The sequence below is a fragment of the Pristis pectinata genome, chromosome 5 (assembly GCF_009764475.1).
Source record: "Pristis pectinata isolate sPriPec2 chromosome 5, sPriPec2.1.pri, whole genome shotgun sequence".
In the NCBI taxonomy this organism is placed as follows: Eukaryota; Metazoa; Chordata; class Chondrichthyes; order Rhinopristiformes; family Pristidae; genus Pristis; species Pristis pectinata.
The window spans coordinates 47,365,694-47,602,941 of NC_067409.1; the positions used below are offsets into that span (position 1 = coordinate 47,365,694).

Genomic DNA, 237,248 nt, shown 5'->3' on the forward strand with positions numbered 1-237,248 from the left:
ATTTTGCACCTTAATGATATTCCCAATGGAATGTTTTATGCTAAAAGTAAGGATGAAAGCTTTGGTCTCCGGTGAATTGAAATGCAAATTCTTACTCAATTATTATACTGATGATTACAATAAAAAAATTCTATCCCTCCCATTGCCAGAGCATCAAGGATATTAAACAGTGCAAAGAAAGGTTAAAGAACCTGGGAGAATGTTAAAAGAAATTAAAAATTATGAGGAAGAAAATCCAAATGACATTAGTTCTCAGGTTAATGGTGCTACAGGTGGCAATGGAATTTATATTGAGGAAGAGTTCAATGCAATTATACCAGAATTCTTCTTGCAGTAAAGGAGTACTATGATCAACAAATAAGAAGGTTAGCTGAACGTAGAATCTGTGAAATGGGTCAAACTGTAAGATGGGGTTAGAATCAAAAGCTATAAAAATGACATCTCAAGCATTTGGATCAATTCAGGTAGGGCATGAAGCCCTCATTTTATATTAATATTCTCCTTAATAAATCAAATGTGCACCCTACCAAAAGCACCCTTTTAAATGGTAAAATGTGAGTTCAGAAATTATGCAGAAGATGACATCTGAAACCTTGCCTCACAGTGCATGCAGCTGTCTGTCAGTTTAAAATGACAGAATTAATAAGAGCATGGAGAGGTTGAAAAATAATATCGTTAAATATAACTGGACAGCAAACCATGATTGAAATCTAGAGAAGAAGGGTGCAATCCCAATATCATCTTCAGTAAAGTGGATAAAGGAGTTGTAATGAACTCAACAATATGAGGACAGCTTTGATTTTCTTTAAAACAAAGCATGACTTGACAAAGAATGTAATTACAATCAATCAGAATCAAACTATAATAAAGATGTTCAGAGGGTCCAAAATTTATTGTTTTGCGTTCATCATTAGTGCTCAAGAGAAGTGGCTAAAGTAGAAGGGTATGAGATTTCTTGACATTGTTGCATTCAAAACTTATATAATTCAGAACTTGTGGGTGGCTTTGCTTCTCAATTTCCATATACTTCACATTTTTCTGCACTATCAATATTTACACATTTTACAAGTTACTTTTATTTTACATGTTATTTTATTTGTAGAACGATTTGTTAATTCTGCTTTGTGACACCCATTGTAATATATTCTTAACAATGGTTCACTGAAAGTTCTCTCTTTCTGTATTTTTGGGTGAACAAATTGATTGACAGTTATTTGCAGTGGGCACTTTTCTCGTCCATGTTCTTTACATTTTGCCAGTTTAACTAAACATGGATGAGCCACAGTAAAATTCAGAAGCTGGGTTGTTTAGCAATTGTGTAATTAATCTCACTGATAAATAGGGAATTCAGGAGAAATTTCTTCACCCAGAAATTTGCTCAAATGTGGAGCTCTCCACCATCAAAAATAGAGGTGATTGTTATTTAGGGAGTGGTTGTGCAGGATATGTTGATAGGATTAGATGAAGACAGGCACAAGGAAATATATCTGGAGCATAAACTCTGAGAGGAAACTGAATGCCTGTAAACTCATGTTTTTAGTTAGAGAGAAGAACTTATGTTTCCTTCAGCAGAGGCCTCCAGCATAGTGACTCAGTCCAACTTCAAGCATATCCACTATGTGCAAAATTAAGGTGAAAACCAGGCATGCTGCATTTTCCTGTGCTGCTACAACACAGAAAAAATTTCAATGAAGCTCAATCATTTCTCCTTACACAGTCCAGTTTGGCAAGGCCCAGGTCAAATCACTCTGGGACACTGGCAGCTGAATACGATTGAAGCCCTGTTTCTCAGCCCTTGCTTTTCTTGCTGTTGTAACCTCCATAACTTCACATGACCCTTCAGAGTAGAGTCATGGAGTCATCAGTTAGACTTGACTTTTGCAGAAAAAATATTATTGAAGGCAGAGCACGCCTAGAATTTGGTTCACAACCTTCAGCTACACAAAACTTTCTAATGTCGACTACTCATTTAGCAGCTCAGTCTTAAAGTGAGCCTGTTTGAAACTGCCCTGTATCAAACATAAAGCTTGTCCAACTTCCAACAGAGCTAAAGAATCTATTTCTGACAGGTATGGATCATCTTATTTTGCTGCTTTTATGGCTATTTTGTCTCCCCAGCGTTCCCCTATTCTTCTGAGTTTTAATTGTCTTCAGTCTGTATAATATCTTAAAGCATTTAAGTCTGTTTCAACCTGTTTCAATCAAATTTGCTGCTGCATGTTCCTTATCATATTCCCTTTCCAAATGTCCCCTATTTATCATTGGTTGAACATGGACTTTCATTCTCCACAATCTCTTGCTCCCTCAGCTTCCTCATTCGATATTTATATCCCGTTTGAAGCTGTCAGCTTCGTGAGAACATTTTTAAGGTTTTTCTTATGTTCCAGGTTGGCATGTAGGATTCTAAACACTTGGGGGTGCTGCAGATCATCAAAAAAGCTATGTCATATTTTAGATCCAGAAGTCAGTGCTTTGGAAAGTAATGCAAAAATATCTTAAACAGTTTGAATGAAAAAAATATAAATGATCTAACAGAAAATAGAATAGGATTATTTAAAGCCATGAATAACATGTGTGAGGCTCTTCTCAGATTTGAATCTCTTTAATAAATCTGAGAAGAGCCTCACACAAGTAGGTGAATCTTCTCTTACAGAAGTGCTTGAACACCAAATTTGATGAATATCTTATTGTTTTAAATAAACAAATACTTCTTTAAATTGCATGTTTTGTTTATTATTCATGATTTACCTAACTGATTATAATTAATCTGTAATAATCATGAATTCATCCAATTGGCAATTAGTTCTCATTCATGTTTTAAATTATCATCTCATCTTTTATGTATTGCAGCGTATTATGGTAATTCTAGCAAATATATAATACTCATAACTATGAAGGAGGAAACATCTGTTAATTCACCATGATTGAATAAAATAGATCACTGGGATGATTCCCCAGCTGATGGGAAAAATCATTCACAACTCTGGTATTCGGAGAATCGTCTTCCATAATAGTGGTTGGCAGGATTAATTATTGATACAACTTAAGTTTGTATCCTTTGCTTTTTCCTTGTACACCAGGAGAGAATTTGCAGCTGGTAGAAAGGAATAAGGAAGCTGTTTTCTTGTAAGTATTAGTGTAAGGCATTCAATTCTGGTACCCTATTTTCGAAAGGACGTGGAGGCTTTGGAGAAGGTGCAGAGGGGGTTTACCAGGATGCTGCCTGGTTTGGAGGACATGTGCTATGAGGAGAAGTTGGACAAGCTGGGGCTGTTTAGAGTGAGGGGAGATTTTGATAGAACTTTATAAAATTATGCAAAGTGTAGATAGAGTAGATAGCCAGTATCTTTTCCCAAGATTGAAAAGTCCAGTACTAGAGCGCAAGTATTTTAGGTGAGAGGGGGAAAGTACAAAAGAGTTGTGTGAGGCAAGTTTTTTTTACACAGAGATTGGTGGGGGCCTGGAATGCACTGCCAGGGGCTGGTGATAGAAACAGATAACATAGGAGCATTTAAGAGACTCTTGGATAGGCACATATGCCGAGAAGGGAGGGGTATGGTCAATGTGCAGGGAAGAGGGATTAGATGAATTAAGAGTCATTTATTTAATTGGTTTGGCACAACATTGTGGGCCGAAGGGCCTGTCCTGTGCTGTACTGTTCTACGTCCCATATTGTACTTGAGAATGGGCATGCAGAAATAGTCATGCTTGCTACTTGTAAGAAAGAATGCCCTTGGATACTACCAGTAACTGCACAAGATCCAAAGAGAAATATTGTCCAGCAAGTAAGATAGGGCAACAGAGTTCAGGCAATCTGCCACGTTCGTAAGTGGTGAGAACAAATTAAGTGATCCTGTGGACAAGAGAGAATGCCAAGGTACAGTTAACTAAAAAAGGTCAACAAGAATGGTAGAGACAACCTGGGTTATACACCCTCTAAGAACCCAGTCCACATTATGGTGACACATCAATAATCCAGTTTGTAAAGCTGAGCTCCAGTTCATTCCACTGATGCTTGTTAGGTGGAGGAGACCACTCCATCCTTCCATGATAATGGAGGTATTGTTACATCAAACGATAAATCAGCATCTGATTAACAATCTTAATTAATGATCATACTAGTACAATTGATTATATACAGCATTCATGAGGGTGATGCTAGAATATTTAAAATATATTAGGATTCATAAACTGCTCTCTCCAAACTGCTGATCATAGGACAGTTCAACACTGGTGGAGTTTGTAAAGTGTGCCAGTTAATATCAAAACCAATGGATAATCATATCAGACAAACCCTGAAATCAATATTTAAGCATATTTTAACTATGCACATTTGGTTCATATATACACATCTCTGCATCACGAGGAGCATGTATTTATTCTACAAATGCTCATTAGAGTTGCAGGGCAAAACATTCTTCAAGGCATGAAGGTATGCATTGAATAAGCATTTTCAGGGACACAGGCCAGTTTGGTTTGGAGAACATAAGAAATAGGATCGGAAGTCCGCTATTTGACCCTTCGTGTCTGCTCCATCATTCAACAAGATCATGGCTGATCTTCTATATTAGTGTCATTTTCCTGCACAATCTTTATTTCTTGATTCACTTGGCTTGAAATCCAGAAATCTATTGATCTCCATTTTGAATGAACTCAATGACCGAGCCAGCACAGTACTCCAGGTATGTAATTACAGAACACCTTGGAAAAACATAATCTACTGAAGTTCTATGAAGATATGGCTAGGAGAATTGATAAGGGAGACTAAAAGATGTGATGTATTTGGATTTTCACTGACTTTCGATAAGGTCTCACACAGGAGGTTGGTCAACGATGTTAGACCAAGCAAAATTGGAGGTAATGTACTGGGAGTTGCTTATCGACAGAAGACAAGGAGTGGAAATGATCTTTCTCATTTTGGCAAGCTGTGACTAGTGGGATACTGTAGGGATTAATGCTTGGGCCCCAGCCATTCACAATCTACATTTAGCTGAGGAGACCAAATGTTATTTTTCCAAATTTACTGATGATACCAAAAGCCTAAGGAGAGCATGGTGACCTGCCTCAATGACTACTGTCTGGTAGCATTTATATCAACTGTAACGAAGTACTTCAAGAGGTTGGTTTTGTCGCGGATCAACTCCTGCCTCGGAGAGGACCTGGATCCACTTCAATTTGCCTAACGCCACAACGGGTTAACAGCAGATGTGATTTCTCTGGCTCTTCACTCTGCTCTGGACCATCTGGATAACAGAAACTTGTACATCAGGCTGCTGTTCACTGACTATAGCTCGGCATTCAACACAATTTTTTTTATCAAAATAAACTTTATTCATAATAAAAGAAACTATATACAATAATAAAACTGTTCAAACCTTTACATTCGTGTACAGTTCAATTCTTAGTGTTACCTTTTTATATATAAAAAACACAGCACCGATGCCACACGTGTGGCTCCCTGGGGTGATACCCCAATCCCATATTTACAACATTTGAGTGGCTTCCTCGCCAGACCCCGCCCCTCCTCCTGTGGCAGAAGAACCCTAAACTGTCGTCCTTCCCCACCGAGCCCTCGCACTGGCTGTGCAACAACACAATTATCCCATCCAAACTCATCATCAAGCTTCAAGATCTGAGCCTCTGTACCTCCCTCTGGATCCTTGGCTTCCTCATCAGCAGACCTCAATCAGTGAGGACTGGTAACAACATCTCCTCCTCGCTGACCATCAACACAGGTGCACCTCAAGGCTGTGTGCTTCGACCCTGCTCTACTCCCTATACACACATGACTGTGTGGCTAAGCACAGCTCCAATGCAATATACAAATTCACCGATGACATCGCAGTTGTTGGACGAATCACAGGTGGGGATGAGTTAGCGTACAGGAGCGAGATAGGACACCTGGCTGAGTGGTGCCGAAACAACAATGTCTCGGTCAAGTCAGTAAAACTAAAAAACTGATTGTTGACTTCAGGAAGGGGAAGAAGGGCGAACATGCACCAGTCAACATTGGTGGATTGGCGGTGGATCAGCCATCAACATTGGTGGATCAGCCTAAGTTCCTGGGCATTAACATATCAGATGACCTGTCCTGTGCCCAGCAGATAGATGCAATCACACAGAAGCCATGGCAGCATCTTTACTTTGTTAGAAAGTTAGGGAGGTTCGGCATGTCACTGAACACTCCAAAAAACTTCTACAGATGTACTGTTGAAAGTATCCTGACTGGTCTGGTACAGCAATTCAAATTCACAGGAACATAAGCAACTACAAAGAGTAGCGGACTCTGCCCAATACGTCATTGGCACGTCACTCCCCACCATTGATCGTATCTACATGAGATGCTGCCTCAAGAAGGCACATCTATCATCAAAGATCCCCACCATCTGGGCCATGCCATCTTCTCGCAACTATCAGCAGGCAGGAGGTACAGAATCCTGAAGTCCAACATCAACAGGTTCAAGAACAGCTACTACCCTTCAACCATTCAGTTCTTGAAGCAGCCTGCAGGACTCCAATCACTACCTCAGTGTGACCACTTTGCACTACAACAAGTTTCTTATTTTTTAGCTCCAATTTACAAATAATTTATGTTTTTCTTGTGAATGTTGTGTATCTGATGCTACGTGCCTGCAAAGCTCCTGCAAGTAAGTTTATCATGGTACCTGTGCATACATGTACTTGTGCATATGACAATAAACTCGACTTTGACTTTATGGAGGTGCGAGTCAGAGGAAGATGTAGTTAGACATCAAAGGAATATAGACAAGCTGGGTGAATGGGTGAGAACATGGCAGGGGCAATATAATGTGACTTTATTCACTTTGGTGCACAAAATAGAATAGCAGAATATTTATTCAAGTGTCAAGAGATTGAGTGATGTTGATGTTCAAACTTTGTGTGCAGGAGACCCAAAATGAATATCCAGAAGTGAGCTGTGTGCAGACAAAATACTACTTCTTAAGCAAAGATGTGTACTGCACAAGGGAATGTGGTTATTGTTAGCGTCCATCTATGAGTCCATCTTCAATAGATTTCACTTCTTTATCTCTCCCAGATCTTTACTACAAGTAACACTGGTTCTTTTTTTGCACTCCATATTACTTGTGAGATACCCTGGTTGGTGCCTGTTTATCAGTTAGCACACAATCCACACCTTCCTTCACTTGACTGGCAAGTTCTGTATATTTCTATTCTTCTGGTGTCTATCGACTGTTTCAGTGCAAGGAATAGCATTTTGTATGAAGTAACCCATGAAACAGTTAAATGAAAATCAAAAAACTGCAAATGCTGGAAGTCTGAAACAAAAATGGAGAATGCTAGAAAACCTCAGCAGGTCAGGCAGCATCTGTGGAAGGGGAAGCAGACAATGTTTTGGGTCTGCAGCCCTTCGTCGGAACTGGGAAAGAGAGAAATGCACATTAGTTTTCAGTGGGTGAGAAGGTGTGGGAGGGATGTGCAGAAGCAAAGGCAGTATCAGGATGAGTTGAAATAGCTTACTGGGGACAGCTATCAGCACATTAAGCTACTAGGTCTGTGTAATGAATTGTGAACAGTCAGGTTGTGGGACCTGCCCAGAAGGGTAGACTTAAGCATGTGGGATAAGAAGAGCTGAGCCAACATGATATAAAACAAAAACTGAAAAATGCTGGAAAAACTAAGCAGGTCAGGCAGCATCTATTGGAAAGAGAAACACAAAGTTTCAGATGAGGAAACCTTTATTAGAACTGGGCATGTATAGCAGCTCGAGTAGCAATGTTCCACTAACAGATATGCTTAAAGTCCCTCCCTGTGTGTGATGGGCCTTGATGACAAAAACATTTGAATACATTCAGATAGGGTAAGTTTGGACTTGCTTCCCTGTGTATCCACCCCCACAGTGATCCATGGTCTGGGTCAGGACTCACGAAGTGTGCGGACCAGGCTCTGGAATTCCTGCTGGCTATGAGCCAAGCAATGCAAGAGAGGAAGCAATCCTGGTGCAGGATCAGAGACACAGGACACTGTTAGATACTTTAAAACAAAGACTTACTGACAGCCTTGGGAGGGAAACAAGACCTTTGACCATCAAGTTAGGAGAAGGAGGGAACCATGAATTTTGAACCTCTGCAGAAAAGTAACTCTGTCTACTTACCTGCCATCACCCTCCATTGACCAGCCCTGGGAGCAGCACAGAGAAAAGTAGCTCTGTCCCTACAACCATCTCCTGCGTGTTGCAAAATTAGTTTAAATGGTCTTACTGATGGAAAGAGGAGGGAATCAATGTTTGTGGTGCTATCGGATTTTATCATTACACAGCAGAGGCCCCCTCCAGTGCTGGTTGACCTTGAAAGGAGAAGAACTTCCAGCAATTGTCACTTTCCTGGTTTACAGGAGACTTTGCTAACATACCCATTCCATCAAGGGGGATGAGGTGCATTGGGCACCAGATGTGGATTACCAGGGATTCCAGTTGAAGGGATGGCCTGAACCATTGAACTGCCCTTAAGCAGAGGGAAGTGACACAGTTAAATATCTAATGCTTAAGCAGCTTTGCCCACCTGAGAACCCAGGTTAACATCTCAACCAACAGTGCAGAACTTGCTCAGTGTGGATTTGTAGCTGTGATATGTGCATCCTTGTATTTTTCTGCAGATTAATGTGTCTCCCTGTTTTAATTTTATTACAGTATTATTTGTTCTTGTACGAGGGCTAACTTGCAGATATTTGGTTTGGTTGCAAATCTAATTCTGCTTCACGTGTCCAAACCACATTTCAGATCTATTCTTAAAATCTGGTCGAGACATAATTTTTCTGCGTAATACTATTGCCTCACACCAAACCTCATTCAAGTTCCCAACTTAATTATCAAATCTGATACCTTTGATTGAGACAGTCAAAGGATAATTTTTCTATACAGTGCTTCATCAGACTTTTATTTATATCAGTGGGCAATTTTTTTTTCTGTTGTTTTCCCCAGTTTTTTCCTGGCACATTTTCTTTGTTGATCTCCAGCCAGTTTGGCTTCCAGCCAGCTGACAACAGATACTGCAAAAGACCCGTATTACCAGTTTAATAGCACTGAATGCCTGCAATGATCATGGTATTGCAAAGCATGATAAACCAGTATGGCAACATTTCACAAGCTTTATTGTCCATTTTCCAATAATTTCTATACAACGTTGTCAATCAATAAAAACATGAGCCCCGTGCTTGGCTGCTGTTCAAAACCAAATAAAATATAAGTTTAATAATGAGAGAAACAAAAAGATGAAGACACAAGAGACTGCAGATATGGGATCTGGAGCAAACTACGAGTTGCTGGAGGAACTCAACGGCTCAAGCAGCATCTGTGGGGGGAGAGGAATTGTCAATAATTGAGCCAGTGCAGGGTTCCAAGCCAAAACATCGACAATTGCTTTCCCCCGACAGATGCTGCTCGACCTGCTGAGTTCCTCCAGCAGATTGTTTGCTAAACTGAAAGATGAATTCTGATTGCATGGCCCAACCAGAGAACTGTGCCCAAAGGGAGCAATGGTCAAAAACAGGCTACAACATGAGTGTCACTGTTTGTGGGCAATGTTGTATTAATGGCCTAGTCGCATTCAAAAAGTTGATAGTGGGCTTTTGTTTCCTGAACAGCTATTGTCCTAAGGGTGAAAGGAACACAAAATGGAAAGAGATTGTATTATTGCTGAATTAATTGTAAAAATATTTTGGTTACTTATGCATCAAAGATTATTCTTATCCTTAAAAACAGGTATGCAATGAGAAATACTTTCTTCAACAAACAGGAAATTAGGTGAAGATCAAATTGAAAATTTCAACAGTCAGAAGGTTCCACATAATGTGTGTAAGGTCCAGACAACAGAGGAAAGTTAAAAATTAGGACACCAACCCTAGGGGAACTCTTTACAAAACAATTAGCAGAATTGTGGAATAATTTGAGGAGAAACTCAGATATGAGAATTATAAATGGATTTAAAAAGCAGGAAAGACTTCAAATTGGAATTGTCAACAACAATGATTAGTATTTATAGAGCAACTTTAAAATAATTAAATATCCTACAGTGCTTCGAAAGAGAATAAAAGAGAATTTCAGATGCAAGTGAGGTGAGCCGTGAGCACAGTCAGTTATGGGTTTATTTCGCCTTGCTGGTAGGATCCCAGCATCTCTGGGAAGTGTTCCTGGAAGAATTGCTCTAAGGTCATTTCAGAGCTCAGTGGTGAGCCTTCCCCCTCACCCTCCCCTCTCCCTATCTCCCCACTCTATTCCTCCTCACTTGTTCTCTCTTTCTCTGCACCTCCACCCTCCCTCCTTTTCCTCCTTATTGTCCCTCCTTCCTCCATCTTTCCTATCCCTTCCACTCTCCTTCCCTTGCTCCCCCTCTCTCCATGTCACTTCCCATCCCACCCCTTCCCTCTGGAGTCACCTCCACTCCCCTCTTGCTTCTTTTCCACCCCTCCCTCTTCTGTCCCTACACCTTACCTTCCTCTCCCCCAGTCCAGGCCTCCCCAACACAGCCCCCATTTCTTTCTGAACCCTCCCCTGGGTCTCTCTCTCTCTCTCTCTCTCTCTCTCTCTCTCTCTCTCTCTCTCTCTCTCACCTCCCCAGCCTCCCTACCTCTCATCTCATCACTACCATCTCTCCACTCCATCCTCCCACTACTTACACCCTCCAACAAACTCCCTTGACCCATCCTTTCAATCCTCTAATGCCACCTCACTGATTTCCTCCCCTTTCGTGCCCTTCTACTCCCCCACCAACTCACACCCCCTCAGTCTCTCTACTCTTCCATGCTCTCGACCTCACTCTTGTCTCCCCCTTCCTTTACCCTCCCTAACTCCGACCATCATTCTCCCTTGCTCCCTCTCTTCATGCTCCATCCCTTTCTTCTCTCCTTCCCTCCTCTCAGTGGCCCTCCTAACCCTTCGGCATATCCATCACTCAACCTTTCATTCTATTGTCCAATCGAAACATTTTTGTCCCCACTTCCCCAACCTCCCTCAACCCACTCCTCCCGTAACATGCCGACACTCTTTCCCCTCCTCCCTTCCCCATCCTCCTCCTTCCACACCTCCATCTTAAGCCTTTATTTTCACACCTCCTTTTTCTCCTTGCCCTGTCACTTTCCTTCCCTCCTCTCCATTCTAAGCTCTCTCCTCCTCCCTTTTCCCTTTCTTTCCCACCAACCTCCTACCCCTTCACTTTCTGTCCCTCTGCCATTGTCCTTCCCACTCATAATCCATTTCTCTCCTCCTAGCTACCACCCTGCTCAACTTTTATTACCCAATCCACCTCTCCACAATATACTTCATATCTCCCACTCCTTCCCTTTCTCCCCCATAGCTTCTATTAAGTTTAGAGGTGAGCAGAGAACCAGTAGTGCATTTTTTTCTAAAGACTCTATTGGCAAAAAGTATCATGTGTGAACATGATTGGAGAATTTTTTCACTTAGCTTGCCCATCCACAGGTTACTTATTTTTTTACAGCACAGAAGGAGGCCAATCAGCCCATCAGGTCCATGCCAGAGCCAGCAGATTAATCCCATGCGTCCCACTCCTCGTCCCTTTTCCCATACAGCCCTGCAACTTGTTCTCTCACATATTCCCATTAATCCTCTTCGGGTTTTTTTTGCCACTTTTTGCAGATGATACCACTGTGGCGGGCCATATCTCAAATCATCATGAGTACAGGAAGGAGATAGAGAGCTTAGTAGAATGGTGTCATGACGACAACCTGTCCCTCAATGTCAGCAAAACAAAGGAGCTGGTCATTGACTTCAGGAAGGGGGGCAATGCACATGCTCCTGTCTACATCAATGGTGCTGAGGTCAAGAGGGTTAAGAGCTTCAAGTTCCTAGGATTGAACATCACCAATGACCTGTCCTGGTCCAACCATGCAGATGCCATGGCCAAGCAAGCTCACCAGTGCCTCTAGTTCCTCAGAAGGCTAAAGACATTTGGCATGTCCTCATCAACCCTTACCAATTTTAATTGATGCACCATAGAAAACATCCTATCTGGATGCATCATGGCATGGTATGGCAACTGCTCTGCCCCTGACTGCAAGAAACTGCAAAGAGTTGTGGCCACAGCTCAGTACATCATGGAAACCAGCCTCCCCTCCATGGCCTCTGTCTACACTTCTCACTGCCTCAGTAAAGCAGCCAACATAATCAAAGACCCCACCCACCCCAGACATTCTCTCTTCTCCCCTGTCCCACTGGGCAGAAGATACAAAAGCCTGAAAGCACATACCACCAAGCTCAAGAACAGCTTCTATCCCACTGTTATAAGACTATTGAACAGTTCCCTAGTACAATAAGATGGACGCTTGACCTCACAATCTACCTCGTTATGACCTTGCACCTTATTGTCCACCTGCACTGCACTTTCTCTGTAGCTGCTACACTTTATTCTGCATTCTGTTAGTGTTTTGCCTTGTACTACCTTGATGTACTGTGTAATGAATTGATCTATATGAACGATATGCAAGACAAGCTTTTCACTGTACCTCGGTACATATGACAATAATAAACCAATTCCACTTACACTACAGGATACTTTGCAGTAACCAAGTAACCTACCTGCACATCTTTGAGATGAGGGAGGAAACCAGAGTAATCGTGACAGAGCAAGTATGCAAACTCTGCACCGATAGCAATCATGGCAGTTTGAACCTGGCTCCCTGGAGCTGTGAGTCATGATCATAAGACCAGAAGACCAGAGGATATAGGAGCAGAATTGGGCCATTTGGCCCATCAAGTCTGTTCCTCCATTCAATCAATGCTGAACTTTATTCAACTCTATTCTCCTGCTTCTCCCCTTAACCAATTGAGAACCTATCAATCTCTGCCTTAAATACACTCAATGACTTGGCCTCCACAGCTCTCTGTGGCAACAAATTCCACAGATTCACCACCCCTCTGGTTGAAGAAATTCCTGCTCTTCTCACTTTTAAAGGGCCGTCCCTTTATTCTGAGGCTGTGCCCTCGAGTCTTAGACTCTCCTACTAATGGAAACATCCTCTCCACATCCACTCTATCCAGGCCTTTCAGTATTTGGTAGGTTGCAATGAGATCCCCCCTCATCCTTCTGAATTCCATTGATTACAGGCCCAGAGATATCAAACGCTCCTCATACATTAAACAGGGTTTCAACCCAAAATATCAATCATTCCTTTGCCTCCAGAGATGCTGCCTGACCCGCTGAGCTCCTCCAGCAGCTTTCTTTTGCTCCAGATTCCAGCATCTGCACACTCCTGTGTCTCACCTTGTGTGATTCTTTTTACCGTGCACTTACTTCTATCCCTTAGACAAAGGCCACTCAATCACAGTCCATATATGGTCTTTAACATAGTCCATAATTTCATTGGCTTGAGTGGTTAAAAATGCAACTGCTGTCAAAGACCCCAGGTGACCCCAGTTGAGCGCCTCGTGGTGGTTCAGTCATTCTTTGCCATTACCTCCCTCATGCGGATAATTCCCTCCATATGTCAGTCTACTCTTCCCAAAGGCCTCTGATCTGGGAAACATTGCTCATTTATTCTTGCCTTTGACAACTTAATGACCACACAGGTTTAGTTTGGCTTGTTTCTGCCCCCAGTTGTTTGAAATAGAGAAATAAACAATCCTCACTACTTGAATGAGGAAGTATTTACACCATGTTTCAGTTCTGCAGCATCTCCTCATACAATTACAAAACCAATGATCCTTATTGCAGTCATCAAAAACACCAGCACATGTAGAATTTACAAGGTGCCCAACCAATCCTTTAACCTGTAACTTACTTGGCCAAGCTTCCTATCATGCCCTATGTCTATAAATGAAAGGCTTGTTTTAATACTGCAATGTTCTCTCAAGCTTTTGTATCTTCTGCCCAACGGGAGAGGGGAGAAGAGAGAATGAGGGGTCCTTGATTATGTTAGTTGCTTTCCCGAGACAGCAGGAGGTGTGGACGGAGTCAATAGAGGGGAGGCTGGTTTGTGTGATAGACTGGACTGCGTTCACAACTCTGTAATTTCTTGCAATCTTGGGTAGAGCAGTTGTCAAATCAAGCTGTGGTGCATCCAGATAGGATGCTTTCTATGGTGCAGCTATAAAAGTTGGTAAGAGTCACCAGGGACACGCCAAGTTTCCTTGGCCTTCTGAGGAAGTAGAGGAGTTGGTGTGCTTTCTTGGCCATAGCATCTACATGGCTGGACCAGGACAAATTTAATAGAATCCAAATCCTTCCCATGTCCTGTTCGGTAATAGGTGCCTGCTTTTGGTTAATGCTTCAGAATCTAATTCTCCTTGTTGGTAGTATCACACCAACAGTTCATGCTTTTCTATTTCTTTCCCCTCTTAATCATCCAGTAATTCTTTAAATTTCTAACAGTTTATTCCTTAATGATTAATGCTTCAACAGAAATTGAGAATTAATGCCTTTTTTACTAATTTTCAGCTTGGTGCAAATAAAACCTTGTTTGGAACTGAATATTTTATGCAACGTACCCTATTGATAAACATTTAGCACAGAGCTCACTGCTTTTAATCAGGTATTGTAGAACTTGATATACTGTATGTGGTTCTGCTCCACTAATGCAGTCTCTCTTCACTGAGTAGAAGTTCTCAAACAGAAAAATTGACCCAGGCTGGCTTTTCTTCCTGGATTCCAAGAACTAGTTTGATGTTTTACAGGCATGTCCTTCTGCAAATATTTGATTAAAAACTCACTACTTTGTTGTCCTCATGAACAAATAAAAAATGTAACAGTTATTTGGCTAAGAAATGCATTCAAGATAGGGGCTGTGTTCGTGAAATATCAGATTTCACTGTGCAGTCCTGCATCTCACAATCATGGCTGATCTTTTAACTCAGTGCCAAGTACCTCTACTGATATCATTCCCATGATATCTAAAAACTGTCTTGGGTATATTCAGTGACTGATTCTCCACAGCGTTCTTACGTAGAGAATTCAAAAGATTCATCACCTCTGCATGAAGAAATTTCATCTGTGTACTGAATCCATCTTATTTTGAGACTGTGGTTCTGGACATTCCAGTCAGTTTAACCATCTTTGCTTACTGCCTTTAAACAAATTTCCTATCCTTGCTCCGAGTGGTTCGCAATTTGCTCATCACCTCTTTGAGTGGGACTTTATCAAATACCTTCTGAAAATCTATGACGACTATATTGTCATAGAATCATAGAATTGTACAGCACAGAAAGAGGACCTTCAGCCCACCACATCCATGCCAACCTTTTTGCCCATCTACACTAGTCACATTTGCCTGCATTAGGTCCCTGTCCTTCTGTACCTTGCCTATTTAAATGCCTGTCCGAATGTCTCTTAAACATAGCAATTGTATCTGAAAATATCTATTGCATTCCTCAATTAATTAATCAAAAAATTCAATAAAATTATCCAATGCTGGCTCTTATTTATTGACTTCTCAACTTCTCAACAGTCTAAAAATGTTTCTCTGATTTCTGTTTCTAAAATCTTCCCCACAACTGACTGGGCTGTAATTGTCGGTATGTCCTTACACCTCTTGTTGCCTACCTCTGTATCGAGGGAGGATTGTGAGACTATGGCAAGCCCTTTGCAATTGTCATCTCCAACTTCCCAAGCAGCCAGCATAGCCACTTTGTCTAGTACCTCCTCCTTATCAATTTTCACCACTTCTATTATTTGCAATACCTCTCATTCTACTGAGATTTTTCCCACTTAACTTTTTTGTAAAGACCAATAGGATGTACTAATTTAATATTTCATCTATGCGATGGTGCATAATTCATTCTCTGTCAAACACACTCTCTCTCTCTATCCTCTCTATCTATCTATCTAGAAGAAGAGAGTCTGCAGTTCAATTGATTCCCCTTCCTCTTTGTAGGATGTTAGTGAGTATTGAGACCACATCTGGAGCATTCAATAAAGTTTAGGGATTCTTATTTAATCAACAGTATCCTAGCATTGGGGGCAATTCAGAGGGAATTCCCTAGCTTAATTCCAGAAATGAGGGTTTGTCTCATGAGAAAAAAATTAACAGGTTCGATTCATCCTCTCTGGAGGTTAGAAGAATAAGAGGTGACCTTATTGAAACAGATTTCTATCTGAGGGGGCTTGACGGACCAGATGCTGAAAGGATGTTCTCCCTTGTGTTGAAATCTAGAAAAAAGAGCTATGGTTTTAAAATAAGAGGTCTCTCATTTAGGACCAAAATGAGGAGGAATTTCTTTACTCTAAGGGTAATGAACATCTAGAACTCAGCTGTGGTGACTGAATATATTGCAATATATTCAAGGATGGGTGAAGAGGTTTTTAGATTATTACAAAATTAAGGGTTTGGTGGAACAGACAAGAAAGTGATCCTGAGGACAAATTCAAATCAGCTGTGATCTTACTAAATGGCAGAGCAGGCTTGAAGCCCGAAGTGGGCTCTTCCTGCTTCTATTTCTTCTGTACTTATGTTCATATTATGAGTTTGAATTTCATCATGAGAGCAGGTAATTAAATAAATCAGGTTTTTAAAAAAGGATCAGTAATGTTGGAAGGAAACTACTGGATTACCATTTGAAAACTCATCTAGTTCACTAACTTTCTTTGGCCAAAAATATCTGCCACCCTTGCCTGGTCTGATCTTTATGTAATACCAGATCCACAATCATGTAGTTAATATGATCTGCCCTCTTGAAAAGAGAGTGGAATTCTATAGACTGTTAATTCGGCACACTGGTGGTGCCACTAGCTGATTTCCAGGACTATTGTATGTTATTCATATAACAATGCACTTCTAATTCACTTTACTTTAAATGTTACACAGGAGAATGATGAATGTTCCAGTGATCCCAGTTAGTTTAAAGGGGGTGCAGAAAACAAGGGAGCATGTGAAACAGAACCAGGTGGCTCTAAAAGGAGCAGGTGAATTAAAAGTTTTTCATGATTTTTATTAATGCTTTTCGTGATTCTTATTAATGTCTGGATGAGGGGGTAGAAGGGTGGGTTGGCAAGTTTGCAGATGACACAAAGGTGGGTGGTGTTGTGGATAGTGTGGAGGATTGTCGAAGATTGCAGAGGGACATTGATAGGATGCAGAGCTGGGCTGAGAAGTGGCAGATGGAGTTCAATCCGGAGAACTGTGAGGTGGTACACTTTGGAAGGACAAACTCCAAGGCAGAGTACAAAGTTAATGGCAGGATTCTGGGTAGTGTGGAGGAGCAGAGGGATCTGGGGTTCATAGCCACAGATCCCTGAAAGTTGCCTCACAGTTGGATAGGGTAGTTAAGAAAGTGTATGGGATATTAGCATTCATAAGTCGTGGGATCGAGTTTAGGAGCCATGAGGTAATGATGCAGCTTTACAAAACTCTGGTTAGACCACATTTTGAGTACTGTGTCCAGTTCTGGTCACCTCATTATAAGAAGGATGTGGAAGCGTTGGAAAGGGTGCAGAGGAGATTTACCAGGATGCTGCCTGGTTTGGAGGGTATGGATTATGAGGAGAGACTAAGAGAGCTAGGGCTTTACTCTTTGGAGAGGAGGAGGATAAGGGGAGACATGATAGAGGTGTACAAAATATTAAGAGGAATAGATAGAGTAGACAGCCAGCGCCTCTTTCCTAGGCCACCAATGCTCAATACAAGAGGGCATGGCTTTAAAGTAATGGGTGGGAAGTTCAAGGGAGATATCAGAGGGAGGTTTTTTACCCAGAGAGTGGTTGGTGCATGGAAAGTGCTGCCTGGGGCAGTGGTGGAGGCAGGTACATTGGTCAAATTCAAGAGATTGCTAGATAAGCATATGGAGAAAATTAAAATAGGGGAATATATGGGAGGAAGGGGTTAGATAGTCTTAGGTGAGGTTTAAAGGTCGACACAACATTGTGGGCCGAAGGGCCCGTATTGTGCTGTACTGTCCTATGATTCTGTGATTCTATGATAAACTGGATGAACTGAACACCTGGTATTGCATGGATCCTGTGCAGTTCCATTTGTTAAAATATCTCTCATCAGGTATTGTGTCTAATTCTCATGTTCTGTCAGCAAAATGCAATTAGAGTCCCGGTTCCAACTGGTAGAGTTTTACAGTTTGTTTTCATTCTGGGATCATTGAACATAAAACATAGAACAGTACAGCTCAGGAACAGGCCCTATGGCCCACAATGTTGTGCCAACTAATTAAACTAGTAATTAAAAGCCTACTAAACTCGTCCCTTTTGCCTTCACAAGACCATATCCCTCCATTCTCTGCATATCCATGTGCCTACCTGGGTCATTCTCTCTTCTCTCCTCTTCCATCAGGTAGAAGATACAGGAGCCTGAGGGCACGTACCACCAGGCTTAAGGACAGCTTCTATCCCACTGTGATAAGACTACTGAACGGTTCCCTTATATGATGAGATAGATTCTGACCTCACAATCTACCTTGTTGTGACCTTGCACCTTATTGTCTACCTCAATGCACTTCCTCTATAGCTGTGACACTTTTCTCTGTACTGTTATTGTTTTTAGCTGTATTACCTCAATGGACTCTGTACTAACTCAATATAACTGCACTGTGTAATGAATTGACCTGTACGATCAGTATGCAAGACAAGTTTTTCACTGTACCTTGGAACAAGTGACAGTAATAAACCAATACCAGTACCACTACCCAATACCAATCTAAGAGCCTCTTAAACACCTCTACCATATTCACCTCCACTACAACCCTGCTAGCGCATTCTAGGCACCACCACTCTCTGTGTAAAAAAAAAACTTCCTCACACATCTCCTTTGAACTTACCCCTCTCACCTGAAGAACCCTTTTTCCATTGAGGGAGGAACAAACAGAGACTGTGGAAAAACCACTGCATGAGAGAATTTTAATTTGATGACTTCCACATAAATATTGAGAGCCTGTGTCCCGGGAACATGGTCCCTCTCTGACAGCGCACCGGATTTTCATAGATTTTTCTTTTATCCAGCATTACGTGGCAGGCAAGAAATCCTTGCATCCTGGGTTGTTAAGGTTCTAAAGATGGGGAGGTTTTCTGTCACTATTAATGTTGGGTAAAAACATTGGGCAAGATGAGGTGTTGGGTTACTCATGGCCAACTTCATATCCCATTTGGCAGAAACTTCAATGAGCAGGCTATTTGCCAAAAAAAAACAAACTGCTGGAAGAAGTAAGCAGGTCAAACAGCAAAGGGATGGAGACACAAAAAATTCTGCAGATGCTGGAATCTGGAGCAATACACAAAAAGTGCTGGAGGAACTCAGCAGGTCAAGCAGCGTCCATGGAGGGAAATAAACAGTCAATGTTTCAGGCCGAAACCCTTCATCAGGACTGGAAAGGAAGAGGGAAGAAGCCAGAATAAGGTGGGGGGAAGGAAAGGGGGAGGAGTACATGCAGGCAGGTGATTGGTGAGTTCAGGTGATAGGTGAGTCCAGGTGAGGGGGGAAGGTAAGTGGGTGGGGGAGGGGGAGAAGATGTAATAAGCTGAGAGGCGATAGGTAGAAGAGGCAAAGGGCTGAAGAAGAAGGAATCCAGTAGGTGAGGGCAGTGGACCATGGAACAAAGGATGGGGGACCGAAGGAGAGGAGAGGAGATGGGCAGGTCATCAAGGTGGGGGAAGGGAGCCGTAGGAATAATGGAAGACAAAGGAGTGGGGGGGGGGGGCAAGAAAAAGGTGTGGCGTTACCAGAAGTTAGAGAAATCGATGTAGAGGCCATCAGGTTGGAGACTCCCAAGGTGGAATATCAGGTGTTATTCCTCCAGCCTGTGGCGGTAAAGGAGGCCATGGATAGACATGTCAGTATGGGAATGGGATGTGGAGTTGAAGTGGGTGGCCACTGGGAGGTCCTGGCTGTTGCAACGGACAGAGCGAAGGTGCTCGACGAAGCGGTCACCCAATCTGCATTGGGTCTCACCGATGTACAGGAGGCCGCACTGGGGGCATCGGATGCAATAAATGACACCCTCAGACTCACAGGTGAAGTGCTGCCTCACCTGGAAGGATAGTCTGGGACCCTGAATGGTGGTGAGGGAGGAGGTGTGGGGACAGGTGTTGCACTTGGTGTGGTCACAGGCATAAGTGCCGGGGGGTTATCAGTGGGGAGGGACGAGTGGACAAGGGAGTCACGGAGAGAGCGCTCCCTTCAGAAAGCGGAGAGAGGGGGTGAGGGGAAGATGTGCCTGATGGTAGGATCCCGTTGGAGGTGGCAGAAGTTGCAGAGAATGATCTGTTGGATGCGGAAGCTCGTGGGTTGTAGGTGAGGACAAAGGGAACCCTATCCCTGTTACATCAGTGGGGGCATGGCAGACATGCAGGAAGTGGAGGAGATACGGGTAAGGGCAGCATTGATGGTGATGGAAGGGAAACCCCGGTCACTGAAATAGGAGGACATCTCGGATATCCTGGAGTGGAAAGCCTCATCATGGGAACAGATGCGGCGGAGGAACTGAGAGAGGGGGATGGCATCCTTTCAAGTGACAGGGTGGGAAGAGGTATAGTCAAGGTAACTGTGGGAGTCAGTGGGTTTGAGAAGATGTCTGTGGTTAACCTGTCTCCGGAGATGGAGACAGAGAGATCCAGAAAGGGGAGAGAGGAGTCAGAGATGGACCAAGTGAATCTGAGGGCAGGGTGGAAGTTGGAGGCAAAGTTGATGAAATTGATGAGCTCAGCACGGGTGCAGGAAGCAGCTCTAATCAACGTAGCAGAGAAAGAGTTGGGTAGCGTTACGGGTGCAGGCTTGGAACATGGACTGGTCCATGTAGCCAACAAAGAGGCAGGCATAGCTGGGGCACATGCGAGTACCCATGCCTACACCTTTAGTTTGGAGAAAGTGGAAAAGCCAAAAGAAAAGTTGTTAAGGGTGAGTACCAGTTCCACCAGACGGAGGAGGGTGATGGTGCAGGGGATCAGGTTGGGTCTGTTGTCGAGAGAGAAACAGAAAGCCTCAAGGCCTTCCCGATGGGGGATGGAAGCGTAAAGAGACGTGACATCCATGGTGGAAATGAGGCGGCCAGGGCCGGGGAACTGGAATGGTCAATGTTTTGGTTCGAGACCTTGCACCAGGACAGAGAGTGTAGAGGGAAGATAGGAAAGTGAGAGGGAAGGGTGAGTCAGGGGTGGGTAAGTGATAGGTGGAAACAAATGGGGGGGGGCAGGGGGTGATGAGCAGATGGGGCCAGGTGGAGGAGGGAGGAGTGCTTAGACGGAGACTGGTAGGTGATAGGTGGAAAATGAGATAAAGAAATAATTCAGCAGATGGAGGAGGTAGAGAAAGAGGCTGGTAGGTGATATATGGAACCAGATAAAGGGGTGGTGGGTTGAGGATAGGAAAGGTGTACCGCAAGGGAGAATAAATCAAGGTATATGTCGGCACAACATTGTGGGCCGAAGGGCCTGTACTGTGCTGCGGTGTTCTATGTTCTAGATAGGTATGTGGGGGATGGGCAGGTGAAGCCAGATAGGGGAGGAATGGAAAAGGTGAACAAAGGGACGAATACCCTTGATGGACTGGTGGTAGTGGGAAAGGACACATGAATATTGCCTGAAATTGGAAAATTTTATGGTCGCTGTTTGTCAGCCTTGTTCTGCTCAGTGACTGGCGCTGGACGACAACCCGTGTGCCTTTAGCTGTGAACGGCAGCAGACAATTTGAATCCAAGTTGTTGTGGATCTCAGTTTTATTTCCGCAATTTGTCGGCCCGTCATTGCTCCCCACAAGTAAATTTCCTTCTGGGGGAAAAGTGAACTGGAGGAACTTTAGAAGAGAAAACAAGTGCCTGGGCAAGTCAAAGTCGTGAATCGTTTTGTAGAATTTTATTTATAATGTGGTTAACGTCCTAGGTTTTGCCTTTCAGTCCCCCAAATCGTTGGGATTACACTGCAATTATTTATAACCCCAACAAACTCAATGCATAACCTCTACAGTTTCAGAGAAAAAAAACATTGTTCACAACCTTGTTAAACCGTAGCACAGATTATCTCCAATTTTTACTTTAAGAACAATAATCATTAAACATGGAACACTGGGTTTTAATTGGCTGATTTTTTTTTTAAAGAGCTTTTGTGTGATCCTTTATCCCTCCCACTTTTGCATTGCCGAGGTCTTGGTTTGAAAGCTGACAGACTCCCAGTTGAGAAGCCGGGCGGCGGCTGCAGGTTTTGGGCAGCGGTCACAGTACCTGCAATGGCCCAGTTTCACTTCACAGGTATGGTTGTGATTCGGCAAGAGTCTGACCCATTTCATGCTGATATCAATCTGTATGGAAGAAAATAGCCTTAAACTTACATATCGCGCAGTGCTCGAAGTTGATTTTGTGAAATGTTTCTTAAGTGGGAAGTTCTTAAACTTTAATGCTAAATTCACTTTTTAAAGAATTGTTTTACTATCGACTTGCATTGTTTCGAAAATGTGTACATTTTATTACTTAGTCATAGGGTAATTTATTTCCAGGAAGTAGCCAAGGTGTAGCTCGGGAAAGAATTGGGATGATGGTGGAACTAAATTTGTCCCAAATACTTGCCGTGGGCTCAGGAGGAAGATGTCCCGCTGGTTGAGGTTCAGAGGGTTGCAATAAGAGGAGACATCAAAAAACTTGAAGGTTTTGAAGAGATTATTTGAATCTTTCTATGAAGTGGTTTATAAAAAAAAATGTATTATGTAAGACTCCTTTGGAAATAAACTTCCAAATACATTGAAATTTTTAACTAATTTGTTACATTTTAGGCAAGAGTGGAATGAAGTTCTCAGCATAAATTAGTGGGGTGGGAATGTCACTTTTCTTTTCGAGGCCTTCAAATGTTTTTTAGTCTCGTCACGCTGTTAGACTAGATGTAAATAGGATAAGAGGAAATAAATCTTTCCATAAGCTAAAAGCAACTCTAAATTCTGTAGGCAAATTGTAGACTTTTATTTACACTGTGATTAGTATCTTTTTACCAGTTTAGTTTATTCTCTTAACATCCCAAATTGCTGCATGATTTCAATTGCAATGAGTTGGACCTGTACATCTTTACCGGACAACTTTTACCCCACCCAGATGTCACTCTGATTTGAATCAGTTGATTTTTAGTTAGCTGTTAGTATTTACTAAACTTTCCTTGGACATGGGAAAAATTATCCCATGTGCATACTTATTAGTCTGACTGGACAAAGCAGCAGCAATTGGAGATCAATGGGGAAAAAAAAACACTACAGTTGGGAAGGGATCCCTGCAGTAATATGGGAAATACCAAAGGTAGTTTGAGCAAAACCCACTAAGAATGTGTAAAGTGACAGGGATATAAAGATTACAGAGAAACAGAAAGCATTTGGAGAGAAAAAGTAACATCCTGTAAGATTGTGAGGGGTGATATGCAAAGAGAATGAGAGGAATCTGATGGGGACTGTAATTTTCTACATGTGAGCAGTGTAACTGTTGCTGAAATTAATAGAAATCAGAACATCATAATTTAAACAAGAGGTGGAAGTAAACAAGGGCATTATCTTTTTTCCCTTTCCCAGTTCTGACATAGGGTCTCACATTTCAGATCTGAAATGTTAACACTGCTCTTTGTCAACAGATGCTACTGGATCTGCTGAGTGTTTGCATCAATTTTTTTTCCAGATTTCCAGCATCTGCAGTTTTTAAGTTTTCAACAAAAGCTTTTCTTGCCTTCATGAAAGTAAAGAATGAAAAATCACTAGATTCACACTGTTTCATATAAAATGTTGAATTATCTGGGACATTAATGCACCAGATATAAAACCAAATACTTCGAATGCTGGAAATTTAGAATAAAAGCAAAACAAAAAATGTGGAAATGTCCAACAATCAAGCACCACCCATAGAAAATGAAACCATCTGTAGAAAATGAAACTGAGTTAACAGGGCAAAAATTGCCTGATCTGGCCTAATTCTTGCACTTCCCACTGCACCCCTCTCTCTGCCCCCACCTCACTGCTTTGCAACCACTGCCATCTCAGTGCAGTCTGGCAAGGCAACAAGGCTTCTGGCAGTGGATTAATCAGATAATCACTCTGATTATCCTGAGAGCCAGATAATCAGGGACATTAAAAACAGCTGAGATCAAATTAAATAATTTTAAGTTAAAAATTATTGTAAAAATAAATGAATTTACTTGCAAATATATTTAAGTTACTGAAATTAAATATAAGTAGTAAAATAAAGAAAGAAAACCAAACCATATGTTTCCTGTTCCTCTTTCTGTGCAGGTCATAACTCCATTTAAATGAATGGTGTCATGCTCTGTATGCCAGCTGTGGTCAGGTTGGGTTGTGGGCAGTGGGAGGGAGAAACACGAACACAGATTTAGTTAATGCCAAAAGATTTGTTTTTGGGGGAAGGGATAAAGAAGGGAGTAGGTGTTAATATCCCAGAAAGAAAAGAATCAGTTGAATGCTTTAAACCACAGATTCATCTTAAACCTACCCACAGTAATAGCCATTGTGAAACATGAACAGTGAACTGGAATTCAGCCCCTATTTAATGTCCCTGGTCGGTTGGAAATGTGTTAATGGGGCCCAAGCCTGAAAGTGATCAAGACCTCTTGACTGCCACATAGGTTGGGTGTAACAGTATTTTATCCCTTCTGTACCAATCTCTTAAGTTTTTCCTAATACTGCTCAGCTGCATGTAAAACAAACACACTACCACCCTATTTAACTAGTATTCCACCCTTGAAGTACAAAGCTCTGTAGTGAGTTCTCAAGCTTGTGCTGTTCCTCTAGTTGTTTCTGGCTTTTGATATATAATGTTCTAAAAATCATAGAACAGTACAGCACAATACAGGCCCTTTGGCCCACCATGTTGTGCTGACCTTTAAACCACGCCTAAGACTATCTAACCCCTTACTCCCACATATTCCCCTATTTTAAATTTCTCCATATGCTTATCCAACAATCTCTTGAATTTGACCAATGTACCTGCCTCCACCACCACTCCAGGCAGCGCATTCCATGCCCCAACCACACTCTGGGTGAAAAACCTCCCTCTGATATCTCCCTTGAACTTCCCACCCATTACTTTAAAGCCATGCCCTCTTGTATTGAGCATTGGTGCCCTGGGAAAGAGGCGTTGGCTGTCTACTCTATCTATTCCTCTTAATATTTTGTATACCTCTATCATGTCTCCCCTTATCCTCCTCCTCTCCAAAGAGTAAAGCCCTAGCTCCCTTAGTCTCTCCTCATAATCCATACTCTCCAAACCAGGCAGCATCCTAGTAAATCTCCTCTGCACCCTTTCCAACACTTCCACATCCTTCCTATAATGAGGTGACCAGAACTGGACACAGTACTCGAATTTTGTAACCAGAGTTTTGTAGAGCTGCATTCATTACCTCGCGGCTCTTAAACTTGATCCCATGATTTATGAAAGCTAACATCCCATAAGCTTTCTTAACCACCCTATCCACCTGTGAGGCAACTTTCAGTGATCGGTGGATATGAACCCCCAGATCCCTCTGTTCCTCCACACTACCCAGAATCCTGCCATTAACCTTGTACTCAGCCTTGGAGTTTGTCCTTCCAAAATGTACCACCTCACACTTCTCCGGATTGAACTCCATCTGCCACTTCTCAGCCCAGCTCTGCATCCTATCAGTATCCCTCTGCAATCTTCGACAATCCTCCACACTATCCACAACACCACCGACCTTTGTGTCGTTTGCAAACTTGCTAACCCACCCTTCTACCTCCTCATCCAAGTCAATAATAAATATTCTGTTACCAAATTAGGAATAGATGTCACCTATCAGTCAACTCTAGAAGCATAAGTGCTTGTCCAGTGAGTGTGGAACTAGAACACAACAACACTGGCAATATTCAGACACAACCACTGTCAGTACTTTTCTGATAATTAGGTTGTGGTGTAACTTTTAAGCATGAACATGATGCTCTATTTGTGTGTGTATTTTAATACCTTGGTCCTACTTGAACAGGAAAATCATGTGTATGGCTGCCTTGCAGCAATATAAAATTGCCACACGGTCTGGAATATTCAGTCTGAAGAGTCAATTTCGACATGTGAATTGCTCAAGCATTCTGTTTTGGAAAATAAATCATTCTCATTCAATACATACATTCTCTGTCTTAATGTATTGGAGAGGATATCAAAATGATCACTTGTTCTAAAATCTCTGGAGGGAGGAGTATAAGTAAAAATGATGCAGGAATGAGAGGAAGCAGGACAGGAGTGCCAAGATTTTATTTTAATGAAGATTCACAGCTCTCTTCATGATGCCAACACTATAATTAAAGAACTATCAAAAGTGGTGTCTTATAAATGAGCTCTTAGACCAGTGTCCCCTTTATGTTCTCAGATGAAGGGAATGGTTCCTCAGGAAATACGGTGGGGGGTTGGGGGGGAACTGAGATCTACCTAGCGTCCTGACCAACGTTTATTTCTTGGACAACACCATAATAAAGGACACATTAATGCTGCTTGTATGACCTTGCCCTTCAGAAATTGTCTGCCAAGTTTCCCTACACTACAAATGTTTCTGGCCTTGGGGCTCTGTATCCAACATACTGAGAGTGATGTTGGGCTTTTTACTGACATGAAGATGTGACTTACAAGACAAACCAGTGCAACAAAACAAATATACTTGTATATGTAAACCAGCTGCACCTTGCACTGCTGGATTCACTTTAAAATCAGTATCATGCCTTGGAGTATGAACAGCTATCCATTATTGTTTGTTCTATCCTGCAATATAACAAATTGGCACCACTTTCATTGGTAGCAGCTGTATAACATAGAATTAGAAAAGCTGCTGTTTCCCGGCCTACTGTCCTACCATATAAGTATATGTGGCTATTCTTACAAGTATTGACTAGTTATCATTATAGCTTGCAATAATGTTAAGTGAGCACTGTCATGGGTCCAAAATATTAGAAGAGAGTTTACTTCTTCCATATTTCCTTTAAGATTTGGTTCTGGTCTGCAGTTACCAACTCTTTCTGGTTTACATCCTGCACATCGGTGCCTTTTTATTACAATGCTTGAGTTTAACCAGTCTCTGATTCAGAATTTAAAATATACCATGATGTCAGAAAGTGATCATCTGTTTCTCTTTCCACAGATACTGCCTAACCTGCTCAGTGTTTCCTGCATTTCTGGTTTTTATTTCAAAAAATAATTACTTCAATTGAAGGAAACAGCCATTGTAGGTTCACCCAACATTTGAAAATCCCATGACTAGAAGGGCTATTATCCTAACCCAGTTAAACTGTCATTACTCAAAACTTTGGCAGATTATTCATTGGTTGGGATCATAAAATTGCAAGTGATACACGCTCATAGAGTGAGGATTGTTTGATGCACGGAAAAAGAGGAAAGAATGGATGTTTTTTTTGGGATGATAAGATAAAGTAATAGGGTAGTTGCAAAGATTTGTGTTTAGTCCTCAGTTGTTTGCTTTCTGTACCAGAAGAGGAGATTAAATGTTTTCCATATTTAAATTTACTGACAATTAAAAGAAAACTATATTGGAAAAGTAATCTATGAAGAGGAAGCAAGGAGGCTACAAATGGATATAGATTAATTAAGTGATAGGCTAGGCTAGTTACAAATGGAGCACAATGTTTGAAAATATGATATATACACTGCTGGAGGAAAAATGGAAAAGAAGAATATTTCTAAAAAGGTGAGAAGCTGGTGGATGACTTCAAAGGTTTATACTTGTATTTGAAGGAAAACTTGTAGGTACAAAAGGCATTTGAAGGTGAATGATGTGTTAGCCTTTATTGCAAGTGGGTTGGAGTATAAAAGTCTTGCTGATATAATGTAGGGCATGTATAATATGAATGGAGCACAATGAAAGCTTTTGGTCCTTTTGTATAAGGAAGGATATGTTTGGCTTAGATGGGGTGCATCAAAAGTTCGCAGGTCTGATAAAAGGGATGTTTTATGGGGAAGACTAAGTATTATGGACCTTCATTCTGCAGAACTTAGAAAGACAATAGTTGATTTCATTGAAGTGGATAAAATATTTGGAGGCCATGATAGGGTAGCCTGGATAATTGACCCTCTGAGCTGGAGAGTCTTGAATGAGGTGTCACAGTTTGGGGATTTAGCAAATGAGATTGGGAGAAATTTCTTCACTCAATCCAAGAAGGCTGTGGGGATCTCAGTCAGGGAGTGTACTAAAGCTGAGAGCCAAAGTTTATTGTGTACTGAGGGAACTGAGGAATAAGAGTAGGAAAGTGGAGTTGGTTTACCACAAATCTATTTTACAGTAGAGCTAACTCAAAGGTCCATATGGCCTGCCTTTGCTCCTAATTCTGATTTTCATATTTTGAATGTAAGGAAGATATTGTTTACATCAGTAATATTATCATTTCATTGCATCACCTGTTGTGTGCATTCACTTGAATGCTAAGAATTTTAAAAACAAGCAATAATCACTAAAGGTTGTGTTGCAATAGATAAAACATCTGCTCTACATGCAGTTCTCCGTTGGTCTATATGGAATGGATTGTGGTTCAACCTGTTCCGAGCAAAACTCCATTTGAAAAGTTCCCCAATCTGCGACAACTCATTAAAGTGACAGCTATTCAAAACTAACTTGAAAAGAAGATGCTTAACTATATGCTGGAGAGAGGGAAGCAATACATTACTTCCCTTGGTTCAATTTTCAATTCCCTTGTCTATTATCCTTCAGTTCCCAAATCCATAAATGTTGAGATTGGATGCCATCCAAGGGTCTATTCCTCATACATAAATAATGAGTCAGGAATGTGATCAACTTGGAGACCATCATAACCATCATAGCTATTAACTGAAGTCTTTTATTCAACAGAAGGTATCTTCCATTCATATCTATTCAACAAGGAAACTGAATGACAGTCAGCTGTAACTTGTTTGTCATTGCAGCAGACAAAGTTGCATGCCCAAAATACCTCCCAGACTGGTATTTAAACTGCTGTGTGGCTCAGTGCTAATTAAAAAAAGTTGCAGGAGTAGCTGACTCTACTATATTGATGGGGCTGGAAGGCAGTAAAAGTAAGATTGGGTGCACAATACTGGAATTGACCGTAAAACACAACTTCTTGTCATGCCCTAAGGAAACTTGCACTCTGTGGATAAACAGAACAGCTGTGTGTCACTGAGAGAAGGAGAGAGAGTCTGGTGTCATGTGTTTTTTGATAATCAACTGATTTAGGCTTAACAATAATGTCATAAAATACACTCCTTGGCTTCCTGAGTGCATCGCCATAGGTTAAACAGTTTTCTATTACTTTTGAAGATTAGCTCAATTGTCGTGGGCAGTTTGTTGGAGGTGAGGTTGAGGAAAAGGGCTGGGGCAATGTTGCAGCCTTGTGTGATGGGTTCTTGCTGTTATAGACCTCTGGTTAGCATCATGGCTTAAATGCTGTCATGGAACACAAGATGGAGATGAGTTTCTGTGAGCAATTGAATTTCAGGAGGGTGTTCCATAATTTCTCCCAAATGATGGAGTTAAAAACTGAAGTAAGGTCAAAGAGGGCCAGATATATTGGCTGCTGTTGCTTCCTGCATCTTTCTTGGTGGTTGTACAGAGAAGCCCAAGTCCACTGTGCCTCTGTGACAGAATCCACACTGATTCAGGGACCTGAACAGCCACTACAAGAAGGCTGTTCAGAAGAACCCTGGCGATGACCAACTTTCCCGCTAGCACATAGCAGGGAAAGTCAAAAGTCTGCACAGTCTTTCTATTTATAATGAGACAGAAGGAGGCCTTTGGTGCATGCCAGCTCCCAGGGGTGGAATCCCATCATTCCCATTCCCCTCACTCATTACCCTGTACCCCTGAAACTTGCTCCCTCTCGCACGTGCCCATTAACTCCCCTCTGATTCTTTTTGTCATTAACCTACACAGTAGGCATTTAACCTAAATCTGAACACCAAAAGGAAAACTATGTAATCACCGAGGGAGCATGCAGATTCTGCACAGGCAATGCCAAAGGTCAGGATCAAACCTGGGTCCCTGGAGCTATGAGGCTGTAGCATTAACTATTGTGCCAGTCAGACTTGTCTCCTTTCTTGCAATGGTCGTAATTATGGCATCTCTGAGGGCCCCCTGGCATATCCTCCTGCTTTGCATGTGGTCAGTGGTTGATCAACAAGGATCTCCAACTACAGGATTATAAAAAGTTTCCAATGTCTTGTTCAAGGGAAAGCCAATCATAGTTTTGCAGCCTGTGGGCATTGTTTATACTTGCAAAAAGTTGGATCAGTTCTCTGGCTGACTAATGTACAACAAGACAATAAGCTAGTTTGGGTGCAATTTACAGGCAGGCCATGTGTAGTGCTCGCCTGCCAGTGGTCCAATATGACTGGCAAAAGGTTCAGTCAATCTTCTAAGCCAAGCCCTGGAGCACAGAGGCAACATTGATCAATGGATTCTGTGGGGTGAGAAGTTGTGATGGTGGGGTTGATGGGAGGAAAGGATGTGAAATCTAATTGTAATTTGTTTTCACAAAATTATTTTCAGGAAATCAATTCACCTTTTGCATGTTTCCCTGGTGGTCATTCAGGATTGGTTGTTTTCTTAAATCTTTTGGGATGAATTTCTGCAGAGTTCTTCGGAGGAAAACTTTTGCAACATTTTTAACATTTTCACAGTTCTGCAGATCCTAGCAGTAGAATCCCTGTAGAAATTCGCCCTTTTGTTTACTTCTGATTTGCTTGTTCCCAGGTCTAGTTTATTTCCTGCAGTTTTACTTCAAGCTCAACAGTAATGCACGAGACAACAAAAATGTAATATTTACAGGAACTATGTCATGAATGTGACAGTCAATACAATTGTTACTTCTGGAAAGTCTGATAATGTGTTAGAGGAACAGGTGGCTAAATCCAGTTGGGCAGGACCATATGATTTGGTTGCTATGATGGATTGGTATGTCTCTCAAATAAGGTTCAGGTGATTCAGAGTAATGGCATGTGAATTTCAGGCTCCAGTTTAGAAATGCATAATTTCAGGAATGTATTTTGTGTGCAACCAAATGTGATATCTGCAATGTGGAATCTTCTTTCTAATGCTTTACCCACTCACTAATACTTGATCTCATTCTTTTTCAATTATATGTAGCAAGCAGATCTTGGAGAATTTCTGATTTCTGACTTTGTCAATCTATTTCTGTTTGTTTTTGCTGGTGAGTCTCTGATTCCAGCTCATTCTTTTCAGTTTTGAACTGAACCCACTGCATTCCTCATTAGTTTGTTTCCACTTCTGCTTCATTCTATTCTGATCTCCTTTTGGCTTTGTGATGCTTTCTTGTTATGACTGCCAATTCCAGCTCTATCAGTAACAAGATTGCTGCTCTGTGAAGAGGCATGGACAGCCATGCCTGTTTGATTTCCAAGATGCAAAAAAAAAATCACTTTGTTGTGGACTTCCTGCTTAATCAAGAATCACTAAAATTCATCAAGCATGCTGGTGTTATTCTGTTTGAAAAATTACTTGTGATAAGTTTTACTCAGGGTTGGGGAAACTAGCAAAAAAAAAGCAATAGGTGTAATAGGATATCTATTTACAAAATTGGTAATAAAATGTACTTGTGAAAGCAAAATTCTGAGGAAATTGCATTGGGTGGTGGTTGAGGAAGATGAGGGGCTATAAAGAAAGAACAAGGCAGTATGATTAGTTATTGATTGCATCAAGTGAGACATGAAGAGCTGTATAGTTTTTATTCGGTAAAAGTTTATGGTTCTCCGAAACAAGGGAAATTTCATTTATAAATGTACAAACACCGATGCCCACAATTTAAAATATTTAATGTAACTCAATTAAATCAAATAAAAAGCTGTACCTAATTTTCTGTCCATTTAAGCTGCCTGTTTTGCACATTCATTTCAATAGGGCTGCTGTACTTGTAGCAGCTTAACCCTGAATGAGTTTGGTGGGCAATAGCCTGAGAGCTGTGAAGATTCCACCAATGAAGTGAAGGTATCCCAAGCTGAAGGCTGCACTACAGCCTGAGCACAGGGAAAATCCCAGAGACTGATGTGGCTACCAATAGATCCCTTAAGGTCATAGTGAAAAGGTCCTGGTGATCCATGGAGTGGCAGGGTAAGCCAGTAATGGGTCGTAATGTGAAATCGACAGGGGATGCCACCAAATGGGAAGATGTTGGATCTCTCAAAAAGCTGGAAGAATGTCAGATCTGATTGAAGAGTGCCAAACTAAGTTCTGAGAATGAGCATGAACAAGTGTAGATTGCAGTATGCTTATGGCCAAGTTCCAGTACAATTATGAATAATCCCTGGAAACCATGCATTGGCACTCAATGATTTAGCAATGATCACACATTTTGCATGAATGTCCTGAGACTGTTATTCCTTTCTGTTGTGCAAGTGTTTGAAAATGACAGCGCAGTGCCTCTTGCCACTGCAAGCCACTGGTGATTTATGTATGATGATGGTGTTTTATGCATGATGCAACCGCAACTGTGGGTAAAATGGTGACCTTACTACAAATTGACCTACACTTGGTAATCTTCTGTAACATGCAGGAAGAAGCCACTGACAAACATGTTGCCATTCTGAGCAGTGCAGGCCTGATTTTTGTTCCTTATTGCAAATCTGATTCCAGGAGCTGTCAAAAAGCATCTGGAGTTTTCTAAGTGAAATAGTTGCTATGGCTGGTCTGCATCCTCTTAATATACAAAAAAGACTGATGCAGCTCTGCTGTGCAAAATTAAACAATTATACCTTTTTCTGCAACGCTTCTCATTACTATTAGATTGTCCTCTGCTGTTTGCCTGTTTGATCCTGATGTTGTATCATATTAATACCAAACAATATTAACACATTGTGGTCAGGAAAGCACAGTAATTTTTCACGTTTTCATTACTTGATATTGTTATTGCCATATCTGACCATTCTGGACTAAAAATTGAGGTTTTGCTTCATTAATACTAATTTTCTAAACTAGTAATAATGACGTGCATGTTAGCTGTAAACAATGAATATTGACTCTGGTCCACAGTTTCTTTTAAAGATGCATGGAGTCATAGAGTAATACAGCATGGAACAGGCCCTTTGGCCCACCTTGTTCATGCCGACCAAAGTGCCCACCTAAGCTAGTCCCATCTACCTGCTTTTAGCCCGTATCCCTCTAAATCTTTCCTATCCATGTACTTATCCAAATGTCGTTATCATACCCACCCCAACTGCTTTCTCTGGCAGCTCGGTCTGTGTACGCACCACCCACTGGGTGAAGAAGCTGCCCCTTGGGTTGCTCTCAAATCTTTCCCCTCTCACCTTAAACCTATGCCCACTAGTTGTTGGTTACCTTTCCCTGAGAAAAAGACTGTGTGCATCCACCCTATCTATGCCCCTCCTGATTTTCTACACCTATAAGGTCATCCCTCAGTCTCCTATGTTCCAAGGAATAAAGTCCTAGCCTGTTTTTTTTTGTTCTGCTTTGGAAATAAATATTAAAAGTAAAAGCAGAATTGTTTCCACTAGGTAGTGCATTTCAAATCCTAGTCATGTGTGTGTGGGGGGGTGAAGAACATTTGTTATCTCAGTTTTTGCCAATTACCTTTTGACCTGCAGATATTTTTTCTGAGACTGGAGTGCTCAGCTGAGAAATATGATTATGAGAAAATAAACTGTGGCCAAAGAAATCTTAAATCAAAGTAACGGGGTTAGATTTTGGACTAAAGGCTAATTTTGATGTTTCCTTGATCAACAGGCTCTGGGTATAAAAAGCCTGTGCATGAATTGAGATGCCTGTGGTTCAATGGAAATTGCTTCTTGACTCATCTGATGCATTTGGTATGAGCTGCTGGTGCAGATCACAGCTCCGCAGGCAGCTCACCAGAGTGCAAATGTAAACTTCAAACCATCTGCCTCACTGGAAACAGAACGTAAGACACAGGAGTAGGAGTAAGCCAATCGAGCACCATCCCTTACCACCTCCCCCCCCCCCCCCCCCCCCCACTCCACCATTCAATAATGTCATAGCTAATCCACACTTGGCCTCAACCCCACTTTCTTACTCTCTCCCCATACCCTTTGACTCCCTTATAGTTTGTCTGTCAGTCTTTGCCTTGAAAGCATTGCATGACTCTGCCTTCTGCAGCTTTCTGGGGTAGAGAATTCGAGAGGTTCGCAACTCTCAGAGCAGAAATTCCTCATCTTTGGTTGAATTGGGTGACCCCTTATTTCTGAAATCCTCTTGGCATCCACCCCTGTCAACCCCCCTTCAGAATCTTGAGTTTAAATAAAATGCTCCCTCGTTCTTCTAAACCACGAGTTTAGGCCCTACCTGCTCCACTATCTTTCAAATGTCAGCTGTTTCATCCCAGAAGTCAACCTAGTAAATGTTCCCTGCACTACCCTCACTGCAGGTATATCCTTCATTGAATTTGATAGTTAGAACGGTGCAAAGTAGTCCAGGTGCGGGCTCACTAGTGCCTTATAAAGTTGCATCAAAACTTTCCTCCTATTATACTCTACACCACTTGTAATAAAGGCCAACATTCCACCAGCCTTCTTAATTACTTACTGTATTTGAATGGTAACTTTGTTTCGTGTATATCCCTCTTTTGTGCTGCACAATATGGCAGTCTTGCTCTATTTAAATAAGAGTTTGCTTTTTTATTCTTCCTTCTAAAGAGTATAACCTCATTTTTCCCATATTATATTCCATCTGCCAATTTCTTGGCCATTCAGTTAACTTGTCTATTTCCCTGTGCGGGCTTTTTGTCCTGCTAACAACTTGCTAGCCCACCTATCCTTGTATTATCAACAACTTTGACTACAGTAAGTTCGACCTCTTCATCCAAGTCATCAATATAGATTGTAAGTAGATCAATATAGATTGTAAGAAACCCAAGCACTGAGGCCAATAGCACCCCACTAGTTACTATATGCCAATCCAAACATGACCCAGTTAGTTGACTGTGTTTTCTATAAATTGGCCACTCCCTTATCTATGCCTTTATACCCCACAATTCTGTCCACTCTTATCTTTTGTAGTAACGTAACACCTTACCAAATGCCTGGAAATTCTGGTTTCCCATTATTCATCCTTGAAGATCTGTAGCAAATTTGTCAAATCCTCTTTCCCTTTCTTAAAACTCTGCTTGATTGTCTTATGATTCCCTAAATGTCCTTCTGTTAAATTAGTAATTTCTGAGGTGCAGGAGTTCCCCGTCCATCAGAAAAATATCTCATTTTGTTTCTCTACTGGGAGGCCTTACTGTTGCCTCTGACTATTGTGAAATACCATTCTTTCCCCATCCAGTTCAATGTAGGTATAGGGAAATAATTGAAGCATTTGTAGTTTATCAGTCTTCAAAGCATGGAGCCATTATTCATTCCAAATAATGTTAACCTATGCAGTCCTATGTATTTATGAATGAATTGATGAAGATGCTATTTGTAATGGAAAGGAGTTACTATTTTCTTGTAAGTGATGTTAACAGTTTGAAAGCTCTTGCATCTCCATCAGATAATTATTAGCATGTATTCTTTATACTTCATTGGATGACATAGAACCCATTTTTAAAGGGCTACAAAACAATAGATGGATAGATAACCCAATTTTGATCTTACTGACAAGTAAATCAAACCATATTCATTGGCTAATGAGCCCACCTCCCCCTTTTCTGACATCAGGTCTGTACCAAATGATTTCATTTTTCATGCATTATGTCTGCCCCTATTGACATAACCTGGAACTGAAACCTCCATTCAATAACAGGATATGACAAGGTCAACTCAGATCTATGAAAGGGAGATCATGCTTGACAAATGGATCATCATGCTGTCTCGCAGCTGAGAATTTGTTGCCTGCATTGGCCCACAAGCACTCAGCAGTTATAGAGACTTTGTTATCATCTGTGTGCTGCACAGCCTTGCCATTTGAAGTCGGTGGCTGCTGCCAGAAGAAGAACAGCAAACCCCTGACTCTGAGGGCCATGAGCTGCAAATGGGAAGTAACAGAAGCATGATGGGCAAGGTGCGGGCAACCAGGGGATGTTCCTGATCAGTACCCCCAGCATTGGAGCAAGGGGCCATAGTTTCAAATAAGTGGTCACCCACTAAACACACATGAGGGGGAATTTTTTCTCACACTTTTGTAAATCTGTGGAATGCTGTTGTGGCTGAATTATTGTTCAAGTTCATTGTCATAGGTGTACATACCCAGGGTTTGAATGCCATGAAAATTAGCTTTTTGCAGTAGCACAGTACATCAAAAACTTGACAAACATAAGTTTGCATAAACTTCAATTAACATACATAACTTACACGACAAAAAAGACAAAATAAGCATAACGACATGTTGAATATATTCTAGGCTGATCCCTTGGTCAAGGGATGGCTATATGGATCAGGCAGTAAAGTGGAGCTGAAGCAAAGATCAGATCAGCTATGAGCTTATTGGATGTCAGATGAGTCAAGGAGCCACATGGCCCACTTCTGGTCTTATTTCTTATGATCAGCTGAACGGAGGAAGCAAGCATTGGTTGCATGGGATATAAGGGACTCCTTATGGATCATATAGATCCTGTAAAATATGATGCCTCAATGAAAACCATCTGACGCTCTGCACACTGCAATCCTTAATAACAACATAGTACATCACTAGTCATCCAAGAGCACAGATGAGGCACAAAATCCCTTCATGTCCTGCTGTGCAAGTCCACCTGAACTGAATATAGTGTAAATTGCTTGAACAAAATCTCTCTTTCCTGACATGGCACCTTCATAAATGACTGATGCCTTTTGCACAAAATAAACTTTCCTAGTATCAGCTCCACTCTGCCAGTCTAAACATTGGTAGAGATCTTGAGCCTTTAAATTGTTGCTCAACATAGATGGTCACTGGTCAGCCTTGTAGCCACAGGCGTTAAGAGCAAAGCACATCGCAACATGTTGATCATATTGGCATTCAGTGGGTAGAGAGATAAAGTTCACAATGATTCAGCTAAGAGAACTTCCTCATGAGACTGAGGTTCATTTTAAGCCTTTGCACCATTTGACCAGGTGAAGTGCTGAATTCACAATGGCCTCCCTTTCCTGGGCAGCTTTTCTCCATTTGCTCAGAGCATGAATAGGGGAGATGACTGATATTAAGCAAGCTGTTTATAATCCTACCTTGGAGGCTTGGCCCTGTGTGTGGGATGGAGAGGGTAAAATATCAATAGTGGGGTGAGTGTGGTGTTGATGCAGGAGATGGTGGGTTGCGTGAGGGTATGGACTTGTAGTTTCTACCATTTATGGGTTTTGAGATTGTTCTCTCACACAGACATACAGTATCTGTAGCCTTCAACTCACCAACTTGAGATCATGATACTTGCAGTATTTAGGGGCGGCACGGTAGTGTAGTGGTTAGCGCGACGCTATTACAGTGCCAGCGATCGGGGTTCGATTCCCGTCGCTGTCTGTAAGGAGTTTGTACGTTCTCCCGTGTCTGCGTGGGTTTCCTCCAGGTGCTCCGGTTTCCTCCCACATTCCAAAGACGTACGGGTAGGTTAATATGGGTTTAAAATGGGCGGCATGGACTCGTTGGGCTGGAAGGGCCTGTTACCACACTGTAAATAAAATCTTAAAAATTTTTTTAAAAATTTATTACTCCATGCTGCAGAGATTCTCACTCCTGGAGGGGAGCACTCGAGACCCCCACTGCCGGCCTTCTCCAGTTGTCATCCTGGCAGATCTTCTGGCGTCATTCATCTTCGCTGCTTCCCAGCAAACAAGACTTCCACCCTAGCTTGCATTTTAATTATTTGAACTTCTGCATCTCTTTGAGCGAATCTGGAAGCTGTCTGTCTCCTTAATAGCAGCCACAATGTGTGTTGCTGTCTAGCTGACCTGGGGAGGGGGGGTGTCTTTAAGGGCTGATACCTTCCTGTGATTGCTGTGCTGCCAAGCTGAGTGCAATCCCATCTGGAACTACACGGGTCCTGTTTTAGCACATCTTTCTGGGTGTTAACTACCCTTACATTATTTTAATTGGACTTTTTTTTTTAAAAGCAATTTCACAATGTTTAGCGAAGGATCCAATTTGGCTGTAGCATTAAACACAGCACATGTTTTTGCACAGCCAAAATAGGTGAAATTCAGTTTCTAGCCATAAGCATTCTGTTGCGGTTATCAGCACCACAACAAAACCTCCTCACTGGTGGGAGAAAGTGTAAAGAATTCTCTTTTAAACAATGTAATGAATCCTTGTAGTTCGGCTGAGTGCTTTGTTAAAATGCAAGATTATTACTTGGACAGCAAAATCATATTAACAGTGAAGGTAAAATTTATATATTTTACAGGCCCAGGACAACCAAATTTAGTTTCCTCGGGTGTTAAACTTCCAACTGATCTGTAAGCTCTGCTCCAGAGGACTGGTGCTCATTCTAACAACATTCTTACTTTTTCCAATGATATCATAAAATGATGTTCAGAATGTGTAATGAAATAAGATTCCTCTTGGTCAAACCTCCAGGCTTTAATATAGTGGAAAAAGGAGACACCTTGACCAATCCCAGGAGGGTCAGTGTGTTCACTGACAGACTCATCTGTGGGCATTCCTGCCTATCTGTGTACCCCTTGTTGTTTCAACATGTTATGATAACCACACCTCTTATCTGGCCATATCTTGAGAATAGCCATAATGGTAGACTACATACAAAGCTGAAAATCACATAAAATGCTGGAGGAACTCAGCAGGTCAGGCAGCATCTATGGATGGAAATAAACAGTCAATGTTTTGGGTTGAGACCCTTCAGGGCTGGAAAAGAAAAGGGCAGAAGCTATTCTGGCTTCTGCTGTCTTCCTTTCCAGTCTTGATGAAGGGTCTCCACCCAAAATGTCGACTGTTTATTTCCATCCATAGATGCTGCCCGACCTACTGAGTTCCTCCAGCATTTTGTATGTGTTGCTCCAGATTCCAGCATCTGCAGAATCTCTTGTGCCTCCATAAAGCTGAAAATGTTTCGATTGGGAAATGTATCAAAGCACATTCTCAGACTGGTACATCAGTAACTAGGTTGCTGGCAATGCTTTAGCCATCTCACTTTCAGAGACCAGGACTAGCTACAGCAGGCATCAAGGGACTGGAAAAATACCACCAACATTGTCTCTACAAAATCTTCAATCCACTGTCATTGTTCTCTCCCAGGTTAATATCCCTAGCATTGAGATCCTGGTTACTTGAGGCCAGCTATATTAGCCTGGCCTTGTTGTTCATATGTCCAATGTCAAACTTCTGAAGCAGACCTCTCCAAACTCAATTGTGGGAAAAGAGAGATTCAATGATGTTCTCACAGCTTCCTTAAAGAAATGCAACATCCCCATTGGATCCAAGGAATCTCTGATAAAATGGAGAGGGAGCATAGAGTGTGGTATTGGGAACCTTGAGGCTGTGCATAAGGAGTACAATGAAGACCTGTGTAAGAAGCGGAAGGAATGCACCACCTCACAAACTACCCACCTGTATATCCATCAACCACATCCTGACCTATCTGTAGGAGAATCTGTGGTTCCTATATTGATCTCATGACCCACCTAAAAACCCACAAAACTTGAGTTGATATTACAGAAGTAATTTTAAAATGTATTAATATTTTGGCTCTACTGTTCAGGTCTTCATGCAAATACTGGATATTTTGGGATCTCTGCTCCTCCATATGGGCTGAACCCACCACCTTACTCTGAGGTACTTTGTTAAAGATTTATTTCTACTGTTTTTGGATAAAATTTTAACCTTAATTGGAAAATTAGGTTTTTGAAAAAAATCTCCATATTCAATGCAAGATAGCAATTAAAACATGTTGTAAACTTAAAGACAAAAATGAATACGTACATTTTCATTACTTAAATTCATTAAATAACCCAGAAAAAAATCTCACCTAGTGTGCAAAATATAGTGTGATTAATTCTTTGAATTTTATGTTTTAATATAGAAGCACAAATCTTTACAAAGTATACAAGATGTTTTATTTTTGGTTGAAGCAAAGTGACACAAGGACAAAGTTATGAGACTTCTAGCTTCCTCCAGGCACTTCCCTAATATAGTCACATATGCAGAGCAATGTAGATTAAACATGGTTATACCAGTTCTGGGTATAACATTAATTTAGTAGACAACTGCCCACTGCACCTGGACAATCGAACCAGTGTTAATTTGGTCAGGGCAATGAATGTGAGCCACATTTCAATAATGCAGATCCAGATTGGTGAAATTTTTTGGCAACAGCAAGCTAATTTCACACAGCGAATAGCGAGGGTGGCACTGTGGCACGACTAATAGAGTCATTGCCTCACTGCTCCAGCAACCTAGGCTCAAGCCTGACCTCTAGTGCTGTGTACGTGGAGTTTGCATGTTCTCCCCATGACCACGTGGCTCTCCTCTGGGTGCTTCAGTTTTCTCCCACATCCCAAAAACATGCAGGTTGGACAGTAATCGACAACTTTAAATTGCCCCTAATGTGTAGGTGAGAGGTAGAAATTGAGGGGGTGGTTGACGAGAATGTGGAGAGAATAAATAGGTTCAGGCATACAAAATGTGAAAATGGGTGCTTCATGGTCAGTGCGGACTTGGTGGGCTGAAGGGCCTGTTTCTGCACTGTTTCTCTGACTCAGATTCCAATAATGGAAAATTGTTAATCTTTCTCTTTTTAATTTTTTCAGGCTTCTCCCCCTTACCCTAAACTCCAGAGTGATGGAATGGATATTTCTTTTGGATATCAATCCAACTACCCATCATGCCCACAAGGGCCACCACCACCCATGCCACATATGCCAAGCCCACCATATCCAATTACATCACAATTTCCTTGTGCCCCTCCCCAGTATGGTGATTGCCAGAAGGTTCTTGCTACTCCACCAATGGCCTGTACCACCCAAAATGTTGCAGCTGCTCCTCCAATTTTGCCCTCCCCTGTCAATCAGCGGTCTCTTGCATCGTCATGTGTCGTCACCCAGCAGAGTCCTTTAGCACCATATATGGCCAGCCAGCAGCTTTCTTCAACATTAATGATACAGTCTGGCAGTGGTGTAACCGTGAGTAACATGTACGGTTGTTATCCAACCATCACCCGACAGCCTTCAAAAAGCCTAACCAAAGAAATTTCATCTGCTGTCTTGACTAAAATTGTACAGCATGCAACTACTCGAAACCCAAAATATAAGGTAGTTATTTTATTTTGATATCAAATGTTACCAAACAGCTATTTCCTGATTTGATTCCTTTATTTAAAAAGAATTGATCAGTTTACATTTGAAATTAATCACCTTTTGCCTGTCCTTGTTTGACTAATGAGGACTAAATTTAGTTTCTGCTTCATGAATAGAGCTTTAATATCTTCCCTTAGTATTTATAATATCTTGCTTTATAAGGACATTCAACACAGGAAAAATAACGCTAGGGAGACAGAAATGGAAACTAAATCTAATAAGGGAAGTCGAATAATATATTTTGAGAATGGTGATGATCAACATGTAATTCTTCCAATTAGCTTCTAGAGGATGAGATCAAAAAATATTGTGAACCAGGAAGGTGTGGAAGCCAGAATGTAAGGAAAGAAGTGTTCATAGTTGGGTTGAGGGCCTGGGTTAATGTTTCTAGGGCTTGAGTTACAGAGGTGAAAAGGACGGAGGGCATGATGAGATTTAGAATTTGATCCTTGATCTCTGCTCTACGTGACCGAGTGTTTGTCCCACATCCCAAAGATGTAGGTAGGCAAGTGGCAAAAAAAATCAAAGGAAATTTGATGGAGATGTGAGAGAATGAGTTATAGGGCTACAGAGAAATTTGTTTAATGGGATTGCTCAGTTGAGAGCCAGCATGGACTAAATGGCGTCCTTTGCTGTCACAATAAATAAGGACATTGGTGGAGCTGAAGATTATGTAGCTTGGTGATTAGTGACTTGGTGGGATAGGTTTGGAAACCAAAGTTTTAGATGTGCTGAGATTTGTAGCTTGAAGGTTGAAAACCTGGCCAGCATGGGTGATGGAATAGTCGCATAAGGGTGGCAAATGCTTGAATGAGGCTGAACTGCAATCTTTCAGTATTAGAAATGAGTGATGAACAGATTCAGGAGTACAACTTGTGAACAGTTCAACTGTGTCAGTGGCCGATAGCAAGGGTGCAGTGTTCATCACTGCATTTGTGGAAGCTGACTGCACATCTTCAGGTGATGTCACGGGGCCATCATGTAGGTAGGTAAGAAGAGAAGACCCAGGAAGGATCTTTGGACTCTAGGTGTTTCTACGCAGGAAGGGAAGCTATGATTGGATGGACAATAAAGAAGCCTGGCTTAAGGTCTCTTTGTTGATTCAGTGATGGAACATAGACCTGCAAGTCAGATGAATGTGGATAGAAAGCCTAATACACAGCAGGAATCCCTGGCTGTTCTCATTTGCCAGTTGAGAGGCTGACATCTTATTCTGTTGGCTGGGAAATATGTTATGAGCCAAGAGATAGTATATGGGTAAATATTAACTTGTGATTTCTTGTATGTTGTTACCACAATCCATGATATTAATATGTATTTGTCATATTTCAGAATCAAGTAACAATTATAACGGGAGGAAATGGTGTGATCATACACAAGTAGATGAAAATGGAATCAGCCATATCATGTGAATACAGCTCTACAAAGAATGTTGCATACTACTACAATACATATCACAGCCTTCACTGTAAACTATCTTACCACCTACCCTTGATGTTCAATAGCATTATCATGTCTGGGTCCCCTACCGTCAATATCTCAGGAGTCACCAATAATATTCTCTCAAATGGACCAGCCACTTAAATACTATGACCATAGCAGCAGGTCAGAGGCTGAGTATCCTGCAGTAACTGACAGACTACAAAAGTTTTAAAATGCAGTATTTTCTGTAAATTTTATCTAAAGAATACAGTGTAACAAAAATGCTAATCTTCAATATGCAGGATTAGTGAGTATTTTTTATCTTTGACACAACATGTGGAACATGTATCTTTAAATTGTAAAGCAAAAATTATTATAAGATAAGAGAAATTATCTATAAAGCTTTCACTGAGTCTTTAATACCTAATAGCATGGGCTGATAAGAGAAGGATTTTGGATGCATGTGAACACAACTGTCTGCAAGTTCCCCTTCAAGTCATGTACCATGCTGACTTGGGGGCTATCATCATTTTCCCATTGTTGTGGAACTCCCTGCCCAACAGTACTGTGGAGTACCTTCAGTAGAAGGATTGCATTGTTCAAGATTGCAGCTCACAAGCACCTGCTAAAGGGAATTAGGGATAGGCAATAAATGTTGTCCTTACCAGTGATGTCCAGATCCCAAAAATAAATACTTTTTCTCCATGACCACTTACTCCACTTCCTGATAAAAGCAAAGCTATCTTCAGCCAGTCTGGGAATACAGAATCAGGAAGTGTCTTTGTTGAACTTCAAAATGTGCAACACCTGGTCAGCTCTGCCCAAGGCCTTGGACCCAGAAACGAGCAAAGATGCAGTGGGGAACCAATAATCAAAACTGCTGCCATTCCCATTTAGAGCATCTTGTGAGATCTTAGAATTTCTTGGCAAATAGAAAATAATCAAAACATTTGATGTTAAAAATTCTTCAAAAAAATATTCCATCATTACACTGAGTAGGGAGTGACATCTTTGGATGTCTGTCATGAATAGAGAAATTAAATATATTATAGACTTCAATTGGTAATATTTAAAATAACTACCTTCAGCAACATTCATTCTATGATTTTAAAAAATCTTGCATGTTTAACTTTTTTTTAAAAATTGTGAAAGCAGAGATGGAGTACTGAACCAATCTTTATTGAAATTTGCAAATGATATGAACAATTTATTGACATACCTTTTAGTCTATAGGCCTCTTTCTAATTAGAGTATGAAGGAACTGTTGGGGGTAAATTGGAGTTCAGAAAAAGGATTTTAATAACAGGAACTCAGCAAAACAATGATAAAATAATGAACATTAGAATTTAAAATTCAGCTTATATTAGGAAAGAATTATTGCAAATCATGGACAGTAGAGATTGTGAGATTAAATTGAAGGATCAAAGTTCAAACATTAGAGTGGTCAATTCCTAGCCCAATGTTGCTTTGTAATGGAGAGGATTGCATTAAGCTCTGTTTTTGTTATTAGATGACCTTGCATTAAAATTTGATTGTTATTTAGATATGGGCTAAATATAAAGACATTAAATGTAATAATATGTTAAATTGTATTGAGTGATTCTACACACAAAAATCAGTAATGATTTGGTTTAAAAATTTTATATATGGTCTGATTCTAAAATATTTATGATGATACTAAAATTTCATACATCTCCATTACCTTTCTCTTCTTCTGTGCTTCTGTGTCCATTGGATCATGAGATTTTTTTCCTCGAGCAACATTGCTCTCTGCCTCCCTTCCCATGCCTCTTCTTCCCATCTCCCTCTTGTCATCTCGTTTCCAGGGCTTCCCTTCCTAGCAGATGAGTGGTCCAGGTGCTCTCCAGCAGCTGACAGAACATTGTCCTAGAGCAGAGCCTGTGGACGTTGATCCTGATATCCATAAATGAAGGTTCTGAGTTCAGGAACCCATTCAGCAGGGACATTTTATGTTGTTGCTCTCCTCTGGCAAGGCCGTCCTCATCTCGCATCAAAAAGAGCTTCCTGCTCATCCTCCTCCAAATAACAGAAGTACAAAGTGGTTGAAGAATAACCTCTAGCATGCAGCCTTCCCAATTCTCCTCGTTATACCCATTTTTTTTGAGATACAAGACGTTTAAGAACTTTGTAAAAGCAACGGAGGCATTTTATCTCCAAATGAAGTTTCTCTACCTCAATTCTTGCTGACTTAGGCTTCAAAGCTCGCTGTTTTTTGTTAAATCTTCCTGTTTACGTGAGCGACTGACACAAACAGGTCTCATTCTGTTATCACAAATGCTGCCTTCAGGTCAGCATTATTGGAACCCTTTCCAATTAGTGTAGTAGATTTTTGGTTGGCTTTCAAGTTGCAAATTAAGGCCAGTGGAGTGGCCCACTGAATTTTAAATGGGATCTTCTGGGTCTCTGAAGCTTCTGTTTACTACAGGTAATGGGTCACTTTCAATGTGAAGATCAGGATTATCTGTTTTAAATAGTTTCCAATTTGCACGGGAGTGATGGAGTTGAAGAAGCTTGCAAACAAGTGTTGAATTATTTTGTGAACCATACTGGAGCAGTGGTGCTCTTCCAGATCCAACAAAAAGTTGTCAGCAATTCCTCCCATCACAAATTAGTCCTCTTAGGCAGTCCCCTAGGATTGAGGATGATGTACTTCTGCTTTGGATTTGTGACTTCTGAGATGGGTCACAGGGCCAATGTAAGAACAGTACACTCTTCAACAGATGGGGCAGGTAGTGGCTGATGGAGCAAGTGGGTGGGTAGTTTATAAGATGCTTCAGTACTTTCGCCGCTAACACTTGCCTCCATGTATTTTCAATGCATGGTTTTGACATTCTCAGTACTGTCCTGAATGATCCTTCTCCACTTTGAGCGGTCATGGGGCAGATATTTCCAGAAGTCTTCCAATGAGAGAGCTTGGAACAGAGGCCACGAGCTCCAAGCTGTCTTCATCACTGACCAGAACATTGAGAGTCATACAACATGGAAACAGGCCCTTTGACCCTCTGAGTCCATGCTGGCCATCAACTAGCCATTTACACTAATCCAATATTAATCCTTTTTTAAATTCTCCACATATTCTCATCAACTCTCCTCAGATTCTCCCACTCACTTACACACTAAGGACAATTTACAGTGGCCAATTAACTACTGGCCTGCACATTCTTTGGGATGTGGGAGAAAATGAACACCCAGAGGAAGCCCATGCCATCACGGAGAATGTGAAAACTCCACACAGACAGCATCCGAAGCTGGGGTTAAACGCAGGTGTCCAGTCCTGTGAGGCAGTGGCTCTTCCTGTGAGGCAGTGGCTCTACCTGCTGCACTTAGAGAAATGAGAGCATAGGCTTCACGCTGAATGTACGCAGGACAAAAGTCCTTCACCAGCCTGCCCCTGCTGCACCTCATTGCTCTCTGACATCACAGCTTACAACACTGCTGGCTACGTTGAGTTGAATTTGAGGGTTCATTCTGACTGCATCAAGATGGCTTCATGGCACTCACCAGCTTGCCCCTCAACTTAAATGAGACTGAAGACACAGAAATGAGAGACCTTCATCACTACTTAAATGAGTGGATGGCCAGTACCCTCCTTTGATTGTTCATCCAAAGTTCAAAAACCAACACTGCTGAATGTTCTAAAGGTATTGCACCTGCAGGTGACACCACAATTCCAGTGTTATTTAATCAATCCATTATAGTGGGTGGAGCCACACAATAACAAAACTGCAAGCTTACTAATTTCACAGGAATCCATATTTATTTACAAGGGGGCTGTTTGGCCCATTGCATTGATGCTCGCTATAATTTCTTCTGTAAACTATTCTCTCTGCCTTCCCATCAACTTCCCCCATATTCTACTATTCATCCACACACCAATTCACTGTCATCAATTAGCCTATCAATCTGCATGTCTTTGGAATGTGGGAGGAAAATGGAGTACCAAAAGGAAACCCACACATGCAAAAATCCAGACAGCTCTGGCAGTCAGGATTGTACCCAGGTTGAAGGTGGTGCGAGGCAGCAGATCTACTTGCTGTGCCACTGTGACACCCAAAGCATCCAGACAAGAAGAAATTCATAAAGTCCCAAAGCAGCCGTCACCTATCAATGAGCTGTATACAGTCCCCAGTCAAACCATTACCTCGCATTACATTCACATTTGGAAAGTCAAATCCAGGTAGGACTTCACAGTGAACAGCAGGATCCTGGGGAGTGTCGTAGAACAGAGGGACCTTGGGGTACAAGTACATGCTTCCCTGAAAGTGGAGTCACAGGTAGACGGTGGTGAAGAAGGCTTTTGGCATGCTGGCCATAAGTCGGGGCATTGAGTATAAAAGCTGGGAGGTCATGGTGCAGGATGCTGGTGAGGCTGCACTTAGAGTACTGCGTTCAGTTTTGGTCACCCTGCTATAGGAAAGGTGTTATTAAACCGCAAAGAGCACAGAAAAGGTTTACAAGGATGTTGCCAGGACTTGAGGGACTGAGTTTTAGGGAGAGGTTGGACAGGCTAGGACTTTATTCCTTGGAGCATAGGAGACAGAGAAGTGATCTTATAGAGGTGTATAAAATCACGAGGAGCATAGATAGGGTGAATGCACTCAGTTTTTTTTCTCCCAGGATGGGGGAATCAAGAACTAGAGGTCATAGGTTCAAGATAAGAGGGGAAAGATTTAATAAGGACGTGAGGGGCAACATTTTTACACAAAGAATGGAATGCATGTGGAATGAGCTGTCAGAAGAAGTGGTTGAGGCAGGTACAATAACAATTTTTAAAAAACAGTTGGACAGGTATTGGGTCAGAAAGGTTTAGAAGGTTATGGGCCAAATGCTAGCAAATGGGACTAGCTTGGATGGGCCATCTTGGTCGGCCTGGACCAGTTGAGCCAAAGGGCTTGTTTCCATGCTGTATAACTCTACAACTCCATGACACAACCGCCAAAGAAATGAGTAAGAATTTGCCACACAAAATGAAATAATTCCTACTGTACCCCTCTGCCCCAACATTTCATTAGCACCACTTTGCAAATCTAATACATCTGATGGCTGGGTTCCTCCATAGCACTGCTTCCGCATCAGGTGCCAAACACCCAGTAGGGTGATCACCCATAGTCCAGGATCTGAGATGACAAAAAGAAACTCTGCAAGCAAGGCTTGATGGCATTTCGACCTTCATACCATCCAACATGCATTGTAAAATTCCCCAGTCACCTGCTTCACATCCCCAATCCAGTGAACCTGCCTTAAAGAGGGTAGTTGAGGAATAATCAACATTTGTGACATCACTGCCTCCAGCCTCCCGTTAGATCCATTTTATTAATATTTCTAAATGGTCACGTTTTTCCAAACAATGTGTACAATTAATCAACCAACTTTGGTGATCAAACCTGGGCCCTACCTGGCCTGTGTGCATTGTGTTTTAATTCATTCCCAGGATATGATTTTGTGAGCAAGTCCAACCTTATAGAGCATCAGTATTTCTGGCAGTTGAGCAACTTGTTAAGTCAATGTAGAGGATATTTAAGGATCAACACCCAGAATTAGCAGTTCAGTAACCTCTATAAACTTTTGAAGGAGCAATCGAAACTTGGAATATAGCTTTGGAAGAACTGGCGATAAAAAATATGCATCAATATGAACTCTGGTTAGACCACACTTGGAGTATTGTGTTCTGTTCTGGTCGCCTCATTATAGGAAGGATGTGGAAGATTTAGAGAGGGTGCAGAGGAGATTTACCAGGACGCTGCCTGGATTGGAGAGTATTTCTTATGAGGACAGGTTGAGTGAGTTAGGGCTTTTCTCTTTGGAGAGAAGGAGGATAAGAGGTGACTTGATAGAGGTCTACAAGATGATAAGAGGCATAGATCAAGTGAACAGTCAGACTTTTTCCTAGGACAAAAATGGTTAACACGAAGGCACATAATTTTAAGGTGATTGGAGGAAGGTATAAGGGGGATGTCGGGGTAAGTTTTTTACACAGAGAGTGGTGGGTGTGTGGAATGCACTGCCGGCAGAGGTGGTGGAGGCGGATACATTAGGGACATTTAAGAGACTCTTAGACACATGAATGATAGAATGACATACCTTTGCTCATTGTGGTCAAGAAGTTCTATTTTAACTTCCATCGGTCCACAGGACTTGTTTCCAAAATGCATCAGGCTTGTTTAGATGTTCCTTTGCAAATTTCTGACGCTAAATTTTGTGGTGAGGACGCAGGAAAGTTTGGAGAAAAAAGGGTACAGAATTTCATGAAAAGAACACCTCTCCAACTGTTAAGCATGGGGGTGCTTTGGTCGATCATGCTTTGGGCTTGTGTTGCAGCCAGTGGCACAGGGAACATTTCACTGGTAGAGGGAAGAATGAATTCAATTAAATACCAGCAAATTCTGGAAGCAAACATCACACCGTCTGTAAAAAAGCTGAAGCTGAAAAGAGGATGGCTTCTACAGCAAGATAACGATGCTAAACACACCTCAAAATCCACAATGGACTACCTCAAGAGGCACAAGCTGAAGGTTCTGCCATGGCCCTCACAGTTCCCCAACCTAAACATCATCGAAAATCTGTGGATAGACCTTAAAAGAGCAGTACATGCAAGACAGCCCAAGAATCTCACAGAACTAGAAGCCTTTTGCAAGGAAGAATGGATGAAAATCCCCCAAAGAAAGTCTCTTAGCTGGCTACAGAAAGCATTTACAAGCTGTGATACTTGCCAAAGGGGGTGTTACTAAATACTGACCATGCAGGGTGCCCAAACTTTTGCTTCAGGCCCTTTTCCTTTTTTGTTATTTTGAAACTGTAAGAGATGGAAATAAATTTCCTTTTGGAAATCAGGTCATCTTTTACTCGCTTAGCTATTCACAGTAACAGAAATTTTGACCAGGGGTGCCCAGACTTTTGCATGCCACTGTACCATTGAGTGGTGAGAAATCATTGAAGAACAAAAATTTCCAAATTGTAGTGATCTGTTCATGTGTGAAAGGTGCTGAATGAGTCTCTCAGGTGTCTAACAGACATTGCTACTGCATCTATTTCCTGCTGTACATGTGTGGTTTATAACATCAGCAATATTGTTATCAGGCTTCTTGGCATCTTTTGAGATTAGTGGCCCTTCCTTTACCACAAATTATAATGCACACCAAGTGCTACCATTACAGATGAAAATGGGCATATCTGCAGGACCTACCAAATCACCAGATCCCAAAGGTCTGCTTAATTTTTCTCCTAGTTTGAGTATGTACTTTGGTGTGCATGTCTTCTGCAGCACTGGTGGTTCTATTGAAGCATTAACTCCAGAAATAGCAGATATCTCTTCATATTCAGTGCTGATCATTAGGATGGTATTTTAAAGAGACAAGGTAAGAAAAGGACTCTGCCTCTTGCCTTCGCTGAATAAATTGCACTGACAATGTCGAAAATGATCACATCCCTGAGCATCATGTAAAGCACATTCAAAAAGTTGTATCTTTCAATAGAAATTAGCTGCAGATATAGAAATTGGAAGCTTGTGCCCTGCATATACAGTAAGCATAAGCAGTTTATATCTGAGATGCACTTAATCTTTTGCAATCAATTTTGATGACAACCTTGGGTAATCCAGCAATAATAACAAAATAATGGACCATTTGTATGAATGGAACTGTTATGGTATGAGAGGACGATGCCCTCCAGAGGAGAGCTCTGCAAATTGGTTGCTCTGCCAGAGTCCCCTGTGGCTCCCTGAAATGACCCTCGAGCATTAAAGTTAAAATAAAAGAAGCATTATGCAGTAGAAGGATGGGATTTTCCAATACAAACTCCTTGATTTTAAGCTGACAATATTTTTTTGCTAATTTTATGTGTAAATTCGTACCTTGCATGAATAAAGTCCGCTGGTAATCATGTAAATTTCCATAATATCTTTAGTTCCTATGAGAATCATTTAAATAATTTCAGGATTACATAACAAAAATAATTGAACAACTCCTTCATCAAGACAGATATAATTACAGTATAGCATTCAACAACTTAATGCTGCTTTTCTCACTTACTATGGTTTGAAATAACCTTTAATTTTATCACTAACTGAGTTGCTAAGCAACAATGTGCAAATACTACCATGGTGTCTGTATGTTTCTTTTGTAGAGAATACTTGTTGTGAAACCAGCAAACAGAATCTTACACAGTCACCGAGTCTCCAAAAATAGTTGTAGACTGATAAACATCATACCCCTGTTTATGAGCCACGACGCAAAATTATTGGGAAAAGTTATATAATGCTTACGTTATTTAAAAGACTTCACTTTAGTTGTTAGTCTGAAAATGAATTGCGTGAAAATATTTAAAGCACACTTGCACATATTTGATTTGACCTGAAGCACATAAGGACTTTCCATTTTAAAGATGCTATAGAAATTCAAGATGTTGTTAAAAACAAGACCATCATCAGTCTCACCCGACTTGTCCAAATAAATCTGATTGTAATCAGGAGACATATGTTTTGGAACCAATGCTGAGTGAGATGAAACAATTCATTAACCAACAGGGTTGTTCTGAGGAAAATTTTGTAAAATGATTATTTCTACAAAAAGGTTCTGAGACCAGTGAGAAAGTTGCAGACTGGGTTGGGAAGGGGGAATTTAGGCTATATATCTCTTCCACAATACTAAACATGTTTAGGTTTGTTGCTTAGTGCAGAAAGGAACAGAAGACAGAGATGAGAGAAATCATGGAATTGTATTCATTCAAGTGGAAACACTTTGACGAGAGAACATGACTTGGTTTCAAATAGATCAACAACAGCTTTGAATGGTCCCTCAAATGGAAAATAAAAATGGTTCCTTTAAACCCCTGGAGATTCTCCAATGTATCAATGTCAAAAAAATTAACTTACCTTTTTTGAACCAATTTGTGGCAATATATAAATTAAGTTATAAATTAGGTTACAATAGCTCCAGAACTAAACTGACATGCAAGGTCATTTTTGGAAATGGCATCCAAACCAAGTGTTACTTGGGTAAAAGGTGAAATGTTATGAAGCATTGTCTTGAAAATTTAAAAAGAACTCAAGGTATTTTAGTTCAAAATTAATGGTCAATCAGGTAAGTAAACCTTATGTCCTCATGTTCCCTACCATCCACCATGCACCTTTTTCCAACAAAATATGTAATTAACTATAGCATGATATCCTGGTTGGTATTAATTAGAACATGATGCATGTTGCCATGTGCATTCTCTTTGCAGATAGCATGTTGTTGAGATAAGGCACATGGAACAATTTTTGTGTGAGCAGAAAAGCAAAACATTTGCACATGCTCTAAATCTGAAATAAAAACAAAGAATCCTGGAAATACTTAACCAGCCCACGGACTGTATTCTGTAATTTCCATCATCTTTAACATGACACCAGCAGCAGACTCATCATACCTTTCCCTCTCCTTTCAGCATTCCATAGAATTATAGAAATATACAGCACAGCAATGGGCCCTTGGCTCTGCTCACCCTGTCCATGCTAACCGTGATGCCAATCTATGCTAATCCCATTTGACCACATTAGGCCCTTATTCCTCTACTCCTTTCCTATCCAAATACCTGTCCAAACACCTTTTAAATATTGTAATACCATCTGCGTCCACCACCTCCTCTGGCAGCTCCTTCCAAATATTCACCACCCACTATGTGAAAAACTTACCCGTCAGATCTCCTTTAAATTTCTCCCCTCTCACCTTAAACCTGTGCCCTCTTCCTCGAGACTCCCATGTTCTGGGCAAAATATTCTGACTATCTAACCTTCCGATGCCTCTTATAATTTTATAAACCTCCGTAAGGTCACCCCTCATATCCTCCTACTATCAGACTCCTATGTTCCAATAAGAATAAACCCAGCCTATTCAGGATCAGGTTTATTATCATTGTCTTATATGATGTGAAATTTGTTGTTTTGCAGCAGCAGTACAGTGCAAAGACATAAAAAACTAGAAATTACAAAATGAATAATTAGTGCAAAAAAAAAGGAACAATGAGGTAGTGTTCATGGACTGTTCAGAGATATGATGGTGGAGGGAAGAAGCTGTTTCTCAATCATTAAGTGTGGGTCTTCAGGCTCCTGTACCTTCTCCCTAATGATAATAATGAGAAGCATGTTTCAGATGATGAGGGTCCTTAATGATGGATGCCGCCTTCTTGAGGCACTGCCTCTTGAAGATGTCTTTGATGATGGGGAGGGTTGTGCCTCTGATGGAGCTGGCTGAGTCTACAACCCTCTGCAGCCACTTGCAATCCTATGCATTGGAGCCTCCATTACCAGGCTGTGACACAACCAGTCAGAATGCTCTCCACCATACATCTATAGAAATTTGAGATCCTTCCTTATAACTACAGCCTTCCATTCCAGGCAATATCCTGGTGAATCTCTTATGCACCCTCTCTAATGCTACCACATATTTTCTGTAGTGTGGCAACCAGAACTGTACACAATACTCTAATTGAGATCTCACCAATGTTTTGTACAATTGCAACTTGACATTCCAATTCTTACACAATGCCTTGGCCTATGAAGGCAAGCATACCAAATGCCTTTTCCATTACCCTATCCACCTGTGGTGCTACTTTCAGCAAGCTATGGACTTACTCCAAGGTCTCTCTCCCAAGACTCTCTCTCCTATTTGACCTCCCAAAGTGCATTACCTCAGACTTGTCTGGATTAAATAACATCTGCCACCACTCTGCCCAAATTTCCAACTCGCAGAAGCTGGCAGAGGACTGTTTCCTCTGCACTGTTCTCTCTTCCATCTCCATCACGATCCATTCTTTTTCTCATGACACTTTCAAGTGCAACTCCTGAAAATGCAACTCCTGCCCTTTTACTTCTCCTCTTCCCACCATCCAATGACCCAAACACTCGTTCCAGGTGAAGCAGTGATTCACTTGACTTTTTTCAATGTAGTTGTGCTGCATTCACTGCTCACAGTACAGTCCACTTTCCACTGGAGAAACTAAATGCAGATTGGGTGACCACTTTGCAGAACATTTCCATTAAGTAGACGAGGACGACCCTCTCCTTTCAGTTGTTTATCATTTTAATTCTCCGTCTCACTTGCACTTTGAATTTTCTGTCTTTGGCTTCTTGCACTGTTCTAATGAAGCCCAACATGAGCTCAAGTGACAGCATTCATTTCCCAACTTTGCATATTATAGCCCTCAGCACTTAACAATGAACTCAACAATTTCAGTCTTTCCAATGAATTTCAGAACTGGCCAGTTCTCATGAAAGGTCATCAAGCTGAAAGATTAACTGTTTCTATCTCCACAGGTGCTGCCTGATCTGCTGAGTGTTTCCAGCATCCTCTGGATTTATTTCTGATCTCCAGTGACTACTTTACAGTTCCAGCAATTTATTTTTTAAATTCTCCTTTCTTTCTCTTTCTGTTTTGATTCTTCTTCTTATAGTTATATTATCTTAGGTCAAATAAACTGAGATTAATTAGCCTTCACCATCGTCCACATCCTCCACCTCTCTTTTGCATCACCACTCTCTTTCAACTTGGATCACTAGCACTGGTGCCATTCAGTCTCCCTTGGTCTCATTCCCATCGTTCTGCCTCCTCCAACTTAAAATATGCTTGGTTTCTAAGTTTTCTCAGTTCTGGTGAAAGGTCATCAATCAGAATCATTGATTTTGTTTCTTTCTCCACAGATGTTGCCAGAACTGTTGACTATGTCCAACATTTTCTGCTTCTATTTCTATATCTGAACTCATATGGCAATAATAAGACAAAATATTAAGCTGACTTATCCCTAGCAGTCCATTTGTTCTGATTTTTAAGAGGACTCAATTCATAATTCCTCCCAGGAACAGGTTTTATACATTCATGCAAATCATAGTCAAATAACAATGTTATGACTTCCAAATCCACTTTTACTACTGCATGCATTGCTACTGCCAATTACTGATCTTGTTCACAAAGAATGATCAGTAGAAGTGGTTAGGTGGCCATTTTTAGTCAATTAAAGAATAGTCATTTAAGAGGTCTGCAGTAAGGGTTTGATTTCTGGAAAGCTTAGGAAGACATTTCGTTGTTGCTTTTGGTTATGTAAACTTTTACAAATTGCCTTTAATGCCAGTAAAGTGCAAATCTTAAGGACTCATTGCAAAACATTTGTTTTTAACAAAAGAGGAGAATTGCCTTTCTGATGATTACTTGCTCCAAAAACTTACTTAAGTCATGATTCAATGTGCTTCAGAAAATTGTTTTCTTTAAACTTCCTTTGAAAAATGAACCTCCTCTTTAATACAACATATTTCACAACATATGTTGGTGATAATAAACCTGATTCTGATTCTGATTAATAGGCTGTGGCTACTTTTAAGTGATGGTGACTCCATTTAATTTCCTATTCCTTGAATTAATAAGGAATTGAATTATGTTTACTTGAAGCCTGTCAATAAAATTGCCTGAGGTCTCACACTACTCTGAACGAGATGCTATAATGTGGGCCCACTCTCTCCAAGCCCTCCTACTCCCCAATCTTTTTCCCGAGGGCGGCAGGAGTGTGGTCTAAAACAAGAGGGCATAGGTGAAAGGTGAGAAGTGGGAGGTTTAGAGGGGATCTGAGGGGGAATTTTTCAATCAGACTGTCTGGAACGCACTGCCTGAGACAGTGACAGAGGCAAGTCCTGTCACAAAACTTAAGAAGTATCAAGCCAAGAATTTGAATCACCGAGGCATAGAATATTATGGACCAAATGCAGATAAATCAGATTAGTATAGATAAGTACAATGGTTGGCATGGGCAGGATGGCCAGCTCTCATTGATGGGTCAGAGGTGGACAGAGTTAGCAGTTTTAAATTCCTGGGTATTAACACCTTGGATGACCTGTCCTGGGCCCAGCACATATTGTAGATGCAATCACAAAGATTCTACTTTCTTAGAAGCTTAAGGAGATTTGCATTTCACCAAATACTCTTAAGAAACTTCTGCAGATGCACTGTTGAAAGTATCCTGACTGGTTGCATCATGGCCTGGTGTACAGCAATTCCAAAGCACAGGGACGCAAAAGGCTGCAGAGTGTAGTGGACACAGCCCAGTCCATCATGGGCACAGACCTCCCCATCATTGAAAGCATCTACCCTCTGCAGCCTCTTCTGTTCCTATGCATTGGAATTGCTGTACCAGGCCATGATGCAACCAGAGGCCTGGTTACTTTCAACAGTGCATCAAGGATCCCCACCATCTGGGTCATGCCTTCTTCTCACTGCTACCGCCAGGCAGGAGGTACAGAAACATGAAGACCCACAGCACCAGGTTCAGGACAGCTACTTTCCTACAGCCATCAGGTTCTTGAACTGACCTGCACAACCCTAATCCTACCTCAGCAATGAAACACAACAGACCACCTTTTGCACAACCATGGACTTGTCTCTGTGTTTTATTTGCACTAATATCTTGTTTTGCACAGTATTTTTTCTTCACTGTCTGGTATAATTTATGTATAATTTATATTCTGTGTGTTGTCTGTACCTACGTGCTTGTGATGCTGTTGCAAGCAAGTTTTTCATTGTACCTGTTCCTCACTGTACTTGTGCATATGACAATAAATTCGACTTGACGTGAAGGGCCGGTTTCTGAGCTAAGTGACTATGGTGCTAAACTGCACACAAAATTTGACCCACAGCTTCAAGCTATCATAAAAATTCAATGACCTGCTTTTCGAGATTTTAAAGGAGAAAATCAACAGACCCCAAAATCACAATAAATTTTGTAGCCATCAGTAGATAGTTATTTAAATATTGTTATTAAAGTAGAAGCATGCAACTAAGGTAAGGTACAGTTAAGTGACAAGCAACAATTATTTCCAAAGATGACAAATACTAATTTACAGTGCTCATTGTTACACTCTCACTTAAGCTTCAGATAAATTCTTTACTGAGAGTAATATTAAAATTGAATAAAACTCATGTATATTTTTATGGTTTCAATCATTTGCCTGTCTTTGTGGAAACAGCTGTAATTTTGCTTTAAGTTAATAATACCTTGGGGAGTGACCTGAATTAGCATTTTGGTTGATGACCTCAGTCTTTTCAAGGGACTACTAATTGTACCAGTCTTCTGTTGGTGCTTCACAGCCAACCAGGAATGGAATGCCGTTTGCTGTATTGTAAAGCTGGAGTCTTCACAGCAGTATTCAAGTATAATCCAGTCTTCCAAAAAGCCAGAGGTTGCGCAGCCTTTGTTTCTTTTTGGAAATTAGTTCCAGAGATGCATGCACATCATCACATCCATTGAAAAGCATAAAACCCTCAAAGGGAATACTTCTGTCACAGATCTACTATAAGTGAATCTATTTTTTCATTGGAAAATAGTGGGTAGTTTTAACTTTTTTTGGGAGGAAAAAATTCATTTGCTTGTGCAGAGTTACATAAATATGCTTAATAGTTAAAGCCAAAACTGGTCTGTTATAATGTCCTACAGCTTGATGTAGTAGTTAAAAAAAGACTGATTTTCACTTTTATGCTTTTCACAACATTGAAACACCCCAATCATTTCATAGCCAATTAATCACCTTTGTAGTGTAGTTACTGTTGTGATGCAGGAAACATAGCAGACAATCTGGCCCAGTAAGATCCCACAAACAACAATATTATAATGTTCAGATACTGTACTATTGGGCTAGAAATTCATTCATACAGCTCCTGATAATTGGATTAACTCAGCAGAGAAATGTTCACATTTTTGGGTCTCTTGGCACCCATTGGGAAAGCTGTTTCATCATTTTTTGGCAGAATTTTCATCCTCCCTGGAACATTTTTTTTCGTCAGAATAAAAACTCCCCCAAATAATATCAACAATGGTGCAAATTTCATCTGCAGTGAAACTTTCAACCCCACTGGTCTGAAAAACAACGGTTCTTATTTACTCACGGAACAATTGGCTTTTTACTAACTGTGATGTCTGCCACTGCTATTGAAAGGGTTTACCACTCAAACTCCTTTCTTTGTCTGCAATGAGATCTCTGACTTCCCACAATCTCAGATATAACCTCACATCTGACTTCTTTGCCCACAAGAGACTAAGGCCATAGTAACCCTCAGCTTCCTCTCAGGATATTTTTTCAGGCAGCTGCTGCTGATTTCTGACACAGCTCCCTGCTGTATCAGGGATGTCAGCTAAATACTGTAATCAGGGAAGATAGACCATCTCTGTTTCCTTCAGCTCATTAGAATAGCCTGAGCATTGCAGCATAACTGTAAATGTAGACTGCACTCATGTCCTTACAGAGACCTCCCTTACAACTTCCTGCCAGGAGTTTTTACTCTGGTCCTGGAGGGTTGCCACAGCCAATTTTGTTATATTTGAGCTTATTTCTTATTTTCTGTTTTGTCTTAATTTCAAGACTTTCAAATAGTTGCTCTTTGCAATATTACCTCATTAGTGAGTAAATATTTAATTGTCCTCAGCAATTTGAGATATTTGGAAATTAATGGGAATAATCACTGAATCTTTACAGATGGTCCTCAAAATATCATAAGCAGTCCATGAAGGAAAATGAGGACACTCCTGCCTTAGGCTGCAAAAACTCAATTGAACAGTGAAGCCTAGAAGTGACAAATGCATGTATAAAAGTTATGGTAGCTGAGAGGCTTAAATAAAGGCAGGCAATGTTATGAAGATGTAAGGAAGTAGACTTGAAAGACAGTGGGAGATTAGGTCCAGTTCAGAATTGTATTGTACAGCAGGCTTTAAAGCTTCTGGTTGGGTTGGAAAGGAAGTTACAATTAGTGTCAAGGGAATGAAGTCTGTGAGAAAGACAAGGATGAAGGCTTCATTACTGAGTTAGAAAAAGTTATAACCCCTCCAAGAGTGTATTTGTGACAGCTTAGTGGCGGGACCAGTTTAATAAAATGGTGCAGAAGTGGAGTGGGGTGTGATCAGCATATAGAAGTTAAGCCCATGAGCTTAAACTTCAAACTTAGATCCTTGAGAATTAATGAAGATGATAACGCAAAGGAAAAAAGAGAAGAGTCCAGATGAAGGGGCTTGATCCAAAATGCCAACTGTCCATTTCCCTCTACAGATGCTGCCTTACCCGTTGAGTTCCTCCAGCAGTTTGCTTATTGATCCAGATTCGAACATCTGCAGTCTCTTGTGTCCCCAAAGAGAAGCCATTCTTGATCTAGAAACAACCTAGACATGTTTTATAGGCAAGAATATAATATGTAGGAATGATGTAATTGAGCTGACTTTATGATATAGATTATATTAATCATATTTTATGCAAAGAAAACAGGAAATTATAATATGATTGAGATAAAATTAAGATATAGGAAATTTAGGACATCCTGATACAGGGTTTTGACCTAAAGTGTCAACAATTCCTTTCCCCCCATGGACCCTGCTTCACCCACTGATTTCCAGCAGACTGTTTGTTGCTCCAGATTCCAGCATCTATGATATCTTGTGTTTCTCTTAGATTTACTTAAGTATGATCAGCATCAAGGTGATGGGCCGAAGGGACTGCTTCTGTGCTGTATGACTCTATGACTCTAAGAACCGTAGAACCATAGAACTATACAGCACAAAACAGGCCCTTCGGCCCACCATGTTGTGCCGTCCATCAGACCACCCTCACACTACCTAACCCCTTCCTCCCGCATATCCCTCTATCTCACATTCCTCCATATGCCTATCCAACAAGCTCTTGAACCTGTTCAATGTATCTGCCTCCACCACCACCCCAGGCAGTGCATTCCATGCACCAACCACTCTCTGGATGAAAAACCTCCCTCTGACATCACCCCTGAACCTCCCACCCATAACCTTAAAGCCATGACCTCTCGTCTTGAGCATTTGTGCCCTGGGAAGGAGGCGCTGACTGTCTACTCTATCTATTCCTCTCAATATTTTATATACCTCTATCATGTCTCCTCTCATCCTCCTCCTTTCCAGTGAATAAAGCCCTAGCACCTTAAGCCTCTCCTCATATTCAATACTCTCCAATCCAGGCAGCATCCTGGTAAATCTCCTCTGCACCCTCTCCAATGCCTCCACATCCTTCCTATAATGAGGCGACCAGAACTGAACACAGTACTCTAAGTGTGGCCTAACTAGAGTTTTGTAAAGCTGCATCATCACCTCGCGGCTCTTAAACTCAATCCCGCGATTTATGAAAGCCAACATCCCATTGGCCTTCTTAACTGCTCTTTCCACCTGTGAGGCAACTTTCAATGAACTGTGAATATGAACCCCCAGATCCCTCTGCTCCTCCACACTGCCAAGTACCTTGCCATTCACCCAGTATTCTGCCCTGGAGTTTGTCCTTCCAAAGTGTACCACCTCACACTTCTCTGGATTGAACTCCATCTGCCACTTGTCAGCCCAGCTCTGCATCCTATCAATATCCCTCTGTAAGCTCCGACAGCCCTCCACACTATCCACAACACCGCCTATCTTAGTGTCGTCTGCAAACTTACTAACCCAGCCCTCCACCCCCTCATCTAAGTCATCTATAAATATTCTATTAAAGAATATTTAAATAAAGAATCTATTAAATTATTTGATGAGTGGATATTGAACATATTCTAAATAGGTGAGAGGTGGATGGTTTTATTAGCCTCCCTCAATTACATAAATCTTGTAATTCCAAGCTGTTACAAGGGAGCTTAATAAAAAATATAGACATTTAGATGCTGGCTCAAAGTGAATTGGATTGCTACCGCTGTGCTGATATTGTATTTGTGAGGACAACTGATAGGTATTATTTGAAAAACAATAGAGTCGATCTTGTGTCAGAGAGATAAATGTAAGTAATAAAAACAGAAAACGCTGGAAATACTCAGCAAGTCAAACAGCATCTGCAGAGACAGAGTAAAGTAAATGTTTCAGGTCAGAGTCTTTTCGTCAGAACTGGGAAAATTTAGAACATTTAGAAAACAGTTCTTAGGCAGTTTTATGCAGAGAAGGGGAAAGATGGGAAGAAAAAAGGAAATGTCTATGACAGGGTGGTGACCAAAAGAGAATGCATGACACAGATTGGTGTTGTGAGAGAGGGTGGAAAAAGGCTTGTCAATGCGAGCGAATCTGTCCTGAGGAGGTGTAAACAGGGCTAGAACAGAGGCAAGAGAAACAAATACAAAAACAAACAAGTTGGAACTGTGAGATACAGAATACACCTGCACAGTCCACCAACATTAGAGCCATAAGGCATGGAATCAATTCCTTCAGTCCACCAGTCTGCACTGACCAACAAGCACCCCTACACTACTCTCATTTTATTCTCCCCACATTCCTATCAACTTCCCTTAGATTCTACCGAACACCTACACACTAGGGGCAATTTACAGTAACCAACTAAGCTATCAACCATGTCTTTGGGATGTAGGTGGAAACTGGAACATCCAGGGGAAATTCATGTGGTCACAGGGAGCCATGCATTCACCACACAAACAGCACCAGAGATCAGCATTGAACCTGCATTGCTGGAGTTGTGAAGCAGCAGCAGCTCTACTGGCTGTGCCATTGTGCTGCTGCCTGTGCCAAATTGCTCTAATGTCAGAACTGGTCACTTCTGTTATAAGCTGGAAAGCCTGGTTATCTGAAATTGTTGAATCATTGAGCCCCAAATGTAGATTGGTTGACCATTTAGCAGAACACCTCTGTTTAGTCCAAAGGATGGTCCTGGGCTTCAAGATATCTGTGGAGCAGGCTCTAAGGGCCTATTGCTCTATTCCTGCTCCTATTCCTAATGTTCTCTCATTTTAATTCTCTCTGCCTTTGGGATCTTAAGATTGTTCCAAGAAGCTCAAGGAACAATCCCTCCTCTTCCTTCCAGACCATTACAGCCCTCAGGGTCAACATTGCATTCAACAATTTCAAATAACTAGTCAGTTTGTGTCAGAAATGGCCATTTCTGGATTAGGAGCTGGGAGTGGCGGGGTTTGGCGCCAATGGGGAGGTGAATGATTGTTCTCGGCAGGAATCCTGACCTTCAGTGCTGTCTATGTGGAGTTTGCATGTTCTGTGACCATGTGTGGGTTTCCTCTGAGCACGCTTGTTTCCTCCCACATCTCAAAGACATGCAGGTTGGTAGGTTCAATATCCACTGCAAATTGCCCCTACTATGTAGGTGAAAGGTAGAATCTGGAGGGAGTTGAAGGGCGCATAGAGGGAATAAAATGGGATTAGTGTGGATGTGTGCTTAGAGGTCAGCATGGATTTGATGGGCCTGTTTCAGTGCTGTATGACTGAGATATGTTCCAACAGAATGGGGACTATCTATGGGCTGCACAGCCTAATTCTTATCTGGATGTTGATTCTGAGCCAATAATGTCTTTAGGTCTACATTAAAGTAATATATCAAATGTGATATTTTCTGATTGTATTTGTTGTAAACGGAAAACACATTATTTGGTAAATACAATATAGTGTACCTGGAAGCCAACATTCACTGAATGCCAACAAGTTTATAGATCAAAATGAAACAGTTTAAAATTAGGGACCGGCATTTTGCAATTAAAAGCAAACTTTGTCGGTAGTTTTGTTCCTGATTTTGTTAAAACCAAATTACATTGGAGTTTCTTTATTTTTAAATGGCACCACTTCGAAGGGATTTATCTTCAGCAAACCAGTTATTTCACGGAGAGGGGCGCAGCTCATCTTGATTTTTATTTTGTGTGTGTCGGGAATAGCAAACGCGTGCTTGGTTCGCAGACCTGTTGTTATATATAAAAAAAAATTGCCGAAGGAGACATAAATAAGCGGCGTCGCAGCGATAAACTGGAGCGAGAGTGAGTGCGGGAGGTTGGGTCGGGTGGGAGCAGCGGAACTCTTGTCTGTGGAGCTTGTTGCAGGCGGAAGGCGGGTGGCGCGGAGTCTGCGGAGTGGAGGCGCTGGGTCGGTTGGAAAAATTAAATCGCTGGAAAAGGAGACGAAGCGGCCGGGAGCCGGTGGCGGGGGCGATGGTGAGTGGAAGGCTGGCGGAAGACGAGACGGGAGAGGGCGGGCCGGGGGCAGCGGGGAAGTCGGCGTCCCAGGCCCCCCCCCCGGCCTGATTCCTCCTGACTCACGGTGACTCGAGCTTGGTGGCTGCGGGCCGGGCCGCCATGTTGTGTCGGCGGCGCCCGAGCTCCGGGCCCCGGGCCCGGCCAACGCCGGCACCGAGCCGGGCCCCGAGCGTCGCGGGCCTCAGATCGCAAGCTCGGGGTGGTAGGTGGTGAACCGTGAGATCCTGTTTATTGACGGGGGGGCCCGGAGGCGGGAGTCGGCTCCGTAACGCGGGGCCCGCATCGCGGGGGCAAGGGGGTCCCGGGTCTGCCTGTCTGGGGGGGGGGGGGGGGGGGGAGCCGGACGGAGTCTAGGCCCAGGCCTTCCCTCGTGTTTTGTGGCGTATTAACGAGCGGCCGAGTCGCTGCCTCCGGCAAGTTCCCACAAATCTGGGGGAAAGCCCCGTCCGCAGCTCGCACCTCGGGTTCTGTTGACTCGGCGCTTTGGGTCTTTGTGCGAGAATGAGCTGTGGTTCAGGATCTGCTCCGTCCCCAGTTAACGTATTGCTGGCGGCCGTATGAAGTAAAATGTCTTGGGGTTTGGGGGGGGGGGGGGGGTGTTTCCGAATGGAACCGTGGTTCTGCAACCTTATATTTTAAACGGATATTTGAATGATCATGAATTTCTCGTCGCTGCCGGGATAAAACGCTGTTGTAGATGGAAGAGTTCAATTGTTTATTACCTTGCCCGTAAGGTATTTTTTAAAAAAATAATTCTTGGAGATTTCAGAATCGCTTTCCACAGCGCAGCCCTAGGATTTTAGGATTTTACTTTCCTATAGTTTTATTAATGCTAGTGTACACAGGAACATTTTTGTTTTAACTCTTTAACTACTTAAGCGAGTGGATATAAACTGACTCTTTCGTGGTTGAATCTTTCCAGTGTGCTGTGATAAAAGTAATCTTAGCTAGTGTTAGAAATGCTACTGCTTACAACTTTTATTCGTTATATACACATTGTAAAGGAATGTTATGACATGTTTCATATTTACATCAAGCTAACACTACCCATAATTTAAAAAAAACAGGAAATGATGGAAGGTCAGGCAGCATTATATCTGTTTCTCTATACATTAATGTTTCAGGTTGATACCTTTCATCAGGTCTTATGACAGTTTTCAATCTGAAGCATTAACTCTTGTTCTCTTTCTGCAGATGCTGATTGATGTGGTGAGGGTTTCCAACATTTTCTGCTTTTATTTCAGTTTTCCAGCATCAGCACTACCCCATGTATGCAAGGTTTTTGAACTTGGAGCTGCTATTTTTCCTCTATCTCTGTCCTTCTTGAGGATAAAGAAAAGTAACAAACCCTTGGGGTCAGTGGATTCATGATGACTTGTGATTTACCAGGCTGTTTCCGTGCAACAGATTCAGTAATCCAATGAATGAAATAAAAGTAGAAAATGGGAGAAAGACTTTAATCAGGAAGTGTCTGTGAGGAGCAAAGATTCATTGCTTTGGGTTGATGCCCTTTTACTGGAGATGTAACTCTAAACCCACAGGAATGTGCTTGACTCTTAATTTGCCTCTGAAATGGCCTTTCAAGTCACTTAACTGCACACCCCCCCCCCCCCCCCCCCCCCGTTAAGATAAATGGACCGCTGGACATCAGTCCAGTCATGAATTCGGACCTAACCCTAAAAACCTTGCAGAATCCACCTTGTGAAAATCTGGGGACACGTATGTATATTGATCCCACAGCCTAGTCAAGCAACATCTTGACATAATCATATTCACAGAATCATATCTTGCAAACATACGATACTCATTCACAATCCTTGATTACATCTTGTCTCACTGGAATGACAGACTTGCCAGAGTTGGCAGTACAGTGATAGAATGGCAGGAGGGAGTTTGCCTGGGAGTCCTCAGTGTTGACTTCACATCCTATGATATCCCAAAACACCTGGCTGAATGTAAGGCAGGAACATTCCTGATTTCCTATTACTTTCCCCCAGCTGATGAATCAGTGGTGGTCCACATAGAACATCACTTGAAAGAAGCACTAAAAGTTGGAAGGGCATGGAATGTACTCCAGGTGGGGGAACTTCAGTGTCCATCATCAAGAATTGCATGGTAGCATCACCATTGACCGAGCTGACAGTCCTGAAGGAGATGGTTACCAGGCTCAATCTGCATTAATCCCATATCCCTAGATTCCCTTAAGGTCTTCATTACACTCAGGGTGAAGAAATTTCTTCTTAACTTTGTTTTGAATGACTGACTCATTTTAAGACTAATCCCTGACTCTCAATACCCCAACCAAGGGAAACATTTTCCCTGCTTCTAAAAGGGCTTGACAGATTAGAATTTTATGTTATAATGAAATTACCTCTCATTCTCTTAAATTTGTGTATAGGCCTGGTTTCTTAACCTCTCCATGTATGACAAACTCACCCTCTCGGGGATCAGCCTTTGTTACACTCCCTAAATCATAAGCATTTTTTTTTCAAAGAGACACCAGACCTGTGCACGATATTCTGGTGCATAGTCCTGGTGTCCCTTCTAAGAATGGACACAAGACCTGTAGTTTCACCAGGCCCTACATAATCAGAAAAAATCTAGAGAAACAAAGGACTGCAGATGCTGGAATCTAGATGAAAAACACTGATGCTGGAGAAACTCAGCAGGCCAGGCAGCATCTGTGGAGAAAAGCAGACGATCAACATTTAAGTTCAGGACCCTTCTTCAGGACTGAAGATAGGAAAAGGGGAAGCCCAATATATAGGAGGGAAAAGTAGAGCAGTGATAGGTGGACAAAAGAAGGAAGGTGGAGTGGCACAAGGTGGTGATAGGTAGATGCAGTTGAGAGAGTGATAAGCAGGTGTGGGGGGAGGAGGGGAGAGCAGATCCACTGGGGATGGGTCAAAGGAAAGGAGAGAAGGGGGGGGGAAATTGAGGCTAGGAAAGAGAAGAAGCATGGTGGGTGGGGAAGAGGCGGGTGTGTGTGTGTAGGGATTACTTAAAGTGGGAGAATTCACTGTTCATGCCATTAGGCTGCAAGGTTCCAAGATGGAAAATGAGGTGCTGTTTCTCCAGTTTGCACTTGGAATTCTCCTGACAGTGGAGGAGGCAGAGGACTGACATATCTGTGATGGTGTGTGGGAGGGGGAGATGTCCAACTGTGACGTACATCCGAGATGTCCAACTTCTTTTCTAACTGGGGCTTCCACCCCCCCCCCCCCCCCCCCCAACCCCCTGACTGGTTGAGAGAGCTCGCACCTGCATCTCTGCCATTTCTTGCACCTCTGCTCTCACACCCACCCCTCCCAGAGCCAACAGGGATAGGGTCCCCCTTGTCCCCACATTTCATCCTACCAGCCTACGTATCCAACACATTCTCTGCCACTTCTGCCATCTCCCAATGGGACCCCACTACCAAGCATATCCCCCCCCACCCCCACATGGACTGTTCTCTCCGCGACTCCTGAGTTCACTCCTTTTCCTCTTTCACCCACCCTGCTCCCACTCTGGGAACTTTCCACTGCCCCTGCCATAGGTCCAACACCTGCCCCTACATCAACTCCATCCAGGAACCCAAACAGTCCTTTCAGGTGAGATAGAGATTCACCTGCACCTCCCTGAATGTCATCTACTGCATTCAATGCTCCAAGTGTGGCCTCCTCTACATTGGTGAGACCAAACGCAGACTAGGTGACAGGTTCGCAGAACACCTGTGCTCTGCCGATAACCGTGATCTGCATCTCCCTGCTACCAGTTATGTCAACTCCCCCTCCCATACTATCACAGATATGTCGGTCCTCGGCCTCCTCCACTGCCAGGAGAATTCCAAGCGCAAACTGGAAGAACAGCACCTCACTTTCTGTCTTGGAACCTTGCAGCCTGATGGCATGAATGTTGAATTCTCCCCCTTTAAGTAATCCCTCCCTCCCCCCACCATGCTGCTTCTTTTCTTCCTTTCTCTTTTTTTCTACCCTCTTTCTCTCCTTTCCTTTGACCCATCCCCTGGTGGATCTGCTCTCCCCTCCTTCCCTGCACCTGTCTATCACTATCTCTTACCTGCATCTACCTATCACCACTTTGTGCCCACCCCTGCCTCCCCTCTTTTGTCCACGTATCACTGCTTTGCTTTTTCCTCCTATATATTGGGCTTCCCCTTTTCCCATCTTCTGTCCTAAAATGTTGACCACCTGCTTTTCTCCACAGATGCTGCCTGGTCTGCTGAGTTCCTCCAACATCATTAAGGAAAAAATCTGCTCCTACAATGAGGGTCAATATTTCATTTCCTTTTTTATTTGCTTGCTATCTTTGTTATCTTTCAATGATTTGTGTGCAAGGAGACCAGATCTTTCTGAACACCTACACTTTTCAAACTTGCACCATTTTTAAAAAAAGCTCTGCCTTTCTACTTTTCTGCTCAAGTGGATAACCTCACATTATTCACATTCCATTCCATTTACCATGTTCTTGTCCATTTACTTAACCTTATCTCCATGATTGCCCTCTGCATCCTTCTCACAGCCTATAATGCCACCTAACTGTGTATCATCAGTGTACTTGGATATATTGCTCTTGATCCCCTTGTTCAAGTCACTGATGTAGATTGTGAACAGCTGTGGCACCAGCACTGATCCCTGCTGCACCCAACTCAATACATCCTTCAACCTGGGAAAAAAAAGATCCATTTGTTCTATTGTCTTCTGCCTGTTAACACATATGCAGTCGATGCTGGTATATTGTCCTCAGTGCTGTGCACTCTTAATAACATTTAATAATCTCTTGGGTTGAACAAAGGCCTCTGGAAGTTCAAATATGCCACATATCTGGTCTATTATAACCTGCCCTCCCCCACCCTTACCACATTCTATAGGGGTACCATTGAGAGTGTCCTGACCAGCTGCATCTCTGCCTGGTGCGGTAACTGTAACATCTCTGACCGTAAGTCTTTGCAGAGAATTGTAAGTACAGCTGGAAAGATCATTGGAGTACCTCTTCCCTCCATCTTGGATATCTACAACACACGATGCACGTATAAGGTCTGCAGGATCATAGATGACCCTTCTCATCCCTCCCACGACCTATTTGTCCCACTGCTGTCTGGCACGTGGTACCAGAGCATCCAGGCCAGAACTACTAGACTGTACAACAGTTTTTTTTTCCCCCAGGCTGTCAGGCTCCCGAATACCCTGGAGACAGTTTCAGATAAATGCTGCGTCAAAAGCCCTGGTTTGCACAACAGCGTATAAGAACTTTGGCTGCTGCTGAACATGTTGATACAATTAGTGTAACACAGAGTTCTGTATTTTCTTCGTCAAACTTGGTTTTGCACTAACTCTGCACTAAATTGTTTTCTGTATATGCTGTTTTTTGCACTATTTGTACTTGCACAATTTTTTTGTCTGTGTTTATTGTATGTCCTCTGTTGTGAGTGTCTGGGTGTTTTTATAGCATGTGGGTGAATGACAATAAAGTAACTTGAACTTATAACTTAAAACAAAATTCCAACAGATTTGTCATATGTGAGCAAACAAACATGAATAAACCTACTTGACCTTGTCCTTGCCAGTCTAACTATTGTGGCAGCATCTGTCCATGACAGCATTGACAGGAGTGATTGCTACATTAGCCGTTATGGAGGAACAGTCCTATTTACATACTGAAGGCAACGTCCATGATGTGTGACACTGTCATTTATACTAAATAGGATGGTCTCAGAACAGACTGGACAGCTCAAAACTGGCCACTCATGAAACACTGTAGACAATCAGCAGCAGCAGAGTGGTAATCTGTGATCAATCTGTAACCATGTGGTCCAACATATCCCTTACTCTAATGTTTCTATCAAACCAGGGGATCAACTGTGGTTCAATGAGGATTGCAGCAAGCTATACTGAAAGCAGCATCTGGCATTCCTGAAAAATGGAGTATCAGCCTAGCAATACTATTTTTTGGAACTAAGCTAAGCAATTCCCAATGGATCACATCTAAACTCTGCAGCCTTGCCCCACTTTTGAATTCCTTATGAACCTTGACAAATAATGAAACAGATAATGGGAGGGGATGCTCCAAGAGCATCATCATCGTAAATGATAACAGGCCCCAACACTAGGCTGCAGCATTTTGTTTGTGTTCTGTTGGAAGTGTCAGGTGGATCATTTTTGCTTCCTCTTGAAATCCCCATCTTCACAGAGGCCATTCTTTAATCAGTTGATTCACTTTGTGTTACAAAGAAGTGGTTGACAACACTGGATAGAGCAAAGATTATCCAGACAACATTTTGGTTGTAGTATTGAAATAACTAACTAATTAAAATAGCTCTGCTATCCAATAATATAGAAAATTACTGACCAATCACTTTCAATCATTAGGAAGGTGATCGAAGACATCCTCGAAATCGGTGCTATCAAGCAGTGCTTAGTCATCCCTAACCTGCTCATCAATGCAGTGTTGATTTTGCAAGGACCATCATCTTGAGACTTCTTCACAGCCTTGGTCCAAACATGGACTAAGGGTTGAATTCCAAAGGTGACATGAAGGGTACTATTCTTGACATCAAGGCAACATTTTACTGAGTCTGGAATTCAAGAGCAGTGGTGAAAGTGAAGTCAATTGGCATCAAAGGGAAGACATTCCTACTAGCTGATGTCACACTTTGCAGAAAGGAATACATTATGGGCTGTTGGCAAGTAACATTCATGCCACAGAAGTGACAGTGACCAGCTCCAGTTTGAGAGAGTCTAACAATCTATCTGTCAGGTTCATGGCCGGTCATTTTATCGTGGCCAAGGCCCATGACAGCAACATCTTGCGTGGTCACCATTGACCAGAAACTCAATGGAACCAGTCACATAAATTGTATGACTACAATCGCAGCTCAGAAGCTGGTATCCTGCAACAAATGATATGATCATGACACTTCAAGTCCCTACACTATCTACAAATCAGTAGTGTGATGGAATACTCTCTACTTGCTTGGATGAGTACAGCTCAAATAATAGACTTAACTCAGTTCAACGGTATCAAGGACAGAGTATGAATGGCACCCCATCCACTGCCAAAGATGCTTATTTCTCCACTGCTTGTACACTGGCTGAGATGTGTTTCATCTACAGCATGCACTACATTTACTCACCTAGGCTATTCTGACATCACCTCCAAAACCCACGGCCTCCAACGAGTGGCATAACAGATGCATGGAACTACCTGCATTCTCCCTTCCAATTTGCATGGCATTTTGATCTGGAAGTAAATCGGTGTTCCTTCTTTGTCATGTGGTCTAAATCTTGCAACTTCCTACCCAACCACGTCAGGAGCACTTCTACTAGAAGGACAGGAGCTGTTGAAGAAGGCAGCTCAGCATCACCTCCTTGAGGATGGCCAGCGTTCTTTTCTCTAGCTTGCAACATTCATATATTGAAACATGAAGTATCAGATGACTACGTGTTTGAGGATCAATGACAGCAGGCCCCAACAATAGGCTGAAGCATTTTCAGTCATGTTCCGTCAGAAGTGCCAGGTGGATGATCATCTCTGCTTTCGCCTGAAACCCCCAACCTTCACAGAGGTCATTCTTTAGTCAGTTTGATTCACTGTGATACCAACAAATGACTGACAGCACTGGATAGAGCAAAGACTATCTAGCCAACAGTCTTGTTGTAGTATTACTGGAAAAACTAATTAATTAAAATAACTTGGGTGCTCTGCAAAGTAGTCAATGATGACCAGCCTGACCATAGTTTTGCACAGGTTCAACATAACTTCCCTGCTTTTGTATTCTTATGCCACTATTTATGAGTCTCAGGATTCTGATGCTTTACTACTACTGTCAACATGTCCTGCCACACTCAAGGATCTATGCATATGTGCATTCAGATTTCTCTGTTCCTGCACACCCTGAAGAACTGTGCCACTTAAGGAGAACAGTGTTTCTTCTTGTTCTTCTCCAAGAATGTAATACTTTGTTTCTCTCTAACTTTCATCTGTCTCTTTTTTATGTTCATTCAGTTGGTCTATGTAGATTCTCTTGCTACTGTTCTCATTACCAAGCCCATTCCCAAGCTTTGAGTCCACTGCAAATTTGGAAATGTTATCCTGCACACCCAAATATTAAAATAAAAAGCTATGTACCTAGTGCTGACTTCGGGGGAGCAAACTATCCACCATACTCCTGTCTGAATAAACAACCATTTACCTTTCGGCCTTTAAGCCAATTTCAAATCCATGCTACTACCACGCTTCAATTTTGCTGGCTACTCTTTTCTGTAGGACTGCAATATGGTGCAATAAGCAAGTGTGAACATACAATTTTTAGTTTTGAACATTTACATATAGATTTGTCTTGGGGAGAGGTTCCTGATGGAAGAAGCATATGTGGAGGTGAGTTTAAGAAGAACTCAATATCATGGAATAAGACCATCAAGAAAGCTTTCCTTCTGGCCTTAAGTTTTAATTTCTACCCTATGGCTGCATAACCACTAAGTTTTCTGCTGTCCATTTGATATCAATAATACCTGGGGAGCAATTTTAGAGTCCTCACTATTTCCTCAAAGCTTATGTAGTCTTTACTAAGTTTGATTGTCCATACCTAATTTAAAATGGCTTACTTTTTCTTCTCCCTGCTACTTTGTTGAAACGTGATTATCTTTGTATAGCGAAGTTTCAGCATTATAATAGAAGAACTAAGTGTGCATTATTTGGGGAAGATGCTTGGTTGTACATCCATTAACATTAAGAGTTGATATAGTGATCTTGTATATCATAGTTAGCTATTATATAAAATCTTTAGTTAAGTATATTTATACAGCTTATAAAATGGAGTTGGAGAATATATTTGCAAGAAATGAATGTTTAAACCATATAGTAGGAGTAGTGAGTGTGCAGATACTTTCATTTCAAAAAAGGTGGGACATCTTTATCTTGGTGAATTCTGTGATAATTATGAACACTTCTTGCATCAATTCTACTTAAGCACCCTGGGTTGAACACAACTCGCTCATAAGATTTTTAAAAATATTTTTGTTTGCTCCTTCTAGGCCTGGCTATAACTTGCCTGGTTAAAATCAAAAGACTTTGACTATTATAGATTACCTTTATTTGTCCCCTCATAATACCAGAAGAAAGTAATTGAAAATTATAGCATTTTTTTACTCATTTGTTAAATTCTATAAATATCTACCTTTCTTCCTGCTATCTTTGAACTTGTTTTTGCTTCATGTAAGTAGGTCATCACAAGTGTCAAGAGCCACACTATACATCGCTAGACTTGTGAACAGCCTCTCCATATTTCAGTATGTCAACCTTGATTGTATATCAATAGAATTTACTCTTAAATATTTTTATATCTTCCAATTTTTTACCATCATAGTTGCAGTCAAAGATCCCATGTGGTTTGAGTTACACTACCATGATTCTGTTTTTGGTCTGGCAAGAAACCATGAACTCTAGTCAATTGAATGCTTAAAATTTACATTCACATGTTTTCTGTTTCAAGAAAAAATGCATTTGTCCAAGGTGAAGGTGAATTGTCCACTTTATCCTCTTTGAGTTCATTTTGTTCAGAATACAGAACATCTTGCTGTTTGCTGAACAGTGATTGCTATTTTCTATATGCCAATTATTTCCTTAATAGAACAAATCTTTTTGCTTGCATTCTGTGTCTTTTAGACCGGTCGCTGTCTTGCATTGCGTGTGTGTGAATGTTGCTTGATTAATTTCATAAGTGCCAAAAAGAAGTACTTCTGCTTCATCTTGCAATAAATGCAGTGGTGTTGCAAGATTGTCATCTTTGAAATAGGAGGTAGGAAGCAGAAGGTGGTTGAAGGTTGTTTCTCAGAATGGAGGCCAGTGATTAGTAGTGTGCTGCAGGGATTGGTGTTGGGACCCTTGTTATTCGTTATTTATGTAAATAATTTGGATGCAAATACACAAGGCTTGATCGGTAAATTTGCGGATGACGTGAAATTAGGAGATGTTGTTGATAGTGAAGAAGGTTATTGAAGATTACGGGGATTTTGATCAGTTAGGGAAGTGGGCTGAGGAATGGCAAATGGATTTCAATACAGTTGAGTGTGAGGTGATGCATTTTAGGAAGTCAAACCAGCATAGGACTTGTACTAGTGGTAGGGCACTAGGGGGTGTAATGGAACAGACGGACCTAGTAGTACAAGTGCATAGTTCGTTGAAAGCAGTGTCATGGGTCACGGGTAGGAGAATGAGAGGTGATCTTATGGAAGTTTATAAAATCATGAGGGGCATAGATAAGGTGGATGGCAGTAGTCTTTTCCCCAGGGTAGGGGAGTCCAAAAGTAAGGGGCGTAGATTTGGGGTGAGAGGGGAAAGATTTAAAAGGAACTTGAGGGGCAACTTTTTCATGCAGAGGGTGGTAAGTATATGGAACAAGCTGCCAGATGAAGTAATTGAGGCAGGTACAATAGTATCATTTAAGAAGCACTAGGATAGGTACATGCAGGGGTGGGGTTTAGAGGGATATGGGCCAAATACAGGAAATTGGGACTCGCTGGGTGGGCACCATGGTCGGCATGGACTCGTTGGGTGAAGGGCCTGTGTCTATGCTGTGTTGCTCTATGAATCTAAGTAAACTGACTTTGATTACAGTTTCTTCTTATCCCGATTACCAGACTTTGTATTGAGTTCTTCAATTATATGAATCCTTAACATTGCTTGGAAGTTTTGGTGATACAGTTTATTTAATCTGAAGCCTAGCACTTAATTTATCAAAACCAGGCAACTATTCTTAATGGAGAAAAAACTAATTCAAAATTCTATTCTGGTATTTATGAAACCTGTTAATTAAAAACAAAAATCAGTCTTCCAAATGCCACTTGTTTATTATATTTATTGTAAACGTTCCTTTCAGGGTTTGCTCATGATCTTTGCTTATGTCCATAGCTGTTTTCAGTTGAGAAAAACCTTGTCCTTGTGATAGACCAAAAAAATGCATATTCCTGCCCTAATAGATCAGCGTTCGAGGACATTTTTACAATTAATAGTTCTGAGCTATAGATTCTTTTTAGTAGTAAATAATATGAGAGTTAACAGAATCTGTTCATCTCAAGAACATTGCAGTTGGGTGTCACTCTTCAGTATCTGGCTACTCTAAGAGTTTATATACAGGTGCATAGTCTCGAAAGATTCCATTGCTAGCTCTCTGAAAATAATTATACGGATTATCCAGGTTATGGAAGACCTGACGTGGAAATCAACTATTCCCAAATTTTCCCATAAATTTTTAAAGAATTTTTCAAGATAATAAAACGTTTTGTGGTGTTCATTAACAACTGGATACTGTTTACATTCCATTAATTTAATTATTGGGTAGTGTTAGGGTGAAATGAATTAAAGGATATGTATGCAGAGTGATATGTATATGCAGAGCTTTAGAAAATGGACATTTCTAACTACAGGAAAAATTAGCTTGCAGATAATTCTCAGGAACAGAACCCATGTGTAATATGGGGACTGCCTGTACGTCATTTCGATTAAGTTAAATGGTAGCCTCCAGATTATCCGATTAAACTGCACCACTAAAATTTCTCAGCAATGTTAAGGGTCCATATAATTGAAGAACTCAATACACAGTTTGTTTTTATGGAAAACCAGGGATAAAAAAAAACAGTAAACAAAATCAGTACTGCACAGTGAAATGTACCATAGCTTTTTTCTTGTGAAAACAATAAAATAATTGTGTTCCATAATAGTACCATATGGTATAGGGATAAGTTAAGTAATCACACTATATACATTTCCAGGCATACTTTGCAAAAGATAATTAAGCAAAGATGTTTAGATGTCTTGAACCACTTCAGATTGTATTATAGTCCCCTCTCACATTTTCCTCTTTCTCAATTAACCTTTAGAGATTTGCCATACCAAAGTTTTCCAAAAGATGAACCATGGCAAAAAAATTAAGTTATTTATTAAACTTTGAATGGAGTATCATTGTTGTAGTTAAGTTAAAGCCATTATTGAGCCACAGGACCTGAGAAAATTGATTTAAGGGGAGCAAAGTGAATGCGGTAGCCACATCTTGATGCAAAAATTTTATGCCATCTGGAGTTTCGGCCTGTACCACTAATAAAACCACACAACTCGACAGCTAGCTCTTTGAAAAGAGCTTTGTTGGCTTCAGTTTCCTGCTCATTACTCACAGTTTAGTAGATCTTATTCCCTTTTGGAAGGTTATTAAATCCCTTGTTATGTGATGGGAGAAACATCCTTTTCTTTGTCCATGCCAGTTTACCTGTGGCAAATGCAATTGTTAATGGCAGTTGTTAAGGAAGTATTCAACTAACAGTCCTTGTAGAAGCAAAAGTCCATTTTTCATGCTGAGGGCATGCTAATGAGAGAGGTTTTGAATGGCACCAGCAGTTCAAAACTTTGCATCCGTGAGGCTCCATGGGACATTAGTAGCATTATGATCATATTTACCTGGAATCTGTACCATTATGGCTCAGTACGTCCCTCAATCTACTCATCCTTCAATTTACTCAGGTGAGAAATCCTCAATCTATGAGGAATGTAGAAGAACATATTAGGAACAGACCAGGTATATCAAAAAATGAGATTGTGATGCTGCAACACCCATTTTAAAGGGTGTAAGCAGTAGGTTGCACTTAAGTAAAATGATCCCAGGTTTTAGTCACCTATCAAATGTCATCTTTGGCTTGGTGTCTGTTTCTATACTTTTATGCTCCTCCAAAATGCTTTGGGGTTTATTCTCTTGCTGAAGATGCTACATAAAAGCTTTTTGGTTACTAAGCCTGACTGCTACAGTGCCATTATGGGGAGAGGACATGGAGAAAGTCCATGCTATAACAGTCTTTTAGTGTTTTATTTTTGAAGTTAAAAAAAATTTGGTGATGCTGGAATTGGAATCTGAAGCAGAAAATACCAGAAACACTCAGCAGATCAGACAGCATCTGTGGTGAATTGGAGTCGGTGATGCTTCTTCAGCACATTTACACAAATGGATTGAATAACTATGATAACTTGGTTCCCATATTGTCAACATTAACTTCCTGTATTCTGCATGTGCTGAAATTTCTTAGAAACTCTAATTTTGCGCAGTGAAATTCCAGTTACTCTCTATTATAGATTATAGTCCATTGTAGTACAAGATTCAGTACTTTTCATTTATCCCCCACACAGCCACTTGCATCATAAAGGCTCTCCCACTGTCATTCATGTCACATCCTTTAACAAATGCATTCACCCAGATAGTAGTGCCTTGGTAGGTACCTTTTGGCAGGCTGTTATGGTTCATTGACCCTAATTCAGATTATGATGTGGCTCATCTCAGTTATTGTATGTATGACAGAGGAGGTAACTGAAGCGTGTGATGCAGGTATCCTGAAAAACATCTAACAATGAACTCAGTGGATTGATAACCTTTTGTCATTGCAGCACATCCTAGGAAGGTAATCTAAAATCAATCTTGCATAAGATTGTTACGTGCTGGCTACTACTGATGGCAGCACTGCGAGACTTTTACATTGCTATGTCCTGATTGTGACATCATTATTAAATATGAAGAAAATTATTTTAGTCCTTGGGTGCTTATGAAAGGTTTAGAGACCAAAAGTGGATTCAAGAATGCCCAAGAGTGAAGTTGAGATGATTTTAAGAAGTCATATCATTGTATTGTTTTATTGTGAAATTTGACCAAAGGCAGCTGCTGCTGTTCGCAATGAGTATGGCTTGAATTTCTGCCTTTGAGTCTTTTAAGATTATTAACCATTTTGTTAATATGATGAGAAAAGCTATACCATTTTTGACTCCAGTATTATGTGGCATTTTGTAAAACAACAATTACAATTGTTACCTCTGGTGTTTCTAGGGAATCTGTCTTTCCACTTATTTCTTATTTACTAGCTGCCCCATGGCATCATAATTCAGGAGCACTGAATTAGTTCCCACAAGTGTGCTGATGACACCCAATTCTGCCTCCCTGTAATCACACTTGACTTCTCAATTGTCTCCAAATTTTCAAACTGCAAACCCAACACTCAGTATTGGATGATCAGAAATGTCTTCATACTAGATTTGAGTCAGAACAAAGCCATTTGTTTTGGTCTCTTCCTTAGCCCCGCTTCCATTCCTCTCTGGCATCTGTCCAAAACTGAGCCAGACTCTTCGCAATCTGTGTGTCATTTTTAACCTATGGGCGATATTCACTAAGAGCACCTGCTTTTACTTCTAATATTGATTGACTTTGCTCCTTTTTGAAGAGATCCTGGGGCTAATGGGCCAGTTTAGCTGGATCAAAGTTCATTGAGAAGCAATGAAAGTTTATAAAAAGATTTGGAGGATGGTACTGTAGCAGCAGTGTTAACCTTTGTGCTTCAGAGATCCAGGTTCATTTATGGCATTGAGTGTTGTATGTTGGAGTTTGCACATTCTCCTTGTTACAGTGTTTTCCCCCCCAAAGTTCTTTGGTTTCTTCCCGTATGCCACAGATATGCTGGTTGGTCAGTTAAACTGGCTACTAGAAATTGCCCCTAATGTAGGTGGCAGGAGAATCAAGAGGAAGGGGTAGGAATAGGAATGCAAGACGGAAAATGTAGTTAGACGGGTGGTAAATGTTTGGCTGAAGTGCCTGTTTTTTCTGTGCTGTATGACTATGACCTTATGATAATTAAAGTTTCCACTAATTGGTGTAATGATAACAGATGTCGGGGATTGTCAGTAGGAGAATGAAGTGACACACCATAATTTTTTTCCTCAAATTGCTACAGAACTATGGAATCCTTTGTCGTAAGTTGCTACTTGGAGGATATAGAATTTTTAATAATTGTTGAATATTTCAATAGGAAACACTGTTCCAAAAACTGCCTCCAACATCAGTGTATTAGCATAAGACTTTCCAAGTTTCTAAAAGCTACCTGAGCTTTCTGTATTAGCAACTGCTGATGGAGCTCCGTTTTATCAGCATGATGAAATGTTGTGTTTCTTTTCCTGTTTTCTATAGGATCTTTAAGGAATATGATTATCTGGCAGAAATATTTAGCCTGTGAAACCTATTTGACCCCTTTCGGGTACATGCATATCTGTTAGAATAATAAGGGAAAAATAAACAGAGGCAGTTCTGAGGACGCAAGAATAGAAGTTGTAAATATTGGGATGAAAGATTTTGAGAGCAATAGAACAGGCCCCGTGTTCCGAGTTCAAGAGGAAAATATCATCTAAGAGTACTTGTATGTCAGGGAGGTCGAGTTAAAGAGAAGGGACTCCTTGGAAGATGAGTCCTGGAATCTAGGAGCATTGGTGTCTTGGAAATGCTTGTATATTCAAACTTAACAACTGCTTTAATAATAAATGAGGTATTAAAAGTTGAATAGCTTCTTTTGTGGGGGGGGGTGTGGAAATGGTTAAGAAATTATTTATTATTTACCTACACAATATTGAAAAGTATCATCTAAATGCATAAGAAATAGAAGAAGGAGTATGCCAGTTAGCCCAGCATGCCTTTTTTTTCCATCTAGTAAGATCATGGCTAATCTTTAATCTTGGCACTACTTTTCCACACTAATTCCATATTCCTTGAGTATCCAAAAATCTATCTGTCTTGGTCTTGATTGTACAGATCCTCCCCAGGTTACAAACGCCCAGCTTATGGACAGCCCATATATATGAACAAGTGTCTGGGAGACCAGTGAGATGGATTTGCTGGCTGCTGCAGGCATTTTCTGTTGGGTGGGAACTGGGCATTTCTGTGTGCCTTCTCTCAGCCGAGCAGAGCTGGGAACACTAAACAGACTCGCTCATTCACTCGCTGAGTCAGTGAGGCTGGCTGGCGGCCACTCTTCCCGTGCCACCGTGCTCTCTAGTCATGGCTATTTCTGTGATTCTCTTCCAGGCACTGTATTTATTCCATTTTCAACTTGCAATCTATTCGGGTTATGAAGTCCCCAGCAACAGAATCCTTTTGTAATCCAGGGAGGACCTGTATTCAGTGACTAAGCCTCCACAGCCCTTTGGATAGAGAAGTCCAAAGCTTTACTACCCACTAGATGAATAAATTTCTTTTCTCTGTCTTGAATGGCAGACCCCTTACTTTGTGACTGTGACCTCTGGATATAGAATTAATAAACATGAGTTGAAGCCAGTAAAATACTGAATTTCAGTAATTTCATGCCAACTTACTAACATTGTACTTGGAGGTGAGAAATCCAGAAGCCTGGACTTTGGAGGAAAGGACTGCATTGGGTGAAGTAATTGTTGTGCAGTTGTAAAAGAGACTGAGTTTCATTTTCTGAATGAGTACACACACCATCATTTGTGGCACTATCAAAGAGAAGGGTTAGAATTGATCTGGCAGCTGAAAACTAGACATCCATGACAAGCTGTGGATCATCAGCAGAAGAGCTGTATTCCAGTTTAATGTCATGGCCTTCATTATGTCATTACTAGCAGGACAAAGTCTTGCCCTGGTTGAATGAGAAGTATACACGAAAATACTGGGAGCAATACTAGGCATAATTAAAAGTGAGGTGCCAACCCAGTGAAGTAACAACACTGGTCCAAATGCATCCTATACAACTCAACTAGCATGCTATAGGCCGATCTAAGCGATCCCACAGCCAGTAGATCAGATCGGCATTCTGCAATTATGCCAGATCCAGTTGTGAAGTGTGATGGGCAGTTAAACTATGAAGAGAAAGTGGCTAATCAGTGCTAGTAGTGCTCAAAACATTAGTGTAAAAGTCCAGGCAGAAGTATCCATCTTCATTCAGCTATTTTCAGACTTGAACTAATGTTGCTAAGTATCATTCTGAGCCTCACAAGTGGGAGGTGCTGATCAACTCAAACATAAGTGCCTAGCCGCCCAACTTTGGCTGTCATTACTCTGGTGGTTGAGTCACCATTGATGAAAGAGTTTAACTAGATAAGCTCTTTTGCTTCAAGAACAATTCAGAGGTTGGTGATTTTTTGCAAGGTGCTTGCCATGCAATGACCCAAAGGCCTTTCATCATGTGTATGAATAACTATTTCATAAAAAAACAATCAAGAATATGTTGTGTGATAGATCCAAAATGTCTCAAGCTGTAGACTGTGATATAATGTATTCTTCTTGAGCCAGGAATTCAATGAAGTTCTTAATTTACGACGTCATGTGAATGTCTGCTTGATTGAAGTCTTTTTTTAACCTCTAGCATGTAATGATAGGTCAAATTCCTGCCTGTGCTCCGAACATTGTCCGCATACATTGTGCACTGAGCTTCCTGTATACATTATTATGCACTTTGAATTGACGCAATTGAGCAGTTTATACAAGGGGGAAAATATTTTGCTCGAATGATGAAAAATCTACTGCATGAAAATGGTAATTGCAGGGTTTGCAAGATTTAAAAAGCCACCTATAAACAAATATCCACAAAACTGCTAAATATGCTAAAATTGAACAGTGGAGGGATGTTGTGTTCTCTAAAGTTCCACTAAGGAATGTGTTTTCTTCAGAACCTGAATACATAATAGTTATAGGGAAACTACATTATTAATGTGATAGAACTGAATAAATGTTAACACTGAGGTGAAATGAGTTGTTAGGGATGTAAGAAGTGTCGACTCCTGCAGAAAACTATTGGACTGGATGGTTTCTGTGATGTAATGTGCTGGAGGAAAATGTGATGTGGCTGTCATTAGTTCGTAAATAGAATTCATGGGATAGTGATTGAAATAAATGGTCAGCCACAGTAATAGCATCAGTCTAGTGTCTATTGGTGGTGTACAGGTGATGGAGGAAGAAATATGCAAATAAATAGGCCAGTGAATAAAAGCACAAAGTAATCATGGGAGTTTATGTTGGTTACAAGAGGGGTAGAAAGGGAGTGAAACTTCTCAACATGTGCAAGATTCCCTGCTTACCTAACATTTAAGAATCCTGTTGCAGGATTCCTACTGAATCTGATAATGGGAAAGATTGCATTAATGCAGGGAAGTAAAATTCAGAGGATGTCTAGACAGTGGTGATATAATAAGCTTTCAGATCATTGTAAAGGGCATAATTATGTTTATGACTGGATAATAGGCATACTTGTTTTTGGAGGTGAGGAATTGACCTTTGGGTAATATGGAACAATGTTTGCAAACTGTTATGTGGCACAGCAATGGGAAATACATGATTATTCAAAAGAATCCAGGGAGAAAGTATTCTGTGAAAAATATACAATATACTAAACACGAATGAATTAAAAAAAAAGGGAAATAAAAAAGAAATGGCAAAAATACACATTGGAATCAAAAACTCACCAAATTGATGGGGTTTGTTATAGGCTTCAGACCTTTGGACTGCCCATTTCTTCTAAATCATTGTTGATTTTCATTGGTCGCAAGGAGATTGTAACAAAGGATATATACTCCGTATATAGGTACTAAATATGATGCACCTTCATGTACAAGGTAAATTGAGATGTCTGTATATAGATACCCCAAGGCCAAGCTGATAGTCTATTTAAAGGAAGTGCGTCAATGAACTGTATTTCGTTCTTATTATGAGAATAAGTTTTGCAGTGTTCCTTGGATATTGAAAACCATGAGGCGGGGTATTCTGCCTTTTAAAAAGGGGCTGAATGTGTCGAGTTAATATTCTGAAGTAAAACAATTTCTGACAACTGAACTCCTACAGCTACTGCAAGGATACTCACCTGAAAGGCTGTGTCAGGATGCCCACAGAGCTGCATGGAAACCCTACATTTGATAAATGGATAGTAATATCCCCACCCCCAAAACAACTGATTAACTGAGCCCACTTATGTACAATGGGATTGCTATCATATGAACCCCTCAAGCTCATTTTTGAATAATGATAAATTTGAGATTGTGGCCAAACCTTGGTGGAATAGCAGATTTCTTAAGACTTGTATTTCCTCGCCTTTCAGTTATCAGTTATTAGGGTTGCAATAGATGTGATTGTGAATTGATAACAGCATGATGAGTGGAAGTGGGGTATCTGGGATCTTGTTGCTAGATCAGTTGTCTTTCTCAACAACCAATGAGATTTAAGTTTAAAGAAACAAGAAAAACAAAAAAAAGGTAAATGAGATAAATTGGAGTCAAGTTAGAAATAGAAAATTGAATATAAACTTGATTAAGAGGGAGAAGCAGTAAAAAAAAACCCTGAAAATTATAAAAACTGGTTTTACTGCAAAGTTAAGACTTGAGCAAGTTCCCTTGCTCTTTTTCTAGTTCTCTGATGTTGAGTGGCATTCAGGAATTTGTATCTCATTAAATATCAGTCCCAAGTATTTGCGATATTATATCAGTTTTAACAGAACAGATGCCATAATTTCTTGACACGGGAGATTTACACTAAATTGCACTTTTTGCATAGTTTATGGCAGCAGCATAATTCAGCTAACAATTTGTGGTGATTTTGCAGCTCCCAGAACATCTCTCCTTTGCTATGTATATAATAATGCATGGTGTACTTAACTTGCCATTATTTCTGTGTTCATATTTAATAATCTTTCTTTTGAATATTCAGTCATTATTTCAAGTCTGCATTGAGCACAGGCAAAATCTAGTCTGCCAACTATCTTGATTTTGTGAAGCTCTTTTTTATAAATATCTTCCTAATTGTAATAGACATAAAGTTGTTCAAAATTGTATGTTAAATACTTAATGTGGCATACTGTATTTTTTTCACACCGTGGGGAGCTAATATGATGTCATCAAATAGCATCAGTGATTGATATGACACCATAGACTTGGCGAGCCTACAAATTTAGATAAAAACTGAGACCATATTAACTAGTTAGTCATGGTACTTATGTTTTTAAAACAAAAATCTTGCTGTACTAGTAATATCTTGCTGTACTTTTAATTTTTAATACAGAATATTGTAATCTAGTCCAAAAAAATGAAAATGTAGTTTGAGAAATGTTTTGTAATAATCCTAAAAATAATAAAAATGCTCATTGATAATTTCCTTTATTTGAAACTTGTTATTTCTGTTACAGGTTTGAAGAAGTAGAGTCTGGCCAATTTTGGAGGAAGTAAGATTCATTGGCTGTTCACAGTAGGAAGTTGACGGGAATCTATACTGCTACATCTCATGGAGGAATAGCTTTACTGACTGTGAACCTTGCTATAGAAACCTATAAGGAAACAAAATGTCATCAAACAAGAGCCAAAATCCACATGGGCTTAAGCAGATAGGCCTGGATCAGATATGGGATGATCTTCGAGCTGGCATTCAACAAGTTTACACCAGACAGAGCATGGCAAAATCTAGATACATGGAACTCTACACGTATCCTGTTACTTATTCAACATTGTTGTTGGGATCAGTTTGTTACTTCTAGCTTATTCTCCAAGAGTTCAAGTATAGGCAGCAGGATCCCTCAAGGTAGTGTAACTGAAAATATCTTGATTTGCAGAAATGAAGAATTAATTTATGCTTTACATGGTTTGCCAGTAAAGCAAAATATCTTTTTAATGTGGGTTTTGTCATCATTACAACTAAAACAATAAATGAACTTTCTTTGAAGTAGGAAAGTCAAGAACCACTTTTGTAAACTATTTGTTTTGCACTACCACTGTGCTTTAGAGGGGCCTTAGGTGGTTCTACAGTAATGAAGAAAAGTGTGGAATGGTTCATAGTAATTGCTGTTTACTTTAAAGTTGCTGCGAATTGCTCATCCTTAGTGATATCAGTGAAATGGCTAGAAATAAAGCAAAACACTGCAGATGCTGAAACCCCCAGAAAAAATAAATTGCAGGAATTAATCAGCATTTCAAACAGCATCTGTGCAGAGATAAATGGTTCATGAATACAAGAACTTGTGAATTACGAGCAGGAATAGGCCACTTGGCCCCTTAAGCCTGTTCTACAATTCGATAAGATCATAACTGATCTGACTGTAACACCTTCACATTGCTATGGTAACATTTCACCCCCTTGTTTATCAAGAATGTATCTTCCTCTGCCTTAAATATTCAAAATCTCTGTTTCCACTACCCTTTGAGAACTCACATCTTCGGAGGACATTTCACCTCGTCTTGGTCTTGGATAGGTGACCCCTTATTTTTAAACCGTGACCCTTTTAGATTCTCTTTGAACAAGACATTCACTTCACATCCACCCTGTCAGGACCCCTCAGGATCTTTTGTGTTTCAACTAAGACCCCTCTCACTATTTCTGAACTCCAGTGGATACAAACCCAGCCTGTCCAACTTTTCCGTAGTAGACAACTCACCAGTTCTAAGTATTAATTTGGTAAATCTTCCCTGAACTACTACTGAGGGTTAACATGCTTCCTTAAATAAGGAGACCAAGAGTGTACACAGTAATCCTGATATCTTGCCAGTGCCCTATTTAGCTGAAGCATAACCTCTCTACTATTGAATTCCCCTAGCAATAAACGATAATTAATTGCTGTACCTGCACACTGGTCTTTTGTGAATCATGCAGGAGTAAATGCAGAGTCTTCTGCATTTCAGAACTTTATAGTCTCTCATTCAGAAAATGTTCTTTTTTTCCCCTTCAATATTGGACATTTTTCACATTTTATGGCATTATACTCCATTTGCCAGATCTCTACCCGCTCACCTAACCTAGCTAAATCACTTCTCAGCCTTCTCACGTCTCTTTTCACAAACTTATTTAATACCTTTTTGTGTCACCAGCAAATTTGGCATTATTATGTTCTCTTCATTTAAGTCATTAAATAAATTGTTTTTTTTTAAAAAAAAGTGAAGCCCCAGCACTGATCCCTGTGATGCATTGAACTTTACATTTTCTCAACCAGAAAAAGAATGTTTCTTTCTTCTTCCTGTTAGGCAGCTAGACTTCTACCCATTCCAATCTGTTACCTCTTACACTGAGCTTTTATTTCCCAAAGTAATCTATGACGTGATATCTTATCAAATACCTAAATTTTCTAAGCACCCACAGATTACCCCCTCTCATTATTTACAGCACCTTACTTCTGAAAAGGGCACCTATAAATTTGTTTTACCAAGTAAACAGTTTCGCCAAAGAGAAAATCACATTTATGATTTTCCCTTAGGCAAAAGTGTTTACTTGGTAAAATTCAAGTTATTTCTGCTAATTGCCCAGATGTCTAACAATAATAACATAATATTTCTTATCAGAGGTGTTAAGTTAACTGGCATATAGTTTCCTGCTGTCTGTCTCCTTTTTAAATAAAGGAGTTGTATCTATTTTCCAGTCTAATAGAACCATGCCCAAATTTAGTGAAATTTGGAAAATTTTTAATCAAAGCTTCAATTACCTCATTAAGTGCTTTTAAAGCCCTGGTTCCTCTTCCTCTTCCATTTTCATTCTGATAACATTTGATCAGAAGTTTTAAGATGCAGGATAGATCAAATCACTAAAGCAATGCCTCGTTATCAAAGGGACAAGATGAAGAAATGTGGTATCGGTGACCAAATGGTAGTCTGGAGGAGCTGTAAATGTGAAATAATTATTTAAAGTTACCAGATTAAGTAGAGAGAAAAAACTGATGGTTTATTTCTGCTCTTTGTGATTTTTTATAAATGACTTGGATGAGGATGTGGAAGAGTGGGTTAGTAGGTTTGCTGATGATACAAAGGTTGGTGGTGGTGTGGATAGCGTAAAAGGTTGCTGTAGATTACAACAGGATATTGATTAGAATAGAGCTGGGCTGAGAAGTGGCAGATGGAGTTCAAACCAGATAAGTGTGAAGTGATACACTTTGGAAGGTCGAATTTGAAGGCAGAATATAAGGTTAATGGCAGGACTCTTAGCAGTGTGGAGGAACAGAGGGACCTTGGGGTCCACGTCCATAGGTCCCTCAAGTTTGCCTTGCAGGTCGATAGGGATGTTAAGAAGGCATGTGGTTTGTTGGCCTTCATTAGTCAGGGTATTGAGTTCAGGAGCTGCGAGGTAATGTTGCAGCTCTATAGAACTCTGGTTAGACCACACTTGCAGTATTGTGTTCAGCTCTGGTCGCCTCATTATAGGAAGGATGTGGAAGCTTTAGAGAGGGTGCATAGGAGATTTACCAGGATGCTGCCTGGATTGGAGAGCATCTCCTTTGAGTGTAGATTGAGTGAGCAAAGGCTTTTCTCTTTGGAGAGAAGGAGGATGAGAGGTGACTTGATAGAGATGTACAAGATGATAAGAGGCATAGCCCGAGTGGACAGTCAGAGACTTTTTCCCGGAGTGACAATGGCTAACATGAGGGCATAATTTTAAGGTGATTGGAGGAAGATATAAGGGGGATGTCAGGGGTAAGTTTTTTTTACACAGAGCGTGGTGGGTGTGTGGAACACACTGCCAACAGAAGTGGGGGCAGATACATTAGGGACATTTAAGATACTCTTAGATAGCCCTCCATGTCTCTATCATTCATGTGCCTATGTGGGAGGGAAGGGTTAGATAGATCTTAGAGCAGGATAAAATGTTGGCACAACATTGTGGGCCGAAGGGCCTGTACTGTGCTGTAATGTTCTCTGTTCTGTTTTTAAAAAATATAAGATGATAGATGCATTGAATTATAATGAGGGTAGCACAGTGGCACGTGCGGTAGAGCTGCTGCCTTACAGCTCCTGTGACCTGAGTTAAATCCTTGCCTCGAGTGCTGTGTGGAGTGTGCTTATTCTGCCTGTGACTGCCAGGGCATCCTCTAAGTGCTTCATTTTACACTTACATGCCAAAGTATGCAAGTTGGTGGGTTACTTAGCCACTGTAAATTGTCCCTAGGGTGAATGGTAGAATCTGGGTGTAATTGTTGGGTATGTGGGGAGCATTTAGGAAATGTCTTAGAAGGTTAAGGCTATGGACCAAACATTAGGAGATGGGATTAATACAGAAGGGTGCCCACTGGTCAGTGTGGACGAGTTGGGCCAGATGCCCATTTCCATGCTGTACAATTTTATGACTAATTTTAAAAAAATGCAATTATTGCAAATGTGTGCTTGATGATCAGTGAGGACATGGTGTGCTGAGGGTGTTCTGTGCTGTTTGACTCTATGATCAGCTGGAGGCCATTCAGCCCCTCCTTGCTCCACCATTAAATATGATCACGATCGACTTTTTTTGTTTTTCCTCAGTGCTATTTTTCTGCACTAATGTCCTTTAATTTCTGTAATACATGAAAATTTGTGGAAATTGTCAGAATTCTGGAGGCTAATTTTGTTTCCCCTACAAAATGGAAAACAAATTCTCCACAGCTTTGACTTGATGCCTTCTCTGTATATGTCATTCATGGTTAAAGAATAGTATCCTGGTCTATTAACTTTTTTAATATGTGTTATAGAAAGTCTATATGCATTTTTTGTGTTGTCTATGTGTGTATAATATTTCTATAAATGCTGGTATTGAAAATTACTGCTGGCCTTGGGAAGTGGAGCACTTTCCATCTTGGTGCTTTATGTCAGCATCACAGGTTGAGTGGAGGCCAATGCAGAATACAGGCAGTCCCTGAGTTATGTAAACCAAATTTTCCATAAGTTGGAAAGGAAGTTTCAATGAAGGTTGATTAACATGAACATTTATTTATTGTCTTCCCCTTTGTAGTTACAATGGTAAAGAATCAGAATGTCCCACATCCAGAGGCTAGTTTTGACAGCCTTAAAGTATCATTGGATATTGTTGGATAAGGTATTTTACAAGTGACAATAGAAGAGGTTGCCTTGTTAGTTTCCAAAGCAAGTCTCTTCGGTGGCCTCCTTCTGTAAGCTGGCACCTGTGTTCTTAACACACAATCGTGTCTGTTTGATAACTATGGGATGGTTACAGATAAACAGCTTTTTTTTAAAAGAAAGACCTGGTTGTCTTTTGAATTAACAAGCTGTTACCACTATTCCATAACTCCTAAAGATGTTGGCATTTCTGTAACTAATTTTCCTAACTCGAAATTCTTTCTGGGAAAAAAAGTGGGAAAATTCTTTTTAAGAAAAAAATGTGGGAAAATTTGCATTATATCAGATTTTATAAGTCAGGTCTTCCATAACCCAGGGAGGTCCTGTATAGGCATTGAGCTCTGTAGATACTATAATCCCACTACATTAATGGAACATATTTAATTTTTGATATTAACTATGTTTGTGACTTTACTGTCTGAATTTATCCTTTCCTGAGTAGATGTGATTTAGCCTGTATACCCATACCAATGGGGACTTAAATGAGAATGTTAGTAGTTGTATCACATGGGGACTTCTCATCCAGTGTCACATGTAGCTTCAACACTGTTTCATTTGAGCATGGGCTTGTGGCACTAAACAAGCAGAAATTGGTGATTTCACTATGGCCATAGGATTACTGCTGTAGGAACTGGTACAATCAAAGTGGTAGGAAGATGGAGACAATCAAAGCATGTCCTTATGATGTGGCATAACTGAAGGAGCTTTAATCTTCATTTAATGGAGACACATGAGATTTTGCAGATGCTGGAATCTGGAGCAACACACACAAAATGCTGGAGGAACTCAGCAGGTTAGAAAGCATCTATGGAGGGAAATAAACAGTTGACGTTTCAGATTGAGACCCTTCTTCAGGACGGGAAAGGAAAAGGGCAGAAGCCAGAATAAAAATGGAGGGGGAGGACGACAAGCTGGCAGGTGATGGCCCTTTCACCTGGACTCTCCTATCACCTCCCAGCTTGTGTTCCTCCCCCTCCCCCTACCTTTTTATTCTGGCTTCTGCCCTCTTCCTTTCCAGTCCTGATGAAGGGTCTCGACCCAAAACATCTACTGTTTATTTCCCTCTGCAGATGTTGCTTGACCTGCTGAGTTCCTCCAGTATTTTGTGTGTGTGTGGATCTTCACTTAATGATCCACATTGCCTTGAGATTGCTGATAGTGCGTGTATCGCAGAGAGCAAAATTTTTTCAGTTTTGGAAGAGATTCCTTGGTAGTGAAAACTTTTTAAGCATGAAAAAGTACCAATACAGGGAGCTAACCTGATTACCTAACCCTGCTCCCAACATGGACACACAGAATCATACAGCGTGAAACAGAATTTGACCCAAGTCCACACTGGCCATTAAACTTACATCTACACCAGTGCTATATTATTCCACTCGCATCCCCATCAACTCTTCCCAGATTCTACCACTAAACACTAGGAGCAAATTATAGAGGCCAATTAACCTACCAACCTGCACATCTTTGAGATGTGGGAGGAAGCTGGAGCACCTGGAGGAAACCCACATTTTCACAAGGAGAACATTCAAACTCTATACAGACATTATCCAAGATCAGGAGTTGTGAGAGCGTAGCTCTATCAGCCTTGCCACCATGCCAGCCCGATTACCTTTAAGCTCAATCCACCCTACCCAATCAAATCGATGTCTGAGATTTTGTAAGAATTTCTAAATGCCTCTGATCTACAGTAACACTTTAAATTTAAAGCAATTTCAACATTTTTTATTTATTTTTTTATTTTATTTACAGCGTGGTATTTAGTGCCCTTTTAAATACAATTTGTGAAAAACATATTGAACAATTAAAAAAACATCAAAATATACTAAAGAAACTTAAGAAAGTAACTGGATTTGCCTCCTTTGAATTGCCTGGTCAAATATCTCCATTCAAATGAATGAAAGTTCCATAGGATCTCAGAGGAGGATTGCCTGGTATTGTCCTGGGGAATCCTAGCATCAATAGCTGAACTTCATCCCAGTTCACATGTTCAGAATCATTTGCAACTTCTACCTTAGTCCTGCCCACAGTTTCTAAAAACATTATTTTTGAGAATTTTAAAATGATTTTAGTTTAAGTTAAGTTCTTAAGATAAGATACCTTTTATTAGTCAGATGTACATCAAAACACACAGTGAAGTACATCTTTTTGAGTGAAAACTTCAAAGAAAACTTCAATTTTAAATCTAAATTAATAAATCATTGACAATTTTTTAAATAGTTTTGGAATGAACTGAGGTTTTTCTTTAATGTTTTAACTGAATGTTTCTTTAGAGACAAAGATCTCTCTTGGCTATTTCCTTACATTAAAATTATAAGGTAAAGTATAAAGCAAGTGCTAGAAATGGAGAGCTGAGGCAGCATTTGAAGAGAGGAAAAACAGAAATGTTACCTTTCACTACAAAGGTTTTCCCAGTTATAGAGGCAGGGAAGGAGTGCAGTGGAAAGTCTTTAATGGGTTAGAAGGTAACATCTTGGTTTTCAATTAATTACTTCTGCAGAACTATCTGCTATAAAAAATACAGGGGGGGGGGAGGAAACTAAACCCTTAGTTTCCAGTTCTCATAAACTCAATCACCACCTGGCAGCTATCTGAAACTAAACTGGGCTGTTGGTAAGGGTGGGGTCATATTTGAAACTGAGCTTAGCTTTAGTCCGGATACCTGTGTAATTAGCAGGATCACCTATTTGTAACCACAGGCTTTGGGCCTCCCTCAGCTATTCTGCAACACTCATCTGTGCCATTGGAACAGTCTTGCCTGGAGCATACAATGTACCCTCGGCCAGTCTCCTTTGTTCTACTTTAGTGCCCCTTACTAACTCACGCAAAGTCATCTTCATACCTGGTATGTGCTAACGTACATTGGATTCTGGTTAATCAACCCCTTGATTTTTGTCCTCTCTCCATTATTCAAATCCTTCCAACAGCCTAAATAATTTCTAGCCATTTAACTCTTTGGGGTATTACTGCTGCTTTAATTCTAGGCTCTTGATCATTTTTCTCACTTATTCCAGCATGGACAACCATACCTCGCCTGCTAATTCTAAAAACTTTGGAATTCCCTTCCTAACCCCTCTGGCTCTAAGCCCCTCTTTCCACCTTTAAGGTACTACTAAAAATATCTTAAGTAACTCTGTTTATGCTCACTTCTGCAAATTGCCTTGGGATGTACTTACTACATTAAAAGCATTATATAAGTGGCAGTTATTCTTTCCACTATTTTAATGCAGTAATTCATTGTTTTCTTTTGCTGCATTGAATATCAACAGCTTCAAAAACATTTTGTAGAAATTGATGTATGGGGGGGGGGGGATATTATTACACGTTATGGAAAAAGGGGCCAAGTTCCCTTTTTGTCCATACTTTTAGCTTTGTAGGAAATTTGACTTGGCTGTCTAAACAAATATTTCAAAATAACAATCCCACTCGTCATAGAGTCGTACAGCATGGAAGTGGGCCCTTTGGCCCAACTGGTCCACGCTGACCAAGATTCCTATTTAAGCTAGTCCCATTTGCCTGAAATTGGCTCATATCCCTCTAAACCTTTCATATCCATGTACCTGACCAAGTATCTTTTTAAATGCTGCTAATGTACCTGCCTCAACCACTTCCTCTGGCAGCTCATTCCATGTACTGACCACCCTCTGGGTGAAAAAGTTGTCCCTCAGGTTCCTATTAAATTGCTCCCCTGTCACCATAAACCTATGCCCTCCAGTTCTTAATTCCCCAACTTTGGAAAAAGACTGTGTGGATACACTATATCTATGCCCTTCATAATTTAATACACCTCTATAAGATCACCCCTCTGCCTCCTACACTTCAGTGAAGAAAGCCCCAACCTGCTCAACCTCTCTCCATAACTTAGTCCTTCGAGTTCCAGCAATATCCTCCTAAATCTCCTCTGTACTCTTTTTTTCAGCTTAATGGCATATTTCCTATAGCAGGGTGACCAAAACTGTATACAATATTCCAAATACAACCTGACCAACATCTTGTACAACTGCAACATAACACCCCAACTTCTATACTCAATGTCCTGACTGATGAAGGCCAGCGTGCCAAAAACCTTCACTGCCCTGTCCACCTTCCACACCACTTTCAGGGAATCATGTATTTGTGCTTCTAGGTCTCTCTGTTCTACAACAGTCCCCAGGGCCCTACCATTCACTGTGAAAGTCCTACCCTCATTTGTCTTCCCAAAATGTAACACCTTGCACTTAAAATGAAACTCTCATTTGCCATTCCTTGGCCACCTACCCAGCTGATCAAGATCCCTCTAAATCCTGAGAGCCATCTTCACTGTCAATGACACAACCTATTTTAGTGTCATCTACAACTTACTAACCACGCCTTGTATATTATATATCTCATCCAAATCATTGAGACAGATGGCAAGTGATATTTAATGTAAAGATAAAACAAAAACTTAGATACATTGTTTCTCATTGCCAGTAATTTGTCTTCACTGGTTTTGTGGCCAGCAGTGCTGTGCAAACAGTGTAATCTTGTATTTCAATTTAAGTTTTTCAGCACATTGTTTTTCTACTAACATTTGAGATCCCTTTGAGAATACAGTAGGTTAATGTAACAGACTTGCATCCGGGGCCAGAACTATTGCTCCAGGAGCATGAGTTTGAATCCAACCATATCAGCAAAAAGGAATTTAAATTCAAGTAGTAATCTGGAAAAAAGTGTTGGTAATGATGAAAATGAAGCCACTTGATGGTCATTTAAAAACCCACCTAATTCATTTCTGGTTAGACATCAAGTCAGTCATCTCACTTCAGATCCAGAGTATGATGCTTGACTTTTAACTGACCTTTGAAATGACCTAGTAAGCTGCTTGCTTCAAAGCAATTAAGAATGGATGGTAAATAATGGCTTTGCCACTGATGTCTACATCATTTGAATGAATAAATTAAAAAATGAATTGCGGTCAACTGGGAATAATACTTAAGACTTTAGTCAATGTATTTCAAACTGTTGTGTTTTTAGAATTTAATTACAATCCATTAGGATATGACTCTTCTAAGCCGTCCAGGCTTGTAACAGATATTACCCATTTATGGGAATAAATGAGGAGAAGCAAAGCATACATTTAACATAAACTTTACACAGTGTGCCACCAAGACAGTGTTTTAGATGGGTAATGGAAAAGGACTTGTTAGGAATGTTTATGTATTAAACTAACAGATTCTTCATGTTATTCTGAAGAGGTACAGTACTGTGGTGCCATAGTAATTAAATTGGCACGTTAGTAATCCTATAATTTGGGCCAACAATCAGGAGATGAGTTCAAGTCCCATTATTCCAGCTGTGGAATTCAAACTCAGTTAGTATTGGGAACTAATAAAATAATATAACTAGTACCCAGAAGGATGGTTGCTTTTCTTAAGAAAAACATCTTGTTTAGTAATGCCCTTTAGGGGAGGAAACCCTTCATCCTTAGCCAGACTGGCCTATATGTGACTTCAGACTTGCAGTAACTCTGAATTGACCAACAAATTACTTAATCAAGCCACTACAATAAGACAGAAACCAAATAAGACTGACCACCCAATATTTGAATTAGACATTAAATTTGAATATGGCAAGGTTGGTCCCAGCATAGTTAACCTTACAAAGGTTTCCTCAAAACAAAAACTTGGGAGCAGGTGTCAAAATTAGGAAATACAAAGTTTGACATGGTTGTATCTAAGGATTCATTCCTTACAGGCAATGTGCCTGGCTCCATCAGAATCTCTGAGTACTTCCAATCCTACCAGCAGGTCACAACCTCCAGTGTCATTAGTGCAGGGTATGAAGGCAGGAGGTAGTAGCCCTGAGAGTCTTGAACGTATATTTCAGACTCTATGAAGTCTCATAGTGTCATATCAAAGGACAAAAAAAAACACTTCTTGATTGCAACCTACTGTCCTCTGTCAGTTGATGAATCAGTCTTTCATGTAGACCTGGAAGAAGCACTAACGGTAGCATAGGTACAGAATGTCATTGGGATGGGGGACCTTGAATGTATGTCACCAAGAATGTCTTGGTGGCACCACAACTGACTCAGGTGATTATGTCCTGAGGCACACAGCTGATAGACTGGGCCTGCAAAAGGTAGTGAGCATGTTAACATGAGGAATAAGCTGATTTGACCATGTCTTCCCAAATCGACCTGTTGGAGATGCATCTGTCCATGACAGCATTGCTGGAAATGACCATGCACTGCTTTTGTGGAATAAAATCTTGTCTTCTCACCAAGGACATCTTCCATGGTTTTGTATGGCACCACAATTGTACCGAATTGGACTAGCTCTGTCAGCCCAGTAACAGGCATCCACAAGGTGCTGTGGGCCATTGGCTACAGACATGCATAACCTTGTCCTCTTACAAACCAGGAAATCAGCAATGATTCAATGGCAAGTGCAGAAGGACATGTCAGGAGCAGCAACAATCCTACCTGATAGCAAAGTGTCAAACTGATGTTGCATGACAGGACTACATACTTGGTAAACACCATGTGTATATAAAAAGGCAAGGTTGAAGTTTGAACAGCAATATTCAGTTTGAATGCCAAATGTTTGTTACATTAAACTCCCTCCTGAGATTCCCACCATTAGAGAATCCTGTCTTTAACAAATGAATTTACTCCACCTGATAACAAGACGTGGCTTGCAGCAGTGGATACAGCTAAGGTGACAGAAGCATACAACACCTGATTTGTAGAACTGATGACATGCATTCCAGAACTAGATCTAGCTGCACATCAAGGCAAGCTGTTCTATCTACACAAATCTGAATGTTTGTTCTCCACTGAGACGTTGTAGGCCAAAGGTTCCTGGGAGTTGGTGGGGATGTTGCACATTGAGGAAACTTTGAGCACATCTTTAATCTTTTCCTCTTTCTGTTAGGTAATAGAGTTTGGAACAGAGTGTCTGTTTTGGGAGCTTGGTGTGGGCATGTGAAGAATGTGACCTGCCCAATGTAGTGAATGAGAGTAACCAGGGCCTTATTGCTGCGGATATTGGCCTTGGACATGACATGAGCATTGGTTCACTTATTTTTCCAGTGAATTTGGAAGATCATGTGGAGACAGCATCATTGATATTTTTCCAGTGTCTTGAGGTGCTTGCAGATGCTAGAAATCTGAAATAAAAGCAGAAAATGCTGGAAATGCTCAACAAGTCAGGCAGCATCTGTGGGCAAAAAAAAGAGTTAATGTTGCAGGCCCCCTTCGTCTTTGACCTAAGACATTAACTTTGTTTCTCTTTGCACAGGTTTTGCTTGATCTTTTCCAGCATTTTTGTTGAATGTGGAAATTTGCCCAGATATGTCTTTTTATTTTCTGTGTAGTTACTGCCCAATCATTCTGCTCTCAATCATCAGTAAAGTGATGGCAGTTGTCAAGTGACACTTGCTCACCAGTGTCTAATTTAGGGTTTGCCAGAACCACTCAGTTCCAAACCTCATATTTGTTTTGGTCCAAACATAATTACTGCTTTGGTGTGCAATTTTCAGCTGTTTCATCAATGCCCGTACTTCCATACGACGAAGATCAGAAATGAGGAGTTCGCTGATGATTATACAGTGTTCAATTTTATTTGCAGCTCCTTATTAAATCATTGGCTGATAAATGGCAAAAAAAAGGAAGACAAGACAAATGACCACTCCCGACGAGAGAGAGAGAGAGTCATGTCGGATATCCTTGATATTCAATGCTATTATATCGTTGCTGAGACCATTATCATCAACATTCTGACTGGATACTCATCAGGAGTATTCTCATACTGTGGCTGTAAGTGCAGATCAGTGGCTGGGAATTCTGTGGCGAGAGACTCACCACCTGACACCCTTAATCTTTCCACCATCGATAAGGGACAAGTCAGAAATGCGATGGGATTCTCTTTACTTGGCTGAGCAACACTTGAAGGTCAACACCATCCAGGGTTCATGGGGATGTTACCAGGACTGGAGGACTTGAACTATAAGGAAAGACGAGATAGGCTGGGACTTTTTTCCCTGGAGCATTAGGAGGCTGAGGAGTGACCTTGTAGAGGTTTACAAAATTGAGGGGCATAGATAAGGTGAATAGTCACAGTCTTGTTCCCAGGGCAGGGGAGTCTAAAATTCGAGCATGTAGGTTTAAGGTGAGGGGGGAAAGATTCAAAAGGGACCGGAGGGGAAACTTTTTCATGGCAGTTGGTATATGGAACGAGCTGCCAGAGGAATTGGTAGAGGCAGGTACAATTTACTATGTTTAAAAGACGTTTAGATGAGTATATGGATAGGCAAGGTTCAGAGGGATATGGGCCAAACACAGGAAGTGGGACTAGCTCAAGTTGATAACTTTGTTGGTGTGGACGAGTTGGGTTGAAAGGCCTGTTTCTGTGCTGTATGACTCTATAAAGCAGCCTGCTTGATTGGCACCCCATCCACCACCAACGCACTGTGGCTGCAGTGTGTACTATCTACAAAATGCACTGGAGTTACTCTCTGAGGGTACTGTGACAGCATCTCCCAAACTCTCAATCTATGTGCTTATGATGCTGCTGCAAGCAAGTTTTTCATTGTAAGTGTATCTCACCATACTTGTGCATATGACAATAAACATGACTTGACTTAGCCGCTACCTCCTAGACAGAAGAAGGGTCACAGGTACCATGGGATAATCACCACATTCAGGTTCTCCCCAACGTTGCAGACTAACCCAACCTGGAAATATCTCCCCATTTCTTCATCATTACTGGGTCTAAAGCCTGGAACTCCACCCCTCCATCAACACTTCAGTACCTTCAGAAGAACTGTAGCGATTCAAGAAGGCTGAGAAAGTTGATTCCCACCTCCATGTGGACAAGGAAGGATGGACAGTAAATGCTGGCTTTGCCAGAGTTACCCACGTTTTGAAAAATAAATACATAAAAGGCTTGGTTATTTGTTGTGAGGAATAAATTACAGACATGGATATCTACATTTGCTCATGATTTTTGTTTCAGTAGTTGATTAAACATTAAGAAATATGTAGGGTTTCAAGAAAGGCATCAAATGCCTTGTTTCTAAAAGCACAATTGGAAAAAGGTGTTTTAGAGATTAAGTTTTTGGGCATTGCATGTAGAAGTCAATTCCTTTGTTTTGTATGTGTTATGCATTTCTGCAGTTTATATTTTGGGGAAATATTTGTTTGGTTCTCATTGTGAGCTATCCATGTTAAATCTGCGGTTAATCTACCAAAAGCATTGTCCTAAGTGTTTAACGTTTAATATCCTTCTCCATCCCACTCAATAAACTGGAAAATCATAATAGTGAGAAGAATCAACTGAATAATGATTTTGGTCCTTTGTAAAAGCTAAAAATTGAAAGATAAGTGAACATTTTAATAGAATCAGAAAGAAGATGAGAGAGAAAAATCTCATCAGCCAGGAGAGGGAAACAAACATATTGGAGTACTGAATTGGTTAAGGCAGTAACAACTACAATGAAGAAAATGAGAGAAATTAAAAAGTATAAACTTGCGGATCAGATCTGAAATTAGATATTAAAATGGTGTAAAATACAGAAACAGGATCCTGCACTGTTCCATTGGTCTTTATTTTGCCCTTGCTTGGATGGCTCGATGAGCTGGTTAGGCTTTTCCAAATGTATATTGTGGTGTTTTTGGGTCCTTTATATGATTGATCTATTGTTTGCAGCACTTGTTATTTAGTTAACTAATCCATGAGCTAGGATTAATGCTAATACATTAAAGACTGAACCAAATGAAGAGTTAATGATATGGAAACTTTATCAGATTGCATATTACTTCCTTTTTATTTATATACTTGATGTATGTGTTACTGATAGGCCAGCAATTATTTCCCTTGAGAAAGTAAAGATGTATGGTAATCAGGAAGATGTGGCTTTTTGACCCAACAACAATGAAGGAGTGACTTTACATTCCCCATTCCAAGTCAGGGTGCTATGTGTAAGTGATGGTGTTCCTGTGCATTTGCTGTGCTTGTTTTTTTTTGGAAGAGATTACTGTTTGGCAAATGCTGTCTCAGAGATCTTGGCAAAAAACTGCAGTGCATATTGTAACGGGTACATGTTGTAGTTTTGGATCTCCGTTAGTGGAGGCAGTGAATATATATGCTGGTAGATGAAGTGCCAATCTTTATTCAGCTTGTGTCTTCCAGATGGTAGCAAGACTCTGGGAAATCGGAGGTAATTCATTCACTGCAGAGAACTGAGCATCTGACTTGATCTTGTTGGTGCTATATTTATTTGCATTGTCTGGATAAGTGTAGTCAATGAGGAGAGATTTAAGCAAGCAAGACCTGTATTCTCTTGATCGTTAATAAATGAGAAGTGATCTTATTGAAGCATGTAGGATTCTTAGAACAATTAAAAGAGTAGCCAGGATAAGCATGGATGAGGAGTCTGGAATTAGGGCCACAATCTCAGAAGGGATAGAAATGAAGAAAATCTTCACTCAGTGAGTGGTGAATTTTTGGAATTTTCTGCCTCAGAGAGCTTTGGAAAGCTCATTCATGGATTACGTTCATAACAGATCGATACATTTCTGGATAATAGAGAAATTAAAAATATGGAGTTGGGGCAGGAAAATGGTTCTGAGGTAGAACAACCATGATCTTGTTGAATGGGAGAATAGACTTAAGGGGCAGAATGGCCAACTTTTTTGTGTTAGTTCACTACCATTTTTACTGGAACTTCTTGATCAAGACATTCTTACTTCACATTTTATCCAGGTTTAGACCAAGGCTTTGATGAGGTCTAATTTTAGTGGTCCCAGTAGAACCCAGATTTTTAATTTACTTAATAATTTTTCAGGATTTGGGCATCACTGGTCTGGCTGGATAAGGATGGCATATTTCTTACCCTCAAGAACATTATTGAACCAGATGGTTATTACTGAAGTTTTTTTAAAATCTCAAATTATTAAGTTCCCTAGCTGCCATGATGGGAAATCAATTCCAGACTCTGGATTGTTGTTCCAGGCACCTGGATTATTAACTGGTAATTTAACCACTGTGCCATCTCTGTATCCTAAATATCAGTGATGTATGTTACTTGGTGACACAGCTAACTGCACCTTCCATCAAATTGCTGATGAGAGAGAGATTTAGGTGGTATTGGCTGGATAGGATTTGTCCAGCTTTTATAGCCAGTGCATACCTGACCAGTTTTTTGTTGTATTAAGTGGATACTAATATTGCAGGTGTAGTGGAACAGTTTGGTTAGAGGTATGGCTAGTTCTGGAGGACAATTTTTTCACACCACAGAAGGAATTTTATCGGGAATCAAAGTCTTTTCGCATTCAGCATATTCAGCCAGTTCTTTCTGATCATATGGAATTAATCAAGTACCTGGGATAGCAACAAAGTGTTGATTGAAAGGTATGAAGATAGGTTAAGTGAGTGAGCAAAAAGTTAGCAGAGAATATTAAATAGGAAGTTGTAAGATTATCCTCCTGCAGTTTCATCAGCATCCTTTAAACTGTAGTTGGAGTACTGTACATAGTTTTGCTCTCTGAAAGGAAAACTCTGCTTGCCACTGGAGGCAATGCAGATAATAGGTTGATTTTTGGGATGAAAGGGTTGATGCTTGAAGACAGTGTGAGCAGGTTAGCTTATGCTCATTGGAGTTTAGAAGAATGTGAAGTGATCAGATTATGAGATGGGTTGACAGGGTGGGGATATCCAGAACTACAGAACATAGTTTCAGATTAAGTTGTTACCCTTTTAAGACAGGGATGAGAAATTTCTTCTTTGAGGGTCATGCCTCTTAGGAATTCACTATCCCAAAGATCTCTGGGGCGAAGTCATTGAATATATTCGTGGCAGAGGTTCCCAGATATTTGAACTGCAAGGGAGTTGAGGGGTATTATGGTGTCTAATTAACTTATGTAACTAACAGCGAGAAAGTGGTGTTGCAGCCAAGGTTGGATTAGCTGTGATACTGTTGAACAATAGAGCAGGCTCAAGGGGCTGATTGGCTTACTCTTGCTCCTGTTTCTGATCTTCTTATGGTATGATTCTGAGAATGACAATATATGGTTATTGTTGGACTAGTCTGAGAACCTTCTCGCCAAGTATCGGTACAAGTCTTCAGACTTTCTTAAGCAGACTTGGTATGGTTCTGAGCATTCTGGTTTCTGAATTGCAGGAGTACAAACCAAAGTCATCCATTCTCCTTAGATACAGGGGAAGTGCTAAATGAGTTGAGATGTGCAGATAGAGAGTTAAGTGATTCCTCTCATGCTAGTATGATTTGTGTTCTTTTCAGTTTATGAATCTTATGCCTAGATTGATGCTAGATTGTCAGAGCTGTATTAAGCTTAATGTATCATAATGATTTATTTGCAACTAAGTAGCTGCGTAAGCCATCTCAGAGGTCAGTTAAAGATCAGACATAAAGGCCAAATTATTTCCTTTTTGAAGCAAATTTTCTGAACCAGATGGACTTTTATGATGATAAATTTTTATTACTTCAAATTCCAAATTCCCCAATGCTACAGTGAGATTTGAACATATCTCCAGTCCTATAGATTGCTAGGGCAGTAACATAACAGCAGTTTTAGTCAGCTTTTCTTCACAAACGAAACTAAATATTTGAAATGTATGTTCCTATGGATTAGTTTATAAGGCTGGACATTGCCATTATGTGGGAAAAGATTGAAATCTGCTTAAACACTGACAGCTTTGCTGAACTGCCTTTGGCTTATTTACTGTTTATGATGATTTGAGCTTTTAAACGTAACATAGTATCTTACAAATTGCTGTGCTTGGAGTTCAGAAGCAAAATAATCAGCAAATTTAGTGGTGACATTTGCCTGACTAATGTAAACCAATAATAGTGGACTAACTTAGATAGACACATGAATGATAGAAAAATGGAGGGCTATGTGGGAGGGAAGGGTTAACTAGATCTTAGAGCAGGATAAAATGTCGACACAACATTGTGGACTGAAGGGCTCGTACTGTGCTGTAATGTTCTTTGTTCTATAACTGTTGTGCAACCTATTAAATTATCAAAATAATTGCAAAATTTCAACCAATATCTTTGAAATTATCTTTTATAGTTAGCTCTAATCTTTTTTAGACATTTTTCTTGAGGCTTATTGGATGACTTTATCCATACACTTGCAAAAGACCAGCTCCTCAGTTTGGTCATGAAGTAGTAAGGATGGGATTTTTATTTTCTTTACAATAGACGATTCACTACTCTTTTAGGATAGAGTGATAGAATTCTTTGTAGTTAAAGGAAGTTGATTAATCTGTTTGGCATTTTATTTGGGGATTTTCAACTTCTTTTAACACCCCTGAAGGACTTTGGGTGAATAAATCATGTAAAATTGCTGTTTACAAATTTCAGCTATTAACGAAGATCAAGAAGATGATGAAGATTAATGAAGTGCTTATATTATTGCAGATTGTTATAGGTGTTAACTTAAAAAAATTACTTTTGGTGTTTTACTGATATATCTTAGATTTTGACCAGTCATTATCCTGTGTGTGATTCACAAATTTTAACATTTGCCTTTAAGTTTAAGATAATCCTGTTATAATTACATCTAAGATTATCAGATGTAAATACAAGAATACAATATTTAGATACCCTTGAGTTATGTAGACTTGACATGAATGCATATTTGTATATAGTTGTTTGTGCACGAAATGTTAATGAACAAGTTTAAGCAGCTGAACCTACAGATTGTATAATTTGTTAAGATGAGGCAACATTCTTGTTCTACTGCCCTTAACCTCTACTGCAGTCACGTTTATAACTATTGTACCAGTGTCCACCAGTCAAATCAAGCACGGGGAGGAGGAACAGCTGCTGCCAAAAAACAGAAGGGCCAAACCCCAGGGGGAGCCCAGTTTGTAGGGCTAGAACTCTACAAACGTCTAAAAGAGTTTCTGAAAAATTATTTGACAAACCTTCTTAAGGTAAGACTGTTTTTGTGCAAAGCCTTACATTTTTAAAAATAAATCAAGCAGATAGTTTGTAACATTTAAAAAAAAACTTCTGTTTGATTCGGCAACTATTTAATACAGTGTTCCATCTGAAGGCACGTTTTTTCCAGTGCTCCATAATCAGTTTCTAATTTGTGTTAAGCCAGGAAGTTCTTACTGACTAATGAAGTCTGGAGTTGCTGTTTGATTTTAATAGTTCAGTAATTGGAATGGGGAAATTGATAAAATGAACACAGTAAAGTTGTAGGGAAGTATAAGGCAAGAAAATCACAGAAGTCTACAGTGCTGCTGATCTTCTAAATGTCATTTAGAGAAATTTAATGTAATTAAAACAAGTCAGTGGGTTTATGAAAGTTAGATCATGCCTGACAAATTTGCTGTAGTTCCATGAGGATGTAACAAACAAAATAGGGGAAACCTGCATATATCGAGTATTTGGATTTTCAGAAAGCATTTGACAAGCTGCCACAAAAGAGTCTGGAGCACAAAGTAAGAGCTCACAGTATTGGGGGAAGTGCATGAGCATGGATTGAAGATTGGTTATTGCAAAGAAGATGGTTGGCATAAATGCTTCTTTTTCAGGCTGGAAAGGTGTAACTAGTGTAGTGCCCCAATGATCATTCTTGGCCCTCAGTTATTTGTGATTTATATTAATGATCTGAAGGAGGAGGCAGAGTGTAAGGAATCAAAGTTTGCCAATTGCACAAAAATAATTGGGAGGGCATGTTATGTTGTGGACTCTGCAAAAGGATATTGATAGGCTGAGTGAGTGGGCAAAGTCTTGTCACGTGGTTAATGTAGAAAAGTGTGAGGTTATGCACTTCAGTAAAAGCAAACTTAACTAAATGGAGGAAGATTGTAGATGAGTGTAGTGCAGAGGAACCTAGATGTTCTTGCGCATGAATCACAAAAGTTAGCAGGGGTGCAGCAGATTAGGAAGGCAAATGACATTTGGCCTTTATTGGAAGAGGGTTGCAGTTTAGAAATAGGGAAGTATTGTTTTAATTGTACAGCTTACAGGTTAGGCCACACCTGGAGTAGTGTACACAGTTTTGATCTCCTTGTTTAAGAAAAGATATACTGGCTTCGGAGGCCGTTCAGAACAAATTCACTCAACCAATTCTTGGCGTGAGAGTGTTGGATTGTCACAAGCAGCCAAAGAATATAGGTTTAATTTCTTTGAAGCTTAGAAAAATGAGGAATGATCTTATTGAAACATATAAGTTGCTGAGGGGGCATGACATGGTAGATGTTGAGATGTTTGCACAAGTGGAGAATCTCAAGTGAAGGAACACAGTTATAAGGTTGGGGCAGTCATTTAAAACTGAGGTGTGTCTGTGGTACTTCTCGCTAAAGGTGGTAGATTTCCAGAATTCTCTACCCTGGAGGCTAGATCATTGGTGTATTTAAATTGGATGTTGGGACAGGATTTTGAGGTGCCAAGTGGACTGCACCTGGAGTCATAATGCATGGAAACAGGCCCACCTGGTCTATGCCAACCAAGATGCATATCTAAGCTAGTCCCATAGTCCCAGCTGCTCCAATTTTGTTATGTTCTTGCATACCAAAGGGCCAACATTAAGAGTTATTTTGGGAAATGGATACTCCTAGCTCATTGTATTTCTCCAGGGCAGCACTGAAGATATGATCAAAAACACAAACTGAAAACCAAACAAACTGCAGATGCTCAAAATCTGAAACAAAAACAGGAAATGCTAAAAGATCCAAGCAGGTCGGACTGCTTCTGTGGAAAAATAAACTGAGTTAACATTTCAAGTTCCCCTTCAAAGACCCTTAACTGGGAAAGGTAGACAAGCAGGTTACAGAGAAGTTAGAGGGAGGGAGGGATGGATAACACGAAGGGAATATCTGTGATAGGGTGAGGCCGGCTCAGATGTGTTAATGGGAGCAGTTAGATGGTGATTACATTTCTTTGGTTGTGTTTATGTGTTACTAATAGCAGGCTGTGAGACATTAATACACATTGTTAGAAATAGTGATTCTTTATTTGTGGCATATTTCTGGAGAGTTTCCAGTGACAATATCAATGAGATATTGAATGATCAAATTTGCTTCTGTTCCTAAAAATACTGCCTTTTGGTCACTACCTACCACATCAGTTACATGAGTAGTTGTACTCCAATTATTGAGTTGCCTGGATAATGATTAAAAACCTAAATGTTTTGATGAATGCTTGATAAAATGAAGTAATTATCTATAACTCTGTATTCTAAGAGTAGGAAAGGTACTCCAGGTAATTCAGAAGGATTAAGGTGTTCAGGGGCCTTGACAGGATGGATGTGGACAAGGTGTTTTCCTCTTATGGGAGAATCTAGAAATAGGGGTCACTTTAATAACAAGGGATGAGACAAACCTTTTTTGGAGAGGATTGAGAGTTTTTGGAATTCTCTTCCTCAATGTATGGTGAAAGTAGAGTTTTTAAATATTATTAGGGCAGAGATAGATTGGTTCTTGATATGGGAGTGAAGAGTGAGTGTGGATGAACAGGATGCAGATTTGAGCTTGCATTCAGATCAGCCATGATCTTATTTAATGATGGAGCATATTTGAGATGCTGAATAGCCTACTCTTGCCCATAATTTGTAAGCTCTTATTTATGCATATATTTAAGTGATTGCTATGACATTTCAGTGAAAGAATTAGCTTATTGGATCTTAAAATGTTTTAATAATTAGCTGACAATGAGATGACTGATTTTTTTTTGTGGGAAGTAGCAGTTTGGTTTGATGAGATGAATTTGTAGAAAGGTATCTTATTTGCTAATTAGTTGGATACATCTTCCCATACTCCTGTAATTGTATAATTGTCTTTGATGAAAGGGAATAATTTGTCAATTTCATTCTTTAGGATGGTGAAGATTTGATGGATGAAAGCGTATTGAAATTTTATACCCAACAGTGGGAAGATTACAGGTTTTCTAGTAAAGTATTGAACGGAATCTGTGCCTACCTCAATCGACATTGGGTCCGCCGTGAATGTGATGAAGGACGTAAAGGAATTTACGAAATATATTCAGTAAGAAACAAATAATTTTATTTGTTATATGTCATTCAGCCTGGCTGACAGGTTGTATTCATTTTGTCTATGTCAATTCAGGCCTTGTTGCAGGCAATAGAAAGTAATAAATTTAAAATGATAAAGACAGCAACATTCTCTTTGTATTGCCTTTGTAAAAGCTGGTCGTTCTTGAACATTGTGTGACGATTTACCCTTATGACTCCACTCCAATCCCCTCCCCCCTTCAGAATTCTAGAAGTGCCTTGCACCAACTCTTATCTCAACCTTCATAATTTGTACAAATTCTATTACATACCAAGAAACACAGATTTGTAATGCATCGAAGTTTGACTAAGTTGTGGAGTCATACAGCTCAGAACCAGGCCCTTCAACCCATCATCCGTGCTAACCATCAAGTACATATTTATACTAATCCCATTTACCAGCATGTGGTATGTAGTCTTTTCTCCTTTGGCTATTCAAGTGCTCAACCAGGTAATTCTCAAATGTTCTGAGAATACCCGCATCTGCTACCAGTCAGGCAGTTTGTTCCAGATTCCAGCCATCCTGGATGAAGAAGTTCTTCCTCAGATCCCCTCTAAAACTTGTCCCTTACCATAAACCTATGCCCTCTAGTTTTAGGTAGTTCTGCAATGGGAAAAGGTTTCCTATTATTTATCCTATCCACGTCCCTCATAATTTTGTATGCCTCTTTTGGGTACCCCCTCTCATCCTCCTTAGCTCCAAGCAAAACAAGCCCAGCTTATCCAGTCTTTCCTCATAACTAAAATGCTTCATCGCAGGCAACATCTTAGTGAATCTTCTCTGTGTGCTCCCTGATGCAGTTATGTTCTTCATGAGGTACTGCAGTTTATGGCCTAACCAATGTTTTATAAAACTGTACTGTAACCTTCCTGCTCCAATATTACTGTGCCCTGGCTAATGATTACAAAAATCCTGTATGCCACCTTCTCCATCTTATCTACCTGCATTTCCGAGTGTAGCTTAATCCTGCCTCTCAAAAATTTCTCCAAAAATTTTCCTACTACTGATGTTAGACTCTCAGGCCTGTAATTATCTGCTTTTCTTGAATCATTTGCTGTACACCATTTGCTGTCCTCTAGCCATCTGGCATCTCATTTATGACAAGCAAAGATTTAAAAATCTTTGTCAAGACCCCAGCAATCTTTTCCCTTGCCTCCCACAGCAGGCTGGGATATGCCTTATCAGGCATTAGGGATTTATCCATCTTTAAATCCACTAAGCCATCTAATAGCTCCTCCCTTTTCAGTTCCAAATTGGAAAATGGATGTCACAGAGAGCCTGCAGCAAGACATACAGACTAAGATAGTCCCCCTCCTTTGAGAATAGAAGCATTAAGATCTGAAATCAGCAGTTTTAAATGCCTCTTAATGATATAAAGTGTGTATGTATATATAGGCAAGCTCTAAAGTTGCAGGAAAAGAAGCTGACATTTGCACTTCAGAAAGTGAAATCCCACTTTTGCCAGTAGAAACTGTAATCCTGCAGTACAACCTATAAATCGTGTTCAAAACTGACATGAAAAAAATCTGATTTTTTTTAAAAGAAAATCGTTGAATGTATATATGACCATTTTCAATTTTCCATATTTAGCATGGTGAATAGGATAATGTAGTTTTCCTTTTGGAATCTTGGCCCTTCATCATTGCAGATAATCTTACAATTTCAAGTGAATATTCTCCACACCTGTTTTTGCATCCCACCCTCATGAGGACTTTTGCACTGTTATTTCATGCCATTTTCTTCTCTGTTTGCTTGACATTTTAATTATTTTGTGTCGAATGTATATGCACATCAACAAAAATCTTGTTTAAAAAAAGGCTTTGCTACACTGAACTTCTTAAATAGAAATTGCCGAGTTTAAAAAGATTATGAACAAAACATGAATTTACTTTTATGAAGGTTAGGTATTCACATATGTTTTAGAAGTACAAAGTAGAAACCTATTGTGCATTATGACCTGCTCTGTATAGTTAGATGTATTGAGGAACTGATTATGTAAATATAATTTTGTATTATAAAATATATTTCATTTTCACCAAAATTGTGAGAGAATGATATTCAGTTATTCTACCAGGTTTCCGCAATGATCTTGCTTCCCCCCCCAACAACTTCCAGGCTTTCTGGGGCCTCCTCAAAATGAATAGATTACATCTAAATGCTTTGTCACTGCACGACAGCAATATTGCAGTACATCCCATGCCATTTCTCCAGATTTCCTCATGTTGTATCTGAGATTGTGGCCAGCTTGCAGATTGCAAAGTCTGGAAAAGGACAGTTGACATCCCTCTAGCACCTTTGGATAGTTGACCTAAAGGACCAGCAAAGATGAGCAGCAGGACTGGGGTCCTTTTGGTTATTGTGGATTAGTTCCCTCCCTGTTTTTAGGATATCCATCTGCTGGGTTCTTATGGACAGGCAAAGACCCAGGAATACAAATGAGTTGAATTCTACATGAGTTTAACTGCACTTCATGAAGGTCCAGTGCAGATTGAGCCAGGTGCTTGGAGTAGTGGTTTGAAAATTTACCCAAGTGGAAAGCCTTGAGGTCCATTTATTTAAATGCATATTTATCTTTTAAGGTTACTTTTACTTCATTCTCTGTGTATTGTCATTTTAAACTGGAAATCTGAATTAAATGTTACTATCAACGTAGTGAAAACAATATGGGTAAATGTGCATCATTGAAAACCCATGGATGAAGAGTTGTGCAGATAAAGGAGCTTTGGATTTTGAGTAGCACTCATGTTACAGTCATGAGCTTTTGTGAGTTGAGGCTAATTCTGGACAGAATTGATGGATATGCTTTGCCACAGAATTCTCAAGAATCAATGAACATCTCTTCTAATTATTAGGTGTAATTTTGGACTTGAATCCAGAGCCGTTGGGTTAAACTAAGCTTCTTCAGCTCTAGACCATCCACAAAGTTTAGTTTTGTACCTTTCTTTTACTGAAATGTATCTTTTTTAATTCATATTTGAAATATTTTGTTTATTTGTTACCATCATCTTCCCTCGCCTGTGTCATCGTAGTAAGTAGTCCTGGTGTGCTTGAATATTGCTGCCAGTGAATCATGGTATGTCATTTTATGGCCCTTTTTAATGTAATGGATGAAATTGACCTGATGCCACTAACCACTTTGGACCCAGACTTTGTGCACTATATGCATACAGGTTTTTTTTTCAGCAAAATGTTTTCAAATATCTATCCCCTTCGCTCTTAGAAGCTTTTATGAATACTGCTGCCACCATTCTTTCAGATCAGGTATCCCATGTCCTATTAATCCTTCCTTTGTCCTTTTTGATTCTGATTTTTGATTTAATGTTCTCTAGTTACTGACATCAATAGAAATTTATTAATTTAACGAGCTCTGTGGATAATAGTGCACCTCTGTCAGAAATGGCTTTAACCTAAGTTCTAAAGGAAAAGAACAGCTTTCCTCATAGCTAAAGCCTTTTTTTGAATACCAAGGTGAATCTCTTCTGAAGTCATTTAAATTTACAGTTCTCAAGGCTGCTGCTAGATACTGGAAATGTTGTACTTTTTAAGTTTTTAAAAAAAGTCTTTTGTTTTACATGTTTTGGAAAAGTGTTTGCCCTCTAAGAATATTGACCAAATAGGCTGTAGCTTACATACATTCTTTCAATTTCAGATTTGACTTTGTACTGTTTGGTGATATTGACAATATTTGGAAGCCATTTATTTATGAGCAACTGTCATTTCAAACCCTTTTTTCTCTATCTTTACAGCTTGCTTTAGTGACATGGCGGGATTGCTTATTTCGACCTTTAAACAAGCAGGCAAGTATTTTATAATTTAAAAAAATGCTTGATCAGTATTCAAAAAACTTTTATGGGGAGATATGGTTTAAATGTTTTATTTCAGAATGCAAATTCCTGGTTATACTGGTGCAACAGATATTTTTACCAAGTTCTTGATATTTCTCACAATTTTACAAGTCTCCTTTGTAATATCTGGCAGATGTAATGATGGGGAAACTTAGCTTTCAATTGTCCAATATCCAATTACCGTAATCTTTGGTTCCTGCTCCTCTACCAAGAGCACCCACATACTGCTTTCTCCAAGATAGCCTTCAGCAGTATATGATCTGGCAAGAGTTTTAGGTGTTTACAGTGTTTTCCCATTGTTCAGGTTTATTACATAAGATGTAAGTGAATTTTTAATGGTGCCTTGGAGTCATATTTACTGGTTAACAATCTTTCTGGGCTTTATTTAAAAAAAACAAGCAACAATATCTTCTCAACCACCTTTGTTGTAAACAAAAAATCTGAACTTACTTAAGGTAATCTCTCAGTGGGAACATGCAGAAACTGTTGAGAGAATACTTTTGCAGTGAGGTCCTATATGTTGGAAGAGCTTATTGTGTATAAAGTGCAGCATGAGTGGGTGCCCACAAACTATATGCCAACAAAATTTGGCTGCTAGCTGTGTCATAACCTACCCCTGCCCCTGCCTTAACCACTGCCATCCAGGAATGATCAGAACTTTCTGAATGTATTGGAATGTTTCTGAAATATTCGTAACTATTTAAGACTTTTTGTCTTGACAATAAATTGTATAATGTCTTAAATTTGATGATAATAAGATAAGATCTTTATTAGTCACATGTACATCGAAACACACAGTGAAATACATCTTTTGTGTCGCGTGTTCTGGGGCAGCCCGCAAGTGTCGTGTGTTCTGGGGCAGCCGGCAAGTGTCGCCACATTTCGGGCACCAACATAGCATGCCCACAACTTCCTAACCTGTACGTCTTTGGAATGTGGGAGGAAACTGGAGCACCCAGAGGAAACCTACGCAGACACGGGGAGAACATGCAAACTCCTTACAGTCAGTGGCCAGAATTGAACCCGGATCTCTGGCGCTGTAAAGCATTACGCTCACCGCTACACTACTGTGCCTGCCCCAGTAATCATGAAGTCCATATAAATTGCCCAGCTCTCACAACCATTCCTTTCCATTCATATCAACTACAACCCTGTGCAAATCTGTCACACATTTTAACTGTATGAGCTAGATGTATGTGTAGGAAATTACTCTCTCTTAACTCCATGGATTGGAGTGCAGCCTGCTGCTCAATGGTAGATCACTGACAGTAACTTCAGGGTTTCTGCATTTCCCCACAACAAAACTGTCAATTGTTTAGTAGCTGTTTTATCATTGTTACTGCTCAGAAATTAATCCAATAGTCACTCCTTCAGATACTTATTTCAGAATTAAATACATTTTAAAATGAACATTTATAAATGTTTATTTAAAAATGTTCAGCTTCTGTTGCAAGAATATGCATATTGTTGCAACAAATATAACCCTTCCATCTGGATCATTTTTACTTCAGGCATTTTAATGCACATTAGTGGATAAGTGTACAGTGACTCTAGTCTATGCAAAGTATCTGGATTTCAAATAGGGTTTGAGCTAAGGAAAGTCCTCTCTGTTCTTAATACTGATTGCTGAATCATGATTTCAGGTGCAGAGTCTTACCAAACATGATTATGTAATTGATGTTACTTTTATGTAGTGAAAGGTATTGTATGTGTACCTGTATGTGAAGCTAACCTAAAGATCATTACATTTTCCATCAGGTTACAAATGCAGTTCTGAAGTTGATTGAGAAGGAGAGAAATGGTGAAACTATCAACACCAGACTGATTAGTGGAGTGGTTCAGTCATATGGTAATTTTGAACTGGTTGTGCTTACTGTGTTAACTAATATTCCTAGGAGATTTGTTAGCAGAATCTTTGCAAACTTTTCAGACTGACTAGTTTTTTTCCATTGTATTTATTTTAATCACAGTTGAACTTGGGTTGAATGAAGATGATGCTTTTGCAAAGGGACCCACATTGACCGTGTATAAAGAATCATTTGAATCTCAATTTCTGGCTGACACGGAGAGGTTTTATACAAGGGAAAGCACCGAGTTTCTACAGCAAAATCCTGTTACAGAATACATGAAAAAGGTCAGTAAGTGCAGTAAGATAAATGGATAGTTTTTGAAACCTTTTTCAAATGTTTGCTGACGTTTGTAAGATGGTGCACATTTGGGTATCTTTTTAGTAGATATCCTGCTGTCAATAGTTTCCCAGCATTAATTTACTTTAACCCAGGCTTGACTGTATGGTGGTCTATTGTATGCTCTCTCTGTTTCTAGCTCATTTCGCAAACTTTCTTTGCTTCAAGTTCAAGTTTATTCTTGTCACAGGCATACATGCACAGGGTATAAATGCCATGAAAATTAGCTTTTTGCATCGGCAGCACAGTACATTACAAGAAGAGGACAAACATAAGTTAACATGAAATTAAATTAACATAAATGCATGTGTGCAAAATAAACAACAAAATAGTGCAATATTGATAGGGAGAAGAAAAATATTGTCCAAGGTATTGTTAAGAAAAAAAAAGTCCCCACGCTTGCACAGAATATATCATGGCTTTTGATAAACACGATTACCTTCTGTTATTATGTTCCTCTTTATATAAAACTCCAAAATGCTTTTTTATGGCTTTGTATATAGAAACATGTTATGGGAATTAAGTCTGTGAAGGTAATAAAGACTAAAGCTTGGGAATATTAAGAATTAAATGACATGGTACGGGTGTAGTTTTGTGTTTTGGTAGGATGTACGACACTTAGAGCATAAAATAAAGTAGGAATAGGCAATATGGCCCCTAGAGCTCACTGTGGCATTCGGTAAAATCATGGCTAATCTACCTTGTCCATAATCTGTTTCTCAGTTATTGTTTGACAATTACTGAGGTAATTGTGAATCGGAATCCTGATGGTTTTGTTTTTGCTTCCCTATCGTAGGGTTAATGATAGTTGTAGCTCATGCCACTTTCCTGGCGATGGAGAATAGAGTTAAAAACAGGAAATTCGAGAAGTACTCAGCAGGCAAGGCAGTATCTGCAGAGAGGCGGCGTTAATAATCGAAGCCTTTCATCAGAATTAGGAAAAGTTAGAACTGGAACATATTTTAAATTGCAGGGAACTTTTCCTAGTTCTGATGAATGTTCATCAAACTTAAATTTAATTATTTCTCTCTCCACAGATATTGCCTGATCTGTTGAGTACTTCCAGTATTTTTTGTTTTTAGTTCAGATTTAAAGCATCACAACACAGAAGAGATTTGATGATCAGTAATCTCTGTCCCTACAACTGTTCATGTATACATTTTGCCAATTGACAAAGGGTTTAAACTCAGGCTTGTACAATTTTGTATAATACCATGTTTTAAGTAGTTAGTTGTATTCGGGAAGATGACTTTGTCTTTCAGGCAGAGGCTCGATTGCTGGAGGAACAACGTAGAGTACAAGTTTATCTTCATGAAAGTACCCAGGATGAGCTGGCTCGTAAATGTGAACAAGTACTTATTGAGAAACATCTAGAAATTTTTCATACGGAATTCCAGAACTTATTAGATGCTGACAAAAATGAAGGTAATACTCCTGTTTATTATGAAAAGAGGAATATTTACGCTACAGATTGGCACGATTTTCATTTGTTCCTTGTCCTTCCTTGTATTCCTACTTAGAACCTCAGAAGACAGCTTTGAGAACTTCAGATACATAGAATATTTTGGAGCCTTTTATTACAAATATCTTTGTTGTGTGACTGAACTATATTATGCCATTAGTATATAAGCTTCTTTCATTCCTCAGTAGAAATGGAAAATTAGCAAAGACAAGTAGATAACTACCACTGCCGGGGGAGGTGGTAGAGACTGATACAATTGGGAAATTTAAAAGACTTTTAGATAGGCACATGGATGTAAGAAAAATGGAGGGTTATGGGCTGTGTCGGAGAGGCGGGTTAGATAGATCGTGGAGTAGGTTTATATAGGTCAGCGCAATATTGTGGGCCGAAGGGCCCGTACAGTGCTGTACTGTTCCATATTCTATAAGTAAGCTCTTAAAAGCGAGAGAAACAATTTTTGGGAAGTGTTATCTGGTAGATATCAGAGAAAGCATGAGCAAGGTCATGACTGAATCTCCTTGGGACAAAATAGTTTGGAAATGTAGTAACTGGGTAAAATAAAATGCTAGAAAAATATAACAGTTAATGCAGCGTATCCAGAAAGAAAAATAGACCAAAGATCCTTCTTGAATTGGGAAAATTAAAAAACAAGTTAGTTTTAAGTTGCATAGATGGTGGGGAAGGGATGGACAGGGCAAAGGAAATATCTCTGATAGGGTGAGGCCAGGGTTACCCAGCTGATCCTGATATTTACAGGGGCTGTCTGGTTAGTAGATTGATGAGGTCAGTTAAGGAGAGAGATAAAGAAATATACGAAAGCTGTGAAATGTAGGTCTGGGCTGTTGCTGAAACTAAAAGGAGAATGCTGGAAATGTCCAACAGATCAGGTAGTATCTGCGGAGTGGGACAAACAGTTAATATTAGAGATGGATAACTTTACAGCAGAACTGACCAGTTCTGATGCAATCAGAAAAATTCAGTTATCTGAAATTGTAGAATTCATTACTGAGGCTGGAAGACTGTAGTCTGTCCAGATGTAAGATGAGATGCTGCTCTTCAAGCTTATGGTGGATGTTGTTAGAACAGTGCAGAAGACCACAGAGAGGGAAGTCAGAGTGGGTAGAGAATTAAGATGACGCACATTTGGAAGCATGTGGTCACCCCGTGGACTGAACTGGTGCTCTCAGCAAAGCAGCCACCCAAACAGTGTTTGGTTTTTCCAGTGAAATTGAGTAACCAACAATCAGTGTAGCTTACCAAACAAGGTGGTGATAGCTCAGAGGATCTTGCAGCATGTAAATTAATAGCCAATTTTTCGACAAGAACAAACTTAACAAAGTGTGTTTTCAACATAAAAACGGTTAAAATTAGAATAAAAGCTTTTTTTCATTTCCATTTATTAAGACCAGAGTCATACAGCACAGAAACGGGCCCTTTGGCCCATTCTGTCCATGCCAACCATCGTATCTATCAATACTAATCCCATTTATCAATATTTGCTTCATAGCCTTCTATGCCTTGGCTGTTCAAGTACTCGTCTAATATTTAAATGTTGAGAGAGTCTCTGCCTCCACTACCCTCTCAGGCAATGCATTCCACACTCTAACCACTTTCAGGGTGGGGGAAAAAACCTTCCTTGTATCTCTCTTGCTCTTTGGCTTAAGTCTATGCCTTGTGGTTATAGATATGGAGAAAAATTCATTGCTGTCCACCATATTTATGCCCCTCATCATTTTGTACTCCTCAGCCTTTTCCACTCCTAGGAAAACAAACCCAGCCCATGACGTGCACCTCTTTCAACCTCATCAATTGCATTCGGTGCTCTCAATGTGGTCTCCTCTATATCGATAATACCAAGTGCAGATTAGTCAACCACTTTGCTGAGTACCTGTGCTCTGCCCACAATTGTCATCTTGAGCTACCAGCTGGAAGTCATTTTAATTCCCTTTTCCACTCCCCCACTGACCTGCCTGTTCTCAGCTTCCTCCACTGGCAGATTGAAGCCAAGCACAAACTAGAAGAACAGCACATCATATTCTGCCTGGGTAGACCACAACCTGACAGCATGAACGTTGATTTTTCCAGTCCAGGCTCTCTCTCTGTCCCTTTCTCTCTCCTTCTGATCTACCCAGGTCCACTCACACACACCCTTCTTACCCAACCCCTCAGCCCCCTGTCACCCAGTTTCTTTGTTTCTTTCCTCTTTTCCACCTATTCAATCTGCCTACACACTCCTCCCCCTGGGTCCCCTATCTCCTCCCCTCACTGTTCCCATCTACCTACCATCCCTCCTTCACTTGGTTTCACTCTTCACCTTCCTTTCTTGTGAGATTCCATGATCTGCAGCCCTTTGTTGTCCTCACATATCACCCTTCAGCCTCTGTCACTACCTCCACCCTTCCTTCCCCACCATCTGCCAACCTCCCCCCTCCTCACCTGGATCCATCTATCACTTGCCAGCTCTAGTTCCACCTCTCCCCCCGTACCTCTTTATACTGGTTACCTCCCATCTACTCTTACAGTCCAGAGGAAGGGTCCTGACCCAAAACGTCAACAATCCATTTCCCCCCACGGCTGCTGCCTGATCTGCTGAGTTTGCACAGCAGCTTGTTTTTTTGTTCCAGATTCCAGCATCTGCAGTGTCTTGTGTCTCCAGCTTATCCAATCCCTTCTCCTGAGATACTACATTCTGGCAACATCCTGGTGAATCTAGTATCTTAGCAGAATTTTTGAATGTTGCTGATTTATAAGAAGTGGGTGATGGGAGGCCAATAAGAGCAATGTTAATCTGGTTGAGCTTGAAAGGGTTTATGTAGCAAATGGTCTGGGGTAGAATTTGAAATGAGAGATGTTGCAAAGTATTTGTGATTAGTATTTGTGGTTGAGCATTTTGGAGAATTGAAGGTGACTACTTGTGGTGGCAAAGGAGGCAAGAAGGATGATTATTGAATTTTCTGATTTATTTTAGCATTATTGTGTATGAGGAATAACACTGAATTCAATTTATCCGTTTTAAGAATTAGCTGGGTTCACATCTGTTTGTGTGCTCTGGAACGCAATTGTAATATTTTATAGTGAGCAAAGAGAAGAAACTGATAATGATGAATTATAATTTGTTTAATATTGGGAGCTGATTTCAAGTGTGATATCCTTATATAACAATAATAGGCTTGGCTATTTAAACAATTTTATATATAGCAAATAGTTTTTGTATGACTTGCACAATACCAAGCATAGTTATTAGCCTAAATTTAATATAAGGGTTGTGTAATTTTATTTGATAGTTACATGTTTTTCTATACACAGATGTAATTATTATGTAAATCTTTTAGTGACAGTTGATGGTTGGTGCAATACAATTATAGATTTTGATATGTACTTTCCACTAATCTTTCAAGCTGTTTAGATTGATTATATTTGTTATTCTGAGCAAGGTAATAATGTCCCTGATGATGGATAAGTAGAATATTCCAATTTCATTATCAAAAAATAAATAAGCAGACTTGCTTCTTTTGCCAGACTTGGGTAGAATGTATAACTTAGTATCCCGAATCCAAGATGGCCTTGGGGAACTGAAGAAACTTCTAGAAACACACATTCATAACCAAGGCTTGGCTGCCATTGAGAAGTGTGGAGAAGCTGCTCTAAATGTGAGTTATTGATTGTTGTTTTCTTTTTAAAAAAATGTTAATTTATGATCCTCTGGTAACTCTGCTTTCTGATGCACCCACTATCTTTACATGCTTCCTTGACATCTACAATTACCTAATCCTTTCATTACTTTAGAAACTTCAATTTATGTTTTGCACTTTACTCCCCTCTTCCTACCTGCGCAACAGCTTTTCCAGGCTAAATGTGGATTTTAGTCCTAGCCAATGTTTGGTATTTTTAGGTGGTATTGTGAACATGGAAAGCATAATCTAAAATGGTGGTAATGGCTGAAATTGTCTTGGATGCGTCTGATCTCTCTGCTATGAGTTCTAAAACTCTCAAAAAAAAAGCTGTGTCTGACCATGATGCTGTGCCACATCCTTCAGTTATAAGAGCTTGACTGTTTTTGTCATTCAGAATTTTTTAATTATTTAAGCCTATATTTGCGGTTATCTGTGTTTTAGAGGAGCCACATATTCTCACCACATCTGACAGTTTCTCATCAGAGCTCTTCTACTGAAAGACTAGATAGGGAAGTGAATTTAAACAAAATAACTAAAGTTCAGTGATTTCCTTTTGAATTACAAAGGAAGTGGTACTTCTACAACTACTGAGTCTTCACTTGTTTGACCATAATTATGAAAGTTGTGTGTAGTAGATATGGAACCTGCGTTGTTGTCATCGTCTATTAATTTGCCCAATTTAGCGCCATGACTATTATACTCTTATTTCAAAACTGAAGCTGGAGAAGTCAATATTAAATGAACACTTATGATGCTGAAACATAGGGAATAAACTTCACATGACTAGGGTTTGCACACCTCCTATTCAATGTTGTAAACTAGTAATCATGCTGATTGTATTATCAGTTTAAAAGTAAGCATCTTCTGCCCAAGTTAAATTTGAACTTAATCCATAAACTAGCTGAATTTTTTTTAAGCTGTCATAACAATATCCTCCGTGCAGTTAACATGCCACTATGGCAAATGCCGCACTCCTTGAGTGACAGAATTCAGAAGTGCTGATTGGACTATGGCATTGTGTACAAGAAGTGGTGTCATTTTGCATACATTTGCTTTAATTTTCTCACACCTATTAATTGTGTTTGTGCGCAGTGGCAGCAGGGCATGGAATTATCAGCGTATGTTAAAATCAAATTTCCCATTCTTTGGGGCGACTGGAAAGTGGGACTGGGCCAGGAGCAGGTGAGTGTGCTCCCCCAGAGTGAGCTACAGTACCACTCACTGAATTGACTTCTGTGTAGGATGATGCGCTGCCAACTTCCCATTTCCTCTCTCCACTAGCAATCTCCAAACAGTGGCCTGGGTTTTGACACTTTGAGTCCATTGAACTTTCTGTTTCAAGTGAACTGTTATGGAGCCTTGTTCTTAAAGAAGCTCTTCACATCAATAAGTAAGTTTCAGCCTGGGCATTTGAAGTTTGATTTTATTCACATTATATGTGTTCTTATTTTTTTCTTGACTCAGGATCCCAAGATGTATGTACAGACAATTCTGGATGTTCATAAGAAGTATAATGCATTAGTGATGTCCGCTTTCAACAATGATGCTGGTTTTGTGGCTGCTTTGGATAAGGTGAGGCAGTTATTTTCTGGCAATAGCATCAAATAAAAACTCAGTGTTTCCATTCACAATTGCAGCACAGAGTAAAGGTAAGTACAAAACACAAAGAGAAAATGCTGGTAAAGCTCAGCTGGTTGGATGGCATCCGTGGTGGGACACTGAATTAATATTTTTAGTTAATGACCTATTGGTTAATGAACTGCATGGAAAACTGAAATGTTAACTGTTTTTCTGTAGAGGGATGGTATCTTACCTATTGAGAAATTCTAGCATTTTCTGTATTAATTTCAGACTTATAACACTTGCATTATTGTTTCTGCAGCTACGTGAAGTGTTTTGGTGGGGTGGGATGATGTCGGGAGCATGCTAGGAACTGCTGAAACAAAAACAGTTGTTAGACAACTTGTATCCTTGGTTCCAACTCTAATTCCCCTTAATTCTGTAGTTGAAGAGGGCTGTAGTAATGCTTTTGGGGTTGCAACTGAAGTAGCAGTTGAATATTTTTTTCACTTGATGACTTCTACCTGTTCAATTAACTCAGGTGACTACTTGTAAGCTGGTGTTCAATTTGTAAACTTAGAGGGGTTTATCAGTACTCTCCTTTTAAATGATACCACTGTCAAGGATCGAGCACTTTATAAGTTCAGGAGCCATTCCACCAGGGTAATGGAAATTCTGTAAATGAATTTAATTTTCTCAGAGTATAAAAAAAATCCATATTATAGAACTAATAGGATGATATACTGTGCCCTATATTTAGGTGAATTTGGTTACTGATGACAAACCGCTGCACCTTGTCCAACTAATTTCCTCTTTCTATATATAAAAAAAATCATGAAAATGTTATCTTTGCAAATATGCCACTTGTCATTTGCTGGATGTAGATCTTCATTGCAAAATGCCTGATTTGGAATATGTCTTATAAGAATATAAGAAATAGGAACAGGAGTAGGCCATCTGGCCCGTCGAGCCTGCTCTGCCATTCAATGAGATCTGTCCGTGGACTTAGAACCATCTATCTGCCTTTTCCCCATAACTCTTAATTCCCCTACTATGCAAAAATCTATCTAACCGTGTCTTAAATATATTTAATGAGGTAGCCTCCACTGCTTCCCTGGGCAGAGAATTCCACAGATAAGATAAGATTTCTTTATTAGTCACATGTACATCGAAACACAGTGAAATGCATCTTTTTGTGTGGAGTGTTCTGGGGGCAGCCCACAAGTGTTGCCACATTTCCAGCAGCAACATAGCATGCCCACAACTTCCTAACCCGTATGTCTTTGGAATGTGGGAGGAAACCGGAGCGCCCGGAGGAAACCCACGCAGACACGGGGAGAACATATAAACTCCTTACAGACAACTCCTGGAGTTTCTCAGGGAAAAGCAGTTACTCCTCATCTCTGTCCTAAATCTACTCCCCCGAATCTTGAGGTTATGTCCCCTAGTTCTAGTCTCACATACCAGTGAAAACAACCTTCCTGCCTCTATCTTATCTATCCCTTTCATAATTTTATGTTTCTATAAGATCCCCTTTCATTCTTCTGAATTCCGGCAAGTATAGTTCCAGATGATTCAATCTCTCCTCGTAGGCTAAGCTCCTCATCTCCGGAATCAACCTGGTGAACCTCCTGTGCACCGCCTCCAAAGCCAGTATATCTTTCCTCAAGTAAGGAGACCAGAACTGCACACAGTACTCCAGGTGTGGCCTCACTAGTTCCCTCTACAGTTGCAGCATAACCTCCCTGCTCTTAAATTGAATCCCTCTAGCAATGAAGGCCAACATTCCATTTGCCACCTTAATAATCTGTTGCACCTGCAAACCAACCTTCTGCGATTCATGCACCAGCACTCCCAAGTCCCTCTGCACAACAGCATGTTGCAATCTTTCACCATTTAAATAATAATCTGATCTTCTATTTTTCCTTCCAGGGTGGATGACCTCGCATTTACCAACATTGTACTCCATCTGCTAGACCCTTGCCCACTCAACATTCTGTTCCTTAGATCTTATATCATCTCTCACTATCGCCCTGATCTCATTCTTAATCAAGAGTGCTACCCCACCTCCCATACCTTCTTGCCTATCCTTTTGTATTACCTGATACCCTTGGATATTTAATTCCCAATCATCTCCACCCTGCAACCACATTTCTGTAATGGCCACTAAATCATACTCTTTTGTAGTGATTTGTGCCACAAGTTCACTGACCTTGTTTCGAATACTATGGACATTCAGATAAAGTGCCCTGACACATTGTCATTTTAGAATCTAGTAACGTTTGTGTCTTTTGCATTTGACTATTCTGTACTCTACTTATGCAGTGGATTAGACGGTTTTGGTATCATTGAAGTTTTATACCATGGTAATCTTCATCTGTAAGAAAATGCATTCTTTTCCAGGTACTGATAGTTCTGTAGCAGATGGTACAACACTTGCAAAATGGTGGTGTCCGAGTTTGGCCTGTGTTGTCATGCCCAGATATTGTTGGGGTACAGGATGAGTTAACCCTACATCACATTTGCCACTGTATTTTTATTTATTCATTTCAAACTGGCTGGATTAAGGAAGTTGGGAAAATTGAAATTTTGAAGATTGCAATCAATAGAATTTTGTTGGTATAGGTATCAAAGGATGGGAAACAAAACAATAAATGGAGGTGATATGTAGCCTGATATCAGCATTGTCCTTTAAGAATGATAAAAGGATGTTAGTACCTGGTTATGAGGTTCCTGAGTTACTCAGTAATCCAAGTTTTCCTTTAATAAATTGGAATAGAAGAGTATCAGAATCAAATTCTAAAACCGTGACTTTGTTTATTGAAAGAGAACATTTTGTTCATTTACTGGCAAATCGCTAAAAATTTGAAAATGCATAGTGCTAACAATCCATGAGAATGGAAATAAAAATGTTAAATGCCAAGATTTAGAAATGTTATCTATCACTTGGTAATGTTTTAGTTGAAGTTGTGAAGACCTAGCAGTCATTTTGATGGAGGTGTTGAAAATTGTTGTTTGGTTTTATGCAGGCTTGTGGCCGTTTCATAAATAATAATGCAGTGACGAAAATGGCTCAGTCGTCAAGTAAATCTCCAGAATTATTGGCACGATACTGTGACTCTCTACTGAAGAAAAGGTAAGAACTTAGGAAAATAATCCAGTCTTGCAAAATTTCCTCCTAGTCTGAAATTGGGTTCATAATTGCCCATGGGCTGAAGAAAAATAAGGAAGATTTTTGTTTAGAAATGTGTTTACATGACTCCCCTCATTCCCCATCCCCCACCCTCAAAATTAGTCATGCAGCACAGACACAGGCATTTTGGTCCACCATGTCTAAGACAACCAAGTACCTACCGAAACTGATCCCATTTATCAGCACTTGGTCCATAGCCTTCTGTGCCTTTGATACTTCAAGTGCTTGTCCAGATACTTTTTAAATGTTGTGAAGGAACTGGCCTCCTCCACCATCACCACAGGCAGTGTGTTCCAGATTGCAGCTATCCTCTGGGCAAAGAAATTTTTCCTCGGATCCCCTGTAACTTGCGTTAAACCTAGGCACCCAAGTTTTTGATGTCTCCATTATGGGGAAATGCTTCTCTCTATCCATCCTATGTATGCATCTTACAATTTTGTATACCTCTGTCAAGTCTCTGCTTCAAGGAAAGCAAATCAAGCCTATCCAGTCTCCACATAACTGAAGGGGTGGGCTTGGCTCCCAGTGGAAGATTGTGCCCTGGACAATTTTGGTAGAAACAGCATTGTCTTGAGCAAAGTCTTCCACTGGAAGCCCCAGTACAGGTGCCTGATGAACTTGGAGTAGACAAGGATCTGTTCCAGTCTGTTTTAATGATGCTGGTTGAAAATTAGGTATAGGCAAAGGTATAAGGAGGACACCCAAACTCTTACAGGCAAGTAACACAGAAGGAGACCATTCCAGAAGCTTTAAGAAAGGACTTCATATTTCTTTGATTGCACTCTGGTTTTTCCCCTTAAAATTCCAAACCTTTATCTGAATGTATGCACGATTCCTTTTTTTTAAGGTCACCAGAGAATTTATGACTACTGCCCTTTCAAACAATTAATTCTGGGCAAAACTCTGTTTATTTAAAAAAATAATGTACTTTCTCCCACTTGTAACTGTTGCAAATTATTTTCAATCAATGACTTCTGATTTCTTGGTTTCTAATAATTCTGCCAATGGAAATAATTTTTCTCTCTGCTGTAATCAGAACCTCTCATAATTTTGTACAACTCTATTGAAACTTTCCTTATTCTGTTATGTTGTAAAGAGAACAATCACAGCTCCTATTATCTCTTAACATAACTGAACTCAGGCCTGGTGTTATTCCAATGTCTTATTTTACTTTTTCCAAGGCCTTCACATCCTTAAAAGGGATACTGAGTTCTGACCAGTGATTTGTAAGTGTGTTTGCATATTTTCCTTCCTTTTGTATTCTCTGCCTCCATTTATGAAACCAAGGATCCCATATGGTGGTGCTTTGAGTACCACCATGTTCACATTCATTCAAAGAACAGCTGTCAACTCAAAAGACCCCCAAGTATCTTTCATGTTTTCAGATTGTTTTAAGTCCTAGAGTGGGATGTGAATCTACAAAGTATGATTCTGAGGTAGGAGTGCTAACACTAAATTAGATTTAATACTTCAGTCGATTTACCTGCTAGGGTGTGAGTTCAGAATCATTGATGAACTACTCTGTTACCTGCAAACACCAATGTAAACAAGACTGTGTGCCTTTGAGGATTAGGATAGAAAAATAAGCCATTGTACTAACTGTTTAGCCTCCAGATCCTCATATAATTCTGAAGTTTTAAATAATGTTCCTTGGGTGCTATTTAATTGGGTCCGAACTTACTGCAGAGACAAGTTGCCCTTGCTCATGCTGGCCACAGGGGGAAGGTAACATGCTTACCTGTTCTGGGTCTCTCCATAATGCCTTGCTGTCCAAAGCCCTGCTGATCCTAAATGCAGAGACCTTGCATAGCAGCTGGGCCTTGTGTGAGATTGTGCAATGTTATCATATGGACCAAAACAAATTTCATCCACAAAACAGTTGTGAAATGGATTAATAGTTGCCCTTCACCATTATTGCATTACTCTTTCATAAAATGAAAGGGCTTGCTGTTCCTGCCTGATGCAGGTTCCAGCAGACTGGTCACCCTGTGTACATGTTGGAGAATTATGTCAAAATCTGTGCTCCACCATTTGATTCCGGGGAGTCCAACACCAGAATACAGTCAGGAAAACCCCAGCATGGAGAGCAGACTTAAGGACTGACACTTGCATAAAATTCTTACTTGATGGCACTTATGTGGCACAGTACTGGCAGAATGGTGCAGAACTGGCAATGCTCCCAACATATTCCAGCACATTATCTTAACATAGGGGGACAATAAGATCATCACTCCTTGGAAATGCACTTCTGATTCTTGCTGTGCTTCAAGGTTCGTAACTAACCTGGACAAGTACTATTGTTCTGGAAGATCTGTGGTTATAAGTTTTGTGTGTATTGAGTTAATATTGGTAATTAAATTTGTGGTCTGCAGCTCCAAGAACCCTGAAGAAGCTGAGCTTGAAGATACACTTAATCAAGTGGTGAGTACTTTAAAAACAGTTGCCACTCTACTTTAGATGCCCAAGATAGGTTTGGTCAGTCTTGTTATCAGTTCATGTAACAATATTACAACTAGTAAAAGGAAAGTTATTTTTTTCCATTTTTAAAAACTTTAATATTTCCCTCTTATACAGTGTTTTGATAGACTAGGTTGTTCAATGATTGAAATATCGTGCCTACAAGCAGCAAGATCGAAATACCATTAAATGTGGACTGATAAAACATTTCTGCCACAGAGTTACAGATGAGAGCGTCTAACCACGTCCCCATAACGTTAAATGTCTTACCATGACTAAATCATTCATTAGAAACCTGGGAGTTACAGTTAACCAGTAATTCGACTGGGCGTACAACACATAGTTACTAGAGCAGATCAGAGACTGATTGTTCTACAAATGGAGCATATCACGACTCTGAGCTCGCTATCCTGTTAGACACATCAGGAATAGTAGAATGCCCTCCAATTACCTTCATTGGTCCATCAGCAGCAGTTCATCATGATCCTAGACAGATCTGTCTGCTTGATTGGCATTCTCTCCATCACCTTAAACACTTCTCCTCTTCTTCCACTCTTAGCTCTGATACTATGAGGGGTTCATGGAGGTCTGTGCCATCAAGATCATACGGATCAATATATAAGACTGGGCGAACATTAGAAGCCAGTGATCTGCCACTTTTGTTAGATCACTGGCTTCTAATCTTCACCCAATCTTGTATATAACTGGCACCTTTCTCCAGTTTTTTCTTCTGTTTTCCCTTATTCCACTCTCAGATTTTGTATTGTCTGAGTCACTTCTCCTGTACCCGCCCACCCAACTCTGACCACCCAAGCTCTTTTTTCTGACCCATGTTAGTTGATAATATTCGCAGATCTCATTATTTTTCATCTGCCATTTCCTTTTAACCCTCCACACTTAACCTGCAAATTCTATGTCCACTTCATGACTTAGTTTCTCAGCTGTCTTTGCATTAGCTGCAAACTTAGATACTTGGGCACTTCATTTCGGTCATTGCTGTTGTCTCTTTGCAAGCTTATCCCCCTGTTGATCTTTGATTTTGATACGCTCTATTGTACATTGCTTGGGTGGAGTGAGAATGTTTGATGCATTGTTGTGTACCCAGTGGGGTACCGGTGCTTTAAAAGTTCATATATAAAGGAATTCAATCATTTGGATTCTTTTGTCGTACACCAAGGTCAGATTATGGGAGGTGAGAACAATAACAGGGAAAGGCAAACTGAGGAAAACCCAATGGTTGGTGGGGTGGGGTTGGTGGTGGGGGTTTAATAAATGAGTGAAGGAAATGAGAGAGCACCTAAAGCAGAGCTTGATGGTATGCTTTTCTGGTTAGGTAACTGTTTTGCACCTGTCACATTAAGTAAATTTGACTATAAATGTGCTTTCATTTTTAATAACAAGCATTGATTAAATTGGTCAATTTTCAGATGGTGGTATTTAAGTATATTGAAGACAAAGATGTATTTCAGAAGTTCTATGCCAAGATGTTGGCAAAGAGACTGGTTCATCAGAACAGTGCAAGCGATGATGCAGAAGCAAGTATGATCTCCAAACTAAAGGTCAGTGCCGCTTTCTTTAAACTTGATTTTTCCCATTTGTGTTCCTGCCACTTTAGCTAAGATTGGTCATTAGGAGGATGTTCTTGGTTTGTTTTATTTTCACAGTAAGCACTGAAGTTATCAGTTGAGCTTCATCGGCTTTTTTTGGTCATTAAAATTGGGCCATTTGAGTTAATAATTCAGAATAGATGTATAGAGCCTTGTCTTGCCCAGTTTCATGATGATGCAAGTACTTATGGTAGTGTGGTTCATTTTTATTTGTTGTTCTGAAAACAAAACTGAGTCAGTGACACAGTTTTGATGCTCTAAGTGACAATGAAATTGACCAAGGTTTTGCTGAGTGAAACGGGCGCATGCACTTACTGCTGAACCACATCAACCACAAACTTGTTCATAACCAGAATGGCTAAGACCAATGAGGCCTTATGCAAAGTGACTGTGTCATGTGGGCAGGCCTCAATAAGTCCTTCCCACAAATCTTCTGTGATCAACTCTCAAAGCAAAGGCACTCCCCATGCTTATTGTCTGTCTTAACTGTCCAAGGTGTTTTCATACATCTGAATGCCCTGAAGTTGAGAAACATTTAGAAGCTATTAAATATGAAACTATTTTTAAAGGGTTAAAGCTGTAACTAAAATAAAAAAAGCTAAAACACCTGAAGCATTTTAAATAATTTAAAACAATACTGCAAACATAAATAATTAAAGAAAAAGTAACTTATGTGCTACATTCATGCAGGTATAATCTATTTGAAATGAATGGGTTCGTAGATTGTGTGTCGGATTTAACCTAGAACAGGATCTGAGAGTAGATTCCTAGCATGGACTCCCATCAGTAGAGCAGGAGCTGCAGGCAAGCCATGGCCAACAAGTTCAGGATTTCCACATTTGTGCAGGAGTCCCAAACTTGCCAACAAGAGTAAATGCTGGCAGTTCCATGCAGAACTGCTGGCAAAACACAGTAAAATCTGAGCCATGTATTTTGTGAACACTTGAAACACTTGCTGACTGGGAGTAGCTTTGACATACACCGGCAAGTGCTAATTTTTTTGAACACCTCTTTTGTGGCACAATCTCTTGGCTGAGAGATTTATCATTGCTGTTGGCACATTTTCTTATTTGCAACTTTGCTGCATATATTTAATTACAAATTAAAACTTAATTCAATTAGTGTTACTGTACAGTTCGACAGATTTTATAGAATTATAATTCTGTAACTTACACAATAAATAAAACTTCCTAGAATACTTTTATTGAATGGTTTATCCGAACACTAGGATGAATTAAAATTAACTGATTAATTGTTTCCTTTATACTTAAGCAAGCCTGTGGCTTTGAGTATACCTCTAAACTACAGCGAATGTTTCAAGATATTGGTGTGAGCAAAGACTTGAATGAACAATTCAAAAAACATTTATCTAATTCGGAACCACTTGATTGTAAGTATATGTTGTGGATAATAATCTGTGAAGTTTGCTTAGTACAGAGAATGTTTATGTAGTCTCAGTATACAGGTGACCCCCATGTTACGGCAGTCAGGCAACAGAAATTCACCCTTACGGAATTCGCAAAAATACTACCAAATAATCTGTGCTTCAGAATAAAACCTTGCTCCAATAAAATTAATGTGCAAAAAAAGTAAATAAATACAAATTTTTTCAATGTGCATTTCTTGACGCATGTGTAGATGAAGTGGTTTTACATTGCGGAAAATTGCGATATGGACCGTTTTCTAGGGAAGCAACCCACTCATTTCCCCCATCCCCCAGTAATACAGGGGTTGACTGTATTGAAGATATAAGGACAATATATAATCCCTGTAACTTTCATTCAGAATTCATTTTTAAGAAGTGTCTAGGCAGAGAATTAATAATGTGTGAACATTTCAGTTTGTATCAGAAGTCCTCATATTCACAGTTTTAGAGAGTTTTAAGTGGATTGTGAAGAACTCTGGCAGAATCTGTTTTAAATGGATTGTTGCCACTTTTAAAGTAGCAGCAAGAGTAATTTCATTTAAACATTTTAAGCATCTGTATGGTATTATCTCACCTGCATAAATTTAAGGCCTACAGACTTGAGGATTATTTCCTTGTGGTTTTGCTTGTTCTCTTCAACTTTGTTGGAGTTTAATGTTTTGATGCAACAATTTTTTAATAAATATCCTTTTCTTCCCCTTCAGTGGATTTCAGTATTCAGGTTTTGAGCTCCGGTTCTTGGCCCTTTCAGCAATCTTGTACATTTGCACTTCCGTCTGAGGTAAATTTGATTTGTTTGGTGGCTTATTTCATGTTATTTTAAGTGCTTTATAAATAATAGTAAAAAATTAATAAAATTATCAAATAAATGCCAGCTTTGTGTTATTGCAGTTGGAACGGAGTTACCAGAGATTCACAGCGTTCTACGCCAGTCGGCACAGTGGTCGGAAATTGACATGGCTCTACCAGTTGTCTAAAGGAGAGCTGGTCACAAACTGCTTTAAGAACCGATATACTTTACAGGTGAGATGCAAGAAATAAATAGTCTTAAATAACAATGACAAGTGTTGAATATTGGCGCAAAATTTATTATCTAGCTTGCAAAAATGTTAGATGAGCTAATTTCAAGGGTTTTATAATTAATACGTTTCTTTTTAACAGTGGAAATGTTCAAATGTGGTAGGTGCATAATGCATCTTCCTGTAGAGAAAGTCAGGAAGTTCTTGGGTTTACATGATACAAGTGGTTGACAGAGTAATGTTGCATTTGACTAACCCTAATAACAAGACAATAGAGTGCAGTTTCCAAATTTTGATTGCCAACTGTTTGTTGGATAGAAGTCCATTTAGACACAAACAAAATACTTCCAGGACAGTGCCTATCTGCATTTCCTTTCAAAAGTCATCTCAGTAGATGTAAAAGGAAAATATAGCAGATGCTGGAAATCTGAAATAAAAATGAACTGTTAGAAATCTCAGAAAGTCAGGCAGTATCTGTGGAGCAAGAAACACAATTGAAAGGTCATCAGCCTGAAATGCTGACTGTTTCTTGCTGTACAGATGTTGCCTGACATGCTGAGATTTCTAGCATTTCCAGCATTTCACCTATTTCAGTAAATATATCGCTCTTTTGAATGCATTGTAATTGGGTTTATTAAACCATTTAGCCATGAATATGGACCTCCTAAATCAAATTTACCGTATATCATGTGTGTTGCTGCTATAAATATTGCTTACATGCTCCATCAGTATTAGAGGGAAGTCAATCTTTTGCTAGTATACACTGCCTAATTAATTTCTTTGGATAGTTGAACAGAACTGTCGTCTTCCTTAAGTAAATGTATCTACAATTAGAAAATGTAATTTTAATTACATTGGCACAACATGGTGGGCTGAAGGGCTGTCCTGTGCTGCACTGTTCTATGTTCTATTACTTTGTGTGTCATATATAACCTTCCCTCGCTGACCTTGATACTGCAAATAATCTAATTATCAATTGATTTCACTGGAATTTACTGGCAAGAGTTTTTGAACAGATTGTGCCAGAGTTCTTCACTGGAAATACCTAGTGACGTATAAGTTTCATTATTCTTGGGTTACGCAGCTATGGGTACAATTTGAGCTTAAGCACCTGCAGGTAAGATGCTGTTTTCATAGTTCAGTGCAGGAACTTTCCTTGCGCAAGGAAACTTTTTTTCTCATAATCCAGCTGGACAAGGATGGTGATAACAGACCTAAACTGGCAAGGACAACATTTGTCATCCTTCTGCAAGAGTCTTTGGTAATTTATTCTCTATTAACCCAGTTCAATGGCAATTGAACAAGTTTGAGTTGTGAACTAATTTCTGTTGATCATGTCATCCTTGTTGATATTTAATGAGGCATCATAGAGAAAGATGACCACAGCCAACAGTTGCTCCACAGGCACCCCTCCACTCCCTCCAATCGCCTGGTGACTTGACCATGCCTAGATTAATGAACTTTTATTACTATTGCCATTCTGCGATCTCTTCTTGTAAAACAAAGGATTTGTATTAAGTACAGTAAAACTCCATCAATTCAGTATGCTCGGGACTTTGGTGATGCTGGACTAGCAGATTTTCCGGACTGTTGAATGTTATTCCCATTAATACGCCAACAGATTTTTAATTCACTTTGTTTAGATGTTACACAGTAGAATAATAAATTTTCCAGTAAACGAGTACGGGAAACGTGGCTCAGGTGAGTTTCAAGGGAGTGCAGGGAACAGAACCAGGTGAGTTTCAAGGTAGTGCTGGAATCGGAGTCCCAATGCATGAAAGGGAATGTGGCGAGTCACACGCCAAACTGTTGGGATTTTCAAATAGTTAGATAATGCATTATTGGAATATTACTGTAGATTTTTTTTAATGAAACCAGCATTGTGAAAGTATACAGTGTATATGGACTACAGCAGAAGTCACGGTGTTTAGTTTTACTGTGAGCATGTACATCTAGATTTACCCACGACATAAATTTTCATGATTTAAGTTTAAGGCATTTTTTTTTTCCTTTTTGTTATGGCTTTTCTGCATGGAATTCTTTTTTGACTTATCTGATAACTACGGTTAAGATAACATGTTCACTAGCTGCTTTATTCTCAGCAATCCTGAATCCATCTGGAATGTCACTTTTCATGTGCTTAAACACTTTTGCAGTAATCATTTTGTTCAACTCTTCTCTTCCTCCACTTCTTTTTTTCCTCAGATTGTCACTAATGCTACCTTGTGACTAGTTGGAGCAAATGGCCTGTTGTTGTGCTTTAATTTCTACTTATCTATGTAACAAGTGATAGAAGCTCTTGGATTCCTAAAATTGAGGCCATCCATTCAGCTGGCTATTCTGTTGTTTCACCATTTCCACTGTGATCGTGCAAGGGTCACACATCATATGTGGAAAGAACTGGGAGAATGAGTTGGCAAGTTTGAAATTTTTGCCTGAATTTGAGAATATTGCAAATTTAATTTCTGTCCATTTAGTAATATATTCAACTTTAGACAAACTGTTCCTACATAGCTTGACCTGTACTTTGCATTTTTTTGCAACTTCCATACAAGGTTATTTATTAGATTTGTTGTATTGTAAAATGTTTTGGAATTGAAGCTAAAGAACACTATAGTGGCCGTGCGAGGCTACTAAAACATGAATATTTTTAAATTAATTATAAATTCATCGTCTGTTTTAACATGATCTTGAAGGATCCGCTAAAATGAACAAGGATGGTTGTAAACAAACCAGGATTGCATGCTCAAGCAATAGCAGTTATTTAAAGGGCACAAGTAGTTAATGATATTATTTTGATTTTCAATGTTCAGTTTTACATTATTTTAAATGACAATTCTTGTGGAACATCCAAAGTTGTTGCTGATTTTTGTTTTGCAATTTCAAAATTAGAGCACTAAAAGCAAGATTGACGAGATTTTGCATGGATAAGGCCATGAAGGATGAGAATTAAATTTGAAATGGATTGAGAGTGGATCCAGGTGAAGCAAGTCCTGGAGAGCTGTGTAACAAAGAGGGGTGTTGGAGGAAGATTACAAGATTAACCAATGGTGATATTGCAGCCAGAACTCTACCTGTTGTTTATGATGTTAAGTGTTGATTCAATGCCATGGGGATGTGGAAATTAGACTGGAGTGATGAAATGGTTCAGGGAGGTGACAAAACTAGATGAAGGTTCCATAAATTGCATTTCTCTCTTGTCATGACCATTTAGCACAATCTTCACCCAACGTCTCAGAATAGGAGTAATTTGGAATACTTATAACTTGCAGAATCCATGCAGAAAATTTGGTAATTGCTTGGTCAAATGATTTTCCGCCTGTTCTTAAATGTACATGTGGTGGGTTGTCACAGGTCTCTGTAAGTCATTAGTTGTTCATTTGATAATTTTGGTCCTAGGGAACTTGATCAGTGAGCAAAAATCTATTCCCATCTCCCCAGCTAATCAATTTATTTGGAAATGGACATCTGACCTAAATATCAAGGTATGACTTCTTACTGATCCTTTTGGCAAAACATCAGGTTGAATATTATTTCATTTTCTGAACCTTTGGTATTTTTGTAATGTTTTGATGAGGTGGCCGTACATTTTTGACTTTCACTTCTTGACCCACACCATCTGTCAAATTTTCTTTGAAAGGCTGTTGTTAACCAGACTTGATCCTGACTTGATGATCTTCCTGCATCATTATTTTTAATATTTTGAAATTTTCTGATGTGTTGTTAGTTGAGAAGCTGAGGTATTTTAATTACAGGATAAATGGCTGAGGATTTTTTGTCAAAAACTGCTATGGTTTACTTGCATTTTGAACAGTGTCTAAAATCAGGATATTTTGATAATGATTCAAAAATTAGAAGAAACAATTGATAAAATAGAACAAGTTGATCATAGTTAATAATTTGATTTAGAACCACAGTGGCAGAGCATTCATTAAGCAATAAACTAATAGATTAGAATGATGGCTTTACGTGGGAAAGGTTATGGGGCTGTTATCCTAATATCGCAAAGCCACTGATGTACAAAGAAAATGAATGAATATTATCTTCCTGGTTTTATCTGTGGCAATCTCAGTTCACTTCTGTACTTGGTGAAATGGTTCTGTCTATTCTGCCTTATTACCTTCAAAGGACAAGGAATGGGACCTGAAAGTGATGGAAGAGATTAGGGACTTGTTAATCAGCACCTACAAAAGGGGCGTCACAGCTCCAGCGACCTGGGTTCAATTCTGACTTCTGGTGGTGTCTGTGCGGAGTTTGCACATTGTCCCTGTGACTGCCTGGGTTTCCTCTGGGTGTTCCCACGTCCTCCCGCATCCCAGTGACATATGGGTTGGTAGGTTAATTGTCCCTGGTGTTTAGGTGAGTGGCAGAATCTGGGGGGACAATAAAATAGGATTAGGATTAATAAAATAAAAATCAGTGAGCTGAAGGGCCTGTTTCTGTGACTCTGTGAAATATGAATGCTGGTTTGTTATTCTCACATAAACAGTCATTCTTTGTATCTGATCCAGATTCCTTTGTGTGTGGGGTATTCAGCAGCAATTATTTGGACATGTAGGGATAAAAATTAGAATGCTTTGCCTTTTTTTTTGGATGTGAGCCAGGCATGTGTGTATACATGTTTAACTAATTTCCGCACTGAATCTGTGCAGCAGCATATTTAATCCCATTCATTTCTGTCCATTTTATACATGCCACTTGGTTGCCTGAAATCAACTTGAAATCAATTTAAGTAGGTAAGGGAAGGTGCCATGCCTATCTGTAGACCACTGAGAAACCTGTATAAATACCAGGAGCATGTGGCATTCATGCTACAGCTAAATTTTCCAGTTCTACATTGGCCCTTAAAGGGATATCCTGAACCCATATAAGAAATAGTAGGTAATATTTTTAAACTTGTCCCTTAATGGAAATTTGAAGAGTAGAAGTATTACCCGGAGCCTTCAGAGTTCATAGCTCCACAGCAACAAACACTTACTTTTATATAAAGCCATTTTTGGTCCTGTTACAAAATTTTATACAGCTGGAAAAGAGATTAAATAGCAGGACTGCAGAGGTGGTAATCTCAGGACTTCTGCCAATGCCAAATGCTTAAAAAGTACAGGAAGATAGAGCAAATCAATGTGCAGGTGGAGAGCTGGGGCTTTAGATTTCTGAAGCATTGGGACCACCTCTGGGCCAGACGGGCCCTATACATATTGAATGGCTTGCACTTCAACAAGGCCAGGACCCATTATCTCAGCAGCAGGGTTTGATGCATTTATTAAGGAGGGTTTAAAATAGCTTGGCAGGAATATGGGAACCTTAAAATAATTCCGGAAGTAGAGAAACAAAGCAGGAAGCAGAAGTTACAAATGCTATAAGCAAAATAAATAGGTGGAAGAAACAAAGGCAAAGCAGCAAATGTGATCTAAGTACTGAAAAAGTGTTGAAAGGATAAAAGTAAAGGTTATCTAAATGCACACAGCATTGACAACAAGGTAGATGAATGAACAGTACAAATCAAATTTAACTGATATGAATAATTGTTATTACTGAACCATGGTTCCAGAGTGACAGATGATGAGAGCTGAATGTTCAAGGCTATTGGACATGTAGGCGTAGTGAAAAATGATCTTGCCTTGCCAGATCATGATGTTGAACCAGAATCAGTCTGATAGAGCTAAGGAACAACGAAGGGCAAAAAACAACGGTGGAAGCTGAATGTAGGCCACTGAAAAAAAAGGGATGGAATATTGCGTATGACATAAATTAGGAAATTGAAGAAATGGTGCATGTACACATATCAAAGGAGATGTTAATATGTGCACAGACTGGTCAAGTCAAATTAGCAGACAAATTCATAGGATATATTGAGGAGGCAACTAACAAGAAGACTATTTCAGATCTTGTATTATGCAACGAGGAAGGGTTAATTAAAAAAAACTAGCTGTAAAGAGGTCTTTGAGTAAGAATGACCAAAAAGAAAGAAAATTTTACATAAAGTTTGAAAATGATGATGTTCATTCTGAAACTAGGTTCTTAAATCTAAATTAAGGAAACTGACTGTATAAGGGGTGAGATGGCTCTGGTTGATTGGGAAGGTATAGTAAACTATCTGATGGTGGACAGGAAAGGGCTAACATTTTAAGAAATAATACATGATTTGCAAAGCAAATATCACTTAGCACACAAAAATCAACAGGAAAAGTGGTCTATCAGTGACAGGAGAAATTAAAGACGGTATTCAATCAAAAGAAGAGGCTTATAAAGTTGCTGGATATAGCAGTAGGCCTGTGAATTGGGTGCATTTTATAACTCCGCAAAGGACGAACAACAAATTGATTAAGAAAGGCGAGACGAACAAAAATGGACGTGGGTAAAAAGGAAGACGAGTGAGGGGAGGTGTTGATACCTACCATAGATGGGAGAATTTATAATGGGAAATACAAAAATGCCAATAAAATTAATACTTTACGTCTGTCTTTGTGAAAAAGATGAAAATACACGCTAGATATACTAGAGAACCCAGGGGTCTAGGGAGAATAGGAAACTGAAGAAAATTATTAGTAAAATAATACTAGGGAAGCTGGTGACATTGAAAGCCAGTAAGTCCCAAGGATCTGATTATTTATATCCTACAATTTTGATAGAAGTGGATAAAGAGTTACTGGGCATAAAATAAAAGCAGAAAATGCTGGAAATACTCAGCAAGGTATTTGTGGAAAGAGAAACAGTAGATGTTTCAGGTCTGAAACCCTTTGTTAGAATTGGGAAAGAAAGAAAACAAATTAGTTTTCTGTAGCAGAGGAAGTAGGGGAGGGACAGATGGAATATGGGGAGTAATTCTGATAGGGTGAGACCAAATGAGTTAATGTAGCAGTTGTATTTCCTTGTTTGTGCATAGTGTTGCTAAGAGCACAGCTCTGGGGCATGCACAGCAGGCCAGACTATATTAATAGAGAAAAGAAGCACTGAGCCAAAAGAATAAAAGACAGAAATGGACAGTTCAAATACGGAAAAAGAGTGTGTTACTTGGAGAAGTTGGAGAGTGCAATATTGAGTCTGAAAGGTTGCAGTGTGCCCAGATGGGGTATTCCTCAAGCTTGGCTTGGACCTTGTTGTAATAGTGCAGGAGGCCACAGAAAAAGGTCAGAGTGGGAGTGAGATAGGATGACAGCTGGAAGTTCAGCATCTCCTCTGCAGACCGAACACTATTGCCCAATCTGCACTTGTTTTCTCCAGTGTAAAAGAAGTCACATTGTGAACGCCAAGTGCAGTACACTCGGTTGGGAAAAAATGCATGTGAATCGTTGCTTCACCTGGAAAAACTCATTGGGTCAAATGGTCACAGCCAAACATAATTGAAGGGACAGAGTTTTCTTGGAAGTTTGTACAGTTGGAAGAGTTTGACAGGGTTGAAGCCATGGATTTGAAAGCAAGGATAAGAGCTTTAAAATGAAGAATTGTTCAACCAGGCCAGCAAACAAAAGGATGTAAGGTGAATGGGATTTGTACAGTTACAATAGTGGAAGCCTCTGTGATTGGTTAAGCATCAGGTGAGCTGAGGCAGGATCAGAATCCAACAGTGTTTTTAGAGCAGAAAATAGGTGATTATAGTGTGGATATGTGAGCTGAACTTTGTCTAATTTAATTTCAGATGGTTGCTAGGAAGTGGGATGGAGTCGGTGGTTGGAAATGAAGTTTGTGGGGGAAACTGAGTGCTTGGCCCAGTATTTAGGTGGAAGAAGTTTTCTACTTGGATGAGTAATCCATATGGAGTTACTTGGGTCATTTATTGTGATGGTGACTTGGAGCTGAATGCTGTCACAGATATGTGGCAACTAACAATGTGACGAGGAATGGGAGGGTATTAGGAATAGATCCTTGGGGAACACCAAAGATATCATTGTGCGGTTGGGAAGAGAAGTATTGCAGTTAATCCTCTGGCTACAACTGGGTAGCTAAGAATGAAGTAGGCAATCACAGATGCGAACAGCTGGTTTATACTGCTGAGGCATTTGAGGAGGAGGATGTAATCAACATTGTTAAAAGGCTGCAGTCAAGTTATGGAGGGATAAGTTGTCTGTCACAATCACATAGGATGATATTAGTGATTTTAATCAGGTTTTGAAGTTGTGGCAGAGGTATTAACATGGTGGGAGATTCAAACAAGTTAATCCGGGAAAGAGGGGCATGCACTTGACATGTCACAGTAGCTTGGGAAGAGAAGCTGGAGAAAGGGTGATAACAAGGGACAAATGACTTACTGAGGACAGGGCTGGGATGTAGACTTTATGGAGAGGTGAGATAACAGATTTGAAAAAGAAAGAACTGCTAACAGTATCAGCCAATGAGGAGTCAAACAAGGAAAGGGAAGATGGACCATGAGGTAGGTATCATGATCAAAATGAGCTCAGGGAACTTGGGAAGATTGCAAAGAAAGTAAGGGGACGATCAGAGCGAAAACCTGCAGAGTTTGGCTCAGTGGGCACGAGGAAGGGAACAGGGACAACTCCTACCTTGTACTTTGTCCTCATATATCACATACATCTTTCCATACTGAGGGAGATTATTCATTCTTGGTGTCTCCGTTTTGCATTCTTTTACAGATGATAAGAATCTTACACGATTTGTCCAATCATTCTGCTATTGGTTGCTTGTTGCTTTGCAGGAAATGCTTGGCCCTAAGCCCACTTTACCATACCCTTTTCTCCATTCTGCTACCTCTGCCCAGACCACCACTTCTCCTCTCTTTAAAAAGTTCTCTTCATCCATTCCCTGTTCTTCTATTCCCACCTCTCCTGCTTCTACCATTTGATCTCTCAATCTCAAGTCTCCCTTCTGAGTCGTTACAGCTGCTGAAGCAAACATTTCAAACGTATAGTTTCTCTGGTCTTTTACATAAGCCCAGAAGATGTGACACGGAAGTTAGTTGTATTACCTCACAGCTCTAGCGGCCTGTCTTCAATCCTGAACTCTGGTGCCTTTTGCATGAAGTGTATATGTTCTCCGTAATACCCCAGATGCTCCGGTTTCTCTCATATCCCGAAGGCATGTAAGGTAGTAGCTTAATTGGCCACTGTAAATTGCCCCAGTTGTGGATAGGTGGCAGGAGAAACAGGGGCTGTTGATGGTATGGGAGAGGGGAATAGGTTATAGGGAAATAACTGGGGAAATGGGATTGATGCTCTCCGAGCAAAGTATTGACTTGGTGGGCTGAATGGCTTCCTGTTTTGTTTAAAAAAAGGAAAGTGAAAAAACTGAATGGATTGTTTGTAACTGTGTCATATAAGTTTGAAATTCCTGTTTCATTCTTTTTATTGTACTATTTACTTTCTGGCTGTATTGCTTACTTTGAAATCCTGGAGTTAACACTCCATTTACTGAATTTTAAGCCACTGTAGAACTTTCAGCACATATTTTTGCCAGAAATGTTACAGCCAGAATGATAATACCAAGTTTATTGAAATGTATTTCTTTTGTTGCATTGTAAATTTTTATTTGTTTTATTCAGTCAACTGAACATTAGTTTTACAGCAGTTCAATGCCTTTGAATTAGTTTATGGCACAACCACTCTTTATAAAGTTCCACCAGATTCCGTATTGAGTATTAAAGTTTTGAAATGTGGGAAGAAGGAGGTAGGGCGTTGGTGAAGAGGTAGTGGAAATCATGCAATTGGCAAGGCAGTTACTTCTCTGGATCTTCAAAATAAATCCTCAGAATTGAATTTACTTTTGTATTCAAAGGCATCCACATTCCAGATGGCAATCCTACTTCAGTATAACACGGAGGATGCCTATACTGTTCAACAATTGACGGACAGCACTCAAATCAAAATGGTGAGAAGACATTTGACACCTTTGGGGATAATGTCAGTAGAAAGTTAGTTAAATTGTTTCTTGATGGTAATCTGCAGTGAAATTTAAGTAATTTTTTTTAGTTTAGCTGGTTTTTATCTGTTTCATTTTGTTCACTGTGCAGGGGACAGTGTCTTGAAGTTTGTAATTGTACTCATTTTTTTGAAAATGTTGATTTCAGGACATACTGGTGCAGGTTTTACAGATACTCTTAAAGTCCAAACTACTGGTAAGTGCTTATTTATTATTTAGAGACCACAGTCATTTAACAATAAAATACATGATTCACCTTAATTACCATTTTTTTTAAACTTAGGTTTTGGAAGATGAAAATGCTAATGTGGATGAAGTAGAAATGAAGCCCGACACATTGATCAAACTGTACTTGGGGTACAAAAAGTAAGTGATGAAGTTGTGAAAATCAGAGCTGTTGAGTTTTTTTGGGTATTATATTTCCTAAACTGAACTGTTTCTTACAGTAAAAAGCTGAGGGTGAACATTAACGTGCCGATGAAGACTGAACAAAAGCAAGAACAGGAGACAACACACAAAAACATCGAAGAAGATAGGAAGTTGTTGATTCAGGTAGGTCCTTTCTCAAAAAAATATTGTTCTGTGCATTTTGTTTCTTTGGCCATTTTGTAATCAACCCCAATTAGCAACAGGCATTAATTTTTAACATATTAGTTGTATGATTTCTAGAAAATGATTAGTTATTACAAAGTAACGATGCAGCTTTACAAAACTCTGGTTAGACCACACTTAGCGTACTGTGTCCAGTTCTGGTCGCCTCATTATAGGAAGGATGTGGAGGCATTGGAAAGGGTGCAGAGGAGATTTACCAGAATGCTGCCTCTTAGAGAGTATGGATTGTGAGGAGAGACTAAAGGAGCTAGGGCTTTACTCTTTGGAGAGAAGGAGGATGAGGGGAGACATGATAGAGGTATACAAAATATTAAGAGGAATAGATAGAGTGGACAGCCAGCGCCTCTTTCCCAGGGCACCAATGCTCAGTACAAGAGGGCATGGCTTTAAGGTAATGGATGGGAAGTTCAAGGGAGACATCAGCGGGAGGTTTTTCACCCAGAGAGTGGTTGGTGCATGAATGCGCTGCCTGGGGTGGTGGTGGAGGCTGATACGTTGGTCAAGTTCAAGAGATTGTTAGATTAGCATATGGAGGAAATTAAGATAGAGGGATATGTGGGAGGAAGGGGTTAGATAGTCTTAGGCGTGGTTTGAAGGTGGGCCAAAGGGCCTGTATTGTGCTGTATTGTTCTATGGTTCTATGAATTATTTAGACAAATTATAGAAATGCCTTTATTGTTAGCTTCTGTCAGGAACAAACCATCAAGTCCTGTCTGCTTCTTCAATCTTGTTGCGCTTTTTGTATGGCAGTGGTTGTACCAATTTCATGCCTCCCATTATTCACTCTCCATAAATCTGAGTTCTTCCAAAACCAAGCATCTGGACAAGCACTTGAATTTCAGAGCATCGTAGGCTACAGCACAAGTACTGGTAAATGGAATTAGTGTAAATAGGTTTTGAGAAACATGGTTCGTCGACAGGTCTGTTTCTCTGCTGTCTGACCCTATTTACTGTTATTATGCTATCTCGCACTAAGTCTCTCTTGTTGAACCATGCTGATTCTTGATCTCATATTGCCTCCATTTTAAAATCCTCATTCTTATTTCTAAATCCTTCATGTCCTTACCCCTATCTGCTTTCACTATGAAACCTTCTGAGAGTTCTGTGCTTTACTTCCGGCCTAGCACACTGCTTTGGTTCTAATCTGTCCACTACTGGCTGTTCTGCCTTGGCTCTGGAATTCCGTTCCGTAAGCTTCCCTGTTTCTTGGATTTTAGGGCAATCAAGGGATACAGCGTTAGTGCGGAAAAGTGGTCCTGAGGTGAAGGATCAGCCATGATTTTATCAAATAGCGGAGCAGGCGCATGTGGCCAAACTACTCCCACTTCTGTTTCTTATGTTCTTCTTTGACGTTCTTTAAAACATACCAACCCTTCATGCATCCATGCTGCTTTCTTCAACTGTGTTGTAAGGTTACATACACAATCTTGGTTATATAGTAAGAACTGTTGTTGTATTTGGAATCTTAAGTTTTCTTAACAGGAAAAGAGTGTAAAAGCAGAGAGGTTTTGTTAAACCTTCTTAAATATCTAGAATCTACACAGTAGTTCAGCTATATCTGGAGGGGAGAAAAATGTTTCTGATCATGGCGGGGAGCCTTCTTTAACATTTCATGTACAGGTAAAGCAAGCAAGAGGGTTGGATTCAAAGCGTTAGGAAGACTTTATACATTTTTAAAGAGCCTTGGTCAGACTACAACGAGAGTACCATCTACAATTCTTGTTGACTAATCTAAGAAGGGTATACTTAAAGATGTGACACAGGTTCACTAGTTTGATTCCTGGTATGAGTGAGCTGCCTATATAGAGAGACTTAATAGAATATCCCTTATTCTCTGGAATTCAGAAGGAAATGATCTCATTGAAACGTATGGAAGTATTAGTGGGGTTTGTGAGGGAAAGTGAGCTTGTTTGCTCTGGTGAAGGTGGGCTGCCTTGGCCTGATCAACTGCAGATGAGGGATTGTCCACTTAGGGGTGAGGTGAGCATTTTGAGAATCCTTGTAGTTCTCTGCTTCAAGGTGCTCTAAATGTTCATGGGGGCTAATTGGATCACTCATTACAAAGCCAGCAATATTGGGGACAAATGTCTCCCTTTTGTGCTGTACCATTGTACACTTCCAATTTGCGCCAATAAATCTTGCAACAAGTAGTTACAATTCCTTTCCTTGATATTCTCGTTATCCCCAAGGCTGCAATTGTACGAATAATGAAGATGAGAAAAGTTTTGAAACATCAGCAGTTACTGGCAGAAGTACTAAACCAACTCTCCTCCAGGTTTAAACCCAGGGTCCCTGTCATTAAGGTACGTTCTTCAAATATTTACATTTCATCCAATCTGATCAAATAAAATCTAGCATTAAAGTAAGCATGTTGGGGGAAATGGGAAGATGTCCATATAGTTTTATCTTTCCTGGTAAGTTTTGTAAATGGTTAAAATTGTTCTTAAGATTACTTCAAAAACATTGGAAATTACTTATGCATAGTTTGATATTGAGTCATGATAAAATAAATATCTTCCAAAATTTAATATTTTCCGAAGTCACGAACTGTATGATGAATGCGAATTGTTACCTTGTATAAAAACTGAGTGACAACATGGCAAATATTGGTTAACAATCAAAGGTAACGAAAAATGGTTGCCTTCTTGATTAGGTTGTGAACATCTAGATATTGCAAATGAAGTCAACTTTGAAAATAATAACGTTGTCTCTAGACATGACATGGGGATTTGCTTTTAATCACTGTCTAGTTATTCCTTGTGTCTTGAGATGTTAAATGCCTTTATTAAAGTTTTACAGTAAATGAGGATAAATCGGATCATATAAGATGCATAGTATCCTGAGCCGATCAAAGGATCCCACTCACTATTAGATTAAGCCTTGTGTCTGTTACAGATTTTTGCAGTGTTGCAAATTTTGCATTTTGCTGATTGTTCCCTACGGACTAATTTCAAAATAAGACTATGAACTTGTCAATGCTTGTAGTTGAGGGATATTGTAAGCCTGGATTAATGCTGCCACATTGACAGGAATTTGGAGCAGAAAACTGGAAAAGCAGTTTAGAAACCAGTTTTGTTTTGAATTCCAAAGATGGAATAAATCAAAAGCAAGTAAAACTCAAAAACAGCAGATGTGGGAAGTCTGGAAAAGAAAGAAAAATGCTGGAAACACTCAGCGTGTCCACAGCAATCCCTGGAAAGAGAAAGAGTTAACATTTCAGGTTGAAGACCTTGAGTTGTACGAGTGTCCATCTTGACTTTAATTAGGTTGACATATGCAATATCTTCATTCTCTTCACTTGCATGGATGAGTAAAAATTCTTCATTGACTGTTATTAATAGCTTGTCTCAAATTTTGTCACTTTTCAAAGTGCTACCCATTTTACTTTATTGCCTGGTTTTATCTTTTAATTTCCTGTTCTTTTTATCAAAGTTTGTTTTGTAACACTTTTATATAATCCATAATCATTTGTACATCAAAATAACAATCTGGTGTTGAAGCAGTGATTGTTATCAAGTGTGGAATGTTTTGGGCAATATTGAAGGAATGGGACTCAGCAACTTTGAAATGAAGCACACCACGCCCCCCCCCCCCCCCCCCCCCAACACCCCAGAAATCCCTGAGCAATAGACACTATTAAGTCTGCTGTAGCAAAGGTCTATATGTTATTTGTCAGAAGTATCAGTAAACCCTTCATCTATTGATTTTCTACTTTGTATCAAATTGTTTTTTATATGTTGATCAAAATCACATGCCATACTCCAGAGTTGATTTTCCTGTTACTGAGTACACTTTGACTTGCTGGTGGATTGCTCTTCAAAAGCATCCCAGTACATGATTTACATTGGTTTACCTGGATCAGAGACTTTTAAGATATGATAACTTAAAAATCTTCTGTCATTTTTGGGCTTTGTCCTATCCCTTTTATATCACATCTGTTCCAATGTGCATTGCCCTATACTTAGCAGCCATATTTTACCTACAATATTCAGTTTATTTACAAATGAGTCTGTCTCAAATCTTCTTATTCATTGCTTGTCCAATGAACTTTGTCATCAGTAAACTTTCACAACAGATCCATGTGCCTTTTGCAATTTTTATGATGTCCTATGGAAACTATAGGGTTACTTTCCCACACCATTTCTCATTAACTGTCTGTGAAACCAGACTTTTTTTTTGAACTAAGTCATGATATATATTCTTCTCTATCTTCTTGAGTATGTTTCAAATAATGTTTATCGTACAACAATAATGTAGGATACTGTGCCTCTTAAAACTAAGGAATATTTTGATTGTAGAAAAGACATTGGTTTAGGCAGTAAGTAAAGTTAATCCGGGCACAAAGTTTGAGGACAGAGTTGTTATTTCAGATTGCTTTTCATCCAAATGGATTAAGGCGTAGGAAGGGAGGTGTGAAATCAGCCGTGACTTCTTGTGGCTGCTATGATTTTTGTTGTTCTTTATTGTTAGGAACTGCCGTTTGCATGAGTGACTGGGCTTATAGATTTCTACAAAATAAAAAAAAATTGAAGAAAAAAATAGAGCAATTAATTCCTTGAGTGTCACAATATGCAAAAAAAAACAATTTAAAGAACTATTAAAGACTGGTGTCTTGCAATTGTCCCCAGTAGCCCAATGCTCTTGTCACAATGAGTTCAGATTTAATTTATAAGCAGTGTAAATGGGTCCTTTAAGATTAAGTTACATTAGCAAATAAAATGTCATCATAAGGAATTTCTTTTGAATGGTTTTCATGTCCTTTAATTATCCAGCTTTTAGCTTTAAATTCAGATTTATACCTGATGTAGCATGTAATTTATCATTAACAGGTTCTTTTGTTAGGATGTCACACCAGCATTTGAGGTTTTATGCATCATTTTAAGTCATTCTCTTTTTAAAATGTTTAAATTAAGCTGCAATTTTCAGTCATGTCTTATTTTAACAAAGATCAATTTTTACCTGCAGTTTTGTTTTACAACAGATTGTAGAGAGGTTTACCTTTATTTATGTCTTTCTTAAATAGGGAAAATGAAAACCCAAATGAATATAAACTGAGTTTTTTAAAAATCTTATCTGGTTATCACCCACAGTTAATACATGTCTGAAATACCAATTATGGTAGACCAGTGCTCTTTCAGTGTGGTCATGACCATAATTATTGAACAAAATTAAAGGCAGAGCTATAACATGCATTTCTCTATTATTGTGGTATTTTTAAAACAGCAACATTTGAGCATTCTAGTGGTGGAATTCATTTTCTTAGAAGTTTGGACCTTTGGTTGATGATTTGACCAATTAACAAACAATTTCAGAAAGCCACTGGACTGAGTGAACAGTTAAGGTTTAATGCATATTTTACAATTGTTCTATTAACTTTGCACAAACATTAGGATATCTGTGCTGAATGAATTATCACTTTATGCAAATATAAAAAATGTGTTCACCAATATGCATGTTCAAGAAGTTCTGGTGAGATTTAAAACTCTGTCACTGAGCTCCCTCTGACATTGCAACAGTGAAATTTCTCCCCAAGCCCTCTGCCACCTGGAAGGATAAGAGCAATAGGCATATGAAAATACCACCTCCATGTCACATGCTATGCTGAATTTTACTAACACCAATCTTTCATCTTCCCAAAACCAATATACCTGAACTCATCCAATAACACTGTGGGAGCACATTCACATGGACGGCAGGGACTTAAGGTTACAACTTGCCACCACTTTCAAGGGCTGGCAATGTCTTCATCCCATTACTAAGTAAAGGGACAATGCATTTACTTAATATACTCATGCTGTGTGTTTAGAAAATCTTAATCGGAGCTGAACTAAAATAACTCCAACATTTGTTTTGTCTTTTGCTGCTTAGTCATGAACTGTTGCTTTCATTTGAAAATGTTAATTAGCCCATATTTGCAATTTTAAATATGCTTACTATTTTATTGGATTCCTTTTATAGGATATGTATTAAAATACTGAGTTGAAATTTCTGCATGTGTTTCTATTATTCACTTGTTTAATGTAGAAATTTTTCGTTCCATACTGAAAATATTTTTTCTTTTGCAGAAATGCATCGACATTCTGATAGAAAAGGAGTATTTGGAGCGTGTGGATGGGGAGAAGGACACTTACAGTTATTTGGCTTAAATATTATTTAAGTGTCTGAATAAAAACTTCATTCCTAAGACATACTGGCTCAAATACAGAGAATACTATTAGTTTTGTGATAACGATGGGAATGTAAAGGATTGCATTCTTGAACTCCATCGCAGCTTATCTGCTGCCTGCTGGGCCTCCCTTTAACTGAGAGGAAACACCAGCCAGTCATATTTACTTTACCGAACTGTTCTCAGGATTGCTGCATTTCACTATGTAAATATCAAAAAAACCCCTAACCTTAATTCAGCAAATGATAAAGGAATTGAACCTTCTACGTAGGGGTTGCATGCTACTGCCTATCTGCATTAAAAACTTACTTCAGCTATACATGGCCACCACTGCTCTGAAAATAACAGGCAGCAGGACAAACTAATTTATGAATGCAATGTTGGCAGCACTTTCCAAAAGCATACTAGTGAATTTGAACAAGCCCTTTAAAAAATGTGTAATCTGCATTATCTGCTACAAGAGAAACCATTTGTATAGTGTGGTTCATTTTTTAAATGTGTGATAAATAAAAATTTAATGATTTCTGTAACAGTTGTGACTTGGTACAGTTTGATGTTGGGTTTAAAAAAAAGTCAGTAAAGTTATTAATCATTTATTGCAAGGACCCAATCTGAATATGTATCTGCTTACAAAACTATCTACCTAAAATGACACTAATGTTATAATGGACTGAGTCTTAAGAATATAGTATTCACTGTGCATCAGATTTTAATGCTACTGATTACTAATTTACAATTGTGTTGAGCCTTTTGGAGCATGAATTAAGAGGATAAGGCATCAGCTGGCTTTGAAGTGGTTCTCCTCCGTCCACTTCTTGTGCACATCCTATTAACTATCCTCTTTCCACCTGTTGCTTAGCTGAATAGTTTTAAATGTGGTATCTGTGATGTTGCACATGCTAAATTGCGGGAGAGATTGAGGCAGAAGGGATTAGTTTAATTGGCATTATGCCTGGCACAGATATGGTTGGCTGAAGGGCCTGTTCCTGTGCTGTAGTGTTCTATGTTCTAATTTGTTTAAGGGAATAATTATCAAAGCAGCAATGCATTTCCATGATTAAATGCTTAACATAATTGCTTGAAAGCTGAATTCTAGTGATTTTTAGAAAACTTCATGGAATTCATGTAGAGGCAATAACTTAAATTATTGTTTGTGCCTACAAGTTCCTCATATTAATTTTCTACTTGAAAGGAGAAATGCTGGATTAACCATTTCCCTGCCTCTATAGACTACTGGAAAGTGTGCCCAGTACATACTGCCAGAACGGCTTTAAGATGAGTGCCTGACAGAAATCCATAACCATGTGTACAAAGCTACTAACAAATATGGTGTTTCTATTTGCATATTCAGTGTGGAAATTAGTGTAAAAATGTTTTTTTTAGTTATGATGCCTTTATCATGGTTCACATGTGCATGACTGACTAGTTTTGATATCACTGGCTTGTTGATAGCCTTATGATCTCTGGTGCAGTTACACTGTAAGGAGATAAATTTGAAAAATACATTGGGAACTTCTTGCATCCAGATGAACAAATGGGAGGTTATTTGTATTATTACATTTCAGTACAAGTACAGCAAGGGCTGTTAAAATGTGGAAGACTCTCCTGGAAGTTAATGAGTATATCAAAACAATCTCCAGCAATTGATTATAAATAATTTTGGAACATTTTCCTCAAAAGGGATTTTTATTGTATGAATTTTAGTCCCATAGTACTGCTGGCAGTCAGTGATCTGAATGCCATTCAAACAAAATGTAATTTATCTTCATTACATTTAAAACATTTGCACAATGTACCTTATTCAACTTTCTGTAATTACTTGGAGCCAAATCTTAAGAATGTTTTCATTTGCTACTGCAAAAAAAATCAATTTTATGCAGCTCCCTCTACTCTACATCTAAATATCAGATCTACATTCAAAGTGTTTCTTTCCCCAGGTGTAGATAACCCTCTTGGACACCAGGAATCTCACATTCCCTCACTTTTAAATTACATCATTGGGTTCACAAGTTCATGCCTTTTGTTATTTTAATCACAAAGTGCTGACTGAACCTGCAGAGGATTGTCTGTTAAAAGTTTCTAATAGGAGAAAGCTTCAAGTTGGATTCTTGCTGTTTGAATCCAATTGTCATGTTAATAGCACAACTAGTTTCAATATTAACATTGTAACTGTGGTCGTATCTTTACTGCTCTAGAGTTTCACATGCCTCTTTTTCAACCAAGAGTTTATGGACTATATATGACACAAGCTTTTAAAGGTGGATGGTCATTTAGCCAGGATTTTCTGTAGAGCTTACATGGAATGCATAACTATTACTAGACTTGTTACAAGTAGTTATTTGGATCATCATTTAAAATGGGCAATTTCCTCTGGTAGGTATGGCTACACACTTGACTGGGTCCTGGAATATTCTATGGAAGGCATCTTGTGCAAGTATCCATGTCACTACTATCACCCCAGAATCCTAGTTGATCATCAGATACTGTTGTCTATTCCAGGACTCCTTGCTCATAGGACAGAACTCATTCCATCTTGTAAGCCATTGATTATTTTGACCTTGTCTGAGAATAGTGAAGTTCAAAAATTTCAAGTCACATTAAAATTCAAGTTTTTTTAATTGATTGATTGATAGTATAATTGCACCAACAGCTCACCACATGGTGTATAGCAAAAGTACACATATAAAAACTGGCAGCTTTTGAAAAGATAAAAAGCTTTTTTTTACAGTATAAATTATTGTCACAGTAGTTTTTAAATCAACCAGAGTTGTTTCAAATGTCTGCATACAGTACATAAATCCTGAAATACAAAATCAGCTGCCTATACTTTGAACTGAGGCAATTTAATTTCAGGGGATTTCCATCTCTCTTTCTATACCAACATATTTCAGGGCATCGGCTTGACTGTACCTAAAAAAAAATACAAAAGATAAAGTTAAGTAAATCAGTTTTGTTCCTACAGATTAGGCCTAATCTACAGCAGTGATTTTACTTGTGCCTTCCCAAGTAGTGACTCTCTCCATATTCCCAAGAAGAAAACTGGCAGTTACATGTGAAAGGATTAATGAACTCTGCTGTAATATTTCAGCAGAATTCCACAATACTTTACATAATAAGTCTTCAAGGGGTGCAAAATTCTTTGGAGGTTTCTACCCAGAATAAAACCAAGACTAAAAGATTTACAGAGCAGGTATGAGGGACTATTATGGCCTATATCCATTTATTCTTAAGACTTGTAAACCAGACACTTTCTATTATCAAACATCTCTGCCAAAATTTGACTACCCAAGATAATTATTGAAGTGAATGTAATCTGTTCCCTGGTTTTAATGTTTTGCATAAGGAGAAAGAAAGAGTTACATACAAAATTTGGGCTTTTATAAAATCATAAAATACAGTAAAATTGTACCAAATTTCTCAGTCAACATGCTTCTGGTGATCGTCTCTCAATCATTCTAGTTTATTTCCACATTATTAATATTAAACCCAAATTCTTCTGAATTCATGATTTTCATTCCCAAACTAAATTTTTTCATCCTCAAATGTAATAATATTGCAATGAATTGTTGCATCTTTTCCATTAATTTTATCATTCCTAAAGAAGACACTGACATTAATGTATTTAGTATTATGAGCTAGCAGTGAATTTCTAGCTAAAGGCATCTTGATAAATTTAAGGATAGCTCAGATACAAGGTTCTTGCATTCTTCTCAAAATGGAAAGGAAGTGAACAAAGGTAAAGTCTTTAATATAAAGTAAAATGGAGAGACAAATTCAGAAGCTAAAATACATTGTTGGGACAGGGCTATATGGCAGGATCATTGAGATTCTTCATATTTCTCAGGTCTTGCTTGCTCATTTTCATGTAACAAAACAGGCTTTGTGGTGAGATCAGTTTCAGTGGCCGTTTTCAGGAAATGTGAATCGGGCAGGTTTCATAGTAATTGTTTTTCTCTCTAATAATCCACTTAATTACCCAGAAACACTATTTTCCAGTGTTTCACAGCTCTCCCATGGTTACTGAGGATTTGAGAGGGAGAATTTTTGTGGCAATTCAACCCCTACTTCATAGCCCTTTTTCCAAAGGAAAATTGATTGAGAGGAAAGAAATAATTTTCACAGATGACAGTGGTTACAGAGGTACCAAGCATGACATATGATTATCAAGGCTTGACCATTTTTGGAGCAAAACTAATCAATTGTGAATTATTCAGGTCACCAGCCCATCAAGAGGATTTTGTCTCATTGTCACTAGTGTAACAAGCCATTCTGCTCACTGCCAGCTTTTGTACCAGGATATGAACATTTTCCATACTAAGGGGAATTTTTGTTCAGCTAAAAGGCTGCTTCAAAAGTCGCCAGCACATGTGTAAATGTGTACATTTCAAGAAAATAAATTTCATTGAAAAACTAAATTTTATAAACAAATTTCAACATTTTGTATTTGTAACAATTGAGAAGTATTACTGAATTAATAGAAACATTTAAATAGGAAAACAAAATATGCATAAATACTTTCCAGCCAAAAAGCTGTTCATACCTGTAGTCAAAGAATAACTCCTCACCAGTCTGGATTGCTCTTTTGGCAAATATGCCTATTCGATGGTCTCCATTAACCATCATTACTAAAGATCAGGAGGGAAAAGTAAAACATCCATACTTAAGTGTTATGACCAAGCCAATTCTACTCAAACTTCATTCATGGACACAGCCTATGGACAATTAGAAATCTTACACTCTCTCATCTAATCATTTTCTTAATCATGCTTAAGTTTAAATCATTGCTACTGGAGTGACTGGTAGCAGGTTGACCTTCACTATTTCTGGCCATTGCCACTATAAAGAATTAGCAATGCAACTGTTTTTATAAAAGTGATCTACTTATGCCCTTCTGCATGTTGGGAGACACAGGTACAGTGGCATGCAAAAGTTTGGGCACCCCGGTCAAAATTTCTGTTACTGTGAATAGCTAAGCGAGTAAAAGATGACCTGATTTCCAAAAGGCAAAGTTAAAGATGGCACATTTCTTTAATATTTTAAGCAAGATTACTTTCTTATTTCCATCTTCTTTTCAGTTTCAAATAACAAAAAAAGAAAAGGGCCCGAAGCAAAGGTTTGGGCACCCTGCATGGTCAGTACTTAGTAACACCCCCCTTGGCAAGTATCACAGCTTGAAAACGCTTTCTGTAGCGAGCTAAGAGTCGTTCAATTCTCATTTGGGGAATTTTCGCCCATTCTTCCTCGCAAAACGCTTCTAGTTCTGAGGGATTCTTGGGCCGTCTTGCATGCACTGCTCTTTTGAGGTCTATCCACAGATTTTCGATGATGTTTAGGTCGGGGGACTGTGAGAGCCATGGCAAAACCTTCAGCTTGTGCCTCTTGAGGTAGGCCATTGTGGATTTTGAGGTGTGTTTAGGATCATCATCCTGTTGTAGAAGCCATCCTCTTTTCATCTTCAGCTTTTTTTTTTGAACAGACGGTGTGATGTTTGCTTCCAGAATTTGCTGGTATTTAATTGAATTCATTCTTCCCTCTACCAGTGAAATGTTCCCCGTGCCACTGGCTGCAACACAAGCCCCCGTGCTTAACAGTTGGAGAGGTGTTCTTTTCATGAAATTCTGCACCCTTGTTTCTCCAAACATACCTTTGCTCCTTGCGGCCAAAAAGTTCTATTTTAACTTCATCAGTCCACAGGGCTTGTTTCCAAAATGCATCAGGCTTGTTTAGATGTTCCTTTGCAAACTTTTGATGCTGAATTTTGTGGTGAGGACGCAGGAAAGGTTTTCTTCTGATGACTCTTCCATGAAGGTCATATTTGTGCAGGTGTCGCTGCACAGTAGAACAGTGCACGACCACTCCAGAGTCTGCTAAATCTTCCTGAAGGTCTTTTGCAGTCAAACGGGGGTTTTGATTTGCCTTTCTAGCAATCCTACGAGCAGTTCTCTCTGAAACTTTTCTTGGTCTTCCAAACCTCAACTTGACCTCCATTGTTCCTGTTAACTGCCATTTCTTAATTACATTATGAACTGAGGAAACGGCTACCTGAAAACCCTTTGCTATCTTCTTATAGCCTTCTCCTGCTTTGTGGGCATCATTTATTTTAATTTTCAGAGTGCTAGGCAGCTGCTTAGAGGAGCCCATAGCTGCTGATTGTTGGGAGAAGGTATTTATAAAGCTTTGAAATTTGCATCACCTGGCCTTTCCTAACGATGACTGTGAACAAGCCATAGCCCTAACAAGCTAATGAAGGTCTGAGACCTTGGTAAAAGTTATCTGAGAGCTCAAATCTCTTGGGGTGCCCAAACTTTTGCATGGTGCTTCTTTCCTCTTTTCAATCTACAATTGTACAGAACAAAAATAATACACTAATCTTGCTCCATATGTTGAAAAGAATGTTTCATCTTTAACTTTATGACTTTTGGATATCAGTTCATCTTCCACTCACTTAACAGTTTACACCAGTGATATACAGTGGCATGCAAAAGTCTGGGCACCCCTAGTCAAAATTTCTGTTACTGTGAATAGTTAAGTTTCCCATTAATTTGCAGACAGTAATAAGTCTAAGAAGCAACAAATAGTGACACTTACCTTTGGCATAACAGTTGGGATTGACAGAATGGTTTGCAAAACGTATTTTGTTACCTTTGCGTGTTGCATCAACAACAAAGTCTGGAAAGAAAAAATTAAGAGTTATTTCTGCAAGTACACTTCTCGTATTTTTCTTTTATTTATGCATGTTATCTGAATTGAGAATATTCATACCATTATTCAGGTTGAACAGGAAGCTGCACATATATTTGTCATAAACTTTGCCACGGCGATCAGCTTCATCCTGGGATATAATCTGAAAATTTGATTAATAATTTAGAAGCTAAGATAGAGAAGCCTTTACAACAAATGCCAATATACCTTTTGTATACACCAGAAGTGTATCAAGCAGCCTCAGATTTAAAAATTAATAAATTGGGCTAGCATCATTTGCAGAAGAGAGTTCCAAACTTCTGAAAAGGCTTGGGTCTGATTTTTTGGACCATGCCCACCACTTCTGGACACTGCTACTGATCAAATACTGATTTTTTTGGACTTCACATATGAAGAGGTGGGACGGGAAATAAATTTTTTTGTTGCTTCAATAAAGTGGGCAATAGAAAGCACAAAAAAAGGTAAAATAGAATGTGGGAAGCATTAAAGGTTAGTCAAGTAAAACCTCAAGCTACACCAATTCATGCCCAAGTTTTTAAGCTTCTGAAACTATTTTTCCCTTTTGTACAAGTGTGGCAATATAGGAATAGTTGGACTGCAGAACTTAAAAATTTAATGAGATGAGATTAGAATGCAGTAATCTGCAGAACTAGCAATTTTCAGGACAGCAATGAATACTGGATTTAGGTATTAAGCAAGCCAAAAAATAGATTTTTTTTCAGCTTTTCAGCCTTCTGAAGGCTTGTCATTGCTAACACCATCAGGTGACACATTTTTCACGTCACCCACCTATAAAACCACACAGAATACTGTAAAATCCGGGGGGGGGGGGGGGGGGGGGGGGGGATTAACTTTCTCTCAACACACATGCTGCCTGACCTGGGTATGCCTAGCATTTTGTTTTTATTTCAACATCTACCTCATTACATATACAGAAATAGCCACCACTTATACTTGCCACCTCATAAAGAAAACAATCCCAACGCAAAAGTAAAACTAAAGGCTGCATTTTCATTTCTTCCCACAACTCTTTCCATCTCCCAAGACCTTCAAAATTCTGGGCTTGGAGGAACCATAAACATTGCTCAACAGAAGGTCAAAATCCATTAACAGCAGCCTCCTCCAGCCTTCCAAACCTGAAATGAAATATACTTCCTTTGTGCACGGTGAAGATGGAGGAGGTGAAACTACAAATACTCAATAACACCTCTGAAGTAGGAAAGTATCCCAAGGTGCTTCTGAAGAGCGTCAATAAAATTTGACACAAAGACTGTTGAGCCAATGGCAAAAATGTGGCCAGAAAGGTAATTTTATGGACCATTATAAAACAAGGAAAAAGCACACCTTGTTTGTTGATGTAGGGCCAGAGTTAAGAATCTTTGCAGGTGGCATAGCTGGTAATGGTTGAGTGATTAAATTCAAGGTCAAGAGGGATTACTTGAGAAAGACTCAGGCAATGTAGATTTTGAAACTGTTCCAACTGCTGTATTGAGAGGTCAGCAAGCATAGAGATAACAAGTTGGTCCAAGTTAGGACAACAGCATCAGTGTTTTGGATGGCCTTAAGCATACAGAGACTTGTTTGGGAGACCTTCCAGAAATGCATTAGACTGGAGATAATAAAAGGATGAAGATTTCTGCAGTAGATGAGTTGAAATGTGCATAGAAAAATCAAGAAGTTACAGCAACACTTGACTTTTTCGCCCACTGGGTCCATATTGGTGAAAAGAAAGCTGTCTGACCTAATCCCATATTCCAGTACCAACTCTGTAGATGTCTACTTGAGGAGGCAAGTATGTTTTAAGATGGATGAGGGTTTCTGCGTACACAACCCTTTCCAGGTAGTAAATTCTATAGCCCAACCACACTCTGGGTGAATATATTTTCCTTACTTATCTCCCCTCTTCTGCTCCCTGATTTTTGAGCCCACTACTAAAAAAAAGTTCTTCCTATTTATCTAGGCACCTCAATTACTTCCCTCTTCAGTCTTCTCTTTTCTAAAGGAAACAACCAGTGCTTAAACCTTTCGTCAAAGTTCCAACAAAACTCTTTAAATACCCCCTGCATCCTTTCCTGCACAATCACATCTTTCCTGTAATGAGGTGACCAGAACTGTGTGCACTGTTCAAAATGTGGTCTAACTATAGCATAAACCCTATGCTCCTACATTCTAATAATGAAAAGCCTTTTAAATCCACTTTATTGAACAGTGCATGACCTTAATTCATTCATTCTGCACCACCTAAAATCTTCCCCTCGCCCTTTTACTCCCAAATGCATTAACCTCACACTTCTCTGGATTAAATTCTATTTGGCATTTTATAGCCCAACTCACCAGAGCATCCAAATTTTACTGCAATTCTTCGCATTGTTGACTACATGGCCAATTTTTGTACCGTCTATATCATGTCAACTTCTGTATCATGCCTCCTGCATTCAAGTCCAAGACATTAACAGTTGAAATCTGCAATAAAGCTGGAAAATTCTGGGAGCTTCATCTACTGAGTTATTTTTATGTGAACTGTATAATATTTCACTTGACCATTAACAGATTTGCCCAATTCAAATGTATGTGTTTCGCTCTGAATTCAATGATTTTCTAAATAAATGGTGTATTATGGTTGTTTCCAACTTCAATTTCACCACTTTCACCATACTGCTAGAACTCTTGGTCCTTCTCTACTGTTTAAGTTTTTTTTCTCCTGCACATTAAGCTGCCCCTGCAACCTATCTGCCCGCTCTTTGGGCATTATTGTAGTGCTCAGAGGTCACATGGGTATATGTAGTGAAGGTAAAATCTCTAAATTAGTTGATCACCAATCCGCCTAAGTTAGTTAAAACAAAGTTAACATTTTTATGTAATCAATTTCACACATCTTACCTTTTTAACTGGTCTATTATTTTAAAATTTGTAGCAATTTTATATCCAAAATCTTATACACATCTCACTAAAGAAAAAAATCTCCAAAAACATGCAAGTTCTAACTCAAATGCAGATTACACATCTTAACAAAAAGCTAAAACTGCAGTCTAAAATAGTGCATCTCTGCTAGTTCAAATCCAAAATAAAAAGGACTGCTGGATACACCTTGCACCACTCCAAATCAAGTTTATTTTAAAACTGACTGGGAAGTTTAAAAGTTTACTCGCAATTACAAATTAAGTCAATTCAATATATGTTGCTTAAAACAGGCAAACGTTTTTACCATACATCCACTACACCACTGATAATGCAAATGAATTTTTGACTAACCTCTCCACAATATTCAGAGATGAATTCATTTTTCTGTACTGGCTCTTTGATGAAGATGCCCCATCCAGCCACATCAGATGGAGCTAGCAGTAAATGCTGTTATGTAGAAGAGCAGAATGTAACCAGTCAAAAGTATTACACTTTAATTATAAAAATTAGGTCTCATTTACATTTAATACCAGTTTAAACTCATGAGGCAGGGTTGGGGGTGGAAATCTGGTGCAAATCAGCAGAAGCCTGAAAATAAAATAGTAAATGTGAACGAAAATCCAACCAAGATAAAGTTCAAAACTGTCAGCGAACAATTATAAAACACAATTATAAAATAATACTTAACGAAAATGGATTAAATTACACAGCATCCATAACAGAGGAGAAAAATGGCAATTTGTAACGAGAAACCAAACAAGCAGGGATAACTGTAACATGGGAAAAGCTATTGAGGGAAGAGGTGCAGGTGCTGTGCTAATAGAGATAACAAAAAGAGAGATTGGTTAAATTAGAATGGATATTATAACAAAATGAATTAACATGATGAACAAGGACTGATAATACTATTAAGGGTAATTTATTGACAACTAACACTGGAATGGAAGTCAGATATGCAAGCATACTTATGAAATTGATAAAAGGTATTAACAATCATGGAATATCTAATTTGCTGACTCTTATCCCATTTCCGCACCCCGCACCCCAATTAAACTGGCCAGAAAACGATAGTTACAAGAAAAAAGGGAAATTCTTTACATTGGATTTAGGACTTTTCAGGCACTCCATTTTCTGAGCATTCAATTTACAAATTTCCACTAAAACATTGATTCTTCAGGAAAGGAACCAGATTTACAAAGCTTTGTTAACTATTACAAAAAGCATGCCAATTTCAGCCCACTAAGTAATTTGTACTTGCTCCTAAATCATTTCATTTCTGTTGAGTTTGCAGAGCTGTACTTGTTATTGGGATTTCTTAAAATTTAAGTTGTAGTCCTACATCAAGGAAACTGGCCCTTCCACCCAATTGGTCCAGGCCGACCAAAACACCAATCTAAACTAGTCCCATTTGCCTGCATTTGACCCATATCCTTCTAAACCTTTCCTATCCATGTACCTGTCCAAATGTTTTTTATATGTTGTTATTGTACCTGCCTCAATAGCCTTTGAACATACCTTTTATAGCCATCAAGTTCTGAGTGGTAGGTTAAGAGAGGATTAAGCTTTCAGTCACCTTTGGCATTGTCTCTAATGGTGATCTTCGATTGCTTTGAAGCTTGGGGACAGTTTTCTCATTCATTGAGATGAAACCACCTAAAGGCATCCTCATCCAAAAGAATATTATGCAGGCTTGCACACTTAAAATGTTCAAACCTACCATGGCTAGCATTGAACATGCTAACACTTTTATTAATTCCTTACTAAAATCCATGTAGACAACATCCACAGCTCTTGTGTTCTATAGAGATGCATCATAACTTCTCGACTCCTTTACTCAATACCACAATTAAATAAAGCAAGCATTCCATAAGCCTTCTTAACCACCCTATTTACCTGTGTAGCCACTTTCAATGAGCCATGGACTTGCACCCTGAGGTCTCTCTGCTCTTCAACACTGTTAAGAGTCTTGCCCTTAAGAGTGTACTGCCTCTTGACATTAGTCCTACCAAGTTGCAACACCTCACATTTATCTGGGTTAAACGCCATCTGCCATTTGTCTGCCCACATCTGCAACTGATCTATAACATGCTGTATCTGTTGCCAATCTTGTACACTATTCATAACTCCACCAATCTTGGTATTGTCTGCAAACTTACTAACCCACCCATCAACATACTCATCCAGGTCATTTATGTACATAACAAACAGCAGAGGTCCCAGTACAGATCACTGCGGAACACCACTACTCACAGGCCTCCAGCCCGAATAAATCCCTTCTACCATCACCATTGGGCAAGCCAGTTCTGGATCCACACAGCCAATTCTCCACTGACCCCATGCATCTGAACTTTCTTCATTAAGCTATTATGTGGGACCTTGTCAAATGCCTTACTGAAGTCCATATAGATGACATTCACAGCTCTACCTTCATCAGTCTCCCTCGTCACCTTGTCAAAAAACTCAACCAGTTCCACGGGGATCCATACCGTGACCTCTGCTGTTTATGATGTATATAAGTGACTTGGACTGAAACGTGGATGGGTGAGTTAGCAAGTCTGCAGATGATACAAAGATTGGTGGCATTATGGATAGTGTAGAATATTGCCAAAGGATACAGCGGGATATAGATCAGTTGCAGGTATGGGTAGAGAAATGGCAGATGGAGTTTAGTCTGGCCACGTGTGAGGTGTTACACTTTGGGAGATCAAAGGTAAAGGGACAGTACACTGTTAATGGCAGGACCCTTAACAGTATTGATATACAGAGGGATCTTAGGTTCCAAGTCCAAAACTCCCTGAAAGTGGCTACACAGGTTGACAGTAATAAAGGCAGTGCATGGCATGCTTGCTTTTATTAGTCAAGGCATTGAGTTCAAGTGTCAAGAAATTATGTTGCAGCATTATAAAACTCTGGTTAGGCTGCATTCTGGTTGCCCCATTATAGGAAGGATGTAGAAGCTTTGGAGAGGGTGCAGAAGAGGTTTACCAGGATGCTGCCTGAAGTTAAGGGCATGTGCTATAAGGAGAGGTTGGACAAACTTGGTCTGTTTTCTCTGGAGCAGCAGAGGCTAAGGGGAGACTTGATAGAAGTTTATAAGATTATGCAAGGTCTTTTTCCCGAACCGAAGTGTCTAATACTAGAGGGCATACATTTAAGGCGAGAGGGGATAAGTTCAAAGGAAATGTGAGGGGCACTTTTTTTTTTAAAAAGCACAGTGGTGGGTGCCTGGAATGTGCTGCCAGGGGTGGTAGTGGAGGCAAATACAATAAAGGCATTTAAAAGGCTCTTCAAGAATGGAGCGACATGGACAATCTGCTAGAAGAACTCAGCAGGTCGAGCAGCAGGTGAGATGTTGCTCAACCTGCTGAATTCTTCCAGCAGATTGTTTGTTGCTCCAGATTCCAGCATCTGCAATCTGTTGTCTCCACTGGAAGGATACAGACTTTGTGTAGGCAGAAGGGATTGATTTAGTTAGGTGTTTAATTATTACTTAAATTTGTTCGGCATGACATTGTGGGCCAAAGGCCCTGCTCCTATGTGGCACTGTTCTATGTTCTAAAATGGAACTGGGTAAACTGACTGAGTAAAAAGTAAAAGCGATTTTTCCAAAACTAAGATTTTGGGAAGTATATTTCACTAAAAAAAGGCAAGAATTAGATAATTAACAATGCATGGTTAAAAATAAATTATTAACAAATGATAATGATAAACCTTCAAAGAAAACTATTCACAAAGGAACACAAGCCATAAAGGATGAAAAGGAATACACTAGGACAGCAAAAACAAAATACAAGTTTAAACTAAAATGGTGCAAACAACACAAACATTTGTGGAGTTGTGGATAGTGAAAGTGGTTATCAAAGGATACAGCAGGACTTAGATCAGTTGGAGAAATGGCAAATGGAGTTTCATCTGGACAATTGAGGTGTTGCACTTTGGGAGGTCAAATGCAAGTAGTATATAGTAAATGGCAGGACACTTAGGAGCACTAATGTACAGAGGGCTTGGGGTGCAAGTCCACAGCTCCCTGAAAGTGGCAACACAGTAGATAGGGTGGCAAAGGCAACATATGGCATGCTTGCCTTCACTGGTTGGGGCATTAAGTAGGGAAGTCACATTGCAGCTATACAAAACTTTGTTTAGGTCACATTTGGAGTACTGTGGTCAGTTCTTGTTGCCACATTACAGGTAGGATGTGGAGGCTTAAGAGCTTCAGCAGGATGTTGCCTGGATTAGAAGGTATTAGCTATGAAGTTGGTCTGGAGCATCAGCGGCTGAGGGAAGACCTAATGACCTGATAGAAGTTCCTAAAATTATGAGAGGCATAGAAAGGGTAGATAGTCAAGACTTCTACCTCAGGGTCGAAGTGTCAAATACAAGAGAACTAGAGGGCCTAGCTTTAAGATAAGAGTCAAGGGGAAAGTTTAAAGGAGATGTGCGAAGCATGTTTTTTAAAAAAATATACAGAGTGTTAGGTGCCAGGAGTACGCTGCCAGGGAGTGACAATGGAACAGATATGATTTTGATGTTTAAGAGGCATGTGGACAGGCACATGAACATCAAGGGAATGGAGGGGTATGGATCATGTGACGGTAGGGGGATTAGTTTAATTTGGCATTATGGTCGGCACAGACACCGTGGGCTGAAGGGCTGTTCCTGAGCTGTACTGTTCTATGTTCGAAAAGGAAATAGAAAAGAACTATACGCATGCAAAAAAGAAACAATATAAAAGGCAGTCACAGAGGGAAACAAAAGTGATAAACTCACAGGCAACAACAGTGAAACAGCAGAAATAGTGAGTAGCAACTGTAATTTGGTATATCCCAGACAGAATAAAAAGATAGACATGGCATTAAGAGAGATCCAGAAAGATGAGCAGTTGGGTAAAAGAACATCAGGAGGAGAAACAGTAGAGGATGTTGGCAATAAATAAATACAAACACACAGATAAACACCCACGGTGGTGCTGCCATGTCCTCAGACTCCTAATTGTACCTCTCTTGATTATTCTGTTACTGTCAGTCTAGCATTTCTTTTTGCACTACTACCTTTGCGTCATTCTGTTGTTTTGTGCTTGTCACTGTATTTATTGTTGCATTCATTATTACCACGTATACTGTTTACTCCATGAGCTTCATGCACGCAAGGAATTTCATTGCACTGTGGTACATATGACAATAAACAATATAAATGCATTTGAAAATGCATTAGCATTGAGTAATTATTACTACTTTTAAAACAGAATAGTACAGCACAGCAACAGTCCCTTCGGCCCACAATGCCTGCGCCGAACACAATGCTGAATTAAACTAATTCTTTTTGACCTGTACATGATCCCTGTACGGGCAGGTTGATGCGTCTTTCTAACAGCCTCTTAAGCTCCACTATTGTATCTGCTTCCACCACTCCCTCCAGCAGCCCATTCCAGGCACCTACCACTGTGTAAATAAAAAACACTTGCCCGGTACATCTCCTTTAAACTTTCTCCCTCTCTCCTTAAATGTCTGCCCTCTATTGACATTTCTACCCTGGGAAAAAGATTCTGACTGTCTACCCTATATATGCCTCTCAATCTTATGAACTTAGAATCATAGAACAGTACAGCACAATACAGGCCCCTCGGCCCACAATGCTGTGCTGACCTTTAAACCTCACCTAAGACTATCTAACCCCTTCCTCCCATATATTCCCTTATTTTAAATTCCTCCATATGCCTATCTAGCAATCTCTTGACTTTGACCAACGTACCTGCCTCCACCACCGCCCCAGGCAGCGCATTTCATGCCCCAACCACTTCCTGATATCTCCCTTGAACTTCCCACCCATTACTTTAAAGCCATGCCCTCTTGTATTGAGCATTGGTGCCCTGGGAAAGAGGCGCTGGCTGTCTACTCTATCTATTCCTCTTAATATTTTGTACACCTCTATCATGTCTCCCCTCATCCTCTTTCTCTCCAAAGAGTAAAGCCCTAGCTCCCTTAGTCTCTCCTCATAATCCATACTCTCCAAACCAGGCAGCATCCTGGTAAATCTCCTCTGCACCCTCTCCAACGCTTTCACATCCTTCCTATAATGAGGCGACCAGAACTGGACACAGTACTCCGTGTGGTCTAACCAGAGTTTTGTAGAGCTGCATCATTACCTCACGGCTTTTAAACTCGATCCCATGACTTATTAATTCTAACATCCCATAAGCTTTCTTAACTACCCTATCCAACTGTGAGGCAACTTTCAGGGATCTGTGGATATGAACCCCCAGATCCCTCCGCTCCTCCACACTACCCAGAATCCTGCCATTAACTTTGTACTCTGCCTTGGAGTTTGTCCTTCCAAAGTGTACCACCTCACACTTCTCCGGATTGAACTTCTGTCATGTCTCCCCTCAGCCTCCACTGGTCCAGGGTAAACAGCCCAACTTTTGTCCAACCTCTCCTTAAAGCTCACACTCTTTAATCCATGCTGCATCCTAGTAAACCTCTTCTGCACCTTTTCCAAAGCCTCAATATCTTCTGTATGTGACCAGAATTGCTGACAATATTCCAAGTGCGGCCTAACCAAAGTTTTATATAGCTGCAACACGACTTCCTGACTCTTTTAGTCAATGCCCTGACCAATGAAGGCAAGCATCCATATACCTCCTTTACCACCATATCTACTTTCAGTGAGCTATCGACTTGGATCCCAAGTTCCCTTTGTACATCTGTTAAGGGTCCTGCCATTAACTCTATACTTTCCTCTTACATTAGACCTCCCAAAGCATAATACCTCACACTTGCTTGGATTAAACTCCAACTACCATTTCTCCGACCACATCTGCAATTGATCCATGTTCTGCTGTATCCTTTGATAGCCCTCTACACTGTCCACAACTCCACCAATCATTGTATCATCGGCAAACTTACTAATCCACCCATCTACATTTTCATTCAAGTCATGTGTATACTTTACAACAACATCAACAGCAACAAGGCCCCAGCACTAATCCCTGCGGAACACCACCGGTCACAGATGTCCAGCCAGAATAACACCACTAATCTGTTTTCTATGGCAAGCCAATTCTGAATCCAAAATACCAAGTCACTGGGGATCCTTTGCATCTTAGCCCTTTGGATCAGCCTACGTAAGGGACCTTGTCAAATGCCTTACTTTGGTACCAATGCTTTGTGGATTCCTGGTCATTTAGGCAATACATTAAAATATCATACTACAAATTTGATACCCAATTCTGCACTAAGGTCTGTATTAATATTAGAATTTAATTCTCCTCTTATAGCAATGGCCAGTTGCCAAATGTACATTATTAAACAGACAGGTTAAAGAAATGATACAGAATTTAGGTTTAGTACTAGGTAAAATGACAAACATTTAATAATTACCTTTTTGGATCCCCTCTGGATGCTGCAGTTTTTGCAGGACACATTCTTACTATCCCAATGATCAGCAGCTCCACAGGTTTGACACAAGTCAGGATCACACTCACGTACAGCAAGGTAACAAGGACATTGCTTGGTGTTACATTGTGCCTTGCAACGACAGCCAGGGAATCTGTTCTGACCTAATAGAAAAACATCAAGCTGAATTAAGTGTTTTGCTGTGGACTTTAAAGCACATCAAGACTAACATATTCTATCTTAAAAGAGCTTCACTGTATATTCTCACTATCAAATCACTTTGAATTTAAATGGTCAAATCCAATTAACTGCGGGATTAGCTTCTCTGCTTCAATTTGAATAACATAAGAATGCAAGTCCTACACCAAATAGTTTGTCCTCAACAAGCTTTCACAGGATTACAATTTAAAGATAACTAAGAAATGGATGGAATATAAAGAAGTAGTGATATCTTTGTTTTAAACTGTTAGCCTGATTCATAGAAGAGAAATTATATATCAAAACATTATTTTATTATTTAGCAATCAGAATCAATTATTAAAAGCTGGCTAAGACTGTGCCAACATGTACAGTTTATAGCAACGCACCCTACTTGTACTGTGTATTTAAAAATTTGGTACATCTATTGTAATGATTACACTTTCCCAAACGAGTATGCCCTTCTGCAGATTCATTATTAATGATTAGCTGCTGATTGAATATTGGATGGAAACAAGCTGAAAGCAGTATTGCCCTGCACGTAAAAACGTCTTCAAACCAGACAGTTTTTATGTTATTTAATTTTCCCTTCCAAATGCAAATTTATTCAATGGTTTAAGCAGTTTTGTCCTACTATATATGAAATATTCTTCCTTGCAGAGAAAATGTTCATGATTGTCTAGAAATGCGAGGGGAATCTATTCTCTTCCTACCCCAACCCCCTGCCCCTAGATACATATTTTTTTTAAGTAAGCAGTAGGATCCTATTTGACTAATCCTAGTTTGGTAATATAATGAATACATTGGCCACACCTTTGACTCCTTAGCCACTGCTAATGGTGGGTATTCCTCAGTTATCCCTCCTACGGTCTCAGATTCCATTATTGGTGATATCTTCCACTCTGCCGCCTGCATTTGTGGCTGCCCTCATACCGTTCTGACAGATTCTATGTGCTTTTTGATGAGACAGCACAATTTTCTGAAGGCATCCCAGCACAGGCTGCAGAGTTTGAGCTTGCACTGGGTTAAACTTGGCAGGGAATAGAAGATGCCATTCAAATGAATGGGAGACATTAACTACCAACCTTTCCCTTGACTGTCAATGTTTTAATCTTAGTTTTATTAAAAAAAATGAAAAATATTTTTGTAACATTTTTAAAAAAGATATCCAAAGATTAACTGAATATTTGAGTGTCAAAGGTATTCAAATATTCAATTACTCAACCGCAGTAGCATTGTTACCAGTGAGTTTGGGGTGCTCACCAGCTACTAAAGTGATTCTGCTCTCCTGTGGGCAGCTTATGCCAAGAAAACCATAGCAAAGAATGCTCCCAGAGAGAGAATGTGCCTGTGCCATGCTGAAACCAAGAGCATAGCACAGGAACAGGCAGTCAGTCTGTTTCATTATGTTCATAAGAGGGCACAGTGTCTAATTAAGGTCACAAAGTCTTAAGTAAACAAACTATGAAGATTTAACCTGTTTGTTGAAGGAAATAAGTGGATTAAAATGGTTGAAAATTTGAGCCTCCAAGTCAGCAACACAACATTTGACAAAAAACTTTGTTTAGCATATGTCAAAAGCATAGAGGAAAACCCTGCTTCAGACAAAAGTTTCCAAACTGGTGGGGTGGAAGGCATGGAAATTTAGAAGGCTGTAGTAAGCACAGTTGGGAATCTTTGCACTGGACCATTTTATTTAAATAAAATAGAAAATCTGCTACAGTGTTGCTGAAAATTTTACTTAGAGAGGAACATTATATGTACAGTACATTTACTATTCTGCTGCTAAAGGTATATACCCATTAATAATATTAAATGCTGCTTTGAGAATATTAAACTCCATTGCATGTATCTTGATCTTTGCCAAGTCCTGTCCACCTGCTACCTACATAGGCTCTTGGTCAGCAGGCACCATTAAAAAATGCCCTCAATTTAAAAAAAATGATACAAATTAGGAACAGGAATTGGCCACCCAGGCCTCTCAAGCCTGCTCTACCATTCAATACAATTGTGGCTGATCTAATTTCTAATCTCAACCTCGCACACCCTTCTAATCCATTGAGCTTTCAGCCCACCTACTTTTCAAAAAAAGTACCTTGGTCTGTCTTAAAAATATCCAAAGACACTGCTCTTTGAGAAAGAATTCCAAAGACCTGCTGACCTACACTAGCTCCTAGATAAAATTCCTCATTCTTGCTACTCTTCAAGATTTCTTAACTCCTCCAGTTCCGGCCTCTTGAGTATCCTGAATTTAATCACTCCAGCAATAGTGGCAGCCTCTTTAATCCCTTCAGACCCCAGGTTCTGGAATTCTTCCCATAACACTTCCATTGCTATTTTTTCCCCTTTTCAGACATACTTAATAACTTAGCACTTTGACCAAGTTTTTGCACTAACATTTCACTTTGGAGTTTGGTGTCAAATTACGTTGATGATGCTCCTGGGAAATGCATCGAGACATTTTGCTATGTCAAAGTTCTACATATCATTGACTACAGCTGGCTTACTGCATTCAGTGCAGCTGAATTCTGGACAAGGGCCATGAAAGGCACGACAGGCATAGATAGAGTAGATAGTTGGAGTACTTTTCCCAGGATGGAAATGTCAAATACTGGAGGGCATAGCTTTAAGGTAAAGGGGGAAAGTTTAAAGGAGACGTACATGACAAGTTATTTTACACAGAGTGTAGTCAGTGCCCGGACAAGTTGCCAGGGGAAGTGGTGAAAACAGATACGATAATAAAGTTTAAGAAGCATTTAGATAGACGCACGAACAGGTAGGGAATTGATGGACTTAGACCACGTGCAGAGAAATGTGCGGTTTACATTGGCCCACGATGTCTGTGCTGACCACGATGCCAAAGGGCCTGTTCCCGTGCTATATCGTTCTATGCTCCATAGAACGAACATTAGGTCCCCTATGTGCATCTGGAAAGGATCTACTGCCCGTTCAAGTGCAACCTCTGCAAGCCTATGCTTCAAACTTCACCAGTACAGTGGACTGCATGCTTCTGGCATGGAACATGCACACAGATGGATTGCCCATCATAGTGCTCAATCATCCCTCTTGTGCCTACACTAAAACTGTGGTGATGAATTAGCAGGAGGCAAGAAAAACCTATAGCTTGAACAATAAGATTTGAAATAACATGGGCAGTAGTCAAAAACAAAGGAGAAACGTGCAGAATACACACTCAACACTGCCTCTTCTCATAGTTATGGTGCAACACCTTAGTCACACCTCTAAATATGGCAAAAATTCTACCCTGAAAACATTACAGAGACACATTTCTAATTCTGGCAGTGGGTTAATTAAGTAAGATGTATGGGCAGCAAAGGTACAACAAGAAACCCAATATCCTTCCACATCACATGGGCTGCAACACCCGCAAAATGACTGCTTGCTAACTAAAGGAACCTTCCATAGCATTCTGCTCTTCTATTAGCAGGTCACATTAATCCTACACTGATCAGTGGCTAAATTAGTTGCTTAGAGAAATCCACCTCAGCTGCAACTTCAGCAATGACAATGGAAATAAGCTGTTGTGCTTTTCCCTTTCAAGTCCATGTGCTAAAGCCGATTTGATCAGCTGTTTGAACACAATTGCCATCACTGCATTTGTCAGTTATCTGAAGAGGGCTATTGTACAATACCACCTCTGATCTCTGCAACAAATACAGATGTCTGAACAGCTGGTCAAATCAGTTGGCTCCTGCAGTGAAGAGTTCAATATAGGCATGATATTGCAAATGACAATGTTTCAAATGTTTTAACAACTGCACAGCCTTAGGTACTTTAGCAATAAATCAAAATCAACCACCATAAGGTCACTTAAAAAGGTGGTGTCCAAGCAATAATAAAAATTGTCATGCCCTGAATAATTTGAATAAAGCTATACAGATTGATAATAATAGTCATAACATCATTTTGCCTAGTCATGGTCATTGTTATCCATGATCAAGGAACACATAGGCAAGAGGGATTTGGTAAAAACCATTAAACAGCCCTCAAAAATGATGTTATTGCTATATATTATACTTACATTCAGAGCTGCACTGACAGAACTTTTCACAGAAGTTTTGAGCCATGACACAAGGACAAGAGCTGTCACAGGGCTGACGTGGGTGATCACAAGGCTGGTAGTTGTAAACATGATTGGATGAACCATCTAGGTAAAACAACCAAAAAAAGGAATCAGCAAACTGACAAAGAAAAATGCAGATTGCTTTGGGTCTTTTTATAGAGAAAGTCATGCTTTTATAATGAAGTCAAAATTAGATTACTAACCTTTCTTCAGTTGTATTTTTCTACAGTGCGCTGCCCACAACCTGAAACAAGTAGAAAATCATCCTTAGGTGGTAATATATAACAAAACATACTACAATACTGTAAATACTACCATCCATTTTGTCCCCTCTCAGGCATGTGACATTCTGCCACTTGGATGGGTAAATGTTAAAAGTCCAAGTTTTCCAAGGCTCTTTACCAAAATGAAAAGGAATTTTCTATATTCACAAGTGCCTTTGGTTCCATCCACACAAAGCTAAGGCACTAAAAAATTTGATAAAATACTTCCAGGAAATGGCCAGCTGTAAGAAAATTCAGTCCTTTAATGTCTGAAAATTAATGGAGTAAATGCAATTTTCAATGCAAAAATATCACATTTTAGAGGACTAACATTTAAATCCCAAACCATACAATAGATCTGAACCAAGGAACAAGTTGTTTAATTGTCTGTGAAAAAAAACGTAGTCAGAAGAAAAAAAAGGACTTGCATTTATATAGAACCTTCCACGACCAAAGTATTTTTTTTTGCAGCCAATGAAGTTCTCAATATTGTATATGTGAAAGTAATTTACGAAAAACAAGGTTCCAATTATCACTGTATGATAACTGACCAGATGATTGGTTTTAAAGGATACTTGTTAAAGAGTAAATATTGATCAAGACTGGGGAAAACAAAAAAAAGTGCTGCTTTGCTTTGAAATAATGCCAGGGGATCTTGTGTCTTCCAGGGAAGGCAAGGGAATTCAGTTTAATGTCTCAACCAAAAGATGAAATCCCCTCAGAGTGGACTGTCAGCCTAGATTTTGATGCTCCCACCTTTGAAGTAGGACTTGAACTTGCAAAAAGTTTTGATTCTGAGCAAAAGGATTGATTAATACTGAGCCATACTTGATAACTGTCAAAGTTGATTAAAATATGGCAAATTTGTACATTTAAATATGAGATACTAATTTTTTGGTTACAATTTCCAAATGCACCTTATGAACTTAAATATTAATTAAGTCAGATTTCCAACAGTATAGTAATCATCCTTGTAACTGTGGCCATATGACCAAGATAAGTGATAAGTTCTAAGATACTGAAACAAATTGAGGGCAATTATAACTACTACACATCCCTGGATCATATCAATCATCCTGGCACTAAAAGGACAAACCAACTGTTTTGATGTAACTTTTTATCGTGATGCCAATAAAATATCTATAACCCAAAAGAGAAATCCTTCCAATTAGGCCTGTCTCTCTGATGGGCTAATCCATGAAATTATAAGCAAGGAACACTGTGTCACATATGACTCACCGTCTGTGACAACAGGTCCTGTTTAAGGTTGGCCAACACTCAACGTTTAATGGGTCTGAGAACCAAGTCTTCCTCAGCCAGTGTAAGGTTATAAGGTTTACGGTCATCTCCTGCGCTTGAATCTTGCAAATGATCCCAGCTATAAAAAGGAAACAGTGGGAATATGACAATTTATTTGTGTTGCCTTTTGCTGCAGATTTGCAGCAATCCTTTGTTTTGAATCTTTCCTGTGAGATTTGTGGATAACCACATGTTCAAATTTTCTCTTGGCAAAGATCCGTTGCTGAGGCAGCATCGTGAACATTGTGACAGCCAGACTTCTGCATCCATGCCAATCTTTTATGATCAATAGGGGTAGTCAGCACTGAGCATTTTTCACTTATATGAAAATGAAAACCAACTTCATCCTTGGACCACTGCCCCAGAAATGCCATAGAACACTCAGTTTGTATTGCTATACATTTTGAATACTGCTGTATAGCTGGGAACTTGCGAGAGTGAGGTTACTGTAAAGTACAGCAACATACAAAACTGGAGAAGCAGCAAGCAGAAATCCCCAAGAACTGTTCAAAGAATTGGACAGCACTTGAGGGGAAGAAAGTACTTCTGAGTGGAGGTTATGGGAATGTGAATGAAGTGAAGGATTTGTCCAAGAGGACTAGCTGACCTGGTGAGATGAGCTGGATGAAAGAACGTTGATGTATATTAAGGCTGAGGGAAGGGACAGGATAGAAAAATGAACTCTAGCATGAACTGGTTTGTTTAAAGCACTGGGGCACAAAAACCACCTCTGAATTGAATGAAGGACAACCAATTGAAGGAGAGTCTCTCCAAATTGAGGGAAGAAATTTGCTGAACAGAAATGAGTTGCTAGGTTGCTAGTTTTTAAAATGTTAATTTGCATGATTATTAAATTTTCTTTTAATAAAAAAAATTGGGAAGTGGTTGAGGCTGTTAATTTAGACTATCATCACTGATACCTTGGGGTTCTTACACCTGCCTAAGCCAGGAAATTCCGAATTATGAGGATGCACCATTGATTGGCAATAATGGACAATAAGCACTGATGGTCAGATGCAGCACCTTAATTATTCTGGCCACCCATTGTAATATTGCCATTTGGGACAAAATCTATGCAGATCCCAGAGTGGATGATGACAACCTTCTCCACCAGTTTAAATAGATTCAGTTAATGTCAGCAAAATGACAAGTGTTGGCCTACTGGTCAAAGTAGAGAAGCACCTCTTCCTGGGTCTTTAGCACATTACTTTGGAAACACCTAACAGAACAATGTGTTTAGTAAAAATAATAATAGTCTACCATTAAATCAATCCACTACCGTTAACTTAATGATCTACAAACTAAACTATGGAAAATGAATTAAAAAATATTTCAGTCTATAATTGTAAATATGATGAGGACACCGGAACATTTTTGCAGAATAAACTGGTAAATTTAATTTAACGCAGCAACAAAAAAACTGTAAGGTCTATTTCATTCAAAGATTAAGAATGCATACCAAAGATTATCCTTACCTATGCTTTCTCTTCTTTTTTCTTGGAGGCGTATCAGCATCCTCCGCGGGGACACGAGCAATAATATTAGATTCCTTCACCGCAAACTCGTATACCTAAATGAGACAATAACTCAAGTCAACAATTGAATACATGATGTAAATTATGTTTCTGGCCAACTATTCCTGTATGCATGCGTCTATATGATGGTAAAAACATAACTTTGTTTCAGACGCTGAATCAAAATCAAAACCTTCATTTTGAATATAGAACAATTTTGAATATAGCAATTTAAAAATATGCTTCCATTAAGACACTGTTCATTTTTCAAACCATTTGGTGATGAAAGTCAACACCCCTCAGCCCATTAAATATCCTTATTGTACAAGGACAGTTATGTAAATTTTTTAAAATCATTCATATCCATTGTTATGGATTGTATTTGCAAGTGGATTAATTACTGAAAACATCTGCATTTCCCAAAATGCAAGCAATTTGCTTTGTTTACTCATTTTTGGGGATTTTCTTTCCAAAATGAGCAGGATGAATCACTCATTTTATTTCACCAAATGTACCTCGTACTGATTAATATCCCAATATAGCGAATTTCACCTGTCCACATGTTTTGGTTCCTAACAACTTGGCTATAGCACAGAAGTTATTGTAGTAAGTGCCATGCAGTACTCTGAACAAAGAGGCTTCGGCTCCACTCCACTCCACATCAGAAAGATCAGAAGTGAGTTTCATCTTAATAGGAGTTTGACATCTGGAGTTTGCCTCTGAATAAAAGAACAATCTATAATTAGCAAAAGAGTATCGATGGAAAAAAAGTGAGACTACAAAATGAAACTAAATATATACAATCGTCTTTACATATTCAAACATCTATTTATATACTTTAATTCTTTAACACAATGTTAAATTAAACTAGAGGCGTAATTAATCAAGCCATTCATTTTGAATGGAAATATATAGTAGAGTTAAGATACTTCTCAATTTTATTGTTTACTAGGGGGATTAAAACAAGGTATACTAGTTATGATTACTCAAGCTTTTCGGGCCACAGGTTTGTGACTGAGATGTATTGCCTTCCAGCTTGCTTTAATAAGAACAAAATAGAAGAAAAGGCTATTCAGCCCCTCAAGCTTGCTCTGCCATTTCTACAGTCACCTCATCCCCTTGCAACATGAAGGAAAAAAGAAACAATGTGATATAATCTTGGAAGAACAGTGTACTCTCTATACACTCATGACTGTGTGGCCAGATTCTGCTCCAACTCCATCTACAAGTTTGCAGATGATACCACCGTTGTAGGCCGTATCTCAAACAGCGATGAGTCGGAGTACAGGAAGGAGATACAGAGCTTAGTGGAATGGTGTCATGACAACAACCTTTCCCTCAATGTCAACAAAACAAAAGAGCTGGTCATTGACTTCAGGAAAGGAGGCGGTGTACATGCACCTGTCTACATCAACGGTACTGAGGTCAAGAGGGTTGAGAGCTTCAAGTTCCTGGGAGTGAACATCACCAACAGCCTGTCCTGGTCAAATCACATAGAAGTCACGGCCAAGAAAGCTCACCAGTGCCTCTACTTCCTCAGGAGGCTAAAGAAATTTGGTTTGTCCCCTTTGATTCTCACCAACTTTTATCGATGCACCATAGAAAGCATCCTATCTGGATGTATCACGGCTTGGTATGGCAACTGCTCTGCCCAGCACCGCAAGCTGCTGCAGAGAGTTGTGGACACAGCCCAACGCATCACGGACACCAGCCTCCCCTCCTTGGATTCTGTCTTTACCTCTCGTTGTCTTGATGTAGCAGCCAGCATAATCAAAGACCCCATCCACCTGGGACATTCTCTCTTCTCTCCTCTTCCATCAGGTAGAAGATACTGGAGCCTGAGGGCACGTACCACCAGACTTAAGGACAGCTTCTACCCCACTGTGATAAGACTATTGAACCGTTCCCTTATACAATGAGATGGACTATGACCTCACCATCTACCTTGCTGTGACCTTGCACCTTATTGCACTGCACTTTCTCTGTAGCTGTGACACTTCACCCTGTACTGTTATTGTTTTTACCTGTACTACATCAACGCACTCTGTACTAACTCAATGTAACTGCACTGTGTAATGAATTGACCTGTACGATCAGTTTGTAAGACAAGCTTTTCACTGTACCTCGGTACAAGTGACAATAATAAACCAATACCGTGTCATCATCTAGGCTTTGCTGCTTGATATCACACCACTGGTCTTTCATAATATCAGATATACTTCTGGAGTAATATTTTGTTACAACTAATAGGGGTCTATTTCTAATGGTTAACTATGTCAATAGTGAATAAATGGTGTTTTCCCACCCTCGCCCCCCCCCACCCCCCCAACAGGTACTTATGCCAATGGTCTCTGTAAACAGCATTCTATTACAGCACAGCTGTAATCCTGGTGGACACCGCCACACCTGGGATTTTAACTGCTATTCATGGCTAATATCAATCTAAACTCTCCCTCTGTCCTCCCCCCACCCCACACACACAAAACATAAAGGATTGTTTGTTAGAGCAAAAAGAAACTTTACAAATTGAACACAATCCTAAAATTCCAAACAAACTGATCTCCAAACTCCTAGTCCTTGTATTCTGTAACCCCCTCTGCAACTGGATCCTCGACTTCCTGACCAACAGACCTCAATCAGTAAAGATAGGCAACAACACCAGTGACCCACAAGGCTGCATCCTCAGCACCTTACTGTACTCCCTATACACTCATAATTGTGTAGCCAAGTTCCTTTCTAACTTCATCTACAAGCTTGCAGATGACACCGCTGAAGTGGGCCAGATCTCAAACAATGATGAGCATAGGAAGGAGACAGAGAGCCTAGAGAGCCTAGTGGCATGGTGTCAAAACAACAACATTTCCCTCAATGTCAGGGAAATGCAGGAGCTGGTCATTGACCCCTATCTGTATCAATGGTGTTGAGGTGGAGATGGTTGAGAGCATCAAGGTCCTAGGTGTAAATATGACCAACAATTTGTCCTGGAACAGCCATGTGTACACTACAGCCAAGAGAGCCACTGATGCCTCTACTTCCTCAGAAGGCCAAGGAAATTCAGCATGTCCCCTATTGATTCTTACCAATTTTTACAAGTGCCCATGGAAAGCATCCTATCCAGATGCATCATAGCTTGGCATGGCAAATGCTCTGCCCAAAACCACAAGGATCTATGGAGGGAAATGGACAGCTGATGTTTCAGGTCAATACCCTTCATCTGGACTCAGCTTCTGAATGCAACCCAGTCAACATAATCAAGGACACCTCCTGGTCATTCTCTCTTCTCTCTCCCCCATCAGGCACAAGATACAAAAACTTCAAAGCATGCACTACCAGGGTCAAGGACAGCTTCTACCCAGCTGTTATCAGACTTGAACAGACTTTTCATGCACTTTTAAAAAAAATAAAACTCTTGATCTCCCAATCTACCTCGCCTTTGCACTTTGTCTACCAGCACTGCACCTTGTCTATAACTGTTAACACCTTATTCTGCATTCTGTTTTCCTTTTACTACCTCGATGTACTTATGTATGGAATGATCTGTCTGGATGGCATGCAAACAAAAGCTTTTCACTGTATTTTGGTACATGTGACAATAATAAACCAATAAATAAATTGTGTCACAGCGAAAAGTTGCAATTTAAACATTTAGAAGTCAAGGGATACCTGTAATTTTATGTAGCACCTTGTCAAAGGCCTTATGGAAATCCACATACGCTGTAAAATGATTCAGCTTCTCTATTTTGCGAGTTGTAACCTCAGAAAATCTCCAGGTTTGCTGAATGAGTTTTCCCTTTCATATACCTGTGCTGACTCTACTCAATCCTATTGTTATTTAAGTATCCTGTTACCACCTAGTAACAAATTTCAGCATTTTCCCTACTAGTGACGTCAAGCTACCTTATCTAGTGATCCCCATTTTCTCTATCCCTCCTTTGTTAAATAGCAGGGTTACACATGCTACCTTCTGATATGTGGAACTGTTCTAGAATAAAGTGGATTCTTGGGCATCAGCTCACAGTCCTGTTAATTTCATCAGTACCAATTTCTTTAAGCTCCTCACCCTCTTGATTTATTGTCTTCCACTATTTTCAAGTTGTTGTCTCTGTGACAGGAAGACAGACAAAATATTTGCACAATTTCTCTACCATTTTCTTACTCTTGATATAATTTATCTAGTTTTACTGCAAGGGACCCACAGTAACTTTAGTTAATCTTAATTGTTAGAAGCTCCTAAAATGTTCTTATGATTCTTGCTAGGTTCCTCTTATGTTACATTCCCTTTCCTTATCAATGCCTCGGCCCTCCGCTGAATTCTGAAGTGTTCCTAATTCTCAGGTTTGCTGCTTTTATTTTTGGTAACAATACAAGCCTTAAGGGTGTACTGCTGAGACGTTATCAGGCGTTGGTCAGACCACATTTGGAATATTATGAGCAATTTTGGGCTCCATATCTAAGGAAGGATGTGCCAGCCCTAGAGAGGATCCAGAGGAGGTTCACAAGAATGATCCCAGGAATGAAACGTTTAACATACAAGAAATGTTTGATGTCTCTGGACCCGTAGTCGATGGAGTTCAGAAGGATGAGGGGAGGGATCTCATTGAAATCTATCAGATACTGAAAATCCTGGAATAGAGTGGATGTGGAGAGGATGTTAGTAGAAGAGTCTAAGATCCAAGGGCACAGCCTCAGAATAAAAGGGAGGTCCCCTTAAAACTGAGATGAGGAATTTTTTCAGCCAGAGGATGGTGAATTTGTGGAATTCCTTGCCAGAGGGCTGTAGAGGCCAAGTAATTGGGTGCATTTAAGGCAGAGATTGATAGGTTCTTGATTGGCAAGGGGGTTAAAGGTTACAGGGAGATGTGAAAATAGAGTTTAAAAAAAAACAGCCATGATTGAATGATGGAGCAGACTCAATGGGCCAAATGGCCTAATTATGCTCCTATATCTTATTGTTTCATCCAATACTATTTCTAACCTTGCAGCTGAACTGCTTTCTCTGTTGGGATTTTTGCTTTAAAAAGAATACATATAACCTTGCATTAATTCTCCAGGTCTTATCCATTGCTTATTTATATGATTTTATGTAGTTCCCCCAATCTACCATGAACAATCTGCACCACAATCTATGCTGTTTACTTTCCGATTTATGATCTGGTATCTGATAAAACTTGACCACTTTTGATTTTATATAAAATTTTATGATATTATGATCACTGTATCCTTAAATCCCCTTGACTACTACATCAATAATTAATCCTTTGGCATTACACAATACAGTCTGAAAATGTTCCTCTGGTCGTTTTCCCAAGAAAAGGGAAGCAAAAAACTAGAGGACATAGGTTTAAGGTGGGGGGGGGGGGGGGGATTTAAAAAGGGACCGGAGGAGCAACTTTTTCCACGCAGAAGGTGGGGCATATATGGAGGGAGCTGCCAGAGAAAGTAGTTGAGGCAGGTACAATAACAACATTCAAAAGACATTTGGATAAGTTCATGAATAGGAAAGACTTAGAGGGATATGGGCCAAACGCGGGCAAATGGGACTAGCTTAAGTGGACACCTTGGTCGGCATGGACGAGTTGTGCCGAAGGGCCTGTTTCTGTACTGTATTACTCTATGACTCTATGCTGCTTCCTCAATATGCTGATTTAGAAAACGAATCTCTCACAAACTCAATGAAGTCATCCTCCACAAAGTTTGTGCAGTCCATAATTAATCTTAAAGCTTTCATCACAAACCCACTGTTCAGATGGTCCAAATACAAGCATGAAATAAAGGTGCAACAATTAATGTAATGACTATGATTTAAATGTCTCAAGAATTCTGGCATCAATATTCAAGTTGTGACTGATGTTAAACACAAATGAAATTATCATTACACTTTACACATCATCTGAAAGAGCATCATGTCTGGGATTCAATTTTGTAGCACTAGAATAAGTTTTTTTTTAAAGTGGTTTGTAATCAAAATAAGTCTATAAATATAGTCCACCCAAAAAGGGCCATTTAGACATGGATTGTCTCAATCACACCATATATGGGAAACACCAAAGCCAAAAATGTTGGCAATTGTGTTAAAAATTCTCAAGTGTCAAGAAATTGGACATCAGAGAAATACAAAGAGGATAACACCCAGCAACACGTATCCAGAGACAATATATAGGTATATGGAATAAACTACCCCCATTTAACCGAAAGGGAGAATTAGGCATTCATTTCAAGACTTGATTGCCAAAAATATCAAAACCTCAGTTCAGTCTGACCTCTCAACACAGCAACAGATTAACTTGTAAACCAGAGCATAACAAGGTGATAAGAAACATGCAACACACATCCAAATGCTTAACTAAGCTAATGATTACACCACAACTATTAAGGATACATATATTCTTGTAATAGTTAGGAAACCACCTTCAAATTGAGTGCAAATGAATGTTTAAATGAGTTACTGTATAGTTTCTTTGGAGGTGATTGCATCCACAGAAATCACGTCACCTTCTGCTGAAACCCTTAAAATTTGACAGTTCCTATTTTCCACATTTTATCAACTCCTTCACCTCAAGCAACGCCATTATCTATATCCTAATATGCATCATTCCATTTACTCATTATCCCAATGCTCACTAACCTACACTGGGTTTCATTCTAACAACATGTTCAAATCTCTCCAAGACCTTGTCTCAATGTCCTTTTCTTTAATTGATCAAAGCAAATTCAATTTCCCTTACCAGAGGAGCTTGTGGTGTCATCCTTTTTGTCTTCTTCATCTTTGTCATTTATCTCACCACCAGTATCTGTCCCAGCCTCTCTGTCACTATCTGTATCCTTCGCCTCAGATGGGTTTATTGTCGGTGTGCTGGGTCGGCTTGTGCCATTTGGATGGCGCCCTCTGCGACGACCACCTGGACGTTTGGGTGGTGTTTTTATTCGCTCAGCTGTTAAGGCCACTGCAAAATCTTTTGCTCCATCCTAAATAATGCAATCGTTTTACAGATTATGATCATGTGTTAGTCATCGAGTAGGTAGTACGGTGCACTTTGAACAAAAATATTACATCTATAAAGTGCTTTTAGCATTTTAATATTACCCAATAAAACCACCGACGCCACGTGACATAGGAGAAGTTGATAATTTATCATCTGTGTAACTTGCAATGGCCGTTGCAATGGATCATAGGACTGGGGAAATCAGGACTGAGAGATTCAGGAAAAAAAAACTATTGCCCTGTAGTCTGCTTGTGGCGAGTTGCAGCCTGGTAGACTGGGCTGTTATGGCACTGAACAACAGTAAAATTCTTTATGTGGCATGAGTTTAGATGGATTAATGAGCTGGCTTCACTGCCACAAATTGGATCTGGCTAATCCTCTTCAATTTGTTCAAAATGGGTTTATCAGAAGTATTGACACAAAGCTGTATTATATGTCATTTGACGTCAATTTGCAAGTCGAGGCATCTCAATGCAGAAGGACGGCATGCACACGAAAGGATCCGAAATAAATTTTCCCATCAATACAGTCTCAGCAGCAAATACAGATTGTGTTTATGACTCTAATCCAAATTAAATTACTTTGTGTATTAGACCAAGAATACAATGAAACAACAGGCCTATTTAGTCTCTATTATCATGGCATGTATTTTTGGTCATAGTCCCTCACCCTACAAGTTTTTTCCTCAGGCCATGATTGGGTAGGATATCAATTATAACATGCTAGTGAACTTTCAACATAACTCATTATAGCTCATGTAACTTTTACTTTAGACTTAGAGAAATTACAAATCATGAAATTAAAATACCCTTGTAAAAAGGATGACAGATTTAGCTTTATGTAGACTCTTTCACAGCTCTTTAAAGAGATCCCAAGACAATTTACAGGCAACAGAGATTCTCAAAGAGAACGTGATAGCAAATTTATCAACAGCAAACTCCCAAAACAATGTAACATTGGGTAATGCTTAAGTACCACTGATTGTGGTACAAGTATTGACCAGAACATTAAGGATAACACACTGCTTTTTCTTCAAAGTGCCAGAGGATGTTTATGCTCTCCTGAAAGAGCAAACAGGGCCAGTTTAACATATCAAAACATTAACAGCTCAGCACTGTACTGAAATTAGCATAGTCCCCAAACAGCTCAAGAGCTACTCAAAGCATATCCTTCAGATTCAAAAGCACATATCATCACAGGTGCCACAACGCACAACTTATTATAGATTCTGTCAGCATTTTAATACAAGATAGAAAAGTGGATGGAAAAACTTCTCACCAGAAACAAACAACAATCTGGTCCACATTGTTCTGTCTCTGCTCTGGTCTCAGGAGTTTTTCGTTTATATGTATTAGGAGTGGCATGAAAAGCTGGATCAAAAACATAACCACTGTGAATTTCTTGAACTTTTAATATAACAGGTTTATTTCAAATCTTCAGAGACAACAAAACAAATCACTTTTGTTCTAGTAGAGACCATTAAAAAGAAACCTTGCATGGCCCATCAAGAGGCTTCTGCCATTTGATGGATCAAAGGAAGCCAGGTTTGGTTTGCTACCTGGGTCTCAACAGCCATCTACACTTACCTGGGCCACACCCCAAGCTGGCCTTTCACTTTGTGATGGACACTGAAGCACTGCAATGCCCCACCTCACCCACCCATATACACTGTGCCCTTACAACTATTTCCTCCCATAGAGTCAGAGTTGTAAAGCAAAGAAACAGGCCCTTCAGCCCACCATGTCTGTGCCGACCACCGTGCCTATCTATAATACTACTTGCCTGCATTAATTCAATACCCCTCTATGCCTTGCTCATTCAAGTACCGGTTCAGACCTCCTCGGGCTGCTCAATCCAAATACAGGTAGTTCTGCTATAATGTGCATTTCCATAACACAATTGCTGATGAATATAACGTGATTGATAAATTAGGGAACACTATTTGTATTTACGCAGGCTGAATTAGTTATAAACTAATTTCAATTGAGAACTAGAAAACCACTTGAGTCACTTTGGAAGTTGGTAAGTAGGAAAAAAAGGATGTCTTGGGGTGGGGGGGAAAATTTTTTTTACATGTAATGTCCCCGCAGTAATTACAGGAAGCCACTGGAAATTAACAAGCAACAATTGCTTCTATTGACTCTTGTGCAAGGATACTTTATTAAACAATGTAATATACAGCCTTTAGTATTCTTAGCTTGTAGAAACAGAATAAACTTATAGCTATTAAAAACACACTTGTTTTTCCAAAATCCTGCAAGAAAAATAACTTTGTAATTGCAAGTCCAAAACTCTCAAGTCCCATGATTTTCTATAACACAAGGTTTCTTAGGAATGCAACTGTCATGTTATAGCTGTACTAACTACTGTGAGAAAAATTTTCCCCTTTAAATCTCCTCCCTCTCACCTTAAACCTATGCCCTCTAGTTTTAGACATTCCTACCATGGGAAACAAACACTGTCCATCTATGCCTCTCATAATTTTAGATATATACCTCTATCATATCACTTTTCAGCTTCCTTTGCTCCAGGAAAAACAGGCTCAGCCTATCCAATCACTCCTTGTGATTCATGCCCTCCAATTCAGGTAACATCCTTGTGAATCTTTTCTGCACCCTCTCTAGCTTAAGCATATTTTTGCTATGGTGTGACGACCAGAACTGCACACAGCGCAGCCTAACCAATGTTTTGTACAACTGTAACACAACATCCCAACTCTTACACTCAATGCCTTAGCCAATGAAGTCATGTGTGCCAAATGCCACCTTCACTACCCGTGCTGCCACTTTCAGGAAACTATGTACTTGTACCCCAATATCTCACTGTTCAAAACACTCCCTGGGGTCCTGCCATTCACTGTACATGTCCTGGCCTGGTTTAACTTCCCAAAGTACATCTCTTCACACTTGGCCAAGTCAAATTCCACCTGCTATTCCTTTGCCCAGTTACCCAGTTGATCAATCTCCTGGTATAACCTCAGACAACCTTCTTCGTCATCCACTATACCACCAATTTTGGTGCTATCTGCAAACTTACTAATTATGCCACCTACATTCTTATCCAAATTATTAATGTATATGACAAATACAGAGACCCAGCAATGATCCCTGTGGCATATCACTGGGCCTCCAATGTGAAAAGCAACCCTTCACTGCCACCCTTTGACTCCTTCTACCAAGCCAATTTTGTATCCAATTGGCTAGCTCAACCTCGATCGCACGTGTTCTAAACCTTCTGGACCAGCCTACAATGTGGGACCTTGTCAAAGGCCTTGCTAAAGTCCACATAGACAACAGCTACCTCCCTGCCCTCAATCTTCTTTATCACCTCTTGGAAAAAAAAGATCAAATCCACGAAACATGATTTCCCATGCACAAAGCCATGCTGATTATCCCTAATCAGTCCTCGACTTTCCAAATGCAAAGAATCCTGTCTCTCAGAATCCCTTCCAGTGACTTTCTTGCAACTGATACAATGCTGACCAACCTGTAGTTCCCTGACTTATCTCGTTATGCCTTTGAAGGGCAGCTATTGGCTATCCTCCAATCTTCCAGGACCTTGCCTGTGGCTAATGAAGATACAACATTTTCTGCCAGGACCCCAGCAATCTCCTCCCTTGCTTCCCATAACATTCTAGGATACACTTGGTCAAGCGCCAGGGATTTATCCACCTTTGTGCATTTCAAGACATCCAACACCACCTCCTTTGTAATGTTGATGTGCTCCAGGATATCACTATTCCCTCCCTGAACTCATGAGCCACACACAAGTTATCACACTGATCCTTAAGGTGATCTACACTCGCCCTAGCTACCCTTATTGAATCTTTTAGGATCTCCTTTATCTTATCTGCCAGGGATATCTCAGGACCTCTTTTTGCCCTCGTACTCTTCAAGGGACTCCCTTTATGCCAGCTGCCCATACCAGACATATGCCTCCATTTTCCTGACCAGATCCTCCGTATCCTCCATTAACCAAGGTTCCCTCATCTTGCTAGCCTTGTCCTTCATTCTAACAGGAACATACTGACCCTGAACTCTTCCTACCTCCCTCTTTAAAACCTTCTACTTGCCACACATCTCTTTACCCTCTTTTGAGAACTCCTGTCTGATGCCATTAAAATTAACCTCCCCTTTAACTTGAGGACCAGTCTTATCATCTTCCATAACTATTATCCACACTGTTGCACCAACCACTTACCCAGCTTCATTTCCAAGAGGAAGTCAAGTGTAGCCCCTTCTCTAGTAGGGCCATCTACATTTTGCTTAAGAAAACTTTTACGCACAAACTTAACAAATTCTGCCCATTGTTGTTGGTCATATATATTAAGGATTTGTACGAGAATGTCGGTGGCATGGTTAGTAAGTCTGCAAATGCCACAAAAATTGGTGGTATAGTGGATAGTGAAGGTTATCCAAGAGTATATCAGGATTTAGATCAACTGGGAAAGTGGGCCAAGGAATGGCAAATGGGATTTAACTGCAAACGGTTTCATTTTGGCAAGTTAAACCAGGGCAGGACTTGCACAGTAAATGGCAAGGCCCTGGAAGGTGTTGTAGAACAGAAAGACCTAGGGACACAAGTACATAGTTCCCAGAAAATCCAGTTCACAGGAAGACTGGGTGATGAAGAAGGCATGTGGCATGTTTGCCATCATCAGTCAGGCTACTGAGAACATGTTACAACTGTACAAGATGTGAGATCACAGGGAGTATTGTGTGCAGTTCTGGTCACATAGGTGTAGGAAGAAGGTCATTAAGCTGAAATGGTGCAGAAAAGATTCACAAGGATGTTACCAGGATTGGAGGGCTTGAGTAGCAAGGAGAGACTGGATAGTCTGGGGCAATTTCTCTGGAACGTAGGAAGCCGAGGGGTGACCTTTTAGGGGCATAGATAAGATGAATGGTCGCAGTCTTTTTCCCAGGATAGGGGTGGTGGGTATTTGGAATGAGCTGTCAGGGGAAATGATAGAGGTGGGTACAATTTCAACGTTTAAAAGTCATTTAGACAGGTACATAGATAGGAAAGGTTTAGAGGGATACAAGTCAAATGCAAGCAAATGGGTCTAGCGCGGATAGGCAACTTGGTCGGCATGGACAAGTTGGGGCAAAAAGCCCGTTTCCGTACTCTTATGACTCTAATCCCTGAGCAATAAGGCAGTCCCAGTCAATATAAGGGAAGTTAAAATCACGTATTATTACAACCATATTATTCCTACATCAGTGTGAATTCCCTACATAACTGCTTATCTGCTCCTCTAAACCACTCACTCACTACTGCAGTGGTGGGGGGGGGCGGGGGGTGGTGGATGGTGGGTGGAGGCTATACTACAATCCCATCAAAGTGATCAATCCATTCTTATTTCTACCCACATGGCCTCACTTGGACATTCCCTCCCAGGATATCGTCTCCAAGTACTACTGTGATGTTCTCACTATTCTATAACACAACCCCCCTCCTCTCTTACCTTCACCTCTGTCACACCAGAAGAATCTGTATCCCAGAACACTGAGCTGCCAATCCTGCTAATCACTCAACCCAGTTTCCATAATAGCTATAATATCACAATCCCATGCACCCATGCACGCTCTAAATTCAGCTGGCTTATCTATGAGGCTTCTGGCATTAAAGTAATTTTAGTCTATCAGACCTTCCACGCTTCCTAGCCTCCTGCCTACTTGATTCGCTTGCTTAACCACTACATTTGCTTTAACTTTCTCATCTGATACATTACCACTTTAGGCCTAACCTCCCTGCTAGACTAGTTTAAATCCTCCTGAATAGCACCAGTTCAGATGCAACCTGTCCCTCTTGTACAGGTCACCTCTGCCACAGAAGAGTTGCCAATGTTCCAAGTAGCTGACACCCTCTAGTTCTTCTGTCATGCATTCAATTGCCTTATCTTCCTATTCAGTCCTTGGTCCTGGATGTTTTATTTATCCTATCTAAATCAGGCATAATCTGTACACCTGTGACATATCTTTTCTCCACCTTCAGGACTCTACAGAGAACACTCCCAGGATCCCCAGTCTAACTTTATAGCCAAAATCCCTCATTACTGGTATAATCACAATGAATCCCTTCTACACCCTCTCCAGGACCTTAACATCCTTCCCAAAAGATAAGTGACTACAGTTTAAAATCGAATACTCCAGTTATGACCCAACTATTATTTTATGCAGACTCAAATCCTCTGCACCCCATTTACAAATTCCAGGATCCCATATATTTTGTTAGACACTTTTCCAACAGACTCCTGCCACTTTACAGGATTTATGCACATATAATTATGTACCTTTGTTCCTGCATATCCTTTAGAATTGTGCCATTTGATCTATTTTTTCTGCCACAATGCTTCACTTAAAGAAGAGTGAAATTTCATCTGCAAGTTTGTCCAATTTGCATGCCAGGGTCATCTTGCAGTCCATTACTATTACATTCACTGTTTTTCCACTTTCAAGCTTTGCCATTCACAAATCTGGAAAATTTTACTTAGCCCACCATGTCCAAGTAGTGAAAGTCAAAAAAAGATACCAGTACAGACCCCAGGCAACATCATCTACCATCTAACAGTCTGAAATAATCATTTAATACTACCCTCTGCCTTAAAACCAATTTACTATCCACATTGCAAGTGACTTTATCAAACAGCTTCTGAAAATCCAAGGAGACAGCAATTACTACATTCCCCTCATCAATGGTCTTTGAACTTTCTTGATGAAGGAACAATTGGGGTAGTCAAGTACTAATGCCATTAGCACATCTATCCTTATTCTCCTTTATCAACCCAAACATCCAAGAGTGCCTATTAATAGTTTTCCTGATTATTCTTTCTAAAAGCTTCCTACAAGAGAGTTTAAATTAACTGGCCCGAAGATACCTAGCATTCCCCGTACCCTTTTTTGAACAACGGTATTACATTTGCTATTCATCCTTCTGGCAGCTCCCATAGTTCCAAGAAAGGATAAGAATGTAAGAAGCCCTTTTGCAACCTCCAACTGCACCTACCTTGGCAACAGGTGATGCAAGACATCTAAACCAGGAGATAAGATGACAAACATATTCAACTTTCTAGTACCTCTTCCTATTAACATTCACCCCAACTACTACCTCTAACATTCTCTCCACCACCACAACTAAGATTTTGGCAATTGTACCAAGTACCCATTTGAGTATTCCAACTATACCTTCTACCTCTCGGCATGGATTATACTCATTATCCATCCAACCCTTCCTTTTACTATCCTTCCGATTTACATTTAGAGTACCCTTTGAAAGTTAATTGCCAATGTCTCTTCTTGGTCAACTTGCATTCCTTTTAAATCTTCCCCCCTTCAGCTTAGTGTATTTGTAAGGGGCAAGATATACTCAAAGACCATTTTGGAGAAATCTGGGAGTTGGTAGAATGAAATGATTATGAGAAATCCTGCAAACATGCTGCAAGATTGTCCAGCCATACAAAATTATAGTTTATTTTACTTGTGCCACACCCATTTCTCATCCAATGTTGTCACACAGCTACTAATGTTATGGACATACAATATTTATTGATATTACACATACAAATTGCAGCCAATAAGATAATACTGTACTTACGATGCAGGAAACAATCATATTTGAAGCAACGTCTGCAGAAGAGAGTATGGAAAGAATGTAAGCTCTGTTCACGTTGAACTGATTTAGCATTTGGTCCATCAATATTTGGTGTGCACTCAGGAGGAAGTGCTCCAGGAAGCTGCTGCTCGGTCAGTTCTTTGTACCTTAAAAAAAAGTAACCAATTAATTAAACTCAAATGCTTACATTGTAAAGCTTTATCCATCTAATGGAATTCCTAAAAACAGTGACAAATTGAAAGTTCTCACATATTTCTATCCACGTTATGCGAGAGATGGCAGAATGAACTAGTTTCCTTCTGGAAAGGAGATGCAAATGTAATATCAATGATTCATTATTTTGGGATGATAACTTTTCTTAGAACATCACCAAGATGTGCTTAAATATTGTTCATTGTATTATGCTTTATTGGATGGTTGCAAGAATTTCACCACTGCAAGTGGGTAATCCAATTGAATGTGCACTTGATATTCAAACATGTATAGAATGAAGATATATTATAGATGGATTTGATGTTAACAAGTTCATTTTAATGCCTTTATCTAGTTTCTTATCAGAAGAACTATGGTGCCAGCCAGGATACTGGTATACAAAAAGGTCAGCTTGATGCAAGTTGCAGAATATTGCCCTGACCAAATATATTTAAATCAACCATATTGTATATACCACAAAACTCCAATAATCCAGCACCCTCTGGAAAAGTAAATTTTCTAAACTACTGGATGTTACATTTATTAATACTCAAACACACTTTTATTTCATTATCTTTTATTATATATTACACAGTAGTATAATACATTTTCCAAGGAACCTAGTGAGTTTAAAGGGAGCAGGCAATTGAATCTGGCGAGTTTTAGCTTAAATGTTTCAGCTTTTAAATTTCAGATTGACCCCTGGTGTTCCTGATCCTGACCCATAGTCCTGACCCTGGTCACACACCCCACTCGCAAACAAACCATTGGGATTTCTGAATAATCAGATGCAAGATTATTGGAGTTTTGCTGTATTTATTTCTATAATGCAAACCTTCACAGAATAGATCTCCATCTAGTGCAGTCAAATATTAAATTAGATCACAGCTGATCTGTACTTCAATTCTATTCACTGCTGTTGTCCCATAATCCTCATCTATAAGGAAAACATCAATCCTCATCTTGAAACTTTCAATTTACCTGGCATTAACATTGCTAGTGGACAAAGAACCACACAACTCACAAGAATGCAAGAGAAAATAGGAGTAGGTTACTGGATCCCTCAAGCCTGTCTTGCCATTCAAATTGATCATGGCTGATCTGCCCCAGGCCTCATTTAACAGAATTACATACCTCCTCTTTAAATACCTCCAGTGGTCTAACCTCCACCACTTGAGGTAGGGAATTCCTGAGATTCACTACCCCTTTAGAGAAGAAACTCCTACACTCCTCCCTCTTTTTAGCCCCTCATCTTGCAACTACGTCCACCTCATTTGACACTTGGCCATTAGTGGAAGCATCTTAAAAACTACTTGATGAGGACGACAGTCTCAGGTGCAGGAAGATACTGATGTTTTGATAAAACAGCAGGAGCAATTGCAGATGGAATTTAACCTGATGTGCAAGGTGGTGTATTTTGGGAGGATTAATAAAGCTAGGGCATACACAATGAACAGCAGAGAGTGAAGAATTGTTGAGCATCACAGGGAATCTAGTGTACAAGGATCCCTGAAGGTGGCAGCTCATGTAGATAATGTGGTTAAGGCAGTACATGGGATACTTGCCTTCATTAGGCAGGACATAGAATATATGAGCAGGGAAGTTTTTGTGAAACTTTATAAAATATTGGTCAGGCAACAGCTAGAGTATTATGTGCACACTACAGGAAAGAAGTGATTGCACTGGAGACAGTGGAAAGGAGATTCATCAGTTGCCTGGGATGGAGTTTTTCAGTTACGAGGAGTGGCTAGGTTTCTTTTCCTTGGAGTGGAAGAGGCCAAGGGGTGGACTGATTTGAGATATACAAAATCATGAGAGGCATAAATAGGGTAGAGAGTAAGAAACATTTCACCTTAACAAAATCAGAGGGCAGGTTTAAGATAGAGGTTCAAAGGGGATCCAAGGAAGAAATATTCCCACCCGGAGTGGTTGGAATCTGGAGTATCCTGCCTTAGAGGGTGGTGGAGGCAAAAACTCTCACAACATGGAAAGCAGCACTTGAATTACAAGGCACTAGAATCTATGAGCCAACTGCTTGGAAAACAGAATTGGTATTGATGGTCAGCATGGACGTGGAGAGTCAAGGAACTCATTTTTGTGCAGCATTACTCTGTGGCTTGGCATGGCCCCTTTGTTTCAATAAGATTACCACTCATTCTTCTGAACTCAGGTCTAAACATTTTTGATGCTCATGATAGGACAACATTTTCATCCCAGGGTCAAGCTTCTGGACTGCCAACATATTTTTTTCTTAAAGGGGACAAAAAAAAGGTGCACAATAGTCCAGGTACAGCCTTACCTGCACCCTGTACAACTGTAACAATACTTTCTATTTTTAAACTCAAACTTATTAGCATTTGCCTTATTACTTGCTGCACCTGCATGCTAACTTTGTGCTTCATGCACAATAACTAAATCCCTCTGTATTCCACTCTTGCAGTTTCTATTCATTTAGACAATAGTCCAGCTTTTGATTCCTCCTACCAAAGTGCATGATCTCACACTTTCATACATTAAACTCCATTTACCAAGTTTTCACCCACTCATTCAATCCATCCATTTTTAGTTGCAAAGGTCACATATCTTCCTCACATCATACCCTCCAACTATTTGTATACCATCAGCTAACTTGGAGAAGGAAGTATAACGTACCCAAGTCTTTAACAGGGGGCCAAGAACCTGGACACCACTGTTGTCAGTAAAATCTCAGATGGTGACGAGGAGGCGTACAGGAGCGAGATAGTTCGGCTCACAACAACCACCTTGCACTCAACGTCAGCAAGACTAAGGAATTGATTATGGTCTTCAGGAAGGGGAAGTCGGGAGAACATACAGCAGTCCTTATTGAGGGGTCAGTGATGGAAAGGGTGAGCAGCTTCAAGTTCTTGGGCATCAACATCTTGGAGGATCTATCCTGGGCCCAAAACATCTATGCAATCACGAAGGCGACATGCCAGCGGCTCTCCTTTGTTAGGATTTGAGGAGATTTGGTACATCACCAAAGACTCCTGAAAAGTTCTATAGATGTACGGTGGAGAGGATTCTGACTGGTTGCATCACAGCCTGGTGTGGAGGCTCCAATGCACAGGATCGCAGGAGGCTGCAGAGGGCTGTAGACTCAACAGCTTGATCATGGGCACAGCCCTCCCCACCATCAAGGACACCTTCAAAGATATGGCACCTCAAGGTGGCAGCATCCATCACTGAGGACTCTCACCATCCAGGACATGCCCTCTTCTCATTACTACCATCGGAGAGGACATATAGGAGCTTGAAGACCCACATTCAACAATTTAGGAACAGCCTCTTTCCCTCCACCATCAGATTTCTAAATGGTCCATGTACACTGCCTCATTATTCCTTTTTTTTTGCACTATTTTGTAATTTATGGTAATTTTTGTCTTTGCACTATACTGCTGCAAAACAACAAATTTCACGTCATACAAGTCAGTGATGAACCTGATTCTGACTACCTATCTGACACCTTTTTCGTTACACAATGTAAATTTAGTGATTTTTATTTCCAATCAGTTTTTTGCCCCATCTGATTTCCCATATATGGATCAAGCAATTATTCTCCCTTGCTTAGACAAGAAATACCAAATTAGGAAACTACAGGATTCACTTTGACAATTTACATTTATTAATAGTCTATCAAGAGAGGAATGATAATCAATTACTTCAGATCTAACAAGAACACAAGAAAATAGGAGTGAGCAGGCCATCAACCCTTCAAGTCTACCCCACCATTTAATATGATCATGGCTGATTTATACTGGCCTCAACTCTTCCTCTGTGCCACTTCTCCATGCCTTACCTAGTCTTTGATCTATCAAATATTTATCCACCTCCACTTTAAATACTTCTAATAACCCAGCTTCCACCACCCACCAGAGCAGAGAATTCTAGAGAATCACTGCCTTCCACAAGAAATTTCTTTGCATTTTAGTTTTAAATGACCAGCCTCTTATCTTGTAGTTATCTTCCCTTGTTCAAAACTCTCTCGCCAGTGAAAATATCCCAACATCCACCCCGTCAAGCCCCCTTAGGATCTTATACATTTGAATAAAGTGACCCCACATTCTTCTCAACTCCAACTCCTCTTCTGAGGATGTGGAAGGGTGGGTCAGTAAGTTTGCTGATGATACAAAGGTTGGTGGTGTTGTGGATAGTGTAGAAGGTTGCTGTGGATTACAATAGGATATTGACAGAATGCAGAGCTAGGCTGAGAGGTGGCAGATGAAGTTCAACCAGATAAGTGTGAAGTGATACACCTCGGGAGATCGAATTCGAAGGCAGAATACAAGGTTAATGGCAGGACTCATAGCAGTGTGGAGGAACAGAGGGATCTTGGGGTCCACGTCCATAGATCCCTCAAGGTTGCCACGTAGGTCGATAGGATTGTTAAGGCGGGGTATGGAGTGTCAGCCTTCATTAGTCGGGGCATCAAGTTCAAGAGCTGCGAGATGATGTTGCAGTTCTATAGAACTCTGGTCGGACCACACTTGGAGTATTGTGTTCAGTTCTAGTCGCCTCATTACAGAAAGGATGTAGAAGCTTTAGAGAGGGTGCAGAGGAGATTTAGCAGGATGTTGCCTGGATTGGCGAGCATGTCGTATGAGGATAGGTTGAGCGAGCTAGGGCTTTTCTCTCTGGAGAGAAGGATGAGAGGTGACTTGATAGAGGTGTACAAGATGATAAGAGGCATAGATCGAGTGGACATTCAGAGACTTTTTCCCAGGGCGACAATGGCTAACACGAGGGGACATAATTTTAAGGTGATTGGAGGAAGGTATAAGGGGGATATCGGGGTAAGTTTTGTTTTTAAACACAGAGAGTGGTGGGTGTGTGGAACGCACTGCCAGCAGAAGTTGTAGGGGCAGATACATTAGTGACACTTAAGAGACTCTTAGATAGCCACATGAATGATAGAGAAATGGGGGGTTATGTGGGAGGGAGGGGTTAGCTAGATCTTAGAGCAGGATATAATGTCGCCACAACATTGTGGGCCGAAGGGCCTGTACTGTGCTGTAATGTTCTATGTTCTATTACACCCATTTGGAAGGCTTCTAATGGACACAGGAATCACACATATTCCGTTCCATTTGTTCTTGCACCCCCATTTCATTCCACTAATCTAAACATTGTTTTGCAACTCCTACTAAGGTTAAATTTTCCATCACTGTTAGTTATATCTCCCTTCTAAGTTTGGCATTTTCTTTTGATTTTTTCCCCCCTTTTCTTTACATTAATAGCATTTCATAAATGGAATATTTCTCATTGTGATAGAAGTAATAATGTGACATTTAGACTGAAGGAATAACTGGGAAACTATTTTGCATCTAATGGTATTACTTGCTCTCAAAATGTGAATGTGTGCAAGACTGCATTTCTTAATCCCAGTTGTCCAGAGAGTATGACTTTAATAGATCTGACAGTGAAATTACCTACAAAAATTCCAGAATATTAATCTAGTGTTTGAGAGAAAGTAGAAAAGGAAACTTGCAGTAATGTCACTTCCATCGCATCATGCCGAATAGTACAGATTACAGGCTTGGAGGCATGACTGAACCAAGCCAAGAACACTGTATATGCAAAGTCTATCAGTGGCGTTGTAGAAATTCAAATGAGTGGTGAGATCCAGTGGGAATTGTGTTATTTGCATTTCTACAGAATATAGAGTTTAGTTTTTCATAAAAATGGAGACCCTCTTAAACAGCAACTACATGTTTTATGGTAATTTTGAAATAATGCAAAGTAGCATTATCAATGAAAATTTGAAATAATTCACAAATTGAAAATGAATCAACTGATGGTAGTAGATTTGAAAGATTTTTGAGCTCAAGGTCTCAAAGATCAAGAGATACATCTGAATGGCAGAGTGAAATCAAGGATATGCAAGATGGAAAGATTAGAATACAAGGATCTCGTAAGACTACATCCAGAAATTTACAAAAATAAGGTGCAGGTCCATGAAAGGATTTGAAAACAATGAAGCTATTTATCTTTATAAATTGACATCTTGCTAGACCAAAAGCTAATTTAGTTAATTCAGTAAGCACAGGTCAATCAGTGAAAAGGATTTGGTGCAAGTTTGGACATGGGCAACAGTTTTGCATTGGCTTAAAGTTAAATACAATCAATTGTTGTAGTGCTGTGCTGGGTAAAAAAAACAAGTAGAGGATCCATAGCCAGACACAATCTGACATGGCAAAGTGTGGATCCTGTACGGGACAAAACCATTACTGGCCCAATAAACTTTACTACTTTCATTTTTAGTTCATACAGCAACACATGTCCAGAAATAAAAGCAATTAATTAGGGACCAACTGGTGCCCTGGAGAATGCATTTGAATCCTGTTTATTTTTCCTTAAATGATTCAGTCCATTATCATGAAATTAAAGTTTGGCATATATCACTTTTACATTGTTCTTTTGCCAACAACAAATACAACAGCTGTCAGGTCAGGCATTATGGCCTATTCATCAACTAGTTGCTGTTAGCATTATAAACTATCACATAATAATCTGCCAGAAGAAATATTCAATTTGGAGGAGCTTAAGGTGTATTGTCATGGGCAATTCTGACTTTACTGTCAATCTAAAAAAAATTATACCAACTGCCAGGAGTTTGGAATGCTTTGGTCTAGTAATGGTGAACCACTTTGGTAAATTAACTTATTCATCATAATGGTAAAGACAATGGGAGAGGGAAATAAAATTAAAAGTTAAAACAAAAAAAAATCAATTTCTTGTTTGCAATTAATTCTAGAGCTGCTGGCTATCAAATGAAATTATTTAACCAAATTATGAATCACAATTTAAACTACAGTTTATCACATATTTGTATTTACTTTCAAGTATAAATGGCACTGATCAACAAAAGCTCAATTATGTAACTATCTAAGAATAAAGCAGATAGTACTTACTTTTCCTTCAGCTCCTCTGGTGTACCTTTATCTGGGAACATGGATGAAATTGCTTCAAAGATCTTGTCACAGGGCTTTTTTCTCCCCTCATCACATTCTTTAACTGTGGACAAAGAAACCAATGATACAAAATTCCATGGTGACATTGGTTTAAGTACTGTACAAAATGTGTATTCCACATTATAAATTGAGATTATCATGCTAATGGTAAATCAAAAATCCAGTAAAAAGACATCATCCTTACATGACTAAAACAAGCTTAATCAAAATTATAAAGATTCCTTAGACAGAAAAAAAAGTTGGTTTCCTCTCTGCTTCAAGTCAACTTAGCACAGACTCCCCCACTTGTCGCTAAAAATTGCTTTTCAGGAAGGAAACTTCGCAATACCCCAAGAAAGAAAGAAATCAGGAATATACAAAATTATATACCATATTAAAAAAAAGATTTGCAGTGAGGCACATGAAAAACTAGACTTTGCCTTGGAAGACATTTTCTGTAACTATCCAAAACTAATCCCAGTCTCTTCCTATTGCCTGGTTTCATTTGCTTCAAATATTTATTAAAATCACCTGATAAAATGCAGTGGATCAGTTCATAAACTGAGTCAGTTTTTATATCCTATAATTCTTTGTGTAAAATGACAAACTTGCATTTGTATAGTTTTTCCAAGATGCCCTATAACACTTCAGTTAATCAAGAATTTGAGATGCAAGCATTCTGATTATGCAAGTCACATAACAGCTAAACTGCACACAACAAATGCAAACACTACATAACTGACCAGGTAATATTTTCCTCATGCTCATTATTGAAGTCATGATCCTTCATTCCAACTTCTAAACCATAAAAATCTTTCTGCCTTCAGGAAGCATCTGGGTTTTCCAAGGTTCTGCTTAACCAGTGTCTCTAATTCTCCTTTTACTGGGTTCCCACAGTCAATTTCACAATTTGACAATCCAAAACCACCTACACTATTCTTGCCTGTTTCAGAACTAATGTCTTGCACAATTTTATCACTTTACTTTTGCAGTCTATACCTCTATTTAAAAGAAAATTGCTATTGTACTGTATCTACATACTATCTAGGATTTATGTACTTGACCCATGCACTCTCCACCCACCCCAATTCTTCAGCACTTCATAATACACTTCCATTCCTTATTTTAATTATTAACATACACATCTTCTCATTTCTAATCCAGTCTTATACAGCAACACTGCCTACTCCAACACTTAGCCATTTGTTGGGTCATAGAGTCTTACAGCACGGAAACAGGCCCTTCAGCCCAACTCATCCATGCTGTTGCGCTGTGAGCTAGTCCCATAGAACTCTTAACCTCTCCTATTTATGTACTGATCTAGATGTTTTTTAAACATTGCTAATGTGCCTGCCTCAACCACTATTTCTGGCAGCTCATTCCAAATACACACCACCCTTTGCATGAAGCTGCTGCCCCTGATGCCCCTTTTAAATCTCTCGCCTCTGATCTTAAACCTATGCTCTCTTGTTTTTAGCACCTCCTCCCTGGGAAAAAGACTATGTGCTTTCATCATGTCTATGCCCCTCATGATCTTATACACCTCTATCAGGTCACCCTCAATCTCCTACATTCCAGGGAATAAAGTCCTAGTCTATGCAACTTCTCCTCGTAACTCAGGCCCAGTAATGCAGGCTACATCCTGGTGAATCTTTTCTAGTTTAATAATGTCATTCCTGTAACAGGGTGACCAAAACTGTACACAATACTCCAAGCAAGGCCTCACCAATGTCTTATACAACTGCAACATAACTTCACAACTCCTACATTCAATGCCCTGACTGATGAAGGCCAGCATGCCAAAACACCTTCTTCACTACCCTATCTACCTGAGATGCCACATTCACCGAATTATCCACTTGCAAGGGTGTCAAGAGATTTAGCATTTGCTCTCCCAGTACCCAGGTACAAAGCATTTATGTAAACATTTCAAGAATAAAAGGATCCTCAGCACTGGGCTACAACACTTCAAATTATTAGAGTTTCCTGTCAACTAACATTATGCATCTATTTTTCCTCCTATAGTTTACTATGTTTCTGAATTTATCACCAACATACTTGTTCAGAAACAGCAAAGTACACTCTTACCATCCATATTGATCTCCTGATAATCTTTTCTGGACTCATTACTTTCTTCTTTGATATCACTTCCATCAGTCTTCTCAGATTTATTCTCCTGATCCTCCTCCTCGTCTTCATCATCCTCTTCATTATCACTGTACTGGGTCAGAGCATTTACCAGCTCTACAAAGATCTCATCATTGATAAAACCACATTCTACAACATTGAGAAAACATTACAATTACGTGAGCCAAATGGCACAGACCCAATTTAAAATCCTAAAATAACCATTTTACCACATTACTGGCAGTATACAATGTGCTTCGCAGGAGCATTAAACAAAAACAAAATAAAAAACAGCCACATAAGGAAACAGCAAGACAGATGATCAAAGGTTTGGTTAAGGGAGATAGGTTGTGAGAAGCCACAAAAGGAGAAAAGTGGAGAGGTCTTTGGAGAAAATTCCACAACTTATAGTCTTGGCAAATGAAGGCAGTGGTGGTGACTAAATATGGAAACTGCAAGTGTCCTGAATTAGAGGATTACAAGGTGACACGAGGTCAGAGATTTAAGGATTTATAAACAGACTTTATTTTAAACAAACCAAACTGAGGGTTAACCAGGAGCAGTGTACGTCAGCAAACACAGGTGTGATCAACAAAGGGATGACTAAGTTTATAGAGGGAACATGGAAGGCCAGTTAGAAATATATTGTAATAATCAAGTCTGCAGGACTCAAAGGCATGGACAAGGGTTTCAGCAGCAAGTGACCTATTGCAAGGCCAGATTTGGTGGGGAAGAGGGGTGCCTTAGTGGAAAAAGGCAATCTTTGAAATGGCATGGATAGAATTTCTGAAACTTGAGGCCAAGGACACAAACAGAGAGATGGATTTTGAGGGTGGGGAGCATAGTTTGATAGAGATTGAGGCAATGGCTTCAATTTTCTTAACTTTTAATTTGAGAGGCTTTTTACCAATTGACAACTTAGAGATAACAGAGGTAGCAGAGAGCTGAAGTTCTATATCATTTGTGTATGTGCGGAAACTGACATATTTTTCCCAACGTGCAGCATATAGATGAAAAACAGAATTTACACTTGGGGAAACGGGCAATTGTGAGAACTTGGGAAATTCTCTAGCTACAATAGAAAATAAAACCAAATTAGTGCAATCTCATCCAATTGAAAAACCAGTGGAGAAATACTAAAAGCACATGATGTGGTCAACGATTTCAAAGGCTGGAGAAAGGTTGAGAAGATCTCATTGAATCATAGAAACGTATACCACAGAAATGGGCCCTTTCAGCCTACCTTGTCCCTGCTGACAGAGATGAACATCTATGCTAATCCCATTTGCCTGTGGTCGACCCATATACCTCCATGTGTTTCGAATCTAAGTACATGTCCAAACACCTGTTAAATGCTGGAAGTGTACTTGGCTCCACTACTTCCTCTGGCAGCTTGTTCCAGATATTCACCACCTTCTGTGTGGAAAAAACTTGCCCTTCAGATCTCCTTTAAATTTCTCCCCCTCTCAGCTAAAAACCTGTGTCTTTCGATCTAGACTCCCTTGCGCTGGGCAAAGGATTCCGATTATCTATGCCCCTCAATTTTATAAACCTCAGCTTCCTCCATTGCAGTGAGAATAAACCCAGCCTATCCAATCACTCTTTATAACTACAGCCCTCTATTCCAGGCAGCATACTGATGAATCTCTTCTGCACACTCTTTTCCAACCACATCCCTCCTGTAGTTGGTGACCACAACAGGAGGGAATCATATTTGGTGCAATCGTATAGGATATCAATGATCAGAGCAGTTTTAGTATCATGGCACAAGCAAAAATCAGACTGGAGGGATATAACAAAGAACTACAGACAAGATGGTACAAATTTGGAAGGCATTAACACATTGAAGAACTGGAGTGAGAAAAGCAAGGTTGAAGATAGGGCAATCATTTCCAAGGACAAATGATTTGTGCTGTTTTTAATGACAAAAGTGATGACAGCGTGTTTGAAAGAGGATAGAACAGTCCCCAAGAGCAAAACATTAACAACAGCCTAACAAAGTGGCCAGGAAGGAAACTTGGATATACAGTAGTTTAATGGAAATAAGAATAAAAGGAATTTGCAGACAGTACATGGAGAAATAAGTAAAGAAGAATACAAATTTTGGACTAGGGTCCTGGCAAACAATTTAAAATTAGCCTAGTGGTCTGAGGAAACAAGGAAGGAGGTAAGAAAAGGCAGAAGACTGATGCTCCCAATCTGGCCGACGATGAATTTCACAAGTTCACTGCACGTTATTAGAGAAAAAGACAAAAGAGACCACAAGACTACGCCTTTTCTCCAAAAAATATCTTGTTAATCTCAAACATTCTGGCATGTACAAATGATTTTTTTCTAAGAAAAAAAAATGCTGCACATTCTAGAGTCCAATATCATTAATAAATCTCATAATCAGATCAGGATAGCTAGAGAAATTACTGCAAAGAATAGAGGTTAGATGCTTTAACAGTAATTGCTTTACAAATCACACCATGAGAGGTACGATGTCAGTTACAGATTTCAAGCCTTATGGATGCTCCAAAATGTTCCCGGATTCCTCACTTTGGAAATCCAAAAAGCAACATGGCAGAAATAAAATTGCCATGTGGATCCCTATTCAAAAGTAACAGATAGAAAGTCTTACCTCTGTCTCCATGCACTTTTCCATCATAGTTTTTTATGAGTTCTTCAATGAAAGTCCCATCTTGATCCAAGATTTCATCACCCATATAGGGAATGTTATGCAAAACAGTTTCATCTTCCACCTCAAATTTAAGAGAAAGTTTCTTTGATATAAACGTAAAGAGTACACCAAGCATCCTGTTCATCTCGGCACTCCTAATTAGTGCAAAATTCAGACGTCTATTGACTCTTTGTATACTGTCCCCCAATGTTATTGAGTATCTATTAAGTCAAAAAGACTTAGGAAAGTTGACTTATATTTAGTGTACTAAACTTCAGAAAAAAAAGATTTAGTAATAATAAAGTCAAACCTATTGCCCTGAAAGTAAACAATATCTTTTATTGGAAAAAGACACTAGTCCAAGCTCTTTTCCACTTGTTTTATTATGTCATGTTTGTTACAAAATTTAGCTAGTCCTTGCATGAAAATTTTCAATTACTAATGGTGTGTAATAATCAGCACACAAATTTAACATTTCTGAATAAAAACAGAATTAAAGAACCTCATTCCACCCACTCCCCTAATACGAATAGAATTTATGAATGTATTCCTGAAGAAAATTGTAAAAAGATTATTCCCGTGTCTGGATCACATACCATGAAATTTTGCTGAAGAGGAGACCAGGAATACATAACTGGGATTGAGGCCACTGCATTCAAGGTCTTCAATGGGATTATCTGTTTTGGAAACTCAGGGAATCCACTCTCCACAGCACACTGGAAATACACAGAAAATACAAGTGATCAAATTACTGTTTGAACTGAGCAAACAATGCACTTTAAAGACAGGATGATGTTACATGGTAAATAGCCCAACTGTAGATTTTGAAAGCAAAGAAATATCTAGCATTTGGCCTATTGCACCTACACCAGTTTTGCTGGAGTCTAATCTCATAGCTCATGCTCTCCTCATAACTCTATCATCCCATACTTAAAATGCTTATTAATTGTTCTGCCTTAATCACTCTGCGATGAAATACCACACTACACAAACCCATTTCCTCCATATTCTTCACAAGTAAAAGCAAAGTTAGGCCATTCAAGCGATTGAGTTATGGAGAGAGGTTGAACAGGTTGGGACCTTTTTTCACTGGAGTGTAGAATGAGAGGTGACCTTATAGAGGTGTACAAAACTATGAGGGACATAGATAGGGTAAATGCACAGTTTTTTTCCCAGGGTTTGGGTTTAAGGTGAGAGGGGAAAGATTTAATAGAAACCTGAGGGGCAACATTTTTACCCAGAGTGTGGTCAATATATGGAATGAGCTGCCAGCTTAAGATGGGAATCTTGGTCAGCATGGGCTGAAATGCCTGTTTCTGGGTGGTATTACTCTATGACTCTAAATTGACATCCTTTCCCCAACTCGCCCACACACCAACAACTCAAACCAGAAGAAATGTTTTCAATAAAGCTTTTTTTTCCCCGATAGAGAACCTCAATTAAATCTTAACTTTTCCCACTCTACTGGAAATAGTTTCAAATCAAAATTCCTTCTTAGAACCTATGCTCCTAATCATTGGTATCATCCTAATGCAGATGCTTTAGTAAGACTTATGACTTAGCATCCTTTCCATAGCAAAATCCTCAATTTTACCCACAAATCTGGACCCAACTATTTCCTTTTAAAGATTTATAACCTGCTATTACTACAACCTATTTTCATCACATCAGCAGTGAACAACTGAATTAATCTATCTTTAAGCTTCTTTCTATCAATGCTGCTCTCTTTCCATTCATACCCTAGAATTAATTTTTGTAGTAAGCCTTCAACAGAACATTTCAAACTCCTTTTTTAAAATCCCTTAGTTATTGTGCAACATGGTGAAAACACAAGCATATATTCTATCATGCAGCTAGCTGCCCTTATAGCAAATGCAACAAAGAATCAGCAATGGCACCAGGCCTTATGTCAAAAAGGTATTAAACACTGAAAATTTCACATCAGAAAGTCAAACTTTCCCGCAAGGAATAACTGGGAAGTTTCACACTGCATAAACATACACATATTACATAGAGGCATAGAGTACAGAAATACTCTTCAGCCCACTATGACTATAATGACCATCAAGTACCCATATACACTAACCCCATTTAATCTGGCACTGGTCAGTAGCCTTCCATGCTTTGCCAATTCAAGTGCTCATCTAGACACTTTTTAAGATGTCATGACCTGCCTACATCACTCTCTCATGCAGCTTGTTCCAGATTCCACCCTCTGGGGGGAAAAAAATTCTGCTCATATCCCCTATAACCCTTACAGTAAAGCTAGTTTAAGACACTTCTGCCATGGTGAAATGTTTCCTACCATCTACCTTATCTATGCCCCTCCCATTTTGTATCTCTGCTAAGACCTTCTCAGCCTCCTATACTCAAAGGCAAATAAACCCAGTCTGCCCTCATAACCAAAAAGCTCCATCCAAGACAACACTCTGGTAAATTTCCTCTGCACCCTGTCCACTACAATCATATCCTTCCTGTACCATGGAGACCAAAAATATGCACAGTACTCCAGCTGCAGCCTAACCAATGTTTTATAAATATATACCATAAAGTCCCTGCTCCTGTATTCTATGCCCAAGCTAACGAAGGCAAGTATCCTGTATGATTCCACCCCCTTTATCTACCTGCGATGACACTTTCAGGGCTCCTTGGAATTTTATACTTCAATTAACTATTTTAACTTTTCCCCACACCACTGGAAATAGTCCCCAATCCCTAGGACCCTATCATTCATTGTGTATGTCCTATCCTTAACAGTCCTCCCAAAGTGAATCACTTCACATTTATCAGGTTTAAATTCCATCTGCCATTGCTCTGCCCATTTTACCAAATGATCTATAGTAACACATCGCCCAAAACTATCTTCCTCATTATCGACATCCCCAATTTTCATGTCATACTTCTAACCATTAAAACAAACAGATCAGTGCACAGAAACTCTGCTCAATTCGTTATGATAAACAACACTTTCCACGTTACTTTTACATACAAAAGATATACACACATCAATCTGATTTTGGCCGGTCCTGCTTTGATCTGTGTCTTTGGATTTGGATTAAAATTGAATATTTTTACTTTAATTCATCTGTTCAATTAGGCAGCTTACCAAGATTTTGTATTTAACTAATTAACTGTTTGATGTGTGAAGTTTGAACCAAAACATCTACGAACCACAAGGACCAGGGACCCAAATTTAAAGTGATGAACAAAAGACGCAAGGGATGCGAGAGAAAAGTAGTTTTGATCTTGAACTCACTTCCTATAAGAAGCAATAATCAGGGCTTTAAAAAAAAGGGGAAGTTGGAGGGGGAAAAAAATCACAGCGCTACAGGGAAAGAGTAGAACAGGATTAGAATGCAAAGAAATATCAGGAGACTGCCATTCAACCACTCGTGTCTACTCCACCATTCTAAAGATCAAGGCTGCCCTATCACTTCCTTACACTAACCACATTTCCTTTCACTAACTCTGGAATGTTTCAACCTCCTTCCAACAATATGTTAAATCTTAACATCTCAGCTAAAATTACCACCATGAAGAAAGGTGTGCTCATCAGGAGTACCTCAGCTTTCTTTTATCCTTATTATACTAGTATTAATGTCAAATGCTTTATCAGAATAATCCACAAGAACTTCGTCACTTTAACCCTTCTATTGCCCTGATCTGCACAGTACTGTTTTCCATGACTCTAATCCATCTGTTACATTGTATCTGTTTTTCTGCATCTCTGGTATCATATAACTTCAGTCATTTCCACTATCCAGTATGCCCAACAACAAATTACATAAGAATTAAAAGTAATTGTTGAGCTGGAATTGGCTTGCAATGTACAAATTAGCGATGTGTTTGTTGGCCTACGTCATCTTGCAACTTATGAATTAATTATTAAATCTTCACCCAAATATATTCCAGCCTCTGTCATATATTGGTAACTGCTAAGAGAACACAAATATAAATATAATATAAATTTAATATGCATTGCCAAATTCACAATGATACCCTAGACATTTCACTATTTCTTGTTGCAGGTGGCGGGTGAAAAAAGGCAAACAGAATGTAGCAGCTGGATAAGAGACATGGGGAAAACAGTACTGTGCCAAGCAGGGAGGAAGAAAGAAAGATTGATGTGACAAATCGTTTGTGAACAATCAAGGTAAAACATTAGACTGGCATTAATGTTAGATGATTGAAGAGGTAATGTTCAGGCACCACAGCTGAACACTTCATTTGTTGTGTGTTAACTTTAGTGATATGTTAGCATGCTTAATTTTGCAGGGAGTTGAAATGCTTTGGAGGTGTGATAAAGACATCGTTCAAGCAGCACAAAGCTGCTCTCAGAAACACTTTGGACAAAGGCAGTTTCAATAACCGTCAAATTTTACTCATATCAAAAATGTTCTGTATTATAGGAATTACACTTCAAGCGTACTTTATTGGGCACAAAGCAATAAATAAATACTCCCTCTAATGTTACAAAGAATCAAAATATCTATTAACATAGTTTGATAATACTTTTGGACACTGTACAACTTTAATCTCAGTTTATCTGCAGAATTCTAAAAATACAGACACATAGAAGTATTCCTCAGGACAAAGCAGTCAAACATATTTGAATTTTGCCAATTGTCCCATTTGTAACAGCACTATTTATTTAATTTAAAATGCCGATACACAGAATAAAGTATAGCATAAAAAGAGATCAATTCATTGTCTACAAAGCATTGCATGCAATTAAATATGCAATTGCTTTCTACAGAATGACGGCATTTAAAGAGCCGAGCAATCACTAACAAGCTATAATGATTACCAAATATCCTTTACCCTGTCTTATAAATGTATTATACCTCTCTTGTACCACGCATTGTGCTCACTGTCATAATGTGAACAGGTTGTATCCGGTGCTGCTTCCAATCCTGGTTCAATATTTCTGTTTTTTCTTTGATTTTCTGGCGATTTGCACTAAACATGCTCTGTGAAGAGAGTCAGGGAGCTCATTTTAATTCCATTTATATTGATCCAGACCACTAATCAAACCTGAAAAATGCATTATCGTAACATTACATGCATCCAGTCTCCTTGCAACTTACTTAATGGAAAAATGGATCACATACAAAAAGAAAATAGTCATAAAGAAAGGTATTGAATGTGAAGAAATTACATGCAAGAAAAAGTGTATGAAATCTAATAAGACCAGAAAGTAGCTGGAAATACTCCACAAGTATGCCAGCAACTGCTTAGAAAGAAAGCCAATGGTTCAAACTGATGATCTTTCATCATAACTGAAATCTAGTTCACGTTATCAAATTTCAGAATCGTGTTCCCCAACTCAACTCATAATGCCAAGTACTAAATTTGGTGTAAAATAGCACACTGAAATCCAGTATTTCCAATCTCTCTCCAATCCAGGCAATATCCATTTACCTCAACTTCTTACTTTAATTTTTCTTCACAGTCCAGATGAGTGAGAATTGCCTTAATCTTCTTTATGTAGTTATAGCACCAGAATTTTATTTCAATAGCTTTTCTTCCTACACCTTCATTACCAACTCAGAAACACTACCACTCCCCACGCACCCATCCTGGGTCACCTTGTACGCTATCCATGTGCTGGCGTTCAGTGAAATCAACCCATTTTACGTTCATTCCTGGACTGCGAGCAATACTGACACATGGTAGTCTTTCTTTTATTACATATTTATTCACAAAACCGAGGACGTCACAGGCCGACATTTATTGCCAACTCTTATTTACCTCAGAACTGAGGAAACCACTAGGGATCAACCATATTGGCAAATATGAAGTCCCATACAAGCCAGACCAGATAAGAATGGTAGGTTTCCCTTTGCAAAGGACCAAATGACTTAAAAAAAAATCCTCAGGAAAATAGGAGAGGGATATTTGGCTCTTCAAGCCCAAGGCATTCAATACAATCATGACTGATGCTTTACCTCAATACTATATTCCTTTTCTTTGACCATGCACCCCAATTTCGTAGAAACCGATTTCCTTCTTAAATATGTTCACGGCCTTGGCCTCCAGAATCTTCCATGTTAGAGAACTCCAGAGGTTCACCAGCCTCCAAGTAAACAAATTTTTCCTCACCTCAATTCTAAGCATCATACCCAGTATCCTGAGACTGATGCTGGTTTTAGCCAGGTGAAATATCCTTCCTGTCATGCCCTTTTGTACATTTTGAATTAGTCCTGTTCTCATTCTTCTAAACTCCAGTGAGTACAGGCTGATTTGACCTAACCTCCCCTCGTACTATAGTTCCACCATCTCAGAACTCAATCTGGTGAGCTTTCCTTGCACTCCTTCTATGGCAAACATATGCTTTCTAAAGGAAGATCAAAACTGCATGCAATATTCCAGGTGTGGTCTCAAGGCCTTGCACAATTGTAGCAAGACATCCTTACTCCTGTACTCAAAATATCTTGAAATGAAACCTAAAATACCATTTACCTTCTTAACTACTTGCTTCACCTGCATGTTTGCTTTTGGTCACAGATGCACAAAGAGATCTTTGGCACATTTGCTAATCTATCATTTAAATAATATCCTGCCTTTACTTTGCTACCAAAATCCATTTATCCATGTTTTATTGCATCCACTGTACATTTGCTCACTCACTCATCTGAAAATCTCCCTGAAGCCTCTTTGTATTCTCATCAAACCAACTCTCAATTCCACCCAGCTTCATGTCATCAGCAAATTTAGAAAGTTTAAATTGGGTGCACTTATCCAAATCTTTGATACATGTTGTGAATACCTGTGAAAACATGCAGGTACAAAGTACACTTCTTGAAGCAGTTTTAAATTAATAGGTGAGTTTATGAGTAAATTATTCATTTTCCTGAACTCCTGGAATAAGCAGGTTGTCTTATAAGAAGAGGTTGGACAGAGCAGGTTTATATCTGATGGAGTTTAGAAGATCCCTTGACTGAAAAATACAAGATTCCCGAGGGGTCTTAACTGGTTAGATGTAGAGAGGACATTTCTTCATATGGGACAATATCGAACTAGGGCCACAGTTTAAAAATCAATGGTCACCAATTTAAGACAGTTGAGGTGAATCTCTTTTCTCTTAGAGGGTCATGAGGCTTTGGAACTCTGTTTCTCTAAGGACAGTGGAAGTACTTTTTCAAATTTTTTTTTAAGGCAGACATAGATGAATAATTGATAAAGAAAATGGTGAAAGGTTACTGCAGGTAGATGAGAATGTCATTAAGAAGTTGCAATCAGGTCAGCCACAATCTTATTAAATGAAAGAACAAGCCTGACAGGCCAGGTGACCTAGTCCTGCTCCTATATTGCATGTTCAAGTGTATTTTCTATACTATATTGGAAATTATGCAAGAAATGAGGCATTATTTTCACTCAGTTTGCTGGATCTGGGACATTACCCGAAAAGGGTGGGAGAGCTGATACCATAAATTTTAGACACGAGTCAAAATGGATAATTCAGGATTATGACCTTAACAGGATTGCAGCCAAAAACATTGGACTGTGGGACCAAAAAAGTGCTCCTCTGACGAGCCTACAATGCTATGGCCCCCTTCTATGCTGTTTCTGATATTTATCCAGGTCAAACGAAAAAAATTGCAGCTTAAGCATTAAGAAATAATTTGAGTCCAGCAATTATAGTTGTGGCACTGTAGCAGGTTCACTAAGGTTAGGAACTTTAATCTTGTAGCAAATAAATGTATGAATAATTGGTTTCCAATTGCTATTTTTCCTTACTATACATTAATTATATAGGTTCATTCATTAAGGTAATAAAAAGTTAATTGAACTATTTGGATGCACAATTGTCAATTTTTTTTTAAAGAATGGTCAGTTATAATGAAACACTTTGCACTTTAAAGATGTTAAAGTTTAAGACTTCAACATATAAATTAATTAGGAGCACCCTCTCCTGGTCCTGGAAAAACATGCAATTGAAGCCAGCTGGTGCCAGCATCCTTTCAATGTTGAACTGTGTTATGAACAGTTCCAAATCAAAAAGAGGTAGTCCTTTACCTTAACTTCGTCAGCTCGTCTAAAGCGCTTCAGCTGTCGGAGACGCATATATTCAGACTTAACCCGTCTTCGCCAGCAAACTGGTCCTTTTGTGGATTTCTTGCCAGCAAAACCCATGGTCATTTGATAGATATCTTTCGATGGTGAAATTTTTGCTCTTCCAACCAAGAAAATGTCCTGCAAAGAAGAGTAATAATAATTAAAAAAAAACACAACTTCCAAAATATTAAAAGTTCTGTATATGACAAGAACTCTGCCTACACAGAATACCTCTAATCTAAGGCAAATCCGCAGGAATATTCTTTTAAAAAATGGAAAAACCCACGTACTGGTGTCAATCACTTGATAATTCAAATTATTCAGCACTATTTATACTTTTTGATATCCAACTGGCTTTCAAGTTGTCCAAAGTGTACTCTTCCATTTAATAAAAGACGTACTCCACTCAGTTTTAAGTCACCTACATAAAAGGACATACATATTAAATGTTAGGGCCCTGGGGAGTACTAATGAAAAGGATCTTGAAGTACAAGTCCGCAGATCCCTGGAAGCAGCAACACAGGTGGATGTGAAGGAGACATATGGGATGCATGCCTTCATCAGCCATGACAAAGAATACAAGAGTAGGGACCGTCATGTTACAACTTTATAAAACATTGGTTAGAGCACACCTGGAAAATTACGTGCAGATCTAGTCGCCACACTCTCGGAAGGACGTGATTGTGCTGAAGAGGGCGCAGAGGTGATTCACCAGGATATTACCTGAATTGGATTATTTCAATTACAAAGAGAGATAGCATAGACTGGGTTTGTTGTCCCTGGAGCGGAGGAGTGACCTGATAGAGGTATACAAAAGATATGAGGAGGCATAAAATAAGAATCTTTTTCCCATGATCTAAAACAAAGATGAGAGGTAAGAGGTTTAAAGGGGATCTGGTGGGGAACTCTCACCCACCCACCCACCAAGGGGTTGGAATCTAGAATGCACTGCCTGACAAAATAGTGGAGGCAGATGCTCTCACGTTTAAGAAATATCTATCTATGCACTTGAATCACCAAGGCATACAAGGATACAGACCAAATGTGGATAAATGGGATTAATATAGAAAAGTACAATGGCCAGCATGGATGTGGTAGGCAGAATAGCCTGCTTCTGTGCTGTTCTGTGATAAATACAATCATTCGTTATCCAAGTACTAACTTGCAGAAACTTTAAAAGTTTCAAATTAGATTGAAATGCAAAAATTGCAGTGCTGGAAATGTGAAATAAAAACAGGAAATGATTGAAATACTCAGCAGTTTAAGGCAGTAGCTGTGGAGAAAGAAAGTTAATGGTTCAGTTTGATGATCTTTCACCAGACTGTCTTTATTTCATAACAGATGAAAAATGGATGGGGATATGCACAACCTTTGTTATGCAAATCTACAGTATTACCTCAAGTCAAAAAATGTTACTGTTCTTAATTATAAAAGAGCATTTCACTTGTTACGTTTTGTAGCAGTGAAACATCAGAAACCAGTACTAATATTATACATAATAACCAAATTATGGATTAGACAAATAATCAAATAAGGAAATGCATTAAAAACTTCATGGAATAAAGAGAATTTTGGAAAAATAATTCCACAAATACATCTTTCAACAGCATAATCCCATGTTTCCCTACATTCAGCATTTATCCAAATTTGAAAATGTGAATCCAAGTGTGAAAACATGACTATCTGAAATATTTTTCCAGTTCAAAATTTGAAAGGTTTCCTTTATTAGTTTTACTAATCTTTTCCCTCAATTTGTTGAATTTCACATCTTTCATTTTTAATTTCCAAATTTCCTGCAATTGATTTAATTAGCAAGGCATCAGAGTTCTAGAAATCATACGTGCTTAATCGTTTAAATTATTTCCAATTTTTAACTGTGGATGTACACAGTCCTTCAGCATTCTTGCAGTCTACTTCATTTGACAGCACCATATTCACCCTCCTGACTCCCCACTCCTGTTCCTGCATCCCAGCTCCAAAAGACTATAATTTCCTATACCTTAAAATGCAAGCAGTCACAGTTCATCAGCAAACAATACATCTCCAACCTATTCACGCCATTGGGTTACAGCTATCATCCCACCTTATCAATAGTTGCTTGATTCCAACCAAGCTCATTTCAGCAAAATACTGTCATATCTTCCCTTGCATAATCTGCAGTTCAGTTACCTAATGTCTCTGACCATATTTTCAAATGAACATTCCACATGAATATTAACACCTAGCAAATGCAGAAAAAAAATACAAGACTGAAATACAAAACATTACAAGAATTAACATTTCGGTTACGAATCACCAATCAACGCAAACTCACCCATCACATTTTCAAGTCCAATAACTTCAAAAAAAAAAGCCAGGTATTTTGAGAGTTTTATTCCCCCCGATCTCTGAATCATAGATCTACCCATTTGCTTCTAAGTGATTCAGCTGGACTGTCCTTTGTCTCCAAATTATCAGACTGCTTGTCTGACGACCAATAGCAGATGAACAGATTTCTTCCAACTTAGTATTGACCAAAACAGATAGTGTCTTCAGTTATTGTGTTCCAATCACAAAGTTCGTCCCCTAACCACCAAATCTACCTTCCACTGCCTGAAAACAAACCAGACTCCGCAAAACATGGCACAAATTTAATCCAGAGATGAGCTTCAGATGAAGCAACCCCTATTTTATGATTGCCATCATGGTTTTCATATCCCTCAAGAATATATCCCTCAAGAATATATCCCTTCTTAGCTCTATCCCTACAACCTTCCAAGAGAACTCTTGGCCATCCAAATTTAATTATTCCACTACTGTCAGTCCAAGGTGCATCTGGTATGAGCCAAAGCTCTGGAATTTGCTTTCTAAACCTCTCCAGTTCTAAGGCTTCCTTTCATTCCTACCTCTGACCCAACTTTTGGTTGCCTGCTCCAATGGTTTTATCTTGCTGCTGACAGTCACCTTCATCTGCATTTGCATAATCCAGGTGCAGGTCTGTCCTACTGGACAAAAAGGTTCCATAAGTCCAGGCGCTGAATACCAACAGGGAGAAATCCTACCCTTCTAAAATGCCCTAACAACATTGATGGCCAGTAAAGCTCTGCCCCAGCTTTGACAACTGAAAAAGTTGTCAGGGATCTTAAAAAAAAATTAAAATCCACATGAGAATAGCTAAAAACATTATGCAAATCACAAATAGATTAGAGAAAAAAAATCTTACGTTTCACTTCTTGTGTTTCCTATAGCAGTGACCATCCCCATCAACATCAATATGCTTCCGATTCCACACTGGACCAAACTTAGTGAAAATCCAAGAGCTAATTCCCCAGTGTAAAAGCTAAATTATTCAACACAATTCAGCTCAAATGCTAAACTCCACGAGGATTCCAGCACCAGAAAACATTGAAACATATACTACCAACTCTAACACTACTAAAAGCTTTGGACTCTACATCTGACTGCACACGCATGGAAGTCCTGAATTGGCTGACAGCTAAATGCCAACAATTCCAAATATTCACCAGTAAACTCAAAACCATCTTAAAGTGGTTTGGCGCAGGATTTGTTTGCCAATGCTCCTCTGAAGTACTTTGAGATGGTCTGTTATGCAAATGCACAAATTCACTTCAGAAAGGCAGCATAATGACATCTTTAGTATGCAACATTAGTTATTCTTAAACATTGCCAGTAAACATCCAACTAAATGCCATGGTGATCCACTATTTACAGATATGAAATAGTGATTTATTCTGAGCACCTGCATTAGTAAAGGTAAAACTTAATTTTTTTTTACCCCCCCACCTAACTAAAACCAGGTATTATCAAATGATCCAGATCAGGCAGGGGATGAAAAATACTCTTGAAAACTCATTCTAGCAACATGGGAAAACAGCCACTAATCTACAAAATCTAGAAACTGTAATAAGCTGATTTACCAGAAAATCTGATATTGGTGATTTAATTGAGATTTTTAAAAAGTAGCTTGAAAACCTAAAGAACTCCCCGCCTCTTCTTTGAGCGGGTTGCTTGGAATCTTGTACACGTATCTAGCAGGTCAAATGCGACAGTATGTCAATGCTCTTTTCCAGAGACAACACCACTGTAATTGAGTACTCCCTCGTCAGTATTAATTATGCATCTGAAACAAAGTTTGAATGGCAGGCTATGGGCCAATAAAAATTCTGCACTGAACTAGAGACTGTAATGAGGTACATTAGTTTTATTATAGTGTTAAACAAATAGGCAGCAATACATCATGAAATATTGAAAATTGTTGCAATTACAGAGAACGAATCAACTTGTGCACTGTCAGAGATCATTCACAGAATCCAGTCCGAAAACTTACAATTAGGAAAGTCAAAGAACAATATCCACTCAGACATACCAAGCACCAATTTGCACTCATTTTAGTGGCAATACTCATAATCAATACTGAAATGCAGAACAGAGCAGCTATTAAAATAAAATGCATATTCCCATTTGAAGCATAAATACACTTACAAGAATAGGTTATGCAGCTATGCACAAATGCCAAGTCATACAGCTATAATCCTGAATCACTTGACAAGTGCCTACTTGCATACAATAGCTGTGGGCTACAAGAACCCATGAAACCATAATGAGAAATTTAGAGAAAGGCATTTAAAATTTGTACTGAGAAAATTAAGAACATACCATTTCAGAAGCTGTTTTCCTTGGCTAGAAAAAGGCAGGAGGATTTAGTCAAGATTTATAAAATTACGAGAGGCCTAGATAAGGCGAATAGAAAGGATTTATTGAGCAGAAAGCTCAATAACCAGGGAGCAAAGATTTAAGGTAATAAGGATTAGAGAACAGTTGAGGAAAAATGTTTCCATGCATGAAGGAGGTATGGAATTTACTACACGTATTCCTTCATTTACAAGTGCTCTATTAGAATTTTCACAATAATACCATCGACTCTTCAGGATACACGTCCTTGACTTACAAATCTATTTTTTTGCTATAATGAATAGCATGTCTGTCTCCCTGTCCATAAAAATACACTGTATCAAAATACCCATAATGTATTTCACTCATCCTTTTTGAGTAGTGAAATTTCACTTAACATTTTTTCCAAGAACACAACCCTTTGGTAAATAGAGGTTGAGCCAAAAATCCTCACAACATTATTAGTAGCACTTGGATGAGCACTTGACGTGCTGTCATAACAATCAAGGTCAAGGGTCTTGGAAAAGAGTCATTGTCAAGTTTCAATTATTCTTTTTGGCTGAGTGAACATAATGGACCATAAATACCTATCATTTAATCTCATATAGATTTTTAAAAATATCAGCACACTCAGTTTGTGAAAGAGATTTCCCCTTCCCTTTCCCATTAATTTCTTTTTAAAAAGCTAATTTTTGCTTTTGAATTGTCTGTATATTTTTGAGAAATCAAGACAACAAGCTTTTTTGGTAACCATCTCAAAGAGCATGACAACAAAGTCCAATCTAACCTTTAACACTGCTACAGGATGATCCACACTTAGAACCTAACCAACAGTAATTATAATCCAAAGATGACTGGTAAAGAAATATTAAGGAGGAACATATTATGTTTTATTCAAAAATAGTTTCAGTAGCCAACATTCAGACAGTTATTGCACATCAATAGTCTCCTCTGCAACTGTGCAGGAGGAAAACATTAACTGTGACTAATCAGTACGTGAAAAAGTGATGAGTAGCAGTAAAACAATTTTCTTTCCTACCTACACAGAACCATTTCAGCACGTCTCGAGTCATCTGTGGCATTTTAAACCTTATGTACTTCAGCAAAAAACAGCCCCCATACCAACACTAACAGCTAACCAAATATGGTTTCATATTGCAGCATATTCTTAACCAAGTATGTATTGCCACACTATAAAGATAATGGGGACATACCAAAGCTAATCCGCCTGAAATGTGCCACCTTCAAGCTACACTTAAAAAAACTTTTAATCTAAGATCACTGGGGACCATAAGCAACCCTTTCAACATAATGGGAAAATAATCCAATAACTAAAGACTAAAGACACATTATGCAGAATTCTACACTATTTTCCCCACAAAACTTTGAACAAACAAAAAATAACGAACATATTTGTAAAACATAGATTACACACATTCCCACTGTTAATGGTTCATTTCCTTGGTGTCCCAGTGACATGCATCCTGTAGACCCCAGCAGCTGGAAGTAAGGAAATCGCTCAAAGGACTGGCTCGCTATACCACAGAGCAGTACTGACAGCAAGCCAGATGTGGAGCCTCTGACCCCAGGAGTGGGGCTGTCAGAGAGTCTGGCACTGGTCCTTTCAGCAGTCTGGGGGAAACGACATTTCATTCCGCCATGTGTTTTTATAGTATGGATGAATGACAATAAAGTAACTTGAACTTGAGTTTTACTGGGGGGGGGGGGGGGGGAGGAAATGTAAGAGCAAGAGAGAGCCCATTTATTCAGTTGCACTGCCAAATCCAAGCTGCAATTTCTATATTGGAAAAATAATGAACTAAAAAAAACTTAAATTGTAGATTTTATGTTTAAAAACTCAAGATTCAGATGTTATGCTCTGCATAGTTGAAAATCCTGCATAGCCTCTTTAGACCCAGAGAAATTTCAATATATTTGGTGATAATGAGTTTGTGATAAATGGAAAAAACTAACTGTTCATTTCAATTTTTTTCAGGATTTAGTCTATCTAGTGTGTGTGTTTTACAAAATTAAGTCTATAGACCGATTTAAAATGTATCAAGTTGTAATTACAAGGCATCAACTTTCAACTTAGCCATCCTGGCAATATTCTTAAAACATACTGAAGATTCACCTTTGATCCATCAATAACAAAATTGATCCACAGGGCAGCATAGTGTCACAACTAGTAGAAACATTGCCTCACAGCTTCAGCAACCAGGTTCAATCCTGACCTCAGGTGCTGCCTGCATGGAGTTGGCATATTCCCCATGTGAGTTTCCTCCAGGTACTCCGGTTTCCTTCCACATCCCAAATACATGAGGCTTGTAGGTTAATTGGCCACTGTAAATTGCCCTAGTGTGTAGATGAGGGGTAGAATCTCGGGTGAGTTGATGGAAAAGCAAGGAGGATAAAGATGGGACTGGTGTAAATGCGTGCTTGATGATCGGCATGGATTGGGTGAGCCTAAGGGCCTGTTCTTTGCTGACTGACTATGACCTGGCACCAAACACTCAAAACTTCACAAGGGTATCATGATATGATTGTTCAAGTTCATAACTGGGACTATATAATTTACGCTGCAACTAACACCTCATCCGCTGACATATTCTACTTGATTCAAGATTTCCTTGGGTATTATTTCCCCTCATTACAATTCATATTTTTCCTGTTATCATACAAATCAATTTAAACTTTTGCTGTCATTTCAATAAAAATCAACTTTAAGTCAAGCACTTGATGCATAAATCCTTTTACTTCCCTCTTAATAATAGTGAAATCATTTAAATAGTTCCCATGAATGTTTCATACCAAGTTGACTTGGCATATACAAAAAGGGCATATACAAAAGTACTGCCTTTTTTTTGTACACGACTCCATTTCTTCAACAAAGGACTGAACTTCAAACTACAGTGAAGTACTATTGGTTATTTTAGTTTAAGAAAATGGACAAAAAACAAAATCTCACATGAAATTATACTAATTAGACTTTGAGTGGAGACAAGAACTAAGCTGTGCCAAAGGAGGGCATAGAGAGAGATAAGAGGCACGTTGATTTTTAAGCAACCTGCCCAAGAATGAGAAATAGATTCCAATAATTTCCTTACATTATTATATGATTTTACATCCATGTGGTGTTACTTCATTGCTCTTTCACTTGGCCATACAAGATTTTCCCACCTTAAAACAGTTATCCAATTTATTTCTGAAAATTACCACTGAATCTTTTACCACTATCTTTTTAGATAGTGTGTTTGGCGTTTGGAAATTGGAATCTTTTTAGATAGTGGAAAAAGATTCAATGGTAATTTTCAAAAAGAAATTAGATAAATATTTTAAGGGGGAGAAATCTTGTACGGCCAAGGGAAAGAGCAATGAAGTAACAGCACATGAATACCTCTTTCACAGTTATGACTCCTTTTTGTGTTGTTGGGGTTCAGGAGCTTTAGCAATATGATCATTTTTCAAAGGGAGTCAAGAATTATTGTTTCAAAAATATTTTGGCATAAAAGAGAAACTAACTCACGTTTTCAGGGAAAGCAAAGGAAAACGACCGCGTTAGAGCTCCACGAGACTAGGTGAGATGAGCTTAATATTGTCATTTGTGTTGTCTTTAAATAATGGTCATCTTATAGCTTAATAAGAAAACAGTCAACAATATCAACAAGTTCAGAACAAAGAGGCCACTTCACTATTGTAACGCATCCTTCCCAGCGTTCCCATCTCAAGGGTATGATTTTCTGATACAAGCTCACCAGTAAGACATTCTCCTGAGCCAGGCCTTCATTTGACTAATTGCATTTAAAATTCCCCTTACAATAGTCTTCCTCTGAAAAAGTTACCTTCCATACTGCTTTGCAACTTGAATAATATCAGTAATCAACTATTCTACATACTTTTTTTGTTATGATGAAAGTTCAAAATCAGTTTAAATCTCATCTCTAACCACAGAACAAATTGAATTTTATTGAAACATGCATGCCTTTTGGGTCTATATTGAGTTTTCAAATCCTGCTGGGCAATTAGTGGGAACTACATGAATTCTCAAACATATGAAACTGAAGCCATTTTAACCTTGGGCCTTTTCCTCTATTCAAATCACAGTTAAACTGAACTGCAGTGCCATCAACTAATTTGAAGATTTACAACAGATCATTCCCAAATTTTATCTTTTCCAAAAGGGGAAAAAAAAGCAACATATACCACTTTTCCCCCCTCCAATAGTTGTAATCTCTTAGTTCTGGTACCATCAACTCACATTTATGTTAAAGTTCATTTGTCACGCAAAAATCTAGTCTTTTTTTTCCTGATATCTCCTCGTAACATTGCAGTCTTACTCAGTCTTAGCCATATTCCCAGTTTGGTGCCATCCACAATGGTGATTCAGACTTACTTACTCTTAATTATTGCAGTAAATTATGAATAACAGTGGCATCACAAGTGATATTTCTATTTTCCAAACAATTAAAAAAAAACCATCCCAACTCTTCCCTTCATTTATTTCTACTATTTCCCTATCCATTTTTTTTAACCATGCTCACTCACTCCACATCCTCTAATCTTCACCACAAACCTACACTATGGTATCTTCGCAAAGCTCTATGAAACTGTCAGTATACAGTTGTCATTACCATGATCCATTTGCTGGAATTCTTTGAAGAGCTACGAGGTTATGTTAACCATGACTTAGCCCTTTAGAATTTTTAAACTGTATTTTCTGAATTAAGTTATCACTGCTAGATTCCATTCAAGCTTTCCAGGAGAATCATAGAAGCACAGGAGGGCACCAACCCTATAACAGCTCTCTAAAACAACTAAGTAGTCCTGCAACTCTTTCCCCACAACCATGTATTTTCCCCTGCCCTACTATATCGATTTTGATAACTCTGGAGCCACAAGAGACTGCAGATGCTGGAATCTGGAGCAACAAACTGCTGGAGGAACTCAGCAGTTCAAGCAGCACTTGTGGGAAGGGAAAGGAAATATTTATGTTTGAAGTCCAAACCCTGCATCAGGGTTTTGACCTGAAACGTTGACAATTCCTCCTCCCCCCCCCCTCCCTCCCTCCCTCCCTCCTCCCCCGATGCTGCTCAACCCGCTGAGTTCACCCAGTAGGTCGATAATTCTGGAGGTGGCTCATTACATCCCTTGTTCGTCACTCTGCCCTATTTTAATTACTACAGGAGCAAAAGTACCTTATGGATTATTAGTGAGGAACAGAAAGTGCAGGTCAACTCTCAATGCATCTAGTTTACCATTAGTACAGATGGCAAAACTCGGCTGTTAATTAAAGTGAGAGCTCACTGCAATCTCCCAAACGTACTCTGTGAGTGTCAGATTAAAGGCTGAGCCACTTGACCTGATCGGTCCTCAAATCCTTCCTATTGAACACTTGGGGGGGGGGGGGGGTTGGAGATGATCATCTGCTCGTTCTTGCCTGACCCTCGCCCCTCGGTCCTGGGCAGGAGGCTCCCACCGGGGGGGCGGAGGGGGGGAGGGGTCAGCGGGGGCTCGCGCCCAGCCTCTGGCTGGGATCTCGGCGCGCGCGCGCCCGCCCGCCCCGTCACTCAAACAGCCCGCGAGAGCCGGAGACGCCGGCCGTTGGATTTCAAACCCCACCGCGAGCGCCGGCGGCCCCAACTCGCGGCGGTTAGAGCGGCTCGATCGTCGGTAGCGATCGATCGGCCGGGGGGGGGGGGGGGAAGACTCTCGCCGCCTCCTTCTTACCGGGAGCGAGAAGCTGAGCCGTGTTCTTCTTCTCCTCCTCCTCCGCTGCCGACAAGCATCGACAGTGGGGCCAACTTGGAGCCGAAACTTTGCGAGAGTTTTATCGGGTGAGTTTGCTGCCCGGCTACGTTGCTGCCAGTGCCGCCTGGAGACCAGCACCCGTTACCCTCGCTTTCCGCCCGCCTCTATCCGGCTCCGGCTCAGTGCCGGGCTTTTACTCTTCTTTTCTTTCTCTCTCTTTTGTCTTCCTTCTCCGCCCGGCTACACAGATAGAGCGCGAAAATAGCCCGGCCAATCCAATCAAACCTCACTGAACCCCCCCAACAAGGCCTCTTTCCATTGGCCGAAAGGTGACGGCTCCCCTCCAACCAGCGGGCGCCTCGCACGGGAGTGTGGGATGTGACCATGTGGTGCTTCTTTGTGGGTTGTCGGGCGCTTTCCGTTTTCGCTTCGCTAAGCGTTGAGTAACTCGGTTTTGAGGAATGAGGGGTAGGGCAAGTTGGTAATATCAGTGTTAAACTGTTGTCAGATATGGCGTTGAAGCCTCAGAGCGTGTGTGTGCGCGCGCGCAGAGCTGGGACTACATGTAACGTGCAGTTTTCTATTTATAGTCGCTTTGCCTAAAATCGAGACACCGATGACCATTGGCTGCTGGGCACCGACTGTTGCCGTCGTTGTGTTTCCAGTTTTGATCGCATTTTCTGAAAGGTTGACCCGATTCATCTTCTGAAGTCACTCCATTTTGTACCGTAAACGCTCTTTACCCCATTTGGTGATTGGGTGGGAGGAAGTGACACTTGGTCTCGGCTCTGTCTGGATTCGGGAGTTCCCACTCTTTCTCGCTGTGCAGTGACCTTCTGCCACAAGGTCAGGTCGTGACAGCATTAGGCTTGGCCGTGATCGGTCAAGCGATTCCACCCTGGAATAGGTTGAAACTACTGCGGCCCATGAATGGCTGTTTGTACAAGATGACAGGGACGTCAGACGTGTTTAAACAGATTCCAGGATACCTCATCATTTTCAGGAGAGAATGAACTAAGAGTTTTCCTATATTAAAGATTTCTTTAAAATACATTGGGTTGCCTACCAGAAATGTTGCAGTATTATGCAATATTTCAACGGTTTTAATGTCATGTATTACTTGTAATTGCCTTTTCATACTATAAAGTTCCCCTTCATAATATGTTATTATGGAAGGCGTCTTGTGTAAAATGCAAATTTCCAACCAAATTGCAGATATGAAGGAGCCTCCATTTCAAGAGTCAATTTCTATGGACTTATGACCTCCAGACAAATAGACAACATAGGGACATAAATATCGGGAATATGCTATTTGGCTCTCAAACCTGTTTGGCTATTCAACAAAATCATGCTAATCTTCTACCTCAATGCCATTTTCCTGCTCTGTGTTCATATCTGTAATTCTTCTAATATTTGGAAATCTATCAAACTCAGTTTTAAAAAAACAATCAATGGCTGAGACTCCAAACACCTTCAGTGAATTGCAAAGATTCACCACACTTCGTAGAATTTTTTTCTTCATTTCAACCAAAATGGCCTTCCCCTTTTTGTGGGGCTGTGACCTCTTGGAGTACACTCCTCACCCAGGTAAGAATTTTGTATGTTTCAATGAGATCATCTCTCACGAGTTCTTTAACTATTCTCTGTTAGAAAATTTCCCTTCTCTACCTGAAAGGGACCAACATTTGCTCTTGCTAGTCATTTCCTTTTTACAAACTAAAATTGCAACCTGTTTTTGCATTTCTCACTGCTTTAATCATTCTCTATCTGCCTTTTATAAATTTTTGATGACTGAATTCGTAAACAATACCCAATCCTCAGGCTTACTGCTTTTTCTGGCAACTTTATGGGTTGTTTCCTTAAATTTAATACTATTTTTAATATCTTTCGTTTGGACCACTTTTCCTGCTATGTCTTTATGCCTTAAAGGAATGTATATTTGTTGGATGTCATAAATTATTTCCTTAAATGCCAGCTATGTCATAGCATGTCTCGTGTCATACCCTTTGATGTCATTTCCTAATCTATCACAGCCAATCTGCCCCTCATACCTTCATAGTCTCCTTTGTTTCCATTGAAAACCTGGTTTCAGATTGAATGGCATCACTTTTGAAATTAAAGTGAAGTCACTCTTTCCGAGGAGGCCCTTTGCAACAAAATTATTAATTAAGGTTTTATCACAGTACTAGACCTAAAATAACTTGTTCCCTGTTGGTTCATCAACTTATTGATCTAGAAATCTATCTTGTGTACATTTCAAGCATTCATCCTTGATGTTGTTAGTACTAATTGGATTTGTCCAATTTGTACGTAAAGTCCCCTGTTACATGCATCTCATCTCATTTATACTTTAGCCACATCATCACCAGCATTCGGAGGCTTAGAAATAATTAGCATCATTGCTTTCTAGTTCTTACTGCTTCATAGCTCAAGAAAAACTGTTTCTAATTCTATGCCATGATCTGCTGACCCAAGTTCCTTTCCAACTACTGTACTGATATCACCCCATATTGATAGCATTACTCTCTTCCATTTTGCCTGTCCTTTCTAGATGTTGAATACCCTGGAATATTTAGTTCCCAGCTTCCTTCACACTGTAGTCACATTTCTGCAATTAAAGTTAGGTTGTACCTATTAATGACAGTTAGTGTCATTGATTCATCCACTTTCTGCCGATGCAGCATGAATTTAGATATAGTGTCTTAAAATTTGGCCTTTTAACATTTTGGTATTGCGTTTATTATTGTCACTTGTACCGAAGTACAGTGGAAAAACTTGTCTTGCATACTGATCATACAAATTCATTACACAGTGCACATAGTACAGAGTGTCACAGCTACAGAGTAAGTGCAGTGCAATAAGGTGCAAGGTCACAACAAGGTAGATCGTGAGGTCATAGTCCATCTCTATAGTCCATCTCATTTTCCCATGTGTTTTCCTTTTTCTGCTTGCCTTTGTTTTTGTTACTTAAGTGTTTTGCTTACTACATTTCCAGCTTTCTGTCCCTTCTGGCTCTTCAGCTTCCCGTCCCCTATAAAGTTAGCTGGAACCCGCCACAAAAAGAGCACAAAAAGTTCCTGTTGAGGTTAACCTTTCTGATTAGTCCAGAAACAGTTCCAAAGTCCCAGAAAGTTAAAGCATGCTTCCTGCACTGCCCTCAGCTACATTTTTATTTGCTCTATTCAACTATTTGTTAGCATGTGACATTGGGAGTGACTGTGATGTTACTACCATTGAGGTTCTGCTTTTTAACCTCTTTCATGGCTTCCTAAAATCTGCGTGAAGATCTCATCCCTCCTTGCAATTCTCCACACATGTAAACATCAGATAAGGAAATTGTTAGACTTAGCTGTGATAGGCTCATGTTCAGCTAAATATTCAAAATAGTGAGTTTACACGAAAAATGTTTAGGAGGTACTAGAGGTTTCTGGTAGAATGTTCTATTGTAGTTAGTGAATTGCTATTTCAAATTTGAAACCAAAGAAAGAAAATTCAGACATCAAGTCATAACAGCTTAGAGTCTTCTAACAATAAGAATCAGTTAATCATTACACCAGAGCAGAAGTGGATAACAATTTGGTCATACTCTTCAGCTTTTTATTTCTGAAACACATCCACAGATTTTGCTTTCAGCAATTTAAATAGAAATCTGTCATAGTTCCGATTAATTTTTGTGTTTGGAATAGCTTCCTGTTTTCAGTCTTAACGATTTTTATTAATTTGAACCTGTTTCTTTGGTTTAAAATCTACCTGAAGTACTTGTTTGTATTTACTATTTCACTATAAGATCACCTTCGGCCCAATTCGTCCATGTAAACCAAGTTGTCTACTAGTTCCATTTCCCCGCATTTGACCAATATCCTTCTACGTCTTTCCTATCCATGTACTTGTTTAAATGTCTTTTAAACATTATAATTGTACCTGCCTCTACCACTTCATCTGACAGCTCATTCATATACCCACCACCCTCTGTGCCCCTCACAGCCTTTTTAAATCTTTCCTATCTCACTTTAAACAAGTTTTAGACTCCCCTACCCTAGGAAAAAAGACTGACATTTGTTTTATCTATGCCCCTCATGATTTTATAAATTTCTACAAGGTCATCCCCCCAGCCTCCTACATTTGAGGAAAGAAGTTCCAGCCTATCCTATCCATTTTCTCCTTGTAGCTCAAGCCCGCCAATCCTGGTAACATCCTTGAAAAGCTTTTCTGCACCCTTTCCAGCTTAATAACATCTTTCTTATATCCAGTCAACCAGAACTGCACATAGTAACCCAAGTGCTATCTCACCAACGTCTTGTACAGCTGTAACATGACATCCCAACTCTTGCACTCAATGCCCTGAACAATGAAGGCAAGCATGCCAAATGCCGCCTTCACCACCCAGTCCGACCTATATCTCCACTTTCAGGGAAGTATGTACTTGTAGCCCTAGGTCCCTCTGTTGTACTCTTCTGGGGCCCTACCATTTACTGTGCAAGTCCTGCCCTGGAGACAGTACCAAAGTGTAATCTGATTACTGCACTTTAATCTGATTACAATTTGGTACTGCCTCCAGTTTCAATGTGCAGTAGAACTGGAGGCAGTACAGATTAAAGTGCAATACATTTCTTTATGACTTCCTCTGGCGTACTTTCAACCATTTGGCTATCTATTTTAGTGTAGTATTGACTGCTCTTTTGTGCTGTTAGATACATTTAATCTAAAGTCTGTTAAGATTCTTGGAGCTCTATCCACCAAATCCTTAATTATTTCAACATCATTCATGGAGTACATGTGTTTCGAAGTATTGGCCAGCAATGTAATTGAGGAGCAATAGTAGTCTGAAACACAGGGTCACCAATTTCAATGTCTCCCAACACTGACCCAAATGTATTAAGTATTTATTGTCTTCTACCCTTTCGTATCATTTCCTTGCATTTGTAACATTGATGAGAAGGCCCAGTGTTGAAATAGATACAATTAGGCAGAAAACACAATCATCTTCAACACACCTTTTCTATAACTCTTGCAATTTGCACTACTTGCATGAAAGGTCAATTGAACACAAGTTGTTTTTTCTTTCTCTCCACAGTTGCTTGCTGACTTTATAAAACATAAGGCTTTATTTCAAATTCCCAGCATCTGCAATCATTTGATTTTGTCTACATCACAGATTTAGAGTTGATGAATAGGGAGTTCATGAGTGATTTTGTCAAATTGCCTTCGGAAGTCCTTGTATGCTATCGTGTAGAGGGTGCCATGGTTACATTTGGGATATAACTTTTTCAGAAATATGCACGTCGTGGTGTCAGATAGTCTTCAGAATCCAGTTATTACTATTAATTGCCCCAATGTCTAAGTGTCTTACTTGTAGTGGTTATGAACACATTGTATATCTTCATTTTTCAGCATTCTGAGATAAATACCTGGGAACCTTTTTTGTTTTGATTCTGTTAACCCCATTCAAGACTTCAAATTCATTTGTATCAAAATCATTAGTTTACTCTGTGGATGGGTGGGTTAGTAAGTTTGCAGATTGGTGGCATTGTGGATTGGTGTAGAAGATTGCCAAAAGATAGAGCAGGATATAGATCAGTGCAGATATGGGCGAAGAAATGACAGGTGGAATTTAATCCAGATAAATGTGAGGTGTTGCACTTTGGGAGATCAAATGTAAAGGGAAAGTACATAGTTAATGGCAGGACCCATAACAGCATTGATGTGCAGAGGGATCTTGAGGTCCAATTCCATAGTTGCCTGAAAGTGGGCACACAAGTTGACAGGGTGTTAAAGAAGGCATATGGCATGCTTGCCTTTATTAGTCAAGGCATTGAGTTCAAGAGTCAGGAAGTAACACTGCAGCTTTATAAAACTCTGGTTAGGCCGCATTCAGTTCTGGTTGCCCCATTATAGGAAGGATGTGGGAGCTTTGGAGAGGGTGCAGAAGAGGTTTACCAGGATGCTGCTTGGATTAGAGGGCATGTGTATAAGGAGTGGTTGCACAAACTGGGGTTGTTTTCTCTGGAGCAGCGGAGGCTGAGGGGAGACCTGATAGAAGTTTATAAAATTATGAGGGGCAAAAATAAAATAAACAGCCAGTATCTTTCTCACAGAGCATGCAGGGTGGAATTCAAAGGAGATATGCAGGGCAAGTTATTTTACACAGAGTGGTGGGTGCCTAGAATGCACTGCCAGGGGTGGTAGTGGAGGCAGATATGATAGAGGCATTTAAGAGGTGCTTAGATAGGTGCATGGATATGCAGAGAATAGAGGGATATGTGCAGACAGAAGGGATTAGTTTAATTAGCTTGATTAGTTTGGCACAACATCGTGGGCCAAAGGGCCTGTTCCTGTGCTGTACTGATTTATGTTCTGTGTTCTATGTACTTTGGTCAGGAGATACAAGTCTTGTTTTTTCTTGAAGAATTGATCATTTAAAATACTGAGTACCACTTTACAACAGGTGATGGTTGATGAATAGTTTTAAGTGATTGCTCTCCAGATCAGACACAGATGACGGTGTCTTCTCTTTCTGAATTCCCACATGGTTCTTATGCCTGTATGAATCTTCCTTACAAGTGCTTAGCTTTATCATTAATAGGTACCCCTGTATGGTCACGACTTTATTGGCTTGTGGTCAAAAATGTCAGTACCACTGAAAACTTCAAGTGACCTTTTACATCCAGCCAGATGAATGCCTTGTGGTAGTTCAACCACAAGGCATTCACTACTATCTCCCTTGCGTAGATCATTCACACCCATTTCTACCCCATTCTTCCTGCAGAACTTTGGTTGCTCATATCCCCTTGTCTCCACCAACTTAGTGACATACAGGTTTGGTCTGGTTTGTTTTGCATTCTTTCTAAGGAACAGACAGTTTAGAAAGACCAGCTCAATAAAGAGGTATTTACACTTTGTTTCAATTCTGTAATTACAAAGCCAAAGATCCTTATCACAGTTAATAGAAACACCAGCACATGAGTGATTTACATATTACCTGTACAATTCTTTAACCGTGAATAAAGAATTCTTTAACTAAGCTTTTCATCATGCCTTAGAATTACAGTGTTATAACTATTCACAAGTAAAGATCAAGGGTTTGTTTGGACCCTGAGATTCACTGTGGCTAACAAGTCTACACGTGGTACGTTATCGAATGCCCTTTGAAAGCCCATAGGAACAGCATTCCTCTCATCAGTCCTTTCCATTGCACCATTAGACTGCAAAACCAATCATGATTTGGAAAAAAAAAACAAGTTTCATCAGTATTGGATCTCAAACTTCAAAAAGCAAAATAATTATGCTCATTTAATTGGGGGCAGCATGGTCGCGTAGCAGTTAGCGCGACACTATTACAGCACCAGCGATCGGAGTTCGATTGCCGTCGCTGTCTGTAAGGAGTTTGTACATTCTCCCATGTCTGAGTGGGTTTCCTCCCAGTGCTTCGGTTTCCTCCCACCTTCCAAAAGACGTACGGGTAGGTTAATTTGGGTTTAAAATGGGCGGCATGGACTCGTTGGGCCGGAAGGGCCTGTTACCACGCTGTAAATTTAAAAAAATTTTTTTTAAATTTCATCCAATTTTACTTATGATTATTTTTGGTCAGCTCTGCTTTTACATATACATGCATTGTCGCAAGTAGATATAGCAAAATATGCAATGAGATTCAACAAAGTGAAAATGAAAATAATTCAATCAAAAATAAAATTCTAGTTTGTGGAATTTATAAAGCATACTCTAACTCAATAAATTATGATTATAACACATTGTGGTCATCTTGTTCTTCCTAAACCTCTTATGCAATATAAATTTTCTGCCTCATGGATTTCTCTTCAAATTACAGTGTTAACTACAGCTCATGTGGTGGCAACCTCATTTCTTAAGTCTGAAGCTTCCCAGTTTGGTTCTATTTCAGAGAATTTTACATAAAGATATAGGTTGAACCTGCAGTGGAGGGGGAGCTCCGTTGTTGGGGTTCTATCTTTTGGACAAAACAGTAAGCAGAGACCTTGGTAGGATTTCTAAGTTGTATTTCATGCTTCAGTGTATTGCCTCACTTGTTCCAAATTTATATTCAATTTAAATGCATGTAAATCAGGTAGCTGATATGGGATCAGGAGTTGTGCCCCAGGGCAGTGATAGGAAAGGTCTGGGGTTCTAAAATTTGATCAAATTATTTGTGTATTGGATTCTTTTAAAATAAATTTGTGGGTTTTTTTTTGGTACTTGGGAGGAAAGACGAAGGGAAAATGGTCAGAAGCCTGAGTTTGTCTCTGTATCTGTTGAGGGTACTGAGAAAGATGAGTCAGTAATGCATCAGAGAATGACACATACAGAGAGTGAGAGGGATGTAGGAGGGAAAAGAAATAAATGAATAAAGATTGGAAAAAAGACAGAAAGTGAAATGTATATAATTAGAACAGAAGACAAAAAGAAACACTGAGTAAGATAATGAATTAAAGTGGGAAATTTGCATAGAAGCTTAACAAAAAGTCACACATTTTCACCAAGTAGGGAAATGATAAGTCACCATGTGTAAGTGTCAAGTATCCCTGTCATAATTCATATGGAAATATACAGAAGCAAACTCCCACTGAAGCCTTGAAATTACCCATTATTCCACTGAATTGGTGAGGCAGCTTAGTAATCTTATGGCCTCTAATCTTTGAACTTTAGCTTCTTACTATTTTCTATGCATTTATTTTGTTCATTGTTAAAGCATTTTTGTTAAACTGTCCATCTATTCACCCGTTTTCATCTTTGAACAGTAACTTGGTTCTGCCCTTAGCTCATCTGATGCTGAAGCCCTCATTCATGATTTTGTTAACTTTCAAATCTTTTAATGTCTTGCACTGTACTGCTGCCACAAAACAACAAATTTCACAACATATGTCAGTGATAATAAACCTGATTCTAATGTGCTTCTGACCAGCATCCTGCCACCTCACCCTGCCCAACTTTGTTCAGTAAACTTGGTCATCTAAATTAATTTCCTAACTAGCACCAAATCCTCTGAGCTTGCTGTCCTACAGAGCCTCCCAGATGAGAATTATTTTGATCTTAAGCTGTTTTTTAAATTTCCTTGACAATCATCTTTTCATTTCACCAGTTTATCAACCCTCTGGAAAAAAAATTTGTGCTTGACAAAATTGGCCCACTTGATCATCCATAGTTTCAATTACAAGGGATTGGGGCTCAGTGGTTTAATTTTTGGGCCGATAAATCCTGACTGTTTGTCGAAAAACAGGAGTTTAAATCCTACTTACAGCAATTGGGGAATTTAGATTCAGTTAACTAAGTAATCTGGAATTTTAAATAAATAACCTTATGTCATTAATGGTATGGTAATTGTAAGTCTATTTGGTTCTCTAATGTCCTTCAGTGAAGAAGATCTGCCTTTACCCAGTCTGATCAGATGGCTCCAAATTCACAGCAATGTGATTGAATCATAACTTCCTACTGAAATGGCCTCTTAAGTCATTCAGTTGTATCAAAATGCCAAGTTAAACTAAAATATTAGTAACATTGAATACGCCACCTGGCATTAATCTCAGCACCAGATCTAGACACAACAAAGTTGCTTCCATGCCAATTGACCTTGCAAGAGCATGAACATTTAGAGACTGCTGTCTAAATTTGGAGAGCAATTGCACAGTTTGCATATCTATCCTTGGCCATAGCTGATGAATCAGTATTCCATGTTGAATAAAATTAGGAATATGTGCTGAGATCAGTAAGGTGAAAGATTTATCTTACGGGGAGGCAGTGGGAGTGGGGAAGGGTGGTGGTCAATGTTGATCATTTAACTGACACAGAAAGAGGAGATGAGGCCTGGTCCACCATGATCATATTGAATACTGAGGGATTGATTGACCTACTCCTACTCCTTTGATGTTCTTAAGCCTGGCTTTGAGAACACCACATCTGGATCTGGAGCTGCATGTGATTAGAGGGTAAGAATAGCAAATTCCCTCCACTAAAGGGCATTAATGAACCAAATGTATCTGCTAATACTTCATTGTCATGTTCATCAATACTAAGACTGTTCAGTGTTGTTTTTCCTTCAAATTCAACATTATTATCAAAATTTAAATTTTACAGCCATGGTAGGATTTGAACTTCATTTCTGGATTGTTAGTTCAGATCTCTGGATTACTAGTCTGGTAACATAACTGCTATATGCCACCACTGTATTCATCAAGCCTGACATAGAGTTTCTGCTTGCTGACAGCATGCCATACTCTTGCATAACAATCCCTGGATATGTCTTGTGCCACCAGACATATAGACAGGAGGGAATAGCCCTTGGAGTCCTCAATGTAAACTCCAGACCTTATGAAATCTTGCAGCATCTTGTAAAGCATGGACAAGAAAACCTAAAACAAAATATAGAAAATGCTGGAAATATTTATCAGGTCAGGCCACATCTGTGGGAAGAGGAACAGAGTATATGTTTCTGGTTGGAGACCTTTCATCAGCCAACCTGAAACATTGACTGTTTCTCTTCCCACAGATGCTCCCTGACCCACTAAGTATTTCCATAATTTTCCATTTTTGTTTCAGATTTCCAGCAACTGCAGTTTTTGTTTTGATTTTCATGGGCAAGGAAACCAGATTCCAACCAGCTGTCTTCCCTCAGCTGATCACTCAAACTGAATAACAGTTGGAAGAAGCACCGAAAGTAGTCAAATACAGTATACAAAAGACAGAACTAAGCAATTTCACAACTAACTGATCAGATTAGAGCTCTGCAGTACCACCACGTCTGTGAATGGTGGTGGCCAAATAAAAAGTTAATGGGGAGAAGAAAATCTTCACCCTCAACAATGAGGGCAGCACAGTCACACAACTACTCGAGCTGCTGCTTCACAGTTCCAGCAACCTGGGTTCAAGTGTCGTATCTGTAGAGTTTGCACTTATAACTGCATGGGTCTCCTCCAGTTTCCTTCCACATCTAAAAGATGTGTAGTTTGATAGGTAAAACAGCCACTGTAATTTGCCCCAGTTTGTGAAAGAGTGGTAGCTAGGATTAGTGTAAATAGGTGTTTTATGGTTGGTATTGGACTCAGGCTGTATGACTCTATGCTGTATAATGGTAAGTCCCAGCATGTGAATACTAAAGGCAGGCTGAAGAATCCACAACCATGTTCAGCCAGAAGTGTTGAAAAGATAATCTATCTCAGCTTCCTCAATCACTACAATCATGTCCAGCCAATTCTATTCACTCCACTCAAGAAAAAACTGAGAGCACTGTATACAGTATAGAACACCACATCTGGATCTGGAGTTGCATGCGGTCAGATGTTAAGAATAGCAAACTTCCTCCACTAAAGGGCATTAATGAACCAAATGCATCTGCTAATACTTCATAGTCACGTTCATCAATACTAAGACTGTTCAGTGTCTATACAGTCAACAGCCCAACTGTGGTAGAGGATCTATGCTCCAGAACTAAATGCACCTCTAGCCAAGCTATTCCAGTATAGTTACAACTCTGGCATCTATCTGACTGTGAAAAGTTGCCCAGGTAAGTCCAAGTCACAAGAAGTAGGACAAATCCAATATGGTTAATTGCTACCCAATGAGTGTATTCTCACTCATCAGTAAAGTAATGGAAGACATCAACTGCTTTCAAGTTGAACTTACAATACTCAACTCATCCGTGCCCAGGTTGTGTCTCACCAAGACCAATTAGCTCCAGACCTCATCACAGCCTTGGTCCAACCATGGATCAAGAACTGAATTCTAGGGGTGGGGTGAAAATGACATCAAGGCATCATTTAACTAAGTATGGCATCAAAGTGCCCCAGTAAACTGACTGGTCATTAAAGGGAAAACACTTCAATGGCTGGAGTATCACCTCATACAAAAGAAGATGGGTTGTTACTGTCAGAGGGCAAATGTGCCATTTCCAGGAGATTGCTGCAGAAGTTCCTTGGGGCAGTGTCCTAGACAATCATGCTTCATCGAACCTTTCTTTCATCATAAGATCAGAGCGTTTGCTGATGATTACACAATATTCAATTCCACTCCCATCACCTCTGCAAAAGAAGCAATCCATTCCTGCATGCAGCAAGACCTAGACAACACTCAACCATGGGCTAACAAATGGTAAGCAACATTTGTGCCACAAAAATGCCAGGCAATGACCATCTAAAACCAGATAAAATCTAGCCACCTACCCTTGATATTCAATAGCCTGACCATCACCAAGTCCCCTACCATCAATATCCTAGGCATCATCATTGACCAGAAACTAAACTAGACTAACCACATAAATGCTATAGTTACAAGAGCAGGTCAGAGGCTGGGTTTCCTGTGGTGTGTGATTCATCTACTGACACCCTAATTTATTCCCCTCCCACTACTGATGCACACTGGCTGTAGTGTGTACCATGTACAAAATGCATTGCTGTTCCTTGCCCAACTACTTTCAACAGCACCTCCCACATTCTCACCCTCTACCACCAAAAAGGACAATGGCAGCAGGTGCCTGGGAACACAACCACCTGCAAGTTCCTCTCCAAGTCACTCACCACCCTGACATGGAAATATATCACTGGTCCTTCATTGTTGCTGTGTCCATATCCTGGAATTCCACACCCAAGAGTACTGTAGGAGTATCTTCACCAGAAGAAATACAGTGGTTCAAGAATGTGACTCACCTTCACCTCTTCAAAGACAATTAGGAACACACAATAAATGCTGGCCTTGCTGCTGATGTCCAAATCCCAAAAGCAAATAAAAATGGAAGTTGTATTTCACCACAATTTGTGATCTCTGACCCAGCATATTCTTCGCTTTACTCTTAACATCTAGCCGACACCAGTTGAATGTAGCACGTATGAGGTCATTCTGAAAGCAGCCATAAAAATGTGATGCCAATCTGGCAAAGCTGCAGCAAAGGGTAGTAAAAATAGCATTTAAAAGACAGAGCTAACAATCCCACAACCAATGGATCTGATGGGCAGTTAATGGGCATGTGAAAGAATAGGTTACAGGGAAATAAGTGGGGTAATGTGTTTGACAGGATTGCTCAGAGAGCCAGTCTAGGCTATGGGCTGAATAGTCTTCTAAGTTGCAAGGTAGTATGAAAATCAGTATTCAACTGATTTAATTCATTCCATCTTACATCTGGAAACAGTTGATATCAATGGGTACAGCAAAGGCTATGTGACTGGACAGTATCTTAGCTGCAATATTGAGGACTTGTGATCCAGAATTAACTGTGTCTTTAGCCAAGCCATTTCACTACAGTTAGAACATTGGCATCTAGATGACAAGGTGGAAAATTGCACAAGTATGTCCGATCCACACAAGTAGGACAAGTCCAATATTTCTAATTACCACTCTATCTCAGTCATTGGTAAAGCAATGGAAAGTATCATCTTGTTGTGAAACAGATTTGGGGTCTCAGAAGGCAAGGACTTTGAACATGGTCTGGCAGTAAATGATTTATTTACAAAAGACAAACAGGGAAAATGGTAACGGGAATAACAAACACACACACACACGCGCATGGTTTATAGCGAGCGTGGGGAAAATTGCAATGGGGTAAGACACACACACACACACACACACACACACACACACAAAGCAGACTAGGTACATACAATCAAGGAAAAGCAATACAATAGCAGCACTCTTTGACTCAGTGTAGGCACGGCTCTATGCTACTAGGGACACTAACTAAAATGCTCCCAACCCTTTAAGGTGCACACCTCACCAATGATTCCTCCAACACTGTTCCAAGGTCCTCGGCCTGGAGTGAAGCAGGGTCATCCCTCGAAGACAAAAAGAGAGCCGAGCATAAGTGGCACTCTTTATAGTGCTGGGGGGTCCAGCCCAGGTAATTTACAAAGGCTAATGGCCCAGTGCTAGCAAGGACTAATCGATTACAAAGACCAATGGTCAGGTGTGTGCTGATGGGTGGGGCGGGGCCAAACCTTGATTGGCTGTGGTGTGTCGACCAGGTAGGGGACAGTGCTGTCACATGACAGCCACAACCCTCCACAATACACATCTTCAGTTCTTACTAATAACTTGCTCCCTGATACTCAAAAAGTCTGAAATTATCCAAAACAAAGCATCCTATTTGACTGGCATAGAAAGCAAGTGTCTTCCAAACTGGTGAAATCTACCAGTAGGAGGGGCAACGGCAGTAATGGAACACCACCACGTGCAGGCTCCCTTCCAAGTCATGCATCATCACCACCTAAGAGCAATTAAAGGTGGACAACAAATACCGATTTTTATAGCAATGCCCTCATCTCATAAATGAAAAAGAACTCCACCATGGTGACCGTATCTTCATTTGTCACCGTCCTCTTTGGAATTTCTTCACTAAGTTGCTCTAGTTCTTTACTTTTCTTTCCTTTTTTAGATATTCCTTAAAATCATTTTTTTGTCATATGCCCTAATATTTTGTTATATAGCTTAGGTTCAAATTTTGTTTATGGTCTGTGAAATATCTTGGGTCTTTAATAAGGGTGATATATATAAACAAGTTATTGTGGTGATGTGAATAATTAGTGCATTTTGTAAAGCATCTGAAAGTGTAGTTTAATCAATAAAAGTAGCATTACATTTTTGACTGAACAAGACAATTCCTGAAATATGTATTATATATAAACCCTGTGATGATACAGCAGTGAATAGCTAAACCATTTTTTTTGTTTATGCATTGGGTTGTAATTGGCAATGTCAGTGTTTATTGTCTATCCTTAATTGCCTCTGGGTGGGGTCTGGAGTCACATGTACACACCCACTCCCCAACATACAAAAGTCTAGACTTGCAGACAATTATCCAGTGGCTGTGTATTTATCATTTTAATTCAAGGTGAGCATTCATAGCACTGTGGAAATTGCAGGACAACACAGAGCTGCTGTGGGTAGTGCAGCTGTCTCACAGCAACAGCAACCCCATTTTGATCCTGACCTCCGATGCTATCGGCGTAGAGTTTGCACATGCTTCCTGTGACTGCATGGGTTTCCCCAGGTGCAGCGGTTTCCTCCCAGGTCCGGAAGATGTGCTGGTTGTTAGGTTAATTGGTTGCTGTAAATTGCTCCTAGTCTAGGTGAGTGGTAGGAGAATCAGAGGGAGGGGGAAGGGACATGTATGAGAGGATAGGTTACAGGAAAATAAGTGTGGGAATGGAATTGAAGGGATTGCTTGGAGACCTAACATAAGCTCAAAGGGCCTAATGGCCTCCTATGTCGTGAGTAATTATAATGTTTTAACATTTATAGTTAAACAATTTAAATACTAAATATTGTTATTCTCTGCAACATCTGTGGATTAAATAATTTAAAATGCTAAAGTAAGTGCAAAACAATGGATTTTAATACTGTACTCCACCTGAAGTTTGACCAAGGTATTTTGCAGTTGGAGCATAACCTCCCTACTTCTGTATTGAATGTCCCAACCAATGAAGGACAGTATCCCTATTTACTGCTGTATCATCACAGGGTTTATATACAATACATATTTCAGGAATTGTCTTGTTCAGTCAAAAATGCCTTCCTAACCACGTTATCTACTTGCATTGTCACCTTCAAGGATCTATGGACTTGTACTCCAAGATCACACTTGTTCCTCTATATTCCCTAAGACCCTACCATTCATGGTGTATGTCCTAGCACAAATTGTATCACCTCACATTTGTTTGGGTTAAACTCCATTTGCCATCTTTCAGCCCATTTCACTAAAACATCGATATCTGGCTTCTGCCCTCTTCTTTTCCAGTCCTGATGAAGGGTCTCTGCCTGAAACGTCGACTGTTTATTTCCCTCCATAGATGCTGCCTGACCTGCTGAGTTTCTCCAGCATTTTTTGTGTATTGCATCTGGAGAATTTCTTGTGTCATCGATATTCTCTCTGCAGCCTAAGACTACCTTCCAAACTATCAACAACTCCACCAATATTCATGTGATCTTGGAACTTACTGATCATGCCTCCCACATCCACATCCAAATCATTAAAGTATATTACAAACAGCAAGGGACCCAGCACTTATCCTTGTGGGACACCACTAGTCATAGGCATCCATTCGCAAAAATACCCCTCTAACATCACCCTCTGTTTCTTATTGCCAAAACAATTTTAGATCCAGAGTGAAAAACAAACTGCTGGAGGAACTCAGCAGGTCAGACAGCATCTGTGGAGGGAAATGGACAGTTGACTTTTGAGGTCGAGACCTTTCATCTGGACTGAAAGACAGAGGGGAGATAGCCAGTATAAAGAGGTGAGCGGTAGGGGTGGAGCAAGAGCTGGCAAGCGATGTGGATCCAGGTGAGGAAGGGTGATAGGTAGATGGAGAAGGGAAGAGTGGAAATAGCAATAGAGGCTGAGAGGCGATAGATGGAAACAACAAAGGGCTGCAGCTGATGGAATCTGAAAGGAAGGAACCAAAATATGGAGTTGCGTGGACAGATGGGAGCAGTAGGGGGAAGGGACCCTAAGGAGTGTGTGGGTGATGGGCAGATGGAATGGATGGAGGAGGGTAAAGAACCTTCTTTGGATACTTGAGTAGGTACTTTGAGTTGGTGCGTGCTACGTACCAGTATACTGAGCAGTGCCTACTTTGTGCAGGTATATTGAGCAGTGTGTACCATGAGTGGGTACTTTAAGCGAGTGAGTACTTTAAGGCATTTGTATTGAGTAGAGGTGTTTTGAGCAGTGTGTATTGCAACACATAGGAAGGACAAGCAAAATGTGTAGCACTATTAGTAAGAGAGGAGATCAGTATAGTGGCGTGAAATGATCTTGAGTTGACAGATCATGTCATAGAACCAGAATCCATTTGTATCAAGCTAAGAAATATCAAATGGCAGAAAATATTGGTAAGAGTTATTTCTAAGCCACCAAATAGTAGTTGTAATATGCAATGTGGCACAAATCAGGATAATAGAGATGTGTGAGACAGGAGTAATACAGTAATCATGGGAGTCTTTAACCTACTTAAAGACTGGACAAATCAAATTTACTGTAATAAGATGGAAAATGAATTGATAGAATATAGACATGATGCTTTACTAGATCACCGTTTTAAGGAATCAATTAAGGAAAAGGCTATTTTGGATCTCATTTTGTGCAATAGGAAATGGTTAATTGATAATATTGTTGTCAAGGGACCTTTGGGGAAAAATAACCATAAAATGAACCATAGAATAAAAATAACCATAGAACCAAATAAACTATAGAAGCAGTAGGCCTGAGGAATAGAAGCATTTTAGAACCTAGCAAAGGAGGACCAAGAAAACGATAAAGAAAGGCAACCTAGAATGAGGCAGGAGATTGATGAGAAACATAAAAATGGACTGTCAAAGCTTTTCTAGCTAAATAAAAAGGAAAAGATGAGAGAAGGCAAGTTTGTGTCTTTTACGGAGAGTGACAGGGGAATTTATAATGTGGAAATAAGGAAATAGCAGGAGGAATTAAATAATAACTTTGCATCTGCCTTCACAAAAGACACACAAAACCCGCCATCTATAATAGAGAATCTATAACAGAGAAGTTAAAGTCAAGTTTATTATTATATCCACAAGTACAGAGGTGCAATGAAAAACTTACAGCAGCATCACAGGCACATAGCATTAGAGACACAACATTCACAAGAAAAACATAAGTTATACAAGAAAGATCACAATTAAAACAAAAAAGAGTATTGCAAGAAAGATGAAATGATGGATCTAAGCTAGAAATTTCAAAAACCAGCAGACATAGGTTTAAGATCAGGGTAGGAGGTTTAGAGGGGATCTGAGGAAGAATTTTTTACCCAGAATGTGGTTGCAATCCGGAATGTACTGCCTGAGTGGGTGGTGGAGGCAGGCAGTGCAGAATATTTAAGAAATGTCTAGATAACTACTGACTAAATGCTGATAAATGGGATTAGTATAGTTAGGTATTTGATGTCCGGTATGGACAGGGTGAGCCAAAGGGCTTGTTTCTGTGTTGCATATGGCTCTATCAATTGTGATTTTAATGCATGGCAGAGCAGGATAGATGGGCCAAATGGCCCACTCGTGCTTCTATTTCTAGTGTTTTAATGTGTACTGTGTATGGGTAAATTGAGCAGTCCCGTGTACTGTATGTGGGCACATTGAGCAACGTGTTCCATGTAGAAGTGCATTGAGCACAGCTTTGTAAGGTGCGAGTGTGCATAATACAACGTGTACTGTGTATTGCCTATATTTAACAATGTGTACTGCGAGCGGGTACTTTGTGCAGTGCTGTGTGCAGTTATTGCTGTGTATGGAGCTGTGTGCACTGCGAGTGGATGCATTGTGCAATAGCTCAGCGTGCGCTGCGAGGGGTGGTTGAGCCCCTCTGCTGCAATAGCTGCAGTGCATTAAGCAGCATGTACAGTGAGGGGTACTTCGGTGCCTCCCGTGCATTGAGACATCGTCCTGAGTCCGCGCGTCCTCAGGCGACATCTCGTGGCTTCATACTAAACCCGGAGAAAACATAAACCGGTTGTCTCATATTAAAGAAAAAACATTGCTTTGTGAAAAATATAGGTCAAGCATAATCATTGATTTTTGTTTCAAAACGTCAGTCACAACTGTTCCACTTAACTCATCTTTGCTGAAGCCGTGCTCCGAATTTGTATTTCTTATTAGCATATTTCCCATAATGCACCATACACTTCTTTACTTCTATGTGCAACTCGGACAAATATACCTGTTGTCACTTGTTATAAATGGATTGTTGACTCTCAAATTACCGTTTGCTTCATATCATGCAGCAATTAAATATAAGCATTATGACTAAAATATGTGTTGAAAGTTGGAGCTATATATACCTAATGAACAGTGAGTGCTTATGGCCGGTCCGATGGTAGTGGGTTATCGTTGATATTTGCTTACAAAGTCAGTTACAGATTTCCTTGTTCGCTCTCACCCCTCCCCTTCTCACTGCTTCACTTGACTGGTTCTTTTATTTGTTAAGAAAATACTTAAGAATATTAATTTTCGTCATGTTCACACCTGTACAATCATTTTCTTCCCCATTCCAGTTAACTCAGACCTTTAAATATTATGAACATAATTCACCTCCCACCCTGTCTCTTGCAAGGACGCTATCCCTTTTTCTCAATTTCTCCACCTCTGCCGTATCTGCTCCCATGATGAGGCTTTCCACTCCAGGACATCCGAGATGTTCAGCTGCTTTACTAACCATGGCTTCCCCCTGACTGTGGTCGAGAGAGCTTGCACTCGCATCTCTGCCATTTCCCACACCTCTGCTCTCACCCCGTCCTTCCCAGACCCAACAGGGATAGGGTCCCCCTTGTCCTCATATTCCATCCCACCAGCCTACGTAGCCAACACATCATTCTCCGCCATTTCTACCATCTCCAACAGGACCCCACCACCAAGCATATATTCCCCTCCCCACCCCTTTCTGCCTTTCGCAGGGACCACTCTCTCCACGACTTCCTAGTTCACTCCTCCTTCCCCACCCATCCCGCTCCCACCCCGGGGACTTTCCACTGACCCTGCCATGGGTGCAACACCTGCCCCTACATCACCTCCATCACCTCAATCCAGGGACCCAAACAGTCCTTTCGGGTGAGACAGAGATTTACCGGCACCTCCCTTAATATCATTAACTGCATTCGGTGCTCCAAGTGTGGCCTCCTCTACATCGGTGAGACCAAACGCAGACTAAGTGACCGTTTCGCAGTACACCCGCGCTCTGTCCGTAACTGTGATCTGCATCTCTCCATTCCCAGTCACTTCAATTCCCCCTCCCACTCCATCACAGTTATGTCACTCCTCGGCCTCCTCCACTGCCAGAAGTCCAAGCGCAAACTGGAGGAACAGCACCTCATTTTCCATCATGGAACCTTGCAGCCTAACGGCATGAACATTGAATTCTCCTACTTTAAGTAATCCCCTCAACCATGCCTCTTCTTTTCTTCCCTTTCCTAGCCTATCTCCTTTTTTTCCTCCTTACCTTTGACCCATCCCCCATGGATCTGCTCTCCCCTCCTACCCCACACCTGCCTATCACTATCTCTTAACAGCATCTACCTATCACCACTTTGTGCCCAGCCCACCTCCCGTCTTTTATCCACCTATCGCTGCTCTGCTTTTCCCTCCTATATATTGGGCTTGCCCTTTTCCTATCTTCAGTCCTGAAGAAGGGTCCTGACCCGAAATGTTAACCGCCTTCTTTTCTCCGCAGACGCTGCTTGGCCTGCTGAGTTCCTCCAGCATCATAGTGTTTTTCATCTAGATAATTCACTTGTACCTTTCCATCCTAAATTCTGACAATGTTGTACATTCCTTTCCCCTTCAACCTTTTACCTTTCCATTTTCTGTCCTATCCCCTCATCTCTTTTCCTCTTTCACCTCCCCCCTCTTTGTCATTCCCTTTCTCCCTGCCCTCTCTCATCCTTCTGTTCCAGTTCTTTATCAATCTTCATCTCATTCCCCTCCACTCTCTCCCTCACTCTTCTTCCCCCTTCGCTACTCAACACAGCCCCACCTCAGCAAGCTTTGGGTTAATAAAGAGCAATTTAACTTAACTTGTGTTACAAATCCCCCTGGATTGCCCACAGTCTTTCAGTGCGGGGCATGAATCTTTCAAATACTACTGCTATTGACTCAGTAAATCGCATCCTACGTCAGCAGTGCATCAGCTTCCCACACTGTGATTTAGGATATAATGTCTAACACCTATTACTTGAGCATAATGTATAAACAGGATAGAACTGTACAGCCCCTCCAATCTGTTCCACCATTCATAAAGATCATAGCTGATCTTTATCTCAATTCTCTTTTCCCCCATGTTCTTTCTTTCTCAATGTCCAAATCTCATATAGGAATCTCATGCTTGAATGTACTCCAAATCCTTAAATGTACAGAAAATGTGAGCTATTTTCTTGGTTTTGAGGAGTATCTAAGTTTAATCAATACTATTTAAAGTTATTTGTGCAATTTCATGGAGTAACTGTTAGTCACTAATGGAATCAAAGGTCTTCACACCTCTTGCGAATCACACGTCTAACCACTCTAACCCTTTTTTATCAATTTTGTGGGTGGCTTTACATAACAGCAGATGGTGAGCAAAGATATTCAGCTACAGGGAACAGAACTTCTGTAAGAGTTATGTACAGCAACTCCTTAATGGTATGACTGTATTCTTAAAAAGGTCAACTTTATGCAAAATAACATTAAACCAAGTTTTGATATTGATGTATAGACTGGTTCTTTTGGAAACTTCTGGTTAAAAAAAATACACCTTGTAAGTCAAAATACTGTCCACATACAATACACTACATTATTTAAATTAAATAGTTTCTACATAAAATAATTTTCTATATTTAAAACAGATATGTTTAAATATAACACTCACCAATGATGGTTGTGAAACTGGTTTGTATGGCTGAGGTGGGGTGGAGCAAGTGAGGTTATGGTCAAAAGGGGAGGGTCGCCTGCTTCTTCATCCAAGAATAGATATGAATTAGGATAGGCCACAAGGCCCCTAAACCCTATTCTACTATTTAATAAGTTAACAGCTAACCTGATTGTAACCACAAACAGACCAAAGGCGGCAGTACAGAGAGTTTGTGGTGCCATACACTGTGCAGGTCATCCTCAGATTACAGCAGTATCCCTTTACTATGAACTATTCATAACCCAGACAGTTCACAATCAGAATCAGGCTTATTATCACTGTCTTATATGACACTAAGGATCTTCACCATCTGGGACATGCCTCCTTTTTACCAACACCAGGGATGAGGTACAGGAACCTGAAGACCCACATTCAACTATTCAGAGACAGCTTCGTCCCCTCCGCCACCAGATTTCTGAACGGTCCACGAACCCATGAAAACTACCTTTTTATTCCTTTCTGTGCACTATTTATTTATTTTGCAATTTACGTCTTTGCACTGTACTGCTGCCAGATAACAACTAATTTCACATCATATAAGACAGTGATAATAAATCTGATTCTGTAAATTAGGCAGTACAGTGCAAAGACGTAAATTGCAAAATAAATAAATAGTTCATAAAAACAAATAACCAGGTAGTGTTCATGGACTGTTCAGAAATCCGATGGCGCAGAGAAAGAAGCTGTTTCTAAATCATCTTAGTGTGGGTCTTCAGGCTCCTGTACCTACTCTCTGATGGTAGTAACTAGAAAAGGGCATATCCCAGAGGGTGAGGGTCCTTAGTGATGGATGCCACCTTCATGAGGCACTGCCTCTTGAAGATGTCCTCGATGGTGGGGATGGTTGTGCCCGTGATGGAGCTGGCTGAGTCTACAACCGTCTGCACTCTTTTGCAGTCCTGTGTATTGGAGCCTCCATACCAGGCTGTGATGCAGCCAGTCAGAATGGTCTCCACCGTACATCTATAGAAATTTGCAAGAGTCTTTGGTGATATACCAAATCTCCTCAGACTCCTAACAAAGTAGAGCCACCGGCGTGCCTTCTTCATGATTGCATCAATGATTGCAAGTCAGAAATGCAGCCACAAATCGACAGAAGATGATTGCTGCTCTGTAGCAGCTGGCAAATCTGACCCATCATTCCCAAAAGCTCATTCATGTGGAGGACGATACACAAGTTGGGCATTGATAACCTGTACAGAGGAATGAAAAAAGATAATTTGCTTTAGGATCCAAGGTTTTTGGAGTTTGCCCACAGCTGCAAAAAAAAAGTACCCTCCAGGTGTAGAGGATTAGAACCTTAAAGCAGTAGGACTGAGGCTAATGTATCAACACAATGAAATGGAATTCAGTTTGGAGTTCAGAAGGCCATTCAGAAAGCAGCACCAGGTGAACAGAAAAATGAGGTGCCAGTGGAGTGAAGATCAAACACAAGACTACTACAGTAATTTTGCAATCAATAGATCAGATCAACAGTTCTGCAATCCTGTCGTACCTAGTCATAAATGGTGGTGGTCAATTAAACAGACAATGGGAGGAGGAGATTCCAAGAACTTTCTCATTTTCAATGGTAGCCAGTATAGAGAAGGGGGAAGGGTGAAACAGGGGCCAGTTGGTGATTGGTGGACCGAGGAGGGGTGAAGGATAATGATGGGCAGATAGGGCCAAGTGGGGGAGTGGGACAGGCGGAGTTGGGAGACAGGCAGGTGGTTGATAGGTGGAAGCAGACAAGGGGCAGGTGGAGACCGCTTTGGGGGTGGGGGTGGGAGAAAGAAAAAGGGGAGTGATGAAACATTGATGCTGCCTGACTTGCTGATTTTCTCCAGCATCTTAGTTTTTTTCTATCTAGATTCCAGCATCTGCAGTCCTTTGTTTCTCTAGAAAGGAGGGTGAAGGTGGCAAGTGGGAACACAATGGCTATTAAATCTGGAATCTGATAAATTGATAAAGATGATAATGAGGACACAAGTGACGCAGATGCTGGAATCAGGAGTAGCAAGTCATTTGCTGGAGGAATTGTTGACATTTCAGGTCAAAACCATGCATCAGTACTGAGTGGGGAGAGGGGAGATGGCCATTTTAAAGAAGAATCATGGGGGGGGGGGTGGAGGAGGAGAAGAGGTGAAGGGCAGATGGAACCAGACGGAGGGGATTCAGCAGGTGAAATGTGGGCAGTAAGTGGATTGTGGGGGGAGGGAAGGGGAAAAGAGAATGAGAAGGAACACAGGAGGCAAGGGTTACCTGAAGTTGAAAAACTCAAATGTTCATACCATTGGGGCTGTAGACTACTCAGGCAGACTATGTTGGGCCTCACCCTGACATTGGAGAATGCTGTTCATGTTAATTTGCCCACATTGAAACTTCCAGAATGAGATCAAGGATGAAGTGTCACTTAACACAGTTAAATACATTTGTTCTGTCAATCAATATTCAGAGGGTTTGTATATCCTTCAATACTGTGATAAAGAACTATATTCTAAATGTCTAGGGTTGAGTGCTCGGAAGGCTTCAGACAATGCACGGGTGCTTGCCTATTGAAAGCTCTCGTCAACTGTGATCTGTTCCAATTGTAAAAATGTAATTCTACAAAGTCACATGCCTACACCCAAAATTAAGTAGTAAGTTATAACCATCAAAACTAATCACCTGCTATTAGCTTTGTGCTTAGAGTACAGAACTCTCATTTTACTTGGACTTCAGTGAAATTCTTTCAAGATTCAAAGAGATTCTTACAGAATGCCTGATTGCTATGCTGAGTACCTTCGATACGTTTGCTCCAGTCTGTATGCAGCTCAAAGTCACAACAAAATGAATGAGTTGAGTGGAATAATGAAAAATTAGCATAAAACTGAGAAACTAAACCATTTTCTGAAAAGGTTAGCATGTAGATAAGTGTCACAAACTCCAACAGGGATGGTGGCAGGACTCGTGGTGGTATGAGGAAGTAGAAGAGTTCTCAATGCATCCTCACCAATATTTATTCATCAATCATCAGGTCATTGCACAGTAAACTGGCCAGTTTCTATATTAGTCAATTATACCATTAGACTATTTTAGATGGACAATTTATGGAAGAATTTCCTTATATTTTGCAACAGAGTTTCCTGCAGTTAATCTAGAGCACCGGGCACATTAGAGATCTGCAAAAAGCAGTCACTTCCAGTTGAAGTCCACTCATTTGCTATGACATCATGGAAA

At 39.7% G+C, this 237,248-nt stretch overlaps 3 protein-coding genes across 5 annotated transcripts; 2 read left to right on the forward strand and 1 right to left on the reverse strand.

Moving 5' to 3' along the window:
* The first annotated feature begins 16,798 nt into the window (after positions 1–16,798).
* Positions 16,799–43,203, forward strand: LOC127570553 (zinc finger homeobox protein 3-like). The gene is made up of 5 exons (XM_052016215.1): positions 16,799–16,889; positions 22,016–22,165; positions 39,532–39,605; positions 40,580–41,080; positions 42,458–43,203. The coding sequence occupies exons 1-5, from the start codon at positions 16,799–16,801 to the stop codon at positions 42,506–42,508; spliced, it is 867 nt and encodes a 288-aa protein (XP_051872175.1). The 3' UTR covers positions 42,509–43,203.
* A 19,116-nt stretch (positions 43,204–62,319) lies between these two features.
* cul1b (cullin 1b) lies at positions 62,320–143,820 on the forward strand. 2 transcript variants are annotated; one of them, XM_052015531.1, is made up of 22 exons: positions 62,320–62,502; positions 82,521–82,813; positions 100,946–101,120; positions 104,016–104,183; positions 107,957–108,007; positions 109,814–109,904; positions 110,026–110,189; positions 111,504–111,666; positions 115,223–115,353; positions 116,842–116,949; positions 119,967–120,073; positions 122,503–122,551; positions 124,015–124,146; positions 125,467–125,584; positions 126,325–126,401; positions 126,512–126,643; positions 136,369–136,461; positions 136,661–136,708; positions 136,796–136,878; positions 136,959–137,064; positions 139,314–139,427; positions 143,190–143,820. In XM_052015531.1, the coding sequence occupies exons 2-22, from the start codon at positions 82,674–82,676 to the stop codon at positions 143,268–143,270; spliced, it is 2,331 nt and encodes a 776-aa protein (XP_051871491.1). In that variant the 5' UTR covers positions 62,320–62,502; positions 82,521–82,673; the 3' UTR covers positions 143,271–143,820. The 2 variants fall into 2 exon arrangements, with proteins under 2 accessions (XP_051871491.1, XP_051871493.1); XM_052015533.1 differs by lacking the exon at positions 62,320–62,502 and adding an exon at positions 62,615–62,746.
* A 1,184-nt stretch (positions 143,821–145,004) lies between these two features.
* On the reverse strand, positions 145,005–212,782 carry ezh2 (enhancer of zeste 2 polycomb repressive complex 2 subunit). 2 transcript variants are annotated; one of them, XM_052015534.1, is made up of 20 exons: positions 212,645–212,782; positions 202,208–202,384; positions 199,033–199,158; positions 194,785–194,904; positions 194,150–194,270; positions 191,488–191,676; positions 189,361–189,463; positions 182,222–182,385; positions 175,904–175,995; positions 174,368–174,608; positions 168,195–168,361; positions 167,604–167,698; positions 164,770–164,810; positions 164,525–164,650; positions 160,270–160,448; positions 153,245–153,340; positions 150,053–150,134; positions 149,879–149,959; positions 147,831–147,915; positions 145,007–146,200 (listed from the first exon to the last, which is right to left on the reverse strand). In XM_052015534.1, the coding sequence occupies exons 2-20, from the start codon at positions 202,328–202,330 to the stop codon at positions 146,140–146,142; spliced, it is 2,292 nt and encodes a 763-aa protein (XP_051871494.1). In that variant the 5' UTR covers positions 202,331–202,384; positions 212,645–212,782; the 3' UTR covers positions 145,007–146,139. The 2 variants fall into 2 exon arrangements, with proteins under 2 accessions (XP_051871495.1, XP_051871494.1); XM_052015535.1 differs by lacking the exon at positions 164,525–164,650 and having other exon boundaries at positions 145,005–146,200.
* Positions 212,783–237,248: the final 24,466 nt, after the last annotated feature.

Coding starts and splice junctions, on each gene's coding strand:
- ezh2 (XM_052015534.1), bottom strand. CDS start 202,330: ATGACCATGGGTTTTGCTGGCAAGAAATCCACAAAAGGACCAGTTTGC. Junction 164,811..167,603: donor AAAAAGAAGAGAAAGCATAG/GTAAGGATAATC, acceptor TACTTGTTTCAG/GTTGTGGGCAGCGCACTGTA. Junction 160,449..164,524: donor CTGTCAGTGCAGCTCTGAAT/GTAAGTATAATA, acceptor TTTTTCTATTAG/GTCAGAACAGATTCCCTGGC.
- cul1b (XM_052015531.1), top strand. CDS start 82,674: ATGTCATCAAACAAGAGCCAAAATCCACATGGGCTTAAGCAGATAGGC. Junction 120,074..122,502: donor GACTCTCTACTGAAGAAAAG/GTAAGAACTTAG, acceptor TGTGGTCTGCAG/CTCCAAGAACCCTGAAGAAG. Junction 137,065..139,313: donor ATAGGAAGTTGTTGATTCAG/GTAGGTCCTTTC, acceptor GTTATCCCCAAG/GCTGCAATTGTACGAATAAT.
- LOC127570553 (XM_052016215.1), top strand. CDS start 16,799: ATGAATGTTCCAGTGATCCCAGTTAGTTTAAAGGGGGTGCAGAAAACA. Junction 16,890..22,015: donor GGTGGCTCTAAAAGGAGCAG/GTGAATTAAAAG, acceptor TTTTTTTTAAAG/AGCTTTTGTGTGATCCTTTA. Junction 41,081..42,457: donor CTCGAAACCCAAAATATAAG/GTAGTTATTTTA, acceptor GTCATATTTCAG/AATCAAGTAACAATTATAAC.